Here is a 218,372-nt window from a genome sequence, read left to right on the forward strand (position 1 = left end):
GGGTCTCTCAAAGAGTCCATTGGACGCGGCTTACAAAGGAGTTGAGCCGGAGATGAAGAGTTTACAAAAAGTTTGTAGGAAACCTTTGGAGTCCTTTTAAAAGAGAATAAACTGCCACTGCTGTGTCTGGGCTGAGTTAATCTGATTAGGCCAAGCTCATCAACAGCCCCTCTGAAAGGAGCGCGGGGGGAACGCGGGCTGGGGCGGCTCTGGAGAGAAATCAGGGACCTTTTTAGCATGGAAGTCAAACAAAACCCATTGTGGCAGAGCGTGCTTGCCTACAGATGGCAGAACGACACATCTTTGCAAAGGCAAAGCAAATATCCTTGATGGCTTTTTTTTAATTATTTTTCCTCCTCAGGTACGGGAGCAGACACTTAATGAGATTAATGGATAGCGAAGGGAATGGAGCTGTGAAGTACCACGGATACATGACCTGGCTGTTGGGGTGGGACAGGATGGTGAAGTTCACCTTCTCTCTGTAAATCATAGCCCTCACACCCAGCACTGCTGCTCCTCTGTCCCTTAGGAATTGTGTGGGTATATACGTGGCAAGCAATGCTTACCCCGTGTCCACCAAGGGACGTGGTCAGTGGGTTGGTGGTTGGGCTTGGTGATCCTAGTGATGTTTTCCAACCTTAATAATTTGATTCCATGCTCCATGGCCACCCACTTTGAGCCACCCCTCAGTGGGTGACCAGGCAATACAGCACTGAGGCTTTGCAGCAGCCTCCTTGCAAATCCAACCGCTGCATCTGCTCATCTCTGAGCTCTGCAAGTCAATGCACTTGCATGATGCCCTTGTATGATGGGCAGGAAACCATTGCACCATGCACTTGTATGATGCACCAGCATGATGTGCTTGCATGCTGCACCTCCACAATACTTTTTATATGATGTACTTGCACGGTGCAGGCAAGGAAATGCTGCCTACCAGGTCTTCTTCCCCTTTTCCCCAGGGTTCAGCATGTCAATCCTGCAGTTTTGACCGTGGAAAGCACTGTAGCATTTGACCAAGCACCCATACAAGGCTTTGGCCCCCATTGCACCTCAAAGAGGCTGTGCAGGGCCAGGCAGCACTGTGGCATCTCGCTGACTGTAGGCAAAAGAAAAGCCCTCATTAAGCGTCCCGTGGGGAAGTGACATCCCCACCATTGCTCTGTATTAGGGGAGCCAGGGCCGTGCTTGGATTTACCATAGGCAGCTCCTTAGCCAATATAATTAAGAACAGTATCAGTGGAAGGCATGTAAGGAGATTTTCTCCCCGAGGCCACCTAATACAGATGTAATTGACTCTATTTTCTGCTTTCTGCACATGGATTGCAGCAACTCAGCCCCTATTATCCGCCAACAAATGAACAGGATCCGCTGAAAGGACCTCTCCAGCCAGGGCCAGGCGCAGAGAATGGAGCACTGGGCTGTGTTAAATCCGGACACAACGCTCTCCTTCCCTCCCTTTTCATCTCCGCCGCCTTTTCAAGATGTTTTCCATGCGGGATAAGTCAGCAGATCTGGGCTTGGGCAAAGCGTTGGCACTCGGGGAAGAAGGGAACATCTGTCCCAATCAGCTGTGCTATTCTGTGCCGCCCGACAAAACCGGGCGATGCCTTCGAGTGGGGCTTTGTGCACTGCTGCAATTTCCTTTCGCTGCGATTTCGAAGGGCGGGGAAGGAGGAAGGGAGGTGAGAAAAGAAATTAAACCCCATTGGCTTTGTGGTGAAAGAGGCCCTGAAAAAAAATCTCCATTTCTAACGCTGCAAAATCCCTCCCGCGTTCCCACAGCCATCCCCAAGGATGTCCTCAGCAGCAGAGGCACAAGGAATAATAGTTTATTAGTGCAGACAGCAATTTGCTTAGCAATAGCCTTGCTTGCAGCTGAAGGAGTCCCAGCACTTCCTTGGAGCAAGAGATGCACTGAGCATCCCAATGGAGCACATGGCTTGTGGTGGTGCAATGGTGCAAGGGACACATCCCAATGAGGCGCATGGGATGCAGCGGTGCAGAGGTTTTCCCACATCACTTTTAGGAGCATCGAGCTGCCTGATTCTGGTAATTAACTGTGGCTGATATACGGCACCAATCTCCAGAGGGAAGACTTTGTCCCGTGCTGCCTCCCTGATGTCTTCAGACCTGCCAGCCCTGATGTCTTCATTCCCTTCCACCACCCCCTCGTGGAGCACATCCCCAGCACAGTATGTGGCAGGAGATGAGTGCAGGGGATAAAGTGGGGGAAATCCAGAGGGGGGGGGTGACAGCCAGTCCCCACACAAACAGTAGAGGAGGGGCCCAGCTGCCAGCCCCACACGGCCCCAACAAACCCCCATCCAGCCCCCCCGACCCCCATCCTGGGCCGTTTCTCAGCTCTCCCCCCTCAGCTGCAAAGCTTTTGAGAGGGGCTCCCACGTTTTCAGAGCTCGGCTGCAATCAAGTTGGGTTTAGGGATCAAAGTGCGCGTATCCGAGGGAGCGGTTTGTCCTCCTCTGTTCTCGGATCAAACGCAAATATCGGGATTAAATCCCACCTCGTGATGCAGCGCTCGGGGTGCAGAGAGCCCTTAAGCTGGTTTGGTGGGGAGGGGGGGGTTACATCTATGTGTGAGCAGGGTGGTTCTCGGCGTGCAAAGCCAGCAGCGTGCAGCAGGATGGTGCAAGCGTGCAGTGATGGGGGGGAGCACACATGGGGGGAGCTGACTGCAGAGAACTAAAGGCAAAGCATGGGGAGACAGCGGGCACTGCGTTGTGTGCAGTGTGTGCCTATGTCTGGTGAAAGAGAAGTTTGGGAAGCAATGCACGCTGGGCTCAGAGAGTGAACGGGGTGGTTTGAGAGTGGGGTGGAATTGGTGAGGAAAAGGTGAAAGGGTGGGGGAGAAAAGGAGAAAAAGGAGAAGGGGAAGAGAAGAAGGGAAAAGAATCGGAAGAAGAGGGAAAAAGGGAGGAAAAGAGGAAAGAAGAGAAAAAAGGGGAAAAAGAGGGGAAAAGGGGTGGGAAGGGAAAAAGAGGGGGGAAAGGGGAAAAAGAGGGGGGGGAAGGGGGAAAAGGAGGGGAAAAGAGGGGGGAAAAGTGGAAAGAAAGGGGAAAAGAGGGAAAGAAATGGTGAAAAAAGAAGGAAAAAAGGAAAAGAGGGAAAAGGGAGGAAAAAAAGAGGAAAAAAGGAAAAAAGAATAAAAAGAGGATAAAAAGAAAAAAAGGAAAAAGGAGAATAGAGGAAAAACAAGGAAAAGAGAGGGAAAGAAAGGGGAAAAAGAGGGAAAGAAAGGGGAAAAGAGGGAAAAAGAGGGAAAAAGAGGGAAAAGGAAAGAAGGAATAAATGGAAGAAGAGAAGAAAAAGAAATTAAAAAGAAAAAAGAGAACTAAGAAAAAAGGAAAGAAAAACAAGAAGGGAAAAAAAAAAGAAAGGAAAAAAAAGGAAAAGGAAGAAAAGGGGAGGAAAAGTAAAGAAGGGAAGAGGAAAAAAAAAGAAAAAAATAACAAAAATATCGACGAAAAGAAATGAGCGGTAACAGAGAGGAAACCGCCGCCGCCCGCGCCCTCCGCGCCGCTCCCGCCCCGCGCACGCGCTCTGCGCACAGCCGCGCGCTCTCCCCCCCCCCCTCCCCCTCTCTCCCTCCCCCCCCTCTTTTCCCGCCCCTCCCACCCCCGGGGCTGCCCCCGCGCGCGCGCCCTGCCCGGGCGCGGCGGCGCGCGGCGGCGCGGGGCGTGGTTTTCCCATGCGGGCTGCCGGCCGCGCGGCGGCACGTGCTCCGGGCGGGGGGAGCGTGCGGGGTTGGGGGGGGCACGAGCGCCGCCGCCCGCCGCGCGTTGACTGACAGCGGGCCCGCCGCCAGCCAATAGGAGGGAGCGCCGCCGCTCGCCCGTCTCCTATTGGCTCGCGGCGTCGGGAGAAAGGAGGGGGGGCGTCGCGCGTGACGGACGGGCGCGGGGCGGGTGGCCAATGGGAAGGAGGAGTCCGGCCGCCCCGCGCTGCTATTGGCTGAGGGGAGTGTGGGAACGGCCGCGGCGGCGGGTTCACACGAATGGGGAGCCGGCGGCGGGTATAAAAGGCGGGGGGGCGCCGCTCGCGGGCATTGACGGCCCCGCCGCCGCCAGCGCCGCACGCGTCCCGCGCCCGCTCTGAGCGCCTTCGTCTCCGCGCGTCTTTATTTTTTTTTTTCACCCCCTGTATTTCCCCCTCCCGCGCGCGACTGCTTGGTTTTTAACTTCATTCCCTTTAGTTCTTTTAATTGCCCTTTTTACCTCGCCATGCCCGCCGACACGGGCATGGAAAAACCTACCGCTTCCCCCATCGCGGGGGCACCGGCCAACGCCAGCCACACGCCGGATAAACCGCGGAGCGCCAGCGAGCACCGGAAGGTAAATGGCGGCGGATGGCGGAGAGCCCGCGGCCGGGCCGAGGTCGGTGTGCGGGGTCAGGGGACCGGGGCCGGGGGCGAACAGCGGGCGGTGACGGTGTGCGATGTGCCCGCAGTCCTCCAAACCCATCATGGAGAAGCGGAGGCGGGCGCGCATCAACGAGAGCCTGGGGCAGCTGAAGATGCTCATCCTGGACGCGTTGAAAAAAGACGTGAGTGCGGCAGTGATGGGGTCGTGGCTTTTTTGGGGGCGGGGGGTTGTCGTGGGGTGGGGTGGTCTGAGTTCCGGTGTTGTTCCTGCAGAGCTCGCGGCACTCTAAGCTGGAGAAGGCGGATATCCTGGAGATGACAGTGAAGCACCTGAGGAACCTGCAGCGGGCACAGATGGCCGGTGAGTACCAACCCGACCTCGGGGTCTGCAGCCCCCACTGGTGTCCCCCCCCCACCCTTTGGGGATCCCCCGTGGAGCCCGTGTGAAACTCTTAGAAACCTCAGACCTGCGTGTGGGAGCTGTTAGGGAGCCCTAAAACCCATGCAGACCTCAGAAGCTCACAGGGACTGCAGTAAACCCACGCAAACGCTCCAGAACTCATAGGGAGCCCTAGAAACTCCCCCAGACCCTAAATACACCCATGCAAGCCTCAAAAGCTCTTAGACCACGTGAAGTCCATGCAAATCCCTTCAAAATCACTTAGGGGCACCCCCAGAAACTCGTGCATACTTCATAAAGTCTTATGGACAGCAGTGAAATGATGCAACCCCCCCCACCCCCCAAAGAAAAACAACCTCTTAGGCACTCTTCCAAATGAAGCAATTCCCAGAAGCCACGCGGACCCCGAGTGCTTCAAAGGACCCCAAAAGTCCCCAAAAACCCCATGAAAACCCCCGAGGGAAGCTTCATGGGACCTCCCTGCGAAGAACTTGCTCTTCCTTTATTTCTGCAGCCGCCCTCAGCGCTGACCCCAGCGTGCTGGGCAAATACCGTGCTGGTTTCAATGAGTGCATGAACGAGGTGACAAGGTTCCTGTCCACCTGCGAGGGGGTGAATGCTGACGTGCGAGCCCGCCTGCTGGGCCACCTCTCGGCTTGCCTGGGCCAGATCGTGGCCATGAACTACCTGCCTCCCCCTCCTGCTGGCCAACCTGCACATCTGGCTCAACCTCTGCATGTCCAACTGCCTCCTACCACTGCTGGAGCAGTGCCCGTGCCCTGCAAGCTGGAACCTACCGAAGCGATGTCCCCAAAAGTCTATGGGGGTTTCCAGCTCGTCCCAGCCACCGATGGCCAATTTGCCTTCCTCATCCCCAACCCGGCCTTCCCACCCAGCTCTGGACCAGTTATCCCTCTCTACGCCAACGCCAACGTCCCAGTGTCTGCAGGTGGAGGCTCTGGGAATGCATCTGCCACCCCATCAGCATCCCCAGTGCAGGGCTTGACATCATTTGGGGGCAGCGTGGTGCCCTCATCCCAGGTGGGCAGCCCCATTGGGGAGCGCAGGGAGTCCGTCTGGAGGCCGTGGTGACCATCCCTCCCTTCAACCCAAAAACTGTGTTGGCTCCGTTGTATGGAGCCCTATTCTGGTTGTTTGTTTTTTTTTCTAAGCAGATTTCAACAGGGGGAAGAAAAAAGACCTCTCTATTTATTATTCTCAGAGGTTGGGATCTCGATTTGTATTTTTACTCCTTTGAAATGCCTTTATTTGAGATACTTTTTTTTTTTCTAAGGGAGAAATAAATGAGAAATAGTTTTGTAACAGATAACTCGAAAGTATAATGCCAAAGTTGTTTGTATCCTGTTGGTCTGTGCGTGCGTTGCGTGCCTGTGTTGGAGGCTTCCAAAACAAAAAAGCCCACGAAATAATAATAATGCAGGTGTTGAAATAAACTCTTTGAAATAGAATTATTTGCTCCTGTCATTTAAGTTGGGTGAGAGCGGGCAGGGACAAAGCCAGTGCTCTGGGAGAGCAATAAGGGAGAGCTTTATGGCCTGGAGTAGGGCTCTGTGCAGCGTGTAGGGGGAAGGTTATGGGGGGATTGTGTGAGTGCTGGACCCTAAAAAATGTGCACCTGGAAGCGGAGCAATGTGTGCTTGCTGTGTGGGATAATCGAGCTGGAAGGTTTTGCTCTGTATTAGGGCTCCGTGTTACCTTTCCGTTGGGGGTGGTGGTGCAAAAAGTTACTGTCTTGCCCACAAAAGAGGCGAGAGAGTCCGTCCCCATTGTGAGGAGGGTAATTAGAAGGTATAAAGGGTCTCATCGAGTATGCAGCGGGCTCTTTGGGAAGTTGGGAGCCCTATTGAAACGCCTGGGAACTCGGAGCTGAGGGTTAATGTGTGTCTTTTTTCCCTCCTCTCTCTCTGCTCTCATTGACAGGGCCAGATAGACTCTGATACTCAATGCTGTTGTAAATTCAATTGCCCGGCCTCACAATGCCGACCTCATAAAAGAGAATCACTCGGGGTTGTGGCTTTTATTTTATTTTATTCCAGTAAGTATTGGAGCTGAGGAAAAGACAGTTTTGCCACCCATTCTGCCTCACCCCCAGCACTTGAATCCTGGCCAAGTGGAAGCCACGGCAGCCTCACCCGCACGGATTGTCACCAATTAATAAGGCCACGGTGTGGGGAAAGACCATTGAGGGTGGGGATGTGGTACAGGAGGGAGGGAAAGCTGATTGCTTTGCTCTACGTCTGTGAGGTCAGGCTATCACAGCATCCTCGCAGGGGGATGCCCCGTGTGTGCTGCAGCCACATCCACTGGATGCCATGTGTGGGCCAACCTCACATCCAACGCGTGCCCTATCCACACCATCAGGGGCCACAATGCATCGTAACCATGTTTCTCCTCCATCCCTGAGTCCCTGGGACCCCGCAAGCAATGCTCCTGATCCCCAACCCCCATTGGAGAGCATCCGATAACTCTCCGTAGCCGTGCTTTGTTTTGCTTTTTATTTTTAATTCTGGCAATGCAACGTCACGTTTGGAGCTCCTAGCAATCAGAACGCAGCAGTGCACAGTCAGGGTACAGAGCAGGGCATCTCTTCTGGATGCCTTTTTGCACCAAGGTCAGCCCCGTGAGCCCGGCACCAACGCATCCCCGCAAGCATCGATCGGGCACCGGGTGCCCCTACGCGAGGAGGGATCCATTTGAATCCAGAAGTTCCCAGGAGGTTTTGTTATGCAATCGCAGGCAGAAAATCACGTTACAGCCATTCTCCATCCCCCGCAGCCGCTGCCAACCCCTCCTCTGCTGTCTGCAGCCGCCCGGGCAGCCTGGATCAGAGCTGCCTGTCTCCTGCCTGCAACCCAATCCCTCCCCAGGGCTGCACCCTGCAGCCACCCCGCACACACAGTGCCTTTCTCTGATGGCCCACGGGCACCCTGAGCGCGTGCACTGGAAGAAAAACTGATTTCAGCTTGAGTCTCTGCCAAAGAGATGCCTTGAAAAGCAAAGCCAGCAGGGGACAGCTGGCACGGTGCTCAGCGCCGCAGCAGGGAGTGGGGACCCTGCGGTCACAGCCCTGCTGTTAGGGCCAGAGCAGCCACACGCTCTGCTTTTGGCCTTGGGCAAGTCCCAGAGCTGCTGCCCAGCTCCAGGAGGTGAATGACACCGAGCAGCTTGCATGGCAGGAGCTCAAGATCTGCAGCCAACCGTGCGGGTGCCCTGAGCTCCAGAGCACGCAGGTTTGCAGCTTGGGTGCCTGTGGCTTGTGTGCTTTTGCACCAACCTGCCTGGCTGCACTGCTCTCCCCCTTCAAAACCAAGGGGCTGCTGGGCTGTCTGTTTAGCCCTTTATTTTTTTCTCACTGTGAGCTGAGTGCTCGGTCTGCCCTTATCCTTTTAAAGGTGCAATAAAAGAGCAAAGTGTGCTGCTGCTGCTGGAAGGTGAAAGTCCACGGGGGTGGACGTGGCGATAATGCTGGGGCAGCAGGAGAGCATGGGCAGGGCACAGAGCAGCAAGGCAGCAGCAAAATGCCCTGGATCCACCAGCTGCACAGCACTGCACTGCTTGCAATTGCACTTCAGGTTGCAAAGGGACAGAACTGCACCGCAGTGCTTGCAAACTGCAATTCCTGTTGCGAAGGGAAGAGGGAAGAGGGAGAGCTGCAGGCATGCCTGCTGCTGGCAGAAGGCTGAAGGTTGCAGCAGGGAGCTCAGATCCAGCTGCACAACCCGCTGTGCTGCTCTGTGCTGGTTCGGCTGCCTGCAGCACTGCGGCCCCATAGGAACTTCACGTAGGAAGCACTGCTCAGTGCAAGCAAAGTCTGCAGCCAAGCCCCAGGCAAAGCAGCAAAGAGCAGCCTGGGAAAGGCACCCGAGTGCTGCCTGAAGCCTTCCGCCCTTCCCACCTCCTGCCTCGTGCTTCCCAGGGAGGAAATTCGCTGACGTTCCCCCCCCCGCCCCCCCCAACCCCTCCGGCCCTCCTGCAGCTGTTTCCTCCCCGCCCCGCAGCTCCTTCCCGCACCCCGCCCGGTTGTGGGGGGCAGCGCTGACCGGAGCAGGGGGTGGGAAGGCAGAGCCCAAAGGCTGAGAGCCGCCCCCCCCCCCCCCCCCCCCCCCCCATAGCCCCCCATTGCAGAGGAGGAGGAAGGCTGGGGGGGGGGGGAAGGGCTTGCAGAACTAAATGAATAAATAAATCGGTAAGACATCGGTAAGCCGCATCCCGGCCCGGCTCACCCCTCCCCGATGGCGTTTGAGGGCGGATTGAGTCGGGCTGTTGGATTGATGAATTGAAATGAAGCTCCCGCGGAGGAGCGGAGCGTTCGCTGGGGTCGGGGTCACGACGCTGAGCTGCTCGGTCACATCCCCGTGAGCTCCAGGAGCACGACGGAATGCGGCTCCCCCTCCCAAAGCCAAAGGCTCGGCTCCAAATCCCACCCCCCGCAGCCCCCAAGCTGCAGGTCCCGCTCAGGAACCAGGAGGTGGAAAGAGGAAAATCGCTCGACCCCGGCTGCTGCTGCTTCAGAAAGCAAGGGAAGGGTGGCTGCCCTGTCCCTGCAATTGTCCCTTTTGGATGCTCGTGTGTGGGTAACAGATTCCTGCGTCTGAACGAAGCGTCTCTCTGGGGAAGGCAGGGAGGTTATTATAAGGTTAGCCCGAGCTATTGTCAAATAAAGTTGTTGTTTTGTTTTGGTTTTTTTTTTCTCTTATTTTTTTCCTTTGCAATTCGAGAGCCCGTGGTATGAGGAGGAGATAAATCACTGCCACTTCGGTCCCGAGTGGCTCTTATGCAAGAGAAGGATCCCACACGCAGCAGAAGCACTGAGGGCAGGAGCCAGAGCCCAGCGTGTGTCCCATCAGCTCCCTCCTCCCTTCCCCCAGTGCATGTGAGCGGGGTGATGCCCTGTCTTGGAGCAGGAGAAAGCGTCAGCTCTCATGAGGAACCAGTGCTCAGCACCTCGACCCATCCCCTTGGGTCTGGTCCTGGGCTGAACAACTTCCATTTGCTCTCGGTGTGGGTAGAAGTGTGTTTCAAAGCTCAGCCCCACGGGAGGAGGAGGTCAGAACCCTCATTTCCACTTTCTGTGACCCTGACCCACCGTGACGTGTTCCCACTGCACCGACCTCAGCCTCCAGGCAAAGAATGGGACCCAAAGAAATAGGGGGAGATGGGAAGGATGACCCCCAAGCTTTCTCATCTCGCCCATTGCATCGCACTCCTGGCTGCTGAAGCAGCTGACAGCGGGCAGTAATGCAAGGAGAGGTGATGCAGCCTGCTGGGAACAGAGCTCCGTGCCACGGCTACGGGCTTTGCTCACGTCTTGCAAACCATGGGCACGAGTGGAAAACCGTTTGCTTCCTTCATTCCCGTAGAGAAAACAGAAGGTTTGCAGGTGGGGGCTGGAAGCAAAGCGCCGAGCCCCGGCATGACGCGTGCATCGCCGGAGGTGTCTGCGAGTGCATGCAAATGGCTTCTGCGAGAGGTGACAAGGGACGTCTGCCAGGCTGGGTGGCTGTGGATTCGCAGGCGTCTGCCTCTGTGCTCCTGCAGCGCCTCCAGCAACTTGAAAGCACAGCCCCCCGCAGGCTGAGCCTGCACGCGTGGCACGAGCAGAGGGATTTTGCATCAGCCCCGGGATGCGATGCGCAGAGCAGCCCCAAATCCATCCCCCCCCCCAGCCCCCCACCTCAGCCCCCCATCTCCGTTTACCACCGATCTGGTGGCTTTCAACCTGCAACAGAGCCAAGGGTTTGCAAATGTTGTTTTTAAGCGCAGGAGGGCAGAGAGCTGAAGGGGATGGTGGATTTAATTCTGCATTCGCTGCGTTGAAGCTTCTCCTGACGGAATGGAGTGGTTAGGGTGGGGAAGTGCAAGCGCAAAGCAGTCCAGACAAACCAGTCCAGACAAACCTTTGGGTCTCCTCAGTGGGAAATCAAAGCACGAGGGTCGCGTGGGGTGGAGGAATTGCTATGATTTGCTTTTAATATCTCTTTGGTACAGCGTGATAACGCACACAGGGCTCCGTGCATCCATCCCATTCCTGGGACCACAGAGAAGCCCAGGTACACACACTGCTCACTGTTCCCTTTTTGCACACAGCTCTTTGCAAAGGAAAAAGCAGAGAGCAAGGAGGCAAACGAGGAGGCAAAACGAGGAGGCTCTTTGTGAGCTTGCAATGTAAAATCAGCTAAAGCTCCGGGCTTCCTAACGAAAATCCATCAGAGCTCTGCTTCTCTGCTGCACCTCTCTCCCCACCCACCCTCTGGTTCCCTTTGCTGCCTCCAATTCCTCGAGCAGATCAGGGCCAGCAAAGCCCCCCAACCCCTCCTTATCTGCTGACCCTTCGGGGTTCACCCGACCCCTTCCCCCCGTCAAACCCCATAGCTCCAGTTAACAGCGGTGCGGGCGCGTGCTGCGCCGAGCTGGGGAATGATTTGTTCGACCCATCTCATAATATATGGATGATGGAAGGCTCCCACTGATGACCTGTCAGGCAGCTCTGCAGCGCTGGGTGCTGGATGGGATGACACATTCACAGATAACAAACTTGGCTGTCAATCAGCGGCGCTGTTAGACGTGGACTTGACGTGACAGCTATGGCTAACAACAGGTTTGATTGACGCGTCGACGAATTGCAGAATATGGAATGCGAATGGGAACGGGATTCGCCTCCGACCGGACGGAGCCGTGGTGCATTTTAAAAGCCCGGGCAGAAAGTGAGGAGCTGGGAAGCACCTCGATGCCGAGCTTTGATCACCTGCTGGGAGCACTAAGCACCGAGCATCCCAATGGGGAGCAGCGCGTGGTGTGCGCAGCAGTGCGTGGTGACACTGCTGCAGCCAACGCTGCTCCACGCAGAGAGGGCATCACTCGCAGCACGCCCTCTGCTTCGCCCTGCCCGTCCTCCCCGCTCCCTCCCTGAACCCTCTCAGCTATTTTAGGCTGAAGGAATCCAGACAGGTCTGTCTCCCGGAGCAGGGAAGGAGGGGAAGTCAGCTGGTGAACCAGCGGCAGGCCAAGGCATGCTCGGGGCCGCGGCTTCGGGGAAGTTATTCATCTCGTCATTCACCCTTGGGTTTTCTTGGCCTGGTTTTCCCATCGCTAGGTCGGGGATTGCACTCAGCACCGAGGTATCCTGCCGGAGCTGTCGGGCTGGGAGTGGCCCACCTCCCTGCTGACAGAGGGCAGAAGGCATGGGAACGTGTCAGCCTGCCAAGATCGCACGCTGGCGGCGGAGGCGCTGGAAACTCGCCGGTTCGTGGCATGACGGAGCTTCCACGAGCTGCTGGTTTCACCTATCAACCTGTGGGAGCCAGCAGCATGCCTCCTCCCTCCTGCTGCTGTGATCCTGAGAGTGCATGATCCTACAATCCTGAGCCTCTCAGCAGGTGCCACGTGCACGGCCCCCAGTTTGCTCCCTGCTCGGTGAGCTGCTCAGCACCAAGCCCTGCACGCAGGCTGGGCTGCACCCAGCACGCTGCTCCCACTGAGCCAGAAGGAATTAGCCCTGAGATGTTGAAACTGCTGTTTTATTGCAGGCAGACGTCCCTGCAGGAGGAGGAGGGAGGCGGCACGGCCTCCACCTCTCTGCGTGCAAGAGGCACCGGGTCACACTGCTCTACCCCAAAGGCTCAGCCCAGAGCAGAGGAGGAAATGGCTTTGTGCCACCCACAGTGGTGATGGAGGTGGCAGCTCCCAAATCCCCCTTCGGGTCACGAGGCTCCATCCCATAGCAGGGAGGACTCATGCCATGGCTCGAGCCTGGTGCTTCCAAGCTGTGATCTGTTTGCTTTCCATCCCCGACCCACACCGCATCCCAAACCCCACAGCACTTTTGCAGGTACCTTTCCTTTCCCTTTGAACCTCTTAAATCAAACCTAACTCAGGCTCAGCGCAAAGCAGCGAGGGAAATCCGGAGCTGCTCGGGGCAAAAGCTAATGTGTTAAGCACTGAGATATAGACCAGATGTGGAGCTCCCCAGGGCCACAACTGGGCTTTGAGCTGCTGGTTTGACACCTCTGGTTTAGACATTAAGGGTCCCACCGGGGAGGAAATCCTCATGGCCTGAGTTATGTGCTATTTACGGATGGGGCTCTGGGCAGCCCTTGAAAGAGCTTGCAATAAAACCTGGGATAATAGTAAATTATTAGCACAGGGTAGGAAAGGGGCTTTATTTTTTAAGGCAGCTGGTTTTATGGATTTTTTTAATGCTGGCTGAAGATAGAAATCCTCATGCCTCCGAGGAATAAGGGAATGCAGAAGAGGCAGAGGGGTGTGTGTGAAAGCTGCAGGTCCCATTTGGAAAAGCACTCGGCAGGCAATAAAACCAGAGCGAAATGGTTTGCATGTGATAGCAGCGGCGTCCCCCAGGCAGCCCCAGCTCCCCAGTCCTTCTGCTCTGCAGCCTCATCCCTTCTCTAGGGCAGCCTGGGAGCGATTCAACCCTTGCTCGTGCCCCTCCCAGCAGCGACGTGCAATGCACTTTATTCTTTCCCTCTCTCCTAAAAATCCCAAACGTTTGCAGAGAGCCCCTCCCTAACCCGCGTGCTTTAAGGACGCTAACGCCGCGTCTGCACGGCTTTGCTCTGCTGTGACATGCCTGGAAGTGGCAGCAGTCCTCCAGCCCATCGCTGCCTGCCCTTGAATTGTCTCCGTCCCCCTCCCGGCTTGATTTCCCTCTTGTCACTCTGTTGCCACGTTTGTTTTCCTCTCCTCTCTCTGTTAGCCATCGAGACAGAACGTCCAGAGCAGCTCCGGGCCTCGTTTGAAGGGTGACAGAATGGAAAGGATGAGTTTATCCTATTGGAGAGATGCTGCACCAGAAGAGCACATCCCATTGATGGGGAGGACATCACACACCCACCTGCATCCTGCTCCCCATCCCCTCTCCTCCTGGGGTACTGCTGCATGGCATCGCAGGGTCTGAGCGGGGAAAGCACAGGAGATCTGAAAATGCACCAGAAATATGGAGGAGAGGGGAACCTCGAGGTGGGATGGGCTCAACGATATCCCTGGGCTGCTCAGAGCAGCAGCTCATTGCAGAGTGCCAGTTCCCTCCCAGCTGCTGACTCAGAGGTGCTGGTGCAGGGCAGCAGGGACTGGCCCATCTCGCCCAGCTGGTGCTCAGGCGTGGCCACGGGATTGGCAAAATGAGCTCTGCAAGCTTGGAGAACCAGAGAACTGTAAGGACATCTACGCTGGGAACGTCCTTCAAGACCACCAAATCCACCCAGCAGCCTGGGCTTCCAAGTCTCGTCCCCAAGCCGTGTCCCTTACAGCATGTCCTTGTGTCACTTGCATATTTGCAAGGCTTGGGACTGCAGCAGTGCCATGGGCAGCTCATTGCAATGCACAATGGTGAAGAAACCCTTCCTAATTCCCAACATGCAGCAATCCCCTGAGCTGCTCGCCCGCCCTGCAGTCTGCCCAGTGGAAGAGGCACAGGCCTGGTGTGAGTTGCATCGTGCTGCGGGCAGACGTTGGAGGATGAGTCCCAGAGTTTGCAGAGATTCATTTGCAGGCGCTCTGCTTGGAGCCCTGGAGAATGCAAGATGCTATTTTTCATGGTGGTTTGGTTTTTTCCACCTCCACTTTGCAGCCTGCGCTCCCAGCAAGCAGAACCCTCTGCCCGCAGCGAGCTGGGAGCTGGACAAGGACCCAACCCCGATCCCTGCTGCAGAACTGAGCTCTCCCACCTCCAGCCCAGCTGTTTTCTCACTTGTGAGGCTTCCCCAGCAGCACCAAGCCATAAAACAGGGCTGGCGAGGGGAGGTGCACGCTGTTTGCTTTGGAGGAATCTGTCCTCTCCCTGAATAGCCCTTTCTTCTCCTCCTGTGTGTCCATCCACTGGGGCTGAGGCCACTTCCTGGCGCATTTTTAAGCTCTTTGCCAGCACAGTTACCAGGCCTGATGGCCATAAAAGCTTGAATCCACTTTTATAGCCCACTCCTTAGCAATGAACCCTGTCACTCCAGCTGGGGGGGCTGGAAATGCCCTCCAGACTGTCTGTCGGTGCTCGGTCACCTGCATGGTTTCCATGTGCTCAGGGGAAGCCTCCACTGTGCTCCACTTTGTGCATAGTGCCCACGTCCTGTTCGTGGACACCACGGGGCAGAGCCTGACCCCATTCCCTTTGCACCCTCAAGAGAGGAAGGAGAAATATAAAGCGTGGCCAAGCAGAGAGCCTCAGGTGCAGAAACACAAGCAGGGCATCACCAAGGTGCAACCATGGGGTTGGAACTGGGTGACCTTTAAGGTCTATTTGAAGTCATTCTATGTTATTCTGTTGGTCTACGATCCTATGGCCCAATGAGTCCATGGCTCTATGGTCTTTCTGAGTCTGTGGCTCAGTGGTCCTATGAATCTATGGTTCTATGTTCCTGTGACCCTATGGATTGATAGGTTGGGTTGATGTGATGGGCTGATGGTTGGACTAGATGACCTTAAGTGGTCTTTTCCAACATTAATGACTCTATGATTCCATTCAATGTTCCTCTGATCCAATGTTTCTATGGTTCTGCAGCTATAAGATGCCTCCAAACCCTCTGGCCTCAGGGATCTCCCCTGCACTGCTGTATTGCTGCGTGCTCCATGCAATTCACCTAGCTGCAGGCTTCCTTCCTGCCCCATGTAAGGGGTGCACAGGCAGCAGGAGGGGCAGGCTGCCCTGTGCGGTGTCTGGCAGCCCCTGCTGAGCTTGGTGTGCAGGGTTTTGGGGCTGTGGAGGCTGAGAGCAGCCATTTGGAGAGCAAGGAAGAGCAGGAGATAGAAAAAGGCAGTTTACGACGGGCACAGATGTTAAAGGCTGCAAGAAACCCGGAGAGCATTAATCCATTAAGGACCAAATGGATGCCATAAAGTGGGACTTTTTGGCTTATTCCAGTGCCTTTGATTGTAACTCCACGCTACAGAGAGCTTACCCAGGAGCTGGCTCAGCCTTCAGCACAGGCACTGCATATCAGGTAGGAGTTTCCTATGACGGTTTCCCCACTGCACAGATTCCCATTCCTTTTCCATCCCCCCCTCCCCCAGGCCTCCCCTAGCACACGTGCCCAGTGCTGCATCTGCGCTCACGCAGCAATTCCTGGGGCTAAAGAAAGAAGCAAATCGTGCCATTCCCACGCGTTGCATGCGAGCCATTTCCTCCCTCTGCATTTATAGCCGTGCTCTTCTTGATTAGCAGAAGGGATGTTGGAAATAGCCGGGGTAATTAGCTAGCAAGAGAGAAGGATTCATTCCTGAACTTTGAAGCAGAGCAGCGTGCTAAAGGTCAGGATGTGAGGTGGGATTGGCGTCACTTCCTCTCGTTCAGTCTCACCTTACAGCTTTCCTTTGCTCCTCAGCCCACAATTAAATCATTCTGCAGAGTTCAAGAGATGAAGCTCCTCGGGCCGGGTGCACGTCGGCAAGCATAAAGCCACCAGCTCGTCCTGCAGGTGAATACCTTGTGCAGGATTCTGACCCCCCCCCCCCTCTGTGCTTTCTGTTGCTCTCCCAGCTAAATCACAGCAGCTTTCTTTCAAATGCAAGGGGTGGCAATAAACTTGGCAGGAAAATCACTCGCAAGCAAATGGTGAGGCCGTGGCATGCAGGGAGAGGTGCTCTCATTGCTGGCAGCCCGGCCTCCACGGATCCCAGGTTGAGAGCAAAGTCCTTTAAAAAGGGGGTTGAAAAAAGGAAGCCAAAACAGAATGGGCTAATAGATATTGTGAATAAGGAGGTGGGGGCCAGGCGTGCTAAGGAGAAGAGCTACATTTCCCTGCATCAAGACCATGCCCTTCAGATGAAGGAGTTAAACCTGGAGATACACATCCCTCTCTTACAGCCCAGCAAAGGGATGGTGCTCTCTGGGGTGGATGTATCCTGCTGCACCTCTGGATGGCTCAGACAGCAGAAAAAGGCAAGGGCTGGAAAGCACACAGCATCCTGTCTCCAGAAACAGTGAGTGCGTTACAGTGCGAGCATTACACAGAGCTTGGCAACCACATTGCACTGAGCAGCTAGACACGCTTTCCCTTTTTTCCCTTGCTGGGGGAAGGTTTTCTTCTGTAGGTTCGTTGTTTTTGAAGGCATTCCTCCCATCATGTTGCCAGCTCCTGTTTGCTCAGTGCCATGTGCTCCCGTGGCACGGTGTCACCGTGGATGTCATGGAGGGGTCTGCAGCAAGCTCTGCAGGTCTGGCTTTCTGGCCATGGAATTGCACCTGGAGGAGGAGATGGGTTCAGACTTACTGCTCTTGGTTCATTTTTGTAGGGAGCTGAAAAAATGGGAGGTCAGGCATCCCTGGAGGTGTTCCCGAAGCACTGAGGGACGTAGTTCAGTGGGCAGGTGGTTGAGTTGGATGCTCTTGGTCATCTTTTCCAGCCTCAATGTTTCTATGATGGCGTGGTCCTGTGATGCCAGATGCCCTGGATTCACACTCAGGCTGCGTAGACTTCTTCCTTAACATTTCCAGTCCTCAGTGGATGCTTTGACACTCCCACAATGGATATGGCCCAGGGCAGGATCCCATCAGCAGGGCACAGCCGAGCTGCTCCGACGCCGGACACCATTCTGCCTCAATATTCACTGCCATTCAGCTTCCAATCAAGTGGAAAGCAAACATCTCTGGGACATGGAGAGCCTTTTCTTCCCCTCTTTATTCCTTTTCTCCCTCTCCCTCTTTCTTTCGCCGGACTCCAGTGATCAACGGCCGAGATTTATAAAGAAAAAAAAAAAAAGAGAGAGAGGAAAAAAAAAAAGCCCCCAAAAAAGCAACAACCGGGGCCGAGGGCCGGGAGAGCTGACTTGGCCATGCGATGAATGGGCGGCACGGAGCGGGATGTGCCGCGGCGCGGGGCAGCGTGGTTGCCCATTGTGGGGCTGCCCAGGGTCAGGAGGGACCATATGTCACCATTCCAGTGCAGGGTCTCCATGGAGCCTCATGGGCCGGGCCCTTTGTCCCTATGTCCCCCCCCCCCAGCCCACCCCACCCCTCCCCATATATTCATGGCCCCTCCGCGCCGTGCCCGGCGACAGAAACAAATTGAACATACAAGCGCCCACCCCGTCGGGCTCACATGACACATTTTAAGCAGACAATAAAAGGACATTTCAGACTGTTTAAAATCTTGAGAAAGGGCCGGTTTCCATGGCGATGGGATGGGAGGCCTGTTGTGGCCCATTAAACTCCAATCAGATGTAAATTTCTCCCCAGGCCTTGCTCCGTATTCATCTCATAGCGAGGGGGGGACCCGGGGCTGCAGAGCAGCCCCCGACAATAACCAGTTTGTTTATCAATTCAGGTGCGGTTTAATTGGCTCCATTCAACCCCTTCTTTGTTTAAAGTAATAACCCCGACAAAGCCGCGCTGATTTATCATTTCCAGCACTCCATTAGATAGGCTTCTTTAAATCCTTAATGCCACCTCATCGCCGAGAGGGGATAAATCACGGCGAGATGCTCCACGTCGGTGCCCAGAGGTGGGGATGCTCCTGATAGCCCAACTGCATCTCTGCACGGCCCGGTGTTTGCACAGGGTGGCACACAGCTCTGACTTCACTTTAAACTTTTGCACGGAGGAGCGTCGGGGTCTGTCCGAGCACTGAGGTCCTGGAGGTTTGCAAAGGGTTGGGAGGAAATGCCTTGAGCTCACCTGGGGCAGGTATGGGTGGAGGGTTGGTTTGGAGTATTGATCCGCATGGAGGGAGGGGTGCTGGTTGAGGTTTTTAGGGGAAGTGGGCACGAGGCTGCAGGCAGAGGGACTGCTCAGTGCCCTATCTCACATATAGCGAGGCAGTGCCTTCCCAAGTTGGAAGGTACCCATGCAGATCATTGATTCCAGTGCTGGCCCCACACAGCACCGCCCAAAAATCTGAGAGCGTTGTCCAAATGCTTCTTGAACTCCAGCAGCACACTGCCCTGGGGAGTTCATCACCAAGAAAGTCATCCTAATGATGGCACTGCATAGGTGAGAGCTGCTGGGTAGCATCGTGAAGGGAAAGCTGAAGATGTGGTGACTCAGCTTGGCTTTACAGGATTTATTCCATCACCATCTACTGAGGCAAGGAACTCGTGTGGGAAAGTGAGTACATGGGATATGCAGATATAAAAGCCACAAGTGCTGACCAGAGCTCCCAACCTGGTGTGTGTGATCTGCTGCATGGATGCACCAATGGGGAGAAGAAGGATGCTATCCCAGTGACAAGAAGGATATTGTCCCAATGGGAAGAAGGACATTATCCCAGTAGGAAGAAGAAGGACTCTATCCCAATGGGGAGAAGATGAATTTTGCCCCAGTGGGGAAGAAGACTTATGTCCCAGTCCTGGCTAATGTCATCGACAGATGCTCTAAGAGCTCTATCTCTAAAAGCACAAAAGTGAGATGAGCAAAAATAGCACCAACAGTTTCTGTTTGAGGATGAGTTTTGTTTGGTACTCTAACCAGACACCAGAGCTTGATTAAAGGTCTGAGTAATTGTAAGGTAAATAACTCCCAATGATGGTACTCCACAAGGGGATAGTATAGAGGATGGTATATTTTAAGTAGTTCTATATAAACAGTATACAGATAATACAAAAGAGAAGATGGCTCACCTTTAGGATGACAAGGCTCGCAGGGGACTCCACATGGGAGGGATCTCCAAGAAGAGATCCTTCCCTGGTGGTGGTCAGCCCTTAAATGGGGTTTGGGAGAGGTGGAGCCAGGCTCCACCCCTTCCACTCACACAGGTATATCACCTTCACCTGTGCCCCCATGGCTGACTGGGTGCTCACCTCAGGTGGCCAATCAGTGGTTCAGGCCGTGATTCAGCAGTTCCCATACAGTAATTAAAAAGTTCCCAATTGCTTTTTCCTTGCACAGTGGATAGCAAGGAAAGCATGCTGCTGGCTCACACTGGTGTGCTCTGGGAGCCACAACCCCATGCCTTGACCAAAGGATCCACTTTGCTGGAGGACGAGAGGGAAAGGGAGGCAGAAGAGAAGGTCAGGGGTTAAATGGCAGGACTGGGAAGCTTTTGCAAGTGAAAAGTGGGTTTTGCAAACCTGAGAGTAATCCCAAGGGTCTTCAGTGCCTTCAGGCTCACTCCCCAACCTGGAAGCTGCCCTGGTGCTGTTGTTTGGTTGTGGGTCGAAAAGGAGCAAATCCATGAATAAATTATCATCCAGACAATGAGCTCACATCCCAATCTTTATTTTTCAAATGAGACTTAAAAAAAAAAAGAAAGAAAGAAAGAAAGAAAGAAAGAAAGAAAAGGAACAAACATGAAAGCCCCCCTATTTCTCCCCACTTTTTTTTCCAGGCTCTGTCATGCTGAGGAGCTGCTCCCAGTCTCCCTGCTCTGCACACAAGCACACAGCTCGCCGATAGCGAGACACGGTCTAATTAAGAAGAAATCTACACAAACCCCTTACAAAGTCTGAGTGGCAGGTTATTATTGTAGCAAAGTGCAACCTCTGCCATTTTGCCAAGAAAGCCCATCAAATTAGGGAGAAATAAGATGTCCATCTGTTTTGTGAATGGCAGCGCCGCAGAAAAAATCAGATTCACACAAGTTCCTTAAGTCCCAATTATTCCCAGATTATCTTTTGAGATCTGGAGATCTCTGCTGAATAAACCTGTGGCCTCGTTACTGACAGCCTGGTGCATCTCTAAGGAGGGCAGGGTGGAATCCGGGGCTCTGGGTGAAGGTGTCAATCCCCCGTGACCTCAGGGCCAAGTGATGCGGAGTGGTGACAGCCACAAGCAAACAGGGGGATGGTCGCCTTGGGAAGTTAAAGGATAACGAGGGGGGAGGAGGGGTGGGTGTATGGAGTGAGATTTCCAGCGTGTGTCTGTGCTACTGGCACCTAATTCCAACTGAGCTCCAAGGAGACGTTGGCATCACCCACCCAATGGTTGGGAGCTGAGATTTTGCCCCATGGGATGGAACGTTCTCATCTTCTTAGCACTGTAGGACCATGACGTGAGCACAGCACTCAGGTGCCTCCGTGGGTCTGCTGGGCAAGGAGACAGGAGCTCACAGCTCTCCCCCTCCTCTTCCCGTGCACCCACAGAGCACGGATGAGCATGGAAAAAAAATAACTCCAAGACTTTGATTGCAAACCCTTTTGTCTTTAGGCTCCAGGGAACTCCTTGTCTTGAAGGTGGTGCTGGCAGATGAGGGGGAAATTTGCAGGAGATTGAGGGCTGAGCCAGGAGAGAGAGCAGGGGGGAGGTGGTGGGGGAGAGTCACGGCTTTCTTTTTTGCTTTATTAAGTTGTTCTAACAATCAAGGCTTTCCAGAACATTGCTGGGAGCATACATGCTTCAAATCTGCATGCATTTCCACTTCAAACGCTGTGCAGAATTATCCTTATTGCTAAAAATGGTGTCCCAGCTCCCCAGTACGAAAGCTTCTGAGAGCTCCAAAACCTCAGTTGAAACCTTAAAAAAGACAAAAAAAAGTAAAATAAAATAAGAGAGAGAAAGAGAGAAAGAAAAAGAAAAGGCAGAAAGGAAGCTCCAGAGCTTAGTCATGGTGTTCCCTGCATGGAAACGCTCCGTTCTTTGGGAGAGCAAAGCACTGAAATGCTCAAGAGGATGAAATCAGGAACCACGTCAGTGCTTGTGTTTCAAAGCCCAAACTCCTCAAATTCCCCATGTTCAGCCTGAAAGCCAAGCACGCACCACCACCCAGACCCTACCACTCCCTTGGATAGTTTTCCAATTATAACACAAGAGCTTTTCACCAAGAAATAAGCAAGCCAATGACCAGGCACTCAGCAATGAGCAGCACGAGCACTAGAGCCTTCCCTTGAGAAAAGAGCAAAGATCTTGAGGTCACCTTGAAGGAGCAGCACAAAGACAACCAGGATGGTGGTGGGAGCACCTACCAGAGTGATATTTAATGCCCCCTGAGAATCAGAGAATCACAAGGTTGGGAAGGACCTACAAGATCATCTAGTCCAACTTCACCCATTCCCATTGCTACCACAAGCTGCTAAACCATATCTCCTAGCTCTCATCCATACACCTCTTGAAGACTGCCAGGGACAGCCACTCCACCACCTCCCTGTGCAGGCCGTCCCAGTGCCTGACCACTCTCTGAGAGACAAAGTTTTCCCTTATTTCTGATCTAAACTTCCTCTGGTACAACTTGTGGCCATAAACTGTCTCCATCCTCTTTGCTGAGGTGCTGAACATCACGGGGTCCGGGGAGCGCACTGGGATTCAGAGCTGTAGGCCCAGTTTGGGATATCTGAGGGAAAATCAACTGGAAAGAGGCTGAGAGTCTGAAAGAAGGTGTTAATATTTCAATGTGTGGTTGCCCTCTGCAACCACCAGCCTGCCCTGGAGCTCACTGCCCCTTCAGGGACTATGGGACAGCCCCATTGGGAGCCTCCATGGATCCGCATGGGAAAGACAGGAGTGCCTGGTGCCTGCCTCCCTCCTCTTCTTCAAAGACATCAATGGTGCAAAGGGAAGGAAAAAAAATGAGAAAGCAACTCTTTATTGAAGACCCAGGTTGTTTTTTAATGTTCCTGGGGAGGGCAAAAATAAACAACAATCTGCTACATTGGAGTTCAGGACACCTACCAGGTCTAACCATGCCTGCATTAAATTGTGCGATGGGATGATTTCCATACAAATGCTGAAAAGAGGCATTGGCAAAAAAAAAAAGAAAAGGGGAAAAAAAGAAAGCCCTCCACAAGCCACAGACACAAAACTGAAACTCTTGATTTCATTGTATGCTTGTGACAAGAGCAAACCCAAAATCAAAGAGTTTCATGGTCATTTTTCTATCAGAAAGTGATGTCGAGTGAATAACTTATTTACATGCCAATGTGTAGCACTGAAATGGCCCAGGATGGGAAAAAAAACAGCCCCTCTGTTATCAACAATGATAGCAGTGGATCCTGGGAGCCACCCCGGGAGGAGGACCTTAACGAGGCAATGGCTTCGGCGGGAGAATGGCAATGAGTTTTTAATTGGTGACACATTATATTTATCAAACTGACAGCGGAGGGGGAGAGCAGCAACCTCCTCGTTGTGTGTTTTCCTTACACGACTTCCTTTGAACCCATTCACGTGTGAAAAGAATTTAAAGGTTATGGGAGGGGGGGGGGGGGGGGGGGGGAAGAGAGGAGGGTGGGGAGGGAGAAACCCTTGTAATAATCCAACGTCATCCTGAATGATAACACTGAATTATTCAGCAGGGTCCTTAAAAGGGTGCCTAAATCAAGGCTGAGACAAAAGTGGAGTGATGCCTTTGTGCTGCCCCTACCACTGCTGGTGGAGGATAGGAGGAGGGACGTGGGGCAGCACAGAGCCAGAGGAGCACCACTTGGGTACCAGGATGGCCTGACTCCTCAGGACGGAGGAGGGAGCACACATCACAACTTTCAGAGTTCAGATCCACCTTCCTACAGGCTCACACGCAGTCATTTTCAAGCGTGCAGCTTTCATAGCTTCTGTTCTGGGTTGGTGCTTGAGCAAGCAGGTCTAGGAGGACATGTGGTTATGGCAAGCCATCAATTCTTTAGGTTGGAAAAGAGCTTCAGGGTCACTGCTCTGTCCCCCAACTTGACCTACTGAGTCCCACCAGTGAACCAAGTCCCTTAGTGTCACATTTACACGTGGGTGGTGACAAGTCAACGGTTGGACTTGATGATTTTTGTGGTCCTTTCCATCCTTATTGATTCAATGATTCTTTCATTTCCAGGGATGGGAATTCCTGGATGGTCCGTCCCAATGCTCAACCTCACTTTCCATGACAAAATTCTTCCTGATATCCAATCTGATATCTAAACTGATATTCAATCTGATATCCACTGATGCAATTTGAGACTGGTTTCCCAAACGTTTGCTCTCATTGATTTTTTCTTGACCCAACCAACCTTATCCAAGCTCACTAGGGTTGGGAGGGAGCACAGTGGTGTTTCCTGCAGAGCTGTTCAGGAAGAAGGGTGCTGGCTGTGCCAGGACATCATTGCCAACCCACACATTCAGCTCCTGACAGCAGATTGGAGGGGCTGCAAGGTCAGGCACAGTGCACAGCACTGAAGCCGTGCCTCCCCCCGGCCCCTGGCTACAGTACTCAAATCCAGGCCTCTCTGAGCAAACAGACTGGGGGAAAAAGAAATAAATAAATCATAATATTGTCCTTGCCTGGAGTGTTAACCAACAAGCGGGAGAGCTTCATTCTTTCCTTTCTTGCCTTTGTGCTGTTTCACACTGGACAGCAGTACGAGCAGCTTCCCCTCACCCCAGCCCCGGCCCTCTGCCTTTCAAGCCTGTCCTTTCATCATTTGTTGACCCAGAGTTTTAGTGTCCACATTTGCTTTTTCGAGCCCAGCTCAGGTGAAAGAGAAAGAAAGGGGCGAGAAGAGCCTAATGAAATATTTAAGATTTTCCAGGGAAAGTCTTGGAAGTGCTGACAAAGGTTTTGTTTGTTCCCGTCCTTTGTGAGAATTATTGGAGATGAGCCTGGAAGCAGGTTGCGAAAAGAGCCAGGGTCACTCCATATTGACGGGAACTGTGTTGGCATTGGTCACAGCTGTGCTGCCCGGGCTCCCAGCTGAGCCACCAGCCCCCCAGCCTTTGTCCCGCATTGTGAGCACCGATTTCATACAAAGTTGGTGTTTCCCCCCCCATCAATTCCCCCCTACCATCCCCCAACCTCGTGCCCGTCCGCGCGCACACAGACCCGGGTGAAAAAAAGAAGGGGGTGACAATGTGATGGATTCCTTCACTGCTGCGCCGCATAATAAACCGAAACACCGCTGTCCTGGCTTGAAGGAGGGGAAAAAAAAGCGTATCCCACTGCTTTCCTCCTTGGAACCTGATTTTTTCCCACTAACTGCTCCCTGATTTATGGAGCCTCTCTTGTGTAGAGCATATGTGGCTCCGGGCATTTGGCATTCGCTGACATTTTGCTTAAGCAACTGTGAAAGGGCAATTTTTCCTTGAAACTGAGCTGTAGAAGAAACACATTCAGCTCTCCCCCTTCTTCTGGGGACCCCGAGCATCCCTGCGGTGAGCAGATGGGGTAAGGAGGGCACCCCAAGCATCCACACCACCACTCCGTCCTGCAATGGCCATGGGATTATAGAATCACATGTTGGGATAACTCCCTGGGATTGCTGAGCCATGGGATGGAGGGGGGTCCCCCAATGGGCTCAGTGGTGGCAGCTGCTTCGTGCCAGGCTCAGCAAGCAATGGCATTGTGGAGGTGGGGCAGCGGAGGGTTCCCCAAAGTTCTGCCCCAGAACTGACTTGGGGAGGAAGGCTGAAGTTCCCAGCAAGCTCTTGTGTGAGGGCCTCAGGTTTTGTTTCAAGTGATCAAAACGTGGCCCGGAGGAAAACGGTAGTGGTAATGCAGTGGTAATGGGTGGACGGTTGGACTAGATGATCTTGTCGGTCCTTTCCAACCCTGTGATGCTATGATTCTGTGACAGCTCGGAAATGTCATTTGGAGGAAATGCCAGAGGCTGAAAAATGGCAAAGCCAAGGGAACCCAACATCTCTTCATCTTCTGAGTGTCAAGGATTCTGGATTTCATTTTCTCTGTGAACTCATCGTGAGACCTCCAGGGCCGTGGCTGCAGAGCATGGTGGCTTGGCTCCTCCCACTTCTCCTTTGCTGTTTTCATGCTACTGTTGAAGGATTAAAGTGATCTTATCTAGTATGTGGCAACCCTGCCTGCAGCAGGGGGTGGAACTGGATGGTTTTTAAGGACCCTTCCAGCTTAAGCCATCCTGTGTGTCTCTACTGTGTCTCTACGATCATGCTTGAGGTGACATCTTCCAATGCACGTTTGAAGTGGGACTCAACCACGAGTAACAAAATGCAACAGGTAGCAGAGACCAGGAGGAATGGTGCAAAGGCAGAAGAAAAACGAAGAAAGCAAAGGAAGGGACCCCCAAACAACGGCTGGCAAAGCAGAGCACAGTGCAGGGAGAGGGACCACGTGGCCTTTAAGGGTCCCTTCCAACTCAACCTGTCCTATAATCCAACCAAAAGATGACCAGATCTGAGGCTGTCCCAAGGAATCAGCTGCACTGAGGGGAGAAAACAAATCCAACTGGGCAAAAAGAAATCAATCTGAACATCGTTTCTATTAATACATGAGCACGGTATGGCACAAAGTAGGAAAAGGGTAAAGATTTGGTGGGCATGGGGGTGGAGGGTCTACAGTAGGACTTGGAGGTCTTTTCCAGCATTAAATATTCTATGAGGTAGCATGGTAGGGATGGGTTGAGGTTGGACTTTGACCATCTTAGTGATCTTTTCCAACCTTAACGTTTCTGTGATTCCATGGTGTGGGATGGATGTGCTGCTCCCCAATGAACAGTCACCAGCAGAGGCTGTGGGAGCTTTCAAGAATCCTGGAAGCACCTGCAAGGGCAGGATGCTCCCTGATGGCTTCGGGATGTGCAACCACCTCGCTCCCTGCTCCACCCTCCCCCAGCGAGCTCCCCCATCAAAAATACAAAGGAATCTCACAGAAATGGCACTGGCCAGCTATTCCTTTTGTCTGGGGACAATTCCCAGAGCATTCCCTCCTCCCCGGCCATGCCACGTCCTTCACCTCCAGTGAACTCTGACGGGGCTTTATGGTGGGGTCAGCGCCCGGCAGCGGGTTGCTGTGCCCAAAGCAAGAGGCCCAACGGGAGCAGTGGGAGCAGCGTAGAGCTCCGAATCCTCCAGGGCTTCAGCTGGGGGAGCCCGGGGGATTTTCTACACTTGTCTGATTCTAAATGCGTGCTGGCTGAGAGATCTGACACTCACAATGCACGTGGAGCCGGGTAATGAAGGAGCCTCAGATCCTCCATAATAGACAGGGTCAAAAGGCCTAGGCCAATTATGCTGGCTTTCCCCAGATCTCCTCTTCCTTGATTCTCCCTCCTTTCCCACCGTCTTTCTTTGGAATTTTACGGGATGGTCCCAGTGCTGGGAGCTGGAGGGTGTGTTGGTGGGGGTGTGGGCTCTGCTGGGGTTTGAGCATGCCCGTGGGTATGTCAAGAACCAACATCAGTAACCTTCAGCTGGAGCCAGATGTGTGTTAGGGCACTGTAGGAGAGCTGGGGGTGCTTGGCGTTGGGTCCAGTTCCAGTGGCTGCCCTACAAAGCCCACGTCCTTATTGAGGGAAAGCAGCTGCAGCCAGTGGGCTGAAATAGGGATGGAGAACCTGGAATGTCCCAAATCCCCATCTCTGGGGCGTGGGAGCAGCCCCAGGGCTGGAGCTCACCAGTTCTGGTGCAATGGGAGAAGCGGGAGTGTGATTGAGCAAGGTCCCAAGGCACGTGGGGACACAGCCAGGGGTGAAAGCCCTAGAGCCAGAGGGCAGCACGAGCCCCAGACACCAGCAGCCTCTCAAGTGCAAATTCCACCCCGGGGGCAGATTCTGTTGGGCTCCTGAGCAGAAACTGCTGTTTTGTTCCACCCTGAATCAAGCCACCCAGCCACTTAACGAAACCAAGGCCAGAGCTGTGTATTGCTTTGGTTCAGAACAAGCCGTGTATGCAGTGGTATGAAAGGGTTGGGTGTTTTGTTTTATTTATTTATTTGCTTGTTTGTTTTCTATTTTAAATCTAATTTCCTTCTAAATATTTTTACGGAAGAGTTTTGCAAGGGAGCTGGCATGCAAAGGCTTGGTAAGCAAGAACAAACGAGGGCACTTCAGTAAGCTCCTGGAATCAAGTGATCTCGGCAGAAAAAAAAATCATCTTTCTGTTGAAAAAATAAAACAAACAAAATACAGAAAGCGTGCCTACAGCTTTCATTGCTATGACAAATAGCCCCGGATCAGAGGATGATCTGTTTTAAATCCTGTGTTTGTAAGGTGCTTTTGTGGTGTATTCGTCTGCTCAAGCTGCCGTTCTGCAAGAAGAATGAGAGCCCTGTGTGTGTATCTTAATGCAGCAGGTGGACCCCTAGGAAAATTCTTAGGGATAAAAGCTCTGCTGAAGGAGGAGATATCAAAAAGTCCCCAGAGTCCACTCTGATCAGAGTTTCTGTTACTCCCATCTGCAATGAGTGGTGTGAGGGCAACTGTACAGCAAGGGATGTCCGTCCTCCTTGTCCATTCATCCATCCATCCATCTGTTCATCCGTTCATCCATCTATCCATCCACCCACATATCCATCCATCTTCCTATCCATCCATCCATCCACCCATCCGTCCATTCATGTGCCCATCCATCTGTCTGTCCACCCACCCACCCACTTCCAAGAGGACAGGCCCAGGTCCAACACCTGCACTCACAGCACCAAGGAGCTGCTGCCAATTCACGAGGAGGAACAGAAGCCCAAGTTCACCAAATGCTCTGTGACAGCTGCTCAGTGCTAATTCTGGCAGAGGTCAAGAACAGAAGGAGCACCTCTGCGTGTAGAGAGACGTCACCTCCACTCCATGTGGTGCACTGCTGAGTAAACAAAGCGGAGGAGAAACTGAGGCCAGAAATGAATTGCGTGGCTTGTGGTCCTTTGGTAGGTGAACACACCTGAGAGCAGAACCTTGAGGCTAAAGCGTACACTTAGAGACAGCTTCTGTGGCTCCTGCCCCTATGGGACATGAAGTAGCACAGTGATGGGGCTGTGATGCCGTGCACTGAAAGCAGAGACACTTCTTGCCTCTTGCGTGGGAGCAGCTGCTCCATGCCTGGCACGCGAGGCAGCGTCGTTAGCTGTTATTAATGACCCCTGTGGCTCTCCCCATCCCGCAGAGGCATTCTGGCTCTAACAAGGCTCAGCTGGAGCGAACTTTCAGGGCCTCCAGCTGTGGGGCACAGCACCCAGCCCCACAGCAGCCCCCAGGACACCCTCCCCGGGTCACTCCGGGGGACAGAAAGATCCGTGCCACCACCTCCACGAAGGGACCTCGACGTGGGACCGCATCCATCACCCGTGAACCGCAGGGTTTGCTCAGCACACGGCCGGCGCTGGCTGCAGCACGGAGCCTTGGCAAGGCAGAGCGTGAGAAACCAGGGGGCGACACCCAAGTGTCATCACAGCTGCAAAAACTGCTGAGCAGAAAAGCCCTAATTACAAAAATATGCGCCCGGAGGCTTTTCCGTGATGAAAACAGAGCGGCGTTGTCGGCTCGGCTGCCAGCAGCGCGGGGCGGCTCTGCTCTGCTATGCGGTGGGGGGTTTGAGCTTCGGGGGGAGGGGGGGGAACCCCATAAAGCAGCGTTGTCATCGCCGAGTGTGGCATATCTGGGAGATGAAGGAGGAACATAACACACCCTATTAAAAGTAACAAAGCTCTTTTTCTTCCTGCTTTTCTTTTTTTTCCTCCCTTCCTCCCTCCCCAGCTCCCCCCCCCTCCCAGCTCTTGGCTGCCGCTATTTACAAAGTGACTTCAGCAACAGATAAAGCACTTTAACCGCAGCCAAACTCCGTCCCAACCTCACATGGCAACGCCGGGAGGAATGCACCGCCGCCGCACGGACGTGACATTAACATGGAATCTGCTCGGTTGACGTGTGCAGAAAAAGCAGGAAAAAAAAATAAAAATAAAAATGGAAGAGAGAGAGGCATGTGCCACCGTGTCCCCAAGCCCTCGACACGTGTCTCAGAGGCGGGCAGTGCCACCAAGTCCGTGGGGCTGCACTGATTTAACCTCGGCATCGACACGGGGCACAGCAGCCCCCCATAGGATCTGTGTTTTCCAGGCTGCCCCATCTCTGCCCCCCAGCACCTGCACCATGTGTCCCCACCGCTGTCCCTGTCCCCAAGGAGAGCTCTGTGCTCCCACTCCCCAAATCCTATTTGCATCAGGAGGTGTTGGGGCCTCCAGGAAAAGCTCTGCAGAGCACTCGTGCACTGAAGTTGGAGCAAACAAAGGTTATGGTCCAGGTGTAAATATGAAATACGTATCTTTATCTAATCAAGCTTGCATTTTTATCTTTACTGCCACTGGTGTTTAAATGTTTGTACTATTTTTTTTAACTAGCTCATGCAAGAGGGGCCATAAATCCAACCCATCTCCGCTGCAGAGGACCATGACAACCACAGCCATGGCCAACTGGTGATGCTGAGAGTGAGCAACGCTGTACCTCAAGCAATTATTCCCTACACAGAAATACATACCAGCCCCCTTCCAGCTGTGCTTCGCCCCCCTGTCTTTTAGGATCCCTTGGTGAAGAGCCCTGCAGCTTCCCATCGGCTGCAGCACCGCTCCTGGCATCGCATAGGGGGCTGCCCTCCTCCCGCACCCATAAAGCCACGAGCAAGCTGTGAGTGTGGGGCTGCTCCTCCGTGTCAGGGTCAGAGTGAAGGGGACAAATTCCAGCCATAAAAAAAAAAAAGAGAGAGAGAGAGAAGTGCAGAAAAAGGAGTCAAGGTACATGGGGTGAGTCACCTGCTTGGAACTTTCCGAAGGAAACGTCCCAAACGCCGCATTTTGGGGCATTAAGCAGGGCGGGGTGAGTCCCTGTTTGCAGTCCTATAGGGCCAGTGCTTGCCACATCCCCGTGGCCCTTATCAGCGTGCTGTGTGATAGCATCTCTGCTCGCAGCCAGGTAGCTGCCAGCCAGACAGGGAGGGGCAGAGGGCCACGGGAGCGATAAGCCCCGTGGAAGGCAACGTGCCGCCTTCCAGCCGACCTGCTCTGGCTACAAATGGGGAAATAAAAATCCAGGGCAAAGCCGACCTCCAAGACCCCCTCAGCGCCGGTTCTGTCCCAGCGGTTGAAGTCTGGCTGCGGTGATTGATGCCCTGTTTTTAGAGCTCTTCATAATGACTGGAGCTGACCTATATCAGCAGATCGATGGCTGAACGGGGCTCTCTCTCCCCGAGCTGTCCCAGCCCTCCGAACCACCCCACCGTGCCCTCCCAACGCGTCCTGGAAGGATGCTGTGAATTCGTGGCTCCGCGCACATCCCCTCCCCTTCCTTCCTTCTCTCCCCTGTTATTTTCTGCTGTCTCTCCCCTCTCGGCCTCCCCCACGCTCGGCGAGAACAAACACTGCACAGCCACTAATTCCCGCTGGCCCCAGCCAAAACACGGGAGCTGGCAGGAGGGATAAGGCTGCGTGCAGCCCCTATCTCCAGCAGCAAGCAGCACAAGGCAGCGCCGAGGACAGCGTGCCCCAAATCCCCCTCCCCTCCCCCCTGCAGCAACAGATAACCTCGGGCACAGAGCTTCCCACACACACACGTGGGTTACTCCGTGCTCCCAGCACGGTGCTTGGCTGCAATGGGGTTTTGTTGCTGTTGTTCAGGCAATGCTTCATCCCATGGGTACCCCATCCTAATCCCAGCATACTGCCTTGAGCGTGGAGCATCCCAAGAGAAATGCATCCTGCACCAAGGCAGCATTCTGCGTGGTGTTTCCATAAAGGCCCATTCATTTCAGGGACTTGAGACCATAAGCAGACCCCAGGAACCTGTGGGATGCAGCACGAGGGTGCCCTCCTGTTTAGTGGTGGGATTTGCAGCACTGGGGAAGGAAACAGAGCGATAGCATCCCCCAATCTCCCAAAAACCCAATCTGTTTTCCAAGCAACACGAGTTTGCTTTTTAATAGGGATACAAAACACGTTGCTTTTTTTTTTTTTGCCCAGGGACAAGTGTAACGTGCCTCTCTTCACTTCCATCTGCTCCCTGCTGCTGAGGGCCGGAGCTGCCTGGCTGTGCCGGGCTCCCCTCCACCCCCAGCAGAGGAAGAGGCAGCCGTGCTGTGTTTGGGACTGTATTGTTGCACGCTGCTCCCGTCCCAGCCACATCCGAGCGCCGATGCCAAATTTGTCATTCCTGATATAAACCTCCGTGCTAAAAATAAACGGGGCCGCTCGGAGGAACGCTGCACTCCCTTCGGATGGCACCGACGCTTCCAGCACGACCTCCTGCTCCCGTGATCCTGGGCATCAATCCCTCTGCCCCTCTGCAGAGCCACCCTGGATGCATGAGCTGTGACCTCTGCAAGGTCTGCAGAAGTACAGAGGCCCGGAGCCGTGGGTCCGCCGTGCCCCAGCCTGCTCTGCTGGATCCGCTCCCGGCATTTCGTTTGGATCGGTTTTGCTTCATTGAATCCGTTTTAATTACCTTTGTGCTGATTGCTTTTTTCGCCCTTTGTTTCGAGGGTTTCACATCTCTAATTACATCTGCGGGTTCTCCCATCGGTGGGCGTCGGGGCTGGCTCTTATCAGCGAGGCAGGGGCTCGGGGTTTGCTACCAGATGCTCTGATGCTCTGAAACCCGGCGCCCGGGTCGTGTTTGTTTGTTTGCTTTCCTAGCACAGGAACCGAGCCGGGTTTTCACAGCTTCTCCAGGAAAGGGGCCACCCATTCTGTGGTCTGCACTTTGCAAACGGACAATTGAAGGCTTGAAAGCACAGGGGTGGTTTGATCCGCCTCCCGCTGCAAACCGGAGGTTCCTGTGCTTTTTTTTTTGGGGGGGGGTGGGTGGAAGGGGGGGTGGGGAACTGCATCAATGAGCCGGGCTGAGACCTCGGCTGAACCAGCCAAGCCCGCAGTGAGTGGTGGGATGCTCCAAACCCCACGGCGGTTCTTGGGACGCTCCCAACCCCTGAAGGGTTTTTTTGGGAGAGAAGAGCACAGCCCAAGCTCTGCTCAGCATCATCCCGCAGTGACTCAAATCCGTGCGGGTGTGGTCACACGAGGAAGGAAGCACTGACCATCCCAGCAAGGAACCAAAGCCCAGCAGAGCCCGGGGCAAGGAGCAGCGGGCATCCTCCTCCTTGTGCCTCAGGTGACACACAGCCCCCTCCAACCTGGGGACACCTGGGTGGCCCCTAAAAACCAACATGAGAGGTTTTCCCAGCTAGAAACCACTCCCTTCCCCACACTTTATGAGCGTGCTGGCAATGGACCTTACACCCAACCCCGTGCTGCTCAACCTTCGCTCTTCCCAGCCCGGCGTTCGCTGCTGACCTTGCCCAAGGTGCAGTTGGTTGCCAACGGGTGCGTGCAGCAGCTTGCTGCTTGCCCCTTGCAGCATCCCTGTCTCAGGTGTGCCTCCGTTTCCCCAAAGGGAGCCAAGTCACGGTCTGCACAGCTCCTTCCACCCGGGTATGGCACACGGGGACGGACCCAGGGAGCAGGGAGCCCACTTGTCACCTGCTGCCTGCAGCAGGATTTTTGCTCAGCTCTGTCGGTGACGAGTACGGCGTTGCTGCTCCTCGTTTAACGACGCGTTGACAGGGAAGATGGAGGAGGCAGAGACTTAAAATCTGGAATCCCTCCCATTTTTATTTTTATTTTATTTTATTTATTTATTTATTTATTTTATCCACGGGAGCCCCGAGCCTTTCAGCATCGGGAAAGCAGCAACAGGAAACGAGTCAGGGGGAATTTTAGGAGCTGTTGAGATGGCTGCGGTGTTTGACATTCCCAGAACTCAGCAGGCAGGCAGCTGGCTGCTCCATTAATCCTTCTTGAGGTTCCCTTCCCCCCCCGCCCCCCCGGCCCCACCGCGGCGCTGGGGCAGATCCTGTGCTGAGCATCCCTGGAACCGTGCAACGTGGGATGCAGCAAAAACAGCAAGAACACAAATACAAAGCGTTGGCATCCTCCAAATCACAGCTGGAGCTGGTTCCTACCTGCAGGAGGAAAAACCAGACCTCCTCCCATCCCCATCCTCCATCCTCCCCGAAACTGGAGCACGGCCACGAGCCTAAAATAAACCCGTGCACGCGCACACACACACACACAGCACTGCAGGGTGCTGGGGGGGGGCACGAGGCAGCAGGAGGGCGGCCGAGGGGTGAGGAAAAATTTCATGCTGGCCTCTTTAAAGGTGTGTTATTTGTTCAAGGCTGTCCAAACATTTGCGGAGTGCTGGCAGGCCCGGAATGTGTGCAAGAGCTCCGGCAGCGTGTCTCAGGCGTGGGAAAGCTCTGCTCTCCTCAACCTTTACAGGCTTGTTCCCCCTCAGGCAGCGATTCAATAAAACCCGCGCCAGAGATTTATTGAGCTGATAATGACAGCTTCAGTCAGCAGGCAGACACCGGCGAAGCCTCCAAAAAAATAATAATAAAATAAAGTGAAATTAAAAGAAAAAAAAAAAAGGGGGGGGAGGAAGAAATGCTGGCCCACAGCCCAGGCTGCAGCCCCCGGTGGGGGGCACAGGGTGGGAAGTGCAGTGTGCTGTAGGGGGGTGGGGGGGGGATGCAGTGTGCTGGTACCCCGTGGGATGTAGGGATGGGGAATTCTGCTCTGCTCTTTGTGGGTTGTGCTGCGAGGAAGCAAAGTGCAGCCCTGTGCTGCCAGCAGCGCTGTTTTGGTTCTGTGCCCCTTAGGGAAACCCTGGAAGAGAAAAGGGAGGAGGAACCCAGCCCGGCCCCCGGGGGGCACCGTGCAGCCACGCCGGGGTTAAATCCCTCAAACACACCTGTGCTTATCGAGCCCGTTTTTACCCATGGGAAATGCAGGAGATAGAGGGGAAGTGACTCACCTGCAGGAGCTGAGAGCAGACCCGCTCACCCAGCACAGCGATAAGAGAGGATTATGGTTTGCTCTGGCAGTGCATGGCACACAGCAGTGCACACAGCAATGCACAGCACACTGCATTCCCTCCTGCACACCCAGGGCTGTGCTTTGAGAAAACCCTTTAAGATAACCCTCAGTGCAGAGCCCTCCATGGGTGCTTTTGGAGGCCTGGAGAAACATGCTGGGCTGTGAAAGGACCTTGCATCTCCTCCCTGATTTAATGATTACCTTCTGTCCTCTTTGAGGCATTGCAATCATTGAGGTGAGCTTTCTCTGCGGCGAGAGCGACTGGTGACACCAGGGTGGCTGCACAGCCCCGTCCCCAGGCACAGGACCCCAAAGCCCACCGGGGTGAAGGCATCACCTCATGTTGCTGGGCACAGGGAGAGCACGGGGGCAGCAGCTCCAGCGGGGCCTGTCGCAATTTGGCTGTCAACAGAGAGGGCAACTGGTTTCTATAATAAACACTGGGGGATAAGTTTTCAAAGAGCGGAGGCCCTGCCTGCTCGGGGTGTGTGTAATTTGTAACAGAGCAAATCCAAGGGGCTGGCGGGCTGCCGCGCTCCGGCTGCTCTCAGCTCATGGATTTGGTGAGTCTGGAGGGTGCAGGTTCGCTGTGAACACACGACCCCGGCGTGCTGGGGCTCCGTGGCTTTGCTGCTCAGCATCTCAGAGCACGCGTTGTGATGGTTGCGTGGCTGCAAAGGGCCCTCCCGCAGCTCCCCAGGGCCGATGAGCGCCGTGCACGCAGCATCTGCTTGGCTGCAGAGCCGCCCGCCTTCCGGCAGCTTTGAGAAACGTGTGACCTCCTGGCACGGCAGCCCAGCTCCCGTCACAGCTCCGGGCTCGCTCCCTGGGTGGCAGGCAGTGGGGCAGCTCTGCTCTCCCAGCAGAAGCCGCAGAGCACTTGCACACATGCGCGCACGCACGCAGCCCGTCCAAAAGCTCTGCTGGCTCCCAGCATCTGTTCCACATCACCTTCCTCCTTCTGTGGGGCTCGCTCCATCCTCCCCCCAGATGTTTCCATCCTCCCGTGGTGTGAGGAGCGCTCAGAGCAAGCACAGATGTCAGCATTCTGCAGCCAGCTCTGGCCTGGGGCGTGCAGCACGCTGGGCAGGGTGCACAAGAATCAACCCTCCCCATCCCACCCCACTCTATTCCCCATGGGTCGTAGCCCCGTTGGCACTGGGCTGAGACCTCCAGAACGCAGATCCCACTGCTGGGACTTCATTTTGCAGGTGCATTACTGGCTCCTAACGCACTCCCAGCATGAAAGCACAAGGGGAGTGATTGTCCGAGTATTTACCAAAGTTTAGGTCCGATAAGCCCTGTTGATTTTACAAGTGCTCCTCGCAGCCCCGGGAATGGCTTTATGGCTGGAGCAAGCAGGTGGAATACTTTGCAGTGGAGAGGAAGGAGAGGCACCCACCGAGCCCACCATTATCCACTTGTTTGCTGATCGTTTCTGTGCCATTTAACCCCTTGCTGAGCACCCCGCTGGGGACTGGAGAGCTTTCCAACACCTCTTCCCGGCTCAGTGCAGATAGGAAAGTCCTCACCAATTCACTGCTGTGGCCTTGCATGGAGCCACTGGGCATCACCCTACCCAGGGGTGTGGCATCCCAGAGGAGAGCCCTGGGTGTTGGCAGACAGCTCATTTTCTGAGCTCTCATCCCCTCATAAAGTGCCTCCTCATGCAGCTCCAGCAGCATTGCCTCCAGCGTGGTACGAGGATGGAAGACTCCTGCAAAGCTGTAGATCTTCAAGCAGCCAAGGCGTGGTCTGCTACCAGTTTTACATGAACCTTCTGACAGCCCACAGAACTGCACTCTGTCCTTCTCTACCCCTCCTCACTGCAGCTCTTTGCACACGGGCTTTATTTTAAAGGTGGAGGAAAATGAGCATTGTTATGCTGAGGGTTGGACGCACTGAACCAAACAGAATCAAACTAAACCAAATCAAACTGAACTGAACCCAACCCAGCCAAATCCAACCCAGCCCAACCCAACCAAATAAAAAACAACTGGACCAAACCCAACCCAACCCAAACCAACCCAACCAAACCAAACCCAGCTCAACCCAACCCAACCAAATCCAACCCAACCCAACTCAACCAAACCAAAAAACAACTGGACCAAAGCAAACCCAATCCAACCAAACTCAACTAGCAAGTCTCAAATTAGGGACAACATAAATCAAGGCAGCAAAACTACCAGGCAAGCCATTGCAGCATCTAGGCAACACAAAGCTGAGCAAGCACCTTCCCTGCTGGAGCCTGGGATGCACAAACAGAGCTCTGAAATGAGGACAGAGTGCCAGTCTTCATTTCCTCCCATTGCTTAGGTGCAGCACCCAGACAATGGGTCTTTTGGAGATGCTGTTGACTGGGGTGAGGATGGAAGCTCAGTCTTTTTCATATAAAAACGGATAAGGGCTTCTGCATCCTCAGGAAATGAGAGTATCTTTGCTTTTAGTACTCAGATGTTAGAGCAGAGGAAGGCATTTGAAGTCAGACAAAATAAATAATTCAGTTTCTACATTAACACACCGGCTTCCTCTCCGCTGCCTCTGCCATTCGTCTGCGGTGCTGGAAAGCAGCCTTCTTTCAGATGGCATTTAAGTATTTTCCTGAGTGCCTTTAGATTCAACAAAGCACTTAAGACCATGTTTTAAGCTGCAAGCCTGTTTAAGTGCTTTCTTGAACCGGGGCCTTCACACATCCCTGCCTCTCCGATAAGCATCCATGCAATATGCAGTGTGTGAGCACAGCCCAGGCTGCACTCAGACCCGTGCATGCGCATACACACCCGTGCTTTTGCGTGCATTCACATGTTGGATGCCTATCAGGCTCTTGCAACAAATAAAGGCATCCAGGCAAAGTGCTCTCTTGCAGAATAAAGCTGATAATTACTGCGAACATCACGGTGCTGGGAGGCCCCTTGAGTTTGATGGGAGGTGACAGCGCCCGGCTGCCCACGTGCTGCTCCCTGCTTGCAGCCTGCTGATAGCCCAGGTCCTGGCAGAGCGGGTCACTGAGTAATTAGAGATATTGCTAATGGGTCGGAAACTTGCTGTGGCCTGCCCTGTGCAGTCACGGTGGCTCTGGGCTAGGAGGGACCTCAGCTGCTGCCCTGAGTCCGATCCTTACCCTGCCGAGCAGGTCTGCGGGGTAAAAGCTGCCAACAGCAACCTGGGTGCTATTAGTCGTGACAGTAATTAACTCCTGCAGGAGGCAAGCTCTGCAATACGTGCTCATGGGCAGGGATGCAGGAGCATGGCTCATCTGCTGGAGCCCGCTCGTGCAGGACCCCGTGGTGGCACTGCCTCGGGGAGGACTGCACTCAGGATTCTGGTGGGCTGTGCTGAACTAAGTGCCATTCTGTAGGGCAGCCCTACACGGTGGGGTTGTCCTCTGGCCGGGTGGTGACACTGGAGAGGTGTGGAGGTGGTTGCTGGGATGTAGGGATGGAAATGGGAATGGATGCGGGGATGGATGCAGTGATGGATATGAGGATGGATGCAGGGGTGTGGGGATGGATATGAGGATGGATGCAGGGATGTGAGGATGGGTGTGGGTCTCTGCCACAGCCCATCCCCTGCCTGTGGGAATCCTCAGCCTCACCCAGTGCCGGGCATCTGTGCAGCCCCAGGGAGAGCTGGGTGCTGTGTTAATGAGTGATACATGGGGCAGGGAGGGGAAGGAAGGGACAGGGCTGCCAAGGTGAGCATGGGAAGCCCTCACACACCTTTTATGGGCTGGCTCTTATCAGCCAGCATTGCCTAACACAGTGCTTGGCAGCGTGGGAGAGGAGGGAGGGAAATCCCCCAGCACCACTGCTCTAACACCGCTGATTCTCAAGACAAAGATGATGGTGTGGCTCTGAGGGACATGGTCAGTGGGACACGGTTGGTTTGATCTCCATGGTCTTTTCCAACCATAATGATTCTGATTCTATCTTGACCACCTGAAGATGGTGAGAGATACCTGAAGGCCAGGCCACGTCCCACTATCACACTTCTCTCTGTGTCTTCCTTTCCCCTCCTGTACCTTCTCTAGATGGAAAGACACCCAAGCCATGCCAGATCTCCGGCAGTGAAGACCTCTGACTTGTCCTTGCACTTTGAGCTGCTCATCAGTAGCCCCAGTGTGAATTAGCTGCAAAAGAAAGGGATCACCCCATCCACAGAGCCCACGGCCTCTCGGGGTTGAGTCAGCAGCAATCTGATGGACGAGGCACGGCTGCAGCTTTGAGCCCCATGGGGCACACCTAGGGCTGCTGCCAGTGGGGGGAGACTTCAATGGGTTTGGGGCAAAGTTCAGGCTGCGGGCACCTCGGAATTGTGCTTGAAAAATGCGTGTGGCTCATCAGGACCTGCCCCTGAGTGCAAGTTGAGAGCAGGAGGATGGAGTCATAGAGGTGAGATGTCTGGGAGGCATCCACCCAAGGGCTGGCTGCTCCACCCTGTGCACAGTGACACAGGGAGGTGCTCATTCATTGCAGCGGGTGTGCCAGCAAGCAGGCAGGCGTGTAGGAGGAAGGCAGTGGGGCACAGTGCTGTGGGGCAGGCAGTGGGGTGGCCGTGGGTGCCGCTGTGTGCTCTGCTCTGCAAGAGGGACGCAAAGCATTGCAGTCCTTTCTGAGGCATTTCATAAAGAGGAAACAGGAGCAGGGAGCTAAGCCCTTGGTTCATTCCTGCTGAAACCCAGATTAAACTCAGTGACCGTGCAGGATCACGTCTCGGAAAGAAAACACCACGCAGGAATGCAATGGTTAATTACAGCTGCCCCGCAGCGTTCCTCCTTAGGCTTCAGAGTGAACAACCGAGCAGCTCAGCCATGGGGAAGTGCTGTGGACAGCAGACAGCCCCACGCCGTGCTTTCCGTGTCGGGGAGTTCACGGGTGCAGCACGGGGTGCACAGCACAGCCCCACATTGGCTCAGCCCCATTTCCCTCTGCTCCGTTGGACGGTGTTTGCAATGCAGAATGACACGATCCGATACGGGTCTGGGGAAAAATTAACAACAAAAAAAAAAGGGAAAAAGAAAAAGAAAGCAAAGCCCAAATGCTGCAGCTGGAAAAATACTGCAAGCCCTCGCCGTGGCCAAGATCAACAGCAAGAACGGGCTGCTGCTCTCCGAGGGGATCCAGATGGGGTTGGCCAACACACTTCTAGCTGGTGATCTGCTGGGGGTCCCAGTGCCCAGCCCTACTGGCCCTGCTTTGTGCCAGGGGCTCTCCCAAGGGTTTCTCGGAGCAGTGGTGTTTGAGATTGTTCCTGGCTGTCACTTTGCCTTAAGCCCTAAAGGTGTTTTGGGGCTGCAGTGAGGGCTCGCCCTGCCTTCACCCCTGCCCTGTCTCTGCCAATTGTCTCCGGGCCTCTCGGCTCTGCCCACCTTTCCACTTCAGCTCTTTTTCCATCTCCACCGCCTGATTGGCATGACACGGTTTGCAAGTATTGCCAAAGTTAATTCATCACACGTCTGTCTCTGGGAGTGAGCATTTCTCAGTACAATTACTCCCCAAAGACTCATCCCATGCACAGAGCGGGGCTGAACGCCACACTTTAATGTCCTCATTAAATAACGATGAATAACCACCCCCCATCAGTGCCAACCCGCAGGCAGCCTCTTGGAATCTTGGGGTACGGGGGGGCAGAGCTTTGGGATCTCATCCCAGCATTTATGGGATTGCACCAGGCCCTGCTGTGCTGCTCCCATGTCCCCTCCTGGGACGGTAGTGGGGGGACAATGTCTCTGAAGGAGACAATGGGGCAGCCCGGCCACCCTCACACTGTGGGTGTTGCCTGCAGACACCAAAAGCTGCCCTTGGCAGCTCCATACAGGGCTGGGGAGGGCTTTTTGGTGGGGGCAGGGTGTGTGTGTGTGTGTGTGGGGGGGGGATATTCCCCAGGGAAGGTTCAGATTGAAGCTGAGCAGAGAAAAGCACAGCCAAAGCTGCTGCAGGCTGTGCAGCGTGGCAGAGATCTGATGCCCCAGCTCATGCCCACAGATGCAATGCACCCAGGGTCCCACACTGCACCCGATGCCTTCAGGATGTTGGGGAGGGGGCACACGCATCCCAGCCAGGCGGGTGTCAGCAGCAATTAGCAACTCACACTCAGACTGAGCAGGGATCAGCATTCACAAGTGCCTGGCGGTGCCAGACGTGGAGGAGGGGAGCACACAGGACAGTGCCTCTCCCATGGCCCCGCTTTGCCAGGTGACATTGGCAGCCCACGTGCCCTCCTGCCCTCCCCTTGGTGCTTGGAGGTTATGCATCTAGGAGGCTTCACGTGTTGGTGCAGAGCTCTGTGCAAAGCTGTGCTTAGCTCCATGCAAAGTCATGCATAGCCTCCTTGGGCTCCATCAGCAGAGGGGTGCCCAGCAGGGACAGGGAGGGGATTGTCCCTCTCTGCTTCGCTCTTGTGAGGCTCCAGCTGGAGTACTGTGTCCAGGACTGGAGCCTCCAGTACAAGAAAGGCAGAGAGCTGTTGGAAGGGGTCCAGAGGAGGGCACAAAGATGCTCAGAGGGCTGGAGCACCTCCCCTATGAAGACAGGCTGAGGGAGCTGGGCTCGTGCAGCCTGGAGAAAAGAAGGCTGCGGGGTGACCTCATTGCAGCCTTCCAGGACCTAAAGGAGCCCAAAAACAGGAGGGGAGTCCACTCTCAGGAAGGGCAGGTAACAGCAGGATGAGGAGAAATGGTTTTCAGTTGAGAGAGGGAAGATTTAGGTTGGATGTCAGGGGAAAGTTCTTTCCTACGAGAGCAGTGAGGTGCACAGAGTTGTGGATGCCCCATCCCTGGAGGTGTTCAAGACCAGATTGGACGGGGCCGTGGGGGACCTGGTGTGGTACGAGGTGGGGAGGTTTGGTGAGCAAAGCCCACGGTCCCCTGCAGCACGCAGCTTGCGCGCAGCGATTGCCTGCGGATTAGCAAAGGTCAGGGATTACTGCTCCAGCCCTTCCTCCCCTGCAGGTCGGGGAGGATTTTGTTGGTTTAAGGCCGAGCCGTGAGCGCATGGAAAAAAATCCCACCCAGCGTTGGGGAGCCACGGGAGCAGGATTCCTGCGGCAGATGTCAGCGCTCTGGCAAAGGGAAAACACCCCACCCCTCGGCCTCCGCAGCGAGCTGGGGGATTCGTGGGATCCCTATGGGCCAACAGCTCCTTATCAGCAGCAGTGCTCTCCCGGCCCTGGCACGGGGAGGCAGCTCCCGGCACAGCCCCGCTCCTCCTCTCTCCACCGTTCCCCTTTTCATCTCCCGTCCGCCCATTTCCATTTTGCCCTGACAACTTATTTTATTTTTTTTTTTCCTCTCCCCTTTGCTGAACGTGGGAGGGATGAACGCCGCGGATAATTAATAACCCAGCGCTGATCTGCTCTGCTCTGCCTTCCCGGGAGCGCTCCCTCGCTCCCAGCCGTGCGCTGTCTCTTCCCGTCGCTGATAAATTGCAGCTGGCAGCTCCTCGGCTCATTTTGTGCACGCTTGTGGGTTTGAGCTGGGGGACAGGGGATGCTTATCAGCTCTCCGGAGGTGGCTGCTATTACGGCTTATCAGCCGGCCCCCATTTGCAGGAGCGGCTCCTGCACGTGGGTCGATGCAGGGCGGAATGGCAGAGCTTCCCCAGACTCCCCCCCATCCAACCCGAGAGCATCGCTCAGGGCAGACCCGACGGGACGGGGCTGTCCCCAAGGTGGGTCCGTGCCCCAGAGGGCTGCAGAGCTCCTCCCGTCGGGAGGCGGATCTGTAGCTTCCAATTACGCTCCATTAAGTGAGCGCTAATGGGGTTGCGTTGGGTTGGAGCCACGCGGGCAGCGGGGTCAGGGCGGAACAATATCCTGTTGACATCGCTCCCGAGGAGCACTTCAGCGAAATGGGATGCACTGGGACTTCCCCTGGGTACAAAACTCCAAACTGGGCCACGGCCTCCTCCTTCTCCCCCCCCCCCCCTCCTTTCCTTTATGGGTGGGGTGAGGCACCGTATTGGGGGGATGGGGGAGGGGGCGGCGGGCCTGGTTAACCTGCCTCATTAGTGGCCGTATGACATCATTATCTCACATTAGCGACACTCTTCCAGAGGTAATTGGGAAGCCTCTGGAATGGCCCCGTGACCTTTAATTAATGCAGTGGGGCCTTTTCCTTGTGCAATCCTTCCCTCCTCCTCCAGCAGCTGCTTCTTGTTAAGATGCCGGAGCAGGGCAGCCCTGCTCCCACGCCGGGTTCCCTATGCCACGGCCTCGTGCGGAGGTGGGCGAGCTGTGGGCAGCCCCCCCAGCTGCAGTCACAGCCACAGACACCCCCCACGTCCCGTGGGGCAGAGCCGGGTTGCAATGCCACGCTCCTGCAATCAGAGATCAGAGCACCGAGCCCTATCAGGGACGGATTGTGCTCCACCCAGCCCTTTCATCTCCTTCCAGCTGTAATTCCGCTGTCTGCTCCTGCTTTGCAGTTGTTATTGTCTCTTCGGTTCGGTCTCAGCTGCTAAATCAATGGGCAGAGATGAGTCAGCCAGGTAGCACAAGATTTCCATTAGCACCGTGTGTCCGTGCTGGCAGTGCTGTTAGTGGGGTTACTGCAGCAGCTCCAGCCCTGCAGGGCACTGCGCTGCTCTGGGGTGGGCACCCACCCCAACGTGCAGAGCCATTGCATCCAGGAGTGCCTAAAGTTCCACTCACAGAAGCACAAGGACTTCTGCAGCATGCAAAGGACCTCAGTCATTTAGAAGAGTCTTCTCAAGCCCAACTGGCATGCAAATCCAAGTGCAAGATGCATATCAACCCCTTTCTTCCCTCCCCCCCCCCCCACTCCCTTGCAAGGGAAGAAGGGGGAAGAAAGGGGGAAGAAGAAATATTTTACTTTCACAAAGAATTGGAGGAAAAAAAAAATGTGTGCTTGAAATAGGATTCCCAGATGTGAGCGTGGAGACAGGAAGATGGGAGAGCTCTCTGTGGTGGAAGGGCTTCGCTGGAAACAATAACGTTTCCTCCAAAGACAATGGCCTGATGGAGGGAGGTGGGTTTGTTTGCCCTGCTGGGAGGCAGATGGGGCTGCAGAAGTGGAGGGGTTCTGCTTTCTGATGGTGCCATCAGAACTTGTTGGATGCTGGAGCATCACAGCTCTTGCTGCCTCCTGCTTCCTTCCCCCTACACGGCCCAGGAGTGCTCAGCCAGGAGCACGGCAGCTGGTGGCACTGGTGTTACTGGTGGCACTGGGATGACCACATGCTCTGTATTAGTGGCGTTTGGATTCTCCAGGCTTTGGGGATCAGTGCATTGCAGTGCTGTGCGTGCAATGCAGTGTGATGCCACGCGTGTTGTGCAGTGCCCTGCACCAGTGCTACTGCCCCTCACTGCACCAGCAGCTGTGCAGGAGCTCTGCATGGAAAAGCTTCTCTGCAGTAAACCAAATGTTAGAGATTCCCCTCCGACAGCCCTTAGAAGGTTGAAGGTATCTCATGGGTCTGAACACCCGTCCCAGCTGAAGTTCTCAGGTTCTCTCCAAGCACTGACACCTGACCCCAGCCTGCCTGACCCCATCCCAACCCAACTCCATCCCAAACCAACCCCATCCCAACCCAATTCCATCTCAACCCAACTCTATCCCAACCCCCTCCCACCCCAACCCCATCCCAACCCCCTCGCAGTCCAACTCCATCCCAACCCAACCATCCCTACCCAACCCCCTCCCAGTCCTACTCCATCCCAATCCAACTCCATCCCATCCCAGGAACACCCCATCCCAACCTCCTGGCCATTGCAGCCCTTTTTTAGGGTTGGCATAACCTCGTGCACCAAGGGGGTGAAAAAAATTGGGGAAAGCGCTGACTTTCTGGCTGGAAGTGACACCTAGTGGAAACGGCAGGGAAATGGTTTCCGCAGGTAAAGCACGGATCCTGCTGGCAGCGAGGTTTGGATGTCTGTGAGCTGGAGCTTCATCCCAGCAAACTCACGGGGACAAAAAGAAAGGAAAAACAGAGCAGAGCTCTGGCTGCTAGGGAAGGGCTTGGAGGCAGCTCAGCACGCCCTGCAGAGAGGTGTCTGGGGGTGACACCTATCACCTGGTGGTGGCTGTTGTTCCCCAGCTACCCCCACCACAAACCACACCGGGTGTGCCTGCATCGCACGGCAGCAGTGCAGCTTTACACCATGACCCTGTGCTGGCCCCGACTCCTCCTGCAGCTCCACGTGGGTGCAGCTGCCATCCCTTTGGCACGGGGACGCATCCTGCCAGCACAGAGCTGCGTCCGGACGCTGCTGAGCACCGAGTGCAGCCAACGCTCGCAGGGAAACCTGAAACCCAGCGAGACTTGGATGAGCAACCCGAAACTCAGGCCAGGATGCGAAGCTTTGGGAGAGCTTGGCGGGGTGTGAGCCAGGCAAGGGCTGGGTTTCGTGGCAGCCAAGGCTCTGACCTTTGAGTGAGCCCACTGGGAAGCATGGGCTGGGATGCTGAGAGAGCCTGGGGACAGATTTCCATGCACACGCACACGCAGAAAGGGGGGTGAGGGAAAAACAATGCCGACCTCTATGGTTTGGGGGTGATGATTCCCAGCCTCACCTGCCCCAAACCAGCAGAACCAGCCCGGCGGTTGCAGCACTGAGCTCGGAGTTTCAGTGCAGGGTTAACCCCTTCCTGGGTCCGGAGATGTCTTTCTCTTTCCATTATGCTTATTTTAATTGTCTGCCTCACATCTTGCAAACCCATCCCTCCCTCAGCTCAGACGCATTGTGATGGCTCTGGATCGGGGCAGGGAGGGATTGTTTGTAATCAAACCCACATTGCAGCGTCCCCGCAGTGGGTTCAGCCCAAAGAAACCCTTTGCACGAAGGAGGATCCTCAGTTTCCCTGAGCTCCATGCCCTCGCTCCTGGCTCCTTCTCCCACGCTCGGGTGGAGAGAGGCCTCATCTGCTGAGTTATTTCAGTCCCATCTCTAATTACAGGACGACATCCGTTATTTATATCACGTCCTGAGTGCCCGAGCAGCAATGTGTGGGGCTGGGAGCCGGAGGTAGCAGAGCATCCCCCGAGCAGCGTGGGGTGCATCGCCCCGCAGCTCTCTGTGCCTGCAGGGTCAGCCCGGGGGAAGGCAGGGAAGCGTTTGCAGATGTGCAGTTCCCCCCCGAGGACGGCGCGTGGGCTTCACCCCGGCCAGCAAAATAAACACTTGGATGCTTCTTGCTCTCGTGTCCCTCGGGCCGGGGCGTGTGCAGTTCCTGTCGGGTTTGGTGCTGCTTGTCAGTGTGACACCGCTCACAGCTCGCTGCTGGCTCCGCTCCGTCCCGCTGTGCCTGCAGCTTTCATGTTCCCCCCGCTGCGGTCTGCGAGGAGGGGTGGAGAGTTCCTCTGCATCAGCCCAGGGCTGAGGGCTCAAAGGGAAGGAAAGCGGGCGCAGCCAAGGGGAGGAAGCCGGCTGGTTTCCCTTCTGCGTCCGCGAGCACGTGCGGGGAGCGAGGGGGAGCAGGGTGCAGCCAGATGAGACGGGACGGCAGGCAGCGGCCCTCTTCCCTTCCCTGGGTCCCCACTGGCCCCTCTCCCCGCGTGCGTCAGCCCTGAGGATGCTCAGGGCCGCGTGGCCGTGCAGTGCGTGACGGCAGCCGCGCAGGGGAGCTTCCTCCCTGCAGGACGGGGCCTCAGCTGGGGCAGAGCGGCAGTTCCTGGCTATTTCTGGCTGCTGGGGCTATTTCTGGTTCTGGTTGCCGTCCCGTGGCCGCTCGCTTCCCCTCTGTTCATTCTATGATCCCACTCGCCGTGACCCACCCATGGGCCGTCCCCCGGGGCTGCGATGTCCATCCCGTGGGGCTGCAATACCCATAGGGCTGCGGGGCCCATCCCATGGGGCTGCAGCCCCACGGACCCCACAGAGCAACGTGCCGCCTGCCACCTCGCCTCTGTCCCAGCAGCTTCTAAATAAGGAGCTGCCCTCCCCGCAGCTCAGGTGACACGGGACTATTTTTAGCAGTGAATGGAGTGGAGCTGAAGCTCTCTGCCCCCGTCAAGGGTACGGCATCATGTTGTGCTGGGGGGATTTTCCTGCGCAGCTCTCTGAATGGCTCCATCACCTCCTGGGGCTGTGGCACAGGTAGGATGCGGTGTTGTGGCCCTCTCTGCTTCTCCTCCTGCTGCCGGGTCCCCCCCTGCTGGCTTCGGGCTCTGTTGCATCTCCCATCCCAAAAGGCTGCAAACCTCTCTGCGTGGGCTGTGCTGCATGCTTCCTCCTGCACGGTGCTGGGCAGCAGGGAAGAGCCTCAGCCCTCTGGTTTTTTTTTTTTGCACAGGTCGGGGGCAAAGCAAGTGGGAAAAGGGGAAGGAGAGGTGCAATGTCGTGGTGCTGAGGAGAGGGAATGCCCAGAGCAGCCCAGAATGGAGTGGCCGTGGCCATACCCAGCTCAGCACGACCTCTGGGGTCTGCCACGAGCCATCCTCACGGGATGAGATCCCACTGATTCCAGCCCCAAAATGAGCAGGGTCAAGGGCTTGGGGGCATGCTCTGCTGGTGATGCCATGCCCCCTCCTCACTCCCTGCTCTCTCCGGCCCCCTTCCCCTTGCTGTGCTGCTGCAGGCATGGATAACTTCGAGTACAGCATCCAGCTGAACGACCGCGACTGGGCTGAGTTCTTGCAGGCGGTGGAGGAATGCAACCAAGCCCCGGCTGCCCTGGCCACGGCAGAGGAGCAGTGCCTCAGTGACATTGAGCAAGGGGACGGCGTGCCCGCTCCGTGCAGCACCAGGACAGGCACCGAGCCAGGGCTTGGCAAGGAGAGCTGCTCCCCACGTGGGCTGCACGGAGAGGACGAAGCGGATCCGTGCTCATCCATTCTACGTGGAGGCAAGCAGCCCGTCTGCCCGCTGCTTGCTGCCATGCCCAGCGTTCAGGGCACGCAGCCACCCCGTCCTCCTGCAGCTGAGGGCACCGAGGGGCAGGATGCAGTGTCGGGGGAAGGAGCTGCTGGCAGCGGGGCTATGGAGAATGCTGGGCAGCCTGCTGCACCCCGTGCCCAAGGAGAGGACGGTGGGATGGAGCAGCCCTGTGGGAGCCCAGTGGTGGCACAGGAAGGTGCCCAGGAGGCTACTGCATGGAAGAGCCACGCTGGGGTGCCAGGACCCCCCCATGAGCACCCTGCTGCAGAGTTTGGGGAGAAAGCAGAGAGCCAGCCCGGCATCCAAGAGGTGGTGAGACCCAAAGTGCCCACATCGACGAGGAAGAGCCGCAAGCAGCGAGGAGCTGGTGGCACCGACGTGACCCCAGGGGACAAGGAGCCGGCAGGGAGCCTGGCACAGGGTGGCACAGCACCCAGCAGGGCCCCCTCGTCCTCCCCACTGGCCTCAAGGAAGGGCAGAGGGAAGGAGAAGATGGCCAAAGCAGCAGCCATGAGGCTGAGCAGTGAGGAGGCTGCAGAGGGCAAACGGCCAGCGGGCAGCCCTGGTGCGGAGCTGGGGGACGTGCCCCCCAGCGTGTCCCCAAAGCTGAAGGTGAAGGAACCAGGGGCACAGTCACCAGGGAAGGTGAGGGCCACCAAGCTGGCCAGGCAGGCAGAGAGCTCAGGAGCACGTGATGCTGTGCCACTGGTGGCCACTGCACCAGTGGTTGTCACCACACCAGTGGTTGTCACCACATCGGTTGTTGTCACCACACCAGATGCCATGCCGGTGGTTGTCACTACACCAGGAGAGCTGTGCTGGGAAGGGAAGGCTCTCGGTGCCCCGAGTGTGGCTGCTGCTGCTGGGGGCTGTGGGGAGTTCACAGCCACCCCCCCCTCCCAGGAGATAGCCCCTCCGAAATTCGCAGTTGGGGGCTCTCCCAGCGCAGACACCCTGGATGTGACGTGGCCCGAGATGTACGACTATTTGTTCTGCGACTCCCAGGGGGAAGAAGAAGCAGCAGAGAGTGCAGAGGAGGGCAAGAAAACGCCCTTGGAAAGGGAAACATCCTTGCCTGAACTGTATGAGTATTTTTTCAATGAACCTGAAGGAAGTAGGAAAAAAGCCAAGGGTAAGGAGAGGAAGAGGAAGGAGTTCTTTGATTTGCACCATACCGAGTTGCAAAAGGAGGATCCCAATGTGGCTGCAGCCAAAGAGCCTGTGGTTGCCACAGTGCCTGAGCTGTATGAACACTTCTTCCCCGATGGGCCCCGGCACAGGGGGGGCTGGAGGGGATTTCTCTTCTCCTCGCCAGCCTCTGAGGTGAGGAAAGCCCTGGGGGCTCTGAAGTCCATCCTGCAGAGGCCAAAGCTGCACGGCGTAACCCGAGAGCCCACCTCCCCATCGCTGGTGCGGAGAGGGTCCCACCTTGCCCTGGTGCCACTGGGAGGGGGTCCCGAGCACCCACCAGCTTTGGACATGGCCCTTGCACTGAGAGGTAAAGCAGCACGAATCCACGGACAGTTTTGCATGGGGTCTGCTGCTGTCTGTGCACCTCGGCTTTGCACTGTGCATGCACGCAGCGAGGTGTGTGCTGTGCATGCATTTAGCACGGCGTGCAGTTTGCAGCAGGCTGTGTGCTGGCCCCAGTCTGCTCCTAACCGGGTCCCTTGTCCCCATGGTTGTGCCATGCTGCAGAACAACGTGCAGGAGTTCCTGGTGAGGAGGTGGGAGGGAAAATAGCCAAACCCTTCTGCACCAAAGAACCTTGAGATGTGTCAAGGACTGCTGAGCTGCAGTCTGATGAGGTTGGAACAAAATGCACCAACTTTGGGGCCGCATCCTGAGCTCGTTCCCCTTCCTGCAGGCAGACCCGAGGCCCCGCTGGCGCTGACCCACAAGGACATGTGCCTCGTCTTCTGTGCCTTTGCCTCCTGGGCAGTGAAGACCTCTGACCTGCAGGCTCCGGATGCCTGGAAAACCGGTGTGTGGGGCTGGGGGAGGATGGGGTGTGCAGGGAGGAAGGCAGGGATGCCATCACCGAAAGGTGCTGGTGGGAAAATGCAGCTGTTTTCTTGCTGTTGCAAAGGTGCTTTCTAACATCTCCTATAGGAATGTTGGTCCTGATCTGTTTGCTTAGGGTCTTTCCTCATGCACAGTGCCTGCTGCCTTGCAGCATCGAGGCAGCACCAAGATATGGCATCGAGGTGGCCCCAGGCTGCTGGGAGAAATGTTCCCCACGAAGGTCAGCAGGAAGCTGATACCCGGGCTGAGAATAGCACGTTAGCTAAGGTAGCTCCACGCCACGATCACAAGGAGCTCTTGGCCAGCTCTTCCTTGCTTTCTTAATACCAGGGGCAGGCATGGGCACAGCGGGCCTCGTGCCATGGGGTTGCATAAAGCAGCGTGCAAGGAGCCTTGCTTGGGCTCATGTGAAAGGATCAGGTCTGTGCTATGAACCAAACTGAAAACTTTAGCTGGATGCCCAGAGGAGAGCTCCATCCATGTGTATGACTCCATTTTCTCATTCTGAGTTTTAGATATTTTCTGCTTTTGTCTGGGATTGGGATGTCTGCAGGATAGCCCACACTAGGATGCAGTGGGATGGGGGTGTGTGGTTACAAATTCTCTTGGCACTGTGTAGTCACCAAGTCAAGGCCACCACCTTCAAGACGTCAGGATTGCTAACTCAAGAGATGCAGCTTCCTCCAAGGGGGTTTCTTTCTGCCATTATGCATAGGAGAGGCCACAAGCCATTCCAGAGGCAGCCAACATCACCATCATGGTATTGTGTGGATCTACTTCTATCGATCCAACACTGTTACGGTGCTCAATCCAACACGGTCATGGTGATCAATCCAACACCATCATGGTGTTCAATTCAACACCATCATGGTGTTCAATTCAACACTCATGGTCTCAATCCAACACCACCATGGTGTTCAATTTAACACTATCATGGTGCTCAATCCGATACCATCATGGTGTTCAATTCGACACCATCACAGTGCTCAATCCAACACCACCATGGTGCTCAATTCAACACCATCACAGTGCTCAGTGAATCCCCACCAATGTGTTCAATCCAACACCACCACGGTGCTCTGTCCTTTCACTCCTCAGCACACACGTGAAGTCTGTGCACTCTTTCCCTTGAAACAACCATCTGGTGGAACGATGACCCATATGCCCAAACTAGAGCTCCAGATGTGGTCTCCACCAAGGCAGGGTGGAGTGAACGTGGAACAGCACTGTGAGATGGGGATGAGTAGCAGGACGTCCCGTGGTCTCCAAGTTGGGAGAAAGCTCTCTGGGTGGAGTGGATCTCCCGGCAGCCTCACCATGGGAATGTGATGGGCTCTTTTCCAGTGTTCCTGGCGAGCTTTGGCACGCTGTCTGCCATCCGCTACTTCCGACGGCAGGTCAGGGAAGGACAGCCCCACACCTAGCCCCAGCACGGCACGTTCCCAAGGACAGCTGAGGATGGGCACGTTGTTCTTGGGCAGCGTGAGGAGCCCAGCACGGAGACTTCTCAGGAGCCATCCCCAAAGGGGACGGGATGTCACAGGGAGCAGGATCCTTCCGGTGACAGCACGGTAGGCGGTTTGTAACTGCGCTGGACAAAAGAGGAGCCCGGTGTGGGCTGGCTCCATTCTTTCTTTGCACACTTCTTGCATATTTGTGCCACCTGCTAGGAGTGGGATTGGTGTCCGACCCACTGGCAGAACAGCGAGATGGAGAACAGAAGAAAAAAAAAGAGTGCTTTGTGTCCTACAAAAGGGATTAGGGCTGAGTGCTGGGAAGAGCCCTGGCAGGGACAGGAGCATGTCGGAGAGGGCACGAGGAGCACACATTTGGCTCCAGTGGCTGCCAACCCTGAGGTCTGCATGTTCCACTGCTGCTCCTGTCCTGGGGACATGGAGTGGGAGGAGGAGGAGGGTGAGAGGGTGACCTTGTGGGGGAGGAGGGAGGGAGACTCAGTGGGGTGGGAGGAAAAAACGAAGTGGTTCTGTTTCTTCCCTGCCTCTAAAGCCTTCCTGGTCACCCGAGGGCATTATTCATGAGGGTTTTCTTCACTTGCAAGTCTGCAAACAGCATGAAGGTGAGGTTGGGTATGCAGTTAGGGAATGGATCCACAAAGGTACTGGGGAAATCTGCCCCCAAATCCCATGTGGGTCTGCTTAGGAGGTTTATAGGAGCAGTCTGAGGCAATAAGGGGCAAGAAGAAGAGATTCCACTCTTCCCTTGTAATACAGAGTGTCATGCATGGGTTGCACTGAAGACCATAAGTGCAGAGCAGAGAGCACACGGTTGTGCAGTGGGATACGTGGCAGCATGCGGTGAGGGAGAGGTACCAGCTCCATACAGACTGTGTAAGGGCTGTACATTGGGTATGAGGATTTGCATGGAGGAGGAGAACAGTCTAAATGTGCTGTAAGCTTCTAATAAAGATCTATCTCCTTCAATCCTTGGCGTGCATGGTGTGCTCCTTCAGAACGTGGGCACCCAAGCGCTCACCTCTCTTGGCAGCCAGGTCAACCCATGGTGTACCCCCCCCAAGCCACCCTTAGGAAGCAGCCAGCTCAGCATCTCAGCACCAGCCCCACCACCACAATAGAAACGACCTTTCGGGTGCATCCTCGAGGCCGCGTGCTTGCCACCGTGCCACGCTGCCCTGCACTGAGCTCCCACGGCTGACACCTCCTTGAAAAAGTCAGGCAGGTGCTGGCCCCACTGCCTGCGTGCACCGTGTGCTGGGGGTGGCAACGGCTCTGTGCTGCCATCTGCTTGGCCTGAGCAGCACCTTTTATATTTCAGTCTCCTCTCCTGTCATGAGATGAGAGCAAAGCTTCCTGCAGACATTTCTGCCAGGTCAGGGCTGCGTCACTGCCGTCCTCCTGCAGGGCCTCGAAGTGCTGGGGGCTGGGACTGCCACCTCCTGATGAAGGAGAGCAATGCCAGGAGGGGATATTTGGGTGGGTGCCCCCACCCAGAGGGCAGCGACAGAGCTGCACCCCACACACTGCCACATCTCACCTAGATGGAGCTCAGGACCTGATGTTGGAGCCATGCACTGAGGCTGCAGCTTAGGGGGAATGGGGGGGAGAGCTGCTGCTGTGGGGTGCAGTGCTGCCCTGCTGCATGCTGCCCCATGCAGAGTGCATGGGGTGGATTGGAGAGCCCCTTCCCGACACCCCCAGGACGTGGGGGGGTGGGGGAAGCAAAAAAAACCCAAACAACAAAGGTTTTTTTGCACCTCTGGGTGAATATCACCTCAACCAGGGATGGCAAAGAGAGAACGACGCCTGCCAGAGGAAGGTGCACTGTAATTGTAGGGCTCACAGTACCGTTCCATTGTGAATAAATAGATCCTTTTGGTTATTTGTACACAGCTTCCCAACACGAGGGTAAACCCGAAACGACACGACGACAGCAGAAGACCCAACCCAACACACACAGCCCCATCCAGGGCTTCAAAATTAAATACATCTCCCACTCAGCCACACGTACACATTAAATACATCGAACCCACTCAAACCTCGCCATGTAAACTTTGCTGGATACCTTCTGAAAAATACAGATAAGCACAATGCAATACATAAGTATTCAAGTACAAAATGCTGCTGGGTTGCTTTGTGTGCACTGAAACAGAGATTTCGTTGCTATGTTTGGTTTGCAGCCTCTCCAGGGGACAAAGGTGAAGAATTTGGAGCCTCAGGTAAGAAAAAAACCAAAAACATTTGGGTTTGCTGCTGACCCTGTATGTGCTGAAGGATCTGGCCAAGAGGCTGCAGAGCGATAGCACCCAGACTCTGTCCCCTGTTGTTTGTGCCCTGATCTCCCCAGCTGCCCCCAGGCACTGAGAGGTGGGAGGAGGATGTGCCCTCCCCCTTCCCCCAGGAGGAACCCAGGGCATCGTTCTGGGGTGTCCTTAACACTGCTCGCAGGGATCGCTGCGGATCCCTTTGCTTCCTACACCCACCAGGGTGGGAAAACAGAGCCCAGGAGCCGTCCTGTGCTCCCTGAGCCCCCTGCTCAGACCTCATAGAAGGGTGCTGGGCTTTCTGGCTCCCTGCCCTCGGCGTCCCACAGGTTGTCATAGCTGAGCTCGCTCTGGAAGCTCTGCAGCTCGGCGTAGTCGTGGTACACTGCGGAGTCGTGGTGCAGGCAGCTGCCCTCTGGCATGTCGTAGGCACCAGTGCCATCATCTGCAGGGAGACAGCACAGCCCTGAGAGCTCCTCCAAAGCAGCTTGATTCTGCTGCCTGCAGTCAGCAAGGAGGAGGGAAGGGCACACGTGGGTCCCCGGAAGGGCACTCCTTCAGCCCTGCTCCAAAAGTAGCAAAGGGGGATGCGAGTGGGGTCATGGGTGGGGATGCAGATGGGGGTGGAGCACCCAGCAGCACCCATGGGCCTCACCTGGTGGCTGCAGCAAGGGGCCCAGATGTTCCTCTGACAGAGATGACACCTGGAAAGGAGGAGATGCACTGATGGGGACGGCACAGTGCTGCAGCTCTGGGGTACCCCGTGCCATCCCCACTCCCCAGGATGCACCCATGCATGCAACAGGCTGCAGCCCTCAGAGAGGCAAGTCAGGCCCCCAGCCCCCCCCCCCCCAGGTGCCTGCAGAACAGCACTGCAGGGCTGCTGCCTGCCCCAGGGCTGTGCTGACACACTCACGCTGGCAAGGTATGGAGCATCAGCAGGAGGCTGGGGGTGTCTTTGTGCCCCAAGCACCTCCATCCAGTGCCTGCCAGGCAGGGGCTGGGTGATCTTCTGGCACTGCAGGACCTAAACAGAGCAAATGGCAGAGCTGACACCCGCCACGGAGACAAGCAGCCCCCCACCTTTAAGCCAGATTGCTTCCCACAAGCATTGCAGTGAGGAAAACAGAAGGGGAACATGCACCAGCCCCGTGGTGCTACAGCCAACCCTTACATTGCTCAGCTCCAGCTGTTCTGGGGGGTCCGTGGGGCGATGTGGGGTGCTGTAGGTGCAGTATGGCTCGCTGTACAAAGCAGGCAGGACGGGGTGCTGGGGGAGGAGGCTGCTGCACGGTGCCTGCTCCACGTCCTGTGTGCATGGACCACATCTGCCTTTGGGTTTCTTGGTGCTGCTGCCCCTCCGCAGCTCCTGCACAGGCAGCACCGTGCTCGGCCAGTTGGCGTGGGGCAGGCACTGCAAAAAGGCAAAGTCGTCTCTTTTCAAGCAGCCTGGACCCACGTGTAGGGTCACCGCCTTTCTTGGACGCTCCGCCCCTTTCTTCCCCACTGATTGCTCAGGATTTGGGCAGGGGGCTCACTCACATGGAGAGGTTGGGAATAGCCGGGGCTGTGCGGCTCCTCCAGCACCACGAAGGACTGCGTGTCATGCAGAGAGCCGCTGTGCTGGGAAAGGTGTGTCAGAGTGTTGGTCCCTTTCCCTCCGGATGCCCAGGAGTTGGTGCGGCCGTCAGAGGCCAGCGAGCCCCTCCCGCTGCCAGCAAACTGCAGGGGAAGAGAAGAGGATTGCATCAGAGCAACCTGAGCATCCCAACACCCTGCACTAATGTGCTGCTCCACAGGGATGAGCATCCTGCAGATGGAGCTCCCTAGGGCTGGGCATCCCATGGATGGAGAACCCTAGGGCTGGGCACCCTTACGGATGGGGCTGAAGCTTCATGATCCGTCTCAGCCTGGCTGCTTGTGGAAAAGCCACCCATCCCCATGCCCATTGGATTTCTGTTGGTTTCCATGCAAATCCGCAACAGCTGTTACCTGGCTGAGGTGTGGCACTTTTGATCCTGAGAAACTCTCTGATCCGGACAGGGAGGAGTCAGCATTTCGAAACTGGGCTGTTTTGAGGCAGTAGAGCCACTCCTGGTAATCCTCATAGCTGCGGCAGATGACGCGGATGGAGTTGATCAGCCGGCCTGCGAGACAGCATCGCGTGGGGCTGCTGCTGGGACCAGGCTGCAGCCCACGGTGCTTCCCCCAGGAACCCATGGGCATCCCCATACCCCATCCCCATACCCCATCCTCATGCTCCATCCCCATATCCCATCCTCGTACTTCATACCCCATAAACCATCGCCATAAACCCCCACGAGACGAGAGGATCCCACCCCAGCCTGCAGCCAGCACAGCCCTGAGCACACACCTTCTATTAAAAATGAGCTTTTCTCGTTTTCTTCAAACAACACCTGGATGGCGTTGAGTGGCAGCTCGCCCTGTTGGGGGAAAAAGAAAAGCACCGTCTTTTTCCTAGCCCTCTTTGCAATATTTTCCCCCCTTTCAGCACCTGACACCTCCAGAACACCATACAAGCATTGCCCTGGCAAAAGCTGACCTGCTGGCTGGGGTTTTCAGCCAGGCAGCCAGGAACCCCCTCTCCATACCCTTGCAAAGCCTCACAAAGACAGAGCTGAGCCCCGCGGGTGCCAGCAGCTGAAACGTGAGCCCTGGGCTGTCGGGTGCACTTGTGGCCGCCACTCTGGTGGCACACGTGGCAGAGGCACTCTGTCCCCAGCTTGTCCCCAACACCTGCAGCCTCCGGGCTGGGAGGGAGTGCTGAGTGTGATGCCATCATTGCACGCACGTCCACGGTGGCATTGCACAGCCCCGGAGGTGGCTTGGTGCTGAGGGAGTGATGACAAACTCCTACATTATTTTTCCTGTGCGGGAAGGAGATTTACGGTCCGAGCAGGGCTGATCTTAGGAGGAAAAACTAATGTGGCACTCTGTGACTCAGTTCCCTCTGCTGCTGCTGTAAGAAATGGACTTTGGTGCCACCATGTATGAGTGGGGGCTGGTGTGGGGTAGGCACAGAGCATCCCTTGCAAACAGCCCTCCTGGGCACAGCAACCCCCCAAAACCAGCGAGAAGAAGGGCCAGGCTTTGTTCACATTAATGGGAGGGCTCAGCAGAAGTGCTGGGAGAAGGCTGCTGTGCCCTGGCATGCCCGTGGAAGAGCCGGTTCACAGGGAATCCCCCGCAGCCCCACACCGTGGGAAGGCAGCGTGGTAAGGATGGGGAAGACAAATCCAGTTTAAGGTTTCAAAAGAGATGAGTTCATCCGGGAGCCCAGCCCAGGGCCCCCTCGTGCAGTGTCCTCTTCCCAGGAGCTGCAAATGATGGGCTCCCAAAAACAAGCTCAGCCCGAGGCGTGGCACAGGGAAACACCCAGGCGGGTGCTCAGGGAAAGCTCCCATAGTGCATGGCCCCACTCCAGCCCACGGATGCTCCACGCAGCTCTTCCCACTCCAATTAAAGCAGCCTGCATCCCTCAGGGCATGGCACGGACGCAGTGACATAGCATCCTGGTGATGCGCACCGGTCGGGTTGGGCACTACACGGCTCGTTTCTCTGCTCCAGCACGAGAAAACAGACTTGCAGTGCACACAGCTTCTTGACAGCCGTAGCAGTGATGCCTGAGATGTTGGCTTGTGGGGCAACTGCAGGTGATACAGGTGCAGCCCCCACACCATGCACGCTGCCTGGGTGCTGCTGGCTTTCTCCTCCTCCTCCCTGTGCTGCGCTGCTCACAGACAGCTCCTTCCCCGCAGGGCTTTGGAGGAGAGCAAGGTGTTTCTCATGGGAAGAGGGCTTGCAACACCCCGCTGCTGTTCACCTGCCAGCTGGCAAGGGAGGCAGAGTCCTTGCCAAGAGAAGGAGGGGAGCCAGGTGGAGGGAACAAAGAGCCAAAGCTGTGCTGTGGGTTGGGGGGAGAAAGAGGTGATGCTGGAGGATGAACGTACCTTGAAGTAGAGGCCGTTGTGCTCTTCGGACACGATCACCAGTGTGGTGGGGTACAGCACCAGCAGGCGCTCGTGCTGCTCCTAGGGAAGTACAGAGCAGGGCTGGGCTCTGGGCCAGAGCTCCCCTGCAGGTGCTCCAACCCAGGCACAGAAGAGAGGTTGTCCTACCTGGAAAGGCAGGTGCTGGAGCTTCACTTTGGAAACACAGAGGACGTCGCCGAGGGATTCCCGCTGGGTCCCCCTCCACTCCTGGACGGGCATGTTTTGCACTGACCACCGCAGCTCCTCCTTCCCCACTGAGCTCTGCTTCCAGTCGTCCTAAGGATGGAGCGGAGCAGAGATGTGCCCTCCCCTTTGAAATGTTCAGCAAGCTCTGGATATTGGGTGAGAATTTCCCCAGACTCAACCCAAGGGGTTGCAAGAGGTGATGGAGAGCGTAGCATCCACCCAGTGCTGAGCACATGCATCCCAGCCCCAAGCACCAACCTGAGCAACAGAGGGCAAGCCCAGGCTCCCTCCATTCAGGTGGATCTGCTTCTCCAGGTGATAGAGCCACTGCTTCAGCTCCAGCTCCGTGGGGCAGAACACAACCAGGGGGTTCAGCAACGGACCTGGGTGTTGGAGAGACAAGATGTGCTGAGCTGGGCATTGAGCATAGCATCAAAGGGCACCACCGTGCTTCTCAACTTTGCTTTGGCTGTAAATGTATAGACCAGCTGCTTCGCAAAGTGTGTATTTATTGCTCCACCTGTGCCAGACAAGCTGCAGCACAAATGAAGCCTCACACCCCCTGCTACTCACTGCAGAGACAATCTAATGACGTTAATCAGCACTTCTGGCTGGCTGAGGGATGGATGTTAGGATTAATAATTAACTGGAGATCTCAGGTTATAAGCAAACCCGATGCGTGCTCAGTGAGACGGGGATTTGTGGGGCTTGGAAGGAGTCAGATAAGCGAGCACATGGGATGAACATGGTACTTTGCCCTCTGTTGGAGCCTTTCATCTCCTGAGACCTGTGCTAGCTATGAAGATCGGGTAATTAAGACTTTGAAACACCTCCAGCTTGCCAGAAATGCACTGCCACAAACACAGTGGAGGGGGGAAGCTGAGGCAGAGCGGCTGTCCCTGCATCGCTCCGCTCAGCTCCATCTCAGTGGTTGGGTACGAGGAACTATTGGACCCTGCAGGTCTGGGCTCCTCCCCAATTCCCTGCCTTGGTTTCTCCATCTTTGCAATGGGGATAAAGTGATCCCCTGCTCGATAGGGTTGCAAGGTGGGTGTCTAGCTGCATTTCCCAGGATCTTGGGTGCTTCCCAAGTCCTGCAGAGCAGCAGCAATGACACAGCCATGCTAAGCAACCCATACCAGCCCCCTGCTCTGTCCCACACCGTCCTTCCTCATCCTGCAGGAAAGCTCTGGGCAAGCACAGAGCCACACCCGTGAGTCAGGTCCAAGTGTTCATGGCCCCACCAGCACCAGCAGCTGGACCACGAGCCCAAAGCATAGCAACGTTGTGGGCATCTCCTTTTTACCACTTGGGTCTCATTTCCATCTCTGGGTGGCCATGGCATGGCTTTCTGTTCCTTGGCTCTGTGTCTTTCCAGGATCTCTTCCCTATTTCTGTGCACTCCTGGCTCTAACTACCACCCCTGGGCTCTTGGGGCTGCTATAACTCAGCTAAGATGCCTCTGGCCACGCTGCAGCCAGCTCATTATCCCTTGTACAAGCAAGACGAGCACATGGAAAGCCTAAAAAGGCAGCAGCACTGATGGGGGAGTCCCCACTCAGCCCCATCCCTGCCCATAGCCCTGAGCATCCCTACCAGGCAAGAATGCAGAGCCCCACACCGGTTCCCTGCCTCCTCTCCCCACAACGTGGTTCCCCACTTGGTCACCGTGGGGCAGCTGTGGTTCACGCACCCTCTGCTCTCGGCTCAAACCGTGGGGCACGGACCTGTGATGCGGAAGGCGTGCTCCTCCTGCCCCGCGCTCCTCCTGCTCTCCATTTCACACACGTTCAGCTCTTTCAGAGGCAGCAGGCCCTGTGCAGGAAGGAGACACTGCTGTTTTAGTGGGCAACCCACGAGGAATGCCCCTTTCCCATAGGTTGGGCTGCCAACAGCTGCAAACATCTGGACCTTCCTTCCATGAAGCACTGATTTCAGGTTTTGGAGAAAGCTCAGCAAAAGTGAACACAAGAAAACCAGAATGTGGAAATAGCATAAAGCAGAGCTGAGCTGCTCTGCTCCTGTGCCCCAGCCCTTCACACCCTGCTCTAACGAGGCACGGGAGTGATGACAAGCGTGCGCTCCCATCTCGGGCTCTCTGAAAGATGCTAATTACTGCAACGTCTGGGGGCTGCCGCTGGCACATTAATTCCTTTTTAATTCCTTTTGAATTAATAATCCAAGGGGCTGTTTATAAAGCAGGCAGGGGATTGGTGGCAGTGTTTGCATTCTGCCGTGTGTCTTTTCGGCTGAAGGCCGGCTTGCTGCGTGAGTCAAGAGAGCACATTGTCATATTGCATTAACCTCAAGTGACCTAGAAGATGATAAATCATCCCTAAAAGGGATGAATTTCCCCAGCATCCACAAAGCAGCCATGCTCAGTTGGAGTTACTCACTCGTGCAAAGGGAGAACGTGCTGAGGGTTGGTTTGGTTGTGATTTTTTGGCTGCGCAGTGAACTAGCATCACCAGGTTGAATGGTTGCTAGTGGGGGCCCATCCCGTTCTGTCCCATCCCACCCAGTGCCCCCAGTTTGGCCATGCTGCCCCTAGGAGGTGCCCTACCTGGTAGGTGAGCCCATTGGAGCCCATGGACTGGAAGTACAGGTGAGACTGGAAGAGCTCCAGGTAGCAGTCATTGACCTCCTGCAGAAAACACATTTGGGGTTTCTGGCAGACACCTGCCACAGCTGTAGGTCCCATTGCCCAGCACTGCTCCCCACATCCTAGTGACCCCACACTGCAGCCGTGAATTACCTGGCAGTGCTGAAACTTGAACTTGACCTTGGAGTAATAGATGATTTTCCCCAGGTTCCTGACGACCGTTTTCCTCCGTCCCTTCTTGAACAGGCTGGGGAACCTCTGGTCCAGGTTTTCCTTCTGGTTTTCTTGGCTCTGAATACTCTGTACCAAAGATAGGGGATGAGCAGGTCAGAGGCAGGATAACGGATGGATGGGAGAGGTGTCCCCAGCACATCTGCTCTTGTTTTGGAGGTCTCTGTGCCAGCATGGGCTTTGGACACAGCTGGCAGAGCTGGGGATGTGTGGGCTGGGGGAGGCAGGAGCTGGAGGGACACTTTCTGGGGTGGGAAAGGGCACGTGCAGAAGCACATGTAGGGTTTCCCAACTCCATAGCTGACCTCCTGCCATCCTGACCCAATTCACTGGGATGAGGACCGAGCAAGGCTAACACAATGCAGTTTGCCTTCCAGGCCAGGGGTTTCCCTTGTTTCCTGAGCTCTGGCTTGATGGAAATTCCTCCCATGTGCAACGTCACAAACCCATGCCCCTATTGCACTCTGCTGCCTGCAGCCCGTGGGGTATTACACACAAGCTTGGAGATATTCACTGCCAAGCAGAAGAAAGAGGATGGAAGCCACAAGCTCACTCAGCTATGGGCATCAGGCAGAAAAAAAGTCCGGGGGGACCTTTTTTTACCCATCTGCATGGGGTTATTTCCACCCATGTCAAGTCGGGAGGGCTGCAATGGTGACACGTTGGAGCTGCATTTCCAGGAACGCAGCACGGAGCCGGGGGACAGCCCTAACCCCTCCGGCACAGAGACAGCTGCTGCTCCCCGTGATGAATGCAGGGCAGGCAGCACACAGCTCACCCCTGTGGGCCCCCATGACTCAGCCGTGCGGAATGGCACCAACCCCTCCTGCAGCCCCAGCCATCCCTGGTGCTCAGCAGCTCACGGGACCCTTATATCTGAAGAGCTGAGCTCCTTCTGCACCCACACGGAGCTCTGATATCTCCTCGGGGTGCAGCTATGCAGCAGTATCCCTCCCATCTCCGTGCAGTGCCACCCCCAGATGTGGGGACCTGCTGGATGCTCTCACCAGAGGCAGTTAACCACGGGGAATGATTGCTTTTGAGCTTCCCAGGCAGCACTGCTGCTCGGACCCCAGCACCCGCAGTGCCCGGTGGCTCAGTTTTTATCCTCAGTTTTTATCCCTTTCACACCATCACCATCCATCCTCGGAGAAACCCGGGGCTTGCTCTGTGTTTCCAGCTGCAGGTCAGGGGTGGGGGTGGGGGGGTGAGGGGGCAGGGGAGCGGCTCTGACCCCGCGTGGCCCGTGGGCAAAGGGAGGGATTGGGATTTTTCTCTCTTGAGAAAGATGTAATTGAGAAGGTTTCCAAGCGCCAGCGGTCTTATCAGCGCCGATCAGCTCCTGCGGTCGGGCAGGAAGAAGCGGGACAGCTCAGGTCAGATCCTTTTTTATAACCAGGAGGGGCTCTCCGCGTTTTTCTGTCCCTTTTGCTCTCCCCTCGGGCTGCGGGCAGAGCGGATCCCAGGCATCCAGCTTTCTCCCAGGGCTTGGCAAGCAGCTGGCAGCTCCAACCCCGACACCTCGCTGCCCTCCCCACGTCCCCGCTGCTCATCCCGCAGGTAGAGCCGGTTGCTGATTAACCCGCAGCCCCCGCTGACTCCCCGCTGAATCACCCCGCAGGAAGGGCTCAGCCCCGCGGGCTCTGAGTGCTGCTGCTATCAGAGCACCCAAAGCCGGAGCCGAGCTCCGGGCACATCCTTCCCCTGAGGATTTGTGGCTGGGAAGGGTGGGAAACGGGTTGGGGTGTGGGAACCGCACGGGGATGCTATCCGTGGTGGGGGCGGGGGATGCCCCCAGCACAAGGTGCATGCGCACAGCTGGGGCTGACTCCATCACCTCGCAGGTGGGAGATGTCCCACCACGACTGGTTCTGAGTTGCACGCTGGATGTCCCTCATAGCGAGCTCAGCACCCTGCCTCAGTTTCCCCTTCCCCACATGCAGCCAGAGCTGCCCTGGACCACCCCAAGGTCCCGTGCAAACACCCAGAGCCGCGTTCCCCGAGCAGTGCTGGGACGCAGCCATATGGCCACGGGGCTGCTACGTGCCCAGGGCAGACCTGCCCTTCCTGATTATCTTCCCAGGGCTCATTGCTAATACTGCTGCCTGCTCCGTCTCATTCCAGCGTGGGAATGAATCATCCTACCTTTGAGTGCTCGCTCGCATTTTCCCTTCCTACCCAGAAACAAAAAGCTCAGAGAGGAGACAGCGTTCCCACCGCGCTGCATTCCCCCTGAATCACACACCTAGAGATGCAACACGTCCTTATCCCCCCCACGGGGACCCCTGGGCTGCGATGGGATGGCCGTGCTGCTGCCCTGCTGCAGGGCCCGGTGCACCTCTGGCCCTGGGATGGGTGGGAACGCAGCCTGTGGGGTGGGATGTGCTGGTACTTGCCTTCCCGGGGATGTACTGCAGGATTTTGTCCGTCGTCGTATCCCTCTCCCCATCGCCATCTATGCCGAAGAAGCTGGGCAGCTTTTTCTTCCCATTTTGCCTATGGGGTGGAGAAGGGGGAGGGGGGGAATGCACACATCTGAGCTGATGCGGAGTGTGTTCTGCCCAGAAATAGGGAACTTGCAAAGCTCTGTGTGCAGTTTGCCGTGGGTTTTCTCATCATCCCAGCCCAGCACTGGGCTGATAACCACCCGGGATGATCGCAGTGGGTTTTGGGCTGCACCTGTCGGTGTTGCTTTGTTTTATTTTTCATATCTTCACGTCACCAAACGCTCTCAGCTGATCCTGGGAGCAGTGCAGGGCAGCCACGTCCCGCTGCAGTGTGCCACCTCCAGCCCCACTGTGAGGCCCCTGGGGCTGAGAGGGCACCCAGGCACACTGCTGGGTGTCATGGGGTCTTTGTGGTTTTCCTCTCCTCCCCTCCACCCCCACAGAGCTCCCAGTTCCTCCCAGTGCAGCACACAAGGAGTCCCATTTGGGTAGCCGAGGGCAGCACCACCCCTGGGGGGAGTGGGGGGTGGGGGGTTCAGGGGTGTTTTCTTCCCATGGGGACACAGCAGAGATCAGGCTGAGTGCCCCAGGGTTTGGGGTTTTCTTTCAAAAGGAATAGGGATGGGTATGCTGGGTTAGGGCTGGGTTAGGGCTGGGTTACCGTCAGGGTTATGGTTATGGGTTAGGGTTATGGTTAGAGTTACTGTTAGGGTTATGGTTAGGGTTAGGGCTAGGATTTAAGGTCATGGTTAGAGTCACAGCAGCACAAATAAAACAGGGAACAAAGCAACGCTGAGCATTCTGTGCCCCACAGAGAGGAGGAGGTATTTCCCATCTCAAGCGAAATAAATCCTGCTGTTCCTCGGGGCAGTGTGGCTGCAGCACTCCAGCACAGCACTGCAATCCCTCCCCATGTGCCCGCAGCTGCCGTGGCACCGTGCAAATCCCCCACAGAGCTCCCATTGCTGGGAATGGGAACGCTGGGATTCCCAAAGCAGGGCTCAGCACCGACCCCGTTCCCAATGAAACCACGCGTACTCACTCTTTCTTCAGCGAAGGTTTCCTCCTGAAGGAGTGTCGGAACCCCCCGGGCGCCTGCGGGACGCAGGCAATGTTCCCCATGCCCACAGCCTGGGAGCACTGGGAGCACTGGGAGCACTGGGAGCACTGGGAGCACTGGGAGCACTGGGAGCTCAGTCACGCAGCCATGCCCCGCTTCCGTCTGTCGGCAGTGACTTGTGGGTGTGAGCCGGCAGCAAACAGACTTTTGGCCGAGGGTTCTCACCGGCTGCCTCTCCTCCGCCCCGCGTGGGGCCGGGACGTGTGGGGAGGGGCTGCGTCCCAGGGCTGAGCACGGGATAGGGCTGCAGAAATGCCCCGGGAGCATTTTTTCTACTGGGAGTCAATGGTCGCTCGGGTTGGCTGGAGGAAAAAGGGGATGCGGAAAGAGATGGTAATGGGTGCGAAAGGTGGATGCAGGCTGATCGTTTCTGTCCCGCTGATTGAAAAATAAAAATAAAAATAAATAAAGCCAGGAGGTACAGTCACTGCAAATGGGGAAACTCTTTCCTTTCCGTGGTGGTGTGAAGCAAACCCAAAGCACTCAGAACTCACATCCCAGCGTTCTGCAAGAAGAGTTTTGGGTCATGGCTGTTCACTCACAGGAGCAGCATTTGGCATGGAAGGAGTTAATGGGGACAGCACTATCTCGGTGGGTGAGGAAGACCCCTCTGGCAGAGAGGGGTTTGCAGGGAGAAGGTCTTGTCCGCATTAACCCAGAGCAACCCGGGGCTGATGCTGAGAAAGGGAGGGGAAGTTTAACCCCAAAGCAGCGTGTGTGTGTTTTAATGGGAAGGTTCATTCCTTGCTGGATCACCTCCAGGACTGTGATGGATTCTCTGACAAGAGGTTTTAAGACCGGGAGAGGATGTTTTGCTAGCAGGGCTGCTGGAACCACGCTGGGGTTGGCTCTGTGAAGCCTTCAGGACGTGCAGGGTTTGTTGGACTCCGCACACACCTTGTCCTGGAGCTGAACAAAAGCAGCACATCCCACAGCACCAATCCCACAGCTGCTAAGAACAGAACGTCTGCCAAAGGCTCCCGCACCTTCTGCTTTCAGATCTGCCTCTTCTCCCACTCCTTGTGTTACTCATTAACCCTTTGTGGCCAGGTAAAGTGATGGGACACCCCCTGCCCCATGCAGAAGCCCCATAGACCTTTGGGCTGGGCACTTCTGCACACCCTGCAGTCCCCACACAGCCGTGTCCCGGTGCCTCCTGGCAGCCACCGAAGCTCACAGCCAACAGCAGCAACTGGGATTTTTGTCAGGAAAGGTCCAATTCCTGCTAAGAGCCGTGGCTAACACGGTCAGCACCGTGACCAGAAACGTGCTGTTCCTCCGGCGTGCTCCAGACCTCGGAAAGACTTTTCCAGTTATTTATAGAAGCCCGAGAGGGAAGCAGGAGCCTGGAGAGCAGACAGAAAGAGGACACGGCCGGGCAGCAGCCAAGCCAGTGTGACAGCACGGGGCTCTGCTGCAGGGCTGGGAGCGTGCGTGCATGGGAAAGTCCCCCCCCTTGGGCCCCACGGATGCGGTTACCCCTTCTGCCACGCAGCTCTGCGCTGCCCTTTTCACCCCCTGCTCCCATGAAGGGGGCCTGGCACTCCCCCCAGCCAGCAGTGAGTGGCAGCAGCTCGTGAAGGCAGATCCGAGCAGATCCGAGCCCTCTCCACTCCTCCCACCCCGGTGACAGCTGGAGGGATGGAGGATGTTTCCCCGTCTGGTTTTCATTTCCACGGCAGGGAAAGCTGTCAGCAGTGCTGGAGGCTCCTGGGGAGCCCGGGCTGGGATTTAAAGGCTGAGAGAGGTGTAAATCACTCTGCCTCCAAAGCCCCCATGCCTCGAGCTGGGCTCGTCCCAATGGGCTCCAGCAGAACCCCTTCCCCTCACTTTTTCTTCCCAGCAATGCTGCCCGACTGTGCCAGGGAAGTGCAAAAGAAGAGTGCAAAAGGCAGGATCCTGTATTCAAGAAAACATCTTTATTGTACACGTTGTATTGCTTGTATCCCCTCCCCGGACCCACGTAGTGCAAAAAATTCCTTGAAACGGAGTTCCACAGAAAGGAGTTGGGTGACTTACAGAGAAACCAAAGCGACGACGGTCGGACGTGGACACGGCGGGTCTGCTAGCGGCGAGGGGAGAGCCGTGCCCGTAACGGGGCCAGCACTCTGCCAACCATGGGGGGGCTGCAGACCCACAGCGAGACCCCCAGAGGACACAGCTGGAGCCCACCCCCCCCCCACCCCCACAGTCAAGGGGACGGAGCTCACACAGCAAACAGCACGAGGGACGTTTGGGGTGACACAGCACGAAGTGAGGATGGCAGAGAAGCCGTGGGGAGCTGGAGGTTCTCCTACTCCCCCCCCCCCCCCCAAGGGGATTAGGGACACACACGGACACACGGCCCTGCTGAGGGCATGGCTCAGCCGAGGTCGTGCAGCACCAGAAGCAATCCCTGCCCCGGTGTCACCCAGGGCAGGTGCTGACACCTCGTGTCCACACAGTGCGGGTCGGGGTGCTCCGTGCCCCCCATGAGCTGCAAGGGGACGATTTCTCCCTTTCCTTCCTTCGTTTTCCCGCAGAGGAAAGCAGCGAGCACCTGCATAGTTAGGGCGTGGGGCATGGGAGGCTCCCCAGGTTTCTGTTTTGCAGAACAGCCTCGGGGCTGGTATTGCTCAGGACCCAAGCAATGGGTGACAGAGGTGATGCTGCCCGTCCTGCTGATCCCCAGAGGCAGGACAGCATCGTGCATCACATGCTGCTAAAGGTTCCCACCACCTTTCTTCCTCTCCTCCCTCCTTCGCAGAGGACCCCAAACCTGCTGGCTGCACGAGTCCAGCAAGTCTACACTCCTCGTGTTGCTTACAGGGATGGCAAGAGAAGAATGGAGGCCTCTCTCGTGCACACACACACACACACACACACACACACAGTCCTGTGCATATTTCACTCATTTCAACATTCATTTGACCAAAGCTGGGGAGCCCTTGGCTCACCCCAAACTCAACTTTCACCCCAAGGAGTGGAGAAAGCAGGGAATCCCTATGGAAAAGTTAGGCCAAACGCCATCAGCCTGGGGACGGGTTGGGGTCGGATGATGATCTCAGTGGTCTTCCCAATCTTTGTGACTCTACGATTACGATCCTACGGGTGAAATCCGAACGGTGTGAATGGGAAATGAGAAGGAGGGTGGGAACAAGGAGAAAGGCATCAGCAAACAAATAAACAAACCAACAACAGTTACACCACAGTTCCCAAGGCCACAACTGGACGCTGTGGCTGAATCATCCCCCTGCGATGCAGGGAACACTCTCCCAATCCAAGACTCACGCCCTACAGCACACACACATACAAATCTAAGCAACCCCAGAGGTTCCATGGCACAGGTCTGGAAGGACAGGCTTGTGATTTACGGTGCTAATTGATTCAACCTTCATTTAAAGTGGTTGCCTAATTGCCAAGGAGTTGCTAATTGCACCCGGTCCCTTCCGTGCTGTTTTCACTGTACATATGGTATCTCACACATGCACACACACCCACACATCCATAGAGAATGTCTTCCAGGACACAGCCATCATCTCATCAACAATTAAGAAAAGTAATTGCATCCCTTCTGCTGCCTCCGAAGCAGATGGGATGGGGAATACCGGCCGAGTGTAAAAATAAAATGATATGAAGTCATTAAAATTAAAATCTCACGCTCAAATAGAAATAAAAGGTGAAAAGTTAACGCCAACAGAAGTAATGCCAGGCAATCCTTCTTGTCTGGAAGGCTGGGCCTTGCCATAAACCCAGAATCTGCTCTGCAAAGAGGGGAACAGCAATGAGCTGCTCTGTTCCCAGGTGGTGCAATGGGACGCGTGGGGGGAGCAGGGATGGGTGCAGGCAGGTCCATCCCATCCACATGCATGGCTCCCCACGGCCCGTTGGGTCCCTGTGAATGAGGCTCTGTCTCCAAACTTCACCTCCTCCGGGCCCTGTCCCTTCGCTGGGCTTCATTTGTGTATTTTTAAGGCATCAATTAGACACCATCGAGAACCATGCGGTGGTCTCAGAGTCTTTAACAGTGCACATTAGGCTTGGTCAAGAGTTTGGCTACGGTGACATTCAGAGGGGGTGGTGCACATCCCAGTGAATCCTCCGGGCTGGCTGTGCCCCCCCGTGTGAATCCGAGAAGCAGCGATGGTTTCAAGGTTCCCTTCCCCAAAGAAAACACGTAACCCTTTGGGAGAGGGGTGAGATGAGTCCGGGGACGGAGCGGGAGCATCCCCTCTCTCTCCCCCCACTGCGGAAGGAGGGTGGTCCCCCAGGAAGCACAGCTTGGGGCACGCTGATCCGATGCGTGCACCAGGGAGCAGTGGGGCTGGGGGTGGCAGCCCGTGCCTTTGTTCTGCTCCTACAGCGAGCGGCTGCCCCGCAGGACAGCCCCCCGACCCCCTGGAGGTAAGGCAGGTCCTGATCCTTTGTCAAAGGCTCGTCGAGGACACGGAGAGCGTGGGAGAGGAGGGGGGTGGGAAGTTGAGCAGTTCCAGCACGGCCACCCCCACGCTGCTGCGGCGGGTGAACATGCAGGATGCTGCCACCCACTTGTTGGTGCGCGGGTTGTACTTCTCGATGGAGTTCAGGCTGGAGCTGCCGTCGTTGCCTCCCACCGCGTACAGCCAGCCGTCCATGGCCACCAGGTCGTGGGTGCTCCTGGAAGGAGCGTGCAGAGACCGGGCAGAGGCTCAAGCACTGCCTGCAGGCTGCTCTGATACGCTGCTGCCTTTGTGCACGGAGCACGGAGCCAGCTCGCTGCAGGGCGAGCCGGCCCCACTGGGAACGGTCCGCATTTCGCAGTGCCAAGTGAGGCAAGGCTCTCAGAAACAAGCTCCCAACCCTCCCCACGGCAGCTGCAGCCCAGCAGTTCCTTACCTGCGGATGTTCATGGGTGCCACGCTCTCCCACGTGTTGGTTTTGGGGTTGTAGCGCTCCACGGAGTTAAGGCAGCTGGTCCCATCGTTGCCACCGGCCACGTAGAGCATCCCCTCCAGCACAGCCACCCCTGCACTGCTCCTGCGGCTCAGCATGTTGGCGATGGGCGTCCACGTGTTGATCTGGGAAGGGGAAATATGCACTGGTGAGCCACAGCTATGGGCTGTGTCCCTGTGATGTTAGCCCTGATAGGATAGCTAGGGCAGAAGCCTAACCATAACCATAGCCCTAACTCTACACCTAACCCTAACCCCAACCAAAAGACTTCTGGCAAGACCCCAGCCCTTTCCCCTTCATCTGAAAGGCCAGTGAGGAGCAACCCTCATCCCATTGCTATTTAGAGCAGAGGCAACAAGCTGCTCGCCCAGCAGTGAGCTAGACTGCAGCACTGCTGGCTGCTATCACTGCCACAGACACATAGCCAAGTTTGCAAAGGAGAAATTTCTCCTGCAGGAAGAACTGCAGTGCCCCAGGAGAGACCTCTGCCGACAGCTCAGGAAAGCACAGCTCAGTTGGCAGAGCCCAGTGCTGAGCTCTGCTCTGTGCCAGGCCACCAGCACATCCCAGCTGAACTCCAGCCATGGGGTTTGAGCTGTATCTATTTAAATTTGCACAAGGCACGGCTTGCGGCTTTACAGCTCACCAAAAAGCCTCTGGGACTGACACTCTGATCTTTCTGCAGCAGTGCAGCCTGCTCTAACAGAGCTACAGGACCCCAGACCCAATAGTCCACTGCAATCCCAGCTAACTGCTCAGGACAAGCACGCAGCAAGGACCTCAGGCAATGAGGATAGAGAGGGCTCCGGGGGTTGGAAATCTGAGAGAGAGATCTCAGAGCTTGCACGGGTGAGTTTTTGCTCTGGAGTGAACCCAGTCCCTGCAAAAGAGTTGGACAAGGGGTCGAGACCCTCTCCATTTCATGCACCACCAAGCAGGCAGGGAGTTCTGTGCTGCACAGTGCTGAGAAGTGGACACATCCCAAAGCTGCAGCAGCTGCGTGCTACAGGACCACGTGCAGCTGCTTGCTCACTGCCTGCAACGTTCTCCTGTGGCTGTTGCTTTGCTGCAGGGCTCCCACCAGGAGAGGATGAGGAAGAGGAGGAGGAGGAGGGTTACCAGGCATGCTTTCTTGTGTAATTACCTGGGGCTCGTACTTTTCTACTGTGGCTAAGTGGGACGAGCTGTCATATCCCCCAACAGCATACAGGTTGCCTTCTGCAAAGACAGTCACACACACACAAATTAGCTACAAAGCACGGCCACATCCCGGCACAGGATTTATGGGGTGCTGCCCACGGGGGGCATGGGCTGCGTGCCCCCCCTGCAGTGCCCCCTCTCCCCAGCAGCCAAGCAGCTCTCAGCACAGCTCCCCACTCCCCCCCTCTGCCTTGCTGCACTGTGAAAGATCCACCGGGAGATTTCTCAGTGCTTCCAAAGAACTCATCCTCCTGCTGCTTCCTGACCTCCTCATTATGGGAGCTGTGAGTGCTCCCCACCAGAGCAGCGGGTTATTTTTAGAGGTGGGGGCCAGAGCATGGGGAAGGCCAATAAAGGCTGTGGCAGGCGGTGTATGAGCTGTGATGGAGGGGAGGGAACCTCTGAGTCAGCACTGAGAGCTGGAAGATGACAACAAGGCAGCAGGGGATACCCCAGCTGATGGTGGGATGGTGAGGAGCCGTGTGCTACCCCAGCTGGGGGGGAAGAGGCACTTGCACTGACCCCGTTTGCAGTGACCCCAGAGCTGCCCTAAGCAACGAAGGACAGAACTCAATGGGTGAGACATCATAGTGTTGTGCTGACACCTCCTGTACAGGCAGTCCTGACACCACGCTGCTACTTGGATGATTAGGAAAGGATCTGCCCCCCCTTTCATAGGGGAGGAGGAATAAGGTGGTGTCCTCCTGCAGCCAGCCCCGTTGCTGCAAGCTAGAAGGGAGCACAGAGGGGCTGAGGAGCAAGCTGTGGGATCCCCTGGGGGAGCTGCCTCCACAATCTGACAAAGCCCAACTACTACAGAGACCGAGGAGCGAGGCAAAGGCAGGGAGCATGTCAGGACATAGCAGAGGGATGGCGGTGTTACCCGGCCCCACAGCTGGGGAACGTGAGGAGGGTGGGGCAGGAGCTAGAACAGGAGCTCAGAAGGACCCATCAGAAATTCAAGAGACAGTGTGAGCAGAAGCCAGTCGTGTCCTCATGCCAGCACCCACCTAGCGTTGCCACGCGGACGTAGCGTCTCCTGGTGCTCATGGCAGCGATGGATGTCCAGGTGCCTGTCAGAGGGTCGTACCGCTCTGCGCTGCAGCAGGCAGGGACACAGGAATTCAGGTGTGACACTGGCAAGGCCCGGCTCAAAGCCCTTTGACACAAGCCCTCCTGGGCAGCTCCCAAGGAAGCTTGGGAAAAGGGAGGGAAAAATGGAGGGAAGAACTGACAAAGGTCATGTTTTTGGGGAGAGGAGGGCTGAAAAATGGTGTTGTTTGTTTGTTAGTTCGGTTGTTTTCCCTGATGAAACTGCCTGGGACAAAGACACTGGAAGACAGAGCTGGATTGCAAGAAATCTGCACTGTCAGGAGCAGACCTCATGGGTTTCCCAGCACCAAGGACAGAGGATGCAAGAGCAATGGAGGAGCCCACAGCGAGCCATTCCCTACCTGTTCAGACACGAGGCTCCATCGTAACCCCCGGCAGCATAGAGGAGCCCATGCAGTGCTGCTACACCCAGACAGCTCCTCCTGGTGCCCATGGACACCTCCGGTTGCCAGGAGTTGGTGACAGGATCATAGGACTCCACCGTGGCCAAATCTGAGGTCCCATCGTAACTGCAGGGGGGAAAAAGAGAGAGTGAGAGAGCTGGGAAGCTCAGACTGTAGCGTGTGTGAGATGGACCCGGAGCTCTAGAGTGGACCCAGGACCTGGTCCTGGCTCAGACCCCTGTCCCCGTGTCCCCTTACCCTCCCACGGCGTACAGCTTGTTCCCAATGGCAGCGACGCCCACCCTGGCCCTGCGGGTCGACATGGAGGCCACCATGTGCCAGCGGTCCGTCCGCGTGTCGTAGGCCTCGCAGTCCCCGTGGATGGCAAACAGGCTGCCCCCACCTGCAAACAGAGCACGCATCACTCCCAAGGCCCTGAGTAAACCTCGGGAAGTTTGGAAAGCCAGAGCTCTGCGTAATCTCCATGGTGGGAGAGCCTTACCCACAGCAAAGAGCACAGTGCTGGCCCCCTCGCAGCGCCGCGGTCTGGTCCTGCTGTTGCTGAGGACCCCTCTCTGCTCTGGCATGAGGTGGTACTTGAGGGCCTCGATCAGCAGGTCCTTGCACTCCGAGTGGTGCCTCACCAGCAGCTCCGTGTCCACGTTGCTCATCAGGAAGTCCCGGCTCAGCAGGGGCAGCCGCACGCACTTCATGAGCTGAAAAAGAGAGGGGTCGTGTCCCATCAGTGGGGTGGGATGGGTTCAGCCGTGCTGCCCTCATTTCTCCCCTCAGCCTGTCCTCTGGCACCCCCGGAGATGGTGAGTCCCTCCACCTCCCTGCACAGCCTGTGTGCTTGGTGCAGTGCCTGACTGCTTTCTGGGAGAAGTGTTTCCCAATATCCAAGCTGAACCTCAGCTGGCACAACTTGAGGCCATTCCCTCACCAGACTCTGGCACTGCTGGGTTGAACCGGGTCACCTTCCCCAGCAGACTCACCCTGGGGACATGCTGTCTCCTGCTGTCCACATCATGCTTGACCCAGCTGAGCACAGCCCGGTACACCTCCTCCTCTGATGGCACATTGAGGCTGTCACTAGAAATGAGGTCCAGCACCTGCAGAGAAGGATGGAAAAGGCAACTCCCAGCTGGTGCAGTGCAGGAGGAAGGGACACGCTCCCACAGCAGGGAATTGGCCCAGCAGAGCAGCACAAAGAGGTGCAAAGCAGCCTCATACAGATGCTGGTGGCCAAAGGGTACACAGCTAAGGGCAGCTGGTCCCCCAGCAGGCAGGTGCAGCTGTGCCTCCCCCCTCCTCACAGCCCCAGTGTGGAAACAGCTCTGCCCTCGGTCCCCTCCTTGGCTCATTCCCCTCATTCTCTGTCTGAGGCTGCTGCAATGCCTGACACTTCCAATAAACATCAGTGAGATCAGGCGGACGACTCTGCTTGCACGTGTCCCTTCAATATTTCATGGGATGGAGCCAGGTGCTCTGGCTGCTCACAAGGCACTCACTTTGCCTGCCAAGGACAGAGCTGGAGCAGGTGGAGACCCATACCCACCTCTCTGCCATGTACCCCACCACCCTAGGGATGGATAGAGCGAGGTAGCTCCTGGGTTTATGCTCCCAGGGAGAAGGCAGAGCATTCAGAGCTCGGTGGCAGGCACCAGCAACAGCAATTATCCTCCCTGCTCCCCTCCCATCCTTATTTCACAGGGGATTAAGCTCACTCTCTGACAGTACTCTCCACACGCATTGTTTCCCTGTCAAACAGAAAGGACCAAAGCACAGAACCTGGCTGCATTCCCCTGTCCTGTTCTGACTGTGCCATTCAGGGCAGAGCAAGAAAACCTTGCCAGGCCCACACCTTCATGCTTCCATCACGATCTCACCTGTTTAAGAGGCAGCAACATGAACTCCTCTGTCTTGGACACCTCCACGAAGTGCTGGAGGACGTACTTGTGTGCAGACTTGAGGAGGTCACTGCATGAGTGTGTGTCGGCAAAGCCCCGGATCCCCAGGCAGTTGGATGGGTCGAGCTGGCTGAGCAGGAACTTGCAGCAAGCATCCCGCACCCCATTGAGCTGAAGCAGGCTGGCAGCAGGAAGAAGTGTCTGGGCAGTGGAAAAGAATGGGGGAAAAAAGGAGCTTCCAGGGCAAGGAGACACCATTCCCATCACCAGTTTTAACAACAGAACGGGTTTACTGAGCAAATTCATGCATGCAAGCATGTAGAGGACAAAGCACTCCTTGTTTCCAACAGTGTTAAGTGCAAGAAGAGCCAAGGAGGACACCCATGACCCCCCACAGGGCTCGGAAATGGCCACTGCAGTAGTGCTTAAGGAGCACTCCCATCCACAGCAGCTGCAGGAGCTCAGGAGAGCAGACGACTGCTGTCAGATGCAGGCACCATCACAGAGCAACAGCAGAAAGCCCTGAGCAGAGGGAGAGAAGAGCCCCAGGGGTAAGGCTTTGTGGACTCCAGAGGTGTGGGGGGCTCCTACCTGCACGTTGCCCTCGCCCACCACGATCTCTGCCGTGTAAGCATATTGCACCAGCTGCTCCAGGGCCTGAGGGTCGATGTCGTGCAGTGTCACGTGGGTCTGGCGGCTCTCACTCATCTCATCTGGGGGCAACACAAACACCACACATGAACGACGGCCCTCAGCATGGTTCTCCTTGTCACCCAGGTGAGGCCTATTCCATGTCTGTGTGATGCCCACGGTGTGCTTGAACTGCAGGCAGACAGAAGGTCGTCTGCGAGCAGGGGTGCAAGCTGGCAACAAACCATGAGCTCAGCTATGCCTGATAAAGAGATGGCCCCTGGAAGAGCCCAGAGGCATCAGGAAGGGGATGCGAGGCTGTGCCCTTGGCTCCTCCCTGTCCTGGAGACAGAGCCATCCGCCTCCACAGCTCGACATCACAACCCAGGAAGGTCTCCTGCTCACTTCTCAGCGGGGAGAAGCTGCAGTGCACTATAGGGAATGGGGCTCACACAAGCTACTGCTTCACGGAAGGGAGCCAAATGAGAAAAGTTGCTTGCTCATACAGATGACACTCTGATGCCACACTTCCGTAAGGCAGGAGATGGGCAGAAAGGGAAGGGGCGTGCAGAAAAAAGAGAGCCACACAGAGGAAGAGAGGAGGCTACTTGCTTGTGAACATGGCGTGGAAGTAGGGGCTGCAGGACGCCAGCACCACCTTGTGGGCCTTGATCTCCTTGGTGCCCACGTGCAGCACGATGTCGCAGAGCAGCCCGCGCTGCCGCATGCGGTTCATGCACACGAAGGCGTCGTGGTAGTGACGCTTGGAGTTGTGTGAGATGCTGTGGCCGTCGCGGTTGAGGAGCTGCACGCCGCCCTCCATGGCTGCGCTGGGGGCTCTCCCTTCCTGGAGTCACTGGGGTGGGGAAAAAAACACCTTACCGTGAAGGAATCACTTGAGATCCAGACCACTCCCATGGGCTTCAAGCTGAGGGTCCTCACTGCTCTGTGCACAGCCCGTCTCTGGGTCAGCATCCTCCCCACCTGCTGTTGGAAGGGCACTGCTCTACAACGCTCTGGTTTTCCTTGCAGTCACACCACCTCCAGCTCAGCCCGACAACGTGAGTGTCCATCACATCACCAACGCCCCATTGGGGCACACCTGTCTTAAACACAGCCGCCGTGGACAGCAAACATGACATCAATTGGACTCGATGTTCCTTATGAGTCCAACTCAGAAGCCCCGCTGGCAGCATCCCTGGAGGGAGGAGACGGCAGCGTGGAGGAAGGAAGGAAGGAAGTCATCGTGCAGCATCCATGCATCTGCCCCTGCATCCCTGTGGTGAGAGAATCCCCTTCCCCCCCCCCCCCCCAGCACCTCGTGACACCTCCACGTCGCCAGCCTAAAAATAGAGCCCCCCACGCTGTGCCGGCTCAGCCACGGAAGCTCTATCCGTGTTTAAATAGCAGTTGTGTCATGTACTGGAGTCTGGAGGAGGGAAGTGATGAATAAACATGTTTTCTGAGTGGGAGAGAGGCCTGCAATGCCCTCTGTGCATAGTCAGTGTGAAGTGAGAGTCTCTCTTTGCTGCCGGGGTGGGTGCACGGTGAAGGCAAGGCTTTCCAGCAGTGGGAGCAGGGTGCTCCGTGCCCTCGGTGCTGTGAGCTGAGCACTGAGCTGAGCTCTGCAGAAACCTGCAGCATCCCCAGGAGACACCTCCAGAGAACACGCATGGACCTTGCTGCACAAAGATGCTGTGATATCAGCACCTGGGACCAGACCTGGTTTAGGAGTGGAGCAGATGTTGCCCTCGGTCCTTCATTCCCTTCTCTAGATGCAAACTTGAGGGTCATTCTAACCTCCTCCTGCAGGTTCCTCTCTTTAATGCACCACCGAGCATCTTTCTCTCCATCACAGAGGGAACGAGGCAGGAAGGGGTGCTTGTAGGGCGGGGAGGACAGCGTGCCTCCAGGGGGTGGCACGGGATGCGGCTGCAGCGGTGGGGACAGACAGAGGGCACAGCTGAAGGGTACATTGCTGCCAGCACATCCTCAGCTCCAGCAATCAAACGCATTTCCAAAGAGGGTCGGAAGCGTTGGGCTCTCTTCCCAGCCCTGCCACTGAGTCATTGCACAACTCCAGGCAAGCACAAATGCAGAAAGTGACAAGGGTGACATTATTCTCTGCAGTGAACCTCTGAGCTCGGCCAGAACCCCACCAGCACCTCCTGTGTTCTGGTGCTCTGTGCTGCAGCCGTGCCATTGGGCTCCAAAGCAACCAAGCAGCACCCAAGGGAGACATCACCTCAAGCCCACGCTGACCCTGGGTCCCAAACAGCATCCCAGCCCCAAAGGATGGGCTCTCCTTTAGGATCTGCACAGAGAAACAAAAAGCAAAGCCCTCCTCTCTCCCAGCTCCATGCGTCAGCACATGGAAAAGTGAACTTCATTCGCAGGAAATGAAGGTCTATGAGCCCTGCTAAGGTACAATGAATGAGGAACAGCACCTGGACCACAGGACACAGTAAGGCAGTGTGTGGGGTTGCAGGGGGGGGAAGTCCATACAAGCCCACTTTTGTGGGGGCATGCAGCAGCCCAAGTGCACGTGTTACGTGTCAGCTGGAGCGGATGCAGTGCTGACTTGTGGGTTATGACAAAAAAAAAGCAGGCGTTTGTTTGGCTCCTCTGCGACAGAGCATGGCCATGCATAACAGCTCTGTTAATTAATGCAAACGATCTCTGCCCAAAGGGAGGTCTGTTCTCTCCGCACAAAAAAAAACCCACCATATTTTGCTGAGAGTGGAGAGAAGCGTGCTGAGCAATGAGAGGGAACAGAGCATCCTCCGGGGAGGAGCTTGCCACCGGCCCCTTCCCCAGGAAGGCCCAGCAGAACGGCTCTTTGTTGGCTGCCCTGGGTGGAGGCTTTGTGTCCGCCAGCACACATCCTGCACAGCTGGCCAGATGTGGGGAGAAGGTGAAAGCAGCCCTACCCCAGCACTCAGAATCCTTATCTCTAACCCCGCTGGGAGGGGTTCGGACAAGCACCCTTCTGCATCCAGCGTTCCCGTAACAAACTGAGATACCCAACCAATGCTTCAACTCGGAGAAGGGGCAGAACAGGGGGGCATGGGTGACTGCTGCCCAGCTTGGATGAGGAAGCATCTTCCTCTCGGAGCTGGGCTGGGGAGAAGACGTGCTCCTGCATTCTGGGGACTGCTCCTTCCCTTCGGCAATCATGAGACACAACCAGCTGAGCTGGCAGGAACAATAGCTGCTGTTTTGCTGCTGCAGTGTGAGGCCACGAACACAGCAGTACTGACATCCTGGGACCTGGCTGGGCACGCTGCAGGCTGCCCACACACCTCCCCTTCCATCTGGCATCACAGAGGTCCCATTAAGCAGTGTGCACTTGCTGAGCCATCCCTCCTGGTGAATCTCTGGGCTCTCAGGGCTGCGCCTGTAGGGAAGCTTTAAACCAGCATCAGTAATCCTCTTGCAGTAGGCATCTCGGAGACAGCAGGGCTGCTTGCACAAGCTGCAGCTGATGCACACTACCTGCCCTTAGACCTCAAATCGAGACAGCCCCAATTTTTGCTGACTTCAGAGGGCCTGAGGCAGCTCGTGGTAAAATATATTGCTTTGCTACCTCTCCCGTTCCCTTCCTGACAGCAAATGTGATTGAAGTAGGTTGGAAATCATCCAGCTGTATACACCCAAGGCACTAAATCTGGGCAATTGTCCTCAGCAGAGCCTGCCCGGGCATCACTGGCACAGACAGGACACTCTGTGCCCTCACTACAGCCTTTCTCAGACTACTGTCTGAGAAATTGAGCCCCTCCTCGCTCCACCTTCATCCAAGGAATCTGAACAGGCAGCACTCAGCAGCTTGTGTTTAACATGAGGTTAACCAAGTGTTCAGCCTGGAAGAGGTGAACTTAGCAATCGTGAGGAAGCAGAGGGCACTAATAGCTCAAGTGCACTGCTCTGAGCTGCAGATCCAGCACCGCCGCTGCAATGACCCCATGGGGTGGCAGAGCCCCCATACAGAGCTGGTTGTGTCCCTCCCATCAACCCCACATCTCCCTCCTGTTCCCTGAACCCTCGTGCTGTGGATAGCAAGCAAGGTTTGTGCTATTCCTGCAAGCAGTGAAATTAATCTGAGAGCCACAGACAGCGCTGAGTCTGCAGGACTGAGAATCCCCAGCTCTCAGTAGGGTTGTGTTGTGTGTTGTTTTTTAATGAATTAGGCATCACTGACACGCACTGAATCCTCCTGTCTAGACATCTGCAGAGAAGTGACAAGCTGCCAGAGAGAGGATGTGGAGCCTTGGCAAGGGGGTGGGGAGGGCAGGGGAATACTGCTCACAATTGCCAGCTCTACAGCACAGACACAGCGCTGGCTTCAGGCAAGAAGGGCAATCAGCACATTGACCTAGTCAGCGCCTTTCAGCAGCTCAGCGGGTTGTAATCAATAGGTTCTGGTGCATACAGGAGGCTGCAGGCCTCCTCATGGATGCTTTTCTCCCCATCTCTCCTGGGGCATTTTGTTTGGACCCAGTTACCCCCAACCCATATGCAGAAGTGCCTTTGTTCCCATACATGAAAAAGGAGATTTCAGCCCAGCCTGCCTCGTGCCTCCCTGGGTGCACACTCTTCTCCCTGTCCCACGCACACCTCTCTCAGGCAGCCAGTCTTCTTGCAGACATCCTCAATGCAGCTTTCACATTCCTTGCACACAGGGGACAGCAGCAGCTTCATGCATGGCACACAGAGGCAGCTGTGCTGACATTTGGGTCGCACCAAGTAGTGGATCAGGACCTGAATAGTTTCAACTCCCACGATGGGAAAAAACAAGAAATGGAAACTAATTCACAAAGATGCCTTTGAGATGCTCAGCAAAAGGTGCAGATCCCCAGCTGCACTGGGATCAGACAAGCAGCTCCTACAGTCCAGCACAGAGCACACCCAAATCTAAACAAAACCAAACCCTTCTGCCTCTGCCAAGGGCTGGAAATGTGGGCCATGTCCCAAATCCCCCTTCCCAGCATCCCTGAGCAGACAAGAGAGAGCAGCTGTCACATCCAGCGCTGCTTTATGGCACAAGCTGTGTCAAACCTCCACACAGAGGCATGGAGAAGGTCTCTCCAGGCAACAATGAACGGCTCCAACTGCACTACCCATCACAGCAGCACTCCTGAGCTCCTCCAGCCCCTGTGACAGACGCCTCCAACCCCACTTCACCCTCCAGAAAGGCAAACAGAGTCACAAGCAGAGCCCAGGCCAGGTGGAGGCAGCCCCTGTGGGAGGAACTCCGCGCTCCTGGCTCCAGTGACACCCTCTGCCATCACCCTTCAAACAGCACTGTGCCCTCCACCTGCCCACTCTGCACAGCGATGGTGACTGCAGTGGATGGCAGTGGGCCAGCTCAGAGCAGGCCATGGTCTGTGGGCACCGTGGGGACGGGCTGGAGTGGGACTTGAGGACTTCAGTGGTCTTTTCCTACCTGAATGATTCCACAATTCTCTGATGACCACCCAGAGGTGCCCTGACATCAGGCAGGAGCCATGGATGTGGTGAGACCCATGGGTTACTAACTGGCTTCTCAAGAGAGTGTGGGTGACCTGAAGCAAGGTGAAATGGCTCCAGGGGTAGAAGAGACAAGAAAAAAACTGAGAGAAAGACAAGGTACCTTCCTTGTCACCCAAGCTGCTAAGGAGTGGCTCCAATCCCAGACCATCGAGCCAAGAGAGAGGGAACCACAATTCCTGACTCCTCCTGCTCTGAATTAGATGCTCTTTGCTTCATTCACGCATCAATCAGTTCTCAGGAAGGAAATTCTGACCTTCACATCCCAAATCCCCTCACCTTCACTCAGTGCCATGCAGAACACCAGGGTCAGGAGGGAAAACTGGGCTGCAGAGAAGAGAGACTCCAGAGGCGATTGCTTGGCTGCAGTGATCCTAACCAGAAGAACGTTGTACTAAATCACAGAACCATAGAATCATTAAGGTTGGAAAAGACCTCTAAGATCATCTGGTCCAACCCCAACCCGTCAGCACTGTGCACACCTTGTCCTGTGTGAGCCCAGAAGACCACAGTGTAGGGTGACCTTTCCTCTTTTGGGGTCTGCGTGGCACTCTGAGCCACTTCGGTGCTGCAAATGGGGCAACCAGCAGCTGAGGTCACGTGAGATTAGCTGTGTCGTTCTCTCTTTCCTTCCAGCCACAGCTCCAAAGAAAATAACACCCAGGGGGTCCGGGTGCCCTCCTCAGTGGGACCGTAATGAAGGAGCACCTCGCAGAGTGCTGCCACGCAGCCACCACAAACCTGTTGCAGGATCCCCATCCCTACACAGTGGATGGATGGTCACGGACCTCCGAGGCTCCTCGGAGCCAACAAGCCGCCTCCATCCACCCTGCCACCATCGGATCCCCGTGTTGCTGAATCACCCCAGAGCCACTCTCCCTCCTGCTGGGGAGCACCCAGGACTGCCACGAACATCCGAAGGTTTATTCTGCAGAGACCCCACCACTCCAGGACCCCACCCGCGCACTCTGCTGACCCAGCCCCCCCGCAACCCCCAGCGAGAGGATAACTCCGTGCCCCGACGGTCACTGCAGAGGTCCCCAAAACCCCATCCCGCGCTGCATCCCGCATCCCGTGGGTACCACCAACCCGCGGCGACATTTCTCCCTTTGCCCTTCAGCTCTCCCGCAGCAGACGGCACCCGACAGCCGCCGTGCGTCCACGGAGCGATGACACAAACGCGACCGCAGAGCCACCGCCGGGCCCGGCATCCCCGTTCCGCACGGCGGGACGGCTCCGTGACCGGGCACACAGCGGGCCGGGACGGGCAGCCCTAACGGGAGCACTGCGAAACGCAGCGCTGCCCTTCCGCATCCCGACGGCGCCAACTCGCTCCGGGGCTGCACCCCTCCGATCTCCCGGTACTCCTCGCTTGCAAACCGCCACCCGCAGCCGAGCCGCTCCCTCTTCGCGGGGCCGATCCCTCCCACCGTCGCCATGCCCCGATCGCCCGCACCGAGGCCGGCGGGGCCGTGCCCGCGCTACTCACGGCTCCTCACGGCCCGAGCCGCGGGATGCTGCGGGCTCCGCTCTGCCCGCGCCGCCGCCGCCGCCAGCCCCGCGGCGGGGCGGGGAGGGGCGTGGCCTGGCGGACACGGGGGCGGGGTTAGGGGCGGGGTTATCGCCCAGTCAGCGGACGGGATCGCGCTAATCCCCACCCACAAAGCAGAGTAGCCACGCCCACTCCCGGATAGCCACGCCTACTTACGTGTGGCCGCGGGGCATGCTGGGAGCGGAAGTGCGGCTGCCGCGAGGAGCGCGCGGGCGGCATGGCGGCTGCCGGGAAGAGGTGAGGGCGGTGGGGGAGGGGAGCGGGGCGCGCTCCGCTCGGCGCTCCGTGTTCACCTTTCCCTTCCCGCCCTGCAGGAAGCTGGAGGAGCTGAGCGTCGACGAGTTCCTCGCTGACGGCTTCGAGTCGGGGCCTGACAGCGGGGAGGAGGAGGAAAGGGCCCAGCCGGCGGCGAGGAGGAAGAGGAGGCCCCAGCCCCAGGCGGCCGTGCGGTGAGGGGCTGAGTGGGCTTACGGTGGGGTGAGGGGCCCTGGGGTAGGTGGGGGTGAGGGGGGGGACGTTCCCCTGCTTCGTAAGGAGTGGGAGTAGGCTGCACTCTCCCTCGGGAGAGTATGAGTGAGCTGTTCTCGTTTCTTTTGGGAAGACAGGGCTCTTTGGAGGCTGCACTGCGGCCTTCTGTGCTTGGGGAGAGCTTGTGGAGAGAGGGGAGGTGTGGGAAGCTTGGCTTTAAGCTAAAAGAGAGGGGAGTCGGGTTGGGTGTTAGGAAGAAGTGAAGGTGGTGAGGCCCTGGTACTGCTGCCCTCAGCAGCATGGGAGCCCCATCCCTGGGGGTGGCCAAGCCCAGGTTGGATGGGGCCCTGGGCAGCGTGTTGTAATGGGGGTCACCCAGCTCACGGCACGGGTTGGGATTGCTTGGGCTTTAAGGTTCCTTCCAACCAAAGCCATTCTCTGATTCTATGTTTTCTTAATCCTGAGTTAGTGTAGCCTTTGGGGAGTCCTTCCAGAGCAGGTGTTGAAGCCTCAGCCCTGATTTTCCAATCAAATGAAGCTGCAGGTGTGCTTATTGCCCAGTGGTTGCTTGTTTTTCTTAAAGGACCAGCAGAAGTTTGAGCAATGAATAAACACATGTTAATTCTTGTCAGAAAAAAGGGGAAGGCATCAGAACACAAGGACCAGCTCTCCCGGTTGAAGGAGAAAGATCCCGAATTCTACAAGTTTTTGGAAGAAAATGACCGCACACTGCTGAACTTTGATGCTTCAGACAGTTCTGAGGATGAGGAAGAGGGAGGGTTGCACATCCCACCTGACACGCTAGAGGTACCAGGCACCGTTTCAGAATGCTGGAGTTAGTTATTTCCATTGTTAAATTGTGTGTTATGAGTTTCAGTGCAAGTGCTAATTGCATTTGGGCTGATGGTTGCACAGGTGTAGAGCTTCAGAGATTAGCTGCAGGTGTATGTGCTTGTAATCCAGAAATCAGCTGTGGCTTTGAGCTGAGCATAAGTTAAAGGTTGTGAAGGCAGAGCCTTGCACTACTGTTTTTAACCTGTGGCTTTGGATTTCTTTTCTCAGTGAGAGTTTATTTTCCTGCAAACGACGTGCTTTATCCTTGATGATTTCAACTATTGCATGTTGTACTTATGTAGCAAAGCTGCAGGGCTGAGGGAGCTTTCTTGGAATCTGTGATAATCTTCATTTTGTTACAGCTTTACACAAAGTGCTGATAACACCATTAACACAAATGCTGCTGCCTGCTTTTCTCTTCAGTAGTTATTCAGGAAGAGATAGAACCAGAAAATGTGTGTTTTCTTAGTCTCTTCATGTACTTTTTCAGGAAGCAAGTGAAGATGATGAAGATGATGAAGAAGAAGAACGTGAGAAAGGCAAACAGAAGAAAGTTGAATCCATCCCTGTGAGCTTGAAGATGGTTGAGGAATGGAAAAAAGCTGCAGAGGTGAGCAGGGAGTTAGAATACAGAGCACTGGAGCCTGTTATTCTTAATGTTTGCCCATGTGTTGCCACCTCTAAAGGCCATCTTGGAGATGATGCTGGTCCTACCCTTACAGCTCGTCTTAGTTCAGTGTGACTTACCTTTGCAGTTTTCACTGGGTTGCAATATTACTCTTGCTCTAAATGGAAAGACAAGAGAAACTGGAGTGTGTCAGGAGTAAGCAGAATGATTGATTCTTGTTCACTGCCTTGCTGTGCATTGTGTCTTTGACAGTTGCAAGAATTTATTTGAAGTCATGTTTTTAGCAGTGTGTTTTAATGAAAGATCTTGCTGCATCTGAGAGTGGGAGGGAGAGGTTAAATTGGATAATTGCTTGCAGCTGTTTCTGCTTCTTGATCCTTCTGCCCCAACCCATTAAAAGCCTTAGAAACTTATTTTAAAGCAGGTGAAAGCCACTAGCACTTGCTGTCTTGATGCCTTTCTTTACATTAAAATATCTATTTTTTTTTCCAGTGAACTTAAAATAAATTCTAGCACTGTTGTCCCAGTAAAGTGCAGAAATTTAGACTGTTGGGTTTTTATTCTTTCCCCAGAGAGGGCTAACACCAAGGCTTTTCCATGAAATCACTCAAGCATTTAAAGCAGCTGTAGCAACCACCAAAGGAGATGATGGTGGGGCTGATCCCAGCAAGTTTCAAGTCCTTGATGCTGCAGGTGAGTTGATTGCCATACATTGTGTGAAAAGGTAGTCAGTCATTTTAGAGGGAAAAGCTTATTTATTGGAAGAGAGTGAGGATAAGTACTCATGGAAGAAACTTACATCCTTGCTGGTGTCTCTAGGACTGATCCATTTTGTCTTCTCACCTTATGACATTCTGTAACTTTAATGTAGTTCAGAGCTCAGTTCTGCTGTCAAGTTCATGTATTCCCAGGCAGGACCTCTCAAAATACCGTTAGTCTAGATCTCCTCTACAGGATTACTGTGCTGTAGCACAGATATGATGCAGTTTTTTTCCATGCCTTAGCTCCCTTTTAAGTGAACTCCAGGTTGTGCAGGCAATCCAGTTTCAGACTTGCCTCAGCATGGTGCAGAGGGGGAGGCTCTGTGTTAGTGTTTCAGGGCACGTGGCCTGCAGTCTGCCTGTTTTTACTGGGTACCTTATCTTTGTTAGTTTCCTATCAAGTGTGATGTCTGGAACTATAATTTTAGGCTGCGGTAACTTTAAACCCACCCGTGCTTTAATTCTTCCTCACTCAGCTTAAAGCTGTTGCATTTTTCATGGCTTTTGGTTAAGCCTCATTTCTTTTTCAGTGCAAGAATGCTACTGGAACTCATTGTCCATTGCTTTGATTCTTTAAAAAATGTCTTTCAGTTCTCAGCATGTTTTGGGGGAGAGTGGTGTAGGTCTGACCAGAAGTCATGGGTTGGTCTGGAAGTTTGTGGAGACTCCATAAGTCTGTGGGAGTTACTGGCTCTTTGGGGAGCTCTTCTCAGGTTAGCTGAGAAACTGTGAATGTATTTATAAAACATTTGTAAATGCTTTAACTTTTTAAACCAGTGTTCAATGCCCTTGTGACCTTCTGTATCCGGGACCTCTTCAACTGCCTGCAAAAGCTGCTGCTTGTGAAGGCCCCCAAGAACAAACAAAAGTGAGTCTGAGTTGAGAGCTGCAGGTGAGAGCTGTCTGGGCTTACTTCAGAACAATGCTTTTTGGCAGTGAGACTGGAAAAAGATGGCAACTTTTTCCATACAATTATGAAGTTGTGTCAGAGTTACCTAGCCAAGTTTTCTTTTTTTTTTTTTCCCTTGGAAAATGCATCCTCTCTGATGTTAGACTCCAGCTGTTAGCACAGTGCATGTGGGTTTAAAAGAAGGGTTCCTGGAACTGTGTGTGCTGGCACTCAAGAACAGTGTTAAGGCATTGTGAGCCACTTTTCAGAGTAAGGGACCAGGCCTTTTACATACAGTGAGGCCAAGTACTTCAAGCAGATATTTTTACTCACTGGCAGTGTTGAGGAAATGAGTTCACTGTTCTTCATGCTTTGTTACTGCTTTTTTTTTTTATAAATCTAAGCCCAACTCTTGTTCACTTTCAGAATGGTCCTCCCTTCCAGTAGTCCACTTTGGAGCAAATTGCGACTGGATGTAAGAATGTACCTCACGTGCACTGTCCAGGTAAGGAACTTCATGTTTGTGCATCAGTGTTACACTGCTTCTTACTAGCAGCAGTGCTTGGAAGAGTTTAGTGTGGAGCTCTTGCAGTGCAAGGAGGAGGATGAGGAAGATTTGGTTATTTGTAATGAGGTGACACTGAAGTTGGTGTTAAGGTGTCTTAACAATTCAGTGTATAGATAGTTTAATAGTATGTCCAAATGAGGCTTGAAGTGACAAACTCATGCCAGTGCCTTGTGTTCCTGTTTGCTATGATGATGTACTTTCAGGGTGGTTATTTAACTTGGCATGGACGAGCTCTGTTCCTGATATAGCTTGGGTTTTTGGGGCTTCCTCCTAGAGGAGGCTTTTCTTCCAGTCCTTCAGTGGCAATTATTTGGGAGCAGCAAAAATGAGATGCTTGATAGTTAAAGGAAGACTATGTGCTAACTAAGCTTGTTTTGTTTTCCCCTGTAGCTCCTGTCTTGTTTAACAGAAGCCTCTGTTGGAGCAGCAGTCCTCCAGCATGTCAGTTCCATAGTGCCTTATTACCTGTCCTTCCCAAAGCAGTGCCGGATACTCCTCAAGGTGAGGTGACATGCTGTGGTTTCACAGTAGTCAAGACTGGATTCTCACTTTTCTTCTGGTCCTAGAAAGGATTTGTGCTTCTATTCTGGGCTTTCTGGGTGCTGTGAGACTCTTTCATGGCAAGATGAGTGGGCACAGAGCTGTGTTTCTGCTGCTAGTCCCCACACAAAGCTGTGGGGGTGTTCTGGGAAGCTGTCTGTTTCCTTGCTGCAGATGGAGTTCTTGCTGCCTGGGTACTGAGGCTGTGTTTAGTCTGTGATGGTATTACACTCTCAAGAGCTGGGGGTGGAATATTTTTACAGAAACTTAGTCACAACTGCTAAATGCTTAAGAGCAACAGAAGAGGTGTGGAAGAGCAGAAAAAGGGCAACAGGGTGACATGTTGGCATGAAAAGCTGCAACACCTCATTTAAATGAGGCTTGGGAACCCTCTGGTAAAGATGTCTGGTACAGAGTGGTGAGGGGCTGGTACACCTGGTATTGTTTGAAAACTGCTGAGGAGGGGATTTTGTCGAGGGCTTTCTCAGCCCTGCAGCTGGAACATTTCTGATTTCCTCAAGTATTTATCAGTAGAGAAGTTGTTGCAAGCTTGTGCCATGGTTATGGTGCTGCTGTACCTGATGCTTTCTGACAGAGCCTTGCATGTCCAAGTGAATCTGCAGCCTGAACAGATGAGAGCAGGTCTGGGAAAACTGAAATCTGTTCACTTCCTCTTCAAGATGTGAAGGAGAGATGCTGATGTTTGGTTGCCTTATGCATGTCAGAGCAGTGTCTGAGATCATGTGTCAATGGTGGGATGTCTGTTAGCCCAGGCCTCTGCAGAGGCTGTCCTCCCTGCTGAAGCTGGTCTGATGAGTGCTGTGGTGCACTGTGTGCTCATCACGTTTGTGCCCCAGTGTATGTCCATAAAGCTACATGCGTTTTTCAGAGATGTTATTTTTGTGAAGTTGTATTGATCATGGATGCATTAACCTTAACCTTTTGAGTGCTTTTACAGCTAGAGCACAAGGGCAGAATGGCTGTTGTGACTGATGCTGTAACTATATGGCCTGCCATCTTTGTAATCCTTCTCTCCCCTTGCTTTGTTTGATGTAAAGGGGGGAAGCTCAGGCCTTTCTGTTAGCAGGAGAGGCTCTTTGTTCCTTCACTTATCTGAATCTCTTCATTCCAGCAAGCAATTCATTTGTGGAGCACGGGTGAAGAAACAGTAAGAGTACTGTCCTTCCTCGTGCTGAACAAGATCTGCCGCCACAGGAAGGAGGCATACATAAGTCCCTTGCTCAAGGTAAGCATGGCATTCCTTTGACTCTGTAGCTTTTTGGAAGTCATGTGTAAAAAAAACCTTATGGCAAAAGCTGCAGTGTGTGAGGTACACCAGGTATTGGCACCCCCAGGAAATGAACTGGGAAAAACTGTTAGGTTGAAGTGTGGTCTCCTGTTGGTTACTACTACCATTCTTGCTTAGCAGACAATGCCTCTGGTAATTGCCTGTCTACAGGATAAGTACTCCTTTCTTCAAGTGCTGACTGTTTCTGGTGAGCTGAGCTGCTCTCATCTTTCAGCTGCTAAGTAGCTGAGGTTCACAAGCGTAGTTTGGTTCTTTTCTGTTGTTGCAGAGAGAACCATGTTAACCACTGTGACCAGCTGTAGGCACGTATGGCTCAAAGCCATCCCACAGTTCTTTCCTCTCTTTGTTTGGAGCAGCGATGGCAGAGGTATTCTCAAGCTCTGTGCTAAACAATGTAGAGGTGAAAAGATTCCTGGCTCCCTTGAAGAAGGAGCAGGCTAAAGCTATCTTTGCTTGTTCTTTTGAAGTGTCTTTTCTTACAGGAGCAATGACGCACTGGTGTTGGGAAACCCCAGAATGGGCAAGGTTTTGTTCTCACTTCCAGTATGGTTCTATCTCCTTCTCTTTCCCCAATAGCAAATGTACATTGCATTTGTGAAGAACTCAAGGTTTACTTCCCCCAGTGTGCTGCCCATGATCAACTTCATGCAGCGAACGCTGACAGAGATGTATGCCCTGGACACTCACACCTCCTACCAGCATGCCTTCATCTATATCCGCCAGCTTGCCATCCACCTGCGCAGTGCCATGACCATAAAGAAGGTAGGTGCCTGTCAGTGTGGCAGGAGTGCCCTCCTTGTGGGGAGTGTGTGGAGAGAGGAACATTACTGCAGCCACTTGAGTCTTTTGGCACCTCTTAATACTTATCTGATCCGTTTCATAATGCATAATGTGCCAAGGATTTGTTTTGCTGTAGGCTGGGTGCTTCAGAGGTCCTCATAGCTGTCTGTGAATTCTTTTGTGTTAGCTTAGAGCTTCTGTAATGAAGGAGAGAACGTTCTGCTGCAGAGTGGGAGTCACTTCCCTCTCTGCAGCTTGCTGAGAGTTTGACCCACTTGCCCTTTTCTGTGCTGGACGTGCTGTTTCCCTTTGTGAAACTACAGCTTTGATGTTGCAGGTGGAGGGGACCAGGAATGACCCTGGTGTGTACATCTTTCAACTGCAGTGCCCACGGGTGCATCTGCCCCACTTAGCAGCAGCTGGTATTGCCAATCTGTACTATTTATAGGGCATCACTGAACAAAGCAGCTCAGACCTCTTGGGAACAGCCCTGATTTGGGCCACCTCCAGTCTGACCTAGCAAATCTGAGTCAGATTGCTAATCCTGGCTTTATTCTTGTTGAGCAAAACATATCCCTATAGATTAATGGCTGAGCTGCTCCCAAACATTGCAGGACTGGTAACCAGTTAAATCTCCTGGCTGTTCAGACATGGGGATAAATGAAGTCTGGGATATATATTCTCTAATTGGATTGTATTGGCTTCTTGCACACTCAGTCTTGGCCCAGACAAGACTTAAATCCACTTGTTTTCACAGCTGGGGTGGGTTGTGGGAACTTAGCATGACATCAGCACAACTAAAATGTACAAATCTCAGCAGTAAGCCAATTAATTTAAATTGAGTAGTGGCTGGTTATGGAAGGTGATTACAAGAACAGGTTGTGCTGTACGAGAGAAGCTGGGAGCAGACCTTAGTACATCGTAGAGAGCTGGGAGAGCTCTGACATGTCCAGCTGCATCCCAAGTCCTGCTGCAAGGTTTGGGCCAGTAGTTGCAGTTAAATACTTCTTTTTCCAGCTCTTGCACACTTAGTTTCCATCACATGAAAGAGACAGTGACCTGAGCTTTGGAAGTCTGTGTGAAAGATGGGCTGGAGCTGAGGCACCTTCAAAAGCATAGTCTCTTCAACTGTGGTGGCATGCTTTGGGTTGTGAGGAATATGTGGGCATGTGTAACTCTTTGGAAAGAGTCTTTTGGGGACTTGTATGTGTAGTGTTACACTAGAGAAGTGGCTTAAGCTATGTTGTGTCTCTTTGGCCAAATCCTCTGTCCTTTTAGGGAATGCTGAGTATGGTGTCTTGCAGGGGAGCCAGAGTGAGCTCTTCTTACGTGCCCCATTTTTAAGCCTTGGTGTTCATCCCTTTTGTGCAGGAGAACTTCCAGTCTGTCTATAACTGGCAATACGTGCACTGCCTGTATTTCTGGTGTCGAGTTCTCAGCACGATCTACCCCAGCGAGGTCATGGAGCCACTGATCTATCCTCTGACACAAGTCATCATAGGCTGTATAAAGTAAGTCAGTATTTCTCTCTGCTGGCAATGCTGCTCTCATCTGATACAGCAGAGCACTTCCTAAGGGGTGTTACTACTGTGTGATTTAACATTGCATTGTAAGGAACTGTGTGAGCTGCTTTTGATGGAAGCATTGCAGCTGGAGTACTGTGGGCATGTGCCACGCAGGGATTAAAAGACAATTGAAGAGGAAGTCAGCACCTCTGTTTTCCCTGGCTGTGAGATCATGGGCTCACGTGCATGTGAAACCAGATACTGTGCACAAAGGATTGGGCACAACTCCCAGTTGTGCAGGGAGAGACTGTACTTAATGTGTCCCACAGCAGAACCTAAAAGCAGACGGTGCTAAATACAGAATCAAGTCTTCTGTGTAGAATTGGGTTTCTGTGTGTATTTGTTGCTATTAGAAACACTGGGCTCACTGTTTTTTAGCACATCTCTGCTGAGAATTTTTGGTCTGTGTGCTTATATAGAAGCTGCTGTTAATGGGCGTTGAGGGAATTTCTGAATCTCTGGTGATCTCTGAAATCCTGTTAGCTCTGTAACCAGATTCTCAGCTTTAGAACACCACCCGCCTGCTCTTGAAAACCTCCAAGTGGTGATGAAGATAAGCAGATTTAAACGTTCACTCTGCATCCTTACCCCCATCCCCCACATGTGCGGGCTTTCCTGCTGCTGTTGCTGAGCTTTAGCTGTCCTGCAGACAATTCGAGGCAGTCTTTTGCCCATCTGGGTGGATAAATCGAGCTAGCTGGGGCCAAGGAAAGGGGAATCGTGTGAGTCTCAGCAAGAGCACCAAATAATAAATAATGCTCCTGACTGATGTATGGGGCTGGTTGGTGTGGTACAGTTAGCATCTGACAAAGGCTTCATTGGTTTGGATCAATTTTGAAGTGGGGGAAGTAGAAATGGATCACAGGTTAACAAAGCCAGTGTCTGGGATGCATAGAGTGGTTATGGTAGCATGTATGGGATGTACAGATATGGGTGGGAATGGTATGGCAGTGTGGGCTCCTGCTGCCTGAGTCTATGCCTGGGAGCCTTCCTAGGTGTGCAGACTGCCTGTTCTCAGCTCTTGCTTCATTTCAGGCATTTCTTGAAGGCCTGGCAGGGGTATGGAGCTGCATGGAGCCTACCAGCAATGAGCAGACTGCAGAATAAGGCCTGTTCCTCTTTGTCACCCTGCTGCTCATCTGTGTGATGGGGTTGGAGGGAGGGATGCTGTGCCTGCAGCCTTTCCATCTGCACAGCCTTTTGGTTGTGCTCCTGATGTAGTGCTCTTGGAGCACCAGGAGGGTGATGGATAGCACTTGGGGAAGGAGCATCTTCACCTCCAAGTGCCTTCAGTGCCAGGAGGTGGCGCCGGGCTCCACTGAAAAGCAGCAAGTGGGGATGTCTGTCTGTCTGCAGGAGCACACTGATTCCTCTTGCTGCCCCAGGGGCTCGTGGGGGGGAAGCATCACTCCTCCCAGGCTTTCTGCTCCAGGCAAGGACCAAGGCAGAATTAGAAACGTGATGGGAACAAGATAATTAGGAGCGGAGAGTTGCTGCTAAAACGAGAGTGAGCTCTTCATTTTCTTGCACTCCAGCATATAAAATACTTTCAAAGCATTTTTAATAACACATTTCCGAAATGTGTTGAAGTGACACCTGATCAAGATGTTGATTTGGGAAGGTGGAGCGCCGAATGGAGGCATGCTGAAGTTGATGGCTTTTTCTTAGTGTTGCTGAATGGTGTCTCATTGCTGGCTTTGCTGTAGAAGCTGTTTGTTCTTTATCCCCTCATCCTGGAATGGGTTTTTCTACCTTGTTCCTAGCCCTAGTAGACAAGGTAGAAAGCCAACCTGTAAGCATAGTGCTCCTCCCTGGCTTACAGCTAAATGAATGTCTGTGGTGCACTTGAAGTTTTGGTCTTCATCCTCCTGGTGCCTTCAGAGAAGGCAGAAACCCCTGGGGTTGACCCCTGGTCAGCTCTTTCTTGCAGAGCCAAGGCCCAGCTGTGCTTTATATTCCCTGTGCATCCAGCCATCAGGAAGTTAAGCAGATTGGTGCATCGCAGAGCACTCTAAAATTAATGGTCTTGGTTTACAGTAAATCTATACATTTAACAGGTTTATCCCTCGATCAATTAATTCCTGAGAATGGCTTTCGTCATCTCCACTGGTGCCAGATCAGGGTTGCAAAGTAGATTTATTTCTATAATGGATCCAGTGATAATTATTTCACTATTTTGTGTGTGTGTTGGGGGGGGGAGGAGGGGGAATGTGATTTATGGTTCCTGGTCAAATCTGTTTCTTTTTCCTGCTCCTGGGTTGCTCAGTGAGCTCTTTTTGGGGTTGGGGGGTGATGTACTCATCTTTCAGATGTGAAGCTGTTTTCTGGGAATTAGAATGAAAGAAAAGAAACAGAATACTTGTGAGGATATCCATGTCTTTCAAGCTGAGGTGGTGCATAGTGAGAGGTTTGTATAGGGTGGTAGGTTTGTGATTGATGGGCACTGTGTTGGCCTGTGCTGGCTTACATGACACAGGGCAGCTTCCTCCCCCATCAGGACCCACAACCTGCTGCTTGGGTTGCAGAAACTTGTTAGAGTTAGAGCTTTAGCACGTCTGAATTTTATTTCCCACTGTGGGATAGCTTCCACAGCTTGGTTTGCTGTGCAATACTAAAACAATCTTCCTTTTCTAGTGCAGAAAATGCTCCAGAATGTTACTGAAGGCTGCAGGTGCAGCTCCTGTATTAACATGACCTGATATCCTTTCCTCTTTTTCCCTCTCTAGGTTGGTGCCCACAGCTCGTTTCTACCCTCTGCGCATGCACTGCATCCGTGCCCTCACCCTGCTGTCAGAGAACACCAGGACCTTCATCCCAGTGTTGCCATTTATCCTGGAGGTTAGTTGGTTCCTGCCGATCTAGCAGAGGCTGATGCCTGTTGCCTGATGAGTACTCGTTTGCCATACCCACCAACAGCTCCCACAGTCTCCTGATCTTCTTATGTCCTGAAATCCCTGGCAAATGCCATCAGGCAGAATGTATTGCATGGTTAGCAAATAGGATTAAACTTATATTCTCCTGTGAGGGGAGAGTATCTGAGATCAGCTGGGTGCAAAATACATCCCTGGGTGGTTAAGCTGATGCAGTTGGAACGGGCAGAGTCTGCCAAAGAAGAGATTCAGAAGCACAGCTAGCTGCAGTAACTCCCCGAGCTCCCCTGATCCTATTGATACCTATGTATCTTAGGAGGCATTTCTTGTAACTGCTTACAAAGGAAAAGGAAAGGAAAAACACCTTTTAAGAACTAAGAATTTATTTAGGAATAGTATCCCATGAAGGCAGCCTGGCAAAACACAGGATGCTCAGTTGAAATGTGTTTCTCTTAGGATAATGCTGAGGCTGTCCAGCTTCCACACATATCAGACTGCTGACATCTCTCCACGTAGGTCTTGCTGTGCTGCTGTGAGGGTACAGAAGTGATGCAGCCACGTTTCTTTGAAGAAAGGCCTTTGTGTGAGGGAACAGGGCAAGGTGGGGAACACAAAGCACCAGCAGGTCAGCGTAAGGCAGAGCGTTGAACAAGAATGAGGGGGGCTTCTATAATAAATGACTTGAGTCAGCCAGGCTCGTTCCTAATCAAGTTCTGTTGAAGCAGAGGCTCTTGTGGTTTTGTGTTGTTGTAAACGTCCTTCACAAACCACATCCTCTGAGCCTGCGGGAGCCAGCGGTGTTTATAAATCTCCTCCTCTCCCCCTCCACCGTGCCCTGGCCCTGGCCTGTGTGGCTTTGCCATTCGCCTGCTTCCTTCCTCTTGGTCACGCACATTTGAAATTCTGCCAGCCAGATTTAGTGATAGAGGCATCTCTGCTCTGTGGTGGTGGAGCCTGGGGGAGGATGATTCCCCTGCTGCTTATTGAATTTTTTTTAAAGCTCTGAGAGATGCTATTTTTCCCCTTGAGGTTGCCTCCCCCTCGTTGTGGCCCCAACACCTTGGCTGTGATCTGTGTCAGGCTCCAGCCAGATGTCACCACACTGAATGCTGAGCTTCCTCCCTGCTTCCACAAGCCCCATACCACATCCAGCCCTGCTATGTGAGGTGCTGCTCAGCCCAACTCATCCAGACCTTGGTGACACGGGAGCAGGGGAAATGTCTGCATGCATGTTGGGTCTGTTGCTTGTGTGCTTTCACATTCCTTTAACTTCCAACTTGGAATGTTAACCTCAAACCTCCCAGCAGCTGCCAGCCTTTCCCTTCTTCCTGCCCATTTCCTGCAAGGAATCCCTCAAACACCTTGAGGAACTCCCAGGAGTATCCAGGAGCTGTTCCCTTTGCCCCTGTTTCTGCCCAGCTCCATCCTCTCATAGAGGTCCACGAATGCTCTGACAAATCCTACTCTATGAGCTGTCTTTGGACAGGAGGTGTACTGCAGCTGTGCAGATGAGGTGGCAGGAGCACCAGCCCACAGAGGAGAATTCACCTGCCTGAAGTCCAAGGTGCTGGGCACTGCTGAGAGGAGAACCCATGTTCTGATGCCCAACTTAGTGCTTTACAATGAGCCTTTTCATACTAGCTCACAATTTTAACCCTCACTGTGGAAAAAAACTGAACCTGATCTTTGCTTACAGTGGGAGGGGCATGGTTCCCCCCTGAGTTCCCACCTTCTGAACCATCTGCTCGAGGACTGTGTGTAGAGCAGTCACTAGTGAAGACTGAGGAGGGGGGAAGAAGCTATTGACTGTTTCAGCCTTGTCTCTTGTTCCCAACTGCTTGTATTGCTCACTAAGAAGGGAGTGTGTCCTCCCAGACTTTCCTTTACCAGTTGATGTACCAGTAGAAGCCCTTCTTGCTCTTCCTTGAGCCCCTTGCCAAGTTTAATTTCAGCTGAGCCTTGGTCTTTCTGACCCCCATACAGCCCAGCAGCATCCCCGTGCTCCTCCCAGGGTACCTGGCCTTGCTTCCAACACTTGTGCATTTTTTTTTCTCGTTCTCCAGTTTGAGACACGGAATCACGAGACATCATGATCTCATCATGAGACATAGGAATCTAATCAGTGTTGGTATTTTAAGCAGGAACAGACTTGAGGGGCATGGCTGGGGTCAGAGAGCAGATCGAAGCCTTCCCATGCTCCATTTGATACGAAAGACAGCGTACTGCCTGGTCTGTTGCTGCAGCTGCATCCAAATGTGGTCAAGGAATGGCTCTGGAGTTTGTGTTCTGTTTTGGCCACATCTGGAGCCACTCATTATTATTTTGAGGAGGCTTTGTGTAGCCTTAGAGTAGATCCCAGAAAGTCTTCTGTAAGGAGGCACCATGTAATGGTTGCCCTTCCCCCTCACCATCAAGGAAAACCAACCCTTACTACCTCATGTCTCAGCCCTGTTGCTGCTGTGCTTTCAGGAGACAGCAGATGGAATGTTTGTGCAATTCCCATAGGCACAAGAATTCCCCAAGCCCCTGCCAATAGAATAAGAGCTGTCTGCTTGATGCATCGTGACAAGAGCTGATGCTCCCCAGCGTGGGCATCCAGTGCTGTGCTCTCTTTGGCTCTACTTTTCAGGATGGAGTGAAAGAAATGGCTCAAATTGCCTCTTAGAAAAGAGGAGATGGCTCGAGAGAGCGTAAAGCAGGCAGGCTTTTATTTTTTTTTTTGCCTTGTTCCTCCCCTCAAAGGGCCTGTGAGATCCCAGGCTTTTAATATTTTTTTCAGCACTTCAATTATTTTGTGACAGGCGTTAGTTTCTGCAGCAGGAGAACCAGTGGCTCATCTGCTGGAAGGCAGGTGGGGATAAACAAGGTGGAAATCTCCCCACAGGCAGGCTTGGCGTGCCAATTTAAAATTAGCTTCCCTGTGGAGGGATTGGGAAAGAGGTTAACCCTGAGAAGCTTAGGAAGGCGAGAGTTTTTCACTTTGACACTTAAATGGCTTCAGTTCTATTTTGGATGTGCAGCTTGCTTTGGAGAAGGTCCCAAGGGGCTTGAAGCCCAACCTGTGGGTGGTGGAGAGAGGAAATCAGCTGATGCGAAAATTGTGGTTGGAACTTAGTGCTGGACAATGTTAAACACTTAAGCACTGGTTTTCTGCAAGATCTGGGCTCTTGGCATCCTTTATGCAGAGTAGAAATGGGAACTTCAGACTCGCTGGGCTGAACTGCTGCACCCATTCCTCGTTTGCATCATTCTCTTCCCTCCACCACTGTACTGCAGCTTTTGAGTTGTGGGTCACAACTCTGTGTGTGTCGGAAGTTGTTGAAGTGAAATGATACTGCCCGATCTGATGCAGTCAAATCATGAGACAGTTGGCTTGGTGGATGTGGGGAGAGCAAGGATGGTTTATCTTCACTTTATCAAATCAAGGTCTTGGATGCCATCTCTCATAACTTCCTACCAGACAAGCTGATGAATCGTGGACCAGATAAGTGACTGAGGGGTATTGAAGGCAGTCTCTATGTTTGGAGATGGTCTGAAGCTGGCTCTTGGAGGCTGCTTGAGCAGAGATTTGGCCCAGGTGACCTGCAGAAGACCCTTCCCATCTCAACCTCAGTGTGACTGAAGAGGCGAAGACTTTTCTCAGTGGTACCCAGTGACAGGGCAAGATGCAGTATGTGCAAAATGGAAAGCAGGGGATTAATATATGAATCTGACAAAAAAGAAAAGTTGGGCAGCTAATCTGAACTGCAGCTGCTTAGCTGGGTGCCTTGGGTATGGTGGGAGGATGGTAGAGCAGCTGGAGGGGAGCTGCAGGCAGGTCCTGCAGTGCTCAGCATCCCTGCTGTGCTGGCCTGGGGCTGATCAAAGCACTGCCAGGGGGCTTCTGCTACAGCCTGAGAGAAAGAAATGGGGATGGGGTGATAAAGAGGATGTGCTGTGGGTGCAGCCTTGGGTCCCTGGTTTTCTGTCAGAGCAGGCTCTGTCTCTGAGTACACTTTGCACGTGCTACTCACCTCTAGAAACTGATCTAAATAGAAATTGCCCCAAATCCATCTCCTTCCTACCTAGGTTGCCCTGTTCTTTCCTCTGTCTGCTGCTGCTCGTTACTTGGGTCAGATCATTGCCTTCTGCTGTTTTCTGGTCCTTTCTACCATGCCACAGGATCCCTAGACAATAGTTATCCTTCCAGTCCAGCCACTAGCTGGACTGTTCTGGGCAATCTTAAGCTTGGCAGCTGTGTTTTCCCCCCTTCTCACGTGCCCTGAGAAGCACCCTGGTACCTCTAGTTGTATTTCCCTGCTTGCCTAGTGGCATGTAGGGATCTCACAGGCATGGTGCCTTTTCCTTTAATGCATCTGACCTCAGGGATCAATGCTATTGTTTTGGCCAAAGAAATAACTGTGCATAACGAGGTTTATAGCATCGATTCCCTGGGCTGGGGCTCTTTGTTTTCACAAGCCACCAAGCTTGTCCCTCCCTTCCCAATAAACCTGGATTGACAAATAAAATGTAAAAAAATCAATAGTTGCCTCCATGTTTTTCTGGCGTGGGGGCATCAGTGTGACCTGACCATCCTCCCATTCCCCCACCTTGCCCTTCAGCAATCAGCGTGCTCTGTCTCCATGTTCCTGCCTGGTTGGGGTCTGATGATGGATGCCTTACTGCTGTGTAGGGAGAATAGAAATTGTTTCCTCCCCCAGAGTGAAACTGAAGATTGTTGATGATTCTAGGGCCTGAGTGCCTTGGAGGCTGGGATGGGAGGTTGCCTTTAGGTGCACAAAAACACAGGTGGGCAGGATGTGTACTGTGTCAGCTTCCTTAAAAGGATGTCATCTGGTGTGCAAATGATTGCCAGTTCTTGGCTTGCTTTTTGAAATGAGAATCCATTACTAATGAACACTTCCCTTGGTTTCCCCTTCTAGTCCCCTCGTGGGAGCCTTTGAGAACGTGCCCTAGTCCAAGTGGCTTTTGCAGTTCTCGTCATCTTTCTCCTGAGGTCTTCCCCTGCCAGGCTGGGGAAGGGCCCACTTGAACTGCTGTTCATTCCAGAAACCTTTTGCTCCTTCCTGTGTTCAGAGGATAGGCAGCACAGCACACAGACTCCCAAACTGTCCCTAGCTAGGCTGTGTAAAGCACAGTACTCACAGCAGGCAGTCAGGGCTCAGGGTTTCTGGTCGTCTCAGCTCTGCTGTTGACTGCACAGTCTCAGCTGGGTCACGATACACCGTGTATGTTTTGAGGTGCAGTCATCTTCAGGCTCTGTTTCTTCTGTTGCAGATTTTCCAACAAGTGGACTTCAACAAGAGGCCAGGGCGCATGAGTGCTAAGCCTATAAACTTTGCAGTGATCTTGAAGCTTTCAAATGCCAACCTGCAGGAGAAGGCCTTCAGAGTAAGTGGAACTGCAGCCATGCCCAGTGCTCACCCTCAGAAACTCTGTGATCAAAGGTTGCCCTGGCAATGTGTTTTGTGATCACATCCCATAGGTTAGAGACTCGTTTCCCAGACTGGTTCCTATCTGATGCTTGTTTCTGCATTCCCTACCCAGGATGGGCTCATTGATCAGCTCTATGACCTGATTCTTGAGTATCTTCATTGCCAAGCCCACAGCATTGGATTCCCAGAGCTGGTCCTCCCCACTGTCATTCAGGTAAGGCGTGAGGCATCTCTTGGTCATGCCATGAATGTGTACAGAGTGGGGTAAGGTCCTTTAACCTAACCATGAGCTCTGGCAGTGTATGGGGAGAGCTGCTCACCTCTTCCTGATCGTAGTTTTTATTTGCATATGGGGGGGAACAGAGACATCACATCTAATGGAAGGTTGGAGGTGGGTGAAAAGGGCTTTAGAATGAGCCACTCTTCTGGGATACAAAGAGGGATGAGGTACCACACAATCCCTGTGGTGATACATTTCTGACTAGTGAACACAGTTTCTGATTGGTTTAGAATTACCCAAATTGCTGTGTTACCTCACTGTCGTACCTGTGCTCTCAGAGCTCATACTGCTTGCCTTATGACCTGTGCAACCTGCTCTCCACAAGATGGCAACACCCAAATCCCAAACTCTTCCTTGCAAAACACTACAGTTCTATTTCTGTCCCTCTTCCTTGCTGCACATAACAGCACTGCTGCAAAGTGCTCTCCCTTCCCTCTGCCATGGCTGCTCTTCCTCTCCACTTTACATTTACATAATTCCTTGTCTGCAATAAAACTGCCTAATGGGGTTGTGTGTCTGGGTGTATTGTGCATAATCCTCCCCTGACACCTTGCTAGCTGGGTGGCTTTGGTTTAGAGCGAGCCACGACCTCTCTGCTTTGAACAGCAAGATTGCTCAGCGTTGCAAACGTGTTGGAGCTCCTTCCCCCTCCCTTCCTCCCATTCCTCTCTATTTTTAACTCGTGAGTGGCAGGTGTCATGCAGGCTTGGCAGAGGGCTCCGTGGGGACACGCACCACTGCTCGATGCCACGAGCCAGCGTGTCTGCGTACGCTGTCACCACGGTGCCTCCGGCTGACGTGGGAGCAGCATCTCAGCTGGGTCCCCTGCTACACATCCCCTTGTTTCTGCTCTGTGAGGCGGGCTGGCAGCTGCCAGGCACATGCCTTTGGCTGGCCCCCGCCGCCTGGCACGGGCGCTGCCTGGCTGGCAGCCGGCTGCCGCTGTTAATGGGAGCTGACAGGCGCTCTCCGGGCTCAGGGAGCAGCTCTTATCGGTGGTGAACAAAGCCCTCTCCTCGCAGCCAGCAGCTGTTGGGGGCAGCAGGGCTGTCGGAGCCAGAATGAGGAGCGGCTGACAGCCCTCTGGCACCGAGAGCCCCGTGGCTTCCAAACACTGTCTTTCTGCAGAGAATGAATGCTATTGGATTCCTCGTTGGCTGCCTGTAACCACAGCCTCGTGGCGTCTCCTGGGCCAGGGTGCTGAGGTTAGCTTCCCAAAATCTCGGCGAGCCTTCGGGTAAATGTGCGTGGGGAGGGGGGGGAAGGCTTTTCCCCTGGAATGGTTCCAGTTAACTATAAAAATCCATCTGTCCCCATCGTTCCCCCTCGCGATGAGCTCACGCCTCTCAGCGCCGTGCTGTGGGGGCTGGCTTCCAGCTGGCCACGGCTGCAGCAGCTCTGGGAGAAGTGGGGCTGAGCTGCTTTCAGCCTGAACTCGGGAAGCCTGCGAGGCAGGAAGCAGCGGGCTGATCAAAGGGGAGCAGAGGCAGCGGGGAGGGAGGCAGCTCAAAGGCTGCTGTTTTCTGCCCAGCCAGCTGGGTCGACCCCTGGGCAGTCATTGCTTCCGTAGGCTGGCTCCCTTCCGCACCCTACGTGGGCTGGCCAGGAGTTGCAGGAGGACAGGAGGTACTGGTGACCTCACAGGGCTCCTGCTCGCCCTCTGCTCCCTGCTGAACAAATGTGGGGTCTCGGTGGTTTTGGGTTCTGTGGCCTACACAGGCCCAGCTGCTTCAGATCACTTACAGCTCCCTGTGTTGTTTACTGTAAGAGGAGCTGTGGTCTGTGCATCGCTATTTAAGGCTGAATCAATCCCACTAATCACCTCGAGGAACTGGCACGAGATGTTAACGGTGCAGACGCATACGTATGCACATATGTTCTAATTGCTTTTATTCAGGAAAGCTGCAGTTTGGCAGAGGGGAAAAAGGAATTGAGAGTGCCCCTCTTTTTTTGTCTCCTTTTGCCCTCTTGGTTGCTCCCTGCCTCTTCACACGGGGCTGAGATCTCATTACCTCCCGTTAATATCCGTGGCAGATAGCGGTGGGACTGTGAGGGATTGCCAGGGTCGGGGAGAGGAGAAATGAAGCATGGAGCTGTGAGAGAGAGCGTACAGCACCAACCTGCTCAGATAGAGGCTGAGATTTTGCAGGATTTCAGGTGACACTTCTGCAGCGAAAGAAAAATGATAATGTATGTGGCAGCGGATGAAATGGATCTGGGGCTGCAGCTGTGGGGATCAAGTGAGATAAATGGAATGACAAACGCATCTCTCGGTGGAGATAAATATGCAGCGCCTCTAAAAAATAAATATTTTAGAAAGGAAGGGTGAGGGTAGGACAGGCTTGACCAGCAGCAGCAGTAGTGCTTTGCTGCTGGTTTCTTTGTGCTTGCCTGATGGGCTCTTTGCTCTGTGGGAAGGGGGAAAGGTGTTGATATTGACTCTGGTTTGTCTGAGCTGGATGAACGCTGACTGGTGGAGGAATGCTGGGGATAAAGGATGAGAGAACCCCAGGATTACAGCCAGCAGGAGCATGGTGCCCTGACAGAGGGGCACCCCACTTGATCTGTGGGCTTGGCAGGAGGGTCACACAGCCCTCCTTTGGCCATCTCTCTCTTTTGTGGCAGAACTTTTGAAGCCATTAAGTGGAGGAGGCAGTTCTGTGCTTGATGGCTTAGAAACCCGTTGTCTCAGTCATGATGGTGTCTGGAGGTCCCAGTGAGATGAAGGCCTGGTTGTGGTTAACTGCTTTCTTTTGCTCCCTTGGGTCTCTTTCTTGATGTCAGGGGGCTGGTAAAAACTTCTAGACAGCGTGCTGAGCTGGAATTAAAGCCCTGGGTCCATCTGGAGACCCACATCTCTCCTCCTGTCAGCAAGAGCATCTGCTGCAGCCTGACCATTCAGCTTGGAGGTGTCAGGGCTGTGCACGGTGGTGTGTGCTGGTAGGGAGAAGAGGGGTTTAATTGGGGACACAGCTATTGAGATAGACAACAGCACAATAGCATGCTCTGTTTGTAGTGAAACAGTCTTATTGTGTAAGAGCAGCTGTATGTTTCCTGCACAGAGAGAAGGCAGGAGCTGACTTTCTGCAAGTGAGATGGTCCTTAGGCTGGCAGGCAGTGGTAGGGTTTGTGGTTTCCTGGCAGACTGGCTCTTGTCCCAGCCATCCCACCTAAGCCCTTGGGTCTGAAAAGAAAGGAGTATCTAGGCACAGCGATGTGGGTTGTCCACACAGAGTCATTCTGTCAAATTTTGTGTGGTGGCTGCGTGGGTTTGTGGCCTTTGAAAGATAGGAGGTGCCAGGCAGAGCTGGGTCAGCGAGCAGACTTCACCCCGTGTGACCCTGCAGATGGCCGTCTGGCATGACCTGCAGCTCTGACTGCCCCACATTTCCCACTGAGCTATGCTGAAGACCCAGTCTTCAGAAATTTCCCCCATTTGCCGTATTTTCTCAGTCTCTGCCTTCAATGCCAGCCTGCAGTCTCAAGCCACAGCCCTCGGTATTGCCTTCCCAATACCTGTTGCCTTAACCCGCAGACACCTTCTCCCATTCTAGCCCTAGCTTCTCTGTGCTTTTGGCCACATTGCACCCACTGTTAGTCCTGCTCTCTGCGCATGTGGTGCACACACAGTTGCCCTTGTCTGCCTGAGCACGAGACATTGATACTTGCACTACAACAGCAGCTAGGAGCACCCCGTGCTGCCACCGGGGTGGGAGATGTTTTCTCACCGAGGGGCTCTGGAAACGATTACATTGCTTTCATTCTTCCTCTCCTTTTCCTCCTCCCAGCTCAAATCTTTCCTGAAGGAATGTAAGGTTGCCAACTACTGCAAGCCTATCCGACAGCTCCTGGAGAAACTGCAGGAAAATTCTGCCTACATCTCCAGCAGGCGTCAGAAAGCAACCTTTGGCGTGGCCAGCAGGGAGTCTGTGGTGAGTCTGCTGCTTCGATTTGGGCTTCCTGGAAAGACAGTCAGGCTCCGGCTGCTTGAGGGGGTGGCAGGGGGAGGGGGGAGGACCACATCATGGAATGGGAGCCTGGGGTGGGGCTCACAAACAGCCGAGCTCGGCTGGGCTCTGATGCTGGAGCTGGTGAGGCTCTGCAGCCAAGAGACTCGTGGAAAATACTCAAGGCCATAAATTACAGCCTTGCGTTGTTTGTTAACACGCAGGGGTACGGAAGAGCCTTGCTTTGCTGGGGCATGCCCTTTTGCTGGGAAGTTTCTTGCTTTTCGTTTTCTGCCTCTCTGGAAGTTTCCTCCCAGCCTGCAGAGCACAGACTTCCACCTTCCAGCAGCGCAGGCTGACTGACATGTGACAGTTCAGACTCCTGAGACAAACTTTTCCCCAGAATCAGTAAAGCTGTAAGAGCCAGGATCAGGCATACTGCTCTCGAGAGATGCTGGTGTGTCCTTCTGTCTGCAGTCCACCCTGCTGATAAGGTGCAGATTACATTTGATGACTGGAGAGGCTGCAATGGCCCTGGGTGATGTGTAGGGTCGGTAGGTTGAACCTCAGAGTAATTCTGCCTTAGTGCTGAGATGGAGGAGAGTGGCTGGGGTGATGCTGGAGACCTCCCCTTACCTTAGGAAATGAGCTGCTGGCCACGTGACTAACAAGCTGAGAGATGCTGTCCTCCTGAATCAAAGCAGGCATTGCTAGGGGTGTTACCTGCTTTCCTCTGTTCTCTGGGGACCTGCGGACCTGCTCAGCTCTCCAGTAGCTGAAATTCAGGCCCTGTGTAAATCACACGTGCTGTGTGTGCACGCCTCTGAGAATAAGTGGTGGCTCTGATTCTTCCTCACCTAGCAGGAGAGAGGTGAAAAGATCTGTGTCTGGAGGGTCATTGATGGCATCAGAGCGATGGTGTCATTGGAAATTCTGGAGTTGTGCATCACTGAAAGCCCCACGCTGACAGGTGGGCATGGGGCAGAGCTGTGGTGCAGGCTAGTTCATCTTTAGACACACAGGGGCAGTAACTGCAGGAAAATTACCCTTTGAAATCCTGACCTATCAGTGCCTGGACACAGCAGCGTTGTTCTGGGATTAAGGGGTTGTGATGGAGCTGGTTTGAAGAGATGAAATAGTCCTGGGTTCTATAAACACATTTCTGGCTGGGACTGCTTTGCCAGAGGAATTCTGCTTCCCGTCTGGAGCGGAGTGGTTAGGGTTTTGTTTTGTGTTGTTTTTTTTTTTGCAGACAGGCAGTGCTGTGACCACCCACCCACTCTGCAGAGGTAGAGATTTCAGCCCCCAGGGCTCTCTGTGGAATGATGGGCTGGGGAAGATCGTGGCATTAAAAGAAGTAAAAATAAAAGTAGAGGGTTTCCAACCACTCTACCACACAGTCTGCTTTTCCCAGCAGCTCTAGCTGCAGCCCTTGTTTGAAGATTGGATTACTTTAACATCTTGCTGCCTGCACAGCTCCTGACTGATGCTGGTGCACCTGCTTGCCCAGGAGCATCCCAGCCAGGGGACTGAGCAGCGTGGGTCAAGCAGGGCTGATCCCAGTGGGGCAGCAGCAAGCAGCCTGCCTCTGGGAAAGGGAGTTGGTGAGTTCCCTGGATGCAGGCTCCTCTGCTGCCTTCTTAGGGGTACAACAACACAAAGTGCTGCTCAGAGAGGATGCCTGGATTGCTAGTGCAAAATGTATTTCTGCACTGTGCCCTGAGAGAGAAGGAAGCCTTTCTTCTCTCTCAGGGCTCTCAGTGCTCCTGGGAGCAAAACAAACAGCCTGCTCAGTGTTTCTCTGGCGTGGAGGATCCTGGCTTATCTCTGTGCCTGGGGACAAGCTCTGTGCTTGTGGCCATGTGCTTTCCTCCTGCTTCTTTGCAAATAGATGGGGGTAGATTTCCAAAAAGGACCAGAGCTCTCATAGAGACTGGGCTTACCAGAGTGGCTTGGAGTGTCCCTCGAAATCTGGGCTGAGTTTGCCAGGCTGTCTCCAGCATATGCAGGACACTGGCATTTCTGCTGGAGCAAAACCTGCCAGAAAAGGGAAGGGAGGAGAGAGCAAGGGGAGGGAAAAAAGGGAGGCCAGAAATATTTGCATGTCCCCCTTGCCAGCAAGAGCAATTGAAAGCAAATGCTCTCTGGTATTCCCATCCATGCATTTGTGCCTGCACCACTCTGAGGAGCACAGGCCAGATTCTGAGCTAGCTCTCAAAGGCAGCATGCTGAAATGCAAAATGCAGAAAAAAAACCTTGAAGAGATCCTCTTCTGTGCTTCTGGAGGGCAGTGATCTGTACAGCCCCAGCACCGTGGCCTTGGTCCCTGCTGAGTGCTCCCTAGCAGTACAGTGATGCAGAGGCAGGCATGGAAGGAGAATTGCAAGAGGTTGGTCTGATGGCATCCTCTCTCCATACTCCTGTTGAGGTGTGCTGACTAGGAAGATAACAGTGTTTCAGTGGCCTTTCTTTTATTTCTTCTTAATCTCTGCACACTCTGAAGCCAAAAGAGCTGTCTTAGGCAGAACAAATAGACATCTGGCTTCCTTAAGAAGAGCCTTTCTCAGAAGCTGTCCGCAGCGAGCAGCAACAACAAATGGTCTGATTACAGCTGGCAGCCTGCTAGCAGCCTGATCTATAAGTGGGGTGACTTTGTACTGCTCAGGAATCCCTCCCTGTGCAGCGTGGGGCTGTGCTGTCTGCCTGCTGGTGTCTGCAGCAGAGCTGCTGGAGCCAGTGGTGCACCAGCCCTGCCTGCAGCCTGCTGTTAGCTGTGGGCTGTGAGCATCCAGCACAGACCCCGGGCTGCCGTACAGACAGCCCCACAGGGGCTGTAAGGCTGGGATCTGGCTTGCTAGAAGGGGCTTGATGCAGCATTTCTAACCCTGTTTGTAGGATGCTGTGCTGTTAGCATGCAGGTGGGGGAGGCTGGACACCATTTCATTGCCAAAGATCAGCTCGTGGTGCAGACACCACGGTTAATCCCCACTTCCTCTGCTGATGGACCACACCAAGGGCTGGCGTGGTGTGATGTGTTTTGCTGTCTGCAGTGCTCTCTGTCTTCTCCATCGTGCTCAGCCCTCCAGAAGCAGAGCTGCTTTGGGGTCAGGTGAAGAATATCAGGGCTGCTGGTATGTTTTGTGCTGTGAGGATGGTGTTCCCACACCGAGCTCAGGATTTGTTCTCAGCCCTGGATTCAGGATGCTCTTAAAAGACCTGCATTAAACCTCTCCTGTTGTGCATCCCCTTCCTCCTCCACCTGCTCAATTCCTGCTTGCACATCACTGTTGCTGCACGAGGTGGACTTTTTGCAGCAGGACAGAGCAGAGCCTATGGGCACTGCAGTAATGCAGGTAACAGGTACAGCTCCGTGTGCATTTTGAATTGTCAGGTCAAAAAACGTGTTTGGGTTGGAAACACTGCCCCCAGCCCCTTCCAGCACTGATACTCCAAACCATGGAAGCCTGGAAGAATTTTTCACCATCACATTTGCTTCCCAGTGTGGTGTTTGCACCTCCACATCCTCCCAGATTGGACAGTGGAAAGAAGCTCAGCGTTTCTTCATTCTCTGCTCTCCCAAGGTTGGGATGGGTCCAAGACCCCGCAAGGAAACGCTTCTTTCAAAAATAAACACTTGGCTGTACAACAGTGGGAAAGAGGCAATCAAACTTCTTTTGTACTTAGGCTTTTCTGAATTGAAACCAAGAACCGAGCGGGCGATCAGATGTGTCTCCATTGAGAGAGCTGGGGACAGATTTTGTCCTGATAGATCCTCTGAGCTGTCCCTTTGATTCTCCTTGGAGTCACACCACTCCTGGGTCAACGTTTGCTGTTGTGACTGTGCCCACATTCACACTGGGTCCTGCTTGCAGCCTCAGCCATGATTGCCAGCTGCTTTACCTAGAGTGCTGTTTGGGAAGTGCTCTTCAACTTTTAACTCCCTGCATTTGCCAAGGGCTGCTTTAAAACCTTCCCTAAATGATCACCCTCTCTGCCCGCAGGAACAATGGGAGAAGCAGGTCAGAGAGGAGGGGACACCTCTGACCAAGTACTACGTTCAGTGGAAGAAGCTGAGAGAGAAGGAGATACAACTGGAAATCACCGGCAAAGAAAGAGTAAGAACAGAGGACCTTCCTTACTGCACATCACCTGTACTGTGGCAGGGAGAGGAGCCACGACCTGGCAGCAGTGCCTGTGTGCCCTGCCTGTGCTCTGTCCCCTTGCCCAAGTTAGTAGGGTGTGGGTGAAGGAGTGCCAGGGTGGATTTGTCTCTGTCCCTGTTGAGGCCCGTGCTGTGTAACTGACGGGTGCAGCTGAAGACAGGAGCAGTAGAGATTTGTGTCCCCACAGATGTGGGTTGGGTGACAGACCCCATTGTGCTGGAGCCTTAGTGTGGGTGTTACTTTAGCAACAAGCATGTGATGTAGTTTTAGAGTTCAGGCTGTGCACACACGCAGCACCTGAAAGTGAGGAGGGGAAGTTGCCTCTCAGCAAGGGAAGAATCAGAGGTGAGTTCTGGTTTACGCTGTCTTGTTTCACCCGTGGCAGGCTGGCTGTGAGGTGGGACCTGCTGTCTGCTCAGGATTTCCCAGCCTGCCATTTCCCACATCTCCTGCCAAAGGGAAGGCTCCGTGGCCGCTCTTCATGGCTCCACTTGCAGGAGGTGGGGGGTGGGGGCTTTGCTTACATTAGGAGTCTGAAGGAAAGCTGTCTCGATGCTAATGCAATGAAAGTGGCTGAGTTAGGCTGCTTGGCCGGGGAGCAGGAAATAGATGTAATTGGTGTCTCCAGCGTATGGTGGGGAACAATTAAAATAATCAATGGGACATGAGCATGACTGGCTTTGAGCCAGGTCCCAGAGTGCAGTGGAAGACGTGGGAGATCCTGGAAGTGCTCTGTACAGCCCGAGCTTAAGGGCAGGAGGCTGAGCAGGAGCTTCCAGCCCCTGTAGGGCTGTTGCTTTGGCATAGCAAGGCTCGGGAGGATGACTTCAGAAACCAGGGGAAGTCTGAAGGGCAGCCACGGGGACTTGCTCCCTACTGGAGAAAGTGGGCTGAAGGGATTAACTGCAGAGAGAGGGATTTTGGAGTTAGCTTTCAGAAGGGCCTGACATCTTTGCTTGGTGAATGGGGCCGTTGTCTCTCTCGGTGGGGACTGCTAGCTTAATGATGCAGCATTGTGAGCCCCAGCAGGAGAGTGAACACCATGAGGCCCATTAGGGCTGGGAAAATCCATGTCCCATTAGCAGCCATTGGGGGGGGGGAAAGTAATAACAGGAGAAAATCAGCCTGGCTCTCAGCTGCCATGAGCTGCAGTTTGCCTCGTGTAACAGTGCTGACCCCGTCTGCCCATTCCGTTTGCTTTTCCCAATGGTTTGTAATGGGATGCAGACTAATGGGCTTCGTGAGACTCAGCAGATAGGAACCTTCTATCTGGGAATTAAAAGGTTGGACCCCCAAATTACCTAATTACTGCTACTGGGTGCTGAGCACAGCCTGTATCTGTGAGCTGGTGCTCAGCGTAAGTCCTCATTCCCTTGCTTTAGGATGGCCCCACAGCTGGTAGGGACTTCTGGGGCCTTTATTCTGAGGTGCCCAACCTGAACACGTTCCTGTGGTGCTGCAGGAGGTTGGAGGTGGCACAGCTCTGCCCAATCCAACATTGGGTCCTTTGTAATCTGCTCAGGGTGAGTTCAGCCAATACTGATGTAACCTCAACCCATGGGCTGCTTTTGGAAACAGGGGTCCTGTTTGCATCTTCGTACTGCCTAGCAAGTCCCAGCCAGCAGTCTCTGCTGCCTGCTGTAGCATGGGATGCTGGAGAAGTTCTTCACAACAGTGAGAGAAATCTTTCCCCTCTGCTGCACACTCAGAATGTGTGAAGGGGTCACCGGGAGACTCGGGGCGACTTTTGCATTTCACTTGCTGCTGCAGCAGATAGATGTGACCAGGGCTGAAGAGAACAGGGCACGCAACAGGGACCTGGGCAGTTGTCAGAACTGTGTTTTCCCCTTCTGTTGGCTGTTCCCTGTGCAGGGACAGGCACGCTTCCAGACCCAGCTCTGTCCTGGTTGTGCAGTGCCAGGCTCCTGTCTCACTGCTGCTGGAGAGTGGTGGCAGCTGGCTATGGGCATCATAGGGCAGGAGGGCAGGAGCTTGGTGCTTTGCTCCCCTCTCTGTCCAGCTTCCAACTTCCCATCCTGGTGCTGCAGATGATTGCTTGTAAGTATTCAGCTCCCACAATCAATATTGCTCAGCTGGGGACCATAACCATGAAACAGGTCCGGAGAAATTGCTGGAATTGGCTGCAGGAACAAATGCACAGCTCCTTCTCCTTCCCAAAGGGCTGCCTTTCTGGATGGAGTGTGCCTGTCCCACTGGGGAGGTTCCTGGCAGGGCTGGGGGGGTGGGAGCATGGGCAGAGAGGAGTGCATCAAGGGCCAGGCTGATGGGTGGGAGAGCAAATGAGTTATTACTCGCAGGGCGAATGTTTCCAAGCAAGCTAATGTGTGCTAATGCATGAGTGCTTCCCAGGAGGTGTGCAGCCAGGCACAGGCAGCGGGCAGCTGATGTTCAGAGTGCACTTGGGATTTAATTTGCATTCTGATTATCTTCGCCCTGCTGGCCTGAGCCCTGGCAAGTAAATCCTCCCCCTAATCCCCCTCTGGAGAGGTGTAAAGAGCTGTGAGGTGGTGTCAATTGCAAGTACTTAATGGCATTGATATTGGCTGTGTCTGCAGCAGCGAGGCTTGGCCCGCTGATCTCCATCAGGGCTAGCAACAGGGTGAGCTGTGATGCAGACAGACCCGAAGCATCTTCAGCACCTTAGCATTGAGCTGTGCTGAGTGTGAAGCCAAAAAAACCAATGCTGCTATGGCTGCTGCAGCTTTTGGCACTGGTGGGACACTGCTACTTCAGGGATGATGAGAACAGCCCGCATGGCTTGCAGTTCATAGCTGTGGGATGTCCTGTGTTTTTAGCCAAGTGGATGACCCTTCAGCAAGTGTAGTTTACTGCATAGTGATCAGTGGTGCTTTTGCATGTGGGCTCACAGATCTGTCTGCTGCTCCTCTGGTTGGCAGCGGGCAGAGCTACTGCTCAGCAGTGGGCTTCCACTCCCAGGGCAGAGCCAAGCTGGTGCCTGGAAGCACAGCATTTTGTGTTCAGGAAGTACAAACTATGGTTGTTCTCACCGTTGGTTTTGTTGTTTCTTCCAGCTCGAGGACTTGAACTTCCCAGAAATTAAACGCAAGAAATGGGACGAAAGGAAGGAAGAAGATAAGAAGGAATTCAAGGACCTGTTTGAGCTGGACACTGATTCTGATGAGGAAAACGTTGGATTCCCTGTTAAAGGTACAGCTCTAGGGCTGGGTTGCCTCCTCCTTGTCTGTCTTCGTGGTGTGTGGCAGAGTAGCTGACCTGGGTCAAGAAGTGCTTGCTGTCTCTTGCACAGAGGTTGGAGATGCAGAAATCCATCTTCTTTCCCCACCTGTAAAAGGGTAAGGATGTTGCTCTACCTGACAGCACGCTTGCTCTCCACTCTGTAGGTCACTGCAGACAGTAGCTGCTGTAGGAGCTGGCTGCCACAACAGGAATCACTGATGGGAGAACGCTCATCCTCTCCTCACGTGCCCTCCTGATGGGTTTATCTCTCACTGAATGACGTGGCAGGTTTTCCTGGGGACCAGAGGAAATCTGTGTCCTGCAGAAACGGAGCGGTGTCACTCATGGGCTGTGACCACGAGGGGGCCACAGTAAATTGTGGAACCTGCTGAAAAAGTTCACCTGGAGGCTTGAGGGAAACTCAGATGTTCTGTTTGTCATCGGGGAAAGCTTGGGCTATTGCAGGTCTTCTCAGTGTGTTAGCATCTGTATAGAAGGCAGACTTGCAGGGATGCGAGGTTTTCCTGTTTGCACGTTTGATCTGCAGATAAAGTGCTGTCTGTGGCATGTATCGTGAGGTGGGAGCATCACTCATGAGACTTAGCACGGAAGTAACGAGGCTTGGCTCAGGGTGCCGTGATGCAGGAGGAAGAAGTGGTCAGAAACACTATTGCTGAGGTTGAGGTTGCTGTGGTTTTGTGGGATGAGGTCCTGTGCAGCAGCACACAAAGCTGTGTTTGCAGTTCCTACTGGAAAGAGCCCTCTCTCTGGAGCTGGGGGACCTGTAGATCTCTGCAGAGGAGTTACTGAGAAGTCTCGCTGGCTTAACGTATGGCTTGAGCTCTCTGCAGTGTCAGCACTGGCGCTGCTGATTAATTTGGGGGCTTTCTAAATGAATGAAGAGGGCGATGGACAGCTGTGCCAATGAGCTCAGACCACCTTCCTCACCTTCTGAAGGGGGCTCTGAGCCAGGGATTGCAGTTTGCCCACCCAGGGTCGCAGCGTAGTGCTCCTAACCAGGCAGTGCTGCCTTATTCTGATGGATCTATTTTGGTCTGCATCTGGCTGGAAGCTGCGTGGGAATAAGTGGCAAGCAATGTGGAAGGAAGGAGAGCAACGAATTTCCAATCATTTCTTAATCTGGTGGATCTGAGGGGAGATTCCCCTCGCCCTTGCCTTATGCTCTGTGCATGTGGAGCTGAACAGAGTGGAATGAAGCAGAGAAAGCACTCAGCAGGGCAGAGTCGCTTGCTTGGGTCTCTGCAAGTTGTGAAGAGAAAGGAGTTTGGATGTTTTAGGAAGCACCGAGCAGGCAGGAGTGGAAGGAGCCCTGCGGTGGGGAGGACAGCGTGGATTTGATCAATGTGTGTCACCAAGGAGGTGGGGGAGCTCCTGCATTCCTCTCATTTCCCAGCTGACAGCTCTCCAGGGGGAGAGGCGGCCGCTCCTGGAGATTATTAATGGCTGGGAAAGAGGTGTGGGCAGCCTGGTGGTGCAGCAATTAAAGCGAGGAGGCAGCGTGCAGCGAGCCAGCCGTCCGTGTTAGGTGCTGCTGTGCCACTAATGAACACCCATCTCCATTTATTCCTCACGTAATCACATCACGTCCATTTAAAGCTGGGCCGGGGGTGTGGAGGGAGAGGTCAGACATTCTAGCAGAGTTCCTGCTGCACCGAGGGTCCGGGGAGGAAAGGATGTCCTATATCAAACCACAGAAGCCTCAGCTTCACCCTACGGAGCACAAAGAAGCACTCTCTGAGCTGCAGGGTGTGCAGGAGCAGCCCAGCTCCGCTCCCTGCCCACGGCTGCAGCTCTGTGTGTGTGCTCCCAGCCGAGCTGTCGGCGCTGCTGCTGGCCCTGCCTGATGGATGAGTGCTCACTGCTGCTGGAGCTCTCAGGTGCCCATCAATATGCTCGGCGCCGGCAGCGGCGCTGCCATCCATCTCTGCAGCTCTGCATGGCTGCCCAGGAGGCTCCTGCTGTGACATGTGGCTGTGGCTGCCCCTGGGGCCGCGGCGCTGACGGATGGCAGCGAGCAGAGGGCTGGCAGCCAGCTTCTGGATGGCTCCGAGGCCAGGTCGGCTGCTGGGAGGGGAAGATGGGGCTAAGAAAAAAATAGAGAGGTGCCCAAAGGACGTGCAGCAGTTGGGCGTTGACTGATGCGTGGGTAAGTGGAAGGTTTGCTGTTTGTTGCACAGGGAGATGGGCTCAGCTTGGGGCTGTGCTCCCTCTGTGCAGGATGACTTTGCCATTTAGATACTCATTGCCCAGGGGAGGGAGGTGTGACCTCAGTGCTGATGAGGGCAGTGAGATCCAGAGGCTGTGAGGGGCTTCTCCCCCCAGGCCATGCACCCAGAGGTGCTTCTTCCCTGGCTGCCTTGGGCCTGGTTAGGAGGGGACTTGTGGTGACATCTGGTTCTGCACTTTCGTGTTGTGATTGTCAGAGGAAACAAAGCTCTGGGAGTTTACAAGGATGCCCCGAACCAGTGTGCCCATCTGTAGTAGTGGATAGCAGCTGAGGGTCAGAGGGTGTACTGTTGCCCCAAGGAGCCAGCCCTTCTCTCGACCCAGCTCTATGTCTTATGCTCCTTCTACATCCATCCAGCAGCTCCATTTCTCCTTGGTTTGCTCTTCTGCCCATCTCCCTCTCCCAGCACTCATGTCTCCCTGTGCAGAGCGGGAAGGTGCTTTCACGGCCACCCCAAATAGCTGAGTATGGATGAATGCCAGGTAGCCAGGGGGCTCTGAAACGTTGTGCATCATTCTCTGGACTCCAGTGCCAGGGGCTTTGGGCAGCACACCAGCAAGAGCAATGCAGTGAGGTCCCGTCCAGCATCAGGAGGTGAACACTGGGGTGTTGGTGCTCTTATGCTGCTCTTTGTATTTCCACTGACATGCTACAAATACTTACAGGTAAAGCCAAAGGCAAAGAAGCATCAGATGACAGCTCAGAAGCCAGCAGCAAGGAGAACTATGGTGAGGATGATGAAGATGAAGAAGGAGAGTATGAAGTTGAAGAAGAGGAGGAAGATTTAGAGGAAGACAGTGACTCAGATGGTGAGTAGTGCACCTGGGCAAAGGGAAAAGGAATTATTGATGACTGGAGGCTTCTCTGCATCCTGGGATCTCTCCTACAAAGGAGCTGTCTCCTCTGTTCTTGCTTTGCTGCTGTTTTGAGCTGCAGGGTGTCAGGAGATCTTCTCACACGCACACTACGTGGACAGGGAGACCTGTCAGTTCTGAGCTCACACTGGGAAGAGAGCTAAGGGGTTAAGGTCTCTGCAGCCCCTGCTCTAACAAGCCACCAGCCCCTTTCATCTCCATGCAGGGGCCTCATGCAGTGATGCTCAAACAAATGCTTGAAGTAGAGCCCACCCCAGCAGGCTTTGTTTGAAGGCTCCCTGTGGGTTACTGGTGCAGGGGAGTGTGGCTGGGGGCACCTCACCTCTCCTTTGAGCAGTGCCAGGGGCGTGAGGGGCTGCAAGGGGGTAACCCTTAGCTGCTCCTCCTGGTATAGCTAGGAGATCTTGGCCAAGCCCTGCATTCATGTTTGTTTTTTTTTCACACTGTAGGTAAGCAGTGCAGGCTCTGCAAGAACCAGCTTTGCTCTGTGCTTGGTCCTGCTCCCTTCTCCCAGAGTAAAGCTGCCGCCCATAAGAGCAGTGGGTGTCAGTGTGGGGGCTGGGCCAGCAGCTCTGTGCCATCCCTGCCTCCTGCACGGAGCCACAGCCAGCTCAGAGCCTGCTCTGCACCCAGCAGCACAGCAACCACGTTCAGCTCCTCCTGTCTGCTCCTGCCAACGTGCTGCAAGCTGAGCAGACGGGAGCAGGGCTGCCAGGGCTCTGATGCTCTGCTCTTTGCTGGATTTTATTTTATTCCTTGCCATCACTGAGAGCCCGAGTGTCAGAGGATCAAGCCTCTGCTCCACTGCATGCCTTGGGGTGTGATGTGTGGCTGTGGGGAACAGCCACAGAAGCTCCTGTGCTGCAGCCTTTCTTTACCAGTTTGGGGAGCAGCGAGAGCAGGAAAGGGGGAAAGAGTCCAAATGAGAGCAAAAAAACCTGACTGATTCCGTGTGGCAGATGGCTGTGGCTTGGCATGCACAGCATCAGTGCCTGGAATAGATGGGTGCATGTTCTGACAGCGCTGTAAAGGGTAAAGAGAGCATTTTGCCTCTCTGCTTCTGGCATGTGCAGATGAGCTTAGTGCCTGGGGAGCAGGAACTCTTGGTCCTCCCTTCCTTCAGCCACTGTGGCAGCTTCGTTCCCTCTGGGCTGAGCAAACAGAATCTCACTGCCTCCCAACAGCCGGCGGTGGCAGCAGGGCCGTTGCTCAGGGTGGACATGGACAGACCTCCAGGCCTTCAGCTCCGTGCTGAGCATCCCTGCACTGCTCTGCCACAAAGCACACAGGTCTGGCTGTGGAACAGGGAAGAGCTCCAGCGGGTCAGATCCTGCAGTGGGAACAGGCACAGCAATGACTTTGCTCTCCAGTACTTCCAAGCCAGCACTCTGCGTGCATCACCCTGCAGCATGCTCCTGCTATCTGGGAGCTGCAGCAGTGCTGATAAATTAATGAGTGTCTGGCATTAATTAGTGATGAGTTGCCTGCACCCTGCCTCAGCACAGCAGGATTTACACCTCTCCCTTTCTCTACCCCCAGGGGAAGGCCTGGCAGCCCCACGGGGCTCACAGCAGGCACAGAGGAGCAGCCCCCGCGCGCTGTCACGCTCCGACCTCCAGCAGCTGGCCCAGGGGGAGGACGACGTGGTGGAGGATTTGGCTTTCTCTGATGATGACTGAACCCCTCCAGAACCCTGCAGCCCCTCTGGATGGTTCTCCAGGAGTGGTAAGCACTGGGGGCAGGAGCAGGGGGGGTCCCAGCCCCAGCTGCTGCCAGCAAGGACTGTTGTGGTGAAACATGGCACTGAAGCTGCTTGGACTGTCCAGGTTTTTCGACCTGTGCTTTTTGATACTCTTCTGTGGTCACATCAAGGCCAGTAGAACTGGTACAGGTAATAAAAAACCCATAATAAAACCTACTGCTTTAAATAACACAGGGGCCACTTTCAGCTCTTGCTGGAACACCAGGGAGCTGACCAAGGGGAAGGACAAACTCTGCCCACCCAACCACCCGTGGGATCTGTCCAGACCCTCTCCCCAGGGGCTCTCAGGGGTTGTGTAGAGCACTTTGAGCTCTGTGTGGAAGCCTTTATCAGCACCATCAGTATCATCAGATCCATCAGCCACCCTGACTGCGGAAGGAGTTCACTATTCGGGCTATGGGAGGAGGCAAAGGGTGGAAGCAGGCTGGAGTAGGAAGAGGTATAGCTGACAGCATCAGGAAATACGCTTTGTTGGGGTTTTTAAACCTTTTCTACCCAAGTGCCCCATGCTAAGTGGTAACTGAGCCTCTGCAGCTGTGACAGCTCTGCCTGCCTACACTGAGTGCTGCTCCCAAACACTGCTGCACAGGTAAAGAGGCAACTGCTGCTGCCTGCTCCTGCACCCTTCAGAGCACACGCTGCTGTCGTTTTGGAGAGGCAGAAATAGGAACAGAAAGGGTGTTTTTTTTTTCCTCCAACTGCACCGACAATAATTATCAGCCCCAGAGTCCCAGAAGGGGGAGGGATTTTCCTCCACAATTAATAATTTATTGTTATATTTACAGCTCCCCCTGCGGGGGCAGAGCACCTGCTGCTTTACTGGGGCTGGTGTGGCTTCAGGCAGGGACACGTGGGAGCCTGGGATGGGAGCGGCAGGGTCCTGGCTGTGAGACAGAACGTTTTCACTTACCTTTACCTCCTGCAAGGTAGCTGGGCACAATGCTTGCTCCCCCCACAGCACACAGCTCGAGTGCACACAGCAAGGAGAGAGACTGCTGGGGTTCAGGAGCCCAGGTACTGTTTGCAGAGTGAGTGGTGGTGGTTTTTATTATTTAAACTGACTGCTGGAAAGCATCTTTTTTTTTTTTTATTGTGACATGATGGATAATGACACGGGAGGACGGGTTGTTTTCTGTTTGGGGTTTTTGTTCTGGGGGTTTTTGTTTTGGTTTTTTTTTGTACAATATAAAGAAGTTAATGTACCACCAAGCTATTTGGTAAGAAAAAAACGGCAGCACGTGCAACTTTTAAACAAAAAAAAAAAAAAAGAGGAGAAAGAGAGAAAGGGTGAAAAAAAAAAAAGTACCACATGTGATTGTTTGTGATTGTTGCTCACAACTGTACAGGGTCACAGGAGGGTGTCCCCAGGAGTTACCATTGCATTCACAGTAGTCAAAATGCTGCTGTTTGTACCCCCAGCATCCCTCCCCTCTGCTGGGAGCACATGGGTACCTCTGCTCCTGCTCTGCAGCAGGCCCCAGTGTGCAACGACAGCCACCTCTGTAACAAGGCATGAAAAAAGGAACCCTACAAACCAACCACCAACCAAAAAACCGAACCCCAAAGGTATAAATGAGTCCGCAGTACACGAGGGCCGTGAGCACACACTCATCTCCTCCTCAAACCTCCAGCAAACGCAGCTCTGCAGGGCTGGCAGAGTCCGTGCCGTACCATCCCCAGGGGAGTAAACATGGACCAGAACTTGCCTTTGTTTTTTTTCTTTTTTTTTTTTCTTTCTGTCTTTGGTATTGTTTGCAAAAGTTCACTAGAGATGCATAGACAGCTGAACGAGGAGCTGTGCTTCCAGGGAGAGGAGCAGATCCAGAGGGTCTGGGTGGTGGTGAGGGGGTTCTGCTGAGGCCCCTGTACCCCCCACAGCCACTGCCTCGAAGGCAAAGAGCGTTCCCCACAACCCCAGTATGAAAAGGGAACAGCACCGCTGCCCTCACCCCTCCAGCACCGCCTTCCTCCTCTTCTTCCCTTGCTGTGGTCTCAGTCCATCTTTGGATATTTGTCCCTTTTTACAGTTTCTCTTCAAACTTTTGCAGTTTTACTGTTTTTTGTTTGTTTGTTTGTTTTCCTCCTTTCTTTTAAGCAAAAAATAAGAATAAATCAAACCCCCTCCCCCTTTTCTTCTCTCCTCCGGCTCACGCCGCCCAGGGAGGCTTTGCCTTTTGTGTTCCACCCAAGCTCAGTCCCAGGAGCAGCTGTTAGGACGGGGGCTTAGTGGTGTCACTGAGCGTGGCCCCGATGGAGGGGTTCCCGTTCTCCTGCTTGGGGGAGATGCGGCTGGCGGAGGGCAGTGTGCTGCCGAAGGGGGATGCCACGCTGCCCGTGGATGAGGGCCGCAGCTCGGACGGGGGCAGGTCCCGATCCGGTGGGCGCAGCCCCGGGGGCTGCAGGGGGAAGGCCATGGGGAAGCCAGCCATGTAGAGCACCCTGCCCACCCGCTTGGCGACCTGTTAGGAAGGAGAAAATAGAAGTCAGGAGAAAGGGCTGAGGAAGGGGCTCGGCAACGTTTTCCTGCTGCTTGTTTTGGCCTGGACCCAGAGCTGGGGCTCGCTGAGCCCTGAAGGGGTTGTGGATACCTGGAGCCTGCTTACCTGGCCAGGTGAGGGGAACCTGGAGCCCACCTACGTGGCCAGGTGAGGCCGTAGTGGTGGTGGCAGCAGTGCTGCCCTGGAGCTGGGTGCCTGTTAGCTGTCAGGCCCCATACCTAGCCCTGAGGCTACAGGATGGTCCAGGGCCCACTCCTGCACAGCAGGACTTACTCTACACAGGAACAGGAGAAATAAAACCCTGCTCCACGGGTGCAGAGGAAGCCGTGAGGCTGCAGCCTCTCCCTTCTGCAGGGCCAAGGAACCCTCTCACCTCCCAGCAAGGGCCAAAGGCCTCCCAGCTTCCCAGCACCTACACAGCTGGTTCACATTTCAGCTTAAACAAAAACACAGGCATGTGCTCCAAGCAGACAACTGGGGCATTATTCAGGGAGCAGCATCGGGATGCTGCTCCCCCCCTCACTGCCCCCCAGCCCCGTGCCTTATTAGAGAACTTTAAACACCACTCATTCAATGGAAGCAGGGTTTCTCTCGCTTTCAGCCCCCCCCCCCCCCAACGACCCAATCCAACCTCACTATGTCTGTGAGCTATTCAGCATCCTCTTTTTGTTTTTTTTTTAAGAAGCCTTAAGAGCTTTATTTCCTCCCGAATTGACCCACGGGGAACAATTGCCCACAGAACCTTTTTATTAGGCCCCTCATAAACAGCGAGGGCTGCAGGGAAAGCAGCAAAGCCACCATTATTGTTTTACCATAACACAACAGACCCGTGGCACCACCCCCCCACCCCTCTGCAGGTGTGCTGAGCCCTCATCCCCCATCCCGGCACTGAATGGGGAGCAAGGAGCAGCTCTCCAGGTGCAGTGAAACCTTTCGGAGGCCGCCTTGAGCCTTCCTGGGAGCAGGATGATGGAGAGCAGCCCTACCTGCGAGCGGATCTTCAGCGCCGGCCCCAGCTTCAGCCCCATGTTGTTCAGCAGGTGCTCCTCTGTCAGCAGGGGCAGGGTCTCCCCATCGATGGCCTGCTCACGGAATACCTGTAGGGAACAGCGGGGCTCAGCACGGCTGCAGGGACACAGGGGAATCCATCTCTGCTTCAGCAAACCCTGGGTTGCTCCCCGCTCCCCCCCATCCGACTTGCTGCTGTTCAGCCCCACGTTGGGGTCGTTGGGCTGTGGCATTTTTCCCCCCCCCCAAACACACTTCAGCTCCCACGTGAGCATCCCTCCCCCCTCCCCAGCTGCCAGCTTGTACCTGAGTGTACTCAGTGCAGCCTGCCAGGTTGGACACGAAGCTGCACACGTCCTCCACTGTCCATTTGCTGATGTCCTCCAGTGCTGGGCTCTCGTCACCATCCAGAAAGAGACCTCCCATGGTGCCTGGGTCGGGAGGGAGGGGTGGGGAGAGGAACATAAATCATTAAAATCCCACACGGACGACAGCCAGCCTGCAATCTGAATATTTTTCTCCAGCCACACATTCATCTTTAATGACCTGTCAATTAAAGCACTGGGCAGGGTCAGCTCATAGCTTCTTCCTCCTGGAGGTCCCCAGCTTAGCAAAGGGGGGGGGGGGGGAGCAGGGAAAGGAAAAATCCCAGCTAATGCATTGCATGTGTGCAATGTGCTTCAGCTGCAGGGAAGAGATGGGGGGAAGGGAGCAAAGAGAAGGGGGGGAAAAAAAAAGCACAAAACCCAGAGGAGTGTTTGTGCACAGAAAGCTCTGAGCCTGGGGAAGGTGGGGGGAACACATCCCCTGCTCCAGCCCAGCTCTGCTGGCAGCTCACACAATGATAACAAATATGCAGCGGGCGGCTGCGAGGGATGCACCTTCTGTTCTCATCATGGCATGTCCCCGTCCTGGAAGGAGGGGAAGGAGGGCAGTGCTGCTCCCTGCCAGGACCCCGTCTGCCTCGCTGATAAACGACGCTCCGAGGGAGCGGGAACGGATGGAGGAGCACCGCACAGATGGGGCTCAGCGTGCGGGCAGCGTGCATCATCCCAGGGCAGCACCCTGCACACAGCTGTCCCTGCTGCAACCCGACCCTACCCGACCTTCCTGCCGCTCTGGGAGCCCGGGGAGGGCTCTGCACATCGCTGCCAAAGCCTCCAGACAGCGCTGGCGATGGAAACGCGAAGCCGTGATAATAAAGGGCCGTTCCAGGAACCGGCGGTGCCGGGGGCACGGAGCCCACCCGCAGCACTGCTCCCCGCAGAGCCCCAGCGCCGAGCCGCCCCCCGCTAATTGCTCCGCTAATTGCTGCGAGCTGAGGCGGGGTCGGGCTTTGGGATGATGGGAGAGCTGGCGGTGGAGTGCCTGCCTGCTCCCATCCCGTGCAGAACGCTGCAGGAGGGATTTACACACACACACACACACACACACACAACAGGGAACAGTCTGGGCTTGGAAAGTGGGTGACTGCAGCCCAACAGCCCCCGCTGCCTTCATGCCTCTCTTCCTCTGGCTGTTCCCACTAAGAACTTCACCCAAAGCAGTCCCGAAGCACCCCCAGTGAACATCCCCACAGCTGGGAGGTGCCTCCATCCTTCGTGCTGGCCTCTCCCTGTGCGTGCAGCATGGCGACTTACACCTGCTAGCACTTACTACCATCCTCATCTCTCCCCCTAGCACTCATCACCCCAAGACCCACCTGCATGGAAGTAGGGGCTCATGGTGTAGGGGAAGCCGAAGGGCAGCGGCTGAGGCGGCGGGATGGAGGCTGGTGGCAGGTACTTCACCTCGCCCTTGTTGATGCCAGCACCAAGCCCGTGGCTGGGGGACTCTGCGCTGGAGGAGCTGCAGGGCGCGTTCTGGTTAGCGCTCCCCTCGCTCAGCTCCTTGCCCCCCTCGCATCCCTTGCCCGTCTCCTTGCACTCCTTCAGCTCCGCGGCCGAGCCGCTGCTGTCCGCCTTCAAGCTCTCCGGCTTCTCATCGCTGACGTCGGCGTCGCTCTCCGAGTCCTTCATCTCCTCGTCGTTACAGTCCGGTGCTCCGTCCCTCGCCCGCGGCTCCGCGGGCTCCTTGGCCTCGCTGTGTCCCTGCGGCTCGGCGCGGTGATGTGCCGCCTTCCTGCTGCCGCGCCGCGGCTGCTCCTTGGGCGGCGTGGAGCTGCTGGGGACGCCGGGGTTGAGGGACAGCAGGGGAGCGTTGTTGTGCCGCAGCACCAGCATGGCGTTGCGCCGGGACAGCTCGTCCCGCAGCGGGTGACCCTCGGGGATGTCGTGCACGTTGCGCAGGGCGGGGTGGTCCGGGGGCAGGCCGGGGTGCAGGCTCAGCGGGTCGCCAGCCAGCAGTCGCTGCCGGTGGATGTTCTCCAGCTCCTTCTGGCGGATGAGCTCAGCGGACATCTCCAACCTGCACGGAGAGAGGTGAGGGGGAGGTGGGAAAGGGGGATCTCCAAGGGGACCTCGCTGAACCGAAGACTGGGGGCTCCCCAAGGATGGCCCCCACAGACCCAGATCCTTCGGTCTCGCCTGGCTGTGGACCTGCTGCTTACGCACTGCTCCGCCAGAACGGCATCGTGCACCATTCCGAAGGTGAAGGGAAAGGCAATGGGAGGCAAGGGAAGGTGAAGAGAAGGGAAGAGAAGGCAATGGGAGGCAAGGGAAGGCAAAGGGAATAAAAGGCAATGGAAAGCAAGAGAAGCGAAGACAAGAGAAGTTGAAGGGAAGGGAATAAAAGGCAATGGAAGGTGAAGGGAAAGGAACAGAAGACAGAAGGTAATGGAAGGCAAGGGTAAGCAATGGAAGTTAACTAAAGGGAAGGCAAAGGAAAGCAACGGGAGCACTGGGAATGGAGAGGAAGGCAAAATAATGGAGAGTGGCAACGGAAGGCTTGCCCTCTGCATTTGTCCTCTGTTCTCCTCACCTGGCCAGGTTTTGCTTCCGTAGCATCTCCTGCTGCCGTGCAAACATCTCTGCTTGTGCCGGCTGTAGGAAGCCGTAACCTGGGGACGAGGAGAACACAGGGTTACTCGCCACTCCATTGGGTCCTGGCTCACCCAGGGCCCGATGTCCAGAGAGCTGTGCAGGGAAGGGCTGCTCTCACCTGGTGTCTGGCACAGGGCTGAAGGCACCCCGAGGAAAGGAGGTCGCAAGTGGGGCCCCAGGGCAATATGGGGCGCGTTCTGGGGGGAGAGCAGAGGCGGCGGGTGGGATATCTCCCTGCAGGAAACAGAAAGGAAATCCACACTGAACACCCAGAAGCAGTTAGAAAGATTACTGCTATGGAAAGAGACAATCAATCAAAGCAAAGGAAAACGCTCACCCATGTCCTAGGCTCACAGTAGGAAAGTCTAAAGGAGTGATCTCCAGAAAGAGATCCTTCCCCAGTGGTGCTCAGCCCTTAAATGGGGTCTGGGAGAGGTGGAGTCAGACTCCACCCCTCTGGTCACACAGGTGCATTGCCTTCACCTGTGCTCCTGTGATGGACTCAGTGCTCACCTCAGGTGATCCATCAGTGGTTCAGGCTGTGATTCAACAGCTCCCACACAGTGGGCTCTGCTGGGGTTGGTGAGCAGGCCTGAGGGGTGGGAAGGGCACCATGCCTGGAAGCACTGCAGGTAGAGCTTGCTTGCAACAACAACAAAATAGGAGAAAAAAAGAATAAGCAGGAAGGGAATAAGAGCCAAGGTCTCTTCCATTAGTCAAATCTGCCCTGGGAGCCTGCAAGCAAATCTCTGCTTTCCGGCTGCACGTCTCTTAATTCCTTTTGATGGCCACTTACAACATTATTACCTTCACCGGGGCATCCAGAGGCAGAGCCAAGTGCTGCGCCGTTTATTTTCATTTTACAACGTCTCCCCTATAAAATCTGCTCCAGGAGACACTGCAAGGCGAGGGGAAGGCGGCGGGACAAGGGGAGGACCCCAGGTGGGGAGGGCCCGCCACCAATGCTCACAACATTGGGTGGCCCTGCACAGCACCGCACATCCCCAACAACGGCTGCAAGAGAAGGACGCCTGCCCTCTGAAATTCCTCCTCCTGCCTCCCCTCCGCCGCCTCCGGCTCTCCTTCCCTCCTCCTCCTTCCTCCCCTAGCTCTCCTCTAAACTAATTGCACAGCTCGCTGTGTCTGGAGGAGAGCCACGGATCGATCCGTCGCTGCTGAAATGTTAATGCTAATCGTATAACCGCTCCGCCAGCACCTCGCGCTCCGGTGGCAGCTCCAATTAATCTCAGGTAACGCAGCGCGCGACCTTCGGCTCCGAGCCGGGGCAGCAGCCAAGCGATGCTTATGTAATTACACCATGAAGTGTGTAATCACCTGCCCTAATCCCCGAGGCCTCACAATTAGCCGAGGCCTCGGTCGCTGGGCTGCCAAGTGCTCTGCCACCCCGGACAGCCCGCAGATGAATAACGGACAATTAAAGCGGCGTGACGGGGCTGGGTGGTGTCCGCTCGATGTCATTAGCTGTAATCATGGGGAGACCAGGCTGGGGACGTGCTGTTGGTTTTCTAAGGAGCAATTTAGGGAACTGAGTGGCTTTTAACCACTCCTCCAGCTGGGTGCACCCCTATTTCTGTGGGCAAGGAGAAGGCGCGGGGGGAGCAGCCCCACAGATGCTTGGACACCCACAGCGTAGCTGAGAAGAGCACATCCGTGCCAGGACAGTGTGCACTTTGCTGGGGACCAGGGCTGGGCACGGGGCAAACAGAAGGTGCTCCCAGTGGTGCACACATCCTCCCTTGGACAGATCTCAGCCTTCAGCCCCGTTAACTCCTCTTCCTCCACCTCCCAGAGGAAAGGCTGAGCTGCACTCCCTTAACACCCATGCAGCCCGTGGCAATCACATCCCATAAGCCTCATCCTTTCTTTGCACAGAGCAATTCTGCTCCTGCCAAAGTGCTCCTGAGTATTGCCCCCAGCCCTCTCTTCCCCCCCACCACGCCAGCTGGAGCCTCCTGAGTGGGGTAATAGGGGATTTGCACTGCACGCTGCTAAATTTGATATGTCCTTTAACAGGAGACAAATGGTTCACAAGGCTTAAAAAGTATTGACTTTTCTTTAACAATAAGCGCTAATGGCCTTCAAATAATCAATATTTAAAGTCATTACGGGGTTACACATTATACTGCTGAAGCCCAACCTCCTGCTTTAACCCCATCACATCCTCCAAAGGCTGCAATGGGAGATGGGAGCGGGCCAGGCAACACAGATTGGAAGTGGCAAGGCGTGGAAATCAACCCAGACCGACTGGAAGGAGGCAGGGGGAGGGATGAGAAGACACGAGAGCTCTGCTCCCTTCTGCTTCTGGTTTGATGGGAAAAGACACTTTCCACCCGAGGGGAGCCTGGAACCTCAGCCCCACACCCACCACGCTGCTCCTGCTCCTGGGAAAGGAGGTGCCCCCATCACCACCTCCTCGATGCTCGGTGCCCACCTGAACCTTTGCAATTTCCTATCCCTCAGCCTCAGGGGGTTTAACCCACAACTTGGCAGCAGCCAAGTGCTCAGCCCAGCGCTGACAGCGGCAGGGAGAACACGTGGCAGCAGTTCACCCACTTGGCACCACGCTGCACCCCATGGCTCCTGGGGTCCTCAGCAGACCGCACCTCGGAGCAGCATGCTCACACTGGGCTCTGCAGAAGTATCCATGGTGCTGTCTCAGGCCTGGAGGTGCTGAGAGCTGCAGAGTGTGGCTCAAGCATGCTTCCTTCTCTCCCCTGCTTCCATCCCACAGCCCTGAGCCCTTTTGCTTGTGTCTAAGTTAGCACATGGGTGCCAACAGCACCCTGCTCCATGCAATGTGCTGCTCTGCTCACGGACCTTCCTGGACCTTAATGCTTCCAAAGCAAGGACTCACATCACAGTGATGGAAACTGACCCTGAGGGCTGCATGCACACCCAGAGGCCTTATGGATGTGCCACACCTGGAGGTGCTCAGTGCACTGAGGGTCCTCCCAGCTCCAACTCCACTCTAAAACACACTGCCCGCGTGCCCAGCAAGGGGAATGTCTGCACTCAGCCCCATGGGATTCCTCTGCCCCAGATGGAAGACTGCAGCCCAACTCCTGTGTGCATCTCCAGCTCCCAGTCCTGGCAGGAACGCATGCAGTGTTCATTTCATTTCCCTCTGGAGCTGCTGATTGCAGAGGCACGACTCGTGGCACAGAGCAAGATAAAGGAGCTGGGGCTGCTGGGGAGGAAAGGGGGAAGGGGGGGGGCTGGCTTCCCAGCACTGCTGTCAGTGGGGAAGCGAAACCTTGCCTCCTTCTTCCTCAAAAATAAGTAAATAAATAAAGGACGTTTCTTCTTTTATTCCATCCTGGCACATTCCTCCTCTCTCATCTGGGGAAGCCATAAAACACAAACTTCAACGTCTCCGCTCACTCCGTGCCAAAGCGAAGAGCAAAGCAGGGAGGGGGGGGGGGTCCGGGCTCCCTGCATTCCCCAGGGGGGGCAAACTTTGGCATCCACACATCCCGCACCCCCCACCCCCCACTCGGGTGACCCCAGGCCGCGGGTACCTGTCGGGGAAGTGGCTGTCGCGGTGCTGGGGGAGGCCCTGCTTCCTTCGCTGCGAGGACGAGTTGCTGCCGGAGGGGATGTGCGCTTCCATCGCGCCCGGGTTGCGTGCTGCCACCTCCTGCCGAGCCCGGAGGAGATCTGCGGAGAGGAGTGGAGGGGGGGAAAGCCATGAGCAGAGGACCCCCCCCCCTCAGCCCCAATCCCCCCCCCCCCCTCCCAGCCCCGGGTCCCCCTCCGCTGCTGCCGGCTCCCCGCGGGCGACAGCAGTCCTCCCGCTCCCCCCCCCCCCCTCCTTCAATCGTCCCCGCGGCCCTCGGGCGACAGTCACCCCCCCTCCTCGTCCCCCCCCCCCACCCTTCCCTTCCCCCCTCACCCGGCCCAGCGGAGCCGCCTCCACTCCGCGGGAGTTCGGCAGCGGAGGAAATTGTGCAACTCCGGGAGCGGAGGGGGGGGGGGGGGGGGGGGGGGGGAAATTGCCTTCCCCGGCAGAGGGAGGGAAGGGAGAGGGCCCCCTCCCATCCCCGGGATGCTGCGTCCCACACGTCGATGCTCCCCCCCCCCTCGCGGCTCAAACCCCCCCATCGGACCGCATTAAAAGCCCGGAGAAGTCTCGGAGCCGGGCACCGAGCTCCTTTCCACGCTCATTAATTAATTACCTGCAAGACCCGGGGGGTCACCCCCCCCCTCGCGGCGGTAATTCAGCCGCCTGGCGAGCCGCCAGCTGCAGCAGCATCGATCCCCTGCGACCGCAACAATCCCCGCTGCCCCCCTCCCCAATCCCCCCCCTCCATCCCATCCCCCCCCCCCATTTACAATCCTGCACTCTGACAGTTGGGAAATCAGATTGATGGACAGCGGGGACGCCGCCGGGTTGGATGAATGGGGGGGGGGGGGGGAGGGAGGGGAAAAGGAAAGGAAGAGGAGGAGGGGGGGGGGTAAGGGGGATGGTGGGGTGGAGGGGAAAGCAATTAAAGGCAATAAATAAATAAATAAAAGCCCTCAATTATTAACATCTTCTCCATTATTAATGCTATCGGTGCCTCCGTGTGAGCCGGGCAGATAAACTGCGCTTTGTAGGGGGCAGTAATAATTCATAGCCGGCCCTGCGGCGTGGAGCACATCCAAAACGCTCCCCCCCCCCCCCCCAATCCCCCAACCCCCCATCCCCCCCCCCGCCAAGTGCTCAGGGTGACCCTTCTGCCAAGGAGAAAACCGAGCCACGGTCATTAAAACAGAGAGATGCGCATCGGGCTTTTAAGGTAATGAGCTCCTCGGGTCCTCAGTTTGGGAGGGGGGGGGTGCTGGGGGGGCTCTGCGACCCTGCCAAGGTGTGGGACTGCCCGGGCACACGATGCCACGCACTCTGCTGATGAGCAAATCCTGACTCTACAGCAACAGAAATTGCCTTCTTGCCCCCCCCCCCCCCCTCTCCCTCCAGAGAAACCAATCAAATCAAACGGAGTGGAAAAGAAGACGGCCTCTTCATTAACCTAACAAGGAGCCCTGGGGATCTGTGCTCCAGACTGGAGATTTCTCCTGAATCCTGATGGATGCATGCATGCTTCCCGGGAAGCAGCAGAGGGGCTGTGGGCTCTCCGGCCCCGTGCTATCCCCTCCTGCCTCTCCTGCACTGCCAGATGCGGGCAGCTGGGTCCCAGCCATCCTCCCCGGAGCCTGCGTGGGGATGCTGAGCTCCTCCCGGGGATGCTGTGCCCCCGAGGACGCTGAGCGCTCCCCCATAGGGCAGACCTCTATCTGCCTGGTGCCCCCTTTAGGCACAGCACAGCATCGTGCAGCCAACGCTGTGTCCAGGCAGTTTCATCCCCATCTGATGGCAAAGCCAGCAGTGATCCTTCCCATCGTAAAGCACCCAACAGATCCAGGCACTGCGGGACACTTCTCCCCCAGCCCAGGGCACGCAGCAGGCGTGGAATAAAGCAGGAGAGGGGGTCCCCTGCTGTCCCTAAGCTCCACCTCAAAGGAGCAGACCTGTCCCCTCGGTGCTGCAACCTCTGTGCAAGCTGGGAAGCCCCCACCAGGTGAGCTGGGGAGAGGAGCAGTGCTGGCTGGGGCAAGTGAAGGACCAGAGTGACCCCTGGTGATGCAAACAGCATCGCAGGGACTGCAGCACTTCCCCAGTGAGCTGTATCCTCAGCTTCGTGGATGCGTTTTGTTTACAAAGCCATAAAATGCCCAACTCTCATCTAAGGCAAGAGGTCACCGGCACCAACTTCTGCTGCGTCCACATGCACTTACTTTCTGAGCCTCACATCGTCAATGCCAAACAGCACCGTGCCCCAGAGGGCATCCCACTGCACTACAACTGCACACAGCATCCTGGGAGCACCACGACTGACACAACCAACACCCTCAAACGAGGGCAGGGCTCCTGGGTGGCCCTTAGGACACCAAGCTGCTGCAAAGCTGAGCCCTACCTCCGTGGCTGGGCACGGCCATGCTGTTGGCCAACTGGTAGAGCCGCTGCTGCTGCTGCTCCTCAAACGTGCCGTGCTCGTTCAGCGCCGACATCATGCGCCTGTAGTGCTCCTCCGGGGTCATCTGAGTCACTGAGTCCTCCAGCAGAGGGGTGTGGGAGTTTTCTGAAGAACAGAAAGGTTCGGCCTTTTGGTTTTGGATTTTTTTTTCCCCTTTCCCAATGGTGAGAAATGATAGGAGAACAGGGACGGGGCACTCGGGGGGAAGAGGACGGTGGGATGTGAGGACAAGCCCAGGACGTGCTGAGCTGCTTAGCCTGAGGGGTGCCACCACGTGCACACCCACAGCCATGCTTCCACACAGGAGCACCTCCGTCTGCAGTAACACACACACAAAATGTTCGTCCTCGTGTGCCAGGACCCACCCAAGCACCAGGACGCAGCCACACAACACAGCACTGCAGCTCAGATGAGCACAGAACCACAGCACCGTTCAGGTGGGGGATCATTCAGATCCCCACACCCCCCCCCCCACCGTGCCCACCGACCACATCCCACGGCCCCACATCTCAGCACTGAGCCCCCCCGCGATGGGGGCCCCGGGCAGCCCGTCCTGCACACACCGTGCTGCTTTCAGACCTCTCTCCCGTGGTGGGCAGGGAGCACAGTGAGGCAGTGCAGTGCTGCAGGTCTGAGCACGCAGCCCCACACCCTGAGGCCAACGTGATCACACCCAGGCTGGCAGTGGGGAGATGAAACCACAGAAGCTCTGTGTTTACTGTAAGCAACGTGCAGGTGATTAGCCTTCTCCCCTCGGTGGGGGGTTTATCTCAGATCTCCCCCAGGGGCAAACCCTTCCTGGGATGCGGGAACTCCCAGCAGCAAGGTGGGCAGGGGAATAACGGGACCCCCTACAGCGTGTCCCCAGCCCCATGCTGTACCCACAGTGCCCAGGGCAGGCAGGCATGCTGCCAGACTCCTTCCCTTTGCAGTTCTGACACTGACTGTGCCACGTCCACGCAGGACCCCTCGCTGGGGATAGAGCTGTGGGTCCCTATCAGGGTCCCAAAGCTTGCTGTCCATAAAGAAAAAGGGAGCGAGGTGTGGGATTCATAACACTTTGTTACCAGAAACTCCACGGGCTCAGCCCCACAGCAGACATCAGGTGAGAGCAGATGGGAGTGCAGCGTGGAGGAGGACCCCGGCCATCCCCAGACACAGTGCTGCCTCAGGAAGCAGCTTTGCTTGGGGGACTGCCACCCAGGGAGGTGTCCCACCCCCCACACCTGCCAGCCCTACACACTCACATTTCCATACGAGACGTGAGAAAGCCCTGCTCTGCTTGACAGCCTCTGCCAGGGATCCTCCTGAGCATCACAGGGGGAGGGAGGGGTGATGGAGGGAGGGCTGCTGCCCCACTGGGAGCACTCCTGGCCCTGCAGGGGGACTGGCCTGCTGGCTCTGTCTGCTTGCTACGATGTGGGGTCACCTTCCTTCCTACAACAGTTGGGATCCCAAATCTCGTGGCGGCAGCAGCCCATGGGGTCCATGGCACAGGATGCAAAGACAGATCTAACCCCACTTCAGCCCCTTTACGTGGCAGGGAGTGGGGAAACCGAGGGCCAGAAAGCACCAAGGACTCCATCCCTTCCCTTCCCTCCCCATGCTGAGGCTCAGAACACACACCAGAGTGCTGAGGATCACTGGGGAGCCCCGTGTCCAACACAAACCAGGGAACGTGGGGGCTGGCAGACAGCTCAGCTCAGACTTTCCAGCCCGTCTTGCAAAGGGCAGGGAAGACTTTCTGAGAGAAGAAGTGGGAGTGGAAAGTTTGCTTTTGTGCCAGGCTTCCTGAGAACCCCACTCAGAACGAGCGGGGGAATCCCTGCCTGAATCAGCCTCTTTGCACCTCTCAGTGAAGAGCTAAGGTGCTTCTAACTGGAAGAAGGAGCACACAGAGATGGTCACGAGGAGCATAAGCTGAGAGGCAGTACTGCCAACACTGCGCAGTGAGCACGCAGCATCCTCACCATCCCATAATGCAGGGACACTCAGAGGAACGTTACATAAAGCCAGGATGTGGCACCATCACCTACAATGGCAACATCCATACGCACCACCATGTAAGAGCTGCACAGAAACCCCCCCCAGCCAAGAGCACACCCCCTGGAGGACCCAGCCCCATGCCCAGCCCTTGCCCCTTCCCACAGCCAGTGGAGCAGGGCACAGCGATGGGGTGGGCACCTCTGACAGCTAATTAGTCTGAACTTAACAACAAAGCCTGCCAGCCAGCGGCCTGCACGGCCTCGTTTAGGCAGCCTGCAGACGAACTCATTAAGCTGCAGGCTCCATTACTCTGCTGGCTGTAAAGAAAGTTTGAAAATCGCCTTTGCGGGAAGGAGCCACGGAACAAATCAGATTTTAAAATCCCCTGTAAAAGAGAAACCTTCTGCAGATCACACGTCTGCAGGAGCACTGCCAGGCAGCCCCATCCTCCCAGCCCCGTTCCCTTTAAGGGAGCAGATGCCAGCACGATAAGCCCTGCCGTATCTTTTATATTAAACACGTAATCAAAGCACTCTGCCTGAAGAGCAGACACCCCTCAACCCCAACAGCTTGCTCTGCAGATCACAAAACCATCACTCTAATTAAGAGGCAATTCCCCCCGACGAGATAACCCCTCCCCCCCCCCCCTTCAATCTCAATTAAGTTCCACTCTTAAGAAAGGAGAAGAAAGGGGCGGGGGGTTGGGGGGGGAGGTGGCACTTACCCTTTGGGGACTCACTTCGGGCTTTCTTGCTCTCTAACGGGCACTCACTGCTGCTGTTGGGAGAGCATACTCTTCTCTTGCCTAAAATGTCATCTAGGAGAGATGAGAGCTGGGTGTCAGAGGCCGCCCCGTCCCCATGCAGAAGCAGCCGGGGTGGGGGTGAGAGTGGAGGTGGGGGGGGGAAGCTCTCTCCTGCTCTCCACCACGCCAACACGCACTCAGACAGAGGGGAAAAAAATAAAGAAAGCCACACACACGCACGAGGAAAAAAAAAAAAAACAACCCCAAAGTAAGAAAAATCATCATCCCGAGAGCCGCGCTCTGCTCTCCCCATCACGCAGCCCCAGCGTCACCACTGCTCGGATCGATGCTACGCTCTCTCCAGCCATAAATCCCGAAAGCCGCCTCGTTTCCTTACTGAGTTTCATCGTTTGTTCTGCTGCCTTTTGTCCCCCCGGTGCTTCCACTCCTTTCATGCCCCGATGGCAAAAGCAACCGGGGGAAAGAGAACGGGGAGGGAGGAAGAGAAAACACCAAAACAACAACGTGCCGAAAGCACAACAGCTCTGCGCTCTTCCCACCACCGCTGTGTCTCTCTCTCTCTCTCTTCCCCCTCCTCCCTCCCTCCCTCTCTCTCTCTCCTCTTCAAAACCTCAAGGTCCTCTGCAATCTTCCCTGCTCGAGCCCTTCGCATTAGTGCAGCCAACACAGAATACCCAACGCACAATGACAGCGTCCCCGCACCGATTCGGAATCGATATCCTCCCGTAATAACGGCGGGGAAAACTGAAAGCATGATGCTGCATATGGGCAGGAAGGGAGAGCCTGTTTGTCACCGCCAGCATCAGATCCTCATCTATCAAGGGCTTGTTAAGGATGCAGCATCTTCGGGAGGAGAGCTCTGAGCCGGCGCATGCAGCACCTGGCTGAGCCAGCGTGCAACGTGCGCTCGTTAGGAAAGGTAACCCCACGGTGCTATTTATGAGCAACCAGATGATGGCTGCTGCAGGTGACACTGCGAGCCAAGCTCAGTGCCCCCAGGTGGGCCCAGCCCAGGAGCACCCCCAGCTCTGCACAGCTACAAGTGGCACCTCCAGGCCCCCAGCTGCCCCCTGCCACCCGCTGTAATGCCATCCAACAGCAGCAAGGGGAGAGCGGGCAGGAAGGATGGAGTCGGACAGAGGCAGCACTGAGTTCACATGGCAGGTGTGTGGAGGCAGGAGTCAGCCCTCGGCTGCCATCTGCATCCCAGCACTCCTCCTGCCTCAGTTTCCCCTTCAAACCACTCCTCCCGGCCTGGCCAGCGAGCAGCAAACTCGTGTGGGCTTTCCTGCCTTCCACCACTGCCCCACCACTTCCACCACTGGGGACAGTTTCCTTAATGCTGAAGGTGAAGGACGTTACCCACACCACTCAGCACTGTGCCCCACTGCCCCACAGTGCAGGAGTGACCCAGGCACACAATCTGTGCAATCTACAAATGAAAACGCCCTCTTTCCCCCACTGCTGTGCTCTGACAGCAGGACTTGGGAGCCCAGCCGGGCAGGTTCAAAGCTTAGCTCTGGGAGCACCTCCACCCCCAAGGATGACCCCCAGAGCACAGCACCGCCCTCCCAGCACTGACATCCAACGGGGGATGAGAGCCCTTTTCCCTTCCCTCCCTTCCATGTCATTTTCAGATGAGGAAAACACCTCCAGTCCCACACCAAACTCAGCCCCAGGAGATGACGATCCCCTCCACCCGCACCGCGGCGCTCCGGCAGCAGCTCAGCGAGCTCAGCTCTCTCCAATCCCTTGACACAACACTGCATGACAGCTCGGTGGGGACACGAGGGATGTCCTTCCCCACCAGGATCAGAGCCCTGGGCTGCCCCCACCGGGCCAGCCAGGAGCAGCACGCCGGCCCCATCCCCTTGCCAGCAGGGATCAATGGAACAAAGGCAGAGCGCAGAGCGAGGTCATGGGAAGAGCGTCCGTCCTTTAGCGGAGGGCAAGGAGAATGGAAATGGGAAGGACTGGAGGGCCTTGGGAAGGGGAGAGGAGGGTTTCTGCCACTCAGCAGCGAAACAAAAGCAGCATCCTCCAGCAGCAGGTCAGCTGGATGGCTCCGTGGGCACGGCAGAAGCAGGCTTCAACCCTGCCCCTTCCCACCTCCCTGTGCTCAGCCCCCAAAGCCCACTCCAGCATTCCCCTTCCCAAGGAAGGGAGCAGGGCCATGCTGTCCTCTGACCCACCTGGAATGGGGCTGCTTTACAGGGAAGGAGCACTGACGTCCCCGGGTCTCCCGGCTCCCTGCAAAATTCCTTCTCACAGCATGCACCGTGCCATAAAAAGGTGGTAAATATTCATAGTATGGAAAACACTCGCAGGGAGGATATACTGCACTTAAGAGAGAGACCTGGATTCATTTTATATGCTGCAGAGAGGCTGCTTAGCAATTGCAAACTTGTGAATCCCCCCTCCTTGCTTTTGGAAAAGAGGCAGGGCTGGAGGTGCAGGCGTGCTGGGGACCTGCTGGCTCCAGAGGTGCTGTGCCCTCAGCACCATTTAAATGTCCAATCGTTCTCATCCAACCCCTGCAAAGCCCCGTGACAGCTCTGACAGCCAGACTCCTTAATTCCTTTTTCTTATTCCCTTAATCTGTCATCTTTATCAGGCTGGGGAAGTGCCAGGCAGCGTGCAGGAGCCCCGGCCCCGATCAATCTCCACATTACAGCTGACAGAATGGTGCTAATAACTTATTGATCCCATGTTTGCCAAGCCCCACCGGGGCGGGAAGGCTCCCATTGATTGGCTCCGAGGAAGGGGCTCTCAGCTGCTGGGGTGGGGGGGGAAAGCCATCCAACTGTCCTCTGCTGAGGAGCCCAGGGATGGAGGGAGGCTGGGAAGGGCCAACGGGAGGACATGGGACCAGATTCAACGCACAGGACCCGACACATCCCTGTGCACATCCATAGCACCAGGGAGATGCCATCACGCTGACAGTTTGTTTTCAGCTGCCTGCAAGGCACCTGAAAGGAGGTGGAAGCAGAGGGGGTGGGAGGGAGGAGGTTATTTTTGGAAGCAGGATAATCCCGCTCTTCCCAGAGCTGCGAAGAAAGGATGGAAAAGTCACTACTTCCACCCAGGCTCACGGCTGCTTGGGCCATTGCCTGTTTTTGCTTCATCTCCCAACACCTTCACCTCCAAAGGATGCTGGCTGCCTCCTGCTGGGCCTCCGAGGAAATAAACAGGAACACGAAGACAGCACAAAGAAAGGACAACCCTCTGGACCCAAGAACAAGTGGCAGTGCAGAGCAGAGCCCCTCCCACTGCCTAGGTGAGCAGCCAGCCCTCCTGCAAGCCAAGGTGCCTGGGCATCCAGCTCCCAGCTGCCCATTTGGTGACGATTTTCTGCTCAATTTAAGGCAGCAATTCAATAAAGGCAGCTTGGCTGTTGTTGTTTTGTTTTGTTAAATGAAAACACGACTGCATCCCAGCTCATTATCACACGCAGCCACTCACTGGGATGCTGTCTCTAACCATTAGCCACAACATCCCTGGGCCCAACCCTTCCTCTCCCCCAGCACTCTCCCCTCCCCAGCAGATGAAAGCCCCACTGCAACTGCCATTTAATAAGCATCAAGAAAAGCACTCTTCCCCATTTCCTGCTGCAGAGCAACACCAGAATGGAAGGATGGAGAAGAAAACCCACAGGGACAATATTGGGGAGAGCATCCCCAAATCCCAGGTGAGCCTGGGGGCTGTGGGCATCACTGCAGCTCACCCCATGTTCCTGTGCCAGGACCAGCACCTCTGCTGGAAAGCTCTAATTTTAAATGATATATATACATATACATATATATAGTTGTTTTTTGGGGTTTTTATTAATAGCAGCTGGAGGGAAGCCCAATGCAGACACAACCCTGACTTGCAAAGAGGAGCTGGGTATCATTCTGATCAACGGGGAGCAACAGAGCAGAGAGGTGAGTGCCCTTGCTCTGCACTGCATCCCTGATCTGCACAGAGGTCTAGCAAAGAAGTCAGGGAGGACAAGGCAGAAAGCAGAGCTCTGCCTGCCCTACCCTGGGCTGACCTGCCTCTCCACTCCCCAGCTGTCTCACACACCTCCACAACACACTCAGAGCAGCACAAGGTGTGTGCTGGTAGCACAACCACCGCCCTGTCCCCTGTGAGCAGCACACAAACACCTTCCCATCTGTGATAACGAATGCACTTTCCAAGCCCTGCAGCTCTCACATTCGCTCATCCAGACTTCTGCTCGAGCCCTACCCTGCAGACCCCAGCAGAGCCCAGAACTGATGTGTGCTGTTCGTTCCCAGCAGTTTCAGTCCCCTTCTGCATCACAGAGAGCACGCAAGACCCAGTAATAATTCTCCTTCCCCAGTCCACGCTGTTCAGAACTCCAGCGCTGCCTCTAATCATGCTCTTAACCATAAATCAAGCAGCTCTCACAGAATTCATCATAAACCAACCAACCCTGCTGACTTCGATCCTCTTCTTGGCCCCACAGGCCCTGCAATAAACGAACCTCCTCCGTCTGCACTGCATTCAGCCCTCTGCAGCCCAAGAACCACGCGCAGCAGCACTGGGCTCCTCGCCCTGCCCAGCAGCATGCCCCCCATGCACCACGAGCACCAGTCCCATCTCACACCACCTCCCTCGATTCCTCACTTCTGCATTTCTCCCTGCAACGGGAGAACCGTGCGCAAGAATTCCAGCAGCTCACACACGAGGACCTCCTCCTCTCGCCTCTGCTGCTGCTCAACAAGTAGTGCGCTTTGCATTTGTGGCATGTTAAGGATGCAGCTCTGATAAGGGCCAGCCGTCTCCCCGGGAAGCAAACAATATTAAAGACCGTTTTAACACACGAGGTCAGCCGAGACAGCCAGACACGAGGTGGGTCACAAGGAACAACTTATCTCTCCGGACAGTTTGCCTCTTGGGAGCTGTGTAATGAAGGGGAAAAGGAGATTCAGCTGTGCCAGCAAGGAGGGGGAGCTGCTGGGGCTGCTCTGCGGACAGCACAATCCTCTGTGCAGCCCCAGCTGGGATGGATCCTCATGCAGGAGGAGAACCAGGTGCCTCTAACGGTGCTCCCTGGCTGCAGGGACTGCTCAGACCCATGCTCAGTGGCACTGTTAACAGAAGGAGTTACAGGGAAGCACCACGACCCCACACACCTATGGGATTTCATATCTATATGGCCGTGCACTGAGAGATGCAGCTCTGATCTGGGACTGCTGCTGACAGAGAATGGAAAAAACACAGAGTCCTTCCGGCTGGAAAAGACCTCAGTCCCCAGCCCCAACCCACCCCACTGTGCCCACGTCCCTCAGTGCCCCAACTCCACGCTGAGCACCACCTCAACCAGGACCACCCCCTCTCCTGGGCAGTTTGTGCCCAACACATCACCTCTCTTTCAGGGAAGAAACGTTCCCAACCTGACCCTCCCCTGGGGGAACTTAAGGCCACCATCTCTCGCCCTACTCTCGCTTTTCCTTCCACTTCTATTTGCTCTCAAAAGCACATGGCAGACTTTGCAAGCAACGAGGGGAGCAGCAATGTGTTAGCAAAGCCTCGGCTGATGCCCCCCCCTTACAACAGCCCTGCCCTGCACCCTGGCTGCGTGCCCTCCCCGTGTCACCTCTGCTGAAACCAGGCGAGCTTCCCCAAAAAGGAGGAGCCAGGCAGCAGTGCAACGCCGTGCAAACACACAGCAGAGCTGGCAGGCTTGGAGGCAGCACAGGGAGCCTCTGATTAATGAAATTACAAAGCAAGCCACGCTCTCTGCAAGGCCTTTCTGCTTCGCTTGGCTCTAACCCCGGGGACATGGCACTCCTTTGGAGGCACGAGCTCCTTTGCAGTAGTTTAACACGGACCGCTGGACGTGAGGATAAAGCAGGGCTGAGATCTCAAAGAGACCGCACCACTTCACGTCCCCCTCCAGCCAGAACACCACGAGGCCTCGCACTCATCTCCAAAACAACACGAAGAGCCACGGGAAAACAGAACGTGCACAAAGCGGGGGAGGGGGTGAAGGAGCAGGACCGGGCCCGGCCCCCTTACCTGCAGCTCCCAAACCAACGTCCACGCTGTTCCTCTTGAATTCACAGCGGCTCTGGGTCTCTGGCATAACGAGCTGGCGGCTCTGATGCAGGTTGGAGATGATAGTGGAGAGGTCGTTATCACGGCTGCAACAGAGCAGAAAAGCACCACGTTACGGAAATCCTATTTGCCACCACGGAATTGATTTCCGCGTGCGGACGCGGCTCGGCTTTGCCCCCAGCCTGGACGGGGGGGGGGGGCTCTCACTCAGACCCCTTCCCAGATCACCCCTCCCCGGTTTGGGAGAGCAGAGTGCTTCCCGTAAAGGGCTGAGCGGCCGCCAGCTGTGCCAGACACAAGGTGCGTGGGCCGCGTGGATGGAAAAACTGAGCGTGCTCAGGGAACTGGCAGCTCCGTCCCAGCGCTAATAGGAAACTTGAACGGAGAGAGCTGATAGTTTTCTATCAGCTGCCATCCCCTCCATCCTCAAGATGTAAGATTTTCCATCCCAGCGACGGCTGGAACGCAGGGCTGTTTGCTTGGAAACTGCTCTTCTGCTCAGAGCACTCAGAGCACACGGCATGGCTTCACCTACAGAGCTCTGGGACAGCAGCATCCCTCACAGCACTACCTGCTCCACTCCTCGCCGAGCAGCAGGCTGAATCTGACCGCTTCTGGCTTCCCCCCCAATGGAGAAGGAGCACACCAACTCAGAAAGACCGCAGCAGTGCGGCTGGCAAAGCTCGCCAAGCTCTTGCAAAACACCCCTCCCTACACAACAGGCGAATGGCAAAGCTGGGAGCCTCCCTTTCCTCCCCGATGCTCAGCCCCCACCTGCCTGGCAGCAGGTGCTCAGCGGGGCTGCTCCTCGCCCTCCTCCCTGCACGAAGATGCTGATGTGGGAGTGCAGCTGCCCGGTCCTCCCGGCCCTACTCACGTGCCGAGCGCGCCCGCCCGGTGCTGCCACACACAGCACATGGCCACAGCTCCCGGCTGCAGGAGATGGCCTCACCTGGGAGCAGCGGGGCCGCAAGCGGGGTGCATGGTCTGCACTCACCCGGCTCCCGTCTGCCCTTAAATATCCCCTCCTGATCCCCCCCACGGCTCCCTCCCCAGCCCAGATCTGCTGCGGGCGGCCCCCGGTGCAGAAGCGGGGGCTAATCTGTCGTCTAGCTGCCGGCTAATCAGATAAGTTTCGGGCAGAAAGTCTTTATAGGCAGAGGTACTTTCCGCGGGCGTCTGGCTCCAGATTTGCACAGGGTGCGGCAGACAGGAGCGGCTCTCCACCCCATGCTCCCCCCGGCATCCCCGGGGATGCTCAAATCCCAAAGCTGCTGAGCACCCGGTGCATCCTCCTCTGCTAAACCCACACGGATTCCTCCTTACGCAAGCAGAAGGCTCACGGCTTAAGACTCACCCACAGGTGAGTGGGAAGCCAACGTTTCTCCTGCGCCAAGCACTTTTGGGTCTTATCCTCTTGTAGCTGCCACCTTTAAGATGCATTATGCAAATGTTTTGGCGTCTTAAGTCATTTATGGGATTAATGTGAAGTGATTATCAGTTCTTTTTAATCACGCCGATCGATAACTGGATGTCAGGGGCAGAGGACAAATGCGGATAAACGCTGCCATCAGCACAACGCTCGGGAAAAGGGCGGAGGAGAGGAGCACGGGGGAGTGGGGAGAGAAAAATGGGATCGTGACATCTTTGCAATGGCAGAGCATCCTGCATCCCAACGAGCCCAGAGCACCTCTCGTGGGTAAACACACTGACAGAGCTATGGAAGGAAACGGGTTCTGCCCACGCTGAAACTCTGCTGCCTTCTGTAGGGCAAGAAAGCTGCACCAGACTTTGAGCTGTTATCCCCCAAAAGCCATCTAGGTTTTTAGGAGCTGTTCCGCTGCATTTATCACCACCCTGGCACCAGTGAGTGGGTGCACTGAAGTGCCCAAGCAGGGCTGAGGGCCACAGCCCACCCGGCCCCAAAAATGCACCTTTCCTCAATGCCTCTGCAGGAGACAAAGCCAACACCGAGGTGACATTGAGGGGAAAGGGACACAGAGCACACAGGCTCAGATGGCTTTTAGCACATCGCGCTGTCCCCAGGCAGCTCTGAAGCACTGCTCAGTGCTGGGAGCTGGGGCTTGCTCTGGCACAGCCCCTCACCCCCCCACTTCACTTCTGCAGCCGCTCTGCCCACCCCCACCCGACCCCTGTGTGCTCATGACAACTTGCAGCATTTTCACCAGCAATCCTCTTGAACCTCTCATGAGCAACGCCCAACTGACTGCATCCATCCCAACAGCTTTAAAAATCAAAACCGTGATGGAGTTCGGCTTGGAGCTGAACCTCAGCTCTCTGGGTGCCCCCCCAGATCCCCCTGCAGCTGGCCAAGCACTTTCCCAGCTCAGTCCTGCCCTACACCAACCCATCCCCACTACCACCAGCTCCATTTGCCATAAAATCCCCCCGAAAATAGCATTTCTCACCACAAAGCAGCTCCTAAAAATATTCCCTCCAGCACTCACCTCTCCCAAAAGCCAACTGCACGCTGCCCCAAGCACCAGCACTGATGCAAAACGAGCAGCACCTGGGTAGGACTGCCCCACTCCTTGTCCCACCATCACCCAGCTGGACACTGCTGGCCCTGGGGCAGCTCCCCCCCCCCTCCAGCCATGTGGGTCCTGATTGTGCTCACCTCCCTGCCCTGCTGCTTTCCAAGGGTTTCTTTGGGAAAATGCCATTTTATGCAGGCTTTACTCTGGGTTTACACTGCCTGACTCAGAACCACCCAACCCTCATCCTTGAGGGACACGGTCGGTGGGCATGGGGTGGGGGGGTGGGATGATCTCGGCGCTGTTTTCCAATCTTAAGACTGGAAATCACACAATCACACACTCACTCAGCTGGGAAAAAGCCACCAAGACCCCCACATCCACCCCCACGTGTCACACCCCCACGGCAGGAGCCCCACTGAGGGGATTGCAAAGGGCCACGTGGGCCACTTCCCCATCTGTGTGCACAAGGCTGTAATCCCCCCCCCAGGTGCTCACTTGCAGCCCAGCAGGGCAGAGGGCTCCGCTCTCCTCTGTCTCGCCTCCAGCTGCTGCCGATGCAGTTCCCCCCCCAACATGCACAAACACACATGCACGCACAATCAGATTAAAGGTCTGATCCCTTCCAGTAGCATAATATTATATTTTAAAAACCGGATTAGAGAAGGGGGCTTGAGCAAGATACGGATCTCCCGAAAGGTCAAGGAGGAGACAAGCAGCCTTCTGTGGGGCTGCACGTTGCCATGGCAATAGTGGGTTTGGGTAATTAATGGTTTAGGGCCGTGGTGGCACAGGTGTCTGTGAGCAGCAGAGGTGCACGCCCCGAGCAGGACTGCACTTCAGCTCCCTAAGCCACTCCTGGGTGGGGAACTGAGCACTGCTGTAACCCTACGGCTCTGGGCTCATTGGGATGTGGCTCAGTGATGCTGACAGCCCCATAACCCCTTGATTCCGGCACTCAGGATGATGGAAGCTCTGCCCGCGGGGTGTTTGCAGGTATTCCTGCACTGTGCTTTGCCACTGCCCACAACACTGAGCTTCACCCAGCGCTGCATCTGAGCACTGAGCCCAGCCCAGATGAACTCCTTTCGTCGCTTCCCATTAGAGCTGATGTGCTGTTCCCTATCTGAATCCCTCGTCCTGCTCACCAGGATGCCCCTCCTGCTGAAGAGTGTGGGGGGGACAGTGCTGGGGACTCCTCCGAGGCCAACTCCAGCCAACCACTGCTGCACGCGGCACAGAGCTCAGTGCTGAACCAACCAACCCCTGAGGTGTGAGCAGAGCTGGCACTGTCAGCATCTCAGTGAACCCACTGCTCCACCACTGCAGACAACACCCCACACTGCTGCAAGCTGCCACCCCACAGGATCCCCGTCCTGCTGCCGGGCTCTGCCTGTCTGCCCAGGAGGAGGGTGGGCTGGGTCCTCAGGACAGCTTTCAAACCCTAACGAAGCCAAAACGTGGAAGCAACAGATTCCCCACCCCACACCCCTCTGCGAGTGCACGGAAGCAGTGTTGGAGGCTCTCCCTGAGAAGCCCAGTGCTCTGACACAGGGAAATGCAGCCGCGAGACACCAACTAATGGCTGCAAAAATTACCTCTGGAGGAAAAGAAACCGCCGCTAATGCTCCCTGCCATGGCTCTGGCTGCTGTGCTTTGCTTAATGGCACTGCCCGGCCCCTCTGCCTCCCCCAAGCGCGGGTGGCTCTGATGAGGCTCTGTAATGGCAGAGTAATGGGGCACCAGCGGTCACCCGATAGCTGCAGTGCTTCCAGGAACTCAGCAGGCTGTCAGAGCAGGGCTGCTGCAGGGAAGGACGGGCCCATCGGATTTGCTAGGTGCAGCCACCCCCATGGGTGTAGCAGCGAGTCAGGAGGCGGCTGCGGTGAGCAGACGTGCCACCAGCCTCTGCCAGTGGCATCATCAGGGTTCGGTGGTTGGATGTTCTGAGCAACATCTGCAACAGAATCCTTCGCCCAGCAGTGATGCAGGGGAGCAGGCAAGGACTGGGGGGAGCTTGCAGCACCCCGGGGATGCTCGGCTGCTTCCGAGCCGGATTCGGGCCGGGAGCGACGCCTGCTAAATGTGTTTCATTTACAGAGATTAGCGGCGGCTGCATCTTTAACAAGGAGAAGGATGGGGAGACTAATGGATGGAGACAATTAACCAAAATATAAATCAGTGTCACAGCCCCCGCAGCCGGCGGAGGCAGCCAGGCGCCCGCAGGGTCTGGCGATGCGCTGCACAGAGGGGGAGGGCAGGGGAAGGGCAGCATTTGGCCAACGTTTCCACTGCTTCCAACAGTGGCTGCCTCCTGGTGCAGCACGGCCCTCCCCACTGCAACAGAAACCTCCCCACGTGGGCACGGGCATCAGACAGCGAGAGGCAAGCTGGCACTGCAGCAGCAGAGCCGTGGCCTGAGCTGCTGTGTGCAGGGAGCTGTGCTCTCACATTGGCATCCTGCTAATTCTGAATCAGCTGCGGGGCAGGTGGGCAGAACCTGGCCAGAAATGGATGGGTGCCTCCAAAGGGACAGGGAGCAGGAGAGTGATGCTGGGTTTGGAAGGGAGAGGCGGCTCCGAGAAGAAGCACGGGAGGAAATAAAACTGAAAAATATTTCTTTTTAAATATGTTTCACCAGCTCTCCATCCCCTTAACGATCACTCGGTAACTGCAGGGATTATATTAAATTTTACCGATCGATACCGCTGCCATAAAACTGTCCCAGCCCTCTGCCCCTCCCTGCAATAAAGAATAAAGAAACCAATATGCAAAAGGAGGGACACAGGGGGGGTTAGGGCAGGGAGAGCTGCGAGCAGCACCCAGGGTTCCCCTGCCCCAAATCCTTTGGGCTCAGGGCTGTGTCTCAGCAGTCCCCTGGCTCTGTGCTGGGCTGTGCCATCCCCCTGTAGCACCGAGCCCCTCCTGGGAGCACCAGTGATTGCTCCGAGGAAGCAAACAGAGTCTGCTGGAGCTGGAGGTGGTTTTGTTGCTCTCCCCTCCTTGCTGTGCCCCCGCAACGGGAGCGGAGCAGTGTCGGAGCGCAGTGCGGGGATGGGGCACGCATGTAAATCAGCGCTGAGCAGGGAGGGCATAATGAGCTTTTTATGGGAGCCATTAAAAGGAAAACCCAGATTGGTCTATAAATACTGTTGCATCATTAGAGCGGTGAGAAACAACCTTATGTAACAGCACAGCTCCACGGCGCCGGGACCGGTGGGAAATAACCGCCCCGAGCGCTTGCTTTTCAGTACTTAAGGTTTTCCTAAACCCAAAGCAAAACTAATGAGCCATTTCCAAAGCCATGTGCAGCCCCTGAACGCGACACATCTCCTGTGAGCAGGTGGAGCACAGCCCCTCCACCTCCAAACCCTACACATCCAGCAAAGCGTGTTCCTAAGGGACAACGGATCCTCCGCTGCTCCTTATCAGCGTGCCAGCTTCCCAGTTCACAGCCCAAAAAAGGGCCTTTCCCAGCCCTGGAAGTGCCCAAGCTCAGGTTGGATGGGGCCCTGGGCAGCATGATGTGCTGGGGGCACCCAGCCCAGGGCAGTGGGGGTAGACTGGGGGGGGCTGTATGGCCCCCCCCCCCCACCTCCTCCCAGCCTCGCAGAGCCAATGCAGGATGAGCAGCCCTGCATGGACACTTTCTCCTCGGTGCCGCCCGCCTCGCGGTGCCAGGCAAGGTCAGTGCCAGCACCAGGGGAAAGCCTGGGGCTCCTGAGTCAGCAGGAGCTGGGGGGGGAGCTCAGGGAAAGCTCTGCCCCCTCCCTGCTCATCAGCTGGTGCAGTGCAGGACGCACGGCAGCATCCCGCTGATCGACGCCTCCTGCCCCGGCAGGCAGAGCAGGATAAGACCTAAAGCTGAGCACAGGAGGATTTGGGTCAAGGATTTGGAGGCCACGATCAGGTGACTTGAAAAGGAGCGGGTGGGGGCAGGGTGGGGGGGTTGTAGCTGTGAAACAATAGGCAGCATGACCCGCTGCCAGCCCGCAGCACCGTGCCATCACACGGGCACATCAGCCCCGGGCAAAGAAGCTGGCTGCACACCTCCACACCTCTCCCATCCCCATCACGACATCAACTGGGCTGGGAAGGATGGGGTTGCACCTTCTGGCTCCCCCTCCTCATGTCTATCATACACCTCCAAGCCCCTCATGGGCAACCAAGCCCCAGAGCTGGCTCCAGAGCTCACCATCCCACAGCAGCACCATGCAGAACCAGGTGGGCACAGTGCTAGCTATGCACTCAGCTCAGTGCTGCTGCAGCTAACAGGAGGTCTGAGGGAGTGGCTGCACCCACAGACATGGGGCCACACTGTACCCCATGAGATCTTGCACCCTAGGCACAAGACAGGGGTGGGATTTCCAGCAAGCAAAGCTCAGAGCACAGCTCCCTCTTTTTGCATGGATTCCTTGAGTACGTTTTTCTTGTTTCCAGTTTTCATCACCAACCACTCTCTGTCCTCCTCAGACATCAGCCCTGACCTGCCCGAGATGTCACCCATCAGACAGGGGCAAGATGTCCCCTTTGGCCACGGATGTCCCCATTCAGAGCAGGGACTCAGAACAGATGGCCTTTAACAGCCCTTTCCAACTTAAACCCTCTTATGGTTCTGTGATGCTGGGAAGAAAGGCAAAGGAACAGAGGCAAGAGGGAAGGGAGTGAGTTTACACTCACAGAGCTGACACACCTGCAGATGCCATGCCAGCCCTCTCAGGCCTAATTCTCCCTCCAGAATTATCTTGGGGGAAAAAAAAAATCATCTCGCAGTGTCCTGAGCAAAATGCTCATAAAATTTCATTAATGTTCATGACAGTTCATAAAAATGATCAGTAGAGCTGGCAACTCCAAAATGAGCTGGAAATAAGTTTAAAGATGTTTTTATTGTAATCCTGCTTCGTCGTTCAGCTCTCTGCGAGCCCATAAATAAAAAGAAGATGGGACTACACCACCACTGAAGCTGGACTGGAGATGAGGACGAGATGAAGCACTGTGACGAAGCACAAAGCACAATCTCTCTTGTGCCTGTGTGCTAATTGCCTTCAGCAAAGGTGTGCACCCAAATACACCGTGCTCCATCCCTTGAAAGCCCCCTGACTCCCAGTGGAGTGCAGCAAGGTGGGCAGAGTGGGCCCAGAGCCCTTTCCCCAGCAGCCCATCTCCATGGCCCTGCCACAAGCACTACAGGCACCCAAACATCTCTGCTCTCAATGCAATCAATCCCTCACGTTGGCTGCTAAGGAAGGGAGCTTCACAGCAGAGCAGGCAGAATGCTCCTAGGGGACAGGCTCTTGCGCTCCTTTCGAGTCAGCTGCATTTACACCCTCTGTTCAGTCCCCTCTTTACCACGAGCACCCACCCCATCATCCCTGCTCACTCCACATCAGCCTCCCACGCTGGATCTCCACGCTTCTCCCTTCCAAAGCTCAGCTTCTTGCCAGACCCAAGTCACACTCAGCCTCACCCTTCATCCAAGCAGCTGCTGCCTGCATGCGAGCCCAGCGAAGGGCTCAACGCTCCTCTGCCTGCAGCACCACGAGGCCCAGAGGTCCCAGTTTCCCTCCTGGCAGTCTCTGTGATTTGCACCACAATCAATGGGGCCGTCCTGAAGCCTTGGACTGGATGCTGCGTGCCGACGTTACTGAGTCACGGACAAACAGAGATGTTTTGCTCAGCCAATAAAAGGAACGTGGTGCTGACGTGCCCCAGTTCTGCTCGTTAAGCTGAAATACTGAAGCACCACGACAAGCGAGCTCAAATGGCTGATAAGGAACAAGTTCAGACAAAGCAATAAGAGCTGAAGAGCTGCAGGAACCGCTCAGATCCTACGTACGAAGGGTGAGACCGACCTGAACCTGAAACCTCCCCGTGTCCAAGCTGGGTGTGAAGAGGGTGGTCAGGAAACCTGCTGCAGCAAAGTGAGCACCTTGGCTGAACCTTTCCAATGCTCTGCTCTTCTTTCTGACACAGAAAGCCCTCGCTGATGTCCATCAGCTACGCGGATTCGGTGTGGATTTACTTTACTTCTCATCTTTCAGTGGGAACAAAAGAATACATCCCTTCACTCGGGCAGCTATTGTCCCAGATCAAACAGGCACTGTTTGACCAACACACTGTGCTCACCTGCCTGGAACAGCTGTCCCCGCCAGCACTGGGAGCTTCCTTGTACTTTACCACCTTCAGGAAGTGCATCCTGGTTCAGAGCTCCACCACTCACAAAGGTGAGAGCTCTCTGTGTGCTCTGCCACGACGTGGATTAAAACACATCAGCAGGCAGCCTACATCCCATTCCTCCAACACCACTTCCCAATAGGAGCACAGCTGCACCACTCTTACTCCCACTCTTACTCCTATTCCCCACTCCCCCTTCTGCAGCTCCCTCAAGATACCGAGTGGCAACAAATGGATGGGAAACCCTTTTCCCCTCTGCAACTCCTTTCTATTCCCCAACTCATTTCTGCCACATGCCTCAGCCTCAGCAGGGACACCTCGCTGCCACCAGTGGGAGAGCAGAGTGCAGGGAACGGGCTGCAACCCCGTGCTCACCATCCCACAACCTGGCCTGCTCACCTAGAACACGCTTCAGCTGACTGCTTGAGGAGTGAGAGATTTTGTGTAAGCAAATTCTACCCTAAAAAGGCCATTCTAAAGGAAGGGAGCTGCCAACAAAGGCTGAAAGCTGGTGTCAACTTCAAAGCTTGACAGGGACGGGAGAAAAGCAGCAGGCAGCACGAGGACAGATCCTGATCTCCCCTCTCAGGACAATTCCCCTACCTCGAGCTCTGGGTTCTCCGCAGGCACAACGCCTTGTACCCAATTACATGTCTTTATCCATGGCAATACTGACAGCAATTCCACGGTGGCTAAAGCCAACGAATCCAGGCATCCTCCAGCAGCTGGGAAAGGAAGATCAAAGCCAACCTTGTGACAGGTAAATTAGGATGGCAGCTCTCAGACACTACAGGTGCAGGGCATCGCTCCCACGTCCTGATGTGGGTTGGAGAGGACCTGCCCAGCTGCTGAGTTCACAACACCAAGACCCTTCTGCCATGCTCTGGGCAGGAGAGAGCTGAAGGAAGGCAGCAGGAGCCCGAGAATTGTGTTTGCTGCCATAAAAACCACAACACTATCATACACCGTGCATTCTAGCTCCAGAAATACCTGTTTTTTGAAGATGGGGATTCTCGTTTCCAGAGGTGTTTGCACCCTGAGCTGTGGCTGTGTTGAACTGCATCGTTGCTCAGCTGGCCATTAATTAGGGCCCGTGTCAGCACTTCCATTACAAACCTCTGCCTTTTAGGAGTTTATAACTCAGCCATAAAACTTTGCTCTAGGCTGAAATTTATCATGAAAGGGTCCGCCTGGAAGGAATCCATTCTTTTCTATTTCAGAGCCCCAAAAGCTTACGGCCACAAAATAGGGATTTTACTCTGAGGACCGGTGCACAAAAGAAGCCCTTCAGCTGTTTTTTACAGGAGCTCTGGGTGAGATGTGCCTCCCAGACGGGCTCCGAGACGCCTCCCGATTGGGGCTGGTGTTTTATATGCTGAGCGTTGTAAATTTTAGGAATTAGAGAGTTTTATGCTTCAGGGCCAAAGTCACTGCTTACCTAAATACCAGTGAATCCCTCTGCCCCAGAGGAGCGTGATTCAGTTCACATTTCCCACCATTCCTTCCCTGCTTCCTCAACTGAGCCCCATGGGGGAACCAAGACTTAATTCCCACCCAGCACTCCATTAAGCAGAGATGCTTCTGCCTCTCCGGGCACATGGGTACGACCTTCACACACCACTGCTGCCAGCAGAACAGCCCACACTGTGCTCACATGGGGACGTGTCACTGTGTTGAAGTGGCAGAGCTCAGTGGTCCTTCAGCTCCTTGCTGCCTACCTCACCCTGGTGCCCAGCTCTGATGGGAGCAGAACAGAGGCACAACTCAGTGCTGCATTTAAAGGGCACGTGATGGAGCTAGGAGTCATCTCTGGTCCTCTCTCCTCCTGTCTCTGATGCCTACATCAGCCACAATAGTGAGAGGGATATCCTTCTGAAGCTGTCAAATGGTGTCTTTAAGAGTAAACACTGTGTCTGGCTTATACAATGCGAGGTGGTTGGTGGGCAGTGAGCACTTCCACCAGCAGCAGTTGTACTAATATTTTCCTACTGGTTTTTAATCTGTAACTGAACAGGAAGTTTACACAAAGCATCAGAAACTACTTTTAGCCAAAGAAAAGTCCTCGGTGCTTCTTGCCCCTCACAGTCACCACCCACCTCTGGGGCAGTACTGCTTCAAGCCCTTTGTGCAAAGCACCACTTTGACAAACGAGACACAGACTCTCATGCCCTAAGGAAACACAGACATCTGGGCCACCCCAATCTCATGTTCATCTAAAAAGGGGCTAGAGTGAACACAGCAATGGGTTGTTTTTGATGGACAGAGCTGGTCATGCTCTGGGCAGTGCACCCCAGGGTGCCACCAGCCTTCCTGGCCACCAGGGCTTGCTGCTGGCTCATGGTCTACCATTGGTCAACGGTTGGTCAACCAGGATACCACTGGCCAGCAGGGCTCACTGCTGGCTTAAGTCAACTGTTGGTCAACCAAGGCCAATCAACTGTCTCTTTCAAAAGAGACCATTCCCCATTCCTTTTCCCAAAACCAAAGAATAGAAGAAGGGTATTTTGGGAAGGGGAGAAAGAGAAAGAAGGAAGGAAAAAAAAAAACAAACCATAAAACCAACAATCAGAGACTTCCATTCACATCTAACAGCATCTATATGTCAGTAACATACCATAAACACTTAGCCTACCATACAAAGAGGGTGCCCCAAAGTGGTACCTGCAAGAGGTCTCTCGGAAGGAGATGTTTAAATCCCAGTGGGTGTGTATCCTGTCAACAAACAAACAGAGAGGTCAATGGCACATGCTGAACGTGGCATCCTCTGCCATTAAGACCCACCCTCTCCCCAGCTCTGCCCCTGTGCACCAGCCACAGCCAACCCCACGCATCCCATGGGTCCCACCGTGCTAGCAGTGAGACCTACAGTGGGAAGGAGCCCCACTGGTGCAGCAGGCTTCCCACCAAGCCCAAGGGCTGCAAGGTGTTGTCTCAACTAATGCAGGAAGGGCTAAGCATTGACATTTTAAGAAGAAAACCCAAATATTTCAGCACTGCGCTCCCTCCTCCACGCCCGCCCTGGCTGTAAATAAATTATTAGCAATTTCCCACCTCAGAAATTAATTTCCCATACTCTGTCACTCTGCCTGCTGACAAGCAGGAACGGCAGATTCTAGATGAATAACATCCTCAATCAAGGCAGGGCAGCCATGGGTTGTGTTGGCTTCCCCCCCCCCACCTTTTTCTCCTCTTTCCAACCAAGCAGCATCCACACCAGCCCTGGGGGCTCAGGCAGACGCCTGACCTGTGCTCTGCTGTCTCGGTGTGCTAGCAGGAGCACTGCTCCCCTGCCACCCCCAGCAGGGCCGTGACCCCCGCTGTCCCTCCCTGTCAGGGTGATTGATGAGCAGCCCCATAGGAAAAGCAGCAGCGTGCGGAAGGAGCCTCACACAAGCCTGCCTGATTTGAATATGCTCTGAATTGCACCAGCAAGCACTTCAGCATGAGCACTGAAGTCAATGGGACTTGAGCACTGCTCAGGAATCAGCTGAGAAAGGAGCTTGGCACGGAAATGATTGTGCACCCAAGGCTGCAAGTCGAGCAGCACGAGCCTGTCTTTGTGCTCGCCCCACAGAGTGGCTCAGAAAGGAGTCCTGCTGCCCTCTGAGCCATTCTTTCAGGGGTGAGTACTTCTTTTAGGGTGCAGTATAGATATTAAGTTGCACTGATCAAGCTGCGCTCAGAACTGGATTTGTTAGTTCCACATGCACCCAGGCCTTTCCAATTCAGATACATCGGTTCAGAAAACCCACCCTTCAGAAAACTCCCCAGCTTCTTATCTGCAAACAGGAACAGAACCCAAAGCACAAAGCAAACTCAAGCCAAAGCCCTCGTGGCTCTTCTGGCCCAGAAGCACCAGCCCTGCTCACACCACTGCTGTCAGTGGGAGCTGATTCTGCCTGGATGACAAGCACCAAACCCCACAGAATCAGAGCTGGGGGGTTGTGCCCCTCCTTTTCTGTCTACGAAACACTGTTTGATGCCCTCCAAAATGAATAAATAAATAAATGGAGGAACAAGCACCTGCAACGAGCTTTGGCACTGCTGAACTTGAAAGGGCAGGGACACTGCTCAGGAGAGATGTGAGCAGGAGAGGGAAAGCCTCAGACCCACACAGGGGCAGCAATCAGCTGAGATGGATAATTAAACACCCATATTTAGACAAATGAATAGGTGAGAATGAAATTAAATCCTAATTATCTTTTTCTTTTTTGGGGGGGTGGAGTGGGGAGGAGGGATAGGGAGCAGAACCAAGCACTCCCTGCACGTCTCCACGCCGTTATCACCAATTAGATTTCCAAGGCTAATGCACGTTTTGTGTTAACGGGTTATTCATCCAATTGAAATCAAATTACGAATAATCTGCCAGCTATCAGCTGCACAAGCCCGTCCTTGGGTGCTATGGAGAACAGTGAGTGGGAGAAATATAACAGAAAAGAAGGGGGGGGGGGATTAATACTGATCCCAGAGCACGGCCAGCACTGCCTGCAGCTCCGAGCCCACCCAGGGCTTGTGACGTGGTGTGATGTGTGGGTCGGGAGGTGTCAGGGCTGGGTCTGAGCAGAGGGTGAAGTCACTCACACAAAACAAACCCCAAAGCAGTGATGTAATGGGAAGGGCTGAGGTTACTCGAGGCATTCCCCGGGAGAACACGCTGGAATGAGGATCCAGCCCAGGAAAGAAAGCGACAGAGCTGGCAAAATAAGGGAGCACAGCTGGGATAGTTTTAATGTTGTTTTTTTTTTCCCCTTCCCCATCGTTCCCTTGTACCCCAGAGGCCCCTGAAAGCTTTTTCAGCAGTGGCCAAGGAAGTGAGCCAGGCACTCTGTCCTGCTGCTGAGCCCCTGCCCATGGCCAGCCACATCCCACCTCCTCCCACAGCCATCCCTTCCTCCTCCCCTTTGCTCCAGTGCCCTGGACGGAGTCTATCTGCATCGCTGTGTTTTATGGCACAGTTGAGGAGAAGGGAACAAGGCCAGCGGGGCTGACCCTGCTCAACCTGGGGCTCTCTGCATGCAACAGCAGCCTCAAGTTTCCAGCAAGACTGAGAGCTGGGCTTGGCTGCTCTCCACTGTGGAAGTGATGCTGTTTAATGGGCACAGTGGGGATGAGTTGGGGTTGAACTTGATGATCTGAGAGGTCTTTTCCATCCCCAGTGATCCCACGGCTGTGCAAGGCCAGCTGCAAGGAGCTACAGGCAGCTACCAGGAGCACTCATGGGTCAGGATTTTGTTCACTCCCCACCTCACACTTCACCTTCCTTCTGGCCTCCCAGCTGCTCAGGCAAGAAGAGACTTCTCCCCATTTCTTACTTTTTTATCCCACAGCATCCCTGAGAATAAGGAGCCATATTCCTTCTCTCCCTCCACAAATACATGGCCTCATTAGGACCATGACATGCTTCCTGGCACTCCGGACCAAGCCCAGCCTTTGTTTCCCTGATGGATCTTTAATTGAATATGGTGGCTGCTATTAAGCAGTGCGTGGTTCAGAGAGAAAGAGAGGAGGGGGGGAGGAAAGGGAAAGGAGAGGAAAAGCAAATGATGAGCTGCAGAGGAAGGAAGAAGGGACTGCCCTTGGCTTGCCAATTAAGAGCAAACAGCCAGAGGAGGCTGTGACAGACACGTGTCCCAGCACAGCACCTCGGAAAACATCGAGAGGACAGCAGTGCTGTGAATACCCCATGTCAGCTGAGCAGGCCCTGAAGCACAAGGAGGAGCACGCTGGCCACTCCACTGCATGCAGGTGAGGCTGCAAGAGAGCGAGATTTTCGGGAAGAAAAAGGATATTCCTCTGCAGCACTGGCCCAATAATCCTCAGAGCTTCTTCCCTGAGTGCTTACAGTCTGGGTATCAAGCTACGGTATCAAGCTCAGCAGATGCCTCTGGTTATACGAGACAAGATTTTAAGCCCTCTGTTTTCCAGACAGGCGGCATAACACCACGGCTACTTAGCACACCCTGCAAAGCAGGCTAAGGAGGACTCAGAGGGTCTCACTACAAGATGAGAAACACTCACCTTTAAGCCTGGGTCACCTGGATTTCTAAGCAGATGAGCCAAGCTCCTTACGGTGCAAGACTCAGTTCCCTCGGCTTTATCACACATGTGCAAGGCAGCAAAGTGACACAGTTTTGCAAGGACTTGCTGGGAAATAAGCTGGCGTGCAATGAAATGCATCAACTACAGGCACAGAGGCTCTCTGCTCCTTCAGGATGGGGCTGATTCAGCAATTACTGGGGATGTGGTGGAGAAGGGCACTGTCCCAAACCTGAGGAGGAGGGCTCACTCTTCTCCCTCTCTCCCCATGCAGACACATCCTCAAACATCTCTTATTTCCCAGCAAGAACGCCGAGCACTGCAGTCAGTGATCACACAGGCTTTAATTACAGGTGGGCTTTATGAGAAGTGCTGTCTGTTTGGTCTCCCTGCTTCCCAGCTGAACATACTGGCATCTGCTGGAAGCCAATGGGGGCAACAGCTCATCTCCTCCAGAGTGAGAAGCACATAAAACATAAGAAAAGCAATTACATGCTTTCGGTTTCCACTCCTCTGTTTTTATAGGGCTTGTCTTAGGATCTGAGTGATTTTATGCATCAGAGAAAGATGACAATCAAGATGAGTTGCAATGATATGCATGGGAGGCTGAGACACTGCGCCTTTAGGTATTTATTTCCCTGCAGCTACAGGTCTTCTATTTCTGCAGAGGGATGAGGGAACTCCAAATTTTGCAGCTGAATCTTATCAGCACTAAGACCTTACATGAGAGCCCAAGTGACAGACACCAGAATGTAACTCAGCCCTCCCTCCTCCTCCCCCTGTAAGCCTGCATGAGCTCCAGGACGAATGTATGTGGCACTGAGCAACACGCAGCCCCAACATCTCAGTGCTGGAGCAGTCTGACTGCCTCCTGCAACTCCCTTATCACTCCTCCTGTGCTACCAAGACACTCCTGGGACCAGGAGATGCCCTTTGACACTTGTAATCAAGCCCATGTAACACCCAGCACTGCTGCTACCGTCATCCAAAGCTTTGCTCACCAATGTCAAATAACCCAATTTCTATTACATCAGAATTTCTGGGTAGATGAGAGCAAAAGGCACAACTCAAGACCCATTCATCCCTGTGCATTTTCCATATGGCTTCTTGGTCATGCAATTCATCGGCTCCCCAGGCACAAAGACACAGAATGCTGGACAGAGGATGCAATAAAAATCCATCTGCAAACAACAGATGCCCTCAGTGCAAACACAAGGCCCACAGTGCAGAGCCCTACTCGCCCCAGACAGCAGCAAGCACGCACAAGAGAGAACCCCACTGCTCCTTCTGAACTCTAAAGGGACAACACGTTCGAATTTCAAGCCCTGGAAGGTGACTGCATTGGGCAGCCCACGAAGCTGGTCACCCACTGCCCAGATCTCTGTGCCTTTGCTCTTGCAATGCCAGCAAGATGCAGGAAATACCTTCTTTTCATGATATTGATATGGAGATCCTCCTCCTGCTTCACTTCGGGGTGCTGACCATTGCCCTTGTCACTCTCTTCGCTGTCGTCACTGTGTGAGAAAATGGAGGTCAGCTCCTTCTTGGGGATCCTGGTTGGGGGCAGAGGGATCGTCCTCTTCTCCGCCAGGCGACCCCGGTTCTGGCACCACGTGGAATCAATGGGATGGGAAACGGTGGGAGAGAAAAAGAACAAGAAGGATTTGGTTAAGCAACAATCACCAAGAAGCTCCTCTCCAAAGGTTGCCCTGGAAAGCAACGTGTTAGATTCCAGATGCCAAACAGGTACAGAGCAATGGCCAAGGCTCTGCACGCTTTGCAGAAGACATTTCAGCAGAGGCACATCTGCACCCCTCTCCTCCAGCTCTAGCATTCAAGCCACGCAGTCCCAGCCTCTCCCCACCTCTTCATCCCTACACTGAATCCCAGCAATGCCAATAGCAAAGGAAGGCAGACAGCACAGTGAGGCTCCGACCTCTCTCTCCAGAATATTCCCTACCAAATGCTGCCAGCTAACACAGCAGAATGGGTGAAATGCAACCTCTGTCCATGGCACAGCAGAGACGTGACCCCAGCAATCCCTAACACTTAGAGAAGTGTGTGTTTTTAGCTGGAAAGGAATGAAGAACCATGCGTGAAACCGGTCAAGCAAACACAGGGCAACTTTAACTCACAATGGTTTCTCTGCAAGAGCAACTCTAACCTTTCATCCCGACCTGGGGAGGTGGGAATGTGCTGGGGGGTGTAATGCAGGATGTAAACTGTGCTCTCCCACCCTGTGATACGTGGGCATTGCCACCCCTGTCCCCTCTGCCTATGGCCATCTCTGCAGCGCTGCCCCAAGGACAGCAGGGGGTGGGGGGGAACGGCAGAGCTGCAGGGAGGAATGAAGAGCCAGGAGGAGAGGGCTCTGCTGCCACCAGATCTCAGCCCAGGCTTCGTCCTGCTGGAGAACCATGCGTTGTCCTGAAGCTGCAATTTATCCTAACGATTAAAGGGGGAGGGCGTGCAAATTTCCCAAGTAATTGCCATCCGCTCTCGGCTGTGACTTCACAGGCTGAAGAGAACAGCACTGATCGGATGCTGCAAATCCTTTTATGGCCATTACGGTGCCGACGAGCAGTTCCCGGGTCTCAGGGACTACCCAGGGATTCATTAGCTCTAATGAGAGCATGAGTGCAGCAAGAAGGGAGGCAAGAAAGCAGGAGGTGCAGCCCCCTGAGCAGCAGCACCCCTATACTTCACCCTGCTCCTTCAGACACTCATCCTTCACCCTTCTGAAATCCCAACCTTACACCTAAACAGGCCAACCTGAACAGATATGCACCCTGACCTAAGAACACTCATATATAGTCACATATATCACAAAGGTCTTGGTATATATAGCACACAAACCGGGCATCACCTCACACCCAGCTGCTCCCCATGTCCTTGCAGCCATCTGCATCCCAGCTCCCAAGTGCACCTTGCATAGCTGCCTTCATTCTGCACTGCATATGCACACAAGTGGGGGGGGGGGGGGAGGGGTTATTTTATTCTGTCATAGTGTTTCTACAGTCCCAGAAAGCTGGAATAGATGGAAACCAACCCGTTCTGCCTCTCAGGTTCCCCTCTAGCTGGAGGTCAACCAGCTGCCCTTCGGAGGTATCCAGCAGCAATGCCTGCATCCTGCTGCTGGAGCATCCTCCTCCACCAAGGACGTAAAATCAGTGAGCATGTGACAGCAAACAGGACCTTCTGAACCCACAACACTCACCACGAGGTGTCATTTGCTCTGTGAGCTTGGCCTGCCCTTGACCTCATCATTCCAACCCTTTTTAATGACACCCCCCCCCCATAAATATCAGCTATTCATACAACTTTAAGTGCTCACTGGGGGCAGCTCAGGGCTCTCTGTGTGCTGGAATTCCCACTGCCACCCCAGCACCCCGATCCCACTGGGAGCTGAGTGAGGAGATGAGCAGGTGCCATCCCAACCCCAACACGTGGAAAGGCAAACAGTGCACACATTCCTTATGTACACGTGGGTCTGGGAGACACAAGGAGCAGGAGGGGCTGTGGGGGGGCAGGAGGGAGGCTGCTGTGCTGCCAATGCTGGGAGCTGAGGAATGTGAAATGTATTCCATATGCGAAGGAAATCCTCAAGCCCAGACAGCATTTTCTCTTTTTTTTTTTTTTTAACTGATAATAAGGATATGGAAAAGGGAAGGGGGAGGCTCTGAGAGCCTGGAATCGTTTTTCAAACTGCAACCCAGCCAAATGGCTTTGATTAGGGAAATTACACAGCCACGGAGCCCACACACCCCTGGTCGGAGAAATGGCAGCTGAGCTGTGGCTGAGACAAGCAAAAACACCCAGGAAAGGGGCAGGTGCCTGCACAGCTAATCCCCTCCCCTGGGTCTTCATTAGGAACCTGTGGCCATCATCCTACGGGCAGATGACATCCCATGGGTTGAATGCATCCTACAAGCACATGGCATCCCATGGGCTGATGCCATCCCAGGGGCTGATGGTATCCCCGTGAGCTGATGGCACCCTACACAGCATCCCATAGGTGATGGATTCCCATAGGCTGACAGCACCCTACAGGCACATGGCATCTCATGGGCTGATGGCACCCCATGGGCTGATGGGACCCCATCTTTGCTGTTCCCCATCTCACAACCCAGACACATGAGGAGGACCAAGGTCCAGGCCAGCCCTGGTTTTCAGTCTCCTCAAGAAGAAGACATTTGAAAAGCTTGATTCTACCCCAGCTTTGCCCATAGACTGTTGCACACTCAAGTCAGACCCCACGTGCACTGCTTCCCTTCCTACAGCACTGTCACCTCCTCACTTTGATGAAGAGCACTGACATTTACAGGTGAAATGTATTAAGGGCAAATGCATCCCTCCGAGCTCATTTCCTCCTCTCTTTTTTGCTCAGCTACCATTTGCAGAGCAATATTTACACCCATCCAGCAGCCAAAAAGACAAGCAACCACCAAGCCATCGTTCCCCAGCAGCCAATCCCACCCTGCAGCTTTGCAGAGGAGAGATCCATTGCTCAAACACTTCTCAATCTGAGCGAGATGCTCCTTTTCACATGGTTGTTTTTAACAGGTATAAGTATGCCCCCAGTTTCTTCCTGGAATATTTCCCTCTGCCGTGTGTGTAAGCTGCACCAGGACCCTGAACCGGGACCCAATTCTGCAGCTGCCAAACCTTGATTTGCAGAAACAAAACCGAGGTCATCGAGGCCTCGGTCAAAGGGAGAAATCCTCTGATCAAGGGAGAAGAAAGATGACAGTTTGCAGGAGGCAGCTCAGAGCCGATCTGAGGAGGGAAAATAAAGAGAGAAGCTTTCTCTCAGGGAGCCTGCAAAAGAACAAGTATCCATACTGGGCAGAACTGCTGCGGTTCTGACTCTTCCAAGTAATGCCACACAGACACAGGGAGCAGAGGCTCCCGAAATAACAGGAGACCACGTGCAAACCTCTGTTAATTCACATGCATCTCCGTGGCCCTGGACTGCAGGATACCCGACCCAGCTCTAACATCTAGGGGCAGAGTGATGCTGGGCAGTACTCCACGCAACCACCTTCATTCCTCAGCACACAGCTCTGCTCCATTGCCCACCAAAACCAGCTCCTGCTGCTGATCAGAGCATAGGGCAGGATTATCAACTTCCATTCAGCAGCTGGAAGTACTTGCTGAGACTGCACTCCGACTGTCCTCTCCGGCCTAGGAGAAGAGCTCATAACGCCCTGAGCTGAAGAGCTGCCATTACCTCGTTACCTGATGGGATCCCATTACCAGCCAGCACTCAGCACCAGGCACAGCTCTCACAATCCCACACCTTCCCACCTGCATGGGATGCATTCTGAGATGGCCGAGGGTGAGGAATCCTCCTCCTGAGAGCACTAGGTGGTTCCCAAGTTGCCCATTGCAATGCCTACCCTGGAGATGGACTGTGAACCCGGAGCACTGCAGGCTGGTGGCCAGCGACGGTGAGCTTTGTGACACACATCCCCTCCAACAAACTACGTCTGAATCATGAAAACTGGATTGCCAAAGAATTCCTCAGAGCACTGTGACACTCTGGGTGCAGATACCCACGCGAGATAGCCAATGTCTGCTTCTCTATACCCACACCAGCAGCCCACCACAAACACCTCCCTGCCTTCCAGGGCTGGAGGTACCACTGGGAGCTGTCCCACTGCTCCAAGCTTCCACCTCTGGACATGTGCTGGGAGTCTCTTTGCTCACACCCTCTCACCATGCAGCAGCAGCCTGCTCTACACAAAGCCATCAATTCCAGTCCAAGCACTCCAGGCCCATTTTTAGGGTGCTCTACAGAATCAAGGTACAACTCGGGCTGCAGAAGACACGTTTTAAACCAAAAGTTAGAGAGAAGGGAAAGCTCTCCCATCAATATTAACAACATTATTTCCCGAAGCCCTAAAGAAGCAGATGAACAAGATCTGTGAGCAGAAGGGAGTGTTTCCCATTTATTACCTCTGAGTGAGTTATAAAGCCTCAAGGATAATTTGTTAATAGACTCGGAGCTACGCTCTTCTGGAAAAGCCAACTGGAACTCAGTCTTTAAAAGGAAATAGTCCAGGATAGGAAATCTATCAGCCCTTTGGAACTACCCCTCCTCAAAACCTCTTTGGAAGAGGGCTGAGGAGCGCCGTGCTCTTTGTTTTCTGTGCCTGTCCCACATCAAATAACCACATCCACTTCAGTCTGAGCTGGCAAAGAGGGAAGCAGAGATTTGAAGCCAGGTCCTCAGGCAATGTCAGTATTAATGGAGTAAAAACCAACCGACACTGACTGAGGACGTGGTACACCAATGCTGCCTCCTAAATAAAAGCAAACTCACTCCTTATCCCCTTTTTTAGTTTCCTTCCTCACTCTTCCACTCTGGTGAGGAGATAAAGAGCAAGACGGAGGCATTCAGACACTCCTCTCACCTCCCTGCTCTGCTGCTGGGCTGGAGAAGTCTGAGAGAACAAAACCACATCCACCACTCCCCCAGGAATTAACGTCTGCTACCAGGTCTGATAGCACACAGCCTTTCCCAGCAAGGCTGAAACAACCCAGCAAGAGGAATCAGGCTGGGTTTTGTGCTGATGTTCTGCTCTGGGGAGACCTGCTGAAAGCATTTCTTTGAGGTCCCAGAGGTTTCCAAGTGAGCTCAGCCAAGACTGGCTGCTGCACCATCCCATAGGTGGGTGGGTTGGGGACATGCCAGGTCTGTTCCAACCATCCCACCTGGCTTTACTTTCTGGCTTCAAAGCAGAAGGTGCCCTGTGCTGCTGTTTTGTTTCTGTTTGGTCTCCTTTTCCCTTCCTTCAGCTCTACCCCACTCTCCTCGCCCCTCCTACCCCCTGTGCTGCCCCACCCCCACTGCCACCCCCACTTCAGACCCCCCCCCCACGCACGGAGGGGACTTTCCAGCAAATCCTATTACTTTGTTTGGTCAATTGGCCTACAGATTGATTTTCCTGTACAAATAATGAACATTTATGGTTATTTTCCCCACAGACTGCTTTATTTGCCTGATTTCCTGCAGGCTTCAAGACCCAAGCACACGACCCACAGCCCCCAGGCTGATGGACAGCCAGGACTCTGAGCACAACAGAGGGTTTGGGCTTCTCTCCTATGCTCTGCAGCAGCATCACAGCCCAGCCCTGGCACTGCTGGGATGCCAGCTAGGAGGAGAAGCAGGGCAGTGGGGCTGTGGGGACAGGGCTGGCAGCCAGCAGGGCAGGAAACACAGCCACCTCTCTCCAGTGACACGGACGTAGCTCCAAACACATCCTTTTTCCACTAATGAGGAAGTGACTTTTGAGACAGAGCCTCAAGCAAGTTCTGCAGGTCCCTCCCGCAGGTGTGGGAATGAATCGGGCTAGAGCAGGGACCAAACATTAAGTTATTCTGCTTGGACCACGATGGATTATCTGTGTGTAAGAGGGGGGGGTTTAACAGCCCGAGGGCTGCAGTGTGTGTGCTTAATGCAATGCATCCAGGCTGGGGCTGCAGGGACAAAGCCTCTCAGCCCAGCAGGGCTTGGGAAAGGCAATTATTCCACCTGGAGAAAGCCCGGACCTCCACGGCCCTCTAGGGGGGAGGGGGGGGGGAGGGTTTGGCCCACAGAGTCTGACTTCAAATCCAATCAAAAAATGGACCAATTTCCAACCAGACAGCTCTCCTTAGAGCCTTAATGCATGTTCTTAGGCTGAGGTGGAACTAATAAGAGAGGCTGGGAGCACCGGGCACGAGGCAGTATGCTCACCCACATCCTGCTGTGCCCCTCCCTGCCCCACAGCCCTGCTAAGAGCTGCCGTGCCCTCACCCAACACAACACAGCAGGAGCTCCAGGAGGATGTGTCACCACCCAGACAGAGCATCCTTAACATCCGTGGTGGAGGGGACCTGCCAGCACAGAGCAGCGATGTCACAGCCAGGGCTGTGCACCTCCAATGGGGGCAGGCAGTGTGGGGAGGGGGGGTGTGCTGGCAGGGAGTGTTGGCAGAGCTGTGTTTTGAAGATCAACACAAAGAGAATATAAAAAGCCCCCAAACCCCAGAGAGGTAAATAATTCATCAGAAGGATAAAAACCAGAAGCTCGAAGGGAAAAGAAAAATAAAAAGAAATACCAAAGGGAAGGGGTATCCAAGCTGGGGGGGAAACAACTTTGTCTCTCGTGGGAGTGGAAATAAGGATCAAAATTAAAGGAGCGAAACCAAGAGGAAAGAGAGAGCATTGGGTTGTAAAGGTGGAACCCAACGTGTGGGGGATGGTACCACCCCCTGTGTGCAATTCAGCATCTCCTCGAGGTGGGGAGCGACATGGCTGCCAGCACCTGAGCCTGGGGGAGGCTCCAAGGAGGAACCACATCCCCAGCCCACCGTGGGGCCGGGTGGGATGCTCCCACCCACCACGCTCTGAAGGAGGGGGACTCTGTGCCTCAATAGGTGGCACTCTTCCTTCTCGAATCCCCACACTCGGGCACGCAGTGCTGCAGAGCAAATGCAAGGTCCTGACTCACTCACAGGTCATCATCTGGCCCCATCCAAAGCCAAAACCCCAGATGAGACCACGTACACCCTGCCAACCCTAACTGCCCATCACCATCCCAAGAAGACACACTTCTCTGCGGCCTCATGATCCTCTTGCATGCCACCAAGCAGCTCTGCTGCACTCTGCATTGGAGAAAAGCACCTTCAGAGAGCAGAAGTGCAGCACTGCCATCACACCTTTGTCCTGCAGCACTCCTGCAGCCACAGAGCAGCTCTGGTCTCTCCCAGGGACAGTCCCCAAGAGCCACGCATCCTCAGGACAGCAACAAAGCAGTCTGAGGACTCCCTGCCTGCAGTTCCAGTCTACCTACAGGAGTTTCTGCTCTCTCATTAGTCAAATTCATTAAAAAAAAAAAAAAAGAGAGATGATGTTTTGTGCCCTGGAGCCACGGAGGACTCAATTTCTAACCCTCTGCAGGGAATTAGTCATGGAGGTGAGTAATCCCTGAAGCCCCTGAGCAGCACAGCAGGTTAACGCATACAGGAGGGGAATGCTGACTCTTCCAGCTGCACTTAAAGCACTCCTCTGGATTCCAGCTCAAAACAAAAGCAGAATGCAAATACCCAAGCACTGCACAACTCGAACTTGGGGATGCAGCCTATGCACAGCACAGAGACAAAAAAAAAAAACGAGCAGCATGAAACCAAATGATGGATACAAAGGAGAAAGCTGAAGAGCGGACCAGGTGAGCACCAGAACCCCTCACCCACCAGATCTGGAAACACAGCACCTAAAATCAAACAGCTACGTGAGTAATAACTGTGGATCCTTCAGCAAAGACTGCAAAGTATGCAACCCACCCCTGCAGCAACAAAACAGAGCAGTGATCCTGACCCAAAGATCCCCGTAAATAAAGGCAGCACTTCACAAAAGCATCTGACACCTTAACCCTGCACCACCTCCTCAGTTCTCCCTGCTCATTTCACTGCCAGTGCAAGAGTGGCCATTTCACAGAGCAAACCCCCAGCAGCTGTGCATCCTGTCAACAAACAGAGCTCAGTGGCACATGCTGAATGCAGCATCCTTCACCACCTCTCCCCAGCCCTGCCCCTGTGTGCTGCAGGCACAGCCAACCCCATGGGTGCTGGCAGTGAGACTGCATGGGGAAGGACCCCCACCCGTGGGGCTGGGCTGAACTGCACCACTGTCCCCACCCTAGAAACCCCCCAGCAAACCTCAGTAAGGCCAATGCTCCTCAATGATCTTCCACCTGGGATGACTGGTGGATTTAATTAATTGCAATGGTGCTTGTGAGCTGGCACAGGTGCTCTCTAAGTCGAAAATGATTAAAGAAAGCAAGCATAAGCTAAATAACATTCTGGTGTGTGCCGTGCATGCTTAAATATTCAAATCATGAGTGCGATATTAATAAGATATATCAAAGTTCACGTTGATATAAAGCAGATTTGTCGTGCTATATATAGCATGGCTGGGCCTTACAGCATCACAGAGGTGGCAAAAGCAATAAGAAACTAATCTGTTGGTAGGCAAGCAGCCACGCTCATGTTTGATGGGCTCACACGAGGCCTGAAAAGCTCTCCTTATTTCCTGGTTTCGAAGATCTGCCACGAGCAAGGGCTGCTGGCTCTCTGCAGCTGACACCTACAGGTCCCCCATCCCCAGCTGAGCCTGGCACACTGCATTCAGTGCAGCACAGCTCTTCTGGGCAGGCTTTAAACCCAACGAAACCACGGGCCATGGAAGATGAAAAACCAGCAGAACCTCCTGGGGAAGCGAGGAGATTCTGCCCCATGGCACATGCTGACACTCACAGCTTGCAGTGCTCCACGCCAGCCATGCCCAACAGTGCAGCATCACCACATCAGCCAGCCCTGCCCCAAGGGATGTGGGTCGTGCTGGGTTTGATGGGTTGTTGTGGGGATGGAGCTGGATGCTTGTAATTTCACCAATTCCTTCATTTACTCAGAGGGCAGCGAGGCTCTGGCACTGCTGCCAGGGCTGGGTGGGTACCCAAACCCTTCTGAGATTCATCCATTGGAAAATTCTGAACCTGTTTGTAAACACTGACTTCTTGAGGCCAGGAGGCAGTCCTGGTTTCAGCCGTTACGAGATGGGAACGGTAGGACTGTCAGAAATGTTGAAAACAATAAGAACGTTCAATAAATATTTCATTTCTGCTCTGGGAGGAAAAAGCTACCTCCAACTTGGTATGGAAATGAAATATTTCTCATTCCAGCAGCAAATGAGGAGGTTTCCAAACTGAGACTTCTCGAGTTATGTAGCTCTAACCCAGCAGACACGGACAGCCTGTGCTCAGTTTCAGCAGACTTAGCCAGAGAAGTTCTTCCCACACTTGACTCAGATTTTTAATGAGTCTCAGAACAATGAGGAAATCCAAGGTAAATGGGAAAACACAGCACGGCACTGTGTTCATAAAATGTAAGTCCAGAGAACTTTCTAACCCCCAGGAGAAGTTCGTATTACAGCCCTGATGGTTGCAGAGGTCTCCAGCTCCTGCAGCACGTAGATCTCAGCATTCCCACCTCCAGAAGCAGCACCAGAGCTGCTCTCCCAGCCTGCACACGGGGGAGCAGAATCACAGCAAGGACAGCACCATACTCCCAAAGGCCACACATGGCACCCAACACTGCACCACTCCCTGATGGGAACGAGGAGGAGCGCACCAAGGAAAGCAGTGCGAGCTGTGGTTTTCATTCTGAAGCTACAGTTGGGTTTTCTTGAGTCTGAGTAGTTTTGTTTTGGCTGTAGATGCCTGTCTGTCCATGGGAATGCAGTAGGATTGCTGCCAACTGACATCTTAAAATCTGACGCCTATTATTTTGGGATTCAGTGGTAATAAATAGCAACCAGACAAAGCAAAATGTCTCACCAAAATGCCCTGTGCATTGCCACCGGCCCACGTGGTTTCCAGCCATCTCATGTGACCCCCAGAGCCAACAGCAACTACTCAACCACCCAACCATCTAACCACTCCATCACCCAACCACCCCAGCACTCAACCAGCCAACTACTCCACCACCCATCCACCCCATCACCCATCCACTCAACCTCCCCATCACCCAAACCCCCACCTACCCAACCTCATTATGTCCCTGGGGGTCAGACAGAGGACGAGCCTCCCTCTGCATAACACAGCATTACAGGAATAGCATCGTGCACTGAGACGGCACCAAGAAAAGCACCATTCCAACAAGCTAAGGGCAATTTGTTTGAGATACAATTCAAAATGTTCATGCAGCTGAAAGCCAGAGTGCAATCCACACCACAAAGACTTCTACACTGCGCGTGTTTCCAATTGATTTTCCTTTGTCAGCTGTTCAGATGGACCTCCCCAGGTGGGGGCTGGCTTCCAAACACAGGAAATCACCTCACCTGAACACTCTTCACTGTACTGCTCTCAGTTACAAAGCCAGATCCTTCCCAGGCTGACATCCTGGATCCGACACAGTCAGTTTGGGGTGCTGTGGGGCACCAAAGCAAGACTGTCCCAAGGGCAGTGTGACTGCCTGGATCACTCCCACCTGATGCTGGGTGGCACGCAGCAGTACAGACACAGCAGGGATCAGGAATCCCACCAAAGCAATGAGATTACCCTCAGTAAGCCAGCTTTCCAGCATCACGCTGCTGGAAGAAAAGCACAGTAACATGGAGAGCATGTAATTTCAAATACCCTTTTAAGACACTTTTTGAGACTCTACAGCATCTGAAAGACAACAGCAGAGGCACTGATGGAACTAAACCCTCCCAAAGCAAGGGTGATTTCTGTCACAGATATAAGGTTGAGACCTGAGCAGGCCAGGCCCGCAGTGCTGCTGCCAGCAAGCACAGGTCCCCGGGCAGCGGGGCACAGAGCAGGTCCTGGCAGCTTTAGGCACTGCACACACCAAAAACACAGAGCTACCCGCCCAGCCATCGCACACAGCTTGCTTGCTTTCATTTTCCCTTTAAGCTGACCCCACAACACAGTAATACTTAAGGCTAATGGTGTACAATCTTTAAGTAACGACTCCGAGCTCGAGTTCATTGAACCATTGCTGAAGGGTCTCGCAGCGCTTTCCTCTCTAAGCGTGCTTTATGGTTAAGTGGGTGAATCACGAGGGGGAAATAAAAGGGGAATTGATATCATAGCTCCCTCTGGGAAGGAGAAAAATGAAAGGGATGTTTGTGTGGTTCACCCCATATCACAGCGAAAGAGATCTTAAGAGTCACAGCTGTGACAAATGGTGGGAAAAGTTATCGATCTGAGAGAAGTCATTTTTACTACAAGGGCTGCTACTTTTACTTATTTAATAAAGGCCCGGCGTCAAATCACCGCGAATTCCAGGATTATCTAATTCCATCTAATCTCATTCAATCACTGATGCTGCAGACTGTGGCAGAACGGGATGCTTGCCCTTTCCCATCTCGGGGGCTCTCTCTGGTTGCCCTGGCAACGCGGCACAAGCAGCGTGAGTACCACCTATCGCATCCATCTCCGGATAAAGGATGGGGTTACAAGCAGGAGTTTGCAGCCTGATGGGTAGAGATAGGCACAACAGGAGCTGCCACCCGAGCAGAATGCACTCACAGCTCTGCATGAGCAAAGCCCCGGGGATACGGTGATAACCACGAGCTCCTGGGGGTAGGACACCCATAGGCAGATGGCAAACTGCTCCAGCAAGGTGCTCTGCTTTCCTTCGAGAGGAGAGTTTTATACCGAGGTGCTGCAGTGGTGAGGAGCCCTCACTGGGAGCTGTGTTCCCAGTGACCTGAAGTGAACACGTCTGTGTGGGAATCAGCTGGCAGGCAATGGTCAGAGCTAGGTGCACGTCTGCACTACCAGGATGCCACATCCCCCTTCTATCATCCACAGCTCCAAAGCTTTCCTGCTTCTGAATTACCTGGGAAGGCTCAAGAAAGACTCCGCCTTCCCAAGTGATCAGCACAATGCAAGAACAACTGCTCCTGACCATCACCTCACTACAGACCAGGGCTGCAATAAGCACAGCCTCTCCTCCCACACTTGGGAACTCCCTTCTTCCATCCCTCCTGCTCCTTTCCTTACAGCAACACCCCCCATCAGACTGTATTTACGACCCATGGGAATGTGCAATTTCCTCTCCCTTTTCATGGTTCTGTTGTATTTCTTTTTTTTCCCCTCTTTTTAATAACAGAGCCAAAAATAAAAGAAAGGAAACGCATCACTCAAGCAGAGGTGGTGCACACAGGAGATTCACCTTCAGACAGCAGCAAAGCAGGGGAGCTGGAGGATGCTCTCCATCCTCCTCACACACCTGCAGCCACAAACAGCTCCTTGGGAGACGTCTTTCATTGCCCTCTGCACAAAGTTGGGCTGCTGAGCTCCATGAGGAGCTCCCCCCTCTACCAGGGGGGTGAGCATCTCCAAACGAGAAGCCCTGGATCAGTGAGAAGGGCATTGGCACCGTGGAGATGACGCACATCGATCTGGGGGAGGGAAGAGAGCAGAGATTCCCAGAGCAAGGCAATCCAGAAGGAATGGAGAGAGAAAGAGAGAAAAGGGGGGAAATAAAAATGACAGATGTAACCAAGTGACTCTGCCACTGTGAAATGCCAAGAGAGCACTGCTTCGCTGTGGGCACATGTGGCCCAGGGCTGGAGACCCGAGGAGTCCATCAGCTCTGCCAATGTGAATTAGTTTGCACCTAGAAACCTCCGGAAAGGAAAACGAAGAGAGCTGATGAGGGAGTTAATTCTGCTCCTCTGGTCACCTCTGCCATTTGGATCCCGTGTTCACTGAAGGCATTTGCCACCAGGCTCCAAATTAGCGCTGATCCCTCTGAATGAGGCCAGCAGGTTTGGACACAGACCACTGCAAATTAAAACCAGGTGTCTGTGCCCTGAAGCAGCAGAGACAGCCCTAAGCAGTTTAATGACATCTCTAAATAATTTTGACAGCAAAATTACTTATCCTATCTCACCTTTACGCTGCCCTTGACACACCACTAACAAGACAATGCTGCTTTCACTGCTTTTATATATTTATTTAGGCACCTTTCTTCCCGTGCATCACTTTCCTTCTCCCCCAGGCTGGTGGAGCACAGGGAGCCAGCAGCTCAGCACAGCACTGACACAGCTCCAGCAGCAGGAGGGTTAGCAACCCCCCCACCAGGAGCTCCACAGCAAGATAACGTTGTTGTCCTAAGCCATAGCTGCTCCTGCATCTCTGCTGTTCACTCGCTGCAACCCAATTAATATTTCCCTTCCCAGGGGCTGTTTAATAACCCACCAAACAAAGCCCTTCAGCACCGTGTGAACAATGCCTCGCTGTGCTGGCAGTGCTCAGGTTTGGGATGGGCTTCTCTTAAGAGCTCCAACTCAGCTCTGAGGTTCACAGTCCAGCACATCCGAGCAGGGATCGAAACTGTCCTCAGTCTGCTTTCCAGAAGGGCTTTTGGCACATCCAGAACGCGGCCCCCAGAGACACGGAGGCAGAGCTGTGAACGCAGACCCCAACGCTCTCCAGCTCTGATCTCTGAGGGTGCAGCAGCTCAGAGAGGCACCTACATCTCATCCATCCCCCTGAGCCATCAGGCTGTGTCTGCAGCAGCCAGCTCCCTGCATGGGGCAGTTCTGCACCACTCGTGGTCCCGGATGAGGGTCACCACTCAAGGTCCCCCATACAGCTCCAGGCGAAGCTGTGGACCAACACCTTAACTCCAGGGGCACCAGTGGAAAACAGCACCAACAAAGCAAAAAGCAGCCAGCACCAAGGATCACACATAAATCAACTCAACTGCAGAACACCACCCCAGTAACCAAACAAACTGGCTGTCAGTGGCCAAGTTCTGTGTGATTACTGTGTGTCCCGACACGCAACGAAGGAGAGGGAGTAAAAAAAAAAAAAGAGCTTTGTGTTTTGCTTGAGTGCAGCCGTGCCTGACAGCTTTCTACATGCTTCTTTCCTCACCTGTGACCTGAGCACCAGACCAGGGCACGGGCATCCTCCAAGGATGAACAGAGGGGAGAAGAGGATGAGGTGCAGCCAGTGCCTGCCAGCCCACGTCTGTGGGAAGCTCACAGTGAGGGTCCTGCTCCACCGTGGGGGATGCGGGCTGTAAATGTGAACTGCAACTCAGCCAGCAGGCAGAGGGTGAACCAGCCTGGAGCTGACACGTGCAGGCACGGAGGAGAACCCTGCTCACAGTGACAGCTGCGTGCCACGCCGTGCCTCTAAAGAACGTAGGGATTGACAGTATGGCTTTTCCCCCTCGACCTGGCAAAATCCCTGGTGCAAGGCTTGGGGGAAGGAGAAAGGAGGATGGGAAAACTGGCTACAGAAGGGCTGCGGAGCCAAGAGGAGCAGGCAGCGCCCGCCTGCGGGGGGCGAGGGGGAGGATGGAGGGATGGACAGATAGATGGAGGGAGTGCTGGACGGACGGAGGAAGGGACAGATGGAAGAACAGAGAGAGGCCAAGGGAGGCCGAAGGATGGACGCACGGATGGATGGACGCCGGCGCGGCGGTGGCCGCTCCCCGGGGCTCGGAGGCGCCGGCGCTGCCGACGCGCCGCGGCTGCTCCCCCTCCGCCTCGCAGGAAACCGGCGGTCGGTGGCGGAGCCGGCCCCGGCGCCGGCCGCTGTCTGCAGCTGCAGCAAACGAGCTGCGACGGGGCGGCGGGGCCGGGCGCGGCGGGGGCCGGGCGCCGTTTCCCCCCCGGCCGCGGCGGGGGAGCCCCCGGCACTGCCGGACCCGGGGGGGGGGGGGGGGGGGGCGCGGCGCCAGGCCGGGCTGCGGGCGGCGGGGAGCTGGGGGGCAGCGCCCGGCGGGGGGGCCCGACGGAGGGGAGGAAGGCCCCGCGGTGCCCGCGGAAACGCGCTGTGACTGCTCGGCTGCCCCGCACGTCGGAAGAGCCGTCGGTCACGGGGAGACGCAGAGAGCGGAGGGACACGCGGCTCGGAAGAGTGCTCCCTCCCCCCCCCCCCCCCCGCGCGGGGGTTCCTCCCCACCTCAGCCCCACTCCGAGGAGGCGAGCCCGCAGGGATCCGTTTCTCCTTTCCCGGAACAACGCGGCCCCTCTTTTCGTCGGACTGAACTTCTCGGATTCGGTTCTATTTTAAAGACGCACCCCCCCCGTCACCCCCCCCCCCCCCCGCACGCGCACCGCGTCCCCGTGCAGCTATTAACGGCGCTCCCGCTGGGAATGCACGAGTGGCATTTCCACGCGGCTCCAGGAACGCTGGGTTGTGGCCCTGAGCCCCTTCCCACGTCCGTGCATACACCGACGCATCTGTCACCCCACGCACACGACACGGAAACCACTCAGAGTTGCGGTCCTATCGTTCAGCACCACGAGGACGCTCTGCTCGCAGAGACATCACAAGAAGCAAGGGTTAATTTTCACCGATTGAAATAAGGACCTCCACTGACAGCAGTGCTCTCCAGACCCAGACCTGGCTGCATTGCACGAGCGTGGTTTTGCAGTCTTACTCCTGGTCTGGATGTGACAAACTGCCTCTCACACCCTACTCGACTCCACTGACGGCACCGAGATCTTTTCTTGAGGGAAATGTGGACACCAGAGGGAGGCTTTGAGAGTCCACAGGATAAAAACAGCTGACAAGCCAATGAACCCAAACCTACACGAGCACTGATTGCCACCTACAAAATGAGCACTGAAGAAGCACTGAATGCTTCAAATGAACTCATTCCCCCCTTAGCTCCCCTAAAATAAACCATTGCCAGCTCCCAAAGCACGGCTGCCTCCGTGTGCGGGTGCAGCCTCACACTTTTTATTCAGCCATTCTGCACCTCTGCAACAAACAGAGGTGAGAGGAGGAGGAGAAGGAAGCTGCTCACTCCCCTGCCCGTGGTGCACAGCTGCACCGCATCCTCGGGGCCCGGCTCTCCCCACCTGCTCTCTGCCACTCCCGGAGGGGACCAGACACGATCACAGAGGGATGGGAGGGAAGGAGGTGGAGGAAGAGGAAGGGGGGGGGGACGGGAGGGGGGGGGGAGATGTCTTAACTAAAGCACATAGTTTAACAATCATCTTACCACTGGAGACGAAATTCGACACCCAGGGCAATCACAGATTGGAGGATGTACCTGTAAGATTCCTTTGGACATAAGAGTCTTCAAACTTTTCCCTGGGTGCGGAGGAAAAAAAAAAAAAGACAAAAAAAAAAAAAAAAGCCCGCAAGGATCAGCACCTCAGCTCCGCACACAGCCCTCCCCTCCCCGCACCCCCCGACCCCCACCGCGCTCCTTCTCAGCTCACCCCCCCCCCAGCCCTGTGCGGGGCCGCTCCCGCAGCCCGGACCCCCGCGGGTTGGTCCCCGCTGCCTTCATCCTCCCGCCTCGCCCCGCAGGAGCTGCGCTCTCCCGCAGGCAGACAGCGCTCCGTTTGTTTTTGCTTTTATTAAGATTATTTTTTTTTAAAGGAGCGGAGTAACGATCATTAGAGCGGCCCCTGAAGTTATACCCCCCCCAACCCCCCCCTTTCCTCCACCGATCAATAAACACGGCGAGGTGTCAGCCACCTCCTAATAGCCCCGCAGCCCCACGGGCTGCCACCTCCGGCTCTCGCTAATTACATGTCACGCCGTCCCCCCCCCTCCCCCCCCGCACCTCGCTCTTCCCCCCGCCGCGGCCGCAGGGCTCCCCCCGCTCCGCTCCGCCTCCACCTGCCGCCCGCTCCGGTCCCGACGGCGGCCCCGCGGGGCCCGGCAGGAGATGGGGGGGTGGGGATTGGTGGGGGGGGTACCCCCCGCGCTCCGCCCGCCGCCGCTGCCCCGTCCTCACCCGCCGCTCCCCGCGGTGCCCCCGCCGCGCCCCGCAATCCGCTGCTCTCTGCCCGCACCGAGCCCAAGTTCTCTCCCGAAGAGAGAGGAGACGCCTCCCCACCCCCCCCTCCCCCCCCCACACACCCCCCCCCGCGCGCGCACACACACACACACGCACACACACACACGCACACCTCCCCTCCTCCTCCTCTTTTCTTTCTCCTTCTTCCTCCCCCCGCAAACCGCAAAAAAACTTCGCGCAGCTCGGGGTGCCCGGGGAGAACCGGGGGGGGTGGGGGGCACGGCGGCACCGCTCGGGTCCTAAGCATCCCGCGGACCCCCCCCCATCCCCGCACGGCTCCTCACCTTTGTGCCTGATGCTGCGCTTCCAGTCCTTGGCCGTCTCCCTGCCGCTGACAAACTGGAACTCGTTGGGGGTGAGCCACTCGCCCCGGTAACGGATGGAGGGTCCTTTACTCCCCTGGCACAACTTATTGATGTAGAGCAGCGCCTTGTTCTCCCCGCACTCCACCTCGATGCACGGCTCTCCGTTGTCAAAGAAAGGTTGGAAATCCGGGATGGAGGAGAACCTCTCCAGCATCAGGTCCTCGGGGAGGTGGGGGGGGTGCGGGGGGTGGGGGCTCTCGTGGAAGCCCAGGTACGCGCGGTGGGCGAAGATCTGCTCGTACGCCGGCGGGTGCGGGGCCACCACGGGCATGGCAGCGGCGGCCAGCGGGGCGAGGTAGTCGGGGAGGGTCTCCATGGGTTGGTTGAAGGCCGCCAGGGCCAGCTCTTCCCTGTCAAGTCGCTCCTTCTTGATGGCAGGCATGGTGCCGCCGCGCTCCCCCGGCGGCTCTGATGTCTCCGGCTCAACTTGCCCCCGCTCTGGCTGGAGTTGGGACGGAACGCGCCAGCAGCAGCAGCAGCAGCAGCAACACGAGCACCTTTGGCGCCCGGGTGCCGGGGGTGGAGGGGCTCCCCCGGAGCAGCCCGAGAGCGGCCCCCCCGGGCCGGCTCCCCAGCGCGGCTCCCACGGAGCGCTTAATGGAGCGCAGCCCCTGGAGCTGCCGTGCGGAGCGCAGAGCTGCCCCTCCGGACTGCTACCTGACATCGCCGAGAGGTCTCTGCCGCCGGAGACATTATTTTGGTTTCAAAAAAATAAAAAATAAAAAAAAAAAACACAACACACAAACACGCACGAAAGAAAAAAAAAAAAAAAAAAAAAAAGACCCACGCTTATTGATTCCCCCCAGATCGACCCACCTTTCCTCGCCAGGATGCAGGGCTCCCCGCCGCCCAGCCAGCCCCCTTCCGCACCCCCCCACTCCCACCCCCCACCTCCCCTCCCCGCTCTTTTCCTTTCAACTGACACCTGGTTTATTTATTTATATGCCATAATTAAAATTAAACGCTGCGCTCCTCCGCTCCGCACCGCTCCCCCTCCGCCCGCCGCTGTCCCCCCTTCCCCCCCCCACCCCCCCGGCCCGGCTTTGCCGTCGGGAGTTCCGCGCAGCGATGGGGGCCAACTTTCCCGCACCTCCACCTGCGGAGCGCCCCGACCGCAGCCGGGGGGGGGATGGGGGGGGGCGGAGGGATTGGACGTCCGCTCCCGCACGGGATTTTGAGCGACAACAGCGCGGCGCAGCGTTACAGCGGGAGGTGCACACGCGGACGGACGATGCTCCGGGGATCCCCCCCCCCAACACACGCACACGCACACACACTCCCACAGCCCCGAGCGCCGGGCCGGGCTCTCCTCCTCTCGGCACCGACTCCCGCTGCAGAGTTCAGGGACTCGGAGCAAAGCCGCCGTCCCTCCGCCGCCGCCGCTCCTCGAACTTGGCCCATTTCAACGGCGGAGGCGCTGGCAAGCGGCGCGCCGGCGGCGGGGGGGGGAGGGGGGGGCGAGGGGGTGAGCGACGGGCGGCGGGGCTGCGCCGGGGGCAGCGGTGGGGGGCAGCCAGCACGGCTCCGGCACAGCGATCCCCGCCGCCGGCCCGGCCCGCCTGGCACAGCCCGGAGGAGGCAGGCTGGCTCCTTCCACTGTTTTCTTGTTGGTTTCTTTTTTTTTTTTTTCCTTCATCCCGCTGTGATGAAAATGGTTTTGTGGGGGGAGATGGGGACTGAATGTAAGGGGAAAAGATTTTTGCGCTAAGGGTGGTGAGTAGGATGCCCGCGGGGCATCTCCCCATCCCTGCAGGAATGCCTCCCCATCTCTGCAGGAATGTCACCCATCCCTACAGGGACTCGGGGTCGGGCAGAAGGACTCTGAGCACCTGATGGAGCCGTGGGTGTCTGTGCTCGGTGCAGGGGAGTGGGTCCTTTAAAGGTCCCTTCCAATTCCAGTGATTCTGTGAGAAACGTTTCTGTTGGGAGTGGTGTGTGAGGTGCAGTGCTGCGGTGGTTGGACGAGATGGAGTTCCCTACCTTTGGATGCTACATGGGAGCAACTCTGCAGGAAGAATCCTACCTGGAAGTAAAAAAGAAAGTATCCCTTAACCACAGCACAAGAGATGCCCCACAGGTCCTACAAGGTGGCAGAAGGGAACTCCATATCCCACCCCACTCCGGAACAGCTGTCACAACTCCTGGCTTTGTCCCTACATGTGTTACCCATCTCCTCGCAGGGGAGGAGGAGGCAGGTTCACCGTGCCTTCCTTCCAGGGAGGAGCAGGCTGGCTCACATCTCTCCTATCTGCTCTCCAATGGGATCTCCTCCTGCTCCCCTGGCCAGCTCCCACCACCACATGTGCTGCTGGACCCCATGTGGGCAGAGCCACTGCTTCCACCCACAGAGGTGGGGACAAACGGCTCTAGGAGGTTCAGCAAGTCTGGGGATGGAATTCAAGGCCCAAACCTCATCTCCTGACACCGCCTGGCCAGTTTACCCTCAAGGAATGCAATCCTCTTGCTTCTAGTTCTAATGAAGCAGGCAGATACACATACCCATCAAACCCTCTCATTTACGCTCTCAGGCTCAGGCTCTTATTCTTAATGCCTCTGATTGCTCAAGATGACAGGGGAAAAATCACTTTCTATTATCACCTAATGAATCAAGAACAATGCTTGGAAGAGGTGCTGGGACATGCAGGCCCAAAGCCGTGCTGCTCTGGGCTGTGCTCAGGTGAGGTGGCCATACCATACCCCGAGCAGAACCCTTTCCCTTTGGAGGAAAAGCTGACTGCTCAGAGGGTTGAGCCCACTGCAAGTCAGCTTGGTGTTTTTTTATGTCTGAAGAAATTGGGCTCAAACCTGAGCCCAGTCCTAAGCAAAGAGAAAACTGCTTTGACAGGCAGCATCGTTCCTCAGCTGCTCACGGAGGCACAGCCACAGTAAAGGGAATAAATAGTGATCATTTGCTAACGTTTAGTTCCTCGCTTCTGGAATGCATCATGCTGGCCTGAAACAGAACCCAGACCTTTTGTTTCTCACAGATTAAATGTGTCAACAGCAGCAAAGAGCGAGCTGTCCTGCAGAGCGTATTACAAGAAGAGATTGTGCTTCAAGAACAGCTCTGAAAGTTAGCAGATAAGGATCCTCCTCCTCCTTCTGTCACCAGCTTCACGGACAAATCACTGAGCCTGGATAGACCTCCATTTCCCTACCTGTAAAAGGATGGGGAGCTTTCTAAATGCGTTCTGATATCCATGTGTGTGACAGTGAAGCCTGGCTTCTACCTGAGACCAAAGGTGCTGTGCTTTAAAGCCCACAGCTGCTGGCTGTGCCCGTGGCAGGAAGGGCAGGAGCAGGCACCCGGGCACAAGTAGCAAGAGCCGCGTGCTGCCAGCACCTCTGTTTGCAGCCCCCTCCCCTACAGTGCCCCATACAGTGGGGCAGCAGTGAGGCCGGTCTGACAGCAGATCAGTACAGGTGACAAGAGGACTGATTCATCTGCCCTGTGGTTGAAGTTCAGGTCGGAAGAGCTCAGATTCAGCTCTGAGATCTCTACATGAAGTTTCAATTGAAAGGGCTGAACGCTGCTACGCCCATTAAAACCAACGGGGAATTTTTACTGACTTAAAAAGAGTTCAGGTCCTGGAGGAGACCGCCCTTCCCCGCAAAGCTTTGGGGAAGCAACAAACGTAGCTGCACTCAGGGGGTGCCTGCATGGCATGAAGAGAGCACTCAGAGAGAACACGAGCACAACAAGGCCCCAAGCATCAAAACCTGCCGTCCTATGTCTCTCTCAGCCTTTACTTTCAGGCGAGTGCTCTGTGCAGTTTCAGCCACTGGACAGCTTCCCTCTACTTCGCTCTGTTACTTTTTTTTGGCCCAGACTGCAATTAAAGCCACATCTTTCTCTCTGGTCTATGCCCATTCCTCTCTCCTCAGATGTTATTTATCACTAATTTCTAACTGTTGTGAAAGAGCTGGGATATCAGTGCAGAAGAAAGGCCTCCATCAGACTGTTGGTTTTTTTTTTTTTTCCACTTGAAGCCTTTGTGCTTTTTTTTTTCTTCCTGTGCTACTTTAATCTGCTCCATCGATAGGAAAAGCTCACTCTATCAAAAGATGGCGAAATGATGCTCATGATGTATTAATCCAAAGCCTGGCTGCGTCCCAGAGCTTGTACATCACTCTCTGCCTTGCTTCCTGCCTGCACTCACAGCAACAAGAAGATGCTCTGGAGAAGGGTCTGCATTAAACCCATCACCAGCGAGTGACCACAGGGATGAAGGCACCATTTGGTGCACCATCCCAACACCAAGTATGCTGTAAAAGAGCAAGCCATGGGCCTGTGCCTTCAGCCACAAGTGTATACAAACGTGTGCAGAGAGAGTGTGACTGTTTAGACTCAGGAGATGAACTCTGCTAGCTAATCCTCCATGAGTACAGCGTCTCAAGGGTCCGGTGTCACCAGTGTCCAACTGCTTTGACGCGTGCTGGAGAGGTCAAACTTGACTAATGTAGGAGGTGCTCCCATGGATGGGGCCTGCAGCTCCTTGCCTCCGTAACAGCCCAGGGCTGGGTGAGCACCCTGCAAAGCCCTGTCTTGTTTGGGTCTGTTTTCCTTTCCTTCCAGATCCCACATTCCTAGAAAAAAAGACTCCTTCCCAAACACTCGCTGCCACGGACCACGCTCCCACTGGACGGGGACTCATTTATGAGCAAAGGACAGCGAAAACAAAACAAGGGATTAAAAATAACATGCATGTAAACAAGCATTTGTCCCTTTCAATCCCTTCACAGCGACATGGAAGAAGGGCAGCTCTCTGCTCTCTGCTCTCTGCTTTGCTCCGCTTCACAGCAAACGCCCATGGCCGAGGGAAGCTGCCTGCTGCAACTAGTTAGCACTGAGCTTTATTTGTCTGTCAGACTTCCAAGCTCCAACTTTTCTGCATGTGGGCTCAGGCATTCCAGCTTCTATTTCTGCCTATTTTGCCTCACTGTGTGACTGCAGCCATCGGCACAGCAGCTCCAAACTCGGGCACCTCTGCTCATAAGCCATTTCTAGAGCTGCGGAGCATGGTGCAGGATGAGGGTTACATCTGCTCTGCTTTGTGCCCCAAGAAAACAAGGAGAGCTCCACTACTCAACTTGAGGGACCCTGTGTGCTGGGGACAGGCAGCCTGCTGACATATTAGGCTGGCTCTATGGGAGCAGTCATCAGATCTGCAGCCGCTAACGCTGCAGCCATATGGTAACCTGCACCACGTCCTCAGCAGACTAACAGATGTGCCAACAGCTGGAGGGGCAAAAAGCTGCGCTCCATCACACGCTGCATTTCTCACTGCCCTGGGAAGAGTTAGGAGGAAGCTGGGACCAATGACTGAGGGCGAGCAGTGGAGGAAAGAGATCTTTTCAAGTTCCCCTTTCCCCTTTTAAGTCCATCAAGCATGCAGGCATTTCTCACATGTGCTCTGCAGCCAGAAGCAACGCTGGCATTAGCCATAAAGCACTGCACACAGGTTAAGGCTGCACTGACCCTCAAATAAAGAGCCTAATCCATTGTAAATATCCAGAAGACGCTCAAGCCTATTACCACCCAACTGCCTGCTCCTTCCTTCCAGCTTTTAAGGGAGCTCAGGCCCCTAATCAGTTACAGCAAAACGCCCATTAGGATGCACATCCATACATTAAGGAGTGCAAGATCTCAACACCCAACAGGGCAGACCTAGCACAGCTCACCAGGGACTGTGCTGTGTCTGACTGCAAGAAGGCTTCATTGCAACCACCACCACCACGTCACTTCTCTCACAAGACAACAAGTTTCCTCTTCGCTGGTGGAAGCAAACACTTCCACAGTGCTCCCATCCTCCCCTAATGAGCACAGAAAGAGCAAGAGCTGCAGCTGGCAGTGGCTCCTGTTGTTAACAGCATCGCCCCCAGCTCCAAAATCACCAGGACACAACAGCTGCCATCTCTGAGGGACTGTCAATGGTTAACCTGGCAGCAGGCATGGTGCTTGATGGAAACTGGCTCTTGGGGTTGGTTCTTAGGCCAGATATTTGCCACAGGCATCATTCCCACCTTGGAAGCTCTTCTGAGAGAGGTATTTTTCTGATCTTATTTTATTACTTGACTGGGGAAAGGCGTTCTATTTGGAATAATAAGAGGTCGTGCTGTTATGTCCACAGCACTTTAACTATACCGGTGCTCCTGCAGCTCTTTCTCGAGCACACAGACCTTTCTCAATCCCTGCTGATGTTCTCAGAGCTCTACTCTGACTTGTTACTGCAGGAGCGACCAGAAAACACCACTAAATGAGCAAAGCCACTGATTGGAATAGTGGTACAGCAACGAGATGCAAACTTCATGTGATCCCAACCTCTTCCTGAGCAGGAGGAAGGCAGCACTCAGCTCTGCGCTCCGTGAAACCTGGGTGAGAAAGGGTGGAAACCTCAGGGGAAGGAGTAAGAGTGTATTCAGGAGACCGTCTAAAACAGCCCTATGATATGTGCATAGGGACAGGGAGGCCAACGGTGATCCGGGCACTGCTCCAGCTGCACACGGATCCCCACCACTGTCCAAAGACAGGTGGTGTCCCTCAAAGCAATGCCATTCTCCCCATGCTGCGGCAGTTCTCCAAAATGGAAGGGCACATCCTTCCGATAAACCACCCTGTGGTGCTCCCATCGCATCCTTTGGGGCAGGCCCACATCACAACCCCTACAACAAGCCCCATGGGGGCTGCAGGCACGCAACCTGCCAATGTGAGAAGCAAACCAAGCCCTGTGCACGAGCAGTCAGCGTGCAAAGAAACACACGTGCTGAAATAAGGGCAAAATGTCAGTGCCGACCTGGGAAGGAGCAGGAGAGGAGATCTCTGGATTATAGGCACCCAGGGAACGCAGCTCAGCCAGTAACAGCAGATAAGCTCAGCTTAGGGGTTGCACTCGTTTTTATCTCACAACTCCAACTTTCCATACAGTGACTCAACGGAACTATAACCGATGCATATCCACCGAACTGCGGCGTCGGCGCGTGCGTCTTGAGCAGCTCTGCCCCAGAAGCAGCTCTGCCCCATGGCTGCCAGGGCAGCGCAGCTGGGACCCCCCCCCGTCAGCCCCCAACCTACACGAGAGCAGCTCTCCTCGGGCTACAGCGGGCAAACGTCGGGCTGTGCACCTCTGAGCACCGCCAAGTCCCTGAGTAAGGATGCGGCCGTCGGATGCCAGGAGTCTCAGCCCCCCCCCCCGCCCCCCCCCCCAGCGGACCGCACTGGATGCAGGCGGAGCGCCAACGCTGCCCGCAGCTCCACCAAAGCGAACCGCGCTCAGCAGCAGATTCCTGCCGCTCCATCTCAGCTCCAGCCTGCTCTAACCGCGCAGCCCCCCCAGAAGCTGTTCCCCCCATCTTCCCCCCCCCTCACACCCGGCAGCAGCGGCCCACGGGCTGCCGGCCGGCCCCGTCGATGCTCGGAAACCCCCCCCGGCGGACCCCTCCCCCCCCCCCCCCCGCCGCCACGGCTTGCTGGCAGCAGCCCCGGAGCCGCAGCGCTGCCGCCGGGGAGAGAGGTAATAAATAACCCGGGGAGCGCGGCGCGGAGCCCGGCGGGCGGTGCAGACTCTGACCTGACAAATACCCACTGGAAAATCAGCACCTCCCGCCCCCGGGAGCCTGGAGCCAGCCCCGGGCCGGCCCCAGACTGGGGGGGTGGCTGAGCAAACAGCGCGGAGCGGAGCAGACAGCCGGCCCCGCAGCCCGCCCCGTCGGGCCGCGCCGTGCAGAGCCGCCGGGGGTTGGGGTGGGGCGGGGGGAGGGCAGGGAGCGCCTCGCTGCGCACATGCACTATATATATATACACATAGATATGCATCGATGTGCACGCACAGTGTCCCCCCATCGTCCCGAGACGGATTCCCAGCCTGCCCGCCGCTTGCAGGGAGGGGGGGAGGGGGGGCATGGGGTCCGACAGCCAGAGCCCACCCCGCGGCCCGGCAGCGTGCCCGCATCACCCCACGGCCTCACCTGCTCCGCCGGGAGACGGCAGCCGGGGGCACGAGCAGGGAGGGGGCTGCTGCTTGATTTTCTGCTCTATGCAATAAAGTGTGATTATAAAGAATGTAAGAGGGAGCACAGCTTGAATTCCAATTGGTGGAGAGCCCGTTGTTAACCATCGGGGAACTATTTATTCTCTAGCCTTACTGATGTTCCTTGGTCAATAATGATAAAGGGAGAAAAAAAAAGAAGAAAAAAAGAGAAGTTGAAGCCATTATAAAGAGGCAATCGCATTACAGAGCAGCAGCAGCAGCCCCTCGGCATCCATGCTCCCCTCAGGTCACGTCTGGAGTGCTCAGACCACTGCCCCCCATCACCACATACCCCATCCGCTGAGGGTGGTTGGGGATCTGATGCTCACACACACACACACACACACACACACACCACAGAGAAGTGTGCCCCGAGCCCTGCTCTGCTCACACAGTGTGACTGTGCTGCTCTGCTGTGTCCCACAGACCCCACTCACCATCGGTGCCGTGCAGGGGACAGAGGTCGGTCCCCATCCCAAACACCACATGCACTCCAAAGCCCCCCCGCTCCTTCTTGCATTACTGAATTCCACATGAGCTTTGCCAACGTCCCAAATAGGATCAGAGTCACGCCGGGCCAGCTTTAGCAACTTGTGGCATCCAGACTGGATGCCAGATCCCAAAACCCAAACGCTGTGCCGGAACCGAAGTGAGGAGGGGGTTTGTTCACACAGCTCCCACTGCCCCAAACAGGTGACCCCACAGCACACGGGCAATTCACACCTGGTCACAGTGCAGGAATGCCTGCTGCCATGTCGTGGTCCTAAGGGATGGCTTGGGGTTGGACTTGGTGATCACAGTGCTGTTTTCTGATCCGAATGACTCTGTGGTTCTCTGATCTTCCTTCCCTCTCTGTTTTTCCCTGTTCCCAGCTGCTGTCTGGACTGCCATTTCCAAGGGAGCTCGAGCTCTGGCCCAGCTTTAAATTTTAATGCAGATGAAGCAGTGAGGCCTTGGCCGTAAAAAACAAACCAACAAACCAAACCAACAAGTGGGCTCCGGGGTACTGACACTGAGCATCTCCTTTCCATGCCTTTGAAGGCTCCAGCTGCAGCCTGCAGAGCAGGTTCCCCAATCCTTCACTCCATGCTGAAGCTGTCAGGAAGCAGTCCAGGGAAGGTCCCCCCCCCTTCAGCACAAGGGCAGGCGTTCAATGCTTAATAGGCAAGATGAACGTGGAGATGCAGAAGAGCAAGCAGGCAAAGGGAGGGCTGTGATTCCCTCCTGGGCAGCAACAAGCAGCTCCCATTGGAGCACAATGCTGAGCAAAAGCTAGATGCCCTGGTACAGGGGAGCCCAGGGCCTTCTGCTGAAGCTAAGCCACAAGGTTTGGTACAGCCTGGAAGAAAAGTGAGACTCATTGCTTCGGGAGAGAGCTGGGGCTGCCTGCTGGGAGCTCTTTGGGGGCTGGGGTATCAATCTCAATAAAGCCACGGCGCAGCAGATAAATCATAATAAGGAATAACGATATGTAATAAGGATGAGCAATATTAAGAGGAGGGTCGGCTGAGAGAGCCCACATACACACAGCACTACCAACACCGTAGGAAAGAAGGCTGTTACTGTATTTCAAAGGGAACTATTAGCCACAAGCAAACAGTGCAGGGGAGGACATGTGCTTAAAGCCCAACGCCAAGATCTGAGAAAAAAATGTATTGATCTCTGTTATCAACAATAACAGAAATAAAAGCAACTTTAATAGCAGGCCGGGTTTGGAGCATGCCCCAAACATGAGGATCTATTAGTTTAAAGCCACTGTTATTTATTTGTTCTCCTCTCTCCCCAGTCCTGCCCTGCTCCCAACCCTCTGAGAAGCTCCATCACTGTGGGCCAGTGCTGGTTACCCCAGTGTGAGAAACTGAAGAAGGAAGAAACTTCCTTCTTCAGAGGAAGAAAGCAGCAGCCCAGTGGCATGACTGTGTGCTCCAGGTGACAGCAAGGCAGCTGGGGCTGCTGCTGCCATTGGGACACACAGCTTTCAAACACCCACATCAACACGGGGAGAACCTCCATGCGTTTGTGACCTGAGCACTGCCCTAAACCTTTCAACCCCAAACAGCTCTGTCTTGACAGAACTGCTCTAAAATCCAACAGCCAGAGTCATCCTGTCTCTGTTGGGCTTATGCTGGAGTACACTTTTGCACTGCAGTCTTAATTGAAATTTTAGGTGGAAATGAATGTCAGTCTCCTCTCGTTCCCTAATGGATCCTGAGCTGCTTCCCCACACTGTGACCATTCCTGGCACATCAAGCCGTGTCTGTTTTAAAGGCCATAATTACAAAGTCTGCAGGGAAGTGCAGGGCAGGACAGCGACGCAGTGCCATCGCCCTTACCTGACCAGAAAAGCCGGAGCAGCAGGGGCTGAGCAGGCAGGAAAATGCACGCTGCAATGCAGGAGCTGCTCCTTTCACCCCCCCCCTTCCCTCCCACTGTGGATGCTGCTCTGGAGTGTCCATCCCCAGCACAGGACAAGGTGTGCCGTCGCAGCCTGCAATCCCCAGCCAAGAGCACCGTGCCCTGGGGCCATCGTTGTGTGTTTTTGTGGAGCTCCAGGCTTCCTCCAGGAGAAGGGGAGGCTGCTTTGGTGCTGAGTAATCCAGGTGCTCCCTGGATGCTCCAGTGGGAGTCATGGAGGGGTATCTCACCCACCTACATTGCCCAGTGCCCACCTTGCAGCCAGCATGCCCCACCAGAGAGGAAGATGAAGTCCCCATGTGGGCTGACAGCTGATGTGTGCTCTGTACAAAACCAGGAACAGCCATTCTCAGGGTGGCAGGGCTCTGGATCTGTCCCCTGAATAACAGAAATACATGCAACTGTTGGTACAGACTCAGCTCATCAGTTTTCTTCCTCTACTGATCTTGAATGGGGACCTCAAAGATCATACACCACATACACCATACACTCTGGAGACACGGAGACTGCAAGGGGATATGAACAGTGTAAGCTGGACCTATTTTGAGTTTAAAGCACACACCTCCTCTTTGTAGCAACACTGCACATTTGCTGTCTTTCTGGACCACAGCTAACATGCAGTCAGCCAGTTCTGACAGCAGCTCACAGTAATGACTGCCCGTGGTGTCTCACGCGTGGCAAGGTGTGTACGTGAGTGTGCTCTTGTAAAGCTTTCTCACCGCAAAAGTGAAAGACCTGCTGAGACCTCCTCCAAATCCAAATCCTGTCCCAAGGCAAGCCCTGACCAAGGAGGAGAAAGAGAGCCATGAAAACCACAAGAGAATTAAGACAAAGCTGTTGGTTTTGCACAAGCAGACTCCTGCGATGGGTGGCAGTACGAAGCCAAGAAGGGAAAGAATGGGTCTTGCATGAGAACAGATGGATCACAGAGTGGGAAGGAGCTACACAGCTCTGGAGGGAGGATGATATTTTCCCCTTTGGCTGTCCTGAGTAGACAATGGGACCAGCAGTGTTGTGCTCTAAGGAAAACAATGGACACAACAGCAAAGCAACAGCTGCACTGTCTGCAGAGCAATTATTTAAATGGTGGAAATCCATACCGTTTTTTTGAGGGGGAATACTTTTTTTTTCTCTTTCCAGTGGACTTCCACCTGGAGGGCAGAAGCCAGTCCTGCTGCCAGTACCCCACTCCCTGAGATGCCAAAGACACCCAGCAGGCTCACAGCTGCTGCAGGGCACATCCCTGCCATCTCTGCTTTGAATGCTTCGGAGGTGCAGGCTGCGCTGTGTTAATATGCAAAGTGTGCCTGCCTTCCCAATTAAATGGAAAATGCTATGATTAAAACCAGTCAGAAGATATTAGATGGATAGTGCTGAACTATGGGCTTTACTTCCTACACGCTGAAGCCCCACAGGAGTGCTGATGGAGTACATGCCAGGGAGATTACCGAAGGCGAAACAGAGCCGGGAAGGGAAAAATGCTTCACAAGAAGGGGGAGAAAATGAGGCAGAGCTGCGTTATTACAGAACCTCATCCTGGTCTCTCTGAGCCACACATCTCTGGGAGGACACCGTGCATCACCAGTTCTAGAAAGCAGATTCTGGCACGTCGTTTGGAGGTGAGAAGGCCACAGAAGTGGAGCAAATTGCAGGGTGAGGCCCCTGAGGCAGAGCTGTGGGGGGATGGGCCCTTCCCGTGCCCCACTTCCTCCTTAGCATCAGTGTGTTCTCCTCTACCACCCATCTGGGATGGGAAAAGACATCTCAACGGAGCCATTTACAATTAAACCCACGGAGATGAGAAGATAAAGCAAGAAACCTTAATAACTGATTGGAGAGCCCCCTGTGCCTTGCTGGGAAGGGCTCTCCCAATCACCTGCGTGGCTCTGACCCTCCTGGCTGTGCTCTGCAGCTCAGCCCCAGGCCATGCAGCCTCGCTCACTGCTGCTCCCTGTCACCGACGCGCTCTGTGCCCGTGTTTCATGACGTGCATTTAATTAACGGTGATGGCGAAGTCAGGTGTATTTATGGGGACTTCTCATCCTCACACTTACAGTTGCAGTTGCTATGGGTTTCCTACCGGGCTTTGCACTTTCCTCCCCACCCCCACCACGTAACGTGCGCCAGAATCACGTCTAATAAATTTTGCTGTGTAATTGGCTGTATATTTTAGGACTCCATCTCTCCCAGTGCTGTGAAAACAGAGGCCCTCAAAAATACACTGTGAGGACAGAAAGCCTACAGGGGGGGATGGGGGGGCAGGGAGTCTGACAGGGATGGTCTGTGTGCAGTGATGGTGCTTGGCACCCACAGGGTACCTAGTGAGTGGCAGGGTTCCCTGCTGCCTGCTTCTTGCATGAGCATCCTCACCTGCTATCAGCGTGGGGAAGTCCCACTGCATGTCCAGATCGATGTCGAGCTGAAGAAAGGTCATCCAGTGCCCCCAAGGCAAAGAATCCACACAGAGCACTGTAGAACAAGAAGGGGGGAGAAATTAGACAGCTTTCCGATGGGCTGCTTGTCTAAATCAAGGGAGAAAGAGAAAAAAGGAAGGAAGCACCAGGAAACACACAGCATCACGCCTTGAACTGTATGTCTGAATGACACCACACAAACTCTTCTCTTTTTCCATCATTTCTCTATGACCTCCCCTCCATTCACCATTTTCCACATTCTGTGTTTATGACCAACATTAATGTCACTTAAACACCACCTTTTGTAGTCCTCTCCTCTCCTTCTGCTGCAGGTTTCTGATCTCCCCCGTTGTGTAAGCTCCCTGAAAAGCTCCACTGGCAAACAGAACACCCACCTCGCAGGAGACAGCTTTGTTCTGCTCATCAGAAGTCTGCCAGCCCCATTTATGATCGGACACAAGATCTCCAAATCTGGATTTATGCGTCGCAGCACAACGACGGGTCAATGAGATTAAAAGTATGTTCATGAGAGAGCTGGGAGGCAATTGGAGTTTCATGGTGATTGGGTGTTCAGTCTGAGACAACTGGTGTTAATGAAACCCTGGCGGTCCCTGGGAACAATCTGCACGTTATTCATTACTGCAGCCCTCACCAACACCCCCTCACCCGTGAAAAAGAAAGAGAGGAGGGGGGGGAAGCAGCTCTCCCCCTCCTCGTTATTCAGATGAAGCCATCAGGGAGATAGTGCCGTTAATAGTGAACTGAATTAACAATAGGAGCACTTCTCTTCCTTATCATGCACTTCACACCATCAAAATGGGGCTTGTGGGCAAAGCCTCACCCTGCACACCTCAAGCAGAGTGCTCAGTGGGGCCCGGCTGGGTCAAGCAGGCTGAGCCACAGCGACCCCCAAGTCATCCTCTTCCCTCCAGCAGGGACTTCACTTTCCATCCGTGCCCCTTTTCTTCACTATCATCACGTCAAGATTCTAACTCAAGGCCACAGGATGCAACCGTGCCAGTGGGGAGGACACCCCGTGCTCCCCACCTGGGCTCTGTCTGAACAAACCTCCGTGGCACACAGGCAGAGGTTCCCCTGTCCCAACTGCAGAGCTGTGATGCTCCACTCCAGCACACTGAGCACCACTGCTGAGCACATGGAGAGCGATGCTTCGGGGCTGGACCAGCTGCAGCACTTACACAAATAAAAGCAGCAGCAGAAAGCACCACTCTGATTACAGAGCCATTTATTTTTCTGCTCGTTAATAATTTGTGCAATAAAAGATTGCGTGCCTTTCTGAGTTAGTAGGAGTTATTGGCACAAATTTCCCTCCGCGCTGGTGTGAGGCTGTGCCTGGAACATAAATTATTAGTTTCTTATCACACTCCTCCTCATTTTTCATGCTGCCATGGCTAGATGGCCAGCAGCCGGCCCCTCTGTCTCAGTCTTATTTTATGCAGCACGAGACGGTGGTGAGGATGGTTGTCCCATCTTTAATTACCCCTTCTGCACTGAGCCCCCTCCCCACCTGCACACCAGGGCTGCCCACCCATGGGGACAGGCAGGTGCTCCTGGCTCAGGTGGATGCAGCGTTCCCAGTTCAGAGGGTGGAAACACGCTAAGCACTGAGACCCCTCTAGAAGCTCTTGGAACATCCTTCTCCATTTTCTCTGACACACGGTGCTGAAACGCTCGTTAGGGATGCTAATTGTTTTGTTAAACATGGCAGCTCACACGTAAACCACGCCGAAATCCTCGGGCCTTCCCATATGTCAGCTCGTGGCCTCCTGCGTTCGGCGTGTCTCTGTCCGTGGCGTCCCCGCAACGTTTGCAACCAACATCTGCTCAACTTCACAAGAAGTGCTGACAGCCCCAGACGACACAGCATGTCTGGCATCTCCAGCCGTGCTTGCCAAGGGCTGTGCAAACCCTCCTGCAGATAAGTGCACTCATACAATCACAGAGTCGTAAAGATTGCAGAAGACCAGCAAGGTCGCCCAGTCCGACCATCGACCCACCCCCACCATCCCATGCCAGTACTGCATCTCTGGCCCTGCCCTGAACCCACAGCATGTGGATGCTCAGCCACCCCATGCCACTGATCCAGCACCACAGAATCAGTAAGGTTGGATGACACCACTAAGAACACCTGGTCCAACCATGCACCCATCCCCTCTGCATGAGTCAGGAGCTGCAGCACCAGCTTTGCCTTCTCTTTGCTGCACTCAGTGATGGACAGTGCTTCTCTCTGCAGCACTTCTGCACCCACGTTGTCTTCCTCTCATCCTTACCCCCTCCCCTGGCAAATCCTCTGATCACAGCCAGAGCCCTGTGCTCTGCCTCCCAGAGCCTTCCGTGGCCACACACTGGAAAGATGAATCCCTGCTGCTCCCACAGTGGGCAGCAGGAGGGCTGTGCAGGGCAGGAGGGCTGAGAAGGGCAGCGAGCTCTCGGGGAGCTGCAGGATGGGGTCATGGTGAGTGCTGTTCAGCTTCACTGAGTGTTTTCTCCTGCTAAGTGCAAGTGGCCCTACGGAGGCTTGATGGTGCCCATCAATAACGGAATGATGTGACACGCTTAGGGCACCCCTGTGTACATATATATGCTTTAAGGAATGTGTGTTGCCCCATTGCAAGAGGATTTATACTGGGGGCCTTGGGCAGGCGTAGCACACACAGAAGGGTGCACTGTCACTTGGAGAGTGATCAATGGCCCAGTGCTTGGCACGTCTCTGGTGCTTATACTGCACTGGTGAGCCACTGATCATCTCAAAGTGATGCTTATGTCCGCAGGGGAACATCCAACACGTCCACACCAGATGCCCACCCGGAATTCCTGCGTGCTACCCAAGGGCTGTGTTGATCCGGGCCAGAGCCAGAGCGGCCACTCCTCCCCAGCACAGCTATCCACTGTCAGCCCCTTCAGAGCAAAGGCCCCAAGTTCCCAGCTGCAGCCCTCTGCCCTGTCACAAAACAGCACTAACAGACTCTGAAGATGATCTTTGCATTAGCAAAAGCAATCATTTCATACCGTGCACCTTCTCCTGGCTGCAGCTCCCAGGCTCTCTCCCTATTCTCTCGGATCCCCATTCTGTTTGCCCTATTCCCAGTTTGGGTTCTCCAGGTGAGAGCTACAGACCAGGCTGACAATCCAGGCTGCAAACCACACCCCAACAGTCACCAGAGAGGGAAGTCCTGGGTCCCCCTGTTCCCAAGATCCATTCAGGTTGGAAAAGACCACCTAGTTCAGCCACCATGCCCACTATACCACATCAAGACTTCTCCAGATCCCTTTCCTTTTTCCTTACAACCAGAGTGCCACTGCTTTATGCCACGGAGTCTCGTTGCTGAGCCATGCCCTGCAGCTCACACTGCACTCTGCAAGCAGTCCTCCCTCAGTGCCCCAGCAGTGCTGCTGGGAGCCAGGGAATCACATCACTGCACAGCAGCAATGCCACACCAACTGGAGCTGGGCAAAAACAATCTGCTGTTCGATATTCCTGACTGTATCGATACTTAGCTGAACTTCCACATCAATTTCCTGCCAGCAGAGCTATCCCTTGTTTCTGCTTCCAGCCCCATGGATGCCTGCAGCCTTACAGTTCTGTGCACTAAGATTCTGAGATAGCAACTTATTATGCTCAGCTCAGCTGTGGAAAAACTGAGGCACAGAGTTGTTTGACACTGCAGAGTCACACACAGCTCTGCTTCCCTGCACACAGGCAGCTCCAGCAGCCAGACAGCTCTGCAAGGGATGGTGCACGATGCCTGTAAGCACAGCATAATTAATCTGCTTCCTTATATACACTAGTTCTAAATTTTAGTATTTTTTGGAAGCGTTTTTCCCATCTCACCCCACCCCTCCCCGTTCGAGCCTTTCCCATATCTGCTGAAAAATCTGCCATTGTGCACGCACAGAGCTGTACTGCACTTAATGAGGCACTTCAGGTTCAATGAGGTCCTTCATCTTTTCAGCTCCAGCTCTGTGCTTCTCCCTTCCAGGCATCTCAGCTGGCCCCTGCACATCTCTGCTCCCATCCCCGTTCTCCCAGGGGCTGCAGTTCGGTGCTGTCCCCCGCCCCCACCCCCCCTGCTCTGCCCGAGGCGGTGGTGGAAGGGTGAGGACCCCCGGGTGCTGTTCCTGGATCTGTCACTCATTTGCTGTGACCCCGAGAGCGAGGCAGGAAGGGACACATTTCAGACGTGGGTGCCTTAGCGTAGGCACTGAATACAATGGCATGCAGAGGGGACGATAAGCATCCGTAGCTCTTATTAAAGAAGAGCAATAATTATGACTGCATCCAAAGTCTCGTATTTCTCTCTTCCCTTCCGCTTTCACATCTCATTAATCCCAAACCCTGTCTCCCCCTCACAGCCAACGCTGATTCAGGCTCCATCCACAAGCCCTGCACAACCTCTGCTCCCCTCTGCTCCCCGCTGCCGTGCCCTGCTGCCCATGAAACCCTCCCGTGGGTGCCCCGGAGGTGCCAGCACGGCACCGACCACTGCCTGCAGACCCTTCACCAAGCAGAACCCACTCGCATTTTCCTCCTTGGGATCCACTGCATTTTAACACTCTCAGCGCTGCGGTCAGCGAGCAGAACAAATGGGTCGGCAACGGGTCCGTAACAAAATCACCCTACCCGTCCTTCCTACAGAGCGCTCAGCCCCTAATAAGGCGCTCTCTGTAAGGAAGATGTACCAAGGACACGCTACGGATGCGCATCCTTCCCGGCCGTGCGCACACGGAGGCAGAACTTTATCCAGCCATCAAAAACACCGCACGGCGCGGACGGGAGCCGCGGCAGCAGCAGAGCCGCGTGGGGCCAACGGGGCTCCGGGAGCGTGGCCCGGGCCCGGCCCAGCCGGCGCCGCCGCCCCCTCCCCGCCTGACCCCGGGGCGCTGCGGTCGGAGCCGCCGCGGCAGCGGAGCCGGAGCGGCGCTGAGAGCCGCAATTAGCGGGGCGGCCCCGCCTGCCTCCCCCGCGGCGCTGCGGGGCGGAGCGGAGCGGAGCGGAGCGGCACAGCCGAGGCCGCCGCCGCCGCCTACGCGCTCCGCGGGCGGCCGGGGCCGGGCTGGCGGGGGGAGGTTTGATGGGGAGATAGAGTGGGGACACACACACAGCGGCATCCCGGCGGAGAGGGGAAAGGGGGATGGGAAAGGGAAGGAAAAGAGGGAAGGAAGAGGGGTAGGGAGAAGGGAAAGGGGGAAGGAAGAGAGGGAAGGAAAGGGGGGAGGGAAAAAGGAGAAGGGGGAAGGGAAAGGAAGTATGAAAAGGGAAGGAAAGCGGGGAGGGAAAAGGGGGAAGGAAAAAGAAGGAAAAGAGGAAAGGAAAAGGGGGAAGGAAAAAGGAGAAGGTGGAAGGAAAAGGGGAAAGGAATGGAGGGAAGGGGGGAGGGAAAAAGGAGAAGGGGGAAAGGAAAGATAGTATGAAAAGGGGAAGGAAAGTGAGGAAGGAAAAGGGGGAAGGAAGAGGGAGAAGGAAAAAAGGAAAGGAAAAGGGGGAAGGAAAAGGGGGGAAGGAGAAGAGGAAAGGAAAAGGGGAAAGGAATGGAGGGAAGGGGGGAGGGAAAAAGGAGAAGGGGGAAAGGAAAGATAGTATGAAAAGGGGAAGGAAAGTGAGGAAGGAAAAGGGGGAAGGAAGAGGGAGAAGGAAAAAAGGAAAGGAAAAGGGGGAAGGAAAGGGGGGGAAGGAAAAGAGGAAAGGAATAGGGGGAAGGAATGGAGGGAAGGGGAGGGAAAAAGGAGAAGGGAAAAGAAGTAGGAAAAGGGGAAGGAAAGGGAGGAAGGAAAAAGGGGGAAGCAACAGAGGAAAGGGAAAGGGGGGAAGGAAAGGGAAGAAGGAAAAAGGAGAAGGAAAAGAAGAAAGGAAAAGGGGGAAAGGGTGAAGGAATGGAGGGAAGGACAGGGGAGGGAAAAATGAGAAGAGGGAAGGAAAAAGGAGAAGGAAAAGGGGGAGAGAAAAAGGAGAAGGTACAGAGGGAAGGGAAGGGGAAAGGAAAGAGGGGGGGAAGGGAAATGGAAAAGAGGGAAGGAAAGGGGGGGGAAAGCATCTTCTACTCCCTCTCTCAGAGATGCAGTTATTTCCTGGGAAGGTGAAAAAAAATACATCCTACACAAGATGAAGGGATTTTCCCATTTTGACATGACAATAATAAATCTCGCTCATTTATCACGACGGTCCCACTTTCAATTTCGCCTTCCTGGAAATCATTCTGGAATGGGAAAGGCAGATCGTGCCTCACGCCGTGACATTCCTCACTAAATGATGATGTTTTGCCCCATCTCATCAAGTCACACTGAGATCTCTTCCCTCTTGAGTTTGCACTGGAAAATGGAACAGAGCCATCTCTATGGAGCACTGGACTGGGCTCAGAATGACCATCCAAGGGGGCAAAAAGCAAAGTCCTTGCACCTGATGTTGTCTTGGGGAGCAGGCAGAGCTGGCACAGAGGGCCAGGACACCCAGTGAGGCAGTGAGAGCTGTGCCCACATGCAGCACTTGAGCTCATTGTGCAGGAGCTGCTGTGCCTGCAGTGCTTAGCCTCACCTCTACACACACCTCTCCAGCTCAGGCCCTACTTCAGGAGGGATTTTCCTTCTGAGTAACTGAAATGAGGTAGAGGACAAGAACAAAACACTGCAGGTCTCATTTCCAGAGCCCTCGTGCAGGATCCCACCGCCTTCTGCGGGGTTATGAAGGTGTTGGGAGATGGACTGTGGGCTTCGCTCGTTTCCATGCCAACCACCACCAAAAAACAACCCAGAAAAGGGGTTCTTTCAGATAGCCAATTTTCAGATGACAGAACTATCTTAAGGCAGCCTTAATCCATCCTGTGGACTGAACGCCTGTGGTATTTTCTTCCTAAAATTGCAGGCAGTTTGGGAATGATGGCAAGAGGACTGCCTGGGGATGAGAGGCAGGAAAAAATTCCCAGTGGGATGTGGAGTGACAGCACCTGAGTGCATCCCAGCACTGCTGGCTCTGCCAGGATGGGTGATTGAGAAACAGCAGTGAGACATCGGAGAAGTGCAGTCAGTGCAAGCAGAAGCCAGGAAGGAGCAGGAGTCCTGACAGCCCAGATCTGGCACAGCTCCCCCTGACTTCAGTGAGAACTCTGCCCGAGGTGGGGTGGTGGCTTTCACACCTCATCAGGAAGCTCTGCCAGCTTTACAGGGCTCTGCAAGGCAGCCCTACGCCTCCTGCCTCAGCTCAGGAGCACTGAGCCCAAAGGTGGGACCCAGCTTCGCTTCCAGGTGCTGGTACAGCCTGCAAAAGTTTCCCTCAGCATACCAGCAGCACGTCTGGGAGGGGGGAATTTGATCCTATCAGTACAACCTTAAAAGGGTGCAGCTACACCGTGATGACGCATTTCACCTCAGCATGGCTTAGAGAGACGTGGCTTCTGCTGCACAGGTACAGGACGAGGATCTGAGATGCCATGGGAGAACTGCCTCATAAAGTAGGAGGTGGGAAGAAAGGAGTTGCTCCCTAACACCAAAACTCAGCAGACCTGGAGCTCGGACTGACCCTTCCCCATCCATTGGTGAATGATGGAAATGCAGCCCCACATTTTCAGTATTACCAGAGCGTCTGGTATCAAGGTAAATAAACCATGGCACCGAGTTCAGTAATATCCCAAGCCCAAGCTTGTGGGTTACAAACACCTCCACCACGATGAAAGTACACCACTCCACCAGCAAAGCCCCGAGTGCTGACTGCAGAGGAGGGCACGAGGGTTTCACCCAGCACAGAACTACGCATCAGACCCAATGGTGCACTGCACCCTTGGGTGGGCTGAGATTTGGAAATCAGATCGGGAGAGTGATTGATTACTCTGTAATGCCAGCTGAAATTAAGCCACGAACCCGACAGCGTTTGGAGCTGTGACAAATGAACGTGATGGAGGTGTGAGAAGTCGGGATTTTGGATTTAGGCAGCTATGTTTGTCTTCAGAAATGGTATTAGGTCAGAGGAGCACTCTGTGGCACTGATGGAACGAATGGCAGAGCTCATTCCTGACCCTGTGGACACCCTGCAGTGTGCACGTCCCCAGAGCTGGAATAGGGCTCCAAAAGAACACTGTCGTATCACAAGTTCTTGATGCAGACAGCCAGAGATGCTGCCTCCTCCCTGCACAGAAGCAGCAGGAAAAAAAAAGTCCTTTGCATCCCTCTTCCTCCCTGTGCACCTGTACAGGGTTAAGCATATTCAAACCCACTGTCTTCTAATGTATTATGCAAGGGCACGACCTGCCAAGAGGGCTCCACCACGCAGCTGCTGTCCTAGGAGAACGTCTACATACTGATTCCCTACAGAAGAAGGCAGACTGGAGAAGGAAAGAAAAAAACAAGAAAGCCTTTACAGGGAAGGGATGAGCATGTGGATTCCTCACTTGTAATTCTATTAGAGCTGATTGAATCTGTTACCCCTAAATAAGGTCATTCTTTTGTCTTTTTTGTTTCAGGAGCCTTTCCCTCCTTCACCTGCTTCCTCTGGGCAGGCACCAGCATCATGCTTTCCATGCATCACGTGAATCTGCTTTCCTCACAGCAAAGCAGACTCCCCAGAAATAGATGAGGGTGTGATTTCAAGCCACCAAGAAAGGTTTTCCGTTTTGAACCACATCTGTTTCAGTTTAATTTCTATCAGAATTTCAAATGGAACCGAAAAAGGAACTTGGCACATGTTCACTTTCCAAATGGCCTTTATCTAATTCATTTAATTGCTGACCCAATCACAAAGGCAGAGCAGCAGAACATGTGCACCACTCAGCTCTTTGGGTATAAAATCCACCAGTTCGGCATAAACCAGCAGTGCAAACCAGTGCATCTCTACACAGAATAGTTCATCAGCTTCCCAAACCAAAAATTCTCCTCCTTCCATAACCCTTGCTCGTGGTTGCAGACCACCTTCCTCTACAAAGCTACAGAGTGGGAACTGATATCAAAAACCAGAAGTCACACCAGTGAGAAGACAGTCCTGCAGGATGAAGTGCTGCACTGTGCTGGGTGTTTGTTTTGCTCCTTCTAACTGTGTATTCCAAGGTATGAAACCAAGCAAAGCCAAATCAAGTAACGTGCTCTGAAGAGCTGCACTCCTTGTGCAGGGCTCCTTGCTACATACCTGGCTGCCCAGACTGAGCCTGGAACCTTTAATCCCCCTCTCCACTTCCTTCCTATCTGCCTCATTTTCTGTAGGATAACTCCAGAAGGAAAAAAACACATTTTCCTAAATGCAACTGAAGGAGCTCTGGCTCTCCAGCTCTGCTCTTTTTGAGCAGCAGAGATGTGTGGCAGTAAGATAATGTGGTCGATGTTATGACAGTCGTTCCCTGTCGGCTGCTACGTTACATTCCAACAAAAGCAACAGACTTTGTGCCTTTTTAACATCACAACAGGCACGGAAGCAATGCCCTGGGCAGGGAGCTGGCCTACAGCACAGTTCCTCCATTAGAACTGAGATGGCACAGTGAGAAGATGGAGCAGCTTTGTCCTATGGACATATCAGAAATAGCTGAGCTGCTTCCAGGCACTGCGGAGGTTGCTGTGATGTGACTGACCTGCTTTTTCCATGCTCCAAGGTGGGTTTAAAGATGTCTCGTGATGCCACAGCAGTCCTTTTTGTGGCACTGCATGACATGAGGTGGCTTGCTATATTTGGGCAGAAAGCAAGCATAAGAAATGACGACCTTTGAACGCATCCCACGTGAGGTCTGGAAGAAGGCTTTGACTCAGAACAGTCAACATGTCTACTCACAGCCAGACAGGAGAACCACAGATAGCACAAACATCAATACCGGGTGCTTGATGAGAAAAGGAGTGCTTGCTAACGGGTCTACCAAGAGTAACACCTCCCCCTGTGCACACCATCCTCCTCTCAACAGAGAATACCAACAGTGTTCCCATTCCTGGAGCTGGGAGCTCCTGCCTGGGGTGAAATGCCAAGCTCAAGGACACAGCAAGGATACGCCGTCCCCAGCAGCACGTGGAGGAGGAGGAGGGAGGAGACACAGGGGGAGAGGAAGGGGATGGGGAGGCAAATAAATAAGGACAATGCACAATTTATGAAGACAAGAAGGTAGTAAGTGCTATTCACCAAGAGTGTAAATTGGTATTGATGTCACAACACAGCCCAGCCAAAAAATAATGATGATGATAATTTAGGGCTTGTGCTATATCTCACTCAAGCCACGGTCCCATCCAACAGCAACTCCCACCCCGCCGCCTTCTTCCCTCCTCTGTTCATTGGTGTCCTCCTAAATCAAATACACTCAATGTTGATTTGATTACGTTCCCTTCTTTTATTTATCATCCATCGCTCACTCTTTCACTCTCAAGTTCTCAGTGGGCATCTCACTCATTTTCTGGCACTGGAAGGTACTCGGAGGAACAAGCCCATCTTCAGAGGAATGTGAGTCCTCAGGCCTGTAAGAATTGGTGCATCCTTCCCAGCCCTCATCTGTCATCCTTTAATCTCGCCTGCTTTATGCTCCAGATCCTGGCTACCCAGTGCTGACTCCCCAGGTTTATAGCCCTGACTTACTTCCCTCCTGTAACATTTTACTGCTTGGTTATCGGCCCTGAGGGGCCTCATTTACACAAGCGCTGTTTTCGCTATAGTTAAGACTAATTCACTGGGCTGCAGTTTGCTCTCGCATCCCGCATTCTGCTCAGCTCCCTGTCTCCTCTCTCCTGCAGGGAGGCAAAGGATTTTCTAATGGATGGGAGATTTATTTTCTTTTTTTTTTTTTTTTTTTTTTTTTTTAAATTACGGTTATTAATCCCCTTTTGGGTGTTTCAAAGCCTGAACTGAATTCTCCCTCTGTGCCTGGTGTGATTCTGCCTGTTTTTCTTCAGTGCCCTCCGGGCTCCTCGTAAGGTCTGTGGGACCTTGAGAAGGAGATTTGCTCAGGGATCTGCTCTGTCCATCCAGCCCTGGGAAGGCACCCCAGCTCCAGCTGATAACAACCTGTTCCTGGACGACAGGAGCCCGCCAGGGGCCACCTGCTCACCCTACCTGTGCCCCCAGGGCTGGACCTAATGTGCCCAGACCAGGGAGGACCAACAGTGCCGTGGACAACGTGCAGTGTGCAGTGCATCCCACCAGCAGCTGCACACCCAGGTGGAATCAGTCCAACCCACCCAAGCAAAACGAAGGTGAATTTGTAAATAACACCGTCCTTCGCCGTCCGCTCTTCCAGGCTCAAAAGCTTACTGCTAACATTTTTTGTTAAATTAGATTTTCCAACCTATTGTAAGAGATAAATAGATATTATCCCTATTTTATTGACAGATAAACTGTGGCACGGAGAAATTAAATGAGCTGCCTAAGGTCAGACAATGAACGGTTTAGAAACTGGATCAATGGAGTCATTCTTTTCTTCTAATTTCGGTGTTTCTGGACGCCCAGCCCTCCAGGCCTTTGGCACACACTTGCAAATGATTTTCTGAAACCACCAATATTGGCATAGCTCTGTTCCTACAGAAGCCAGCACGCCACGGACACAATCAGACCGTCTTATTATCTTAAATGGCAGCAAAGCCAGAGCAGCACCAACTGCAGTTCAGAACTCACCCAAAGGCAAAATCGATAGATCTCCAGAGGACCTGGTGATATTAAAAAAGATGGGCTTCTGGCTACTATGGGATTGCACATAAATAACAATATTCCGCAGCTGCAATTTCTCTATTTATTTCACTTAAATTAGTTTCCTTGGCAAAAATGACCACAAACTGATCCCTATCCCACACACCTTCCTTTTCTTTGAACCACATTCACATCGTAAACTCACGTGCAAAAAATGCCCCTTTTTAATACACAGCGATGTCATATATATGTATACACATCCCCTACTCACACAGAGAAACAGGATTATATCCCTTGAGGTCTTTTGCCTCTTTCTCTCCCTTTCTCAACCCACTGAAATCCACGACTAAAATGAAGAAACCTGAAGCCAGATTCTGTTCAGTGGGCAACGTGACATCTCCACTCCAGTCTCCTTTACCAAATCCCTGCCTGGTGGTCCAGCAGCTCCCACCCGTGGTCTGCAGGTGAGCTCCCAGCCCCACACTGGGCTGTTCTGCACAGTACTGGTTTCAGGAGAAGCCAGGTCCTGCATCCAGCCCACCACTGGCCAGGGGCTGCTGCAGACATGTATCACGTGCAGATGAAGCACTGGGAGGGCTGTGCCCCCAGTGTATGGGAACTGCTGAATCACAGCCTGAACCACTGATTGGTCACCTGAGGTGAGCACCGAGTCAGCCATGGGGCCACAGGTGAAGGTGATATACCTGTGTGAGTGGAAGGGGTGGAGCCTGGCTCCACCTCTCCCAAACCCCATTTAAGGGCTGACCACCACCAGGGAAGGATCTCTTCTTAGAGATCCTTCACGCGTGGAGTCCCCTGCGAGCCTTGTCATCCTAAAGGTGAGCCATCTTCTCTTTTGTATTATTTGTATACTGCTTATATAGAACTACTTAAAATATACCATCCCCTATACTATCTCTTTGCAGAGTACCATCCTTGGGAGTTATTTACCCCACACCCCAGTCAGCACCAGAACACGAATGTTTCACAGATCACCACTGAAAATATAGACTAGCCTCCACCGTTCCCATTTGTACAAAATACCATCTCACTCGTTTGACAGCACTGTAATGACTTGGACTGGCAAAACCTCCCACCAGCAGGCCTGACCTCTTTGCTGTGCTCTAACGATTTATCTGAATGAGGAATTAAGCCTCTAGCTAGGAGAGTTTGAAGTAGGAGCCCATACAGCAGCCACTCATCTCTTCAGGTTCTAAAAGCAGTTTTTAGGTGGTACATTAACCTGTAGGTAAACTCTGTGCAGACAGTCCCCATCCCACAGCCAACGTGTTGTATGTCCCGGATCCCAAAGCAACACTTTCAGTGCACGTGGCAGCAGTTTGCCACCATGCTTCTCCATAAATTCCAACACTGGTAGCATTCCCTGACTCCCTCCAGCTCATGTGTAGTAGGAGCAGGGACTGCGTGCTTGGCTTGTGGTACATATATGATACACTTCATCTTTTATATGTGTATTCAGACACAGGTCAACACCTAGGGTGGTTAGTGAATGTCTCCAGCATGAAGACCCTAGGGAGATGTGGAAGGAAGCACATACATGCTGGAGAAGACTTCCTAGGTGTTTTTCAGAGCTATGGATGTGCTTCTGTGGACTTAACAGTGGTGAAAAAGTGCTTCCTATAAGCTTATCGATCCCCTCTGTCCCCTTATTTATTTTGAGAGAAAAGGACCCAGTGTTGCAGCATTCCTATCTCCAGAGAGACCTTCTGAACCCCAAGTGAGAACGAAGTGCCACATACCTCTTTTCTGCTGGTGTCAGTGGTATGGAGGAGCTTCGCTTCTGCACATTTTTGGAGCTCCAGACCGCTGTGCTGGTACACCTAGAGAATAAAGGAAGAACTTAAGTAAGACTCTGCTCCAGGGGCAGCCACTGAAGAGCATTATTAAATGGGAAGATGTGCAAATGCCCTTCCTCTTGGCAAACTGCTAAGCAGCCACAGTGCCCTGCACTTCAGCAGTTGTTTCTGTTGCTCCAGTTTCTAGGCAGGAGATGATGGGTGGCAGGAAAGTAGCAGCTTTCCTGGCCCAGAGGGGGGAAAGGAAGGACAGGAGGACCAAGAAGAGTGTTCCTTCACAGAAACTCTTCATTTTCACTTTTTGGATGAGCAGAACTCCCCCACCTTGCACTAACACATGGAGTATGTCAGCAGGCTGAAACCAGGGATGTATGGGATGGAACTGGGGGCAGGTCTGCTCCAATTCTTATCCACCTTGACATTCCCTTGCCCCCCTCACCCCCCCAAAAAAAAAAAAAAAAGACCTACAGAAAACAGCTTTTCCTTCTGCAGGTAACTTTCCTCCGGAGGTCCTTGAAATTGGAACAGTGCTTCTCACTGCCTGCAATCAGATGAAGGCCACTCCAGCTCTCTCCCAAAGGACAACTCGTGCAGCAGCGATGCCCTCATCTGGGATTCTCTCACCATCCCATCCTCTACCAACCAACAACACTGCTATCAAATTTCTGCCATTTTTCCTGGCGAGACTGAGAAGTAATTCCTCACACTGCACAGGCTCCACAGAGTTAAAAGCCATCTTGCTCTGGATACACTGTGCGACTCTTAATGTCTAAAGCACTGCATTTTAAGCCATAAACTCAGACTGTTATTTACTTTCTTGAAGACAACACGGAGCCAGCTTCTCCCTGGCCCTCCCTCTGTCTGTTCTGCTGCCTTTTGGAGGCATCCTTTGTGACTGCTGTGTGGCTCAGGAGCTTCCCAAGTCCCTGTGCCTGGATGGCAAATCAGTGCCAGGCAATGGCCCAGGAGAGGGAAGCAGGGAAGCTCTGTTCAGCCCCTTTCCCTTGCTCTGGGAGAGGGGGAAATGAGAGCAGTGTGTGGCAGAGGCAGTGGGGAGGGGGGCATGGGGGAACAGGACGGACTTGTTCTCAGAGCAGCATGGTGTCCAGGCCGGCAGGTCTCTTTTATCCTGTTTCAGTTCAGTAAAAGCGTCAATTAACTCCACATTAATTATTAAATCAGAACAATGCGTCTCCGGGTTCCGACAGCTAAATTCTGTTACTGCCGTTTCTTAGGGGAGCTCGGCTACTCTTACAACTTAGGACATAAATATCTTTCTTCAAGGACTTTCTGGGCTGTTGTCTTTGTTTTCCTCTCATTTTTAATTACAGTACCTTACCCACGCACGGAGGGAAGCACTTCTGGCCCTGCTGCACCTTGAAAACATCCCACCTAACACACACAGCTCTTCCAGGCTCCAATAGGCACAAGCAACCCAACCACGAAGAGTTCCCCCAACCTGAGAGCATTTTGCACAGCCCCTATGGGAGGAGCTGCTTTCTCATAAAGCACTGCCAGGCTTCCAGGATGCTCCTCATAATTCTACCAATTAAGGCCAGTCTGTAAACATTTCTTCTTCCCCTGCTGTTGTTAGACACACACACGACACGTTCTTCTGCTCCCAGCATCCGGCACACAGCTCACCCCATACATACCCTGCTCATGCCATCATTATCCCTTTTCTTGCCCCAGATATTTTGGTGGCAAATGGTTTTCCTATGGGAAAAGGTCTCCTGAAGGACACCTTGCTGCAAAGGTCCTCTCTCTGACTTCCACTCGTGAAGTTCTAGGACTTCCCAAAGTAGGAATGGCTCCGGAGCTGCAAAATGCTTTTATTTCTTATGTGAATTTAATGTCTTTGGGAAAGAGCCAACCTAATAGAATTGAATGTAAAAGCTTTATAGGTACCAAACGGGTGCAGCAAAGTCTGGCAGAACATCTATACACTGCCTGAACTGGAGGGAAAAGACTCCAGGGGTCAGAGGGCCTTCATTTCCCAAGCAAGGAAGTCGCCAGCTTTATGGACAAAGAGAGAAGCTTCTCCATCTCCTCCCACCCTTGTCTTTCTCTGGCAATTCTCTCCCTTTCTTTCCCTCACTGAGAGCTTTTGCTTCACCACTCACTGTGTGCGGAATGCAATAACACGATGTGAAGCCCCAGCCATCATTTCCATCTCTCTGCACTGCTTGGGTTTCTTTTCCTGCTCGGACTGTGGGAGCTAGCACAGCTTCGTGCCTGACCTGCAGTGCCACTGACGACGCAGGATTTGTTTTGCCTTTGTTGGGAACGACTGCAATATTTGCTGTAGCAGAGTTACTGTCAGCCCACGTGTCCCTCAGTGGTGCCACTGACCATAGCTCCCCAGTTCTCTTGGCAGAAATGGTGAGGGGGAGGAAAAACCTAAACCAAACACGTTTGTCTTAGATAAGCTGCTCGCACATGTGTTTTTCAAAACCAGAATGGTCTAGACAGCACCAGCAGAAAAAAAAGTTTACTTTTAATCTTGCAGATGCTTCAAGTTGCCTGCATGACTGCGTATGAGTGCTGCACTGGTGCACACCTTGCTCAGAGCATTCCTGCTCTTGCAGTTTCCAGGTGCAGGGAACACCTCTTGCTCAGAACAAAAACATCTCCATAAACAGGTTAAGTTTTTAGGTGCATTTGTCTCAAAGATATGCCCAGAAGACCACATTATAACAAAAAGAAAAGGCAGACAAGAAAGCACAGCGTGGGAAGGAAGGATGTGTGGAGTCTGCGTGGCACAACTACCCTCAAAAACGAGGCACTGGACAGTGCTGCAAGAAGCACAAATTCAGCCCCTTCTGCTCCATGCTCCCCTGTGTGCCCTTTTGGCAAGCTCAGCACTGCCTGATAAAAATCAAGCTGTCCATCCCCTGTGCTGCAGCCCCACGTTTGCAAAATCCGCCTTTCAAAGAGTTGTTAAGATCTGGGATGAAAGCTGCTATTATGCCTTACAGTTAATTAGGTAATCATTATTATTTATTACCACGGGAGTGTCTGGAGAAATGGCATGAAGGCAGAATAGCAAGCTTGACCTTCTGTACTCACATCTTGAGCTGCTTGGGTATACAGACATTATTTATTTCACGTTCCTCTGCTACCTGGAAAGTTCCTGCAGTTTGTTCTGCAGGAAGTTCCCAACAATTCAGAATGCCACGGGACAAATTCTGTGACAACATCATCAATAATAATTATCAGAAATCATGATAATTACCAGCCAAGCTGCCTGCCTATAGATAGTGACATCCATCTAAGAAGAATAACTGGGCACGCTGAGGCTTGTCTGCGTGAGGGACATCCACCCATTCACTCTGGAAGGTGGAGAATGTGCAAGGCAGGGCTCCCTGCTTCCAGCAGGTTTCTGCCATGCAGCTCCTCTGACACCAGACGGATTGCTCCTCAGCACCAGCATGACAGCAGGACCTGGGCCAGGTTCTCTGCAGGGGAAAAGAGAAAAGAACTAAGCTGAACAGTTTGCATTTGTGTCTGTGTCTCACACCGTGCCCTGCTCAAAGCAAGGCAGCGTAGGGATGCTCCTCCCTGCCATCAGCAGGGCCTAGTGAGGGCAGTAAGAACTGGTCACAGCTACATCCTTCATGTGGGCATCTCACAGCACAGACACCTCTCAATCGAACTCATTCCTGCTGGGTAGGTAGGGATGCTGTCCCCATGCTTCAGGTGCTCGTGGGAGCTGCAGGAGAAGCTGGGAACATGGACAAGAAAGCCCAATTTCATAGGCCCTCAGTGCAGCTTGCAGATGACACCCATAAAACCACAGCAGCAAGGCCAGTCAGGCTGCTCATTTTGATGAATGAATACACACACAGCCCCATCAGCTTTGTAGCCAAGAACAAAAGGGAACGAGCTCCCACAGCCTGATCCAGAACTGCCCAGTGACCACTCCACTGGCTCTAGAGGCTTCACCCCCAGCACACTGCAAGCTGAGCCCACCAGAATCAGACCCATGGGAGCACATAAGGGCCTCTGCTGCCTTATCCTGGTCCAGGAATCCGTTCTCCAAGGATTAATTATTTGTACTGTTAAGCAAACACGAGCGCCTGTGGTGCAGGCTGAGTAAGGCTGCTCCTAATCGAAAACAGCCAGCTTGTTTATTTCTGACATTTTTTTTCCCCTTCCATTGTCTATTTTGGTGCTCATAAAAAGCAAAGCTGGGAGCTGCATGACCGTGGTCTCCTTGCAGCAGCCTGCAAGCCCCCATCAGCCAGGAAGGCACAGCAGCAGCACAGCTCACAGGGCTGTCCTGCTGGAGGAGAGCTGCTCAATCCTACTGTGCTTATCAAGAGCAGAGATGTAAACCCTCACCTGGAGCACGGCCCGGAGCAGGCAGAGCACTGCTGCATGGTCCACAGCAGAGATGCTGTGCACCCTCAGATCTCAGTTCTCCTGTGCAAGGAGTGCACAGCCAGACAGGTTACAGGGGAGTTATTAAAACCATCTGAACTTGAGCAATCAATACTGGGCAGCTTGTGATTATTATCATTATTATTTTGTTAATATAGCTCCTTACAGTCCCCAGGTTTTTTTGTTTTTGTTTTTTTTTGGCATGGGACTGACCACATACCTAATGCCTGAACAAAAGTGGGAATACTGGAGGATTAGGTATACCTAAATTTATGGCAGGATTAGCTGGAGTTTTATCCTGCCTGACAAAGAACTAAAATGCACCATCAAGAAGACATTCCAGCCCTATTATCTCCTACTCCTGCTGTAAGGAATGCAGAAAAATCGCACCCAAAAAAAGAAGTTTATGACATCCATTTGAGGTTATCTCAGTCCTTGACCAGAAATCAGTGTGTTAGCTGAGTAACTCAACAGCAAAAAAAAACCCACCAAACTAATCCTAAAAGAATTAGACAAAAAAATTATTTCTTCTCTCGCTTACATCAGTTCTGCATAAAACAAAGCTAATGAAAAGAGAACAGAGCCCAAAGAAAATATTTGGTTAGATCTCATTCCTCTGCCAAAGAAATTTACTGCTGAGCTTAATGGAGTAGGACCAGCACCAGAAATACCTGCGTCTTCCATGCAGCCCTATCACTCGGGGCTCTGTTTGGAGGTTGGCTGAGAAATCAGCATGTCTGTGACCAGAACAAACCATCCAGGTGCTAATCCTGCACAGATTTCCTGGGGCATGCTTGGGTTCCTTGCTCTGGAGCAGGGACATCAGCTGCCCAGGGAAGGGGGAGCTGGTTTTTATATGGATAGGTTCTGCAAGCCACTCTCATGCTCCGAAGGAGGATTTTCTCTCAGAATTCCATCTTTTTGAGATGGTGGTCTGGACATTTTAAACATGCAGCTCTTGCAATCCAGAGGAATGGGGGGGCGGGACACACCAACAACACTATTTTTCAGCAGTAAACACTAGCTCACTGCAAGCTTGTGTAAACACACTGAAGAAGCACTGCCTGAGCAGAATAAAGCCTTCTTCCCCTCCCCAGGCCCAAAGCATGGCTGGGGCAGCTCCAGCCCAGCCCCCCAAGCTCTGCCCTGGCGGCTGGGACCCCCACGTGCAGCCAACATGGTCCCTCCTTCGTGATAAGAGAGAGATGATGGTGGAAGGCACTAGGGAAGCTCACTCCTCCTCAACATTTAAGTAGATAAAAGTTGATTTCTTGCTGTCTTCTTGTTTTTATTACTCCTCCAAAATGGCTGAAAACATTTAACAGTCTAGCTGTGAAATAATGAGGGGGAGGAAAGGTTTGATACGGAGTGCTGATAATGGTTGAAGAACCGTGGTGTTATCGGAGCTGCCTCTGCTGCAGCGGGTTCAACGTGACTATTACTCCTCATTTTCAAAACCAGAAGCAGAGCTGGTCAGTTTGATGCTATGTGCAAAAAAGAATGAGAAACACCGTGTCTCTGAATCAGAAGGATCAAGACTATTCTGCACTATGAAACCTTACCCTATGCTCCCCACCTCCAAGCCCTTCGATACAGGCTGCATTCCCCAAGTTCCAACACTAGTGAGAGGAACTGAGCTATGCTGGAGACATATTTATCATCTGAAATCTCTTGCCACCAGCCCCTGAGCTGAAGAATTACACCATTAATAACAACTTCCACGTAATAACTCAATATATAGAAACTGAGTGTTAATGGTTTTTCATCCCAACCTGCACGTGACCATGTTCTGCCTCCTGAACAGTGTTTCCATGGCTGGTATGATCACACACTCCCTCTGCTGCCACCGATTTGGGCAGGAATTCACCAGGTATGGCTCTGACACAGCCTGCAAAAAAAAACCAGAAACCAACATTCAGATGCTTCAGCTTTTAAACGTGCCACAGATGGGAAGTACTGCTGATGGCACACTGACAGAAACTCTCTGCTGCCTCCTCCCCCAGTGCTGGCTACTGCTGGCAATAGCATGGCAGCACTCCAGGCTCACACACGACTCAAAAATTACAGGTTTGGATGACTAACTCCATTTCACCTGCAGATGTTATATACTGTAATGACCGAAAATAAGAATGTTGTGGTCGTTGGGTCGGTGCTTGTGGTCTTCCTACTTGCCTTGCATCTGTCCCTTGAAAAAGTTGGGCTTTGCAAGGTAGGGGACGTGCCCGTGTTGTGACAGCATCCGCTGAGCAGCAGCAAGGATTCAGCTCTGGGAAACCATGAGCACAAGAACCACGAGCTCACATGGGAAAGGATTTGTTGGGGCTGAGAATGATGTCTACAGCACGCAATAATGATGGGCATGCACCAAGATCCCAGAGGAGCCCACTCACCTGTAGTTACAGGGCAGGTTTCCCCCTCCCCTGTCATTAGCTCCAGCTGGAGGTAAGTCAGGAGGGATTGGGTTACTGTGTGCTTTCAGAGCTGCTCTGGGGTAAGCTGTGGGAGTCGCTTGTTTATTTGATGCGTATTAAATATGCATGACAGTAAAGAGAAAAACATTTGAGTGTGAATGTAAATCCCTCTCCCAGTCGTGCAGCTGAACAACGGGCACTGAGATAGCGTCTCCAGGCTGCACTGCTGAGTCACATCTGCTGCTGCATTGCACTTTTCCCCACCGAGGGAACAATGGTGAAGGTTTACTGGAAGAGCAGAAGGAGCTCCTGCCCCTCCAGGAGGTGCCCACCTCCCCAGCCCTCGTTGTGGGCTCTGCCAATGGTCTCCATGCTGCTGTCCCACGGGTCACAGCAGCACTCGTGGTCGCACCAGCACTGCACCCACCCCTGCACTGACTCCCTGTGATACCTCCTGCTCAAAGGAGAGGACCAAAATGGACACCTCTGAGGCTGCCCCATGCTGTGCCTTCCCCTGGAAAGGCTGTCAACGTCAATGGGCTGCTGTGAACTCCCAGCCTGCAACAAACCCGTGCCTTCAGTTGATCATTTCACAATCAGTGTTACTCAGAGCCTCCGAGAAGCGTGCCCAGCTCTGCATTGCCCATCTGAGGTCATTCGTTTTGCATTTCAATTGACCACAGGAGCACTCCCCCTCACTGATGACCATACAGAGAAGAGTGAATTAAGACGTGAGACCGCTGCTACACCACGTGAAATCTCTTGCTTTAACACTGTGGTACCTTTCTGTTTCACCTCCTTCCTACGTTCTCTCTCCATAAGTGTGCAAAGTTTCAGCTGTGATGGAAAGCAGTCCTGCATGGAAACAGACAGAAGGGAAGGGCGTGTGGGCCCTGACTGGAAAAGCACACACACATGTGCACAGCGCAGGCAGGGAGGTGATAAACCCCACCTATCTGTGGGGAAGCAAGGGCTGTATTAAACACACAGGGAAAAAGGGAAAAAAACAGGTATTAACCCAGTGCTCCCCAAGCTTGGTCCCCAGCAAGCCTGCAGCGATGGGAAGAGCTGCCTTCTGCCTGTGCCAGACATGTGCAGCACCTTCTGCCTCGCTGAGTATTCCTCGTTTTAGAAAAATTAACAAAAAAATAATGATAATGAAAACCCTCTGTGGCTTTCTCAGCTCCATTGCAAGGAATGTGATCCAGACAAACTGCTGGAGGGAAGGAAGGCTTTGGGATTCTGTGTTTTATTTTATTAGGTGTAAGTGAGTTATTCTGATTATGTTGGCAAGAAGTGGGAATAAAAAAGCCTTACATAGCAGCAGTTCTGTCCCCTCTCGACCCACCTCCCCATGCACATGTGCACCCCACGCTGCTGTGCAGCCTGGCCAGCAAAGGCCCAGGGAGGAGAGCTGACAGCCATGCCTCTGCATCTCACAGTGCTCTGCTCCACTGGGAGACAGAAATGCTTTAAATGGAGTGGCCTGGGCTGGGGGAGAGTTGTTTCTGTTTTCAAGTGAAGCACGGAGGTAGGGAAGGAACAACAACACGTGCAAAGCCTCTAAGGTTTTTCCCCCCCAGCACTGGGCACTGCACTCAGGGGATTTCCCATGAATGAGTGGCATTCCTTTCAAGCTGGCACAGAGCTCTCTGCGTGTGGTGACAACGTGGCTGAGCTGTGCCACTGTGACAATGATGGGCAGCATCTGCCAGGCGTGGGGCCCCAGGGAAATCAGTGCTTCTTCCTGACACCTCGTACCTGCGGATGGGGGGAGCGGGCTCCTTCCTCTGCCCCTGACCTTCCATCAGTCCTTCTGCTCCTCTGCTTATCAGATCTGCAAAATATTCAGCGAGGGCACTGCCAGCTGGGACTTTACAACCACGGCCACCAGGAGCTAAATGGGGACACCAGACTTGGATGCTTCTACTTCAAAATACGGGAAGAAATAAAAAGCTGTCGCTCCATCAGCCCTGCCTGTGCAAGGAGGGGGGAGCAGATGCCTAAGATGTGAAGCACAATGTCAGGAAAGCTCAAGAGTATTTCACATTCCTTATGGCTGACACTGGACCCCCAGTGCAGGTCTCCCAGTGTGGCCAAAGGCAGCGAGCTTTGTGAGCCTGATGCTGAGTGAACGCATACACGGGAAACACGAGAGGCAGATTCAAGGCCATTCTGAATTGCATTAAACCATATCAGGGCTCCAGCTGCCTGTGTAGCAGCAGTGTCATCTTCCCGGGCACACTCCCTATGTCACGGATGTCTGTGTGGTCCAGAATGCCAGCAGGCTCCTCCCCTACCAGAGAAATCAGGGAAATGTGAGATCTGCTGTCTTCACGCTGTCAGGAAGGACCCAGAGCGTGCCACAGAGTTTAAGTCATTTCTAACCTAATTTGTGCAAAGATCTCAGTGATTGACCTGACTGCCTGCATGGGAGGGTGGTCCTGCGTGGCTGCTTGCATGCATACACATGTACATTCATGCATACGTGTATATATACATATAAACATAAGGAACAGTTGGAACGAGCAGCAATTAAAATGAACATAAAAGCCAATCAGAGGCACATACCTGTCTGCCGGTCCCTCCTTGCCAAGCTGGCACTGGAACCACTCAACGAGGGAAGACAGAAGAGCTGCAGATCAGATGGGGTTTATTTTTAACTTCAGTTTTGCCTTCTTTTCTAACACGGATTTAGAAGCACTTACTCCACGTGTGCCCCTCACTCCCCCATCCCCTGCAGCTCTCAGCCTGCAGCACTGCTCCCCTTGGCCTGGGGAGAGGCACACGCCTGCTTCCCCATCGTGGAGCCAAAGCAATTTAAAATTGAGAGAGGAATTTGTCAGCATCTGCCTCGCTTGTTGGTGTCACGGGAGCAACCTAGATGGCTTTGGCAGCATGCAGAGAGCCAGAATCAGCGTGCCATGCTGACCTCAGCACAGACCTGGGGAGGAGAACACAACACTTGTGCTACACTATGGGCAAACACGGTGTGCAGGGACAAATTCCTCCCACAGAGCCCTCCACAAGTTCTCAACATGTAACTCAGCCCTGTTCCTGTTGGAATGAATGGCAGAACGTTGCTAGAGGCAATCTTACACCAAGCAGGAGACCTGGAGCAGAGCATGGAGAGGAAGGTCAGGCTTCTTCCCCCCGACCTGCATCCTGCATCCTGCCTGCGGGGTCTCGTGAGACAACGGTGCTGGGCTGGGGGTCAGCCCTGGTGCAGAACCAGTGCAGAGGTACAGCCTTTCTCATCCAGGGACAGCGTGAGCGCAGCCATGGGGAAGGGCTCTCAGCTCCCCTTGCTGGATGCTGGGAAGGGCTGCAAGGAGAACACTGGGAGCTGGAATATCTTAGGCTTCACCCAAGCCTGCCTGCCCACTGAGGGAGGTTTCATGCATTAAGATGTTCTTGGCAGCACTTGGTCTTTTCACTCAGCACTCCTAACGGTGACGAGCTTCTCAAGGATGATGGGAAGCAATGGTACAGGGGACACCTGCAGTGGCTGGCTCTGCTATAACACCAGAGGCCTCCATGAGAGAGCAGAGGGAGGGCACAGTTTAAGAGATGAAAACCAACCTTTCCACTGACACTGCTTGCTCTGCATTGCAAGCCTGCACCTCCCAGCCTGCATGCCCTTGTGCACACGCTGCAGCAGCAAGCAGCTAACAAAAATCTTCCAGCTGCCAAAGGCCCTGGGATTTACCTGTCACTCTGCTCAAGTGCTGCTTGAGGTGACACATGTTTATTAAGAAGGCATCCAAACTGCAGGAAGAGCCAAGCATTCAGCAGCAGCTGTTGCAGCCACCAGGCTCCTTGGGGTGTGCAGCTCGTGGAACAAGCACCTTGCAGCTACAATGTGCTGCTGCATTTCACTTTTCCCTGAGCTGAAATAGCAGTGATGTAAGAGGTGGTTCACACCTTCAGTCTGCTTACAGAACAAGCCTGTCCTGCCTTCAGACCCGAGATTAGGTCAGGTTTGAAGCAAAGAGCTCTCCTTTCCTCATCTCTGCAGACAGAGCTCTCACCCAGGATGTGCCCTGCCTCCTGAGCCTGGAGCCCAGCTCCCAGGACCAACAGCAGCACTTTGCTCTCATCTCTTGGGGTTTGTGAGCCTGATGCTGAGTGAACAAGGCAAGCCCTTGGGATCAAAGGGCTTGCCTGCTGCCTGACCTGTGGGGGCAAGGCACTTGACCTCCAGATGCAAGTCAGCCAATGGAGTTCAAACAGCAGCCAAAAAAACCCCACACAGCATCACGGAGTCCTTTAGGGAAGCAGACGTTGAGCTGGAGCAGTGTCTTCCAAGGGACAGAAGTCAGCAGCGCTGGCAGGGCGCAGCTCCCTTACTGCAGAGCACAGTGATGACATCAGCCCTCTGTACGGCCACTCGTCCCCATCCCACACTGGAAAAACACTTCATTTTTCTGTCTGTCAGGTTCAATAGCAGGTCAAGCACACGTGGTTTCAACCACATTCAGCAACCTTTAAGCAGGCAACGGTCAGAACCAGCCGGGCCAGCACCAAGCGCAGCTCTCCCTCCTGCTGTCAGCAAGAGGCATTTCTCTGCTGCAGACCAAGCCCAAGGGGTTTGTGTTCTCGATGCTTCTCTGTGTGATGGAAATCAGCTACCCACGCACTAGTATTTTTACTGGAACCACTTAAACCACCAGGCATTTCTTCTTAAGAGCAAGCAGTTCTGTGAATGAGACGCAGGAGATCTGCCTGCCCGGCATGTGGTGTGGGAGGGGAGCGCCATGGTGGGCTTCCAGATCCACGTCGGGGCACACTGCACGCCGAGCAGCACAGCCAGCTGCTGGCTGAAGGAGGCAGCAAGGTGACAGCTCTTCCTAGGGAATGGAGAGGCAGCGTTCTGTGCAAGAAGTGAGATGGAGCTGCTGGCAGTGGCAGCCTGCAGCAATGTGACAACTCACCCCACCTGGGCTGCACTCATCCCGCAAGGACTGTTTTCCTGACTCTGCCACCTGAGTGCACTGAGCCCGCTCAGGTTCTTGGAGCTGCTGCAGGAGGTGCTCATTACACACCAGGGAGCAGTAAGTTCGGTGCTGTACTGCTGCAGAGCCACGCAGGGGTGGTCTGCGGCAGCAAAGCCACTTCTCATGCACACACGGGCCAAGCAGAGGGCTGGAAAAGTGGGCCGTGTGTTTTTCAACTTACATTCTACATTGTTCCTGAAGGGCAAGCTGCATCTCACCACAGCTTCCCCTGGTCTCAGCTCAGCATCAGTGCTGTGGGTCTTCCATTTCTGCACAGCCACCCCAGCCTTGTATTTCAGCAGACACACCGTGGCTCTTTGGGGCCCATCAGACAGAGCCCTGCTGTGCCCCTGCATTCAAGCCTTTTGCCCACGTGCCTGCCTGTCCTTTCCCATTCACCAGATGGTCACCATCTCCAGTGATGAAGCTCCACGCTGCTCCAGCATCAGAAATATTACTGTGGCTGTATTTCCCTTCAACTCAGCATTACCTTTCTGGTGTGATGGATCCCTGACCTTTCTTCCCTAACACACAGAGCACTGCCTCGTGCCCAAATGTGCTGTGTTCCTACAGACACACTGATTGATTTTGATATCCATCACTTCATGCAGACAGAAAACCTCAGAAGGGCAGTCCTCTGTCTGCATGGGTCCCTGGAAGACAGGGCTGGAAGGAGAGGGCAGCAAGCTGCGAAAGAGCAAAAGCTGAGAAAAGGTGCAATAACAATGAGGTCTGGGAAGAAATTCCTCTTGTCAAACGAATTAATTCTGTAACAGCCAGCCCCAAACAACATCTCCATGCTTGTTTTTTGCATTTGCTTTGAGCAGCTACATGCACTGTTATTAATCTCCTCGTCTTGCAGAGCACACATGCTCACCGTGCCCCCAGGGCCACCTGCGTCCTGGCTTTGCCCCCACACACTGCCCAGCCCGGGATGCACCCCAGCCCCTCTGCCCTGAGCTTCTCACTTCATTTGGTGGAGTCAAAGCTGAACGTCAGCTCTGTCTGTGCAGGTCAGGTGTTGGCTGTGGGCCCATGGCACCCAGTGATCGATGCCCACACTGAAACAGGTGCGTGGCAATGGTGGGGGGGGACACACCTGGAAAATACCCTTCCAGATGGGAGCTCAGAATGGGATGTCTCAAGCCCTTGGCAAAGCCAACCAAGTAGGGGTGGCTGATTTCCATCAGCTTTTCTTTAGGCCCCCAAGGACTGTAAGCAGAAAACAAAACACAGAGATATGAAACAAAAAGAGACAAAACAGAAAAAAAAAAAAAGACCAAAAAAAAAAAAAAAAAGGAAAAGAAAAGAAGGGTGGGGAAATCTCAGCATTGACAACAGTGCTTTTTGAACTTCATTGGTGGTACGGTCTCACATTTCCAAGGCTCTTGACACAGGCGTTGGCTCCGGGGGTGAGACCATCTGCATCTCTGTTTTGCTGGGACTGCTTTCATGCCGAGGGCCTGGAAAGGGCCACGGATTCCATGAGAAGCTCCCACCCTCTCCCTGCCCCACCCTGAGGGAGGGAGGGGAGGGCTAATGGGATAACTCCAGCCCCACTCTGCTGCTGCTTTCGAGTAGCAGCCAGCAGCTGCACTGCAGCAGCACTCACAGTCTGCTCCGCACCCTGCCTGCAGGGACACGACATCCAGGATGCCAAGGTTTGACCTGGTTATCAAGGAACACTTCCTAACGAAAACAAACATTTCAGTGAAGGAAAATTCCGTCTCTCCGTGGAAGACACGAAGGATAAACGAGGTGCAAGCAAGTGGCATCCAGCTCCCAGCAGCTGCCACTGAGCAAGGCAGGCTCTTGTCTCCCTCAAAGCAATGCCTGCAGAGGTTGGGAGCTCCATCAGTATTGGTGGAGCAGAAGGGGCCCAAAGCAGAGAGAACACATCACCCTGCTCCAGCAGCCTTGTGCTGGGGCAGGGCTGAACAAGCAGCAGCACCATGAATGGAACAATCAAGGGGTGGGAGCTGCCTCCATTGCTGGGGTGGAACTGGGAAGGGAGGCACAGGCTAGCACGGTAACACTGGGAAAAAATCTGCATTTTATTGCACTGAAAACTCTTCTCACACGCCTGGAGCCAGCAGCTCTGCTCCATAGGCATGCTAATCATCCGAGATCACTGGGGGAGCTGCTAGCGCCTGCCTCTCCTCCAGGGAGCAAGCAGGCAGCTTTTCATTCCTGAGTCGGGTTTCCTCCTTACCCTTCCCTTTCCATCCTGGCTGGCAATGCAGATCCCCAGGCCCCCTCCTGCCCTGCAGCAGCCCCTTCCTGAAACGATCCATGGGAGGAAAGCACATAACTTCGCCGTCCCATGGGGCAGCCCTGCAGCCACATCCACCATGCTGACAGGACAGCACGCAGGGCCCTCAGCATTTATACTGCAGTGCATGAGCCAAACCCTCCGAGCACTGAGCCACCCCGTGCACCCCATTCCCCTCTCCAGTCCTCCATGAAACCTTTCTCCCCCACTGCACATGCTCTCTCCTTCAAGCTCAGACTCCCCGCACACCCCCCAATGCCCTTACCTCTTGCTGCTGGCAGCCCCACTCTGCGACCTCACCACTCTCCATCTTCTATATCCACATCCCCCAAACCTCTCCCTTGCAGTTTCTCACACGCTGCCACACATTGCTTTTCATTCCACACGTCGTTCAGACACCCCTCTCCTCCCCAGCTTCCTATCCATCAGCCCTGCCATACCTTTTCCACAAACCTCCCTATGCTCGCTCAGCCATCCTAATGAACAGCTCTCACTCACTCTCCCCCACGCTCTCCACTCACAGCCTTGCACAAGGCCTCGTGCACAGCCCTGGCTGGGATACCAACAGCTGGGGACTGCCCCACCTGCAGAATCCCTCAGCCCTCCTGAAGGCAGGATGGATGGATGCCTGACATCAGCTGCCCAGGGAAGCAGGGGAGCCACCATCCCCAGAGGTGTGCAGGGAACGCGTGGCTCAGTGCCACGGTGGGGATGGGTTTGTTGGTTGGACGTGATGCTCCTGGAGGTCATTTCCAGCCTCAATGACTGCCAGCACTGCTGGCTTTGTGGCCAACGTGCCCCATTCCTGGCTGCTCAGAGCCATGCTGCTGAAGGACGCGGGGTCTCCCGGGGGCTGACTCCCATTGCCAGAGGGAAATTTACATCCTACAGTGACAAAAGTGGGGGAGAAGAGAAAGAAGCACCAACAGCACGCGGCGACGGGACAGAACGAGAAAAGAGCCCGGCGAGATGCTCTGCAGGTGCTGCCACACTTCACTTTCCACCCGCAGCCCCCAGGTTTCGGTCCGGGGCTTTCCCCTGCCCCCAGCCCACCCCGGGGAGGACTCCCAGCCCCACCACGCTCCTCCGACACGCACGTTCTGCCGCAGAAACCCCCTCTGCCCTCCCACGCTCCCGCCCGCGCCATCTGGTTACGGTTTGCACCGTGACGCGCTTCCTCTGCGGTCTGTTTGCTTTTTTTAGCCAAGCCCGAGAGAGGGAGAGAAACACTGTTTGCTTTGGGGACTGAACCACCCCCACGCACACACATTCGCTACGGAGGTTCTGCGCGGTGGGCCGGGGGAAGGTTGGCTCTTGTTTTTGTTATTCCCCCCCGTGGTGAAGCGAATAACCGGAGTCCTGACAGCATCTGCTGTAGATTAGGAAAAGCTTTATGAGGCTGTTCTGTTGAAAAACACTGTCAGGTGATGATAAGGCGACGTGATGGAGTGGTTTGGGTGGGAGGGAGCACCTCGGTGCCCCCGTGCCTGGATAGCACCGAGCAGAGCACGCTGCATGCACACCATGCTCTAGGGATGCAGGTGTGCTGAGCCCCTACATCAGTCAGCAGGCGCAGAAAAACAAAGCCTCCCAGCTCCCCACTGAGGCAGGCCAGGAATGCCCATGGATCTTCAGGCTGAAGGGAGTCCTGAGGAGAGCTGTCCCAGCCCAGCTTAGCATGAGCACAGAGCCCACAGAGCTCGTGCCAGGCTCCCACCGTGACCGCAGCAGGAAGGGGACCGGAGCCTCCAAGTTCCCAGCCCCAGGCAAACAGAAGCTCTGCAGCTTGTTTTGTCCTGTGCTTTGGCAGCTGACGGCTGCAACAGCCGAGCATTCCCACTCAGTTCATGCTGCAAGTCTCTGCTCTTACCCAGCCCGCTACTTCAGCAGGAACAACACAGATGCTGTTGGCCTTCATTAAATATGTTTACAGCCTAAGCAGCCATTTACTAGAAGCTCTCCTCCTCCGAGGCTCACCCCACCTACACTGGGCCCTTATCCTCCCTGGGGATAAACTCTTACGTAGCTCGGATTCCTCCAAGAGCCATCTCCACCATGGGTGGGTGGAGGCTGTGCTCCATGCAGGGCTGCAGAAGCCCACCCTGACTGGCTCTGTCCGCTCCAGCAGGCATTTCAAACCTCCCTGGGTCACGGCCTCTTTGCCAAACGTGTGCATGTGCGCTCACAGCCCATTAATCCTCTTTACTCCAGGTTTGATTTAATTTATCATTAGGTTTGGATGAGTAATTTCATCCCGCGACACAATTCAAGGTGATAGATGAGACCTCGAGCAGGTGATAGCCCTGGCTCCGCTTCCCCCTCGCTCCCCCTCCCGAGAAAGCACAGAATGCAGGAGGAGATTCAGTGCTGCTCCACTGCAGAGAGATGAGGAGCACAGACCTCAGCTGCCACCCCACTACCAACAGCTTACTACAGCACACAGAGCAGAGGCGCAGCTGGCCATGGGGAAAGCAGGATGCTCCAGCCCCAGCATCCTGCAGCAGGGTCCAGATGCCCTGACAGCTCAGTGCGAGCACACCACAGGGCTGGGCTGCTCCTGCTTCACCCATGCCCTCACCCACCTGCTCTCTTCATAGAAACCATCTAACCTTGCTCTGTCTCAGGAGATGTGCTGCATCCAGAGGGCGTTCAGAGAGGGCTGTGCTGGGAGCCCTGGTGCTGCCTGGTGCCACGTCCAGATGCCATGCATCACACGGCACCAGTGTGAGACACTGCAGGTGCTGAGAACAGCATGCAGTCGTGTCGTCTCTGGAGAGTGCTCATTCAAACCAAATTAGCCAACCTGCCTGCCCTCCTCAACCTGAATGATATTCCAAGGAGAAAACATTGCCTCTGCAGCAAGACCCTAGGTACGCTCGAATCAAAACATCAATAATGATGCATTCAGCTGTTCCGTTTTATTAAATTCCTTTAAGGACATGCCTTGGATCGTGCATTCAGTTGTGGTTTCCAAGCAGGCTGCCCTACTGCCACGCATTTTAAAAGTCGTATTTGACTGCACACAGAGATGTCTGCACCAGAACACGCTCCAAAACACAAGGACAGGTCTTCACACACAGCCAGGGCACTCCTGGGTGTACTCAGCTCTCATCCATGCAGAGGTGAGCACACGCAAGTGCAAGCAGTAAGATGTGTAGCATGCACACGAACCGACACACACCCCACACTTTGAGGTGCATGTTCTCCTTCAGCTCGATGTGCACATCCTTCCATTTGCTTTGTAGCTCTGTTGCAAAGCCCTTTTCAGGTCCCCTGGGCACCCACAGATGCATACAGTCCCGGCTCACCAGCCCAGCCTGGGGACAGCTCTCACCCAGCTGTGAGCTGCTGCACTGTTCGGGTGCAGGGACTGCTGGGGCTTCCGCTGCACCCCAATGTGCCCTCTGAAACCAAACTTCCTCGGGGCAGTGTGGGTGTCCCCATTCCTTACCCTGCAGTGCCCCTCATGGCCACCTTAGGAAAGAGTCACAAGTCAGAGCTGCACAAGCAACCCTGCTTGTTCTGGAGCTGGTCCACTGGGTTAATAAAATAGCACTGGGAATGATCTGCTTCCCACGCAGATACTTCCCACTGCTTTCCCTCTTCCACTTGGCTGAAGCACACCCTACCCCTCACTAACAGCCACCTTAGCTCTGCTTTATCCCAGGTGACACCTTGCAAAGACCATCAGCACCTCATGTCTCTGCTGCTCCCTGCAAAGAAGGCTACAGGGAGGGCAAGCTCTGAATTATTCACTTTTAACAACACAACACGTGATGGTGATGTGCCACTCCAGATTCCCAAATACCAGAGCCGAAATCTTTCCTGATCGCTGCATCACAGCTTGCACAGCTGAAGAATGGGGGTGCACAGAGACCCGGGGAAGTCTCTGGGATCTGGACCTGAATGACAGTATTGATATTATGATGTGTAAAAAATGGAGACATCAGTTGTGCAGAAGAGAGCTAAGCAGCATCCTCTTCCTCAAGGACTGTCTGCCAGGCTGGGGAGCAAAGGAGGAAGGTGAGCCACTGAACAGTTAAAACATAAAGAACACGAAGCAGGGAAGACTGGAGGAGAGCTCCCAGAAAAGAGCAGGAAATGGCACTGGGGATCCTGCTCAGGGAGGCAGAAGGATCTCCCACAGCGGTGCAGGCAGAGCACAGTGCGGGCTGCGGGGTTCACATGGGGGAAGGGTTAATGAGAACAGACGAGAGAACAGCACAAAGGAAATGAGAAGTGACACTGTGGCCAACGGAGCATCTCCGGGCAGGGGAAAGGCCTGGAGAATTCACTGCTTCTATTTTCTGCCCTGCCTGAGGATGAGCTGAAGCTTCACCATTCATCTCCTCCCCGCATGCGAACGGAACCACGATGCCACAGTGGGGGTTCATCTAAAAGCCTCCCAAAGGACACACGGCTCTCCAGGGTCACCCGTCTGACACACACACACATCACACGGGGGAAAGGCTGCCTTCCTTCTGCTGCTCTCCTGGGGAATTCCTCCGCCTGGCAACGCACAACGGAGCAAGAAAGTGCCTGGCAATCTGTAGGGCTTTGTGTTCTCTGCTGGGAGGGAGCAAACCCCAATGCCATTATGCTGATCAGGCAGCTGATAGAGGCTGTGAGGGATGCTCGTGTGTATGAGCTTCAAGGGAGGAAGGATGAAGACAGGGACGGCTCAGGAAAGGAGCACAACGTTTTCCCAGCATCCCTGAGAAAAAGGCAGCTGCCCCTGTAAGGTGTAGGATGCTGGGAATGCAGTCTGTGCCATAAGGGGCTCAAATGGGAAACCAGAGTCGATTGCAATACAAGAAGAAAAATGTCTAGCAGTGAGGACTCTTGTGAAGCAGGATATGTAAATAGGAAGGATGTGTGCACGACTGTAAGCCTTCAGTCCACTTCAAGTAGTAGGAAAGTGAATTGTGCACCTTCTCGTTTGCCACGGAGGACGAGGGAGAGGTTCCTACTGGGAAAGCCTTTTCCACAGGCAATCACAACACCAGAACCTCCACGGGGGAAGTCAGGACCGAGCAGGGGAACCTGGGGACAGCAGATCGCCTGGGCCAGATGGCACTCAGTGCAAGCTGAGAAGGGAATACGGGCTGTGATGGGCTGCACGGCCAGCACCATGCTGACCCCACGAGCCAACATCACAGCCTCACAGGGCTGACTCTGGTCAGCTTCCTGAAGGCCTGCTTAAAAACAGCACAGCACTGCTAACCCAATGCTGCTAATTCAGCAAGACCTCTGTAAGGTGTGCAATCCATGGCCCAACAATGACCTCTTCACAGTTCTCATTAAGCCCTACACCTCGAGGACTTCACCTCAGCCCTTTTCATCATCAAACCCAAAGCCTTGGATGAAACCTTGGAGATGGAAGATGGACAACAGCAAGCACAGACTCTGGGGTGTGTGCAGGTGGAGGCTGCCAGCCTGCGTGCTCCGTGAGTTAATTGTGTAGAGCACACTGTAAAGCGACGCATCCGAGGGTGGTGGGCTGATGGTTGGGGTTTTTGGGAAGGAAATACTGACACCGCCTGCTGACAGCTTCCCAGAGGGGTGCAGTGTCAGAGCACATTAGCCTATTGCAAATGAAAAAACAGATGCAAAGTCTGAGGCCTGGGAGCAGCAAGGCTTCAACGGCAGCCCAAGCTCCGTGCATGCTAATTCAGTTTAAAGGAACACTCTTGTGTTCTTTGCTTGTCAGCAAACAGCAAAGGCTTTTTTCCTTCTCTCAGCTCTTTGTAGGAGCAACTTAGAGATGAGCATCTCATACAGAGTTTTTTGGACCAGATTTACAAAGTTTTTTAGATGGCAAGAGGCCTGAGAAATGTGCTTCACAAGATGCAGGAGAACACCTCTAACGAATGAGTGCCCCATGGGCATCCTATGGGATGGCTAGGCATGCAGAAATACGTCCACATTCCTGGTGTGCCCTTTCCTCCTCCACCAAAAAGCCACTATTTAAGGACGCACAAAACGAATCCAGCTTCAGCAGGACATTCCCTTACATCTGCTCCTCTGTCCCTGCTCTGAGAATGCCACCATCCCATTTCATGGCAGGACAGCATGATCAGCAGGCACGGGGAGGTACGATGCCAACACAAAACGAAGCAAGGCTGCACCAGCACGGCCAGAGGTGAGGATAAGCAGCTGGTGCTGTCACAACCCAACACTGGAAACTGTGCAGAGAGCTCAGGGAGAGCACGGAGCAACGTGAAGGCAGTAAGGCAGCACCAGGTCCTGCCCAGCACCGCACCACCCTCCCGAGCTCAGACACCGTGCGTGTCACGCTGGGTGAACAGCAACAAGGCAGCTCCTCCAGTCTGCCTGCGTGGATGGAGAAAGCATTTTTCTGCCCACCACCACAGCTCTGGATGGATACAGCATTACCTTTACCTCGGGTTCAGCTCCAAAATGGCACTGAAGGAGTAAAATGACAAGACAGGGAGCTCCAGTCTTGGAACTTCATCTCAGAAGGAGACATAAGGAGCAGCAGTCTCCCGCACGCAGGATGCCCCACGGAGCTCCAGCTCTGGCTCTGCTGCTCATGCACTGAGGCAGGTAGAGCTGGCAAAGCTCCGGGCAGAGCTCAGCCAGCTGCAGCATGGCCAACCTGCCCTCCCATCTGCTAGGACAGGCCAACCCCGGGACTCTCATCCCTGGATAACACAACGCAGTGTGACAGCACAGTACTAAGAATCCCAGGAGGAGCATCCCAAGGAGCTCTCTCTCCCTGCTCCCCTCCAGCACTGCTATTCCCACACTGTGTGTGTAGTGCAGGACTGGTTTCTGTGATGGGGCTGACGAGGAAGGAGGCAGGGAAGCCCCTCACCAGGGCTGCTCCCCGGCTGTGCCTCCCTGCTGCTCCTGCCTGTCCTCACACTGATGGATGGCTATTGGCTCTGGCTTCATCCAACACAGAAATCTGTCACCTCATGCCAGGGAGAGGTGACAGCAAATCCATCAGCATGGAGCCAGCAGGCGCTGGCAGATCGCTTTCAAGGCCACTGGGGGCTGGAACCTTCCCCACCTCCCACCCCCTCGGGTTGCTCTCCCCCACTCCTTTACACAAGTCTCAGTAAATCACCATTTGAACTAACTCATTTGGCCCCCTACAGCACACATCCAAATTCCAGCAGCTCTGAATCTGCTCCTCTCTGTCTTTTGGGAATAAAATGATTCTTTCCACGCATGACTCGCTGTCAAAGCTTCACACGTGGTCCTTCTGCTACCGGGGGCAAACTTCAGTGGTGTCCCCGTGCATCACACGCACAAATGCTTTTCCTTCTGCCCCAAAAGCACTGGGACACAGTGAGTGCCCGCGTGCTGCTTGGAGCACAGCCAGCGCAGGGCTCTCCAAGCTCCTCATACTGGGGGGTCTGAGGCTGTTTAGCATTCCCCCTTCCTGAGGGCAGCCAGGGGCATCAGCATAATGAAGAGCAGCTTCTGCTCTTGCTCTGCCTCCCTGCAAAGGCACGAGGGGACACGCTGCTTGATTCAGAATTGCTTCTGACAACCGCGTTACGGCCGGGATGCAAAAAGGAGGCGGTCTGAGCTGGCGATGCCCCATTTCCCTGCACCCCCACTGCACAGCCCCCCCTGCTCCTGGGGACCAACAGGGCCAGCAGGCTGAGTGCCATGCTCCCAGCACCTGCATGAGCAAAACGATCCTCAAAAATAACCTAAGAAAACCGGAATTTTTTCAGCGCCTTTGATAAAATCAAGCTGGCCGCCCGACGGCTCCAGGGATTCAAAAGCACTGCGTCCTGCAAATGTGGTGAGGGAGGGAGGATGCTGCAAAAGCAACTCACAGTCCCTGCATGCTGGAGGCGAGCACGGCCTCTGATTCCTCAGCAGCTACAACCACAGACTGCTCCTCTGCACCCAGTCCAGAGTCACACACAGCCCACCCACCACCACCACCCACTCCAGGATGGGATTCAGGGACCCCACTGGACATCCCGGGCACGGGATGATTAATGGCAGCTTACAGATGGTATGTTCCAGCCCGAGGGCTGCAGGCCAGGAAAGCAACGCCTTCTGCTTCCTCCAGGGCAGCCCAGCTCCAGCGCTGCAAACTTGCTGTAAAGCTGACTGCCTCCGTGGTTTAATATTTTAAGTGCTGACCCCTCATTGATTGCGTTCAGCCTTTAAAATCTTTAATTCACTTATTTATTTGGGTTTTCAACCTTGCCTGCAATCGCAGCTAATTAAAAAGCTCATTAGTCGGCATCCCGAGCTGATTCCCTGGGCTTTGTGCACCGAGCACCGTGCCTCCTGCGAGTTCAAGCCACGGCTGCGCCTGCTCGCCTCGCTTCCGACCTCCCCAGCTTTATGAGGTGTTCCATATTTTGAATGCTGTTCCTCCTTCCCCTGATTATTTTGCTTTTTTTAAGTTAACATTGACCGTGGCCTTCAGCAGCCGTGCAGGAACCAGACAGCAGGAGCCCCGTGATCTCCAGCATCGTGCTCAGGGTTTGGCTCGCCCCGGAGTGCTGGTTGGGCTTCCGCAGCCATGCCTATGGAAACGCAGCGGGATTTCAGACTTGGCAGCCTCCCTCCTTTGCCACATCCACACCCCCTGTCTGAATTAACCCCCACTCCCACTGCTTTGCTTCACATCTTTCTCTCCTCGCTGGAACCGTGCAAGCAAGCTGTTCTTGCTGGCCTAGCACGGCTCTTCCCGGCGGTCACGGGGCCCCGGCCCCCAGCCAAGGTCTGTCCCAGGGGATGTTGGGAGCGTTTTGAAAATGAAATCTCCCCAGCAGTCACGAGGCTGCAAATGCCACGAGGTTGGCCTGACCTCGGGTGGAACGCGGAGAAGAAGTGCAGAAGCGACGGCAGCCCTCGGGTCCTGGGAAGAGGAACGCCGTGGGGAGCCGGGCTGCTGCGATTCAGGATCCTGCACCTGGGGGACACTGCTTCAGGAGCGTTTCTGAGCACTGCTGACAGCCCTCAGTGGGGGAAAGCAAAGAGCACAGCCCTGCAACCCACTCGAGGAGCCAGCGGGCAGCAGCAGGCTGCAGGGGCCTTTGTGCACTCTGTGTTTTGTCATGGAAACCCTGCAGGTCTCCCAAGTCTGAGCTGGAGATGCTCCAGCTAATGAAACCTCTTCAGCTCTCCTCCTCCCGGTAGGGAGCCCAAGAGGGAGGCTCAGGAGGGGCTGATGGATGCGGGATGGACAGGAGATGCTTTGCAGTTGGGTCCATCTGCCCTCTCCAGTTCAGGGAGCGCAGGGCTGGGTGAGGGATGCATGCATCTCACAGTGCTCTGCTGCAGAGCCTCCCGCAGCCCCAAGCCCCAGATCTGGCTGACTATTTTGGTCCTGGGCCAGAGGTCTGAATGCTTCCGAGCATCACGTTTGTGCAGCCTTTCTCCTATGCTCCCTTCCCCTTTCAGTCCCCTCCAGCACAGTCCCAGAGAGATGATCCAGATGGAACTCCCATCCGTCCTCTGATTGAGATTTGCAATTAGGACTCGATGGCAATTATCCCGTGACAG

General features: G+C 54.5%; 6 protein-coding genes and 1 long non-coding RNA gene across 11 annotated transcripts; 3 read left to right on the forward strand and 4 right to left on the reverse strand.

The window, feature by feature from the left end:
• The first annotated feature begins 4,063 nt into the window (after positions 1–4,063).
• HES4 (hes family bHLH transcription factor 4) lies at positions 4,064–5,894 on the forward strand. 2 transcript variants are annotated; one of them, XM_065737982.1, is made up of 4 exons: positions 4,064–4,391; positions 4,465–4,560; positions 4,652–4,739; positions 5,293–5,894. In XM_065737982.1, exons 1-4 carry the CDS (start codon positions 4,239–4,241, stop codon positions 5,868–5,870), a joined length of 915 nt encoding a protein of 304 aa, XP_065594054.1. In that variant the 5' UTR covers positions 4,064–4,238; the 3' UTR covers positions 5,871–5,894. The 2 variants fall into 2 exon arrangements, with proteins under 2 accessions (XP_065594054.1, XP_065594055.1); XM_065737983.1 differs by having other exon boundaries at positions 4,064–4,349.
• A 40,275-nt stretch (positions 5,895–46,169) lies between these two features.
• Positions 46,170–50,775, forward strand: PERM1 (PPARGC1 and ESRR induced regulator, muscle 1). Its single transcript, XM_065738003.1, has 4 exons — positions 46,170–46,285; positions 46,767–48,563; positions 48,933–49,049; positions 50,435–50,775. Exons 2-4 carry the CDS (start codon positions 46,769–46,771, stop codon positions 50,512–50,514), a joined length of 1,992 nt encoding a protein of 663 aa, XP_065594075.1. The 5' UTR covers positions 46,170–46,285; positions 46,767–46,768; the 3' UTR covers positions 50,515–50,775.
• Positions 50,776–52,379: 1,604 nt separating this feature from the next.
• PLEKHN1 (pleckstrin homology domain containing N1) lies at positions 52,380–63,490 on the reverse strand. 4 transcript variants are annotated; one of them, XM_065737985.1, is made up of 15 exons: positions 63,351–63,490; positions 62,258–62,357; positions 59,784–59,930; positions 59,592–59,672; positions 58,756–58,843; positions 57,287–57,411; positions 56,969–57,118; positions 56,801–56,881; positions 55,204–55,273; positions 54,822–54,976; positions 54,372–54,551; positions 54,004–54,243; positions 53,746–53,856; positions 53,485–53,533; positions 52,380–53,274 (listed from the first exon to the last, which is right to left on the reverse strand). In XM_065737985.1, the coding sequence occupies exons 1-15, from the start codon at positions 63,428–63,430 to the stop codon at positions 53,102–53,104; spliced, it is 1,830 nt and encodes a 609-aa protein (XP_065594057.1). In that variant the 5' UTR covers positions 63,431–63,490; the 3' UTR covers positions 52,380–53,101. The 4 variants fall into 4 exon arrangements, with proteins under 4 accessions (XP_065594057.1, XP_065594059.1, XP_065594058.1 ...); XM_065737987.1 differs by lacking the exon at positions 54,004–54,243; XM_065737986.1 differs by lacking the exon at positions 53,746–53,856 and having other exon boundaries at positions 63,351–63,489.
• A 1,852-nt stretch (positions 63,491–65,342) lies between these two features.
• On the reverse strand, positions 65,343–80,634 carry KLHL17 (kelch like family member 17). The gene is made up of 13 exons (XM_065738007.1): positions 80,591–80,634; positions 74,188–74,431; positions 73,537–73,658; positions 72,925–73,146; positions 72,031–72,147; positions 71,538–71,751; positions 71,294–71,438; positions 70,994–71,161; positions 70,550–70,638; positions 69,484–69,557; positions 68,283–68,464; positions 65,530–68,063; positions 65,343–65,490 (listed from the first exon to the last, which is right to left on the reverse strand). The coding sequence occupies exons 2-12, from the start codon at positions 74,396–74,398 to the stop codon at positions 67,835–67,837; spliced, it is 1,773 nt and encodes a 590-aa protein (XP_065594079.1). The 5' UTR covers positions 74,399–74,431; positions 80,591–80,634; the 3' UTR covers positions 65,343–65,490; positions 65,530–67,834.
• Positions 80,635–80,843: 209 nt separating this feature from the next.
• Positions 80,844–114,103, forward strand: NOC2L (NOC2 like nucleolar associated transcriptional repressor). Its single transcript, XM_065738017.1, has 19 exons — positions 80,844–80,890; positions 80,968–81,102; positions 81,754–81,928; positions 82,446–82,565; positions 83,156–83,276; positions 84,122–84,212; positions 84,660–84,738; positions 85,192–85,302; positions 86,474–86,587; positions 87,227–87,412; positions 88,802–88,941; positions 91,722–91,833; positions 97,143–97,256; positions 97,413–97,514; positions 101,369–101,512; positions 105,529–105,642; positions 108,744–108,879; positions 111,823–111,966; positions 113,572–114,103. The coding sequence occupies exons 1-19, from the start codon at positions 80,871–80,873 to the stop codon at positions 113,709–113,711; spliced, it is 2,298 nt and encodes a 765-aa protein (XP_065594089.1). The 5' UTR covers positions 80,844–80,870; the 3' UTR covers positions 113,712–114,103.
• Positions 114,104–115,972: 1,869 nt separating this feature from the next.
• SAMD11 (sterile alpha motif domain containing 11) lies at positions 115,973–169,203 on the reverse strand. The gene is made up of 14 exons (XM_065737995.1): positions 168,459–169,203; positions 167,365–167,456; positions 151,264–151,442; positions 146,465–146,515; positions 135,096–135,220; positions 129,027–129,119; positions 126,257–126,421; positions 123,821–123,959; positions 120,400–120,515; positions 120,220–120,298; positions 119,003–119,706; positions 117,607–117,731; positions 117,279–117,389; positions 115,973–116,253 (listed from the first exon to the last, which is right to left on the reverse strand). Exons 1-14 carry the CDS (start codon positions 169,201–169,203, stop codon positions 116,005–116,007), a joined length of 2,973 nt encoding a protein of 990 aa, XP_065594067.1. The 3' UTR covers positions 115,973–116,004.
• A 1,287-nt stretch (positions 169,204–170,490) lies between these two features.
• On the reverse strand, positions 170,491–194,828 carry LOC136049622 (uncharacterized). Its single transcript, XR_010622316.1, has 3 exons — positions 194,746–194,828; positions 181,352–181,450; positions 170,491–170,562 (listed from the first exon to the last, which is right to left on the reverse strand). It is a non-coding gene; the product is annotated as an uncharacterized LOC136049622 (long non-coding RNA).
• Between the last annotated feature and the right edge of the window lie 23,544 nt (positions 194,829–218,372).

This window comes from Cyrtonyx montezumae, unplaced genomic scaffold (assembly GCF_038088225.1).
Source record: "Cyrtonyx montezumae isolate F1298 unplaced genomic scaffold, pur_monq_1.0 scaffold_21, whole genome shotgun sequence".
NCBI lineage: Eukaryota > Metazoa > Chordata > Aves > Galliformes > Odontophoridae > Cyrtonyx > Cyrtonyx montezumae.

Bases quoted from the DNA above. Each gene is read 5' to 3' on its own strand.
- HES4 (XM_065737982.1), top strand. From the start codon at position 4,239: ATGCCCGCCGACACGGGCATGGAAAAACCTACCGCTTCCCCCATCGCG. The intron at 4,392-4,464 runs GTCGGTGTGCGG...ATGTGCCCGCAG, and splicing joins GAGCCCGCGGCCGGGCCGAG to TCCTCCAAACCCATCATGGA. The intron at 4,561-4,651 runs GTGAGTGCGGCA...TTGTTCCTGCAG, and splicing joins TGGACGCGTTGAAAAAAGAC to AGCTCGCGGCACTCTAAGCT.
- PERM1 (XM_065738003.1), top strand. From the start codon at position 46,769: ATGGATAACTTCGAGTACAGCATCCAGCTGAACGACCGCGACTGGGCT. The intron at 48,564-48,932 runs GTAAAGCAGCAC...CCCTTCCTGCAG, and splicing joins CATGGCCCTTGCACTGAGAG to GCAGACCCGAGGCCCCGCTG. The intron at 49,050-50,434 runs GTGTGTGGGGCT...GCTCTTTTCCAG, and splicing joins TCCGGATGCCTGGAAAACCG to TGTTCCTGGCGAGCTTTGGC.
- PLEKHN1 (XM_065737985.1), bottom strand. From the start codon at position 63,430: ATGGGGAACATTGCCTGCGTCCCGCAGGCGCCCGGGGGGTTCCGACAC. The intron at 59,673-59,783 runs GTAATTCACGGC...TGTTTTCTGCAG, and splicing joins TCAAGTTTCAGCACTGCCAG to GAGGTCAATGACTGCTACCT. The intron at 54,552-54,821 runs GTAACAGCTGTT...CTTCCCCTGCAG, and splicing joins AAGTGCCACACCTCAGCCAG to TTTGCTGGCAGCGGGAGGGG.
- KLHL17 (XM_065738007.1), bottom strand. From the start codon at position 74,398: ATGGAGGGCGGCGTGCAGCTCCTCAACCGCGACGGCCACAGCATCTCA. The intron at 73,659-74,187 runs GCAAGTAGCCTC...TGTTGCCCCCAG, and splicing joins CTTCCACGCCATGTTCACAA to ATGAGATGAGTGAGAGCCGC. The intron at 73,147-73,536 runs GTAGGAGCCCCC...TCCACTGCCCAG, and splicing joins TGGGCGAGGGCAACGTGCAG to ACACTTCTTCCTGCTGCCAG.
- NOC2L (XM_065738017.1), top strand. From the start codon at position 80,871: ATGGCGGCTGCCGGGAAGAG. The intron at 80,891-80,967 runs GTGAGGGCGGTG...CCCGCCCTGCAG, and splicing joins ATGGCGGCTGCCGGGAAGAG to GAAGCTGGAGGAGCTGAGCG. The intron at 105,643-108,743 runs GTAAGAACAGAG...TGTTTCTTCCAG, and splicing joins AAATCACCGGCAAAGAAAGA to CTCGAGGACTTGAACTTCCC.
- SAMD11 (XM_065737995.1), bottom strand. From the start codon at position 169,203: ATGTCAGGTAGCAGTCCGGAGGGGCAGCTCTGCGCTCCGCACGGCAGC. The intron at 129,120-135,095 runs GTAAGGGGGCCG...CATCTCTCCTAG, and splicing joins CGTTGGTTTGGGAGCTGCAG to ATGACATTTTAGGCAAGAGA. The intron at 117,390-117,606 runs GTACAAGCTGGC...TGTTCCCTACAG, and splicing joins GCTGCACTGAGTACACTCAG to GTATTCCGTGAGCAGGCCAT.